This window comes from Pseudorca crassidens, chromosome 11 (genome assembly GCF_039906515.1).
Source record: "Pseudorca crassidens isolate mPseCra1 chromosome 11, mPseCra1.hap1, whole genome shotgun sequence".
In the NCBI taxonomy this organism is placed as follows: Eukaryota; Metazoa; Chordata; class Mammalia; order Artiodactyla; family Delphinidae; genus Pseudorca; species Pseudorca crassidens.
In genome coordinates this window covers 81,139,739-81,398,909 of record NC_090306.1, presented here as the reverse complement: position 1 = coordinate 81,398,909, position 259,171 = coordinate 81,139,739, and the positions used below count along the sequence as shown (strand labels likewise).

General features: G+C 39.7%; 5 protein-coding genes, 1 long non-coding RNA gene and 1 pseudogene across 10 annotated transcripts; 4 read left to right on the top strand and 3 right to left on the bottom strand.

Moving 5' to 3' along the window:
- Positions 1–3,772: 3,772 nt before the first annotated feature.
- HAL (histidine ammonia-lyase) lies at positions 3,773–26,385 on the top strand. Its single transcript, XM_067697599.1, has 20 exons — positions 3,773–4,049; positions 4,940–5,000; positions 5,107–5,134; positions 5,476–5,550; positions 5,643–5,715; positions 5,808–5,874; positions 6,167–6,204; positions 7,046–7,171; positions 8,222–8,361; positions 10,265–10,312; positions 10,964–11,111; positions 11,874–11,969; positions 12,067–12,125; positions 12,993–13,073; positions 15,488–15,553; positions 15,630–15,795; positions 18,314–18,448; positions 22,211–22,319; positions 22,420–22,489; positions 24,722–26,385. The coding sequence occupies exons 1-20, from the start codon at positions 3,803–3,805 to the stop codon at positions 24,860–24,862; spliced, it is 1,974 nt and encodes a 657-aa protein (XP_067553700.1). The 5' UTR covers positions 3,773–3,802; the 3' UTR covers positions 24,863–26,385.
- A 3,606-nt stretch (positions 26,386–29,991) lies between these two features.
- AMDHD1 (amidohydrolase domain containing 1) lies at positions 29,992–48,509 on the bottom strand. Of its 2 annotated transcripts, none has more exons than XM_067697596.1 (9): positions 48,024–48,509; positions 46,165–46,271; positions 44,726–44,790; positions 42,469–42,746; positions 40,192–40,417; positions 39,085–39,209; positions 33,768–33,861; positions 33,002–33,162; positions 29,992–30,199 (listed from the first exon to the last, which is right to left on the bottom strand). In XM_067697596.1, the coding sequence occupies exons 1-9, from the start codon at positions 48,158–48,160 to the stop codon at positions 30,154–30,156; spliced, it is 1,239 nt and encodes a 412-aa protein (XP_067553697.1). In that variant the 5' UTR covers positions 48,161–48,509; the 3' UTR covers positions 29,992–30,153. The 2 variants fall into 2 exon arrangements, with proteins under 2 accessions (XP_067553697.1, XP_067553698.1); XM_067697597.1 differs by lacking the exon at positions 29,992–30,199 and adding an exon at positions 30,834–31,673 and having other exon boundaries at positions 48,024–48,237.
- Positions 48,510–48,813: 304 nt separating this feature from the next.
- Positions 48,814–90,145, top strand: CCDC38 (coiled-coil domain containing 38). The gene is made up of 13 exons (XM_067698711.1): positions 48,814–48,985; positions 55,445–55,609; positions 57,042–57,106; positions 59,457–59,620; positions 59,732–59,812; positions 71,108–71,265; positions 73,410–73,467; positions 76,607–76,676; positions 78,211–78,362; positions 79,655–79,790; positions 84,365–84,570; positions 86,672–86,765; positions 89,086–90,145. The coding sequence occupies exons 1-13, from the start codon at positions 48,970–48,972 to the stop codon at positions 89,197–89,199; spliced, it is 1,479 nt and encodes a 492-aa protein (XP_067554812.1). The 5' UTR covers positions 48,814–48,969; the 3' UTR covers positions 89,200–90,145.
- Positions 90,146–90,264: 119 nt separating this feature from the next.
- SNRPF (small nuclear ribonucleoprotein polypeptide F) lies at positions 90,265–98,635 on the bottom strand. Its single transcript, XM_067697598.1, has 4 exons — positions 98,476–98,635; positions 96,459–96,584; positions 91,008–91,072; positions 90,265–90,395 (listed from the first exon to the last, which is right to left on the bottom strand). Exons 1-4 carry the CDS (start codon positions 98,476–98,478, stop codon positions 90,329–90,331), a joined length of 261 nt encoding a protein of 86 aa, XP_067553699.1. The 5' UTR covers positions 98,479–98,635; the 3' UTR covers positions 90,265–90,328.
- An 18,426-nt stretch (positions 98,636–117,061) lies between these two features.
- Positions 117,062–146,453, bottom strand: LOC137202289 (uncharacterized). Its single transcript, XR_010932532.1, has 3 exons — positions 146,328–146,453; positions 122,935–122,988; positions 117,062–117,247 (listed from the first exon to the last, which is right to left on the bottom strand). It is a non-coding gene; the product is annotated as an uncharacterized lncRNA (long non-coding RNA).
- On the top strand, positions 145,293–252,605 carry NTN4 (netrin 4). Of its 4 annotated transcripts, none has more exons than XM_067697593.1 (10): positions 145,293–145,386; positions 149,107–149,636; positions 184,631–184,909; positions 210,262–210,388; positions 212,372–212,560; positions 236,242–236,455; positions 236,816–236,931; positions 243,163–243,231; positions 246,006–246,176; positions 251,187–252,605. In XM_067697593.1, exons 2-10 carry the CDS (start codon positions 149,163–149,165, stop codon positions 251,321–251,323), a joined length of 1,776 nt encoding a protein of 591 aa, XP_067553694.1. In that variant the 5' UTR covers positions 145,293–145,386; positions 149,107–149,162; the 3' UTR covers positions 251,324–252,605. The 4 variants fall into 4 exon arrangements, with proteins under 4 accessions (XP_067553694.1, XP_067553695.1, XP_067553693.1 ...); XM_067697592.1 differs by lacking the exon at positions 145,293–145,386 and adding an exon at positions 145,651–146,269 and having other exon boundaries at positions 236,819–236,931; XM_067697591.1 differs by lacking the exon at positions 145,293–145,386 and adding an exon at positions 145,651–146,269.
- LOC137202686 (small ribosomal subunit protein RACK1-like) lies at positions 186,356–187,972 on the top strand (annotated as a pseudogene).
- Positions 252,606–259,171: the final 6,566 nt, after the last annotated feature.

The window sequence follows — 259,171 nt, the reverse complement described above, 5'->3', positions numbered from 1 at the left end:
CTCTGCTTCTCATACCCGGATCTACCTGCTGTCCTGTTTTCCTGACCGTTAGGGTCAGATGGCCAACCTGAATACCACTGCTTCTCCCCTCAGTTCTACCTGACAGTCTATTCAACCAGCCTCATCTCCTTAGTGGTCAGCAAACTTTCTCCATCCATAAACAGCATACAGCACAGAGAAAGAAAGAGTTAAAAATAACAACAACTTTATCCAAGTGAGAGAGTAACAAAGAACCCCTATGAGTGTAACGCAGTGCCCCAGCACACAGTTTGGGAACCACTGTTGTATTAGTTAGGATTCTTTGATGGTAAGTGACAGCAGCCCCAATGACTAGAAGTCAGAAAGGGAAAAGGAGGATTATACTAAGGATACAGGGGAGGGGGAGGTTACCAGAATCAGGACAGACAGAAGGGAACTGACACCAGGACAGCAGAGACATCCATACTCTTATCTCCCATTTCTGTCTCTCTGGTCTACATTGTATAGTCTGGCTACCCCAGCTTTACTGTTGCCAATAGTTCTTACCACATGGAGAGACTGTCTCAATTCCAAACTCCCAAAGGTGAGGCTCTGACCTAGCTTTGGTCCACCCCTGGCCAAATAAACTCTAGCAAAGAGAAATAGTGTCTTAGAGCATAAATGTGGGTGGGGGCATATCATCGCTAAATACCCTCCAGAAGTGCTAATGTAGTATTTAAAAAAAAAAAAAAGTCTTAAATAGGAGGAAACACTCTGGCCTTCCTGTAATCCTGACTTCTCCCCTGTTCTCACTCTCCCAAATGGTTCTCTCCTTTTGGACATGTTTCTACACTGCAGTGTGCTTCTATTTCTCAGGCTCTGCTCTCACTTGTCTCCATGCCAGGAATATCAGAGGAGAGAGTGCAGCTCAAATCCCTGGTATATAATCACAGTCGAAGTGACTAGACTTTAGCAAATCCATGGACCCAGATGATGCTTTTGGAGGCTTCCCCCCCCCCATAAGTGTGCCCCATACTCCAAGCTAATGTCATTTTTCAGTTACACTGATTAGTGATACTGAAAGTGAATTGGGGCAAGGGATGCTTGAGGGTGGTCTTGAAGGACGCTATGAAGGAGGAGGAAGGCGCTACAGACAAATGTTTGTAGGAATTCACCTGGGGGCCACTAGAGTCTACACTTACTTCAGCTAAGGAGCATATGTTGAATGGCTTTGTACCAAGCTGGATATACACATAATTTCTGGGTGAACAAAAATAAGTAATTTATACATAATGCTAAAGAAAAAGCACCCCAGAGACGGGCCACTTACCCCAATTGAAGCATTTAGGGAATGCTTCCTGGAGAAGAGAAGGCCTAAACTGAGTCTTAAGGAATAAGAAATATCTAGCCAAGCAAAGAAAGTTGGAAGTGTGTTCCATCTGGATGAAGAAAGAATAACATAAGTAAAGGTATTGACTTATGGGTTTTTTGTGTCATGAATTTGGACAAAGCCAGTGGAAATAGCTTGTCTCTGCTCCACGGTGTCTAGGGCCGGAGCTGGGAATCCTCAAACAGCTGGGCATGACTCAAATTGCTGGGGGCTGGTATGATCAGGTGGCTTCTTCCCTCACATGTCTGATGTCTGGCCTGGGATTACTCAAACTGGGCTCAGCTGGGGCCAGCAACTGGCGTGCCCAAGTAGTTTGGGTTTTCTCATAGCACAGGGGATAGTTGGACTTCTTACTAACCTTTATACATCTGCATTCATCACCAGAGAGTAAGCACCATGAAGGTGGAAGATGTATCTTATTTGTTTCATTCCCGGCACCTAGCATAGTGCTTGGGACGTAACAGGCATTCAAGAATTATGTGTTGGATGAGGTAATGGAGGAGGACAGAAAGTTAAGGTGCTTCACATCTAAGGGCCTCAGTTTTCGGAGACGTAGTTGGTAAGGGCTTCCTCTGAGAATTAGAGGAGGTAGCTATTGAGAAGGTCCTTGAGGAGGGGGATGACTGTTTGGGGAACTCTCTAAGGGGGAGGGGCATTAGGAGGCAGGGCCACCATCTACCCATCGCAAGACTTTCTGTAGCAGAGCCTGCCTCTCCGGGTGAACACAGATGGAAGTTTGTTGCGATAACCCCGGGGGTGGGGGATGGGTGGCGGTTTATTCAGAGTGTAGGAATAGGGTTAGGGTAATAAAGGAATTTCAAAGTGCTGAAGAAAGTGGTCCAGGTGAGTAACTAGGGGACCAGCTTCCAAGGAAAGTAAGGGAGAAAGCCAGTGGGAAGTGCAGAGAAGAAGGCACTGACCGGAAGCCAGGTTCAAGGTCGGAGATGACTGATGTAAGGGGAGAACGGGAAGGCGAGGAGGCTGTGGTCAGAAGGTGGGGTACCGGCATTTAAGATTTCTTATGTGGATGAAATTCAGGTGATGACGAATTCCAGAGTGCGGTCAGGGTGTAGGTGGCTGAAGTGCAAGTTTTAATGAAGCTCAAGGAGGGGCAGCTCTTTCTTTGTACACTTCCCCGGGAGGGTTTCAGAGAAGGACGTTCTGGGTGTGGGTGTTTTCTGTGATATCACAACTGTGTCTCTATTCCCAACAGAAGTCTGTTTTAGTGGAAACAGATTTTTCAGGATTTTTCCACTGGAATAACCCAATCTCTAGACACTGGCTTACTGCCAAAATGCTGCCTAGTTAAAACAGTGCCAACACTTCCTTGATTCCCTTTTCATGCTTTTCAGAGTTCCTTAATACTACTATAATGAATCGGGTGCAGGGAGCAGTAATCTGTGTTGAAGAAGCTTACCTGGATTAGGGATATCCATTCGGGATACCATGATGAAAGAACATTTATAAAGCAACATAGGTATATATTAAAGTCCAAACAACAGTCATCACAAACCCTTCCATAGCATTTCCATTGCACCAGGTGCTGCTCTAAGGGCTTTACCTATACGAACTCACTTAATCCTCCCAAAAGCCCTTTGAAATAGGTACTATTATCATCCCCATTTTGTAGGTGAAGAAACAGAGGCCCAGAGAAGTCAAGTAACTTGCCCAAATGTCACACAGCTGGGAAATGGCAGGACCAGGATCTGATCCCAGGTAGATACTGCAAACACTGCAGTGAGGAAATTAGCCCCTTTGCCTTTTGATGAGGAAACAGAGGCTAATCAATAACTTACTGCTCCAGGCTAATAAGCAGTGGAGCTGGAGTCCAAGCGCGGTGGCTGTCACCAAAATGGTGACCTTTAGTTGTGAAAATGATCTCTGGCCTTGCCCTCTCCCTTTGTGGAGGGACAGCTTCAGAAAACCTTCATAGTGGTAAGGGCGGAGTTGCTCAACACGTATTTGGGAATAAACAAATGCATGAAGATTGCCACACTCCCTGGTGTCACAGTTGGCCAGTGAAGAGCATTTTACAGTTGAGTAATTCCAGATAAAGACAGGAACATGGTGTTTATAAGCTGCCCTTAATGGAGGAGAACGCAGACAGAAACCAGGGGAGGGAGGAATCAGGGCCCCTGCGGAGACAGGGCCAGCAGCAGGGTCGGCAGGCTCTAGGACCCGAGGGCGGGAGAACCCAGGCCTTGCTGGCAGCAGACCGGGAGGGCAGGTGGAAAGGCGGCCTGCATCCCACCCTCCTGCCCCTCGCTCAGCTGCAAAAAAATCAAAGGGACACCGTGGGGCGCTCAATAAATATTTGTCCAATGCGTGAATGAGTAAAGGCAAAGGAGGGGGCGTGTTTTGAAAGCCCATCCCACTTCTCCCTATCAACCACACCTCGGTAGTCATTCCCGGATAAAACTCTCCCCTCCCAGTGACTGTCGCCAGCGGACGACCATGCCCAGGTATACGGTGCACGTGCGCGGAGAGTGGCTGGTGGTGCCCTGCCAGGATGCGCAGCTCACGGTGGGCTGGCTGGGCCGGGAGGCCGTGCGGAGGTACATCAAGAACAAGCCAGACAATGGTGGCTTCGCCTCGGTGGACAATGTGAGCTTCCTCGTGCGCCGCTGCAAGGGCCTGGGCCTGCTGGACCACGAGGACCCGCTGGAGGTGGCCCTGGAGGACAACGAGTTCGTGGAAGTGGGTGAGTGGCCGGAAGGAAGGGGTGCGAATCACTCGGCCGGGAGGGACGGTCCCTTGTCCTCCCCAATCGTTGGGGGGGCGGGGACGGGGAAGGGATTCTCGCACACCCCTGCGAGGAAGGCAGGAGTCTTATCCACCTTTTACAACGAGGCAGCCGACTCGGAAAGGAGGAGACTTCTTACTAGTAGCAAAGACTAGATTTGAACTCAAGACCGCAGGGCTGAAGCCTTTTGCAGTTACCGAATCATTTTGAAAATCCCTTTGCCCTTCAAAAGAACCTCACCAGACTGGAGACCAGTAGCATAGATTTAAAACAAAATTAAATCTATTTTGTTTAATGAAACTATCAAACAAAAGTTTGATAGCTTCCATGGTGGCGCAGTGGTTGAGAGTCCGCCTGCCGATGCAGGGGACACGGCTTCGTGCCCCGGTCCGGGAGGATCCCACATGCCGCGGAGCGGCTGGACCCGTGAGCCATGGCTGCTGAGCCTGCGCGTCCGGAGCCTGTGCTCCGCAACGGGAGAGGCCACAACAGTGAGAGGTCCGCATACCGCAAAACAAAAACAAAAAAAAAACCCATAGATTTAAATATTAAATATATTTTAAATATTAAAACAATAGATTTAAAACAAAATAAAGCCGGTGATGGGGATGGAGGTGGGGCTGGATCTTGAACTTTCATTTAAACCCTTTCATGCATGCCTGGCGCCTACATCTCTGCCTTTTGCTCTCCTCCTTTGTAAATTTTAAAGCATGAGAAGTCGTTTTAAAGCAGCCATTTCTGTAGAATTCCGAAGGCAGTTGAAGAGCCCTTTGCTTGGTTTACCAGTAACGCCAAAAGTGGCTCTCCACTGTGATCCCTAAGGGGTCTCTCTTGCATTCTTGTTTCAGTTATAGAAGGGGATGCCATGTCTTCCGACTTCATTCCATCGCAACCAGAAGGAGTTTACCTGTATCCTTTCCTGCAGGCTTGTTGGTCTGCTCTGGGGGCTACTGCTACCAATGATGGGGCTGGGGCTTTTCCACACTACCCAGCATTTTCCTTTACCTGGCTACAGATACAGCAAATACCGGGAACCCGAAAAGGTAAGTTTCAAACCACTTCCTTTTTTTTAAGAAAATGAAGTCCCCCCACCCCTCATTTAAGGAGGGGGAGGGCTAGCAAAATTTATGACCAAGCACCATCAGTGAGGACAGGGCTTTATCCAGCTCTGTGTAATAGGGAAAGGCATTACGCTTTTCCACTTCTCATTTTCCTTCCTCAACCTCCTCTTCAGCAAGCTGTCTTTGTAACTAGCACATGAGTGTTTGACAGCAGTGATAAAATCTCTGACGGGTCAGAGCTTAATTCTGCTTCAGGCTTCCCTACTCTTTTGTTTGAGCGACTAAGCTGTTTGCACTCACGGAGATTCCCTTCTTTTGTGCAGTACATTGCCTTAGATGGGGACAGCCTGACCACAGAGGATCTGGTCAACTTGGGCAAGGGACGCTACAAAATCAAGGTATGCTGGAGGGAGGGGAAGGACATCCTCTGACCTTTTCCGCGGCACGTGTAAATCTTTGACGTGTTCAGCTGTCACCAATGTTTTCCTAGCTCACCCCCACTGCTGAAAAGAAGGTGCAGAACTCCAGGGAAGTCATAGAAAGCATCGTGAAAGAAAAAACTGGTATCCTTTTCTCTTTGTATTACGCAGTTCTTTTTATAGGCTTAAAAGATGCCGCCTGTGTCTAACTGTATAACGTCTGGTTTTTATTCTAGTTGTTTACGGCATTACTACAGGTTTTGGGAAATTTGCCAGAACTGTAATTCCTGTCAGTAAACTAGAGTAAGTTTGATTCCTCCCCACCAAACACACACACAGTCACATGCCACTTATTCTCATTTTGGAGATTTCTTTCAACAACAGAAATAATTAGCATTTGCCCCAATTTACAGATAAGGAGGGTGAGGCTCGGATTAACTCACACATGAGTTGATAAAGAAAACACAGACTTGCTGGTTTCTTCCAGTGCCCCATCATGGCTATTCTGTCCCTCCAAAGACTTAACTATGTTCCCAGCTGAGGGAACATTTTCACCGTGAGGTATCTAAGAGGGTTTTTTCTCTTTCTCTTCCAGGGAGCTCCAGGTCAACCTAGTACGTTCACATTCTTCAGGTAACTCACTCCAAACATTCAGTGCCTCCCAGATCTTGTTTGATTTGAATGAAGTGCAGTCGGTCCTCGGTATCTCCAGGTTCTGCATTCCCAGATTCAACCAGCCTGGGATGTTGGCTGAATCCACAGATTAGGAACCCGGAGATCCTGAGGGCCGACTGTACTACTACATCACTTTATATAAGGGACTTGAACATCCGGGGATTTTGGTATCTGCAGGGGGGTTGGGTTGGGGGCCCTGGAACCAATACCCGGACGACTGCGTAGCACAGTGCCAGGCATCCCTTAACAGCGTCCAGAAGCTAGCGGATTCCAAGGAGTAGGTGCCAATTCTGCTGCCGGGGTGGGGCAGAGAGGGGGGAAGCAGAAAGCATCACACAAGACCACCTTTCAACTGAATCTCAGAAAAAGGAATGGGCCAGGTGAAAGGATGGGGTTGGCATGGGAGCGTGGATACCGTCGTGCCAAGAGAGTGATGCAGTCAGGGGACGAAATTAAGGCTGGAACTCAGGGAGGGGTTGTTCGGGACGAGGTGAGACGGGAAAGTCTGTCAAGAATCCCATCAGACTGCAAGAGAGCTTGTGCTGAGGAGTCCAGACACTATTCTAAGGGTATTGAGGAGGGCGGGGCGTTCACTGCCGCTTCCAAGAAGGGCAAGTGAGAAGGCAGAACTGGATTCTCATATCTGTCTGGAAGATGAGACTTGAAGAAGCAAGAGAATCAGGAGAGAAAGTAGTGCAAGTATCTGAGCCAAGACGTGGCGAGAAATCTGAGATGGAGACAGCTGGGAGAAGGAAAAAATTTTGTTTTTCTTGGAGAAAACATCAATTCTGTTTTGTAGGTGTTGGGAAGCCACTAATCCCTGAGAGATGTCGGATGCTCTTGGCTTTAAGGATCAATGTCTTAGCCAAAGGATACAGTGGCATTTCCCTGGAGACTCTCAAACAAGTTATCGAAGTATTTAATGGTAATGCAACAGATACCCAACTGACCCTCCGATGAGGCTGTGTGTGTACCACAGGTAGACTTGATTGATGGGGTGGTGAGAAATTGGTGAGAAAAGAAGACATAAACTAATGCAGATGAGTGGGAAATGAGCTTGGCAAGAAGGAGGTTAGCTAGATGGGGGTGCAAGGTAGGAGTGAGGCAGAGACTCTTTCTCCTGTGGACTTTCACCCATTCTCTATCAGCCTTCACTTAGCATTTGGCATCTTTAAGACTAGAATAAGCCCCTTAAGTCTGGCCTTAAGTTCAGGGCTGGAGGCTCACGGGCCCAGCCGCTCCGCGGCATGTGGGATCTTCCCAGACTGGGGCACGAACCCACGTCCCCCGCATCGGCAGGCGGACTCTCAACCACTGAGCCACCAGGGAAGCCCTCCAATAGTTTTTAATGGCTACATACACCAATCAGTCCTATGAAAGTCTCTTAATTCCTACTTGGATCATTTTAAACGTTATGTTCTTAGAAATAAGGCAGCAAAGAATAACAGCTAGCTCCTGATACATCTTTAAGATACACTGCTAGAATTTCTAGAAATTTCTAGGTCAGATTAGAACATGCACAGTAACAGTAAACGAAGGGGCAGAGGACCAAGGAGAAGGAAGAAGTTAAGGGCAGAGGTAGTCATTATGGGGGTACGGGTTCCAGATCACCTTTCCTCCATGCAGTTTGATCTTAATTCTTTATGTACAGTGTTCTCCCAACCCCTTCACACAGCACATCCGAGCATGTCCTGGCTAAAACCTGTAACGCTTCCCGTTGTCCTTAGGATAAAGTCTAAACTTAAAGTGGCTTCCAGAGAAAGCTTTGCTCCCGGGAGGGTCCTCCTTCCTTCCCTCCTTTCCTTCTCTCTTCCCTGCCTTTCTTTCTCTCTTTCTCCCCCTCTCCTTTTTCTTTCTATAGCAGTTCAGCCAGGTCCCTTAAGCATTAGTTGTGCTTGAGGAATTGTCTTTCCCTAAAGCGAGGATGGCCAGAATGAAGTACTCTTGAAGTAACCGGTGCCTCTTTCTCTCCCAGCCTCCTGCCTGCCCTATGTTCCAGAGAAAGGAACCGTTGGTGCCAGTGGAGACCTGGCCCCACTCTCTCATCTTGCTCTCGGGCTAATTGGGGAAGGGAAGATGTGGTCTCCGAAGAGTGGCTGGGCTGACGCTAAATACGTAAGATTTTAATAACAGCTTCCACCTGCAGTAATTTCCCGAGGCTGGACACCAGGTGTACTTGCATGCTTTCCAGCACTCCATCCTTACAGCAGCCCGACAAGGGAGCCAATGTTATCCCTATACTATGGCTGTGACAACCGAAGTTTAGAAGTGTGGACAGTCAGGAGCTCAGCCTTTGCGCAGTACAGATGTCAAATAGGCAAGGCTCTTAGCTTCCATGTGCAACTGTCAACCTTCTGGACTTGGTGATCACCTTGGTAAAAAGGTACAGCAGCCAGTGTTAATTGCGGGAATTTATTCTGCATCTAAAACATTTCCAGTGCCTGTCCAGGAGGCCACATGTTGTTGCAGGTTTATTTACTTGCTGGTCTAATAGGTACAGAGCTGCGGATCATAGCACTGACTTATAACCTCTGGAAAGGAGGCTCCACTCCCCCTTCCACCCCAAACTCTCATCTGGTGGCCAATCAGAAAGGCTTGTTTTTGATAAAGCTTTAACGTTTTCTTCATTCATCTCCAAATTCATCAGAGCAGCCCAAAGAATTTTTTGAAGTGTCGTCTCTGATCTCTTGCTGGGAGGTCCCCTAACAGTAACTGAAGGGGCAGAGGACCAAGGAGGAAGAAGTTAAGGGAACAGATAGTCCTTCGGGGGTTTGGGTTCTAGATCACCTTCCTTCTATGCAGACTGGTCTTCATTACTTCTCTATGTACAGTGTTCCCACAACCACCTTCACTCAGCAAACCCAAACGTGTCCTGGCCAAAACGTGCAATGCTTCTCACTGCCCTCAGGGCGATGTCTAAAATTAAAGTGGCTTACAAGAGTCTTGCTTGTCATATCCACACGCCCCAGCCAAATCCTTCCCCAGCAACATTGTACATCACAGAAGCGAGAGGTGGCCTGCGGCTGGAGTGCCCTGTGTCCTAGGCAGAGGGACGAGCCATGTCCCTTCTTCTCTTCCTGCTTCTGATAAGTCCTCTGAGAAACTTCCCTCTCTGCTCTTCTGGTTCTTTTCCCGATAGGCCCACCCCGTCAAGTCCCTTTTGCCCCTCCTTTGTGCCCTCCCAGCATCTTATGTGATTATTTTCCACGGAACCCTACCCACTTCCTACCTCCAGTTACACTTAACATACTATGACTGTGTTTGCCCTTGAGCTTGTCTGTCTCCATTTTTCCTACCCTCAGCCCCACTCCTGGGACAGAGTTAATCATGTGTTAGATATTCTAATAAGCTTGTGAAATTGGCGGAGTCAGTGGTCCTGCCTCTGTGTCTTCCTTCTCCCCTAGAGGGACCTTAACCTAGTGATTGCTTTCACTTCTTTTATTTCAGGGGAAGATCATTCTGCCCATTTCCCCTCAGGATTCTGTGTCCATCTCTTGGGCCCATAAGTCCCTCTTCACTGGTGCTCACACATTTGCCATACAAGTGAGAAGCCCTGCTCTGAGGCTCTGCTAGTGTTCAGACAAGTAGGACGAGGGTGGAGGACTTTTTAGGTCAAGCTCTGGAGGCCAGGGAACGTGGACAGAGTTTGGAGCTCAGCCTTAGCGCACATGCATCTGGATGTGCATCTGCTCAGGAAGCAGCAGTAAAAAAAAAAAGTGAATCACTAAAGTGGAAACTGAATGCAAAGGACCTAGAAACCAACATTCAGGGTTGATTTTGTAGACACTAGCCCCTGATGTAGGTACAAAAATTACTTGAAAGCTAGGTCTGCTTGCAGACTAAAGAACGGAACTAGAGGATAGACCAGCGAAGATAAACAGAACCAATTCACGTAGGTCTAATCTTTTATAAGACAGACCTTTGGGCTTAAAAAGCCTTTTATTGGATTCCACATGAAATTAGAAATATGCTGGTATTTCATTTGATACCCATTTTTACCTTTTAAATCATTCTACAGGTCCTGGCAGCTCATGGATTGAAACCAATTGTTTTGAAGCCAAAAGAGGTAAGGAGACTAAGGAAAATTTGTTCGCTTTAACAAATCTTTACTTAATAGCTATTTTCAGTCTTAATATCAGCCTCACTGGTATCTTAAAATAAACATAGCTCCCATGTTTGCTTAAGTTGGGCACTGAAGAAAGGGCTCTGCCTTAAGCACTGAAAAGACTCTTCAGGCCACAGATGCCTAGGGGTTCTTTTACAGAAGAACTTAAACTTCAAATCAGGATCTCTAAGGACCCCTAAGAGATGCTGTAAGCCAACGTCCCTTGGGATGCTCTAAGCCAAGAGTCTCGGACCAGAAATTGTTCAAGGTGTCTTGTCTATAATGATGAGAAGTTGAAGAAGAAATGCAGCATAATTAAGAGCTAAAGATTTGATATGCCATCTACATTGGAGCACCACTGCTGCCTTAATGACGGGGACACTTAACAGCTATTCCATTTGCTAGATTTACACTAATGATTTCACACATGTTAGCACTTCATCCTTGCATCCTTCAATAAGCATTACTGCCCCACACTTTAGAAACCATGGATCAACGTCATTCAACCGACAGGCTAACTTTTCTCTTATGAAAGCAAAAGATAGGAAATCAACTTGCACATACACCTGTTACAACAAACAGCGTTTGGAAACTCTCTCCCCTTCCACAAAGGGTCTGGCGCTCATCAACGGGACGCAGATGATCACCTCCCTGGGCTGTGAAGCTGTGGAGAGGGCCAGCGCCATTGCTCGGCAGGCTGACATAGTGGCGTCCTTGACCCTCGAGGTGTTGAAGGGCACCACCAAAGCCTTCGATACTGGTCAGCATGGCTCTTCCGTTGGTTTGCTATTCATTCAGGCAGAGCTCGGGTGCAGGGGGGAGGGGAGGCTGGTCAAGGTGTTCAGACGCGGGAGTGGTGGGGGTAGACGGTCGGGAAGAAGAAAATCCAAGTGCCTGTGCCTTCGTAGGACTGCTGCAGCTTCATCTAAGTTACGCCACACTTGACCCTTGAAACGACCATGTTTCACAGACAAATGCTGACCCAGAGGGTTAAGTGACCTGCCCCAGATCACCAGCTCTGACTCCCATCAAACTACATGTTGTCTTAAGAATCTATGGGCAGGATTTGAGAGCTAGAGTAGGATTAGCACTGATCCCCACTTGAAAATCGGGAGAGAAAAATTGTAGAAGTGGTAGCTTTTCTAGAAAATAATGACTTGGAAAGACTCCCTACTCTCATATGTAGTAGGACCAAAAAAACTATCTAAAAATGACCTAGTTAAATTAGGCCACTATTGAGCTTCCTTCCATTATGAGCCTAAATCTTTTTAGGGTAGGCCCAGTGTCTTGAGTTGAATTCCCAGAGATCTCGACACATAGTTTGCACTCAGATATTTAAAGTAGAAAGAATAAAGTCCATAAGGAAAATCTTGCTTTGGAGTTAAGTTTCTAATCCGGAGTGATGGTCAAGGACCCCTGGACTTTTGAGGGCTGTGTCAGCACAGTGGATGGTTCTGTTCCAGCGATGGTAGTTCATTCAATATAAGAATTGCTCAGACTTTTCCTCTTTCATCAATTCTAGACATTCACGCTGTTCGCCCTCATCGTGGGCAAGTTGAAGTCGCTTTTCGGTTTCGGTCCCTCTTGGACTCAGATCACCACCCATCTGAAATAGCAGGTCTGGGCATGCCTATGTGAGTGAGCTTATTTGCTTTTGGAAATTATTGGAAAGAACTGCTAACATGCCCCCTGCCATCCCTGTATCTTTTCCACAGAAAGTCACAGGTTCTGTGATCGTGTTCAGGACGCTTACACCTTGCGCTGCTGTCCACAGGTAAACAAAAAAGCTAACAAGTTTCTATTCTTTCCCCCAGTTTGTCAGGGTGGGGAATAGAAAGAGAGGAAGGTGTTAGAAAGTCATGTAATGGTCAGTGGTAGTCCAGATTTCATTACTGCCTCTATTAAAAATGATGTCTATGTAATAATTCGACTTTCCAATTATCGTAAAGTTTCTGTTCTATATGGTAAGCTGCTTGTTTCCCTTTGAATTACTTTGTTCAACCCCCGTGTAGAGAAGTCTGACGGACAGCTTGTTGTTTTGGTTTAGTGCCCTAACTTTAAAAAATTCTTAGTAATAGCATCATCCTAACCAGTTAATGGAGTTTTACTGGCTCTACCTGTTAGACAGAACTAGAACCAGTCTGCCAGGAACGTTCATGGGGAAATCTAACCACAATTCAAGGGCATATCCATGGTTAGATCTTATCTGCATTTAATAGGCAGACATAAACCATTATAAATGAATCTGTGAGTCATAACTTTAAATATAAAATGCAGATGACCTGGGTTGGCATGAGGCAACCTACACTGCAGATGTTCCAACTCATTTGCAAATGGCAGTTAAGTGACAGACTAACATGCATCTCAAGAGTGAAACAATATTTCAGGTTGTACCAAGTTCCAATCTGTAGGGTACTAAAGAGTCCTCCCTAGCATAAATACCCTCTTCTCCTTGTTCTCAGCAAGTTCTGTTCTAGCTTAGATTTAAAATGTCTATAGGGAAGAATTGCCAAATTAGCTCCACAGTAAGAAGAAATCCCAGTTTAAATGTTCTTGCTATTCTAATAAGAATATCAGACTATGTGACAGGGACCATTATCAGTGTCTTCCATGTATTAGCTCATTTGATCTTGTCTTCTAGATCCACGGTGTGGTGAACGACACAATAGCATTTGTGAAGAACATCATTACCACAGAAATTAACAGTGCAACAGATAATCCTGTATCTTTTGACGGTTTACTAAGCTGTGATTATAGAATTCCAGCTGGTCATTTTAAGATCTAAGTGATCATTTTGTGTAGCCTCTCTGTTGCTCCGTTTCATAGACTATGTACTTGGGCTCCGAGGTTAAATGCCTTGCTCTAGAGCCGAGCTGGTAAGTGTCAGAGGCAGATCTGTGAACCTAGTCTCAGGTTCGGAGTCTAACGTGCTGTGCTTCCAAAACTGACAGATGAAAGATTAAAGGGGGTATTTCCAACATTGGCTGCAGAGTTTCACGAAGACCTCTGCCCTAAAACCCACTGCTGAGGTTGTTGGTAGAAGGATGAAGATCTACATCACAAGTGTGATTGTAGAGACCCTGGGTAGGATGGCATTTATGTGAGCCTTCCTAGGGCTAGTGATACCATGGTGCACTAAACAGAGGCAACCTTTTAACACTTACCTAAGTATTGATCAAAGAGTTATAGCTTTCCTCATCCTGAGTTTATTTCTGACATGGAGTTTATTCAAATCAGCGTTGTTCCCATATTTGTACAAAGAAGAGTAACAATGCTTCCATCTCTCAAGGATGGAGCCCTTCTTTCCCTTCACGGTGTGGGTATCTCAGCGTCATCTTGTTTTTGCTATGGAAGGTCCTGTGATGGCTTAGTTCCCCCAGAAGTCAATGTGATCGGTCAGGAGGCACACAGGCAAAGTCTTCACAGAGACAATACTTCCTTTGAAGACCATCCAACCCCTTAGGAATCTATTTCTCCTACCCCACATCTGCCTCAGTTCTTAACATTGGAGAAAGTAAGCCCTAAAAGCCTTGCACAGCCCGGGCTGGCAGAGAGCAGCTGTATAAGGTTTCTCACTAGACCTTTTCAATGTGGCTTCTCTGACAAGCTTACTTCAGGAGGTGCGTTTTATGTCCTCTCAGGTTGTTTTACAGTTAAGTCAGACCCAAGCTAAATACCCCTCAACTCACTAACCCTTCTCAACACCATCCACCCCCAAATGGAGAAGTAGTTTTCATGAACTCCGTGCATTCTTCTCTCATCTCTTATTTCTTGCACTGTAGAGCAGAGGTATCCATTCTACACTTACATAATTTAGACTTGAAAGGGTATCTTACGGAGTAATAAAAAGCAAAACAAATAAACAAAAATACCATTAAATTACTGGCCAAGGGAGGGAGGATCATTCCCTGCTAAATTCTTCCCCCACCACTTGCCTCAGCAGAAATTTCAGCCAAAAGTCCTTTACTTTCTCAGTGAAAGATTCTTAATTGTTGATGAATTTCCAGTTGGCTAATATTTGGGAGTTCTCCAGCAATACTGGTGTTACCCAAAAGAATATTTTTCTCAATCTTCTGTTGCATATGTAGACCATCTATTACATAGTTTATAGGAGTTAACTTCTAATTGCTATAACCTAGTAGCCAACAAACAAATTTGGAACAACTAGAGAACAATAGATGTTGCTTAAGTTGTAAATTGGTGCAGAGATCACTTGCTCTGAGGATTCAGAGAAAACCAAGGCCTGTGGTTGGGGGCGGGTCCATGGAAAAGGGCAGGAGCTAGGTCTAAGAGGCTCACAGTCATATGCACAAAAAAGAGTAATTCCAAACTTGTTAAGTAACACATGCACCTCTACCTCTTTGGAAGTCAGAACCTTTCCTACACAGAGTGAGTTCCTAGTTAGTAGGTTGTGAATAGTCTTTAGTCCAGTAGGTGAAAATTAGCTCTTTGGAAAGTCTTTTGCTGCCTCTGTCAGGGTTCCTGTTGACTTAAGTAAAATACACGATGGAGTGGAATGATCCCTGAGAGTCTTAATGTTCGGTGAGGCCAAAGTTGCCACTGACTTCAGTGGGTTTGCAGTGACCTCTTGGCCGCCATTTGCTGTGAACACTGGCACAGGATCAGTGAGTAGAAGGTTTGAAAGTTTTCTCAGAATTGATTGTTCCAACGATTTGGTGGTTGCTCGTCAGCAAAATCTTCCATTCAGCAGGCTCTTCGATGGAGCACAAGCTCGCAGTGCCCATTGAGGAAACAGAATTTGCTTTTAAACTGGGGTCCTGATCTCTGTTCTTAGTTTCAGGTTATAAACTTTTTGAGGGCAAGTACAGACCACCAGATTAGTAATGTTATGGTGTTTGAGGATCTCTCATCCCAAGAGAAAACATCATTTCATGCTTCATGTTTCTTTGACCCCCAGCTGGGTGAACACAATCATCTTTAAGGTTTTTGTTTTGTTCTGTTTACCTTTGTACCCCTTCATGTCAACACCTGCCTGTGGAAAGACTCTCCTCCTTCTCTCCACCCTACCTTTGTACAAGGGCTACCACCTCAATGTTAGAAACGAGCAACTGGGGAAAGAGTTATACTTGAAGTGATCACCAAGTGTTATGTGAAAGCCTTAACCTATTTTGAAAGATGGTCTTTGCCAGCAGGGGAGAGACTGTTTCTGGAGGAAACTTCCATGGTGAATATCCAGCCAAAGTAAGCTATTTAGAATTGCTCCTGACCCTGAAAGCATATTCTAATACAGGCCGACTGAATCGAGACACTCTTTCAGGCCCTGGACTATTTGGCCATTGGCGTCCATGAACTTGCTGCAATTAGTGAAAGAAGAATTGAAAGGCTCTGCAACCCCTCCCTCAGCGAGCTGCCTGCCTTCCTGGTGGCTGAAGGTGGTCTCAACTCTGGATTCATGATAGCCCACTGCACGGCTGCAGCCCTGGGTAAGGACACTGCACTTTGCCCAGAATGCAAGCCTAGTCACCTAAAGGCCTTTCCATTTTACCTAAAGTGTCACATTTTGTCTTTGAGATCTAACGTTTTCACCACCTTCATCACGTGCATCCTCAATACAAATGCAGCAGGTTTAGAGAAAAAAAATATAAAATAAAACCTAGGCAACATTATACTGAAACATAATAACACACTAATGAGGTTGTAAATAAGGAGGTTTCCACGATTTCTCTGTAGGAAGCAATGTGACTTCACATGTGAACTTCATCTATGTAGTTTTTTCACTAATCTCAATTTGAAGATTATCAGAAGGAAAAAAGCAAAAGATGTTTATAGCTACTGGTGAAACTTGAACTGATCCAAATGATTAAAGTTTGGATACATTCCGTAAGACATACCAACCACTAAAAATGTAAGGATGTGATTACAACATGCAAAAATGCTTATAAGAAGCAAGATGCCCTCTATGAGAATTGAGCTTTAATGTAGCAGATTTCTGACTCGAGACTGTAAGGGACAGAGAAGTAACATCGGAATAGAGACTGGCACAAAGGAAATGCAAAGGGCTTCACTTATATTTACTCAATCGTCAAACAATACCAAGAGGCAGGTACTATGATTTCCTCCACTTCAAAGATGAATACTTGAAGATCCAAGAAGTTAAGTGACCTACTCAATACTGCACAGCTAGTGAGAAGTAAAGCAGAATTCAGACCCAGGCATTTTGGCTTGCAAATCTGTGCTCTCACTTCAATTAATGAGGATTTCTTTTTAATCAATACTTAATCCTAAAATATGGTTGCCAAATTTAACAAATAGAAATGCAGGCTGCCCAGTTAAATTTGAATTATTCAGCATATTATCTGGTACTAAAAAATTATTTGTTTTTTTAATCTGAAATTCGAATTTAACTGGGCATTCGGTATTTTTTCTGGCAAACGTACCCAAGAGGCCGGATAGCATAGTGGCTCATAAGAGCATAGACTCTGGGTCCGAATCCCAGCTCTGTCCATTTACCAGCAGCGTGATATGGAGCAAGTCTTTTAATCCTGTTGACCCTCAGTTTACTCCTGTGTAAAATGGGGGTGATAAGTTTACCCAATGGGGCTGTTTTGAGGATTAAATTAATGAATGTGTGGAATACCTTAGAACTGTGCCTAGAGTGTCATGAGCACTAAATTAATATTAGTTGTTGTTACTATTACTACTCACCCCTTCCTCAGTTAAGTCTCACACTAAGACTCAACACAGCCAACAAAGAGCCACTGAGTTCATTTTCTGTCCAGTATTTTCTCTTTACTCACTTACCTCCTTACTAAAATATCCCTCTAAGGGGCAGCAACTTCTCACATTAACATGGGGGGTGGTAACTGATTTTCAGAGAAGCGTTATGAATTTGGGAAGCCTCCTTTGGATGTGTTTAGCTGCCCTAGCTGTCATCTGAAGTTGGTCGGCTTGCTTTCATTGTAATAAAACTGGTGGTTTTCTTTTACTGGCCACTTGTAAGTTACGTTTCTGAACAAGCCCCACCAAACCAGGTGATCCACATAGCAGGTTCAGGGGCCCAGGACTTGCAGTGCTGAAACCTGAAAGTTCTGGGCAAACCAGGATGAGTGGATCACCATAGTTTATAGTATATTATCTCAGGATCCCCTATAGCATAGAAAAGAACTGCAGCTTCACTCAGAGCTGCTCTCAAAGTTCAAAAAAGAGGGGAAAAGACTCTTTGCGTTTGACCTTTCCCCGCTTCTGAAGCTGGGGAGAAGGAACTCTGTGATCTAGGTTCTTGCTACTTAAGGTGTGGTCCTCTAGCCCAAAATACAGCCATCACCGGCAATCTGTTAGAACAGCAGAATATCAGCCCCCATCTAAAACTCAACATTTGCACTTTTAACAAGACCCAGTGATTCATTTGCACGATAAAGTTTGAGAGACAGCAACCTAGGCCAACTCTAGACTTCCCCCCACCTCCCCAAGACATCCCCGCAGTCATCAAGCCCTTGCTTAAACCCAGTACATCCACTTATGTCATCATTGAACAGTCTCAACTGTAAATCTTCTCGCTCAAGATCTGTGGGTCCAGCCTCAATCCCCAAACACCACACCTGAATTCTGATCCCACCTCCTCTGGTAACATAATCAGATTGTCCTCCAATACCTGGAAATGACCATCACCTTTTTTATCCCGAGTCTCCCTGTCATGCTAAATGCTTCTAGTGTTTTCAACTTGGCTTTGTAATATGAGGGTTCCCATCCCGGTCTTATCTCAGAACTCACTAGAGTTTTAGAGTCCTTCTCACTTTGGGGAAAAAAAAAAAAAAAACCCAACCTTCTTCCTTTTCCCAAAGTAACTTTGGACCATCTGGTGCTTTGCTAACGACCAAGAGCTCCTGGAGAGGGTATCCCACGCAGAGGAGCACTTTGGGAAGCCATGTGTCATTTTGGCAATTTTTCTGTTAGGAACATACGTAAGTATGTCCCTAACTTAACTTCTCTGGCCTCTTGCAGTTTCTGAGAACAAGGCCCTATGCCACCCCTCGTCCGTGGACTCTCTCTCCACCAGTGCCGCCACGGAGGACCATGTCTCCATGGGAGGATGGGCAGCAAGGAAAGCCCTCAGGGTCATTGAGCACGTGGAGCAAGGTAACCCCAGCCAGGCCAGGACGCAGGCCTCCCTGATAAACTATACGCCAGTGGTCCTCAGAGTGGGATCCCCACCGGCAGGATCAGCATCACCTGGGAACTCAGGGCCTGTCCCAGACCTGCTGAATCAGAGACCCTAGGAAAGACAGCAGAACAAGCTGGGTTTAGCAAGCCCTCCAGGTGGTTCTAATGCTCGGTGAAGATTAAGAACCACACCTGCTGGTGAAGCCAGTTCATCAGCTGGCTTCTTTTTTTAATATGAAAATTTTAAAACGTATTCAGAAGTGGAGAGATTAGTACCAGGAACCTTCATATGCCTCACTCTAATTCAACAGTTAACACATTTGCTTCATTTTTTTTTCTTTTTTTTACTTTTCCCAAATTATTTTCAAGCAAATCCGTGTTGTCATGTTTTCTTCCTGCATACTTTCTCTCTCAAATACAAACCTCTTTATCCACCATGATGCCATTATCACATCCGACAAAAATCAACAATAAGTCTTGGTATCAAATTTTCCCAAATTACCTCAACGTCTTTACAGTTTGTTCAAATCAGGATTCAAGACCCACCTTTTAAATTTGGTGGCCAAGGTTTTAAGCTTCTTTTCATTTACAACAGTCCCCTCTCCCTTTTTTTAAATTCATGCCATTGAGTAGTTAAAAAACCACGTCAGTTTTCTGACAGAGACTGACATTCTGGATTTACCTGTGAGCTTCCTCGTGGTGGTACTTTTGTTCTCTGTCCCATCATTTCTTGTGTGTTGCAGTTGGTCCTAAAGATTTGACGAGGGCTTCCCTGGTGGCGCAGTGGCTGAGAGTCCGCCTGCCGATACAGGGGACACGGATTTGTGCCCCAGTCCGGGAAGATCCCACATGCCGCGGAGCGGCTGGGCCCGTGAGCCATGGACGCTGAGCCTTCTCAGCAAAGAGAGTTCACAGGTGGAGCCCTGTTGAGTCAACCCCTTCCAGACTTCTTAATCGCTGCTTGTTTGGTTTCTTAAAGGGAAACTGCCTTCCTTTAGGCATTGTTCTCTAAATTCCTAAATTTTTGCAACTGTATTGGAAGCAATTGGCTGACAAAAGAATACCACTATTTTAAGATAAGTGTGAAAGAGTTGAGTATTCTTTTTTTGGTAACAGCTCTGTTGACATAATAATTCATATACCATACAATTCACCCATCTAAATTGTACAATTCAGTGGGTTTTAGTAGCGTTGTGAATATATCAGAGTTGTGAGTCAACACCACAATCAACTCTAGAACGTGTTCATCAACCCAGAAAGAAACCTTGTACCCTTTACTATCACTCCCTTCTCCTCCTTGTCTGGCCTGGTTCGGGTGGAAAGGCATGTATCCCTGAGCACAGTGGATTAAGTGGTGAATGAGGTATTCTCTGCCCTCTTGGGAATTAGAGTCTACCTAAAGAGGAAGACATTGAACAACAACTTGGCAACTCTTTGTAGCACTTAACAAAATCCTGACTAAAGAATTGAGTTATAGGAGGCTGTAACTGAACCTGACCTAGTTTGAAGGGATGAGAAAAGGCATTTCCAAAGGAGTATTTAAGATTAAGACCTGAAACGAATAGGGCCAGCAAACCGGGAAGAGGGGAGCAGTATTTAATAAGGAAAGGGGATGTGTGTGCATAAAATAAATTGTTCTGGGATGCATCGCAATGATGTACAGCTGCCCAAACTCAGGAAAGAACTGGGATGGATGATGAAGGGCAGTTCTCTACGTGGAGGCAGCTGACGGCTGCAGGATGTCAGGTGAGAAGAATACCAGGAACAGAGAGGCGGTTGCACTCAGGGGAAAAGAAGACCTGAAATGTTACCAGCCCACTGGAGGAAGGAGGGAAAACTTTTCAAAGGGAGGAGCTTAAAAAACCCAGTGTGGGGACTTCCCTGGCGGTCCAGGGGTTAAGACTGGGCGCTTCCACTGCAGGGGGCGTGGGTTCATCCCCCTGGCTGGGGAGCTAAGATCGCACGCCCTGCGGCAGTCCGGAAAAAGATCAGGAGTGAGAGAGAGTCTGAAGCCCAAGCACGGACATCAGTCAAGGCCAGGGGATGGTGGGGAGGTGGGAAGGAAGGGGATGTAAGGTCAGGAGAAGCAGTGTTTTCTTAGTGAAAGGGACACAGGTATAAATTAGCCTCAGATGTCGATAAAATGAATAGCGTCAGTTTTGAAAACTTTAAGAAAGTCCTTGCAATATATCTAAGTAGAACTATTACTTATTTGCTCAGGATGGTTTTAGTTCATGTGACTCATACTCTGTTAAGGTGAAGAAAATATTCATGGGAAACTAGAAAGTATCTCCAGGATTCTTAGGATATATTAAGTGTATTTAAATTTTTGGAAGGGAAGGGTGAAGGTGGTTATTAGGCCACTGAATATCAGCTTATTTCAAAATAAACGAGAATCGTATTTTTAAAAATCCAGGTAAATCAAGATACACTGAACCCTTTGCATCTGTATCAATGAAGTGTGTGGTTTTTAAATCCCATCTGATGGCATCAGGGAGAACTTATGGTTGTGAATAGCAACGAAGAGCAGTTAACAGAATGCTGAGAGATGGTTACTCAAGGTTTTCCTGACATGTATCACGTTTATCTTGCAAACCCATCTAAGAAGCTGTCTGTTATATGCACTAGCTAAATCTGCCATTTTCCTACTCACATGTCTCCAACCAAGAGGCCAGCTTTGTGTCATGTGGGTGAGGGCGAATCAGGAAGGTTAGCCAGTTCTGATCTTGAGCTCCAGCTCTATGAAATAAGCACAAGCACTTATTTAATAAGATGCTTTACTTCTCAAAGTTTCCAGTTCCTTATGTGTAAAGTGAGGGGACTGGACTAGAAGATGTGAAGTTTCTTCCAGGTCCTAATGGATTCTGTAACTTCATCCTCTCCCATCGTGACCTGTCTGTACTCACCAGAGTTTGGAATGTGCTTTATAAATTTTAAGACAAGAAGTCAAATGTTTTTAATACTCCATTTTGGTTAACCACTTAAGTGGCCTGATCAAGAGACCACTTAAGTGGCCTCTAAGATTCTAAATTAACTTCTTGGCAAATAACAGAACCCAAAGTGGTTTAATTTTGAATTATATTTCTATAAAAAATTCTTCATTAGACTATATCGAATGTAGAGAGATTTAGATTTCAATATTCAGAGTGGATCTCAAGGTATGGTACATCCCACAAGCGTTCATAGCTAGGAAAAGACAGTGTAGAGATTGTTTGATCAAGAAACTTAAAGTTGGCAAGATGCCAATGGCTAGACTTTCAGTTTTCGTGGATTCAGGAGCCTTTAAGTTTGAAGGTTTGAAACAGACATTGGAGAATTCGTTCCAGGGCAACCAAAGACTCATCTGCTCATTCACTGGCTCCTTCAATCCTTTGATGAAAGTCTATCTGCCAGGTATTTCAGGCCGTAGGGAACAGTAAGACTGAAAACAAATTAAAATTTACACCAAGGTGGAAATAGGAAACAGGCCATCCATCTTGATCAGCTGAGGGGAGAAGGGGAAAGCTGATGTACCTGGATGGTCCTACCTTTCTCACCATTAAAGGTGCAGCCAAGGGGTTAGAAAAGCACATTTAAGATGGTAACCAAATACCAAGGGATCTTCATTCTACCCATAGACTGGGAGAGCCAACCATCTGTTAGCTGGCTGGCGATGGCCGTCAGCTTGCATGGGATTTATATCCCTCAAGCATGAAGTCAGACTCTAATCAGCCGTCCCCTCGTCCTTCCTTGTTGCAGTGCTGGCCATCGAGCTTCTTGCAGCCTGCCAAGGGATAGAGTTTCTACGTCCTTTGAAAACTACCACTCCACTGGAGAAGGTCTATGACCTGGTGCGCTCAGTTGTAAGGTAAAGTCAGAACAGATTCCTGGAAAGTGACACTGTTTTAGAACTTTGAACCCTGGCAGCAGTTAACGTTGGCTCACGGTTTGATGTGCTGTCTCTGCAGGCCCTGGATAAAAGATCGCTTCATGGCCCCAGACATTGAGGCAGCGCACAGACTGCTCGTAGAGCAGAAGGTAAATTGGCTACTTGGCTTAGTTCTTAGTTTGGGGTCGTTATGGGAAAGCAAAGTGGGAGTGGAGAGTGGAAAAACATTCATATTCTTTTGCTTCCTGGCTGTTCCTTGGAAGTGAACCAAAAGTACTCATGCAACTTTCAAGGTCACTAAGAAACTATTCAATACACTCTTAAGTGTCCCATGTTGCACCCAAACATGGACTATCTAAGGATTAGAAGCTGGAATGAATTTTAAATGGAATTTGGGGACAAGTATTTGTGGGGAGAAAATGAGATGAAAGGTTCATGGATTCCTCCCCATCAAGAAGGTTCTCTCTTATTAAAAATACATTCTCTTTCTGTAATGCTATCGCCACCACCACCACCTGGTTCAGTGACTGCATAGACCTGAAGAGAAAACAAATTTCCCGAGTTTTTATTCAAAGGGATCTGGATGTGTCTAGTGCACCGGTGTGTCCTGCCCCATCACACTGGGTGAGATACAGGGTCTCTTTATTGCTTCTTCCCTCTGGCTACATTGACTGCAGATGCATCTGATAGGGACAGATGCCTAGAATGCAGACTTATTTTTAAAACGTAGTTTTAAAGTTCTTTAGGCCTTTCATTTGTAGGTATCATGTTCCCTAGAATGGCTTGATTTTCCCCTGGAACCATTGCACTGCTCTTGGGGAACAATTGTTTTCCTTTGACCTTCACCCCTGTCATTTCAAAGTGTTCCCTGTACCCTTTGAGGGGAATTCCCTTGCTTGCTGCCAACTTTGGTGCTAGAAGAGAGGTGTGTGAGAGCTCAGCCTTTTTTTTAATTGAAATATGATTGACATATATCATTATATTAGTTTGCAATATAATGATTTGACATTTGCATATATTGCAAAATGGTCACCACAGTACGTCTAGTTACCATGCACTACCACACATAGTTACCATTTTCTTCTCATGGTAAGAACTTTTAAGATCTATTCTCTTAGAAACTTTCAAATATACAGTGCAGTATTATTAACTATAGTCACCAAGCTGTACATGACATCTCCAGGATTTGTTTACTTTATAAGTGGAATTTTGTACCTTTTGACCCCTCCACCCACTCCACCAATCCCCCGCCTCTGGCAACCACCGATCTGTTCTCTGCATCTATGAGCTCATTTTTTTTTTTTTTTTTTTAGATTCCACATATAAGTGAGATCGTACGATATTTCTTTCTCTGTCTGACTTATTTCACCTAACATGATGCCCTCAAGATCCATCCATGTTGTTGCAAATGGCAAGAGTTCCTTCTTTTTTAGGGCTGAATAAAATTCCAGTGTGTGTGTGTGTATGTGTGTGTGTGTGTGTGTGTGTGTGTGTGTGTCTCACAATTTCTGTATCATTCATCCATTGATGGACACTTAGGTTTCTTCCGTACCTTGGCTATTGTAAATAGTTCAGTGAACCTGGGGGTGCAGATATCTTTTCAAGGAGGCTAGCTTTTGAAAGAATACATTTTCTAAGGTAATACAAAAGAATAGGAAATGCTCCTTCCCTGTCAGCGGCCAACCAGATAAAAAGCAGCTATAATATAAACGAAAAGCCGGACTTTAGTTTGAGAAGATGTTATGCTTGAAAGGAAATAGGTTCGTGGGTGGAGGTAAACACTAAACAAGGCTGTGAAACAGTGCTTTTCAAACTGTAAAGTGCACGTGAATTTCTAGGGGATCTTGTTAAAGTGCAGGCTCGGACTCAGTAGGTCTGCAGTGGGGCTGACATTCTGACTTGTCCCAAGCGATGCTGACGCTGCTGGTCCAGGGGCCACGTTCTGAGTAGCAAGGGTCCAAAGAACAGAGGGCGTGTGGCATGGAAAGAGAGCAAAGAGAAAATCCACTGCCTCTTATCATTTAAGGCTTGCCTTAGAAAACACACAGTCCCATCCTTGAGCGACTTTCCTTAATTCCATCCACACTGAATTCTCTAGGCTTCATTTGTTTCCTGGCTTGTTTTGCTTTAGAAGAGTAAAGCAGCTGAAAACCTTCATGGTAACTTTAGAAACATTTTGGACTTTGTATTTTTAAAGCTGTTAAAGCAACCAAAGGCTCATTGACAGATCATGTGTCAAATGGCTTATAATAAAAGCAAGCAAACAGCTGCTGTGTTATCTAGTCAGAGATAATGTTTTGACTTCACATGAAGCTGATGTTTAATGACATGTGAAAACAATGTTGTCAACACTTTGACTTTGTTTTGTCCTTGCATTTCAGGTTTGGGAAGTAGCTGCACCATACATCGAAAAATACAGAATGGAGCATATTCCGGAATCAAGACCTGTTTCTCCAACAGCATTTTCATTGGAATTTCTGCACAGGAAATCGACCAAAATCCCAGAGTCTGAGGATGTTTAATGCTTTTTTGTCACGAATTAGCAGATCAGATGGTACTTAGTTTAACAGCAAACAGTATTATGCTGAAGGAGAGACCTGAGAACTTTCTCAGGTGGATCAATCAATTATCTAGTTCGGTTCTAATACCTGCTCTGGGTAGGCTGGTGACAGTATTACATTTACTAAATCTAGCACTGGTTACAGATGCAGCTGGTGTTTCCAGATTACAGGAGTTTTCTTATTTCCTAATGAAATCTACAGGCCGCTCACTCTAAGGGTGAGAAGACTAACCACAACTGCATGGACCTTTGACTCAATATTAGATGAACTCAAATCTTGAGACAGATTGATGGCATTGTTTTCCAAAAACGTTAGACTTTTGTGAATCTTTTTTTTTTGTTTTGGGTTTTTTTTTTTTTTTGCTTTGTCAAACTCTCCACTAGTTAACTTTGGCTGATTGTACTGTGCCATGCTATGATGAATGTTCCTTAATATGTCTTTGTAAACAACACTTTTTAAGTCATAATTAGTTCTTAAGCTGCTTTTTCTTTTATTCATGGAATCATCCTAAAGAATAGTCAATAGGTCAACAAGAGATTCTGTGTAAAGGAGTTAAGGAATGAATATAAAGATTGCTGTGGGAGTGGTTCTCAATGAATCGTGCATTTCATATTTATCAGATGTCACCGCACATATCAGAAAAAGGATTCAGATGCTTAAACTGGAGTAGGAGGTTAGTGTTATTGCTACTAAATTTACCACGTGTTAGTACTCTAGTCACATTCTTGTAATAACCCAGCTTAAGACGCCTCCTCATTTCACAGCTAAGGAATCTGATGTCCAGAAGTTAACCAACCCCCTCTCTATAACAGTAATCATTAAAACAAGGCCCCGTTGACAAAGGTCAGATGCGCCCTAGGATGTTACCCAATCTGTTCCCTCCCCTCCCCGCAAAGAAGATAAAGAACCTGCTGGAAAGGCTTAAGTGTGATTGTCCCGATGAAGGATGGGTCACATGACTTCTTGGCTTCCCGAAGCTGTGACTTTGCACCCTTCTGTGCAAACATAAGCAAGGCGCTTTCCAAGTGCAGGAATGTGACCCCACGGCTCTAACAATGGCAGCTGGTCAAGGAAAGGACAGGCACACCTGCCAGCTTGCCTACCCGATTACAGCCTTTTCACGGTAGAGTCTTCTCTTAGGTTGCAGCCTGTCCACAGGAAAGGTAGAGACAGGAGTGCAAACCAAAATTCAGTGAAGCAAAATGTGCTGAGGAACCTGTTCGCCGAAAGGTGGTTCTTCATGCTGTTCTTTGCTGAAATGTAAACACACAAATGAAGTTTATTCATTCTTATCCACGAGCTGCAGTGGAGCCAGTAAACCCAGCGGTTTGATGGCTGTTCGTCACTGGTACGGGGCGGGTTGGTTTCCCACAGGCCCGCGCGGTCCTCCGGGGCCCTCTGTCATTGAGTTTTCTACACAGCTCTGTACTATGCCATCAAGGGAGTTTCCAGGTAAATGTGGAATAAACTAAGTCTCAACTGTCTTATGTCATTGCTGTATTCTTAGATTTTTTTATAACAAAGTTTAACACCTTGTCAGGGAAAGGTTATTCTAACTGCAGTTAATTACATTTCTGAAAGATTTCGTCAGTGAATGTTCACACGGTACAAAGTGTCTCTAGAAAATGTGATTGATTCGGTATACATTCTCTCTCTTCCCCACTGAGCAGCCCAGAAGAGCTGGAGGCATCACGATTTCTGCCCCAGTGAGCTCACCTGGGCTTCTTCACCTGTTCTCTCGGGGCAGCCACAGAGCAAACCCCAAAGCGCAAGGGATTTTCAAGCTTCTTTTGTGCCACATTTGCTAATGTCCTGTTGCCCAAAGCAAGTCACGCATCAAGCCCAAGTGAGTTTGGGAGAGTAACACACAAGGGCGTGGGCGTGTGGTTTGGGGGCTGTAGCTGTCACAGTCTGCCGCATACGTGAAATTCCACACATAACCTGAAAACTTCCCGGGAAGCTACTTTTCATTACTACTTTAAACTTGTGTCTCCTTTCTGAATCTGGTCCCTGGATGATTAGCTTTTTTATTAAACCTTCTAATTATCTCATGAATAGCATGATCATTTTGCATCTGGGGGTTTACTTTGGTTGAAGGTATTAACTTATTAAATGGAAACACTGAAATTATACCAAAAAACAAAACCACAAAAAGAGTTGGAGGAAATTCGTTTCAGCTCAGGGCACAGGCCTGGTTCGTCTCAAGGGGGTCCCATTCCCTTTACTGGGTGATTAGTTCAAGAGACAGCAGAGGTTGCAATTTGGGCCAATGAGACAGAAGAATTTTACTGCAGGCTTGAGAAAACGCTTTCTCTCCTGAGAGCCGTGACAGCCAGGCTTTCTCCCTCTTCTGTATGACCCCAGTGAGAAAGCACAAAGCCCCTCTGGCTGCTGCGAGTCAGCCACACCTGGGGGAACCTGGCCTTGGGGCGCCGCCAACACTGGAGGACAGAACAGAGGGAGGGAAGGGATCTGGGTCTTCAGGATTACTGAGCGGCTGGGTAAACCACTCCTGAAGCCTGTCCTTCCTGTGAAATTCCGAGGGGGAGCTAATGAGCTTCCTTATTTTTTTTTTAACATCTTTATTGGAGTATAATTGCTTTACAATGGTGTGTTAGTTTCTGCTGTATAACAAAGTGAATCAGCCATACATATACATATATCCCCATATCTCCTCCATCTTGCATCTCCCTCCCACCCTCCCTATCCCACCCCTCTAGGTGGTCACAAAGCACCAAAACACCGAGCTGATCTCCCTGTGCTATGCGGCTGCTTCCCACTAGCCATCTAGTTTACATTTGGTAGTGTATATATGTCCATGCCTCTCTCTCACTTCGTCCCATCTTACCCTTCCCCCTCCCCATGTCCTCAAGTCCATTCTCTACGTCTGCATCTTTATTCCTGTCCTGCCCCTAGGTTCTTCAGAACCATCTTTTTTTTTAGATTCCATATATACACGTTAGCATACGGTATTTGTTCTTCTCTTTCTGAGAATATTTACTTCACTCTGTATGACAGACTCTAGGTCCATCCACCTCACTACAAATAACTCAGTTTCGTTCCGTTTTATGACTGAGTAATATTCCATTGTATATATGTGCCGCATCTTCTTTATCCATTCATCTGTCGATGGACACTTAGGTTGCTTCCATGTCCTGGCTATTGTAAATAGAGCTGCAATGAACATTGTGGTACATGACTCTTTTTGAATGATGATTTTCTCAGGGTATAAGCCCAGTAGTGGGATTGCTGGGTCATATGGTAGTTTTATGTTTAGTTTCTTAAGGAACCTCCCTACTGTTCTCCATAGTGGCTGTATCAATTTACATTCCCACCAACAGTGCAAGAGGGTTCCCTTTTCTCCACACCCTCTCCAGCATTTATAGTTTGTAGAATTTTTGATGATGGCCATTCTGACCGCTGTGAGGTGATACCTCATTATAGTTCTGATTTGCATTTCTCTAATGATTAGTGATGTTGAGCATTCTTTCATGTGTTTGTTGGCAATCTGTATGTCTTGTTTGGAGAAATGTCTGTTAAGGTCTTCTGCCCATTTTTGGATTGGGTGGTTTGTTTTTTTGATATTGAGCTGCATGAGCTGCTTGTAAATTCTGGAGACTAATCCTTTGTCACTTGCTTCGTTTGCAAATATTTTCTCGGATTTTGAGGGCTGTCTTTTCATCTTGTTTATGTTTTCCTTTGCTGTGCAAAAGCTTTTAAGTTTCATTAGGTCCCATTTGTTTGTCTTTCTTTTTGTTTCCATTTCTCTAGGAGACTGGTCAAAAAGGGTCTTGCTGTGAGGTATGTCATAGAGGAACTTCCTTATTTTTCAAACCAATTCTAGTCAGTGCGTTCACATCTCACTGTGCCATTTCCAGAGCTTTCCACCCAGATTTCTAGCACCTGATACCTCCTACTGTCTCCACCAAAGGACTTGGTTAAGGTGTCTTGCCAGAGTCCACTCACACAGCACATACCTGAGTGCCTACTCTGTTCACTAAAACCAGATTAATCTTTCTACCACAACACTCTTGTACTGGTCCTAACCTGTTCAGAAACTTGCAGTGGCTTCCCCTGACTTTAAGAATGAAGTTCCAGGACTTCCCTGGTGGCACAGTGCTTAAGAATTCGCCTGCCAGTGCAGGGGACATGGGTTCGAGCCTTGGTCAGGGAAGATCCCACATGCCGCAGAGCAACTAAGCCCATGCGCCACAACTACTGAGCCTGTGCTCTGGAGCCCGCGAGCCACAACTACTGAAGCCCGCGTGCCTACAGCCCGTGCTCTGCAACAAAAGAAGCCACCGCAATGAGAAGCCCGTGCACCACAACAAAGAGTAGTCCCCACTCGCCGCAACTAGAGAAAGCCCGCGTGCAGCAACTAAGACCCAACCTGAGTCGATCTGACCTTCCCCGCCCCCACTGAACCCTCCACTCTAGGAAGACTCAGGCATCCCCCCCTTCTGAACACCCCATGATGCTCCATCTCCGGAGCCTTTCCCTCACATCAAAATCTTTCCAATCTCTCAAGCTGAGGATGGCCGTGCCCTTTTCCACCCAGCCATGGAATTGTTTCTCGTTGGGTTTCACTTTTCCACTTTACTCCCCCGCAAGCATCATCCATTATATTCCGGAATTCATATGCTTTTTCCAATATACATAACAAGTATTTTCCTTAACACTGCATTCCTGGGTTGGCCTGCTGAGTGTGTTTTAATAAGCAGTTTTCCCTAGGACCGTCTGTATGCTTGTGCAGCCATTCATTAATTCATTCACTGATCGCCTACTATGAACCAGTCACTACACTAGATCCTGGGGACATGACCAGGCCCCTGCCCTCTACTAACACACAATCTAAAGGGAAAGACAGTTTGACTGCAATGCTATAGAGGCTATCATAGAGGGATGGGAGCTTGGTGTGGGGGGCAGTGGCTAGCTCTGACTTCCCACTTAGAGAAGAGAGGGCAAGCACTCCAGGCAGAGGGAACAGTGCTGCAAGGCCTGGAGCAGCAAAGACAAATGGCGATTTTGAGGCACAGTGTGAAAGTCCATGTGGCTAGGGTCTAGACCACAGCCCTTCTCAGACTTGAACGGGCATACAAATACCTGTGGGCTTGTCGAGACCAGGTTCTGTTTCAGCAGGTCTGGAGTAGAACTGAAGTTCTGCATTTCCAGCCAGCTCCTATGAGTTGCAAGAGCTTACAGGACACTGGCCTGGGAGGACTAAAGCAGTTCCAGGTGGGTATCTTCTGCTTTCATTCAAAAAAGACATGAACACTCCTTGTGTAGAGTGAATATCTCCTAGAAAGAAAATAGGAAGTGCTTCACCTTTTTATTCCGTAGTTATAAGGATATACTTCTACGAGGCTTGGGTTCCAGGACAGACCTAATCTTTAGTTTTGGCCTTTATATGTATCTCCTGCATCCCAAACTCCCACCATCGACTAGGAAACCGGTCATAGGGGAGGCGTCTCCCACAGCAACTTGTGCTTCCCACACCCCCTCACGGCTTCTTCACCAAGCATGTGAGGGGCAGAGCTCCAGGTACCCCATGCTTCTAGCCCGTGATAGCGATGTGCACTGTTACCCTTAACCTTCTGACAAGGGGTATCTTGAGTTGATCTATGTTGAATACAGTAAAGCCTCATTGGTCCAGGCTCTATTAACTTGAAATAGGTGATCATTTGGGTACTTAATGTTTACTTCTCTAGTCATTTCTTCATAAATAGGACAAAGTTTTATCATGCAGTTGTGATTGTAAGAATGATCAAAGCGTTTAAAAACATTTCAAGTAAACACATGGCTTTAGAAACACTCGTTTATATAATCATCCACTTTTTCTTTATGTAATCCACTTTCTTCTGTAATTTGTTCATTTCCTAAAAGGTTCTAATAGACACCACTGACTGGCTTCCAGGGCTGTAAACAACAACAATAATAGTGACAGCAAACATTTATTGAAAGCTATAGATTTTTTTATACATTTGTAATGTGAAGAATCAAAAACTTTAAAACTTTAAAAAAAATTACATTATTGGATTTGGTCAAAATGCATCCATTACAAGAAGGTCCCTATACTTGTGTACAAAATGACAAGTCCTGAGCTCTGCTGTGAAGCTCTATTGCAAGGGTTGAGAAGAAAACAGAAGAATACCCTCCCTCAGAGGACCCTAATGCATTCGAAGAGCATCTAGAAAGACACACTGTGTGGGGAAAAGAAAAACTATTTGCTTATTACAGATGGCTACATTTTAGCTTAGTTTGTGGCATTTAACTTGGATTTCCCACTCCCCCCCACAATTTTCAGTAAATATAGTTTAAGAATTGAAATTTGAAAAGTAGAAGCACAATTGGAATTTTAAGCCATGTCTACCTATTTGCCAATCTGCATTTCCCCACAAAGGCATTTCTGTGATACTCCATCATATTAATCTGCAGAATATTTATAGAAAATCTTTGTGAAGTAATTTAATCCTTTGAGATTATCATCACCAATGGTTTACTTGCTTATACGTCCAGGTGCACATGTTAAAATAAGTGAATCCCCTGGGTTTTTCAAGTGGATAAACAAAATACAGAAATAGATTTAAGTGACATCATTCTGGTAAACTACTAAGGTATTTTAACTTTTAATATAACTGTATTGACTTAAACAGTAGAACAGTGTGCTCTTTCCTTACAGATCAATCATTTTTTATAGATGACTTTTCCTTTAGCTATAACATAATCAATTAATTCGTGATGGCCTCCAAACTGGTAAATCAAATGCTCCCATCTAGAAAGAAATCAAACATAAACGGATACAAGTCAAAATTATCACTCTGTCAATAAATGCTAATTTCAAAATACATTCTCTAAAAATTTTTTTACACTTAGTAGTTAATATTTGGGCTTTTTAAAAAATTGTAGAGTACTATGATAATTAGTCTATGATAAATCCAATATTGTTTAATGATATTAAGTATTTGATCTTAAAATATTTGATTCACATTAGAACAATGACTCCAGATCAGTGCTTCTCAAACTTTAGCATGTATCTTTTTCACCTAGAAGACTTTTTAAGACAGAGATGCTAGGCCCACTCCTGGAGTTTCTGGTTTGGTAGACTGTCCAAGAGGCCTGAGAAGTGCATTTCCAACAAATTCTCAGAGGATGCCCTTGCTGCTGGGACTGCACTTTGAGAACCACTGTTCTGGGCTAGCAGTTGGCAAACTGTGGTCTGTGGGCCAAATCTGGCCTGCTGCTTGCTTTTTATTGTCCTTGAGCTAAGATAGTCTTGTTTGAGGTTTTCTAAATTAGGACTTAAAATGAAAAACAAAGACAATAATATTCTGTGACATAAAAATTATATAAAATTCAAATTTCAATGTCCATAAATAAAGTGTTATTGGAACAGTAAAAAAAAAAAAAAAAAATTGCTTCAGTTAAATGATGCATGAGTGGTAACACCAGCATCACTCTCGATAGAGACAATGGCTTATTACCCTTGAGAGTAGAATTATGATGGAGACACTCTCTTCTGTTGAACATGAGGTCCAAGGCCTGGCAGAGGCTTGCTAGGGTCCAGACACCATAGGATTCACAACTTTAAGATTTAGAACAATAAAACTCAACTTGTTACGCTGGAGGCCCAGGAGGCAGCAGGCTGTGAGTGAGTAATACAAAACAAGAGGCAGGAAAACTGAAGCAAGGCTTTTGGGATCCAGCAGGAATGAGAAGTCAGAGAGGTAATGAATCAGAACCAGGATGACAAGCCAGAGCTGGGACCTGCGTGGCCCAACACAAGCAGAAAAGGTCAGAACCCAAGAAGAAAAACAAACACAGGCCAGAGGGCACAAGTCCAAAGTCCAGGTAAACAGAGCAGAAACCTGGAGATCTACGAAAGATATAAGATGGATGAAGAGACCAGAAAAGTTGGTCTACCCTGCAGTTTAGGACCTGGAGGGAGACTTTTTGCTTAGAAAGGGGTGACACTAAGAAGACTGGGTAGCTGCTGAGCTTATACAGAGCCTGACACTAATAATCAGTGGAAAAGGGATTTAAACCAAGTCTCCATATTACAGTGGGCATACAATAAAATGGCTCAGCTGGGAGAACACGCACCTGGATGAATTGATGATAATGAGATCTCCCCGTTTGCCTACTTCCAAAGATCCATGAGTGTGAGATTTTCCCAGGGCATAAGCGGCATTGATGGTGGCAGCGGCCAAGGCCTCGGGCATGGACATTCTCATGTTCACACAGGCCAGATGCATGACCATCGGCTAAGACGGGAAAAGAAAAGCATTGGAGGAAAGCAACAAAACGGCAGCTGCCACCTAGGACATTTCTCAACACAGCACAACAAATAATGATAGTTAAATGTATAAGTGGAGCTGGCTAAATCAGTATGAGAAAAGTTACATTTACATTTACACGTAAAGATCCTTATGCTTTGGGAAAGATTCGTTTATTATAGAGATTACTTACCCACCCACCCCCTATATGTATTTAATATTTATTTATTACTTTTCCAGGCCACTTACTGTGTACAATGAAGCTCACCTCCACATTTACTCACTAAAACTTACTAAACTTCCTTGAGCTTATGCAATTCTGAGAGGGGAAATAGGTTACTATAAAACCACAAGGCCCAGAGGCTGCATCAAAGCATAGTATCAATAGAACCTTCTCTCTTCTCTCTCAGCCTGGAGGCATTCAAGTGGCACAGAAATACCCAATTACACTGCTGTCCACACTCTTTTCTTGTTTCACAGGAAAATCTTTTCAGATCTTTGAAACATTTTAACAGTTAGTGAAATATTTTAAAATTATTTATATGCTTCGTAGAAGTTTCATAGACTATGAAAGGCACATTAAAAATAATTACCATTGCAAAACAATACGCATTAGGGTTGAAATCACTGCCCAGAGCGACTATTACCCCTTCATCTAACATTTTCCTGGCTCGAGGCTGCTTCAGTCTAAGGAGAGGGAAAAAAATGATGTCAGTCTCTAGAAGTGGAACTTTTGAAGAACAGATGTTCAGAGTTGAAGCAGACTTAAAGATATCCAACCCCTTCGTGTTCTGGAAGAAGAAACAGAAACTCAAGCTTCAGTGATTAGTGGTGGCGTCCAGCAGAAGCCCAGGACTCCTGATTTTTATCAGCCTGCTTTTGAAATCACTTGGCTGTGGCTAGCTTTTTAAATTTGGGATTATCATGACAATCTTTATATATATTCAGAGGTTCTTGCAAAGGAAGAAAACTTAAAATTGTTTTCAAATGTAATAAACTTTTTTTGACTCCCAAATATAAACAATGAGGTTTAAATAATGCTTTTTAAATTAACATTTTACAATTTTTTGTTCATATCTCTCCCTCTCCTTTTTTTGGGAGGGAGAGGGGGTCTCAAACATTATTATAGGTCCTTTAAATTTTTGAAGGCCCAAGAAACTAATATGTAACATATTTGTGCTTCTTCCTGGATTGGGTATCTCCCTGACCTCCTTACAAGCTTTTTTTGTTTGTTTTTTTTTTGTTTTTGCGGTACGTGGGCCTCTCACTGTTGTGGCCTCTCCCGTCGCGGAGCACAGGCTCCGGACGCACAGGCTCAGCGGCCATGGCTCACAGGCCCAGCTGCTCCGCGGCATGTGGCATCTTCGCGGACTGGGGCACGAACCGTGTCCCCTGTATCGGTAGGCGGACTCTCAACCACTGCGCCACCAGGGAAGCCCTTGCGAGCTTTTTAAGTAACTGCTCTAAGAGGAAGTTCAGAGGCCTAACTGCCTATCACCAGGTATTACTGGAACAAACAGTTAATTTTCCTGGCAGGTTGGGCTTTCTCAGACAGGTATTCTAAGGGGGCCTGGGCTCATTCTAGGGAGGCATCCTGGAGCTGTTAGAAACTATGCCAGTGTTTGTTCAAGTCTTATAATGTTGGGGAAGGTGGGTGAATAAAATCATTTGTGCTAAGAACCTGTAGGTTTATAGGCAAGATTGAGGCTTAGTGGAGAGAGGGGCTCAGAGGAGCCTGAATGAAGTTTGGTCAAGGAGAGACCTCCGCTGGAAAGCCTTCCCAGTCACCTTGTTGGCCCTCATTTCCTCTGGCTTCCCCAGCACCCCACACCCCTCCATTTTAGAAACAATCGCTATTGCTTCATGACAATGATAGTGGACTGGTACTCAGCCATTATGAACCTGTACTGCCCAGGAGCTGTCTTTAAATAAAGCTGCTGAGGGTAACCCTGACCCCTCCTTTGAGACCCTACTCTAGCCTTAAGTTCAATTTGATTGGTCGGTTGGTTGTAAAGTACTGAGACTATATTACACCTGCCCCTCTGCTGGCAAGTTCAGCAGGGGCTAAGGATCACTGAAAGGATTATTTCTTTTTCTTATAATTTGTCCCAGCACCCAGTCCTGTCTCTGGCTAATTAATATTTTTGATTGAATGAATGAATGATACTGTTATATTCTAGGAGTGTACTAAATATGGCAAAGAATGAAATAACTTTATTATTAATAATAATTATATTAATTATTAATACTAATTCTGTGCTCAGAGTAGGTTCTCTTTATGTTTTATACGAAGTCCACCTAAGTTTGGCATTCGAGGCTCCCCACAAACTGAGCCCACACTTCTTTCAGGCCCTCCTTTCTCATCCCTGCCCTACCCAATACTGCACTCGAACCACTGGGGTTTTCTATTTGTACATTTCTGAGTCTGCCGTTCTCCTTGCCTAGAATATCCACCTCTCCCTGAAATGCATTCATATTCCCAGGCCCAGCTCACCTCTCACCCAACCATGCTCACTTTCCCTGGTCACTCAGCCAGAAGTGATTATCCTTTTCATTACCTCTATAGGTATTACTGTCTATTCACTTATCATGTTTCATATGCTTAGACTGCAAATTCCGTGAAGGACCATGTGGGTCTTATTCACCATTGTGTCTCTAGTACCAGTACAGTGCCTGCTATTAATAGCTGATTGATTATGTTTTGTTAAAGGAATTCTTTAATTTTTTATTATTGTGTTTTCATTGCACCTCAGTTTTATTTTCTCCCCAAAATACAGGGACTTCTTGGCAGCTTCAATGAAAAGCATATGGTAACTAACACATGGAGATCAATAAAACTTGCCTGGTCATTAATTCAGCCAGAGTCATTCTAAAACCATCCCATTAGTGAAAACTCTGTGCCAGGTACTAAAGCCTCAGAGTCATCCTTGAGTCATTTCTCACAGTCCACATCCAACCCATCAGAAAATCTTGTTGGCTCCCCCTTAAAACTATATCCAGAATCCAACTCATTTTTATATCCCTCTGCTACCACCTTGGATCCAAGTCACCATCATTGCTTGCTAGGATATTTGTTAAGACCATCCTAACTGGCTTTCCTGCTTCTACCCTCAAGCCCCTTAAAATATATTCTCTTCCTAGCAGCCAGAGGGATGTTTTAGAAAAATAAGTTAGATCGTGTCGCCGTGCTTTGAACCACTCTCAGTGGCTTCCCGTGGGCTTGCTGTCTGCACAATGAACTCAGCCCTTCAAGAACTGCCCCTCTTTCTGGCCTCGTCTCCTAACTCTCTCTGCCTGGCTTGTGCCTCTCTGGCCTCACTCTTGCTGTTCCTCAAATACTCTCAGTGCATTTCTACCACTGCACTCACCATCCATCCACTCAGAGCACTCTTCTAGTTATCCCGGCTCCTTCCCCCAGATATGGCTTGCTCCCTCACTTCCTGGAGGTCTCTGCCCAAATGTCCCCTCCTCCAAAAGCCTTCCCTGACCACCCTAAAAACACAGCACCCTCCCCTCAAACACTCTATCCTCTCGTCTCACCTGGATTGTTTTCACAGCACCAAGCATCACCTGACATTTTCTATGTTCGTTGGTCGGTTTGCACATTGTCTGTCTCTCCCCATTAGAATGTAAGCTCCTTGAGGACAAGACTCTGTTTTACTCGTGGCTGGATCCACAGTGCCTAGAACAGTGCCTGACAAGTAGTGGGCCTCCAACACGCGTGTTGAATACAGAAATTAATCAAGGATTGGGGGTACAGAGGTGACACTTGCCCTTGAAGCATTCCCAATCTACGACAGGCAGTTTCCAGGACCACTTAAAATAGTGTTTCTCTGCTAGGTCAATGCGTGAGAGAGGTGAGTGAAGCAGAGATACAGAGTGAGGAAAGGGTAGACGTTAAAATTTCCCTGCCAGTCACTCTGACGGCCTCCCCTCCCTTTCCCGAACTACTTAAGGAGGAAAATTATATGTATGTACAAGGCAGTAAAATTATAAAGGGGGTTCCAGAGCTAAGGTGAGCTAAGGTGAATGTGTCCTGAATAAATTTAAATATTATACACAAAGATGCATAAAATAATGATTAAAAGAAGCCCTTGAGTGGCATAAGGCAATGGTTATTCTGGAAATGAGAGTCAAGAGAGTTCAGGGCGCAGCGGGGAAACCTGCAGGTTCCTCCTGATGGAGAGATCAGAGAAATACAGAAACAGAGAAGCCAGAGAAGAGCGTGGCTTTCTCTTTGGTTGCCCCTGTCATCCAAACAGGATGTTAAACCCATCTTGTGGTGATGGCACGTGGCAGCTGCCACTGGCATAGGGACGAAGTGCAGACTTTTAATGCTGAACTGCCCTCCAGCACCGCAGGTCTCAGATTTTTGCTCTGTCTTAAGAGATTCAAGGTGAGTTAAAGGAATCCTTTTCTTTTGTAAAAACTTATTCCTTGGCTGGTGGAAAGTTAACCAGATTAAGTCTTGATTGATCACTCTGATGACTATTGAGATTTGCAAGAAAAGCAGCTGATCATACTGAGAATAGTTATTGATGGATATTTCCTGACGGTAACCTACATTATGTCTACTCTTTAAGAGAATAGTAATAAGAGAAATGTATAATATTTTATATATATAGGTGTATAAAATCATAATAAATTTGAAAAAAGCACTGCAATATTCCTTTCCTCTCCCTTATAAAAGTTACTTGAACCTGTTTTTCCAATCACTCAGGCAGAGTTTCTCAATCGCAGCACAATTAATGTCTTGGACTGGATGATTCTTTGTTGTAGAAGGTTTTTCTGTGCACTGTAGGATGTTTAGCAACATCTCTGGCCTCTACCCACTAGATGCCAGTGACACCCCCTAGTTGTGACAACCAAAAATGTCTCCAGATACTGTCAAATATCCCCTGAGGAGCAAAATCACTCCAAGTTTGAGAACCACTGTCTTAAGGCCATAACTGCGGAATCACGCCCCTCCCCACAAAAAACCATGTATCACAACCGCAGAGAAAGCACCCAGTCCTAAGAGGAAATCAACTGCCTCTTGAATGCTGGACCTTCTGACCACAACTTCGGTGGCTGTCATGGAAGTGGTTCAATGAGTCAGGAGACCTCAGGTCTCATATTTGAACTGGAGCAATGGTCGTGATAAAAGATGGACTACACGGACTCAATCCATTGAGGGCACACAGCCAAATCCCCGGGCAGATGCCACAAAATATACTTTAGACATCTCCTCTCTCCTCCCACTCCCAGGATTTATGAGGATTATGGTCCCCACTCGTATCCTCTTAGAAAGCAGCTCATTCAGATTCAGAATACTGTGAAATATCCCTAATATCTTATGCATAAAGCCTTTAAAGTATAAAGCCTATATCACTATTTTCTAATTATAAAAGTAATGCATATTGATTTTTAATTGGAGAATTCCAAAAATGAGGAAGAAAGAAAATGAAAGCGCCACTCTCCCCAGGAATCCCACCACTCAAACACAATTTGGGTCTAAGCTCCCTCCTCGGGGTAATTCATTACAAATATCATACCAGTATTAGCATCTTCCATGAGCTAAGTTTTCCTGATCTGCATTTTTTTTTTTTTTTTTTTTTTTTTTTGCGGTACGTGGGCCTCTCACTGTTGTGGCCTCTCCCGTTGCGGAGCACAGGCTCCGGACGCACAGGCTCAGCGGCCATGGCTCACGGGCCCAGCCGCTCCGCGGCATGTGGGATCTTCCTGGACCGGGGCACGAACCCACGTCCCCCGCATCGGCAGGCGGACTCTCAACAACTGCGCCACCAGGGAAGCCCCTGATCTGCATTTTTAAGGGATTTGTAAGGGTGATGAATATTTGGGCATCTTGGAAGTCTGTGTGTCCACAGCTTATACTTGCAGCTCTCATGTTGGGGGGAGAAACAACCTCACCTCAGCATGTAGGCCGTGGTGGGCAGGAGGACAGCAGAGCACCTGGCCGCTGCCATGGCAGCAATGCCTTCATCACTCACTTCTTCCAGGTGACTGATTGCCTGGGCTCCCAGTTCCACCCCGAGCTAAACAGAATGGGCAGAGAGACAGAGAGAAGTTTCACCAACAGCAACAACAAATCGATAACGTGCCAGCAAATGGTTTTTCCTGCAAAAATAAACAGCACTCTATTATTAAGATTTCTTGCCAACTACCTCTCAGGAGCACAAGCTCGGTGATCTGAAGTCGGCAGTGTGGTCAAGTGGATCCAGAGATATTTAGGAGGAGAATTGGGAGGACTTGCTGGTTGGCTGAAATGCAGTAGGTGAGGGGGAGGGAGGAGTCAAAATGATATCCAGGATCTTGACTGAGGCAACAGATGGATAATGACGTCATTCACTGGGGCAGGAAACACGGGACAAGATTTGGACCTGATATTAAGAGATCATATTGAACGCGTGGTGGTCGAGACACATGTAGACTATCTACATCTGTATTTATGCCCCAAGGGCAGTTGTTTATGTAGCTCCAGGGCTTAGAGGAAAGAGCTAGACCCCCAACTGCAGGGATCTGGTGCGTCTTACTGCTGAATTCTCAGTGCCTAGAACAATTCCCAGCACACAGCAGATACTCAACTATTTGTAGAAAGCATGAATAAATTAATCTGGAAAAGACACATAGATGTGAAAATCCTCCTGTGGCTATTAATGGTATGCTCCACTAAAAGCCCTCTGGATGCTGCCACAGAAAGACCCTAGAAGCTACCTGTGAAATTAACAGACTGAGCTAGGGTGGCTTTGCGTGCCATCAAAATAGGTTGTGAATTTAGTGAATGAGATCACAGAGGTACTTCTTTTTTCTACTAGTATCACCAGGAGGAAATAATAAAAGTAAATGATCAGCTAAAAAGTCTGGGATTCCAAGGCTCAACCACACCAACCTACACATATTTCAAACAAGTTTCCCCATTCTCTATCTTTTCAGATGGTTACTCCTTCCTTTGAACAAACTCATTAAGTTTTCCACAGCACGAGTGTCGACAAAGGAAAAGCAAAAGGTCACCCATACCTCAGCAGCCTTCATTGGGTGGAGTTCATCCCCATGGAAGTTAATCTGTAACCCTATATCTTTCCCACTTTGAAGAATCCTTCTGGTGGAATCGAGATCAAAGACGCCCTTCTCACAGAACACATCTATATTGTCAACGCGTATTTCCCCATTTCTGCCAAGTTCCTTCAGCTTTGGGAGGTGGTTATTGATGATGTCATCAGCGGCTTCAGTAGCAGTTTTTCCTCTGAGGGAAGAAGAAAGTGAGATTACCGTGGGCAAGTGTTTTTTTTTAAATTGGAGAAAGGGTTTTTTTGGCACTTGGAGAATCTGAGAAATTGTAGGTAAATGACCCCAAGCCTCAGAAAGGTAAAGAGAAGATCAAAGCTATAACTCAGGACTCTTAGCAATCCGGATGAGCCTACATAGCAGAGGTATTGATAAGACTTCTGTATACACTGACCCTACAGGCAGAGACTCAGATGGTTCATCCATTCTGGCACATCTGGGTTGCCTTTGGGAATGCCTGGCTGAAAAACTGAATCTTCTTGTCAAGGACACGTAGAGGACATCCTGGATGCTTCCTTGACAACCCAACCGTGAGCCCCTTATCTGGGCCAAGCTGTTTCTAGGAGCATCTGCCTAAGGCTTTCTGCCTCATCAGACATAGGGGAAGAAGATAGTAGGAGGCCCTGAAATTCTTTCTAAGATTCTGGGGTAGTTATATATGAGAAAGGTCTGGGCTTTTGAAGTCAGACACAGAGCTGCGCCACTTGCTAGCTGTATGACTTTGGACACATGATGTAGACGTCATTTGGCCTCCTCTGGGCCTCAGGCTTTATCTTCGGGGATCAGGATCAGACCTCAGAGGCTCACTGGCAGATGGAGAAATTTCCTGTAAAACTTTAGCCTTGTGTTTGGCACACAGAAGGCTCTCAGCAAAAACCATCTGGGTGGGTAGATAGAGGTGGGCTCTGAGGAGACACGTACTTATATATGCTGTTTCTAATTCTCGAGACAACCATATAGGATAAGCGTGTTATTTAGCTGGTTTAAAGATAAGCAATTCATGTTCAGAAAAGTTAAGTGATCAAAACTTAACTCAAAATCACCCAGCTGGAAGTAGCTAAGCTAGACTCAAACCCAGGTCTGGTGTCCCTCCAAAGCCTGAGACTTTTCTGCCATGTCACATTGTCTTTCCTACTAAAAAAAAAAAACAGACTATAATAGACAGGATAACCCAAAAGTCTTAGTGCAGTTTCAAGCCATAATAATTTCAGAAGTATAAATGCTAAAAACATACAACAAACATCATTGGAAATATTAAGTATTTATATTTCTTTTCTACTTAGTTCTGTAAATTTTTCATAATAATTTCAATGTTAATTTTTTTAGTTCCTTTGATTAAAGATGGTAAATGAAATATTAACATTAAAATTTTCTTTGTCAAAGTTCACAGAACTAAATAAATGTACACATTTTTTAATGATTAACCTTAAAAGATTTAATTAACTTATTAATATGACTTAATTAAATGGGCTATTTATGTGATTAAACCATTTTTGTAAGCCTGCAGCATTTATTATCTAAGTTAATTATCACAACTTAAAACTGCACTAAGACTTTGGAGACACCTGCGAATTTTCAAGTCCTGGATTTCTTTTGGATCGTTTGGTTCTGGGACTGCAGGCTTTCTGATCTAGTAATTCCGGGATGGATGAGATGCAGACACAGAAGGGGAGAGAATTCTCCACAGCAAATCCATACAGGAGGAACTTTCTAGGTAAAGAGGAAAGTTGAAAAAAACATTTACAGCATTAAAACAAAAATGTTTGCTGCTAAACAAGCAAACAGATGAACAAAAATAAAAACCTCCCTACATCATCTTGACGTCAAGATTTGATCTACCTCCCACGGGGTGTTACTCAATTCCTGAAGTGCCTTTGGGCTCACTGTCATGGGAAACTATTTACATAAATATCTGTCATTTTAAAGGACCTATCAGGGGAATTTCTTTTTGTTAACCAAGAGTTTTGAACATCTCCTCTTCCTTCACTATTAAGGGACTTGCAAACGAATGGGGTCTGGTGGGGCCCGCCTTCCTAAACCCATGTGTGTGAGATGCCTGAAGGTTGGAATCAGAACACCTTTCCAAAGGCTCTACTGGTCCCTCTGCAAGAGCTAATGTGCTGGTGCACCTTCACTCCCTGGAGAACACAGCCCCACTTAGGCACCACAGGAGCCTTTCTGCGTTCTCAGTACCCTGAGTTAAACCCCGGTCCCTTCGGCTGAGGTTACTTTGGCACCGAGTGAGCCCCGCAGTAAGTGGCTGAGATGCTGATGTCCAGCTCCCGCCGGGCGCGCTCAATCACGCGTAGCATCTTGAGCTCCGTATCCAGGCTGAGGCCGTATCCGCTCTTGCACTCCACCAGCGTTGTCCCCGCCCTCATCATGCACCCAAGCCGCTGCTGGAAGGAACTGAACAGCTCCTCCTCCGAGGCCTGGCGCGTGCGCTCCACCGTGAAGTTGATCCCTCCTCCAGCCTGGTGGATATCCATGTATGTGGCTCCTGCCAACTGAACACACGGTTCACCCTTAGGTCTGCAAAATGCAGGGAGGTTGCAGGCAGCTCTACAGAACCTACGTACAGAGATGATATTCGACATGGCTGACAATCGATATGGCACAGACACCAACCGATCAGGAAGGATGGTGGGGCACCATCCTTCTGGAAGTCCCTACTCTGCCAGGGTGGTGGGGAGTTGCAGGGGTCAGAGGTGTTTCAGGAAGGGACTGGGATGGCAGAAATGGGAGATGTGGGGAGGACTTGGGGCCTCAGGCTAGCGACAGTTTACCAACAGGTACAAAAGTATTTCGGTATTTTAACAAGCCAGTCAGTCTCGGTGTGTACCAGCTAGTCTCGGTACCTATGAGAAAGCAAAGCTTAGGCGATTAGGGACCTCACTGTGGTTATTCAAGTCCCCACTAAGAGACCCAGAGCATTTCCACCCCTCAGTATCTGGCCACCTAGAGTTTCGGGCCTGACCTCTGTCACTCAAGCAAATAAAGAGGCTCTTTCTGGGATCCCACTGGACCCCTGTTACTCTGGGCAGCAGGGAGTGTGGGGCAAACAAAGTGTGCCCGCCTGCGGGGCTCCCTTAGTCACACCCTTCCCTTCTGTTCTTAATTCTGTCACGTTCAAGTTATTGCAAACTTGAGCTTTTAAGGAAAGTTTCAATGGTTTTATAATAAATGATCTTTGTTCATTTCGTGTTAAAAAAAAAACAACACCTGATGGGTTTGGCCCTTTTTGCATCACTTTCTGCATCATCGAATGAGAGAATTGGACCGTAAATCTCTAAGGTTGATTTTTGGCTCTGAAATTCAATGATTTAAGAAAGTCTTAAAAACAGTTCTAGATTGTTGAAAAAGGTAGACAATTTTTGAAGAAATTTTTTCTTTTTCTGAAATAATCCAATTTAGTTGTTAGGCTGCCCAGGTTTTTAAAAAACAGTGTGAAGAAAAGACACGGAGGGAACAACCTGAAAAGGCTACGTACTGTAGGATTCCAAGTCTATGACATTCTGGAAAAGGCAAAACTATGGAGACAGTAGAAAGATCAGTGGTTGCCAGGGACTGGGGCGAGACAGGGATGAATAGGCAGAGCAGAGAAGATTTTTGGGGCAGTAAAATTACTCTGTATGATACTACAATGGTGGGGGCATGTCATTACACATTTGCCCAAACCTAAAGGATGCACAACACCAAGAGTCAACAGTCATGAAAGCTATCAACTCTGGGTGATGATGATGTGTCAATGTAGGTTCATCCATGGTAACAAATGTACCACTCTGGTCAGGGATGTTGAAAATGGAAAAGGCTGTGCTTTGGGCAGGGGGCAGGGAGCAGTGGTATATGGGAAATCTCTGTACCTTTCATTCAATTGTTCTGTGAACCTAAAACTACTCTAAAAAATAAAGTCTACTAAAAACAAGGAAATAAACAATGTGAAAATGGCTCAAACCAGGGATTTGAGGGTTGACTGCAGCTAATTAATGACTGACAAAGACTACAATTTATGTTTCTTAATAAGTTTCATTTTTCTGGAAAAAAAGTGGGAACAATATAAGACATTTTATTTTTGTGATTAATAATATGTTTTTCCAAGTTTGACCCCAATGAATGGTGATTTTCAAACTGTTTCCTGGAGTCCCTTCAAAGGCTACAGAGGGATGGAATGAGGAAAAGAAAAGAGAGGAGAAATTAGTGAGCAAAGCAGGTCAGCTCTATTTTAAAAGGAGGATTCGGCAGCTAAAACAGCTTGAAAACTATTATACTTGAAATGACTGACAGCCCTGGGCACAGTATAAAGATTTGGTACCAAGTTATAAATTGGTTAATTTTGTTGTAATTGATTTCCATAGTCCAAGCCAGTAAAAATATCCGTTAAAAAGACATGTAAACATTTGTTGTAAAGCCTAACAGCCTACAAACTCTAGAAAACCACGTCTATATTTGTGCTTTATTTTGATTTGCTATCGTTTATTGCAGTTACCTTCATCGCAAACTCATGAACTCTTTCACCAGCCCATACTGGATGTGTGTGTGCATCCACTAAACCTGTAATCAATAAATCAAATCACGTTTAAAGTTAAGAAACAGAAAGCACTTAGACAGCAGGCAGACTCTACTATACAGTTCTTAGGAAAGCACGATGGTGGTCAGCCATCTTGGAGGAGGGTGGAGAAGGGAGAATTTGTCTGAGTGGTTCCAAGAAGACTCCCTGCATGGTTGGTCTAGAAGGCTCTAATGGAGGAGGGTGACTCAACATGATGAAAATATCCCCTAAAGAAATACAGCTCCTTTTGCCCAATAAATCCATGCTCACCAAGCAACCTTTTAAAACAGGATGTCAAATCTATTAGCTGAGCAAAACCAAGGAAGAATCTGGGTGTGAAAAAGAATAATACTATCCCTACCCTCAACTTTGAGCAGGAAAAGTATAAAATCAGAAAGATGAATCTTTCTTTAAGAAAGAAAAATATTTTAATTAAAGAGAAACTATAAAATGGTCACTTGAAACTTTTGTTTATCCCAGTACAATTTGGTAAAGTCCGTCCTTCCAGAACATTCAAAGTGCCTTATAGATTAAATGGCTCATTAGTGGTTCCGATCAGAGTAAAATCAAAAGTCCCTACCATACATTCTCTACCATATTCTGCTCTTTCTCACGAGGTTTCACCCTGACTTTCTCTCCTGACCCCCAAGGGCCAGATGGTAGAAGCTCTGTCAGATGCGCACGGCACACAAGTATAAATCCTAGCCCCTGTGTTTGCGCAGAACTCAAACTTTGTGAAATTTGTTTCAGAGGATTACATAAAGCCATAAAACATAGAAAATGTAGGAGATGATGGTTAATAAACTGATTCTGTTATCAATCACTGAAGATACAAATGAACTTCAATGAAATCTCTAGGGTTTCTTGGTTTATGTTTTTTCGCCTGGAGATGGGTCCTTTGTTTCATACTCTATACAAATTTAGAGTATATTCTGGAATTACAGAGAGCAATTTGCTGTCTTTTCCTCCCCTATGCCATGGATTAATAAAATTCTTCCAACAGCTTTTGAACCCAAGCCCAGCACAGCTGGTTCTCTTCAACATATGAGTGGGAAGAAGTGGAGTGAATGAATGGGTGTGACTCCCAGCTTGCCCTTCACCTGTTTAGAGATCTTGGGTAAGATATTTCACCCCTAAACATCAGTGTTCTAATCTGCAATGTGTAGATAATGATACTTACCTTCCAGGGCAGTTCGGTTTCATTCAACATGAAAGTGTGTTTGTAAAGCAGCTAGACATTTACTAGTAGAAATTCAATAAATGGTAGCTATTATATTTTCATATCATTGTGAAACCTTGTTTAAAACAAGCTACTACTCTTCCTCTTTACACTACTAAAACTGCTTTCAGGGCTTTACTGAAAAAGAGGTTAATACCTGGCAAGATGCATTTCCCGGAACAGTCAATTCTTTCTTGAAATGTTTCTTCTGAAAACTGTTTTTGGATAGCATCAGCAGGACCGATGGCTTTTATGAACCCATCTCTGGAAAAAAAATCAAGAAATTATTACTAACTTTGGGGGAAATATTGTGAAAATTTTGACCAATGATCACATTATTGATGCCTTTTGGTGTCAGTCAATATTTATTGTATTTCCTTCTCGAGTGTGTGTCTTTGGAAATTGACTCTAGCCACATGCAAGGCAAAAAGTCAAATCAGGTGTAGCAGAGATTGCTAATTGTTCCCCAAGATCAATGTTCCCTTTTCCCACAGTGCTAGATTCCTAAATTTTAGCTGGAGGCATGACCACCCAGAATAAAGACCACCTTTCCGCGTCTCCCATCAGCCAGGTGTGGCCACGTGACTAAGTTCTAGCCAATAGGATCGTTTTCTCTGCCTACTTCCTACTGGCTGGAATGTAGACACCACAATGAGAGATGGCACAGCAATCCTGGATGTTGGAGTGCCTGTGAGCAAGAGGGCAGTGCTCAGCTGAGCAAGACAGTAGGGGTCGGGTCTGGATCCTCTGTGGAGTACGGCCATCAACTAGCTCTAGGTTCCTACATCCATGCAATTCTGTTAACTCATTTTAACAAGTTTTTGACAGTAACACTGGGAATGTTTTTATTTCTTTGTTAATTAAAAACAAACACACACAGAGTCCCTAAAAGCTGGGCTCTTACACAACCCTAAGCAGATTCAGATAAGGGATGAGACTTGTGTAATCGCAGTGCCATGGGCTCTCCAATCCAGATGGGCACCCAACCCCCATTACCACTCCAAGTCCACCCTTCCAAACTTTGGCTGTTCTTTTATTCTCAGAAGTGTAAATGAAAATAACTGAAAATGTCCTCTCTATCTGGTGGCTGAATCTTAATTATCTATCACCCCAAACCATCGCCATCTGAACGTTTTCTGTGGTTCTCAAGCTTTGGGGTGCAGACGAAGTGGGTGGGAGACGTGCTTTGTAAAAATTCAGATCTCAGAACTCCACCCATAGAGATCCTGATTCAAAAGACCTGGGGATAGGTGGGGACTGGGTGGAGGGGATTGGATGAAGGTAGTCAAAATGTACAAACTTCCAATTATAAGATAAATAAGTACTAGGGATGTAATGTACAGCATGATAAATATAATGAACACTGCTGTATGTTACTTATGAAAGTTGTTCAAAGAATAAGTCCTAGGAGTTCTGGTCACAAGGAAAAAATTTTTTTCTACTTCTTTGAATTTGTATCTATATGAGAGGATGGATGTTCACTATACTTACTGGTAATCATTTCAAGATGTATGTAAGTCAAATCGTGCTGTTCACCTTAAATCTATACAGTGCTGTATGCCAATTATATCTCAAGAAAACTTGAAAAAAGAAAAAAGATCTGGGGATGGGGGGCGGCATCAGAAGTCTGTCTTTAAAAAAAAAAAATCTCAGGCCGTCTGAGTCAGGTGGTCCCCTGTCCGCACTTCAAGAAGCATTGGAGAGAACCCCTACGCCTTCAGATTGCTGCAATTATATTTTATCAGCAGAAGCGGGATCTTGACGCTCCCCAGTGGGATGTGCAGCTTGAGAGAGGTTTCTTCAACTGAATGACAACCGGAGGCGGCCAAATACATTAGCAACAGGCGCCTAAAAGGCAGGCGTGTCAATGACTCCCTGGGTGCGAAAAGGCTGTTACCGCGTTCCCCTCCACAGCGCACAAGTTACAGAAAGAGCACCAAGCTGGGCCTTGGCTGACCAGTGCCCCACAGCACACGACCCGGGTCGCCAGCAGCTCCAGAGCGCGCGGCCACTTACGTGCCCACCACCAGGCTGGCGCCCTCCAGCACCGCCAGGCTGCGCAGCGCGTCCCGCGCCAGGAAGCGCTCGCCGCGGGCGCACACCAGCACCACTTGCCGCGCGTTCTCCAGCAGGAGGCGGTGGCCGTCCGCCATGTCGCTGCGCACTGCAGGTCTAGCAGAGGCTGTGCGGCTCCTGCCGCTGGCGGCCGGCGGTAGAGGGGACAGGTCCGCAGGCGGCGCCGCCCCGGGGCCAGCAAGGAGGGGCGGGGCGGGGGCGGGGGCGGGCGCTCGTAGCAGCTGCCAGTCCAGACCGCTGGGGATGCGCGCCTCCCCCCACTACGAACCGGCAAGAAGAGTACCAGCAACGAGAATGATGATTAGTAATAAACGTTATAATGGAATCTTCTCTTTCCTGTTCGCTTTGTTCATGCTCTGGGTAAACGTGGTAGAGAGTCCTGTCCCTACTTTACAGGTAAGGAAACTGCGGCTCTGCGGAGGGGAGAGAGAAAGGCGGGCTGCGACGATCACGTGACCTGGCGGAAAGGAGTCACCGAGGGCGAGGGGGCCCGGAGTGGGCAGAATGGGGGAGGAGGGGGACCTGGGTAGGGGCAGGGGCCGGAACCTGAGACAGAGTCCCGGGAGGGGACAGAGTGGGGAGAAACCTCTGACCAGAAACTCGCGGCAGCCTGGGACTCGGGGGGCCGCCCGCAGAGGGAACCCGGGGATGGGGAGGAGAGGGAGGCGGGGGGGGGGGGGGTCGCTCCAGGGTCCGCGCGACCGCGAGTACCGCGCACTTTGCGGTTGGCCCGCTCCGCTCCCGGATCCACTACCACACGGTCCCCGAGATGAAGGAGGAGCAGGGCAGGGGAGGATAGAGCCGAGACTAAAAAATCGATTGGCGCCTTTGCTCATCTTCCCCTATCCTTCCGCCTTCCTGAAGGATAGGTTGGAACGGCTCCTGAATGCAAACTCGTCGAGGTAAGATTGGTTTCAGCTCAGTGTCGCCCACCGCAACTGTATCCGGTGGGGCCTGCCCTCACCGAGATTGGAGACCGAATTAAGTTTGTTTAAAGAAGATGGTCTGTAATTCTTAGCCACATCTCTTCCTGCCTGTCAGTTGCTGTGAATACACTGGCAGGCACTGGGTTTTGAGTTTCTCAAATATTTTATTTTGTTTATACACTTTTATTAGAAGCTCTGTGTTAGGCCTTTCAGGACATTCAAAGATAGGAAGGCCCTTTCCCTGCCCAGCAAAAACTTTACAATCAAAAGGAAGACACTTTATGGACGCAAATAGCATACGATAAAAGAAAGCTGCGGCCAGCAAAACCACAAAATCTAAAAGTCCATTTTTTGTCACTATAAAGCCATTTAAAAACGAAGAACAGAAAGCAAAAACGCCTTTAAATGAACACAATAAATACGAATATACTTAAGCTTCATATTACGGCCATGAAAGAGACAGATCAGACAGGTAGGAAAGAGAGAAAAAGAAGAGGGGGGGAGAATTAAATAGATACTGTGAATAAAAGAGACCCTAAAGGGGAAAAAAATTCATAGATTACTCACAGCTCAGACACACAATCAGAAACAGATGTGTGTCTTTCACAGTTTTAAAAAGAAAGGTATAATATATACAGAGAAATAATACTATAAGAGAAGTATAAAATCCAAACGGAACTTCTTGAACAACCATAGAAACAGTGGAAAACAGAAACACATAAAGTCACTAATTCATAGAGAAATATTAACATTTTGTTTATAAAATTTCTGCTAAAGACTAGAATCTGCTACATTTTGCAATTATAGGCATATTTGCAGATGTTGCAATTAGAGGTATAAACTAAGCACGGGGTGAAATTATAGGCACATAGAAGGCTGTGGGGTTCAGTAAACTTGTCGTAATCCCACTTCTGTAATTTATGAGCTATTTGACCTTGGGCAATTTACTTAATTTCGCTAAGCCTCATTTTCCTCATCCATATCATGGGAATAATTGATTCTACTTTATGGACTTGTTTGAGCTTTAAATAAGATGAAATGTAAATCACTCGGCCCAGTGCCTAGCTCTAAAGAAGTATTATTATTACTGTTAGTTTATTTTAATCCTGCTATTTGCCTTGCTGGTCAATTAAGTTAAAGATTTGATTTCAACCAACAGTCCTTCAAAGAATATACCATGTTCTTAAAGCGTACAAGCTCTTGGTAAATCTAAAAGAAATCATACTTTTTCTTCACGGGAATTTATATCTGTGGGTGAACTGAGTGTATCCAATTACAGTCCAGATAGACAACATTCCCCAAAAAGCTCCTGCAAACAAGAAGTTTGCAGAAGCAAGAAGGTTAAGAGTGGACTTCTCTCCTCTGGTCATTGTTAAATAATCATAGAGGGGTGAGGATAACACATTTTTCCTCAGAAATAACCAGCATCCCTGTAGCACTTTTTGGTTCACAAAGTACTTTTCACATCATGGGACTCAAATTGGCTATTTCTTTCTCCTACTCTTCCTTCCTCTTGAACTCCAGTAATATTTTCAGTTTGCAAAAGGTGCCGTCAGAAATGTCAACAGAAAAGCCCATACCAAATAGCTAGCTTGACGCCAGCAGGTCCTTAAAGGTCAAGCTGAAGGTAATTTCCTCACCGTCACGCTCTGCTTCTGACCTAATGAAAAGAGGCGGGTCCCAGAGCAGGCCAAGGACCTAGTGGCTCCCGGCTTTCCTGTAAATAAAAAATTGCTAGTGCTGGTCTCCACACACTATCCCAGGACACAGTTCACAGCCCTTTCTCCTAGTATTTGTCCAACTGGGCCGGAATGAGGTGGGAAAAACTTGAAAGGCATTGAGTCTGAGAGAATCTGTCTAAATCTTCATTTGCACGTGGGGGACAAACAGAGCTTTCTATCTCCTAATAGGAGAATCTGCAAATCCATTTTCATTGAATTGTAGAGAGAGTCGTCGAGAAAATCAAACACAAACTGCTTCAGAAAACATGTGCTAGATATTGCTACTGTGAATTCATTTAGAATTGGTCTAGGACTTTAGGTTTGGACATTATAAAACCCCATTCCTAGGGCTTCCCTGGTGGCGCAGTGGTTGAGAGTCCGCCTGCCGAGGCAGGGGACACGGGTTCGTGCCCCGGTCCAGGAAGATCCCACATGCCGCGGAGCGGCTGGGCCCGTGAGCCATGGCCGCTGAGCCTGCGCGTCCGGAGCCTGTGCTCCGCGACGGGAGAGGCCACAGCAGTGAGAGGCCAGTGTACCGCAAAAAAAAAAAAAAAAAAAAATTCCTCTTTCTCCACTTCCACAAAGATTGGAATAATAAGAATCAGCCCTAAGGTGAGTCAGATTCCCAAATTTGTATGGATATTGGTGGTCAATTCCTCTCAAACGACCGGGTTTCAATAACTTTAATTCAGGGTTCCTTAGGAAAGCTAGTTGTCACTTACCTCTCCTATTCTTTTCAAGTGCTGTGGTTATTCACAAGACAAAGTGGACCAGAAAGAGGACAGATCTGGATATCTACTCTGAAGAAAGTATAAGCAATTATCTCCCTATCAGTCTATCATCAGTAGGCACTTCCCATACATTACCTGTGCTTGGAAATTGCAACAAGGCTGTAAGAAAGGTATGAGTATCCACACTTGATAGAAGCAGCAGCTAAGGTGCACTGAGTTTACTCGGGTAGGCCTAAGAGAAAGAGCTGGGTGGAGTCAGAGGCAGGATTCAAACCTGCCTGTTCCCAAAGGCCAGGGTCTTTCCACAGTGCCATTCGTGCTGCCCCTACGATGACACGCATCAAAGGACCTGACTCAGTCTTTTATATAATGTGGTAACCACGTGTGATTGCATAATGTTAGAATAATGCAAGAATTAAACCAACCTGCATGGTGTTCACTTGGAAGAACAGTATATTTTATACCCACATCCCCTTAGATGTCTAATATTGATAGATATCTCAAACTTACCATGTTCTAACCTGAAACTTCGCTCTTCCCACCCACCCCTTTCCCCAGAGACAGCCTTCTCTGTCTCTGTTGATGGCAACTCCATTCTTTATTTCCTGGGCTCTTTATCTCATACCCCACATCCAAACCACCAGCCAGTCATGTAGTCTCTACTTTCCAGATATATCTAGAATTTGAGCGCCTCTCACCACTTCCACTACTATCCCGAGACCCCATAAGCTCTTGCCTCTCGATGGCTGTAACCTCCCAACAGGCCTCCCGACTTGACCCTCAACCTCTTCTATAGTCTCTTCTCAGCTCAGCAGTCAGAGTGATTCATTTAATGATCTTTATTCCACTGAGTAAATGACCTACAGGGCCCTTGTTGTCTCTTTGGCCTTGGCTGTCACTCCCCTCCGTTCACTGTGCTTAAGCTCCACTGGTTTCCTTGCTGTTTCTCAAACACACCAAGTATCTTCCCTCCTTAGAGCGCTTTCTCCATGAGCTTACACTTACATAACACTTACTGTGCTCCTGATGCTGTCCAAAGGGCGGGACATATGCTAACTAACTCCCCTAACAATTCCACAAGGTAGGTGCTATTCTTACCATCTCTTTTGAAAGAGGGGGAAATTGAGGGGTGAGGATGAAGGAGCATAATGAGAGTCCATGCTCTTAATCACAAGCCTGTAAAACTGATGGCTTGCAATCACACACCACCATTTTCAATCCCTGGTTTTCTGAGCTCTTTATCTTTTTCATCCATCAGAAGTTGGATTTGTACATGTCTTTTAGATGTGAATTTGCACGCATTTGCTGTGCAATCCAGCAACATTTTCCCTCTCATTTGGGTACAGAGCCTTTGTTTAGTCATTCTGCTATTTTTATTTTGCACAACGAAGACATTCACCAGCTTCTACTTATTTTTCCTGGTTGGTACACCATATTGGTTTAGTTCGGGAACTTTATAATCCCTTCCTAAGCATAGCTGGTTCTCTTCTTCTCCTTTATGGTCATCACCAGCCCTTCATTAATCAATAGGGGGATTAATACATATGGAAATATAGGAGTATAACAACTTCTAGAGACCACTGATTCTCTTTACGTGTGCTATGAATTACCCAAGAGATGAAGTAAGAGCAGACGTCTGCTATTAGCAGTTGGCTTAGAGGAAAGAGAACTTCCAGTTTTTCTATGAGTGAAAAAGTGCCAGAACCTATGGATAAAGGTGTTTATTGCAGATAGACTTTGAGGATAAAGGGAATGAGAGTAGGGATGAGGAAGGGAGTGAATTTAAATAGAAGAATTGAAGAGGGGGAAATGTGACAAGAAAGAGGTGAGCAGAATCTTAAGGGTGGGGATGAGTGCTGAGCATAAATTTAAGAAAATCTCCTGCAAATCTTTAGTATTAGCCATCCAAATTGCAAATACATCAACCCAACAGATTGTTATCAATTTTTCACCAACCTTGCTTTTCTACCTGTCAGAATGAACCTAATGCCTGTGAAAAAACTTCAGTAATCTGGAAAAGTATAGTATCAATGTTGTAGGTTTTTATTAATATTTTCTCTTTTATACGCTTTAATATATTTTTTTTCTCCTGTTCATCTTTGTGTTTATAGTCACTAGAAGTAAAAACACAGGCTAATGAGTAATGATTAGCACCTGGTAGCTCCCATTTACTGAATTCATCCCGTATTCTAGGCATCCTGCTTGGTTGTTTATGTACAACCTCATTGAATCCTCATGAAAGCCTTAAGAGGTGGAACTGTTATTCCCATTTTATGGAAGGAAACTGAGGCTCAGAGATGCTAAGGGATTAAAATGTAGGCTCCATGAAAACAATGGTTTTTATCTTTTTTTGTTGTTCTTTTAAAAAAAAATTGCCCTCTCTCCAGCACCCAGAACCGTGCCTGACACACAGTAGGCAGAAATATATTTTGAATGTTAAATGAACTTGCTTACATATCTGTAAGTACCAAATCAAGATTCAAAATCAGATTTGTCCACTCCAAAGTCTGCATTCCTGATCATCTGCTACAGTGCTGCTGGGACATTTGGGTCTTAAATGTGACTCGTTGAGATTACGGAGCCTTATGTCAATATTTAAATGGGCAGGACTTCCCTGGTGCACAGTGGTTGAGAATCCGCCTGCCAATGCAGGGGACACGGGTTCAAGCCCTGGTCCAGGAAGATCCCACATGCCGCGGAGCAATTAAGCCCGTGTGCCACAACTACTGAGCCTGTGCTCTGGAGCCCCGGAGCCACAACTACTGAGCCCATGTGCCACAACTACTGAAGCCCGCTCACCTAGAGCCCATGCCCCACAACAAGAGAAGCCACCGCAACAAGAAGCCCGTGCACCGAAACGAAGAGTAGCCCCCACTCACTGCAATTAGAGAAAGCCCGCGTGCAGCAACGAAGACCCAACACAGCCAAAAATAAATTAATTAAAACAAAAGTATTTAAACGGGCAACCTGAGATAGGATGTTTTGTCCCATTGTTCCTGTTGTGAGCACACCCTTTTATATAAACTCCTGAATACCTTTTTCCCTCAAATGAAAACATCATTGCTATTTTTTTCATTGTAAAAATTACATAAGCTCATTGAGAAATTTGAATGATACAAAAAATATATATAAAAATCTGGACAAGGATTAGCGTGAGGCAAGTGAGGTACTTGCCTTGGGTGCAAAATTTAAGGGGGAGGCAAAAACTCAGCAATCAGAATAAGCAACATTTTAATTCACTATTGTAAGAAATTAAAATTAATGCAAAAAAATCCATGATGAATAAAATATCAAGATTTTAAATAAAGACAAGATCAGTGGGCTGGGACGAAGGTGTGGCAAGTAAGGCACTCACTCTCAGGGTCATACAAGTACAGAAGCAGATCCATGGTTCCGATTTCATGAGGTTTGCTTTGCTTATCACTAGAAGTAAAGGTTGATTACAAAAAATTTTTTAAATCCTAATTAGAATGAGGGGAAAAAAATCTAGAAATGCTTACTAACCAATTCAGCTGTGAGGTCATGGTTTTCTGCATGTGTTCTATAGTTTGAAAGTATCCGATATTGAGAAAAGATTCAAGAAATGGGAAGCCTGATTTTTTTTAATGTCTACTGGGGAGGTCCATTTGCTCTCAAGTTTTCAGTTCCACAGAACCAATCCTTTCAAATCGGTGGAATCTCCAAGAGACCTGCATTTTGAGCAAGACGAGATCGTGAAAATAAAACCAGAACACTTTCCAGTCTCCTGTTTGTGAAGTTTATGTTTAATCAAGGTTGAACGTTCCGATCTTTGTGCTCAGCTTCATATGAGAAGGAATTGAAAACTGGCACAATCCTTCAGACAAAAGAACTTGAAGTTGCTTGTTTAACGAATTAGTAATGAGAAAAGGGCTTGTTGCACATGATAATTTTATATACAATCACTATTTTAACACATTATTTTCGTATATTAGAAATTCTGTTAAACTTTTTCGCTTGGGCAGGAAAAATTTATGAACACAGCATGAAAATCTACCAAAAGTCTACTTTTTCATCCCGAATGAAGAATCGTTCATACCTGGGCCAAATGGGAATCTTCGCTGACACAGGTGGTACCTCAACTGAAAAACCGGGGCTAGATCCCACTCTTAGTCTCAGATTTACAGAAGGTAAGGCTAAATTACTGTTTGATTAAGAATATTGTTTTGAATATTTACTGTTAATGTTAGGTTTGGGGGCTTTTCTGGAGGTGAGAAAAACGAAGTATGCAGTCTCATAATATGGTAGCGGGTCTTTGTAAATGGGGGTTGAGAGTTGGGAGAAAATCTATTTTAAATAAGAAAACATACCTTTTCCAAGAAATAGACTTGGGTTTCCCTGGTGGTCCAGTGGTTAAGACTCCATGCTTCCACTGCAGGGGGCGCGGGTTCCATCCCTGGTCAGGGAAGTTCAGCAGCTGCGAAAAGAAATAGACTATGACTCATTTTCGTGGCTCTAAGGAAGAAGGTCACAGCCAAAATGATACAGTATTAGAGCTATTAGCTCTGCCTTTTACACTCAGTTCTACCTTTTACACTCATCTCATTTCAGATGTAGAAATACAGAAACTTTCTAAAGTGGAGCCTTGACTGTTCAGGCCGTGAAACTCTTACGTCCAGAATTGAGAAGCTCATAGAATTAAGCAAGTTTGCCTGTTGTTGAAAAAATCATAACCTGTTTTAATGTTCTTTGAAGTCAACCTGTTAAAATAGTACAAGCTATTCATTATTGCTCTATGAATGAGGGCAATCTGGTCATCAAAATGTCATGGGCGTTTCTTACTCATCAGATCAAGAAGTGTCTATAAATGAGATTGATAGCAGTTTGAAGCTAATGAGGTTAAAGTGGTTAATGGTACGATGATGGAGTCATAAAATCTTCCCCCAAATGTGTCTTGTCCAAATTTTTAAATTGAAAATTAAAAGGAAGGAAGGATGAACACACATGGAGTGCCCAGCATTTGCTGTGGTAACTAAAAAAAAAAATTTCTTTGGCTCCCAAAATCCATGTACTTTCCCAAATTGTGCAAAACAAAAAAATCTTCAGAGAACAAGAAAATCACTTAGGAAAGGACTTTGAATTCAATAATTAATGTAGAAGAAGGAAGCCATGTTAACTTATTTAGAAGCTCTTGGAGGTGCATATTCTGCACTGTAATTGTATGAAAAATAGGCAAATGCTGGGCAACACGGTGATACCAGGGACTATACCTTTCTGCCACTTGTTAGCTGTGCAGTCTTGGGCGAGCATCTTGACATCTCTGAGCTTCAGGACCTCATATACAGAATGGGGATAGTAATAAGAACCTTACTGGGGTTATTAATAGAATTAAATTATATATTTTAAAAGTCTAGTGAAGTTCCTGGAATATGGGCATAAAATAAATGGTAGCTAATATTATTAAAGTAATTTTTCAGTGGTTACGAAAAGGTTTATCTGAAGGTATTTTTTTTAAGTCAGATACATACTGTATGCAATAATTTAATTACATACCTTTTATTTTATACAACATCTTTGAGGGATAATGAATCAAACCTAAGTCTATTTCAATTTTCTTTAAAGGTGCAGACACAAAAAGGACTGTCCATGAATTTATTAAAGACCACAGAGACAGATTTATGCTCGAGGTAGTTAAAATAATTTCTTTCTCCCATTAGCCAAATAGAAGACTTCCTGCATATACCTGCCAAATTTTCACCTGGACATTTTATTTTTCCATTTCATGCCCCAGATACATTGCCTTTCCTACCTTGAAGATCTAGCCTCTTCTAAACCCACTTCATTCGGGGCTTTTGTTCTCATCATTCCACCAACACCACTTCCATTGCCAAATTCAAATGGTCATTTCACAGTCTTCCCTCTACTCACTTCCAGCAGGTATTGGCCCAGGTGATCACCCTCCCTTGAAACACTTTCTTCAGCTGGTTTCTGGGCCTCTCTATGTCTTGGTTCTTCCATGGCACTGGCAGCTCACTCCTTCATAATTTTCTTGTTCCTCTTCACCCTGATCTCCAAATGCTGGAATGACCAGGGCTCACACCTCACCCCACGCTCTATCTACCCTTCTCCAGGCTGGAGGCTTTAAATTCTACTGCCCTGTTAACAGCTTCCAAGTTTACTTCTCTAGCCTGATCTTCTTTCCTGAACTCCAGACTCACAAACGCAACTCCAGACTCAACAACTGTAATCGTAGTTCTTAACATCTCTACTTAGATGCTCCATAGGCATCTCAAACTTTGCATTGCCAGAGCTGCCCCTGCTATACCCTTCCTGCCTCTGCAGATTGGAATCTCAGGCAGTGCTCCCTATCTCTGTAAACAGCAATTCCATTTTTCCAGTTGTTTATGCCCAAAATATTGGAGTTATCCTCAACTCCTCCTTCTTACAGCCCACACCCAAATATCCTTTGGAATATATTTTTTTCCAACTATATCTGTAATCACACTATTTTTCATGACCTCCTCTGCTGCCACTGTGGTCCGTGTTGCCAGTAGCTCTCGCATGAATTACGTTAGACCTTCTGAACACAGGTCTTGCACGTTTGCTCTCTGAACTCAGCCTGTCCTCCACACCTGCCCCTCCTTTGCTGAAAACCTCTGGTGACTTTTCTGGTCCCCAGCTCACTCGCTCTCTGACCTCATTCCTACCACTCTCTACTCTGTCACTCTGCTCCAGCCACACTGGCCTCCTTGCTGTTCCTGGGACACACCAATCATGCTCTTGCCTCAGGACTTTTGCACAGGAGGCTTTTCCTTCTGGGAGGAACACTTCTCCCTCAGATATCTGCATGCTTTGCATCCTACTTCCTTCCAGTCTCTGTTTAACGTTCACCATATCAGTGAGGCTTTCCTGGGCTAAACCCCTGCCCTTGCCCACTGGACCACTTGTTCTCCTTTAATCGACACCCTTGCTCTACTAGAATGAATACTTCGTAAAAGCAATGCTGTTTATTTTGGTCACTGCTCTATCAGTACCACTTAAAACAGACCTAGGGGGCTTCCCTGGTGGTGCAGTGGTTGAGAGTCCACCTGCCAATGCAGGGCACACGGGTTCGTGCCCTGGTCCGGGAAGATCCCACATGCCGCGGAGCGGCTGCGCCCATGAGCCATGGCTGCTGAGCCTGTGCTCCAGAACGGGAGAGGCCACAACAGTGAGAGGCCCGCGTACTGCAAAAAAAAAAAAAAAAAAAAAACAGACCTGGCACACACCAGGCACTCAGTAACTACTTGGCAAACAAAGTAATAAATGAAATATCTTGGGGTTTTAAACTTGGAGTATCTAACTTTTGGTTGTTGTTTCTTTAAAGTTATCTCATTTCCATATTCTAATCCATTTATATTATAATATATGTGGCTTTGTTTATACTTTATTTTTCATGCATGGCATTAAAAACCCAAGTGGATTCTTATATTATGTACTAAAAAAAAAAAAAAAGCAGCTAGCTATCAAGGTTGTATTTGGGGATCTAAACAGGATGCTCTGAGGCTGGTTAAACACCCCCCCACCCTCCTACCCCCTTGGAGGAATCACTGGAACCTGACTCTCCCATGGTACGTCCTACAGGAAAGCTTTTGTGGCTACAGACAGCCCAATTTCCCAAGGCCCAGAAAGTATTGGAGGGACACTGAATAATACTAAGTAGACTTGCTCTTTGGAGCGATATGGACCACCACCCCCTTTTTTTAGGATAGAGCCTGAGGGGATACGTAGCTATTTTGATCTGCAGAACCATTTTGGAACAACATTGAACCTCTTTATAAAAGTGAAAGAAAGGCATAAGTCCCCGTTCTAACTATCCTGAAAATAAAATCCCTACATGCAATGAAGGCTGTAGCCCCAAGATTGGGCATACTGTTATTTCTAATACAAGTGATCACAGACCAGGCCAGTTATTTTTCCCTTTGTTGTGAGACCATGGAAATGTGCTAGAAATGTGGAATCATGTTCTTGATGCACTTCTGTTTTCAATATTCCTAGTATGCTCTGTCAACCAAAAGAAACACAATTCAGAAGTTTGAAAAACACACAATAATGAAGGAAAGACAATTCATGAAAGCAGAAAAAAAGCTCGAAGAAGACGCAATGGCCTTTGAAGAGTTCCTTCGAGAAAACGACCAGAGATCTGTAGATGCTCTTAAAATGTTCGTTTTTTCACTCTGGCCAGATCGCCTTTTTCCCTCCTTCTTTCTTCTTTTTAGTTTCTCAGAACACAGCCCAATACAAAGCAAACTAACAAATCTGTTTCTTTTCAGGGCAGCACAAGAAACTATAAACAAACTCCAAATGACAGCAGAGCTGAAGAAGGCGAGTATGGAGGTACAGTTGATGAAAAGGTGAGGCCGGGCACCGTCTTCTCCTCATCAAGTGTCCTTGCCCCACTGAAACCTACTTGTGCCCGGCAAGACCTCAGTGGGACTAATCCTTATCAGTTGATGATTTCATAAGTATTATCACATTTTAAAAATAAGTAATCTGTCGATCAAGGATTATCTCTACCTGGGTGCCAGGACACAGTGACCTCTGGCTGAAACATTTCTCTAACTTGTCATTACAGAAACCAAGAAATTAGTTGAAAAGAAGTAAAGCAATGTTAGGGGTAAACAATAAATTATTTTCTAAGTGTCCTTTTATCTTCATTCTAAGGCACTGTTCTTCCCCCATTTTACCATCTCTGAAATTGGGGTGCTTTTATATTTTTACAGTCATCATACAATTATAATTGGGAGTATTTTTTATATTTATACTTACACTTGGTTGAAACTAACTTGGTTGATATTAAAAACTGGATTTATGTACCAATTTTTCTTAAGTCAATCTCCCAAGGCAGTAGAAATAAAAGCAAAAAATAAACAAATTGGACATAGGCAAACTTACAAGCTTTTGTAAAGCCAAAGGAAACAATAGACAAGATGAAAAGACAGCCTACAGACTGGGAGAAAATATTTGCAAATGATGCAACGGACAAGGGCTAAATTTCCAAAAAATACAAACAGCTCAAATAAGACAATAACCAAAATACAACCCAATCGAAAAACGGGCAGAAGATCTAAAGAGACATTTCTCCAAAGAAGACATACAGATGGGGACTTCCCTGGCGGTCCAGTGGTTAAGACTCTGCGTTCCCAATGCAGGGGGCATGGGTTCGATCCCTGGTTGGAGAGCTAAGATCCCACATGCTGCCCGGTGCAGCCTAAAAACAAAACAAAACAAAAAAACCCACAGATGGCCAACAGGCGTATGAAAAGATGCTCAATATCTCTAATTCTTAGAGAAATGCAAATCAAAACTACAGTGAGGTACCATCTCACAATGGTCATAATGGCCATCATTAAAAAGTCTACAAGTAGGGCGTCCCTGGTGGCGCAGTGGTTGAGAGTCCGCCTGCCGATGCAGGGGACACGAGTTCGTGCCCCGGTCCGGGAAGATCCCACATGCCGCGGAGCGGCTGGGCCCGTGAGCCATGGCCGCTAAGCCTGCGCGTCTGGAGCCTGTGCTCCGCAACGGGAGAGGCCACAACAGTGAGAGGCCCGCGTACTGCAAAAAAAAAAAAAAAAAAAAAAAGCCTACAAGTAACAAATGCTGACGAGGATGAGGAGAAAAAGGAACCCTCCAACACAGTTGATAGAAAGGTAAATTGGTGTAGCCACAATGGAAAACAGTACGGAGGTTCCTCAAAAAACTAAAAATAGAGTTACCATATGATACAGTAATCCTACTCCTGAGCATAAATCCAGAGAAAACCATAATTCGAAAAGATACACACACCCGATGTTCATTGCAGCACTATTGACAGTAGCCAAGACATGGCAACAACCTAAATGTCCATTGACAGATGACTGGATAAAGAATCTGTGGTACATATACACAATGGAATACCACTCAGCCATAAAAAGGAATGAAATAATGCCATTTGCAGCAGCATGGATGGACCTAGAGATTATCATACTAAGTGGAGTAAGTCAGAAAGAGAAAGAAAAATACCATATGTCACTTATATGTGGAATCTAAAATATGACGTGAATGAACTTATCTACAAAACAGAAACAGACTAACAGACATAGAGAACAGGTTTGTGGTTGCCAAGGTGGGGGGAGGGGGGAGGAGGAGGGAAGGATTGGAAGTTTGGGATTAGCAGATGCAAACTATTCTGTATAGAATGGATAAACAACAAGGTCCTACTGTATAGCACAGGGAACTATATTCAATATCCTGTGATAAAACATAATGGAAAAGAATATGAAAAATAATGTATCTGTATATATATAATCGAATCACTTTGCTGTACAGTAGAAATTAACAAATTGTAAACTATACTTCAATAAAATAAAATTTTTCAAAAAAGAGTAAAAAACTGGGATTTATAATGACAAAAATTACAGGAGCAGGAGTTGGGATAAAATTATTCTAATACCAGCTACTCTTTTTAAACCTTGGATATTTTCTTCTATGGTCAAGTGGATGTCAACTTGATCTAATTTTAAATATCTCAAGAAGCTTCCTTCTGTCACATCCTTAAACAGAAATTTCATGATCCAGGAGACACTTGGTCTTGGTATCGAGTCATGCTAAAACTTGTTTTTTCTTTTTGAGGACTCAGTGTTTCTCTCTTTTCTAAAACTAAGTCCCAGACTTACATCCCAGACTTTTTTGGGAGGAAGACAATAGCTTGTCTGAAACACAGCAAATGAACTGGATGACAGTTTCTTGGAAACTATTGCTACTAACAAAATGTGTGTTTCAAACGCATTCTGGCTTCAGCAGCCTCTTTCGTCAGGAGCCTAAGGTTGAAAGTGCTCCAAGTTGAAGAATCCTGTCCTACCTTCCTTCCCTCCATGATGTAATTAGAAGATTCTCTTTATAGAACTAGAGTACCAGCCTCTATGTTTGCATAAAGTACAGTAACTATACACAATTGCCACCCAGTTAAACCTTCCAAACAGCCTGGCCATAGAGAACTTGCTTGTCGTTTATGTGTCTTGTCACACTAAAAAGGTGCAAAAGGTCATGAAAAACAGGCTGCTAACAGAGCAAAGAGATGCAAGCATCTGCTATATATTTCCTCTTCTCTTTTTGGGCTCAGGATGACCCACAGAGGCCCTCTGCTGAAGGGAGGGCTGGACATCTGTTTACACAGAGAAAGGGAGCTTATTCTGAAGCTTTTGCTTGGAAGCTGTGCAGTTGTAGCCATTTTAATCCTGTTCTTTGTAGAACATCAGAGAGGCTTTCAGTCTAAAAATACTGTGGTGGTAGAATGAGGGGTTCCCAACATCTTTTGACGGCTGATACATGAGCCCGCCATTTATTGACTCTTGAATATCACTCCCAGCAGGACTTAAGGGAGGTTCTGAGCAAAAGAAGTACTGAGGCTGAAGATAGAGGAGTAATATTGATAAGGGTATTGACAAGGGTATGGATAAGGCAGGCTCTGAAGGATAAGAGTGGAGCTCCCTTTCACAAGGACCTTCATTGTTATTTTCAACATTCCTTCTGGGTCCATTTTGTAACATGATTTTATGGGAAAGCAATGCGAGGCTGGGGGAAGGCTTTCTGTCCAAGTCACCGGGTATTGTTGAGAGTGTGAGCATCTGAGTCAGACAGACCCAGGTTTGTGTGCTGACTTTGCTCATTTACCACACAGATGACTTCGCAAGTCATTTATTTCTTTTTCCAAAAGATAGGAATAACAATATGTATTATTATTATTATCATCAGTATTATCCTGTACTGAGGATGAAATCATACATGCAATGTGCCCTGCATATTACCCGGTCCATAGATGCTCGCTGAGTGTTAGTTTCCCTTCTTCTTCTTACATAAGTGCCATCTTTTGCTGTCTTCTAATTTCTCCCTATGTCTGAAATTTAACACAATATTTCCCTCAGAAATAAGGAGAGTAAATCTATTGTTACCAAGCAAGGGCTCACTGCCTGATGCACATAGCACCCAATACTATGGCACGGGCTTTTGAGAAATGAAAGAGCTTTACTGCGAGGTTGACTGACAAGGAGGCAGGAGGCAGGGCTAAAATCTGTCTCCCTGATCCAGGGTTTGGGGCGAAATGTGAGGGGTTGGGGGAATAAGCTGATTGGCTTGTCTTAAGTCAGTCCACATAAGCTACTCGAGCTGCTAGAAGCCAGATTTTCCTCATTTAAGGACTCTTCTCTTTGTAAAGGGCTCTGGTGGCAACATTTCTATTCTTTAAGTTCGTAGACTGAAGATTCTTTGTTCTGGGGTCATCCTGGAGACATGGGTTCCTGTCTAGCACATGCACGGTGCCGTCTTTAAAATAACTCAAAGTTTGATGAATCAACAACCTATTTGAGGCAAACCAGTTTAAGTTGGTCAATGTTGTTGTTGTTGTTGTTTTTAATATTTATTTATTTATTTTTGGCTGCGTTGGGTCTTTGCTGCTGTGCGCGTGGCTTTCTCTAGTTGGGTTGAGCGGGGGCTACTCTTCGTTGCGGTGCGCGGGCTTCTCATTGCGGTGGCTTCTCTTGTGGCGGAGCATGGGCTCTAGGTAGGTGGGCTTCAGCAGTTGTGGCACGCGGGCTCAGTAGTTGTGGCTCACGGGCTCTAGAGCGCAGGCTCAGTAGTTGTGGTGCACGGGCTTAGTTGCTCCGCGGCATGTGGGATCTTCCCGGACCAGGGCTCGAACCCATGTCCCCTGCATTGGCAGGCGGGTTCTTAACCACTGCATCATCAGGGAAGCCCCTGGTCAATGTTTTACATGCTGTTTCAGTTTCCTTTGTCTTTGTACACCTCCTCAGTCTTGAGGGAAAGAGGGCAAGACCGCCCTACCTGCTCCCTGCTGATTAAAGGGCTTAGATTTTTATAAGAGGAATGAAATTGTTTTGCACTTAAATGTAACTACTTATGAGTCCCACCTTGAACTCTTACGTCTTGGCAATCATCATGCGATCTGGGGAGGCCTTTTTAAAATAAAATGCAGACAATAAGTACAAAATTTGATGAGTAAAAGGATTAACTCTAAGATACACAGAACTATAACTCCTAATTTTAACAGTCCTTCAAAAATGGACCTTATTTCTTTGGGAATGCAAGAAAATATGTTATTTTGAGTGATTGAATTTGGATTTATATAGGCCTGATCTGGACTCAGGTTGAAGCTGTCTGCATTTCTCTTCCTGGCCAGGTGGAGCCTTAGCTCTCCTGTTTCTTTTGGAGAAGTAATTTAAGGTCAGTTAAGGGTTCACAAGTGTAATGAGCGTGGGGAAATCAGTAGTGGGTTTCCCTCCCGTGTTAGGACGGTTGGGTCCTCCTGTTTCCTCCAGTCCATGGAGAGTGTGCCCTGTTTGGGAATTGTCCATTCCACTCAGGTTGCAGCTGATTCTCAGGGTGTTGATTTTTCCAAGTTTTAAGGAGGACCCAATCCCCTGAGATTATGCAGTGCAGGGGAATGTCTGTGGGAAACATTTATGGACTAGAAACATATTTAGATATAGCAGATAAAGTAACACCTAGAGACTGTACACATTCTATAGTATCTAATTCTTTTATAGTATGATCATTTTCAAGACTACAATAATACTTAGTCTTCAGGAAGTGTCTCCCATATAACATTTCATAAGGGCTCAACTGGAACTTACTTCTAGGGGCTACCCTTACCCTAAGCAGGGAAACTGGTATAAGACCTTAGCCCAAGTTAAGTGGATTTCCTTACATATTAATGCAATTGTCTTTAAAGGTACGATTCATCTTTTCAGTCTTTCCCGTAGACTGAGGTCTCCATGAAGCATGTAACTTCCATGGTATTCTGAGGGTTGCAGACACCCCTTGAGTTACCTCTGTTGTCATTTAATTGAATGAAGCAACTCCAAACGAGGGATAATTTCTTTCAGTAAGGCCTCTGTTACCTTGGAAGCTTTGTCTGTCCAACGTGGAAAAGCTTCGACCCATCCTGTGAAGGTGTCCACAAATACCAGCATATATTAAAGTCTATTTGCCAGTCATTTCCTGGTTCTGTCTGTCGGGTTTGCACCCCTTTTATTACTGTGGGTGGCCCGGTTTTAGTATTTTTCTGGCGCAGATCCTGCAATTCTGTATTACCTTTTAAATGGTCCTTTGCATCTGTGGACCAACAATAAACTGTCGTAGACAATGATAGGTTGCCTCCCTCCCATGATGCATTCCTTGATGTAGATGAGTAGTAATTCTTTCCATTAAATGAGCACTAGTCCCTATTCAGTATAAATCCAGCCTTGTTTGGTTGTTTGGTACTGATCACCCTCTAAGTCTTGAGAATCAGCATGAAATCCCCCTTACTCTGTTCTCTCTGAATCCATTTCTAAATACTGAGCTTGAACAGGAGTAAGTGGAATGAGTGCTAGGGCCTTAGGATCTGGGTTTGGGGTTCTGGCTGCCCATTTTGTAGCCTGATCAGCCAGAATGTTTCCTTTAGCTCTATTAATATCAGTCTTTAGGTGGCCCGGGCAATGTACTATGGCTACTTCTTCCAGCATTATAATAGAGTCTAATAAGGCCAGTATCTCCTCTTAATTTCTTCCCTTCCTGATGTTAGTAGATGTCTCTCTTTCCACATGGCCCCATGGGCATGCATGACAGAGAAGGCATACTCAGTATAAATGGTTACCTTTTTCTTAGCTCTGAGGCACAGGGCTCTTACGAGGGCTGTGAGCTCTGCCTTCTGGGCAGACGTACCTGGAGGGAGGGCTTCTGCTTCTAAGGTTCCTGAGGAGTTACTACTGTGTACCCCGCCTTCTGGAGTCCCCAGTCCACGAAGCTGCTCCCGATCATAAACATATTCATATCTGCATTTTCTAAAGGCTGATGAGTTAGGTTAGGACAGCTAGAACAGACTTCTTCAGTCATTTGTATGGTATGAGATGCCTTACGGCATTCCACAGTGCACTTAATGGCTCATTGTCATGTCCTTCAAGAGCCTCGTACAGGGGTTTGGCCATGAGTCCAAAGTTAGGAATCCAAATATTACAAAACCCAGCCGTTCCTAAGAATCCTAGCAATCGCCTTCTGGTCGTGGGTACAGCTACCCTAGCTAACGCTTCCCTTCGATCCAGCAATAAGGGATCTTTTCCTTTTGATAACTCAAATCCTAGGTATTTTACAGTCGGTTGAGAAATTTGCGCTTTTCCCCTGGAGACTTTGTCCCCAGTCTGCCAGAAAGTTTAAAGTGAGGGTTGCATTTTGGTCTGAAGTTTCCTTAGTTTTACTAGAAGCAAAGTATAAGGATTTGGCATCACGGGATGTATATCCCCTACAGTTTGGTTAATGGCTTTCAAATTCTGTACAAAACAATAATCTCTGGCCCCGGGTTTTTGTACCAGCAGGATTGGAGAGTTATATGGGGATTGACGAGGTCCGATTAATTGGCATTTAAGAAAGGTGGTTATCAGAGGGTTTACACCTTTCTTTGAATGCCTGTTTAAAGTGTATTGCTTTAAATTGGGAGCCTTGGTGCCTGGATGGAGTTTTACTACTATTGAGTCAGGCATCTTGACTCTCCCTGGCCTTCCTGCAGCCCAAACATCCGCTCTTACCTTTTGTGGAATTTCCTCAAGGACGGGTCTCCCAGTTGTAATAGTGCAGCTCAGAGGGCGCAGGTTTGATCTGGGAGTACTTTAATGTCTGGTGAGAATATCATTTAATTTTGTTAGTAGATCTTGCCCCAACAAGGGAATGGGGGCATCAGGCATGTACAGAAAGCTGGGCTTTAAATATGGTTTTTTTCCAGTTACATAGATCAGAGGTAGAAAAGGGGGGAGTGCACAGATTCCAACCCCCTGGGTTGACCTTGGTCATCTAGATCGGCAGGAACTTGTCTTAAGGGATATTGCCCTGCCTGAGGCAGAGGACCACGTGGACTCAATTGAATACGCTGGCATGTACGGGGAGGGGAGTCGATCCCTTCTGACTCTCTGGTAAGGAGGGTATGAGGGTAGGGCTGGTTGTGGCTGTAGGAGGATTGCTGGTAGAAGTCTTGGCACGCCACGCAGGACTTCCCCCTTCGTATGGCGGGAGGGCCACAGGGCGCCCAAGGCGAAGCCAAATGGAGTAAGTCGAGATCATCATTAGGCTCTGACTGCAGGCAAGACAGGCTTTTCCTGAGGGTCTTGCCTCTGAACCATGATTTTACATCTATTCTGCAAATTCTTATTGTGATATAAAGACCTAATTTGGTTACACTGCTGAAAAAATTGCAAAATAAGTTAGAAAAAACAGTCAAGTGACTTGTACCTGCTACCTCTTGATCTGAGGAAAGTTGATATTCATAGTGCAAGGCAGAGCTGATGGTAGGACAGCCAAGATTTCTCCATGTGGAAGTCCATCCTCTGGAGGAAAAAAAAGCCCCTTCGTGAAGCAGGAGCTCTGTTGTTGGCTGACCGGGCTGCCTCCATCGTTGTGCTCCAAGCACTTTACTTCTTGGCCAGCAAAAACACGGAGGAGCCTGGAACAACTGCCGTCAGCAAATGCCTGCTGCCTCTTCCCAGCCTCCATGGATTGGGCCCGACGTCAGTCTTATCAGAGACTCGACGTCCGTGGGATGCAATGCTGGCTGCACCTGGAAAACCCTTGCGTTCATGGGAGATGAAGGAAAGCACCAGGGTTTGCCAATCTGGGGCTCAGGGCATACTTTGTTCCTTTGTAGGAAGCACCTGGGCACACTCAGGGCTTGCCCCCTCAATGATTCCACCTTAGTGCTGATTCTGAGGGGTTAGCTGGCCCCCCTGAGAATGGACGTTTGGAGAGAGTGTGCAAACAAGCAACTCATAAGTCAACAGTTAGCCGGTACCCCAGGTTTCAAACCCAAGAGCTGAGAACAGTCTACGGATTGCAAACCTCTAGAAAATGGCCCTCCCTCACTCCCGCCGACCCCACCCCACCCAGAACAGCAGACAGCCTCAAGAGGTGTGAGGGAGAAAGCAAGCACCGTACAATTTGGGAACCAATTTCTTCTCCTAGTTGGTTTCTGGAAAGGAGCAAGCAAATGAAGTAGTGACTGTTCACAACTTGGCTGTATGAATTCCCCCGAGAATCCAATGAGGAGTCAAAGATGGCCAGCATGGATGTGAGGGTTCACTTAGGGAACGCTGGAAACTTTCCATTAGAGGTGATTGCCAAGAACTGTGGCTTGAAAGTCACGCATGCTACCAGCTGCTGAGGAAGCTGCCCGGCAGCTCCAAGCCTGTAGTCAATTTGGCCAGAGGCTCCTAATAATTCTCCCCTGTGTGCTAAGGGCAGGCTTGCCTATTGCAGAGGGGCCTGTGAAAGTCCAGACTGTCTCCCTCGCCAGTTCAGAAAACTTACCCGATGAGGAGGAGGGTGAGAGAGGTGACTGGACCACCTTGAAGAAAGTGAAGTGAGGAGGCTGTCTTAGACTCAGTTGGAGCTGAATTTGAGAGAGGAATTCAGGAAGATACAGGCTGAAATACCCAAGCCCTCACTTCCTTTCTGAGCATGTTGGTGTTTAATCTTCCTGGTAGACGACCAAAACATTTTACCTCCCCAGCAGAGATCACAGATGAGCTAATCTAGACGTCTGGGCTATTTCTAGGTGGAATGCATTCAGCCCAAGGCCTCCATGTATGTAGTCCATGGCCTTAAGCACCACCACCAATGTTTGTTCCTCCAAGCAAACTTTCCTTTTACATAGAGAGAGACTTAAAAGCAGTTCAATGCTAACTCCCTGTTAGTTTGGCTCATGCAAAATAGGGTTAAAATTCTCAGTAAGGGAAAACCAAAATGTGTCCAATTATATAGAATTCCTTTAACCCAAGAACAGGGTATGTTCCTCTGGGATGGAGGATTTTCCTGCTTTACACGCCCTCATTTCTCCTTTACCCTCTCACCCCAACAAGGTAATCAGGGCTGGTTCCATTAAGAATGCACCCCTGTATCAATACCTTCGGGCAATCATATTAGGGACAAGTGAGAAAAAAAACCCCACACCTCCATAAGGCAAGGTTTCTAGTCAGGGAGCAATGTCTTTGGTCTCCTGAGTCAGAGGGCCCTCATTCATATCTGGTTTAATAAAGTTCTGGTACAGTCATACAAGAGCCAACCGCTATCAGCCAATCCTAACAAATAAAACAGTCAGACACAGACAAACATAGATAAACAATGAAACCAAAGGCCTGGGACTCTAACCCCATCCTTCGAGTACCTCAGTGGCTAGAACCTTTTATATTGTCTCCCTTAATATGGGACTCTAACCCATGATCTTGGCCTTGGGACTCTAACCCAAGGTTTGGGAATCTAACCCAACAAAAATCTCCCCAGGTTGGAGCTCTAAATTATAATCCCAACAAGGTTATTAGACAGGCACAGGTGCATTTTAATGAGCTTACTCGCCCAAAAGACCTCTGATCCAGGAGTTGCTTCTTTTCTCAAAAGTGAAAGTAGCACCAAGGAAGCTGGAGTGCCAGGCTGGGGAAGCAGGAACCTGACAGGTGACCCTCTAGACAGATTCGGTCTAGGTAGCCACTCTGGATTGGTGGCAAGGCACACACTCCACTAAGGGCCACAGTGCCTCTGGCAGGCACTCAGAAGACCTATGTCCCTTTGTGGTCGCCAAAATTGTTCCAGGCAAGGGCTCGCTGCCCGATGCGCATAGAAGCCAATACTACGGCACCGGCTTTTGAGAAAAGAAAGAGCTTTATTGAGAGGTTGACAGGCAAGGAGACAGATTTGAGAGGCTTGCCTCCTGTCGTCTTGCCGCTCAACCTCTCAGTAAAGCTCTTTCTTTTCTCAAAAGCCGGTGCCATAGTACTGGCATCTATGCGCACTGGGCAGTGAGGCCTTGCCCAGTAACACGATCATCAGTCTATTCTATGTGTGCATATCCTCGGGCATGTTTTATTCAAATAACATTCCTACAGGTTTCTTTTTATAAATTTATTTATTTATGGCTGCATTGGTTGCTTCTTAGGGGCTTTCTCTAGTTGTGGTGAGCAGGGGCTACTCTTCGTTGCAATATGCAGCCTTCTCATTGCAGTGGCTTCTCTTGTTGCGGAGCATGGGCTCTAGGCACGCGGGCTTCAGTGGTCGTGGCACATGGGCTCAGTAGTTGTGGCTCGCAGGCTCTAGAGTGCGGGCTCAGTAGTTGTGGCGCACGGGCTTAGTTGCTCCGCAGCATGTGGGATCTGCCCGGACCAGGGCTTGAACCCATGTCCCCTGCATTGGCAGGCGGATTCTTAACCACTGTGTAACGAGGGAAGCCATCCTACAGGTTTCTTGCCTCTTGTCTCATATCTTATTGAAGCCCATTTTTTTTTTTTTTTTTTGCGGTACGCGGGCCTCTCACTGTTGTGGCCTCTCCCATTGTGGAGCACAGGCTCCGGACGCGCAGGCTCAGCGGCCATGGCTCACGGGCCCAGCCGCTCCGCGGCATGTGGGGTCTTCCCAGACCGGGGCACGAACCCGTGTCCCCTGCATCGGCAGGCGGACGCTCAACCACTGCGCCACCAGGGAAGCCCAAAGCCCATATTTTTATGGCCATATTTACAATATTTGTTAAACAAATTATTATTCAAATACATGACCAAGAAAATGACTTTTGTAAAATGTTTTTTAAAAAATGAACATGATTTCACACAGGTATATCTAATCATATCTTTATTTCTTTTGAGTAGTGAAATAGCAAAAACAGAATTCCTCCTTAAAGAGTACATGCACTATGGATTTTTTCTGCTGAAACTGTCTCCAAAACAATGGCAAATCCAGCAAGCAACGAAAAGGGTGTCAAAGAATAAAGAAAATGTGAATGTCAAGCTTCCAAGTATAATGACAAGTAAGTCCCATATTCTTAAATTCAATTAAGTAAATATCCCTAATTCTAAAATATTCTGCCTCAATGTTTGTTTTTTATTAAATAGTCAGAATTTTTATTTTAAGCAGAACCTGAACAATCCCACTATCCCACTATCTCTGATATTATAAATTATTAATTTGGAAATTCAGGTTAATTTCAGATATGAAGTAATAAAAATATATACATGGAGGGCTTCCCTGGTGGCGCAGTGGTTGAGAGTCCACCTGCTGATGCAGGGGACATGGGTTTGTGCCCAGGTCCGGGAAGATCCCACATGCCGCGGAGCGGCTGGGCCCGTGAGCCATGGCCGCTGAACCTGCGCGTCCAGAGCCTGTGCTCCGCAACGGGAGAGGCCACAACAGTGAGAGGCCCGTGTACCGCAAAAAAAAAAAAAAAAAAAAAAGTATTTGTTTATCTTTCTAGATGAACCTCAGAATCATTATGTGAAGTTCTACCTAACCCAACACCCAACTCCCTGACCAATTTTTTGTAACATTTTTATTATAATTCCATAAAACATAATTAATTTCAGAAAAATTGGCAGCTTTACAAAATCAACCTTCCTATCTAAAAACATGACACATTTCTCATTTGTCAAATCTCCTGGTCACACAATTAAGGTTAGAGGATCTGGAGTAGAGTGTAGGGGAGGGGGGTGGAGGAAGTAGGTAGTGGGGTCAATGTCTTCTTCTCTTTAAAATCTTGAATATAGAAGTCACTCAGTTTAAATAACATCCCTTAACAAGACGTTTTAGTAATATGTGTTCCAGTATCAGTTTAAAAGCTTAAGATGGTCATTTATGGCGGTGGTAGAATCCACTGGTTCTTCATCCATTTTCTTTCCTTCCCCCACTCACCATGTATATATTGGAGGCATACAACGTATCGGGTTCTTTTTAAGACTCTGAGTACACAAAGACCAATAGGACATAGTTCTGCACCCTGGACCTATACTATACAATACAATAGGGCAAACGATACAGCAGTGATAGTGAGGGGTCTGGGAGCAAAAGCAAAAAATGTGATCTATGCCTGAGGCATTTAGAACAGTCTTTTTATATATATATATAAATTTATTTATTTATTTTTGGCTGTGTTGGGTCTTCATTGCTGCACGCGGGCTTTCTCTAGTTGCAGTGAGCGGGGGCTTCTCTTGTTGTGGAGCTCGGGCTCTAGGCATGCGGCCTTCAGTAGTTGTGGCATGCGGGCTCAGTAGTTGTGGTGCATGGGCTCAGTAGTTGTGGCGCATGGGCTTAGTTGCTCCATGGCGTGTGGCATCTTCCCAGACCAGGGATCGAAACTTTGTCCCCTGCATTGGCAGGCGGATTCTTAACCACTGTGCCACCAGGGAAGTCCCAGAAGAGTCTTTAAGAGGAGGTGATGTTTGAGCTGGATTTTGAAGAATAAGTAGGAACTTCCCAGGTAGAGGGTGGGAGAGTGGGACCTGCTGTGGTTTCAAGACAGAATAGCAGAAAGGGTGACTGGAAAAAAAAAAAAAAAAAAAAAAAAAAAAGAAAGGGTGACTGGAAGTCACAAGAGCACAGGCATGAGGAAGTGTGGCCTGGCTGTGGGGGGGACCTGGGGGTCAGTGGATGGAGAGACCCAAGACCAGTTTTGCCCACTTCTCAGTTTCAGACCAGGGTCAGGCCCAGACACTGGTGTCAGGGGAATGAGTGCATGGGCGACTTGTATGGGCCTATGGTAGGTCTCTCCACAAGATGTAAAAATTGAAGTCCATCATTTTTATTTTATATATTGATCTTTTAAAATCTCTGATTAGAAATATGTATGATTAGGTAAAAATAGAACCATGGTTTATATTTCACCATCTATGTCCCTGATTTGTGACCTTTAATAGTTGTGCCACGTTTTTGACAAAATGCACCCCCCCACCCCAAACAGTGCCTTTGATTTTATGCTTGGAACCAAAAGTAGTAGAATAAAAGAGCTCTATTTCCTATACGATTATTATTCTAATAATAATTTTTAAAAAGTAATGGGCATATCGGTGCAGAAAAAATGAATATCTTGTACCAAATAACAAGGACTCACTTCTAATTACGTTATTTTTTTCACTTCCACCATCACCAATGACATGGACTTCGCCTGGACATTTTGAACAGCAAAACCGCGCAAGACGACCACTCCCACCCAGGAGCAAAAGAAATCATCCTTATCAAAGTACAGTACATATTGATTAACTCTCTTGAAAACTGTGAATTTTTTTTTTAAGCAAATATTTCTTTTAGCCTTTCTTTAACATACGTACCATGTATCCACACCCACCGTTAACAGATGCCGGAGGTAGTGGTTCTATGTGCTCCTGAGGTGACCAAGCTTTCATAGGCCTCCCTGCATCCTTTGATGAGGGCCTACAACTGCTATCTGCAGAAACTGCCTGTGCCCTGCATCTTGGGTCTTTGCCTCTCAGAATTCACTGCCCAGTTGTTTGAATCCACTGCTGACTTGTGTGTTTGCAATTTTACCATGTCATTCAAAATTGCTACAATGAGACTATAAAGAATTTTTTGTTTCTTCCCTTATTTGATTATTGACTCATTTATACTCATTATTTCATAAATTGGTAGTTCTCAACCCTAGCTACCCCAGGGGAGCTTTTAAGAAAATATATTGATGTTTAGGATGGGTACACCAGCCCCAAAGGAAGGATCTGGGCCAGCACTGTATTATCCATGACAAAAGCCAACACAGATACTGTGCTCTGAATTCCAGGGGCTCTGGGGTGACTGCACTTCTGTGGCATTTAGGAGTCACTGTTTTGTTGTGTTTTTAATTAAATTTTCATTTTGAGATAATTGTAGATTCACATGCAGTTGTAAGAAAAAAATACAGAGAGGCCCCACTACAGTTCACCCAGTTTCCCCCAATAGTAACATCTTACAAAATTGTAATATGATATCACAACCAGGATATTGACATCAACAGAGTCAAGACACAATCAAATACAGAATATCATAAGGATTCTTCATGTTGATGCACACAGTAATACTCAAACGTCACATTCATTCTCTCAGAAAGCTCACCACTCTCCTAGTTTCTTTCATTTACTCAGCACATATTTATTGAGTGCCCTGCAGGGCCAGCAATAAATAAAAGACAGTCTCTGCCCTCCAGGGGCTTACCATCTAGTGAGGGAGACAGACGAGGAATTTGTCAGTTACACTATAATGTGATAAGGCCATTGGAAGGATAAGCTCAGGGTGCCACAGGCATGCAAAGGAAGGACTCTCAGCCCAGATGAGAGGTGAGAGACTCAGAAAGCAAGGGCGGGATCAGTGAACACCCTCCAGATCAGGTGGCATCTAAGCTGCTCCTGGTGAGGAGGAGGGGTCAGTGAGGACACTCTGGAAGAGGGAGGGGCCTTCTGGGACAGGGGTGACAGCGTTTGGCTCTGTTCAGAATGGCTGGGCCGCAGGGTGCAAGTGGGTGAGGCTCGAGGGGTAAATAGGTATTGCATCATGAACAGGGAAGCAGTGGTGCCATCCAAAGGAGTCTATGTTTTGTTCCAAGTGCCCTGGGGAGCCACTGAGGGTTTTAGCAAGTGTGTGACAGAGACCCAATCAGATCTGCATTTTAGAAAATTGGATATGGTGGTATTTTAAAGAATAAAATGGACAGGGATGAAACTAGAAATAAAATGGACAGGGATGAAACTCCTAAATGGACAGGCCAGTTAGGAGCCTGTTGTCACAGTTCATCAGGTGAGAGATAATGGACTGCCTCAACCAGACAGTGGCAGCGGGAACGAAGAAGGAAAGGCTGTGGGACACATCAGGGAAGTGGTATTGACAGGCGTCCCCTACACTTTGGGGGAAGTGTGAGGAAAAGAGAGTGGCCACAGACAACTCCCAAATTTCTAGTGTGGCAACCGGGTGTATGATGTTGTCATTCAATGATATTGGGAACACAGTAAGGGGAGCAAGCCTGGCAGGAGGATAAAGAGTGTGATTTTGGATGTGTCTGTTTGAGCTCCCCAGGGGACACCCAAGTGGATACTGGTGTCCAGTTAGAGGCTGGCCATTGAAGTCCAGAGCTCAAGAGAAAGAGAGAGAGATGTGAGAGTTAGTATATTAGCAGTGGTTGAATCTGTGAGAGAGGATGAGATCAGCCCAAAAGAATGGTTAGAATGAGAGGCAAGAAGGCTGAGGAACCAGAGACCCAAAGAAAAGGAACCCCAAAAGGTAAAATTATCAGAGAGGTGGGAGATTGATTAGAAAATGCTATCACTGAGTCCAAGAAGAGTGGCATGGACAGCAGTACCAAATGCTTTCTCAGGGGATGTTTCCCAAATATTCATTTACTTCTATGGCCCTTTCTCAGTTTTCCTACAACTTATTTCCAATTGCCTAACGGGCAGCTCCAGGTAGGTTATTTTGTCCCCTCAAACTCAACATGAACAAAGCAGATCTTAATCTTGTTCTTATCCCATCCTTTAACCGTTTTCCTCCCTGTTCGTGCAACCTCCATTATTCCAGGCTCACAAACTACAAGCATTGGAGTCATCTTTGTCTCTTCTGTTTTGGCCCCAGTAGCTCTATTCTTGGTTACCATGAATTCTTTCTTTCATGCATCTCTAGATTCTCCTCCCAAGCCCCACCCATTTACTCACTTTTCCCATCATCACTACCCTCTACTTGAAAGTGTTACTTACCTAGATCACACCAACAGCCGCCTTACTCTCTCCTTAGTCCCTGCCCCTTTTAATATTCCAATCATTTTCAATTTATCCTTCTTAAAGGATTTTTCCAGAGCCACCTTGCAAGCCATATAATTATTCTTTAAGGATGTACCTCATCACCCACCCACCCCCAACCAACATTTCCTCAGCCTGATCAGAAGATATTTTAAAAGGTAAAATCTACTCTTAAAAAGACAAATATTGTGTTACTTGGAACACACGTTTTGTTTTGAGCACTAGAGCACATGTTTAGTTTCTCAAGAATACTGCCTTAAAAAGGACAAAGCAGATGTAGCAATGTAGATTGTCATGTGTTTGTTTTTTCTAAATTTTTTTAAAATTTGAAATTTTATAGATGCACCTCAAATAATTGGTATCATGTGGCATGGCCCTTCCTTGTGGTCTGTTTGCATATGTCACCCTTGTCTGGGACTGAATCTGATTTTCTTTTGCATACTCATGGAATCCATGGATTCCTGCAATCAGCAATTCCCTAAAAGGCTAAACAGGCTATTGAAAAGAACTATGTTACCGTTAGGTTCCAAAGACAATTTAGAAATGAAAGCGAATCTGTTGACAGAAAGTGGCTCAGAAATCAGGCATTTTCTTTTTCTTTTACAGCCGAGCTGAAAGTATCAGTTCAGAAGACAGTTCGGAATTCTTTTTAGATGATGATATGGACTATGATCTGGTAACCAGATTATCTTTCTTGATTTAAAAATTGTGTTTGGTGAAAAGTATAAATGCTCATTTCTTCTTTTGAAATTAAAATGTCCTATTCCAAATATTTCACAACTTTCCAGAAGAAAATATGATTTTGATACTGTTCTCCAGTTATATACAGTTCATCTTGTCATCAGACATTTAATGAAAAATAAATGTCAGGACTTCCCTGGTGGTCCAGTGGTTAAGACTCCGTGCTTCCACTGCAGGGGGCATGGGTTCCATCCCTGGTCGGGGAACTAAGATCCCGCATGCTACACGGTGTGGCCAAAAGATAAAAAAAAAAAAATTAAAAATAAATAAATAAAGGTCTATAAGAAGGTAACAATTTAGGAGATATACATTATCTACAGTCTTCCTATAAAAATAACCACCTTCTGACTGTTTATCATTTTATTGGGGCTTGAGGTATGCTGGGCAGCTGGACTGTGAGATAAATTGACCTTCAACAAAACAGCCCTGTATGGCTACAACCCTGACTTTGAGCTAATCCCACACTATATACAACCACAGAAACTCAAAACGAATGAAAAACACTTGAAATCACCATCCATGTATTATGTATAACATACCTTATCCAAGTCTTTTTTTCTTAATTGTAGAAAAAACATAATTTACCATCTTAACCATTTTTAAGTGTATGGTACTGTAGTGTTAGCTATAAGCACACTGATGTGTAACAGACCTCTAGAACTTTTTCACCTTGCAAAACTGAAACTATACACCAATTGAACAACTCCCCTATGCCCACTCCCTCTAGCAACCACGTTCTACTTTACATTTCTAAGAGTTTGATTACTTTATATACCTCGTAAAAGTGGAATCATGCAGTATTTGTCTTTCATGACTGGCTTATTTCGCTTAGTCTCATGTCCTCATGTCTTCCAGGTTTATCCATATTGTAGCAAATGACAGGATTTCCTTTTTTTTTAAGGCTGAATGGATATACCACATTTTCTTTACCCATCCATCCGTCTATGGACATTTAGGTTACTTCCACCTCTTGGCTATAGTAAATATGATGAACATGGGTGTGCAAATATTCAAGTCATCTTGCTAATAATTAAATTTACTTAAAGTAATATAAACTTATACTTAAAATTTTGGAAAATAGAAAATCATTAAAATGTGGGGAGAAAATGACCTCCACTTAGCCTCCTTTCTCGTTCTTCTGTTCCTCTCCCCTTACCTTTCTGTAGACCTGCCTTTTCCCTTTTTCCTGCCCTTGCCTCCTCCTCTGCTCCATCCCTTCTTCCTTCTCTTTTCCTCACCCTCTTCCTTTTCCCCTTCCCTAATAACCTTGATCTCCCCCCAACACCCAAAGTGCTCTCTTCCTGAAGGCCAGCTCTCATGTGGAAATAGGCTCCTTTGTCAATCTCTGCCCATGTCTCCCTCATAATCAGAACGGTATTCCTTTACCCCACTGTTTCTTCCCTAGATGTCACATGTACACAGGTAGCATGTTTTTAAGCGAATTATATTCTTCATTATTGATTGATTAGGAGCCAGAACTTTATTTCAAAGAACCCGAAGAGTTACTTCAGGTCCTCACAGAGCTGGAAGAGCAGAATCTTACTTTGGTACAATACTCCCAAGATGTAGATGAAAATCTTAAAGATGTAAATAAAAAAGAAAAACTTATACAGGATAAAATGTAAGTCATTAAAAACAAGTAGACTTATTCTATTAACCGATTTCTAACCAGAGATAAAGTCCAACTCATTTATGCATGGCCCTTCCTTGTGGTCTCTCTGGATTTAGGATGGGATTTTTGTTAATAATAGTTTACACTGAAGAGTGGAAAAGGTAGAAGTTATATTTACACAGAATAGACTGGCTTTAGTTTAATTTTAGTCCCTACTTTTCACTTGTCAAAATATTTTCCTAGCTAGCAATAATAAGAGACAATTTAAAAGATTAGAAAGAATTGAAATGTCACCTACTGCCTTAATTTTTGTTCAATACAGTTTTATGCTATCATCTGGCTAATCAGTTCATGCTTTGGATAATGCTAATAAATGCCTTTTACTTGGCTGTGACTCTCAGCAAAAGTTTTTTTGTGTGTGACTTAAATATATCATTTTATAATGTACATATTGATATATCAGGGCTACTATAAAAAAGGATTTCTGTTGGGAAGGAGGCTGGATTTGATGACTCACAAAATTCCTTTCTACTCTAAAATTTTATATGATTACAATTTTGGAAAATAGCTTCAAGTTGCAGAGAATAGACCTTTATATCTACTCATTCTAAAAATGTGTAGAACCTTTTTTGGGAAGAGTCTTCTGGATCAGAAGACAGCAATCATTTTAAACAGTTAAGTCAAACTACATTGAACTTTGGAACATATTAACTTGTTCATAAGTTAAGAACCTAAAACCATAATCTCATAATCACCCAGTAGACTACTGTATCCTTTTAATCCTTGTCTCCTCTCTCCCAGTCCTCAGTGTATGGGGCCCCCGCCCTGACAATATGATTTGAGGGGATGGGGTGGGTATGGTTGGGCAGGAAAAGGGGATCTATATCAGAATCTCTAAGTGAGTAGTCAGGAGTCTGTACTTTACCCAGTGGCTCCTCAGATATTCTGATTATCAGCCAGGTTTGAGAACGCTGACATACTAGGTCACACAGCTTGGGCTCCCGATACCTCAGCTCTGCTGCTTTCTATTTGGGGGACTCGGGGGAACCACAGAAGTGGGGGTGGGGTGAGAAAAATGCTTCCTGATGGAAGTTAAAAAGCATCTGTGCATTTATTTTTCTCACTTTAACCTGAAAAGTTGCATGTACTTTGTCAATGTCTTAAAATATAAACTTGTATTTGGCTTGCTAGACATAGGATGTTGACACATGATCTGGAGGGAGTGCTGAAGCTCCTGACTGATGGCTTATTTCACTAAACCACAAATTACAGACAAGGGTCTCTTTCTTCTTTTGCAATAGAAATACCAACATAGAGTTTCTTTTGGAACACAAGGAAATGCTTAAGGTTAACTGTGTAAGAGAAGAGGAAAAAGCAGCAGAACTGGAATTAAGGTCCCGGCTATTTAGTTTTGGAGAATGTAATTCAGATGCTCAGGTAATCATTCTTTGCCTGTAGTAATTTTATTTTGGCTCATGATATTAATAATCTGCATTCCCTGTGTATTAAGCATTGGAATAGGGGAATTAAAGCAAACCACAAGTCCCAGGTTGATGATGGAGCCCAGAAAGCAGCTTGGAAATAATTACCTTGTCAATATGTAATAGCTAATTTCACAGTAGATAGAAAGCATTTAAATTGGCATTGGAGTTCTCTTAAAATGTTACAAAGTATGATGCTGAGATTTCCCCGCCTATAAATACATTTCTTTTAGTCAGTATACATATTACCATACATATGAAGTATTTCACTACCTGTGATCATTTTGGTATTAATTTGAGGGGCAAATAATTAACAGAGGAATCACTGAATCAGCACTGAAAGGAATTATCTTCCCAACAGTGAGCTTGTAATAGATTGTGGCCTCTTTCGGGTCTGCATAGATCCACGTGTGCTTATCTGTTTGCGTGCTGGTTTCTCCCAGCTCCATGCAAACCCCAGGGTAGGGGTTGTCTTACCCTATCTAGTCAGCTAAGTTTAGTGTCCTCATAAAGTAAGTGCTCAATAAATGTTTGTTGAATGAATGATTAGGTTAGTTTTAAGACCCATAACAAACTCAAGCTAACATTGGTTTTCTCGTAAAAATCTCAAATGAATAAAATTCAAAACTCATATGTGAGACTAATATCACAATTATAGTTATGAACTTGATTTTCAAACACAGGTAGATTTAAGGGGACTCTATCAGAAGATGACTATGCTCCCCTGCCCATAGGTGGGCAGGGTTATAAAAGACAAACCTGTTTATGGCTCCTTCACAGCCCACATTTCCTAGGGTGGCATAACACCCGGAGGTAGGAGGGGATAGGACTGTGCACTGCCAGAGCAGGAAGTGTGATGACAGCCACCTCTCAGTTCTTCAATGCTGGGGGTTTTTTTAAACCTTTTTTTAAATTGTGGTAAAATATAAACAACATAAAATTTACAAGTTAACCATTTTAAGCGTACAATTCAGTGGCATTAAGTATATTTGCAATATTGCATAAGCATCACCATTATCTATTTACAGAATTTTTCATCATCCCAAACAGAAACTCTGTACCCATGAAATAATAATTCCCCATTCCCTCACCTTCCAGCTTCTGGTAACCTCTGTTCTACTTTCTGTCTCTATAAAGTTGCCTCATATATATGGAAGCATACAGTATCTGGACTTCTCTTTATGGCTTATTTCACTTAGCATGTTTTCAAGGTTCATCCATGTTGTAGCATGCATCAGAATTTCATTCCTTTTTACAGCCAAATAATATTCTGCTGTATTTTTATACCACAGTTTGTCTATCCATTCATCTGTTGACAGACACTTGGGTTGTTTCCACCCTTCAATTCTGTTTTAAATAATTCTGAAACTGAGTAACATGAAAAATGTCAGGTAAATATCAGTGGTATCTCCCCGTGCCCTCCACCAAGCCCCTTTCATCCAAATTTAGGGTGGCTATGAAAAAAAGTGGCATTTCAATACTCAAACTTTGAAGCAACCAGAGCCCTAAATGGAGAAGATAGAATTGATCTGAAAATTACTTTTTTAAAGACTATGACATTTGGGTCACAAGTGTAATTTTGGCATCCGTGTATTATATACTCTGGGAAAATGGAGCTAATAATTCACAGTGTCTCCCAAAAATGTGAAATGTTGGGGCAGAGAAGCAGAGGCAGAGCAGGACAATTGGCAGGGGAAAGTATTCTTTTCTAAGAATTTTCCAGCTTCCCCACTCCCATTCTTTTCATATGTTGAAATGTGCAAAACATAATCCTTTATGAGTGAATAAGCATAGCTGTGTCTAATTTTAATATTCATAAATTATCATAGGTATTTTGGAGCTATGAGTATTTTATTCTTTCAAAATTTCCACACTCTTAACTGTACTTAATCCCCTAAAAACATTTTTCCTTGATTCAATATTTTACTTTTAAAATAAAATTTTAAACTCAACTATAATGTAATACTGAAAAGTGCACAGATCCTAAGTTTATCTCTCAAGGAATTTCCTCAAGGTGAACACACCATTACCACCCCCAGAAGCCTCCCGCATGCCCCGTTCCAGTCTCTGCCATACACCCAAGATGACCACTATCTTTACTTCTCTCACCATCGATTAGCTTTCATGTTTTTGAACTTTATATAAATGGAATCATGTAATATGTCTGGCTTGTCTGGTTTCTTCCTCTCAACATTATGTTTGTGAGATTTATACATGTTGTTTTGTGCAGTTGTTTATCGAACATGAAATGGAATGTAAGCTATTCCGTTGTTCAATTTGCAGAACGTCCTCATCTCTCGTTTTATCGTTCTTGGGCACAGGGAGCTAATCAAGTTCAATTGCAAAAGTTGTTTACAGTCAGCACTCAGCAGAACATAACATGGATTAGAATTACAGAATCCTTGAGTTGGAAAGGACTTTAAAGGTCATCTAGACATCTACCCCCTCGCCTATCCAGTTTTGATACAACTATTTCTCCTAATCATTGCTCTGGTCAGATCACTTCCCATTCACTGCTGAAGGCATCCAGAGTTCGCATCCAGTATTCTGAGCCTTTCACGGTCCTGTCCCGATCCTGTCCCGCTACACAGCAGGAAGCAGCATCTCCTCCCACTTCTTGCAGCCTCTCTTGGCTGCTCCTCCTCCGAGGTGCTCTGGGCTGGGCCCGCCATCTGGTGGCAGCTCCAGGGATGGGACTGATGCTTTACTTCTCTGTCATCTGTAGGCCTGTGCCTTGAGCTCCCTTTTTCCTTGTCCTTCTGCTCTGTTGGGCCAGGCCCTCAATCTATTTTTCATACATGAGTATTTTCTTTAACCTCATTCCCCAATCCTACTTCTTACACTGTTCTTAACTTGTTATCTTAATAAAATATCTCTACTTGTCTTTTCCTCTCCTGTTTGACAGGCAGAACTTAAAAAGAAAACAAGACATGCTGAAAGGTCGCTGCCCATCCATCTCTAAAGCTCTTTCTAAGTGTTCAAGAGGTTTCCCCACAAAACTTCCATCAACTTACTAATCATTCTCATATTAAAGATGTTTTCTCAGAATATATATTTTTAATGACCCATATTACAGTAATTTTTTCCATATCCAAGTACAATATTTTAGCCCCTTGATGAGTTATACTTTTTTCCTTTTATATTTTTCTATACATCTAAAGTTTCTAAAAGGAATGTGTTAATATAAATAGGAATACAATAAATGTTATTTAGAAAGGGAAAGAAAAAAGCTTTATGGCAAATAGGACTTTTGCTTTTTTATACTTTTTCCTTTAACATTATTTTGTATTTCTCCAAATTTCCTAGAAGAAGCATATTTTAAATATAAATAGGGAATACAGTAAGTGTTACTTTAGAAGAAAAACGGGGGACTTTATGGCAAACAGGACCATCAGAAAGCTTGTTAAACTAGGTGGGACAGACAAGCTGTTTGAAGTAAACTATTGGTAACAGATCTTGACTTGTAATTAAGTGTTGGTGGCTCTGTAATGAGTCTGTGGTTTCAGGAGGGGTCTCCCATGGCTCCTGGAGCTACATCTGTCTTGAGGATTATTTGTCCTTGGCTTTATGGTGATTCTCATCTTCCTGAGCAGAAGCAGGAATGAGGGCAGGATGCTACCTGGAGAACGATTTACTTTGCTCAGTTTATTGAGATCCTTTTATCTGCGAATGCCGGGTACACACTGGAGAGACAGAAAGTTTCCTTACGGTCCCGAAACATGTTACCTACAAGCTCGAGCATCTCTACCAACAGTTAAAACGGCACAGTGGCCAGGTACAGGGATCAGCAAGGTTTGGCCTAAGCCTCTGCTTAGACTGGAGTACTAGAATGGCTTCCCAGTGGACAGAATGAAAAAACTCCTCAAAAGATTTTACAGGCCAGCTTAGGAATCTGCTTGCTTGTAACTTTTTTTTTCCTTAGAGAATGCATTCATTTAATCAGCAAACATTTATTAAGTGCACAGTTATGTGCAAGGTGCTGCTTTAGATATAAGTGTAAAAATAAGAAATAGCTCCTGCCTTCCAGGTGCTTACAGTCTAGGAGGGGAGATAAGGCATGTATGCAAATAACTATCATACAGGATTATAGTTTTAGCAAATTAGAATAGTAAGGGCAAAAAAGGGAGCTCACACACTGTGCTGCTAGGAAATGCGTTAGAGTGGGGAAAAAAAGGATTTAAAATGTTTATGTAGTGTCTACTTGAATGAGAATGATACAGAAAACATTCAAGCAAAAAGACAATCTGTCCTATTATTTTTATACCTAGACTGAAATATTTTTAAAGAAAATAATCCAAGGTGTTACTATAGTAATGATCTGACTATAAATTATAACATAAATTCAATGCTGCATTTTCTCACTGTTCTATGTTGTACTAAAGTTTTTCTTTTAAAAAAGGAAATACTTAGAAGAACATAAAAGCCTTTTTCATTATAATATAGTAAAAGGGAATTTTACGTTTATTGAATGAACAAGAAAATAGTAATGAAATTTTATGTTTTCTGCTCTCCTTTTCTTCTCAACCTCAGGAAAAACTGATAGACTCTCTTAGTAAAAAAATTAATCAAGTATACAAAGTCTGCATTGGAGATGCTGAGGTTGGCAGCCTCAACCCAGTTCAAAAGCTGGTAAAAGTAGAGTCTCGCCTGGTGGAACTGAGTGATCTCATTGAATCCATTCCCAAAGAAACCGTGGAGGCAATTGAGAGGATGAAACAGAAAGAACGACGGCAAAAGTACAGTCACTGTCTTATGATATAAATGTAGTGAAAGACTTAATGAGAAGCTGTTTTGCTTGGATTCCACACACATTAAGGAAGTCTATTATACAGCAAGTCTCTATTATACGCAATATAGAGACACAGTGGAATCAAACCCAGCCCTGCCCTCCTCATGGAGCTATTATTTAGTGTGGAGACACATAACATCCATATTCTTACGAAATAAACATCTCGTTATCAATGGTAAAACGAGCACTGTGAAGGAGAGAGTTCATCAGGGGCAAATGACATAGTTTCGGATGGGCAAGGGGTCCTTCTAGCCTGAAAAAGTGAATTTTCAGAGTGAATATTCACTACTTACATGAAAATTTTCAAAGGGCTATAATGTAGAAGGAGAACTATACTTGTGGTGAAGGGCCCAAGACTAGAATTAGGAGCCTTTCATTGGAAAACTACAGGGAGACTCAACCTATGAAGGAATTGTTTGAAAGTTAGAGCCATGTAATGAGGGTTTTCCTCAGTTCCTAACTGCCAACACTTACATACATCACATTTACTCATTAACTCATTTATTCCTCAAGATAATCTCATGAAGATTGCCATCCCTGGAACACATACCACCACCCTCACCTCCACCCCTGCCCAGCCCCCATGTCCCCACATCTTTGCCTAGCTTGGGGCCTTTCCCGGAGAATTCACTGATTTAGAAATTTCCATACCAAGTTAAATAAGGATTTTATGTACATACTACCTTTGAGGCAATGATTATTATAAATATAATATGATCCCTAGTATAATGTAGCATATAGAGAATGCTTATAGGTGGAATAATGTTCTTGTTATAGCAAAAAAACATGTTGGCAGGCATACTAGAACTATGGCTATGAGCATGGGCATTAGAGCTGACCTGCCTGGGTTCAATCCAGGTTCTGCCATTTACAACTTTTGTGACCTTAGGCAGGCCACCCAACCTCTCTTAAGTTTCAGTTTCCTTATCTGTAAAATGGCAGTAATAATGGAACTTATCTCACAGGGTTGTTGTGAGGATTAAATTAAATAATCTATGTAAAGCGCTAAAGCATGCTTGGCATATAGTAAGTACTCAAAGAGTAGCCATTAATATTAGATACTTTGTTACTGCTTACGTTACTGGGGTGGGGGGGATATGGTTTCCTCCATATAAAAACAAAGTCCAGAATATATTAAGGTGATCCTGATGGGATTTTATTGAATATGAAGCAATTTTTTTAAGAAATCATAAATGAAAATCACTCCTTCCAGAAGATGACCTTTGACTAATTATACTAAGAGCATTTGCATCTTGTAATTACTACTATTTCCAGTACTGATACATGAACCTAATTCCAATTACTTTTCTTATCAAAAGGAGAATTTTACTGGATTTTTCCCATGGTTTGGAGGCACCTAACATAACACCTAATTTTGCATAAAAAATGTTCAGTGAATGTTATATTGATAATTATATACATCCATACAAAAGCTATCACTTGTCCAGTGGTTATTCTGTACCAGGCATTGGACTAGACAGTTTGCATAAGTCAGCTCATTTAATTTTATCCTCATAACAACTCTGAAGAGAACAAAGACAAATACTATTTCTTGGCCTTAATTTGAGGATAACATTCAAAAAGATTTACTGGAAAGTATGTTTTATCCATTGAACTATATACACTTGTGATCTGTGTACTTTTCTCCACATTATACTTCAATAAAAAGGTTTAAAAAGAGGGGGAAATAGCTGGAAATTAATTCGAGTGGCTGCCATACGGATTAACTGCGAAGTACCGAACTGTAAATGGAGTGATGAGAAAGCTTTGCTGAGGTGCTTGTTTTAGACCAAGATTTGGATAGATTTTACTTCTTCCAAAATGGTGACATGCATTTTCTTCCCATTTCAACACAAACAGGATTTGTTGTTGAAATTTCACCTGAATATTCAAAACCCATAGATTTGGGTGAAGATGAAGTATTATTTTCATTTAACCTTAAAGGAAACTTTATAATATTTACATAATTCTTTACCAAATAGTAATGATGTAGGTCTTTTTTACTTTCTGTGATTTATAGTTAGAACAATGTCTTCCCCTCTTGACAGGTTGCGTGAAGAGAAAGTGAAAGAAAAACAAAAACACCAGGAGGAAAGGCTAAAAACTGCTCTGGAAAGAGCAGGAGCACAACCAAAGAAAAAGGTTTGTGTTTTGTTATTAATAGGTTCCACTACATCAATGTGTGAGGGCTTCTGTGGTGCAAAAACAAAATACCTAACTCATCTAATTTATCCAGGTTAAACTTCAGTAAGATTGCTAACAGCTTAAATTGATCTCTCTCTGGTTCCTTGCTACTTTTAGAATGATTCAAATTACTGGTTCTACAGTTCTCCATTAGACTAACTTTTTGGTAAAAGAAACCTCTCCCCTCTCCTCTTTTTCTTTAGCTCCAGGTGCCATGAAACTAGAGAATTTAAAAAATAATAGTAAGTGAATTACATATTACTGGAAGGGTCTTTTAATCCTCACACTGTAAAAATAATGAGACTTATAGTTGAAGTTAAAATAATTTACCCAGAGTCACTTCAGATTTAGCAGCAGAATCTGACCAGAAGCCAAGGTTCTTCATATTTCAAGATTACCTGTTCAGTAAGTTTAGAATTGGGCAGTCACAGAGTGCACGTGGTCTATGACTCCCCCTAGGTGTGAAGAGCCTTTTGTTTCTATATGCCACTCTCCCTCCTCTGAGCTAGAGTCTGAAGTATGTTCCAGGAAGGCAATCTCATAGCTAACTGCAAAGCTAATATGGACATTGATTCTCACCATAGTCACAGCTAACCTATAGTGAATGCTTCTGTGCCTCACAACCAGCCTTTGAGGTAAGTACTTAAAGTTCTGAAGTATGGTAACTGTTAATATGTACTATGTCAAAAAGTGATGATTAATTTTATTTAAATAAGCATTTCATCTTTAAAAGGGTCTGTACTTATCTAGTTCAACTCTGCTTCTCTTGAGAAGTTCAACTCTAACTTCTCTTCTTCTAAGAGAGAATTAACCATTCATCACCCTGCTACATGTATATACTATTATTTACTAAACTCACCAAATTAAAGTGATTATTTTTTAATATATCCATCTTTCCTTTTAGACCATGAATGAGTTTTATGATCTTTGTATCCCCAATGCCTGGCACATAGTGGACACTCAATAAATGCTTACTGAATTAACAGACTAAAAATGAGAATGAAAACTAAATCTGGAAGAAAATTGGAGAAAGAATGTTGATAAGTCAACAATGTATGAAGACCTCTGAAAGAAGATTTTACTCTTTCAGAGGACATTTAGGACATTTCATCACTGGCAATTTTCCCAGACAGAAATTAATAACAAAGGTTATCAAAGGAGATCATCACCAGTGAGGGAAAAAATATGACATTAGGAAAGGAATTCAAGGATTCCAGTCGTCTAAGGATATTTTTGTTGTTATAATGAGGGGAGGACTGCTAGTGCTATTTAGTTCTCTGGAGTCAGGAATGTCAAACATTCTGCAATGCAGGGGACAGTCACACACAGGGTTGGTGCCCCTTTTGAGGCACAATGGAAATGTCCCATCAAATTTCATGTCTAACAGAACAGTTTTCTTATACATTTAATTTATACAAATTCAGATATAAAGGCAAAACAAAAAATAAATAAATGAATAAGGAGAAGGGGGAGAAAAGACTCAAAGAGAAAGATTAGTATGATATACTTGAGTATATGCTCCAGAGAGAATAAATAGGTATGAACTGGGGTATTCCTAAGCCTCTCCTGGTGGGACCAAGAGCCAACAGGATTTCTCGTGCCTAAGAAAATAGTACATGGTTTTCTCAAGGTTTTGTTTAACAGGATTTTTTTTTTTTTTTTTGCGGTACGCGGGCCTCTCACCGCTGCGGCCTCTCCCGCCGGGGAGCACAGGCTCCGGACGCGCAGGCCCAGCGGCCATGGCCCACGGGCCCAGCCGCTCCGCGGCACGCGGGACCCTCCCAGACCCGGGCACGAACCCGCGCTCCCCGCATCGGCAGGCGGACCCTCAACCACTGCGCCACCAGGGAAGCCCTAACAGGATTTTTAAATGCCAGTCAGCTGTTGCTTAGCAGAGGAAAGTGGTCTCTTTGAACCAATGGAGTAGAAATTAGCTATGGCAGTTACTGAGAAATGAAGTGTTGGCCTCAAACATGGAGTTTCTCTAAGCTTAGCATACCTGAAACACAAGCTATCTGATGACTTTATCTAAATCCTCCCACTTGCCCATAAAACCTAACTGCCCTGTCTTCTGCATACCATGGTGCTCCATTCGTTACTTAACTTTGCCTGCATTTGGACATCCATTAGGTTATCAATCCCTTTGTAATTGAGATTATTATTTACTATTTTAAACTATATTATTCTTCAGAAAAATCAAGTTAATATTAGTATTTTAGTTACACTTCAATAGAAAATGGTTATATGAAAATATTAACTACTTTTTCTTTTGTTTCAGCTGGGAAGACAACTTATGTACCGCTCAAAACCTCCATCTGCTAACAAACGTGAACTACTTTTAGTCAAGGATACAAGAACAAAATCACTGGAGGAAGAATATTTTTTCACTTGAATAGGAGCATTAAGACATTTATAACCAGAATGCTTTAGGCATATTTTGCAGATTTTTGCTTTTCAGTAATGGCAATATTCTGCCCCACACACAGGCCTAACCAATTTCAGGAAGACAGGTCCTTACTCTAAAAGGCTCTTAGGATTGGAAATGGGAGTTATTTTCTTTTGTTGAAGACCTTTATTATCCACATCCTAACCATTATTCCATATAGCTAAACATTTATACTTTCTGTTGTCCCAGGTGGGGATACACATCCAAAGTGACCTTACTGATGTAACTGTATGGTGAATGACCATTTAAGTGCAATAATGGCATTCTGACAACCTAAGACTTTAAATAATCTTTTTTTTTTTCAACCAGTCCACAGGAAAGTTCATAGTGTCAATTTTATCACTGTGGAGTATACATTTTAACAATGTGCAACTCTAAAATACTGATTTGAGGAGTTTAAAACTTAAATGAAAACTACTAGATTATGTTCTCATGAGAACATAATGAGACATAACCAACCATGAGACTGATTTTTAATTCACATTAAGGGGTTCTGTTCAGAAAACTTAATTCTCTTAAGTGAACAAACAGTATGTCTTCAGCCTACATGTCAGTTCACAATTTCTGTTGTGTTCTATACTCAAAACCATCTTAATTTTCAGGTGACGTTTCAATTTTAGCTGTAATGTGCATATCATTTAGCTCACGTTGATATAGAATTAACATGTAATTTATTGACTAGTAAGTAAAAGTCTATATTAACTCTAATAAAATATTTAACTTTATATGTGTCAAAAGTGGCTCAAAAATAACTCTAAAAGAAACAGTTGCTTTTAAAAGGTCTCAGTTAATATACAATTACAAGGGATAAAATTGACTTTCATAAACATTTATAGAGCATATAAATAAATTTCCCTTATAGAAAAAAAATACAGCATTGGGCTTACATGAAAACCAACTTGAATAAAGTTGGGTGGCTTTTAAAGCATTAGTTCTGTGAATAATTTTTCAACTGTTTCAACATTTGAGCTCTGCATGTAAATATCTGAATATGAATAGCTCACAGTCAAGTTGAAAAACAAACAAATCTTTATTGTCTACAAATATATATAAAAAAAATTCCCCCCGAAAGATGCTATTCTCTCATTTCCCCATCTTCTTCTTCTTCTTCAACACCCCTGATATAAAGGACATTATTACACCTGTAAACAGAAAAACAGTCCATTTTGTTGTTCCAACAAGAAACCATATAAGATCTGAATTACTACGTTTATTAGATTTTTTCATTACAAAAATATTAATGCTAAAATTACAATACATCATTTCTTTCTCTTTTAAAAAAAATTTTACCTTTGGTTTGTTAAAGAGCACATGACACTCATTTTTATACCATGCAGTTGTTATAAAATGGTATCTTTATGATCTTCCAAAGGGAATAATGACTAGAATTTGGAGATGTGAAGCTAGTTCTAGAAAATAAGTGTAATATGAATCCCTAATAGCAGCCAGACCCACCTAAAATTCAAAACCAAGCTCTTGCAACTAAAACCACTGAAAAAGGTACAGTTAAGAGCTAGAAAGTTTAATATCAACACTAGAAAAACCTTAAGAATGAACAACTCCCAAATATTTAAATCTGCTTTGACAAGTTTAACAATTTCAAGAATCTTGAAGTCTAGTTGTAGAATGTTATGTTAAAATTAATAGTGATTAAAAAAAAGTAATTCTGAGATTGGGGCACTAATAGTTTATTTAAACAGGTATTTTTACTGCTCACCAGTAACTCCTTATATAAACTACTGATGTTTTGTTACCTTATTAAAACTTCACCCAGATGTCCAGATAATGCTCCATCTATGTATTCTTCTGTGTTTGCAAGCTTTAAATAAAAAGAAAATATATTAGTATAATCACACAAGAGGAAAATAGTATTATACACCTAATATTGGTGAGAGAACTTATTAACAGAGAACTTTCGGTACCAATGACTCACATTTACCTACAATAATTAGAAGATTAGTTTTCTATTACTACTGTAGTACTTTTTGGTTTCATATAAACATTCAGTAAAGTTAACATTGATGGATGTAGAACTGATATATAATAAAGCTCATTTCAACACAATTTTTTAAATCTCAATAATGTAATATTTCTTTCTATTAAACATTAAAACAACATGTCAAGGAAGACAGTCTCCAATTTATGAATAAGCTGTGAATAATTCAGGTCTAAAGAAACAGACGTTAACTTTTCTCAGAGTAATAGCATTATATCATATTGAGGAAGCCAAAGGGTACAAAAGCTATGGCTAAAATACCAAATACTCTTATATTAGTCAACAACCAAACTAAAGAACTGAATAAGAATTTTTAAAAATTATGTGCTAATAAACAGGAAAAAAATAAGTTCTTAAGAGGAGGTTTAATTAAGAGTGACCTTTATAGTTACTTTAGAGAACTCTATTATTTCTAATTTTACATCAAAATGTTTAGCTTTCCTTTTACATAAAGATAATAAACTTTGCTTATAATTTAAAAAAATTACAATCAGTGCTACTGGGACTCACAAAAGAAATGAACAAGATAGAAAGGAAACAGGGAAGTTTCCTTCATTAACTAGGCAAGTGGGCAAAGGGAAAGAAAAATAGGTCTTAGAGAGGATATAAGGTAAGGCATTTAAAACATGTTAATGAATTAATAATGCTACTGGATATTATTCCTTCTCCTATAGAGAACAAAAAATAACCTCTTATACTCAGGGGATATGGTTTTGTCTGAAATTGTTGCCAACAATTAGTTTTGTATGCAATAGCTCTCAGAAATAATGTATTAACATCAACTAATTTTTTTTAAAGTGATTATTTCCGGCAGATGTTCACCACCAACATTTAAACTGGTTTCTAAATTATAATAATGCTCCAAAGGCCTTCTACACACTTTAAAAAAATTGAACTATAGCTGATTTACAATACTGTGTTAGTTTCAGGTGCTCAGCAAAGTAATTCAGTTACCCCATTTTTCAGATTCTTTTCCATTATAGGTTATTATAAGATATTGAATATAGTTATAGTTCCCTGTTTTATACAGTGGGTCCTTGTTGTTTATCTATTTTATACACAGCAGTGTGTATCTGTTAATCCCAAGCTCCTAATTTATCTCTCCCTCACTCCTTCCCCTTTGGTAACCATAGGTTTGTTTTCTGTCTCTGAGTCTGTTTCTGTTTTATAAATAAGTTCATTTGTATCATTTTTTAGATTTCACATTTAAGTGATATCATATGATATTTGCCATTTTCTGTCTGACTTCCTTCACTTAGTATGATCATCTTTAGGTCCATCCATGTTGCTGCAAATGGCATTACTGCATTCTTTTTATGGCTGAGTAATATTCCATTGTGTGTGTGTGATACATATGTACCACATCTTCTTTATTCACTCATCTGTCAATGGACATTTAGGTTACTTCCATCCATGTCTTGGTTATTATAAACAGTAATGCTATGAACACTGGGGTGCATGTATCTTTTTGAATTAGTGTTTTCTCCAGATATATGCCCAGGAGTGGGACTGCTGGGTCATATGGTAACTCTATTTTTTGTTTGTTTGTTTGTTTTTGTGGTACGCGGGCCTCTCACTGTTGTGGCCTCTCCCATTGTGGAGCACAGGCTCCAGACGCGCAGGCTCAGCGACCATGGCTCACGTGCCCAGCCACTCTGCGGCATGTGGGATCTTCCAGGACCGGGGCACGAACCCGTGTCCCCTGCATCGGCAGGCGTACTCTCAACCACTGCACCACCAGGGAAGCCCACTCTATTTTTTAGGTTTTTTTTTTTTTTTTCCGGTACGCGGGCCTCTCACAGTTGTGGCCTCTCGCGTTGCGGAGCACAAGCTCTGGACGCGCAGGCCCAGCGGCCGTGACTCCGGACGCGCAGGCTCAGCGGCCGTGGCTCCGGACGCGCAGGCTCAGCGGCCATGGCTCACGGGCCCAGCCGCTCCGCGGCATGTGGGATCTTCCCAGACCGGGGCACAAACCCGTGTCCCCTGCATCAGCAGGCGGACTCTCAACCACTGCGCCACCAGGGAAGCCCTATTTTTTAGTTTTTTAAGGAACTCCCCCCATACTGTTCTCCATAGTGGCTCCACCAATTTACATTCCCACCAACAGTGTAGGAGGGTTCCCTTTTCTCCACACCCTCTCCAGCATTTATTATTTATAGACTTTTTGATGATGGCCATTCTGACCAGTGTGAGGTGATACCTCATTGTAGTTTTGATTTGTATTTTTCTAATAATTAGTGATGTTGAGCATCTTTTCATGTGACTTTTGGCCATCTGTATGTCTTCTTTGGAGGAATGTCTATTTAGGTCTTCTGCCCATTTTTTGATTGGGTTGTTTGGTTTTGTTTTGTTTTTTTGATATTGAGTTGTATGAGCTGTTTGTATATTATCACATTTTAAATAAAATCCAAAATTCTTACAATCCCTTAAAAGGTCTTCCATGACTACCATTCCAATCTTTCTATCATACTTCCTGTAACTCACTCTGCCCTCACCTTCTTGTTGTGCCTTGAAAAGAAAAAGCATGTTTCTGCCGCAAAGCCTTTGCAACTTGCTGTTCCCTCAGATTGGGATGCTCCTTCCCCAAACACTCTCTTTAGTTGCTCACTCAATTCTGGTCTCTGTTTAAATTTACTTCCTCAGAGAGGCTTTCCCTGGCTATCCTATCTAATACTGTACACTCTTGTCACCCTCTTCCATTTCTGCTTTTTCTCCATAGCATCTATCATTACCTGATACCATATCACATTATATTACCATCTCCCATCACTAAAACACAAACTTCTTGAGGATAGGGACTTTTGTTTTTGTTCACTGGTGTATTCACAGTGCCAGGCACATAGGGGCTCTCAGTAAATATTCACTGAGTGAACAAACTCAAAAGCATCACCAATGCGGTTAGTTACTCAGAGATACATTTCATAACTCTGGCAGGTTCACTAGGAAGCCATATTACTTCTAAAACCAAGTATTTGGTGGGTATTCTTTATCCCTTTCTTTTAATGAGATATAGTTCTTTATAAAATTCTCTTTTAAAGTATACAAGTCAGTGGTTTTTAGTATATTCATAAAGTTATGTAATTATCACCACTATCTAAGTCTGGAACATTTTCAGCACAATGGATATAGTCTTCAGATTTCTCTATGGCCTTGGTAAATGATTCCTGCTTAGGGAATTTTCCAGACCAAAACCATGCTCTATAAGAACTTTGGGGACCTGAGCATTGTCTGTTCAGGTGGTAAACTCTTAAATTAAGGAAAATGTCAGCTTTGGGCCTACAAGTGCTCCTATTAGTACTTTGCCTACTGCACTATCAGTTTGGAATACTTGGGAGTCATGATTGGTTTGACCACCTATCTAGGTACCCTTTAAAGTTCACTCATCAGCCATTAATCAGTCACATAAATACCTGCGCTTCAGGAAAATATAACCTCAAACTCTTTCTTCAAAAACCTGGCTGAAAACTATTGAATTAAACAACAAAAAAACCAAACACCCCAATTTAAAAATGAACAAAGGACATGAACAGGCATTTCTCCAAAGATATGTAAATGCCAATAAGCACATAAAAAGATCTTAACATCACTAATCATTAAGTAAATGCAAATCGAAACAATGAGATACCACTTCACACTCATTAGGATGACTATTAAAAAAAACAACAGAAAATAACAAGTGTTGGTGAGGATGTTAAGTAACTGGATCCCTTGTACATTGTTGGTGGAATGTAAAATGATGCAGCTGCTGTGGAAAACAGTCTGGCACTTCCTCAAAAAATTAAACAAAGAATTACTGTATGATACAGCAATTCCACTTCTGAATATAGACTCAAAAGAACTGAAAGTAGAGACTCTGATATTTGTACACCTATGTTCACTGAACTATTCACAACAGTCAAAAGGTGAAAACAATTCAAATATTCACCAACAGAAGAACGATTAAAATGAGGTAGAGTTGACCCTTGAACAACACAGGTTTGAGATCGCATGAACAAGCTGATGCAGAACCACGGATACGGAAGGCCAAGTATGGACTCAAGCATCTGTGAATTTCAGTATACCAGGCAGGTCCTGGAACCAATCCCCCAAGGATACTGAGGGACCGCTACACACAATGGAATATTTCAACCATAAAAAGGAATGAAATTCTGATACATGCTACAACATGGATGAACCCTGAAAACACCATGCTGAATGAAATAAGCCAGACACACAAGGACAAATATTGTAGGATTCCACTTATATGAGGTTCCTAGAATAAAGACAAAAAGAACAGTGTTTACCAGGAGGCAAAGGGAATGGGGAGTTATTGTTTAATGGGTACAGAGTTTCCCTTCGGGATGATGAAAAAGTTCTTTAAATGGATAATGGTGATGGATGCACAACCATGTGAATGCGGTTAATGCCACTGAGTTGCACACTTGAAAATGGTTAAAGTGGTAAATTTTCTGCTATATATATTTTACCTCAATTAAAAACAAAAAACAAAACGTGGCTGAAACATTTACAGAAGCTAGTTTAATAGACAAGTAGCCAGTTCATCAATTCTTTTGGTCAGTCTGTCTTCTCCCTCAAGAATTGCTTTTATCGGGCTTCCCTGGTGGCACAGTGGTTGAGAGTCCGCCTGCCGATGCAGGGGACACGGGTTCGTGCCCCGGTCCGGGAAGATCCCACATGCCGCGGAGCGGCTGGGCCTGTGAGCCATGGCCGCTGAGCCTGCGCATCTGGAGCCTGTGCTCCGCAACAGGAGAGGCCACAACAGTGAGAGGCCCGCGTACCGCAAAAAAAAAAAAAAAAAAAAAAAAAAAAATTGCTTTTATCAAATTATTTTGATGTTGTACATTTAGCATTCATCAAAAGACTTAAGAATTTCACTGGAAAAGTTTCTCTCAGAGCTAAGTGCTGGGAAAAGTTTTGCTTTTTCTGCGAACTCTAGTGTATTTGTCTTATGGCATTGTGAATCAAATGTCTGAGCTCTTCTTACTTTTAACCGCTAGGAGTCAAATCCGTGCTTGAATTTTGCTTTAATATGTCTCATACATAGTTATCACAGTTACAACACCCTCCTTGGCCTTGACTTTATTCCTGAATTTTGCTCTGTGTTTGTCAATTAAACTAATTACAACTTTGTAAGTCACACTAAACCTTTGAGGAGTCAGGTGAAGAAAAATAAATACAATTTAATGATCTTTGTAACTCTTCAGCTTACCTGCATGTTCATATAGCCATCTACAGACACCAGGTAGCCTTTGTACTCCATTCCCCACTTAAGCTTCACCATTACTGGCTTTCCTGTTAATCCATTGAGGAAAGGTTTGGGATTGAGGGGCAAACTCTGCACAAAGAACAAAAAAAGAACCCAATTGATTATTTTTCCTTAGTTTGGCTTCCATTACCTACTCTCTTCTCTATCAAATCAGCAATATTTTATAGTATCCAAATGAAGCAAAACTCTTGTTTCCCTCTCACATTATTACATAATTTTCACTTTTGTTGAAGAGCATCAGAGAAACTTAAATACCCAGTTAGCCAATTTCACCTTCAATCCATCAAGACTTGTAGAAGTATTCATTGTTCACTTAAGAAACACTGAACACCTAATATGCATCACTCACTGTTCCAAGGCCATAAAGAAACAAAGGTAAAGGCAGAAAAATGAAAAAAAAAAAAAGCAGATAACAGTCCCTGTCCTCAGGCCCACAGTGGGAGGGGGGAGGGCCAAAACACATGCAAATAGACAATTATTTTGCAATGTAGTAAGAGGAGATATGCTATGTACAAGGGTACCAAACAATCAAACAATCCAGGTTAAAAGAAAAGGAAGAGTTGCCTGAAATATAAGTAATGCCTCTGTTTTAAAGGATGAGAGGTATTTCCAGAGGGAAAAGGGCTGATCTGGTGGGGTGGGGGTGGAGGTACCTACGTAAAAGGAGGGAAGAGTGAATGAACAAGGGATCTCAGGGACACACAAATTAGTTTTGTATGAGGCTACAGGAGGAGGCAGGGACAGATCATGCTCCACGATCTTCAACTGAATTCCAGGAGCTAGGACTGGGTCTTCTTTGACTTTGCAGTGCCTCCTACATATGGGCAATCACTTAATGTTTGTTTATTCAGCTAACCGGTAGTACCCCCAGTGAATTCAGACTTTTCTTCCTTTCCTCATCTGCTCACTCATCGGCCAAAGAAAGAAAACCAATAACCTTGGCTACTAAACCCTCTAGAATAAGCACATTCACAGTGATCTCAAATGGGTCTCCAGTTTTCACTCATCTTTCTCCAACTTATTAGCCACATGGCAAGTATTATTTTTATCATACCATGTCTCTGCTTAAAATGCTCGATGGCTTCCAACTGCACTTGGAGTGGAACCCAGACCTCCTAAAACGGCCTAAGAGGTCTTGCCCGACCCCATCTCATGACCACTATCCCTGCAGGCGGCTGTGGCTTTCTCAATTCCTCCAGCTAGTCAGGTGTTCCTTCCGGCCTCACAGCCTGTGTTCCTGTTCCCTGAGCTTGAGGTACACACGCTTCCTCCTGCTCTTCACGGGGCTGCATTCCACATCTCTTAGATTTCAGGTTCAATCCCTCCTCCAAGGGATGCCACCTGTAACCACTCTTCTAACGTACCTCGGCGCCCCCTCACAGCACCGTTTGCTCCCTTCTTAGCAGTTAACGTTATTCGAAATTATGTATTTATCGTTGTTTGATTAATGTCTGAGTTAACCTAGAGCAGGGTCCGCATCAGTACTTTTTATCCTATATTCCTAGCACCTAGAACGTTACCTGGCCCTGGCAGGCGGCAGGCGCTCAGTAAAGCTTTGCTAAACGAACAGGAGAATGCTCAAAGCCTGGGCTCTGTATTCCAAAGGGCTGCAGGGCCCCCCAACCTCACGGGACGAAAGCGGATTGTGCAGTGTGATAAATGGGACGTGAAAAACCGCTGCATTTTTACCCCAGCCCTGTGGCCCCAGGCAGCAAGGACACCTCAGGCTCGGATACAAAACGAAGACGGGGAAGGGGGCAGGGGCACTCCTGGGGAGGGGAGCGCTTCGGAAGGAGGGCGCGCCTCAGACACCCAGAGCAGGGAGAAAGGGGCTGGCCACCCGGCGCGCCGCGCCTCACGCGGATGAATGGGAAACGCGCGAACCAACCACCAGGCCCGGCAAGGCTGGTCGCCCGCCCTCTCTCTCTCACGGGACGCTGGCCGCTCTCTTTCTCCTTACCATCGCGACTACTGCTGCAGTAGTGGGCAAATGCTGCAGGCTACTCGCCGCTGACCCAGCTGTCGTCCGACCCTCGTGACTGGAGTAGCCACAGCAGGGTCCCCAGCCGCGTAGCTTCCAGAGAAATGGCCGCCAAATAGCAGCGTGACCTTTCACCTCCGACTACCTCTCTTCTGGCTTCTGTGATTGGACGCAAAGAGGTGCGTGCTGATTGGAGGAGGTGGCTGGGCATGTCTCCTGGCAACCAGCTGCGCCGAGTGGGTGCGCGCCTCCATGGCAGTGCGCGGGCCTCTGGGAAACCGGCTGCTCCAAGCCAACGGGAGGATATCTGCGAGGCTGCAGATGCCGTGAGGCGGCTCTGGTTTCTCGTTTGCTCACCTACCTCGAGGGTGCACTGTGTACCCTGTAGAGTGGACGTGATGTCTTGCCAACTTGGCTAGTGGGGGCTTCCTTTGTCCTCGTACACCTGGGAGAACGAATTTGGGGCTCTCGGGTTTCCTCCTCACTTTCCCACAGAATCTGTGCTGGGAGGTCTCCTCTGACACGGTCGCCTTCTCTCTGTTCTGTAATGCTCAATGCTCATGTCAACCCACTTCAGGGGAAGTGGGAGAAGCAAGACTAGATAGGCTAAGGGACGTGAAACGCACCGAAGTAAGTCAAGTACAGAATATATTTCAGATGAGGTTACATGGAGTCTAGAACATGGTGTGGTGGGCTCCCGCTCCATGTTTCTTTTGCGTTGTGAGCAGAGGCCCGCTACAGTCCTTATACTGCACTTACAGCAGAAGGTGGAGGATGTTTACGCTATCACGGATTGATCCTTCCAATATAAGAGTGGAATTGTTGGGTCATACAGTAATTCTGTACTTGACTTTTTGAGGAGCTACCAAACTACTTTCCACAATGCCTGCACCATTTTACATTCCCACTAGCAATGTATGAGATTTCTAATTTCCCCACATTCTCACCAACACTTATTTACCATTAAAAAATATTATCATAGTCGTCCTAGTAATCCTAATAATAATAAGCCGTCTCATTGTGGGTTTGATTTGTATTTCCCTAATGACTAATGATGTGGAGCAACTTTTCATGTGCTTATTGGCCACTTGTATATCTTTGGAGAAATGTCTGTTCAAGTCCTGTATGCCTTTTTATATGTTCTATTTCTGGAACCCTTGAATGTATTGCCTAATTTGAAAAGTCATGTGACCATTCTGGGTCTCAGTTTCTTCGCTGATAACAATGAAGGGATTGGACTCGATCGGGGTTTTCAACCTCAATACTAGTGACATTTGGGGCCAGACAATTCTTGTTGTGGGGACTGCCCTTTGTATTGTAGAATGGATGTATTGTAGCAGTATCCCCAGCCTCTACCAAGTAGATGCCAGTTGCAACGCCCTCCCTCCAAGTTGTGACAACCAAAATATCTCCAGACATTGCCCAGTGTCTTCTGGAGGGCACAGTCGTCCCCTGTTGAAAACCACTGGATTAGATCCATGATTTGTAAACACAGGCCACAGACTTGGATCACTTTGCAGGTAGTATTGAGGCTTTGCAAACTATTTGTATTATTAAAAAATAAACAAAACAACTAACAAATCGTACATTTATTTAACAGGGACTGTATAAGAATGATGAAAACCTGATGCTTCTCTGCTTTTGATTAGAATGAAATCAACTCAAAATACAAATACTAGTTGATAATCATGGATCAGAAGCTCTGATTGACATTTATATGTATCTGATTTATAAAAATGGGAAAGAAAATTGTCAATAAATGATGTTTTTTAGCTTCATAAATCATAGATTCAGTTTGGGGGGAGGGTAGATAATAAAACCCTTTGCGGGTAAAAAGCTGGGAACCCCTCAGCTAGCTGACCAGTGTTAAATACTGACTTTAAACACAGTTCGGTTCTTTGCCGTACTTCCACAAGGTGGCAGTGATGAGTTTTGAGTAAAATTTCTAATCATACAGGCACTTGGAAGTTAATCTGTTCAAAAGGGGACTTCACTGTTCTCAAAACACAAACGACCCACTACTGGGCATATACCCTGAGAAAACCATAATTCAAAAAGAATCATGTACCAAAATGTTCATTGCAGCTCTATTTACAATAGCCTGGAGATGGAAACAACCTAAGTGTCCATCATTGGATGAATGGATAAAGAAGATGTGTGGCACATATATACAATGGAATATTACTCAGCCATAAAAAGAAACGAAATTGCGCTATTTGTAATGAGGTGGATGGACCTAGAGTCTGTCATACAGAGTGAAGTAAGTCAGAAAGAGAAAGACAAATACCGTATGCTAACACATATATATGGAATTTAAGAAAAAAAAATGTCATGAAGAACCTAGGGGTAAGACAGGAATAAAGACACAGACCTACTAGAGAATGGAGTTGAGGATATGGGGAGGGGGAAGGGTAAGCTGTGACAAAGTGAGAGAGTGGCATGGACATATATACACTACCAAATGTGAAATAGATAGCTAGTGGGAAGCAGCTGCATAGCACAGGGAGATCAGCTTGGTGCTTTGTGGTCACCTAGAGGGGTGGGATAGGGAGGGTGGGAGGGAGGGAGACGCAAGAGGGAAGAGATATGGGAACATATGTATATGTATAACTGATTCATTGTTATAAAGCAGAAACTAACACACCATTGTAAAGCAATTATACTCCAATAAAGATGTAAAAAAAAAAACAAACGAAACAGAACAAAACCACATAGAACTTCTCCCACAGTCTCCTGTGCTGTACAGTCTCCATCCCCCTCACCCCTCAAATGTTTCCAGTGAATCAAATTTTTAAAAATAAGCTTGTTATTCTACTTTTCATCCGTTACCCACCTTGTTGCTAGAAGTATCTCTAACCTCCCCTCCTCCAAAATAAAATGAAAATCTGGACATACTACTCTGCTACCTTTTTTTGGTTCCCATTTACCAGCGGCCTAAAACAAGTTCCTTCCCAAAGTTTCTTTCCAGCTTTATGTCTTTCCGTTCTGTCCCACAAACCACAAAGCTGGCCTTTGAATCACAGGCCATGTTTGTTTTTGTTTTTGTTTTTTACAACTCCATGTACTTACACATGATACTCTCTCCATCTAGAAATCCTTTCTCCTGTTTGCTTTGCCTGGAAAATTCTTATCTCCATGATCCAATTCAAATGGGCACTTTAGGTCTGAAGACTTCTCTTAAACTTCCCCAGGCCATTAGTTATTCTGTCACATGGTTCTACACCATCTATCCTGTTTTAACACCAGCTACCCTCTATTTTAGAGAAAAAAAGATTTTGTTCATTAACTCATTTGTTGCTGTTACATTTCATTCCCTAGTGCAATACACATCATTTTCCACATTCTGTTGGCTAGAACACAGTCACATGACCTCACCTAAGTCCAATGGAGGCTGGGAAATGTGCTTTGTCAGTGCACAGGAGGAAAAAGGCAACGTGAACACAGAGTGGTCTCTGCCACACTCAGAAATTCTACTCTAACAATTAGGTTAGTTTCTACAATTTTGCCTAACCTCTTATATGCCATCTGTTTACACTCATTCCATTTTAGGCTGTATATCAATATGTTATCCAGCTTCATTATCACCTTTCATTGTCCTGGGGTATTTATCAACTATAATTCCAATGCTGAAATAACTACTGTTAAATTTTGTTATCACCTCTTTTCTCTATGTATAAGTGTATGTATTTTGATATAGTTGGAATAATATATAAATTTTTATCCTATTTGACTTAACATTACAGTAAAAATAATTTCTCTTTCTTAGGAATGTTTCAGTGTCAATATTTTTAATGGCTGCATAACATTTATCATATATTTAGATATACCCTAATTGTTGGGATTTAAGTTGTTTCTTGATTTGTTACTATATAAAATATCAATCTAGGAATATTCTATTTATGTATGTATATTTCTTTCCTTTATGTCCATGTATCTCTGTACAAGTCATTCTGTAACATGGGTGCCTCTGTGCTACTAGAGGTAGTTTAGCGCAAAGTGTGTGGACTCTGGAATAGGCACTGCTTGAGTTCAAGTTCCTTCATGGGCCTTCTGACTTTGAGTTCTTCATTTGTATAGTGGGGCCAACGGTGGTCTCTACCTCCTGAGGTTTGGGATGACTAAATTAGTTAATAATTAAAAGAGATCCTTTCCTTCTTGAAACTTTCATTCATTTATTCAGCAAATATATATTGTGTCACAACGTGCTGATCATTATTCTAGGGGCTGTGGATGCAACTGTTCCAAAAGGAAGGAACAATCTGTGGGAGAAACCCAACCAAAAAGCAAAGAAATAATTACAACTATTATGTGCTGAAAGGAAGTGAACTGGGCGGGGAGATAGAGAAACGGTATGGTGGAAAGTGAAACCAACTCAGATAAGGAAGTTCTATTTTGCCTAAATTTGTCTAAAGACCAGTCTGCCAAATGACGAATATACCAAAAATTGCTAAATATCTAAAACAGGTTGTTCAGAATGTTCCCTACAATGGTTTCACTGTCAGTGAGTGGCCAGGGTAGAGGCAAAGCTCCAGTTTACAAAAATAGAGAAGACAGCAAAACCTTTCTGATGGAAAGTTTACCCTCAAAGAGGGCTAGGCATCCTCAGATGAAATGCACGCAAAACTGATAATCAACTGAGCTGAACCCATAAATCCTTGGAGGAAAACAGCTGTGGCAAAATGACTGCAGTGAATCTTGCATGTAATGAAAATTTCAAAAGCAATCAGTAATTCAGCAAGTGTGCGTTTAGTGAATTGACTTCCTTCTGGAAGTCAGAGAAGGCTTTTCTGAGGAGGTGATGTTTAACCTGAGGCCAAAACTATGAGAAGGCATAAAAACTCCTCTATTCGTAATAATTGGACTACTCACATAGTACATGTTATAGATCGTTCTGTATTGTGGTATTCGTGTACATGTATTTGACATCCTACTATAAGTTCCTTAAGTGCAAGGTAAACAAAAATTCAGTATTTGGTTACTGCTAGATGAGGACTGAGTGTGGTGAGACAAACAAAAGTGTCTGCGGGGCCATCCCTGTGGCTGTCTGTGGGTTGCTTGGTAGTAAGCTTGCTGGGCTTGGTGGCTCCTTGCCCTCTCTCTGCAAGGGTTCCAGGTGCTAGCACAGCTAGGCAACTAGCGTTCCCAGCACTGGTATGGAACAACCCTGAGCAGCTGGCAACCAAGCTCGAAGACCAGTTTTCCTCTACATGCAAGGCTGTTCTCGCAAGGAGGGGGCAGGCAAGTTTGCTTTTCTGGAGCACAACCCTTGAAGTATCTAGCCATGCCAAGCCCACACATATCTGTCCATGGGATGCCAAACAGGCCGCTGACCCTTCTGCCTGCAGATTCCTGCCCGCAGTGTTTGGCCCTAGCCCTTCACTCAACTGGATAACACCCAAGGCAGTGTTTCACTTTGCCGATATTGAGTGAATGAATGAACACATGGAAGAAAATGATGACCAGACTCAGCTCTGATCTAGATGATCCCACAGGCATACTACAGTATATAAGTATAGGTGAGGAAAGCAATAAAGCCTTGAAACTGCAGTCTTAATGCTTGTTTCTCTTCTCCCAAACAGGGAGCTCCGCTGAAGATGCTACATTTGTTAAGCATAAGGTATCGCTGCTCTTTCTAGTCTTAATTTAGGTTGATGCTTTCAGAGAAGGAAAACCTTGCCAATGGTATGTGGCTTTTTTTTTCTTTTGCTTCCACCTATAATAAGTTAATTGTGTATGGAACATAAAATAAATATTAAAGAATACATTGATAATCTGTTATGGTCAGTTATTTCCTCTTTTATTCCCATCTTTTCTCTTCCCTTTTCTTCTCTCCCCTTTCGTTCCTTTTCTTCAGTAAGCATCTATTTATCACTGACTCTATTACAGGCTCTGGGGATACAAAGATTAACAAATAGAGGCTTGGTTCCTGCCCATGTGGAACTAACTGGACCCAGTTAACAAAAGGAAGAAGAAAAAACACTTTCAAGGCAAGGAAAGGAAGGCAGAGTAGAAAAAAGTGAACTACAAGGGACTAAGCAACATCTTTTATTTTTTCCTACCTCGGTCCTACTCAAATCCTTACACAGTTTTTCCTTGCTATGTGCTGTCTTCTCCCAGCTTCTCATAAATCCCACTTGCAATAATCATCAAAGGGTTCCACTGATATTACAGCAAGTTAACCATTTATTTTATCATATTTTCCAAGATGATCCTCAAAAACTTCTAGGAAAAGAGAAAACAGTACCTTTACAGCAGAGAAACTGGGCAAACACTGCCTTAACTAAGCAATGAAGGTCAAGATGACCAGTGATGTCTGTGGATCTCATTTAATCTGCCAAATGTGTATGCTCTCCTTTGCCGGTTAACGATGAATGAACCATCTTTGAAACTAAAGGAAGTTCTGTGCGCAAAGGGACTTCTGAAAGTTTTGGGGTCCTCGAGTTATTTGCTTTCTCCTTCAACCCTCTCCTCATCCATCCCTGCTCTCTGCTGAGACTGTCTTTTCTACTTTGAGCTTGATTTAGTGCATTTGGCCTACCAGTCAGGGCCACTTCCATTGCCATCATGCTTAACAGAAGTTGCTTTAAAATTGTTTTTATTAAAGTTTCAGACTATGTCAAACATACAGAAAAAGTGCAGAAAATAATGTGGCAACATGAAACACACTCCATCTCTGATTTAGCACATTCTAACATTTTGCCATATTTGTCTCCCACGCCACCCCACACTCTTTAACGTAGAGAAGTTCCATCCCTTCATCTCATTTTACAGCTCCCGACCACAATGCCAGTACTGCCCCTTTGAGAGGGACTGCAGGCTGCGTACCTAGATCTGAAATTGACCACGCCCATCTTTAGCTTTTCTAGAACTTGTTCAACTTCAGCTTTTCCCGAAATTGCCAAACTGTTCTTCAAAGTGAATTTGTATTATTTAGGGTTCTTCAGAGAAACAGGATCAGGAGGTTCTGTGTATATACGCACGGACACATGACACACAAAAACACAGACACACACACACACAGATTATATCATATACGTATAACATGGAGAGAGAGACAGACAGAGACAGACAGATTTTACTGAATGGGCTCACAAGATTGTGAGGGCAGACAAGTCCAAAATTTGTGGGGCAGGCCAGCAGGCTAGAGATTCAGGTAAGAGTTGATGTTACAGGCTTGAGCCTGAAATCTGCAGGGCAGCTCAGCAACTGAAAATTTAGGCAGGGCGGTCTTGGGGCAGAATTGCTTTTTTCAAGAAACCTCAGTCTTTGCTCTTAAGTCCTTTAACTGATTGGATGAAGCCCATCCACATCATGGAGGGCAATCTGCTTTACTCAAGCTCTACTGATTTAAAGGTTAATCACATCTAAAAATATACCTTCATAGCAACATCTGGACTGCTGTCTGACCAAGCAACCAGACACCATAACCTAGCCAAGATGACACATCAAATTAACGATCACAGGGTTGTACCAATTTACACTCCTACCAGCACTGTTTGAGAGTTCTTGTTGCTTCACAGCATTACAAACCCTTGTAATTTTGCCAACCTGCTTAGTGTGAACAGGCATCTCGTATTAATTTGGATTTCCCTGACTACTAGAAAACTGAGCATCTTTTGTACGTTTACTGATCTGAGTTTTCTCTTTCATTATTTGCCTGTTTAAATCCCTTGTCCAATTTTACATTGGTTCTTTGCCTTTTTCTCATTGACGTATAAGATTCTTTTATAATTCTGGTTAAAAATACCTCATAGGTTATATACATTGCAACTTTCTTCATCTTGGCTGTAGATTTTAGTCACCTGGGGAGCTTTTAAAACTCTAGGCACCTCAGCTGTATCTTCATCCACGTAAAATCAGAATCTCTGGGAATGGAAACTATGAATCAGTACTTTTAAAAGCTCCCCAGGTGGTGACTATGTGCTTCTGAGAAACACTGTCCCAGACTGTCGCCTGAACTTTGATTTTGCCTATGGTATCTTCTGCCACACAGAAAATTTTGATTTTAATGTTTTCATTTCACTAATCATTTTCTTTATAGTTTCTGCTTTTCATTTGGTTTACTTTTTTTCTTTACCCAAAGTCACTAAAATATTTCCCTATATTTTCTTCTCCCCATCTCTTTTGTAAATTAAAATTTTGCGACAAGAATTTCTCTACATATATGACTAAAATTCTTATTTTGACAGATTATCAGCATCTTTTTTCTAATGTGCTATTATGGAACTAAGAGTAATTTTAGTAAAAGTTGTGTAAGATATTTATTTTTATGATGTGGCTATGTTATAGGTGAGAAAACTTTTGATTCTAATCGTTGTGTTCCAGTTTTAGAGCTTCATTTTCATTTGTGTTAATATCAAAACTTTTGAAGGGCTGTGGCTTTGCTGATATACTCTAATCCAGCTTCAGCAAGAGCTATTAATAATACGTATTGTCCCAATAAGAAATGTTTTAATTACCATTGACTAAATTGGGGAAGACGGAATACTGATAAAATATTTGCAGAGCTGAAATAGTATAAAGTGAAGTGACTAATTACTACTGGGTTCAACTCTGAACACAGGGGAGATATTTAAAGTAGTGGGAAGGTAGATTTGAAGAAGCATAGGTTGAGGCTGCAGTCTACACTTGATAAACTTTCTTAATGGAACACTATTGAGTGGACGCCTGCATTTAGCTTCCTTTGGGACTAACACCAGAAAAAGAAAATAAATCTTCACTTCTATCTTTAGTGTTTTTTGAAGCATGTTGTTTCTGTTCTTTCTTCTCCATACAGCCCATGTGTCAAATTTTCTTATTTTCTGTGTTTCTGTGTCCAAGTTTCTTTGCTGCCCCTTATATTTGTCAAGACTTTTGTTGCATGTAACTGAAACCGAAGTCAAACTAGCCTAAGCAAAAACAAACAAACAAACAAAAACCCTAATTATAGTTTCTGTTTTCATTTTTGTTGCAGCAGTATGCATGTTGGTGAGGAAACTAATTGTTTGGAATCATTCGCTAGTGGATGAAAGAAATTTGGAAGCAAGTCAAGAGAGAACAAAATATGATTTAATAGAAGAAAGTAAAGTTGTTTGCTTTATTAATGTCACTTTATCAGATGCAGAGTCTTTTAGCCTTCCTAGAAGTACTGAAATACATTCCTTATAAAAGGACTCTCGGTGATTTAAAGCTCTCAGTCTCAGCACTATTGATTTCTTTTTATTGTGGTAAAATATACACAACATAAAATTTACCATGTTAACTATTTTTAAGTGTATAGTTTATCGGCATTAAATACACTCACATTGTTGTACAACCATCACCACCATCAATCTCCAGAACTTTTTCACTACTGACATTCTGGATCAAATAAGTCTTTGTTGGGGTTGAAGCGGGGTGTCTGTCCTATATATTGCAGGATGTTTAGCAGCATCCCTGGCCTCTACCCATTAGATGCCAGTAGCATCCCTCCTCCCCCTGAGTCTTGACAATCAAAAATGTCCCTAGACATTGCCAAATGTCCCCAGGAGGCAAAGTTGCCCCTAGTTGAGAAACACTGATTTAAAGAGGAAAAATTTTCATTGTAAATTGCGTCATTTTAACTGTGAAGAAATAACTTTGGAAAAATGCATTATGGGCATTCATTAATATCAGACACAGAACTATTTGTAACTTGACTATGTATCGGATCAGTCATGCTTTCAGTAGTAAACAAATAGAGCATTTAATTGCCACAAGAGTGATAACATAATCACTCTGATTGGCATTGCTTCAGAATAGCTAAGACTAATCAGAAATAGTCTAGATTGGAAATGACAGCTTTACATGCATGACTGAACATGCATGAGTGAAAAATTGTTGAAGTGTAAGGTTAAGAAGTCTATTTTAGTTTTTTATGATAATTACTGCCTATTTTATAGAGTGACATCAACTGGCTTACAGGAAAATAGCCATTCTGTGTTATTCTCAAACACAAAGAATATCCTTTGTTAAAAAATTATTTTATTTGACCTTGTTAGCCAATATATAGTAGAGTTACAGTGAACAATATAGACAAATATTTGAGTGATATATTAATATATACCAAGAACTGTGAAATTTCCCAAAGCCAAATATGATTCTATATCTTTTTCTATCCAATGTCTAAAACGATGGACTTTGAGTAGCACTTTAACTTTTTTTTGTTTTGTTTTGTTTTTTGCGGTACACAGGCCTCTCACTGCTGTGGCCTCTCCTGTTGCAGAGCACAGGCTCCGGACGGGCAGGCTCAGCGGCCATGGTTCATGGGCCCAGCCGCTCCGTGGCATGTGGGATCTTCCCGGACCGGGGCATGAACCCGTGTCCCCTGCAACGGCAGGCGGACTTTCAACCACTGCGCCACCAGGGAAGCCCTAGCACTTTAACTTCTAAGGCACTGAAGAACATGTCCATGTGTTGTAGAAATGTAGTGGGCTGTTATTCAAGGAGCTGTAGAAATGAAGCACCTAATTTTATTCACAGTGTCCCAAATAGCTGATATTTAACCCCATGTGTGAGAACCAGTTAAGATTTAAAAAGTCAGATTTATTCCATACCAAGTTAGTTCTATTATTTACTTCTAGCAATTATCAGGTTATATTATTTATAGCTGCTGCAATTCTGAAAACAAAAAAATTTTTAATATTACCCTTGGTCCCATTGATATTTCGTGAAGTCCCTTGACTTCTGTAGGCCTTAGTTTTGCATTAGTCAAATTAAGGGATTGAAATAGATCATCTTAAGGACTTTTCCACCTTTAATATACTATTATTCTCTGACAGTTTAAATTAATAGCTGGAGTGAACTGAAGAGTAAAATAAAGAATATCCCTTGAGTTGTAACTATGGCTTCAATTACAGGAGATTAACCCTTCATCCTCCCAAAGACAGAATAGCTTTTCAGTAAGTGTCTCATAGCTTAAATCTTTCAGTTTTCCATGTATGTTGAGAATGTTAGGCAGTAAAATATAATTCTTTTAAAGCCATACACTGTAAAGTGAGATTTTGCAATGCTGCTGTTAACATCTGTGTCTTGATTCTCGACATATAATAGAGCAATCAGAAATGTAATAATTTAAGAAAGGGAACTGAAACTGATTCTGTTTCTATCCAGTCATAGATAACAAATTAGATTTTATTACTGACAAAAGATTAAATTTATCAGCAGAAAATATTTTTATTCATAATATAATTTACTTATCCATAATTATTTAGACAATAAAAATTTGCTTCTCCTTACAGGAACTTATTATGCTTGGAGGAAAGCCTAGACTGTTCTTGGATCTGTATAATAATAATATTTAAGCCAGCAGCAGCATCATTATGACTGCCATTTATTGAGCACTTATGTGCCTACACTTTACATATATTATCTCATTTAATCCTTACAGCAATTCTGTTAAGCAGTTATTATTAGCTAGAATTGCTAAATAATTTGCACAAAGTCCCACAAGGAATAAGCCTCAGAGCCAGGATCTTTCTCCTAACTTTGCTCCTTAGCACTTCTAATCCAAACTGTAAGAAACTCAGGGAAAACAAACACACACAATCAATCTTAATCCTTAATTCCGCATGTAATTAATAGCCTAAGTAAGAGCGAAATTTCTATACTGCAGACTGAGTGTGAATTATTTTGACATATGTGATTGTCCACTTAATTACCCATACACATGACCTTCCGTATAGTATCAGATTCATCTGTCAGTCTCCAAATTAGGTTTTGGTGAGTGGTCAAAATTAAGATCACTCTTATATCCGAATGTCTGCTATTCTTTATTTCATTCTCTGTCCGTAAGCAGATAGAGTGCCCACAGAAAGCTCCTGGGAGTTTAAATTAGAGGAAGACTTTCTTAGCTTCTTACAAACCTACCCTCTCTTTTGAATGGTAGTCCTTCATAGGCTTGCTTAAAGAACAGACATTTTCCCACAGCCCCCTGCTGATTCTGACTGAACAGATTCTCAACCCCCTGCTGACTGGTGAATATATTGCTTATCCTCATCTTTACTCTTTACTGACAGCCTTCATAATAACTTGTTTAGAAGACAAATGGCATGGCAGAATCTCTGACAACTCATTAAGGAAGAATACAGTAGATTTCTGCCAAATATCACTACCATTTTAATGTGAACTAACAGCAGTTTTTGTCATGATGGAAGAAGGAAAAGATGCTGCCGACAACTGCTGCCTTCTGTCAAAAGCAGCATAATGTCTCTTTGCACTGTTTTTAAAGAGAGATTTAATGACACATCAACGTATCGATTATCTATAGCGTTTTGCCTCAGCACATCCCTCTTCATGGAATGCCTTTCTCTCCCTTCTCTGCTGACCTTTCCAGAGCCAGCCCAAATGGCACATTCATTATGATCCCTTCCCTGTCCCCCATGGCATCACTCCTTCCTCTGGGATCTAGCAATGCTTCTTTTTTCTACCTCTGTTATAGCAATTAACATGTTGCAATATAGTCTGTATAATCTGTATAATTCTTTGTCTGTCTTGAGTCAACCAGAAGCTTCTTGAACACAGGGACCATGGCATACTTATTCATCTTTGCATCCCTGGCACCCAGAACAATGCACAGAGAAGGTGCTGGGTTACTGATTGTTAAATAACTTGCCTACCATAGGATGAGTCTTTTCTCATTGGGGTCCAGACCTACTTAGAGTATGGTGATTACGATCATGGAAACCACTGACAAGTCCCAGCTCTGCTAATTCTTTGACATGTAGCCTCTTCATTCTATAAAATGGGGGTTGTAATGGTACCTACCTCGTGGAAGTATGGTTCTGCAAGTGTTTTCAGTTTTCTTCATAGTTATAGATCTATTCAGGTTTTCTACTATTCTTGAGTCAATTAATGTAATTTATATTTTCCTGAGAATCATTCATATCTTGTTTTTATTTACTTTCATAAAGTAATAAGTAGTCTGTTGATTTCACCTATGCATTTGGTCATAGCCCATTCCTAATTTGTATATATATGTGCTCACTTGTCTTTTCCTCTTTCTAGAGAGAAATATGTCAAAATGTTAATATTTGGCTCTCTCTGGGTGATATTATAGGTTGTTTTTATATTTTTCTGTTTTTTCCAACTATTCAGAAATCAGTATATATGTTACTTACATATTTGCAAAAAATACTTAAAGAAAAAAATTCTTTCAATTCCTGTATTTCCAAATAAGAAAACTGAGACCAGGAATATCACTTAAGTGGAACATGGTCTTAGATTGCTGTTGGCTCAGCTACTTTTTCCTGAGCCATGAGATAAGAGTCATGAAACCACCATGGTTTCTCTAGTTCTCATCTGATATAAAGAAAATGAGCCACAAAACCATCTCACTTCCTCTTGTTCTCATCTTATATAAATGTGAAGTTTGTTAGAGGTGGGTAAAATATCACGAAGAATTATCACTGGGGCCTAACTCACCTTATGTGGTGGATTGAATTTTTTGGTGACTCAGCACATCGTTATCATAGAAGATCATTACTGTAGTGATAAAGGACAACTTAGTTAATATGTGAGGATAATACATGTGGCAATGAGTGAAACATCTGAATGTGTAATTGCAAGGTGGATGCTATTTATTTAATGTTTTAAAATTTCCTGTGATTCTATAGTAAGAGTTTTAAAGGAAAACTGGTTTTTAAAAAACTGTCTGGGAGAAGGCCCCATTTGGTTTCCCAACTCACAGCGAACTAGAAAGAAGAGATATGCATCCCAATTTGATTCGACAAATATTTTTGGATTATCTAGTTTGAATCTCTTACTAGACCTCAAATGGAAATGTCTTAATTACCTTGTTAGGGACATAACTACTTTCAAAGAGGCTTTCTACAATTAGATTTTAAATATTAGTTAACTAGGTTACTACACTGTAAATCAATCAAGGAGAGGCAAGTCATCTTAACTCACCTTTTAACTCAAAGTGATTTGCCTGGTGCTGATCACATAGTAAATACAATAATAATTGTGTCCTTTTCTCCTAGGATATATATAAGCGTTATGAGAGCAAAATCTTTTCCTTATTTCATTGTTTTAAGGTCACTACCAAACCTTAGACCTCTGTGTGACACAATGGAGGCGTGTAACAGACTTTTTTAAACTAATAGTGATAATAGTGGATAATATTTATCAAATGTGCCAAACATTGTGCTGGTCCCTTAAATGAATTATTACATTGAATCCTCATGATAACTCTGTGAGTTACTGTTAACATCTTCATTTGACTGAGGTTTAGAGAGATTAGGTACCTTATTCAAGGTCACATAGCTTGGAAATAGTTTGGGCAGAATTTGACACAGGTCCATCTGATTCCAGAGTTTTTGCTACTTTGATCACCAAACTCAAGAAATTAGTTAAAAGAGTGAATGAACTTTCATTCACAGAAATTTGTATTTATTTCATCACTTTTCTTAAAAAAGAAAAGGATTTCTGATTTTACGAACACCTTCCTATGGGCAGGAACAACTGCAAGTGCCTATGAGATTTATTTTACTATACTTCAAAGACATACCATTGTTTTATGTACCAGTTATGTTTCAGTTATAATTATAGGTATCACTTATGTATCAATATAGGTGTCAATTATAATTGTAGACCCTATTGAGGGTTGGTAATATCCCAATTTTAGAGATGTTGAAAGATGTGCCTTAGAACAGGTAATTTGTGTGATATGTACATACATGTGTTTATTGCAATGTGAAATTTTTTCTGTAAGTTCTGAGGCAATACAGTGTAGTAGTCAAGCATGAAGACTTTGAAGCCAGTCAGCTTCTTATTTGCTTGCAGGCCTGGGAAAGTTATTTAATTTCTCTGATTTTAGATACTTCATCGATAAAATAGGGATAATAATATTTCCTCTGGATCATTCAAAGCACACTTCATTAGACCTAGCTAAGCATTTTTAGTTTGATTTCTAAAGCCTTTTGCAAAAGATGGATCTGGTTCTTTGCTTAAAATATCTATCAGCTCTCAGAAGAACTGCACCCATTATTTCTGCCTGTATTTTATTTTCAAATACTATCTTTTAGTTCAAAGACTTGTCATTGTCTTCAGGAGGTCTCCAGTTCTATGATGCCCTAAAAACAGCCATCCTATCAGGTTATTGACACTAACTGAGCTCATGGTAAGTACATGATTTTGGGACTTCCCTGGCGGTCCAGTGGATAAGGTTCCGCGTTCCCAATGCAGGGGGCCCGGGTTCGATCCCTGGTCGGGGAACTAGATCCTGCATACATGCCACAACTAAGAGTCTGCATGCCGCAACCAAAAAAAAAAAAAAAATCCCACATGCCCCGCAATGAAGATCCCGCGTGTCGCAACTAAAACCCGGCACAGCCAAAATATAATAAAATTAATTAATTTTAAAAAAGAATGTGATGTTAACGAGACACGTTTCCATGCATTCACTTCCCACTGTAAACCAGTTCATTTTGCATAAAGAAAACTTCCAATCCATAATTACAGCCTACACTTCTCATTCCAGCCATCCAGGCAGGTTCTTGTTCCATATCTCTTTGCAACTGAAAGACATAAAGTCATTCATATTTTCTTGATCTCTTGCTCTCTCCTCCTCTGTCTCACCAGTTAGTTTTTGTACAAATAAACCTCTTAGCTCTATTCAAGTAGCAACTGAATAGAATTTATTTTTGTCAGATGAGGCCCTCATGGGTCCAGTGGATCTATTTGGAATGTGCCAGGCTATTTGTTAACTAAGGTGAGCTATAATGAATTTTTGGAGGCAAAAACATGATGTCTTTTGCTGTAAGACTAGGAAATATTTTCTGAATTTAAGTTTAGGAACTCTAAGATGTGGGGTTTTTGTTTGATTCTGTTGTATGCAATCCTGATGGCTAAGAAAGAATAAAGATGTTGACACGTGTTAACTTTGGACAGAGGATGTAAGAATGACTATTTTCTTTTCGTTTCTTCCACATTTAAAGCACTTCCTCTAGGATAAGAAGCCTAAATTTCTGCTCCTCTTTGAAAAGGTCAGAAACTACTTCCCTAAAACAGTATTTGATCATTATAAAACAGTGGTCCTCAACCCTGGCTGCTCATCAGGTCATCTGAAAATATTTATTTTAATGATGTGCCTGAGACCAAACACAGGGATTCAAATTTAATTGTTCTGAGGTGGGACCTGGACATTGTTATTGTTTAAAAGTGCCTCTAGGTGATTCAAAATTACAGGCAGGTGTGACAGTCACTGAGGTAACTGTTGCTTTATGTAAACATCTCCCCAATCTTTTAGTAGCTCCTTGGGAAAGGAACTGTTTGTAATACTTCATTTTATTTCTTATAGAACATTTGATTAATATTTGTAGTTTGATTGAAGATAAAAAGGAAGAAGGAAAAGATATGATCTGTTATCTGAACTTTATAATACAATGATGTAATTGTGATCAGAGACTCAGTTGATTTTTGAGTATTTATCTTAGTGCCACACACTTATTTTATTATCAGGCTTAAGCTAAATTTCAATGCCTATTACTGCTATAGGAACTAGAAATTTTACATCCATGAACTGAATAATAATAGAACATGTTCCAGGACCCTTGTCAACCTGTTCAATGAACAGGTGATTGGCCATATGCCAAAGGAATCTGCTGCCCTCTAGAGGGTATTCTGCTGTGACAGATGAAAACAGAATTTCCCTATGTATATTCCAAAGTATGGGAAAAGTTATGAAAAAAGAAAACAAAAAGGTTTCATGGTCAAATCATTTGGAAGATACTATACTATCTCTGTATGGGGAAATAACAATGCAAACTAACAAAATAAAGATTGAGAAGTTCTATAATAAAGAAATTTGTTTCCCACACTAATTGGATTATTTTTTCCCCTACCTAGCTCCTGTTGATATTTGGGGAACTAATATTTACACAAACAATATTTTGTGTTAATAATGTACAAATAAGAGTTGGGATTTGGAGAAAGTAAAGGAGAAAACTTAATGAAAGATTTCTTAAATAAGCTATAAAAAGGGAACAATTGATAAAGTAGATGCAATAAAATGAAAAGATACCACATCCATGCAGTGATGCTTTGACTGGAGGGATACAATCTGATGTGGCAGTGTGGTGTGCCATGCTATAATATTCATGTTTCTCTTTATTCTTAGTTTTTATCCTAATGAAACATTTGAGATGTTTGTACTGTTGCAAAACAAATGGAATTGTGACTTTTGCTTTATAATATATGAAGTTGACTTCATACACTGTCAAATGTACCAGGAATAACATTCAACCAAAAAGGTATGAACAGCGAGAGGCTAGGTGTAATGAGGTTCCACCCAGAAGTTCAGTTAGTACAGAGGTGGACCCCATGTATGCAACTACAACTGTGCTTTCCTCAGGCTAGAATGATAGCAAGTTTAGTAGAAATAAAATACTTTTAGTCAAGAGACTTGGGTTTCAATCTTTTGTGTCACTAATTTTGTGATCCTTGCCAATTATATGCAACTCTCCTCGTGTATAAAAGGAAGACATACAGAGCTGTTGTAAGTGTTCAGTGAGATACTATATGTGAAAATGCTTCATACAGCCTCTAATATAGTAGGTGCTCAACAAATATAAGTTCAATGTAAAGATGATTGGTGAGCACAGAGATAACGCCAAATTAAAGAGTCAAGGGGTCAGTATAGGAGGAAGCTGAAACTGAAGGTAAAAACAAAAGTGACCTACTGTCCCATTCCAGTTTGCCAAGAACTGTCCCAGTTTTTGCACTTAAAGTCCTGTTTTGGGAAAACTCTTCAGTCCTGGGCAAACTGGCATGGTTGGTCACCCTAACTCAGAATCCAGAATAGGAGTGCAAACGGCAAGGGTATGGACTGCAAGAAAAGAAACAGTGGTGAGAACACAGACACAGTCTGGGAACATTAGGAAGAATGGTGCTGAGATTGACCAATATTTCTCAGGCAGATGGCAAATCAGGCTCAGCATGTGAGTAGGGAAAAGCCCACAGGTGGAATGTGTCAGTAGATACACTTGACTCAATTGAGGGAAACTCAAGGTCCTATTCAAGTAGCGCCATACAAGAGAAATTTGACACAACTAATTTCTACAGTGAACAATAAAGAAGAGATCGTCTCTTCGATGAATAATGCTGGAACAATTACTATCTATAAGAAAAAAGAAAACAAATTCACAACCTCACACAATACACAAAAGTTAGCAACATGGACGCCTAAATATGTAAATCAAAACTTTAAAACATTCTAGAAGAAAATAAAGGAGGAAAGCTTGCGAAAGGATTTCTTAAGCTATAAAAAGGGAAAGATAGATAAAGTTGATTACATTAAAAAGAAAGGATCCTATGAACATAGTGAAGAGCCGAGCCATAAACTGGGGAACAATATTTGCAGTGCATTAAACCTACAAAGTACTCATAGCAAGAGTACGTAAAGAACCCCAAGAATTCGGTCAGGAAAATGCTAGCAATCCAACAGGCACATGTGAGGTACAGGCAATTCACAGTGGAAACTTGGGTGGTAAAAACATATTTTTTAAGAAGCTCAGTTTTACTACTAATCAGGGAGATGCAAATTGAATATAAAAGTATATACCTGAGGGCTTCCCTGGTGGCGCAGTGGTTGAGAGTCCGCCTGCCGATGCAGGGGACACGGGTTCGTGCCCCGGTCCGGGAGGATCCCACATGCCGTGGAGCGGCTGGGCCCGTGAGCCATGGCCACTGAGCCTGCGCGTCCGGAGCCTGTGCTCCACAATGGGAGAGGCCACAGCGGTGAGAGGCCCGCGTACTGCAAAAAAAAAATATATATATATATATATATATATCTGAGCACTACTTCCTTGGCATTCAGACTACGGAAACTCTCAAACGTGTGCACAAGGGTGCTGTGAGTGAATATGAGTGTTCACTGTAAAATGGTTTAAAAGAGCAAGACACTGGAAACAACCCAAATGTCCACCAATTGTACCATAAATTGTGCTATAATTTAGTCAATGGATTACTACCACACAGCAGTTAAAATAAATGACTAGAGCTAATGATCCATATGAATAAATCTGAAAAGCATAATATTGAAACAGAAAGAGCAAGCTGCAAGGACTTATACAGGATGGTATTATTTATATCAAGCATAAAAAGTACAATATTATAAATTTTACAGGTACATAAATATGTAATAAAAAATATAAAAACAGTCACAGAAATCGTAAACCAGATAGCGGTTACTTCTGAGGAGAAAAAGATGAAAATGAACTAGGAGAGAGTTCACAGGGCATCAAATGTGTCTATTATGTCTTACTTTTAAGCTATCTGAAGCAAATACAGCAAAATGCCAACACTGGGTGATAGATCCATGAGTGTTATTTTATTCTCTATGCAATACTTCTCTCTGTGCTTTGAGATTTTTTTTATGAAAGTAAAAACAAGGTTATCGACATTTAAATTCAGATTATTTCAAAATTACTCTAAAATGTAAAAAAGAATGAAAACAAACTATGCTTTTAAGGGTTGGTCAAGCCAAGTTTAACATTATTTCCAAAGAATAAGTTAAAGCTACAGTGCCTTTATACATATTTCACTGCCACTTAACCAACGCTAGATGTCACTTTACTTCATTCATTTAGTTTAACGTGAGCGCTTTTAGTTGAAATTAGATGAACTTGAGTATGTCTTATACATTTTTTTCCTCCAGTTGATATAGAGAACAAGGAAAACTGAGAGTGTCTTCTGCTATATATCCATCCTGGAAGGTGAGGGATATGTCTATTTTGGTTCATCGTTTTTATCCTCAACATCTGCACATAATACATCTGCAAAAATATTGTTAACTGAACAAAGGATATGAGACTTTAACAGAAGAAATGTTTAATATTACCAAAATCTATAACATTACATTTAGAACAGTTTTTCTTGCAAATGGTAGCTAGGTATTTGAAGGGTTTTCCAGGGAAAGTTTGTGGTCAGCGGGGATGGGACATCATTTCAAATCTTTCTCTTTTTTTTAGCCATGTCCTGAGGCTTGCAGGATCATAGTTCCCTGACCAGGGATTGAACCTGGGCCCTGGCAGTGAAAGCGCCGAGCCCTAACCACTGGACCACCAGGGAATTCTCATTTCAGATCTTTTAATCCAAAATTGTATTGTATTTTTTTTCGTTGTTGTTGTTTGGTTTTTTTAAATTAATTTTTATTGGAGTATAATGGCTTTACAATGTTGTGTTAGTTTCTGCTGTACAGCAAAGTGAATCAGTTATACATATACATATATCCCTCTTTTTTAGATTTCCCTCTTTTTTAGATTTCCTTCCCATTTAGGTCACCACAGAGCACTGAGTAGAGCTCCCTGTGCTATACAGTAGGTTCTCATTAGTTATCTATTTATACATAGTAATGATTATATGTCAATCCCAATCTTGTATTGCATTTTATTGGAGCACTGGATCTTCCATGAACAAAGACTCCCTAAATCAATAATTGTTACCTTTTTAGGGGGATAATGACCTTTGATAATCATGAAAAACATGGAGGGGCTTCCCTGGTGGCGCAGTGGTTTAGAATCCGCCTGCCGATGCAGGGGACACGGGTTCGTGCCCCGGTCTGGGAAAATCCCACATGCCGCGGAGCGGCTGGGCGGCTGGGCCCGTGAGCCATGGCCGCTGAGCCTGCGCGTCCGGAGCCTGTGTTCCGCAATGGGAGAGGCCACAACAGTGAGAGGCCCGCGTACCGCAAACAAAACAAAACAAAAAAGGCACTCTCTGAAAAATTTCATATAAACACACAAAAATTTTTCATGCAGTTTCTGCAGATTTGAAGACCTCGGCTCATTAAAGCTCCTGCAGGGGCCCCAGATTGAGATCCCCTGCTTGAGATAGGCAAAAGCACTTGCCTAGGTGCTTTTCCTGAGCCTCTTAAACGCTGCTTTCGCTCTGGCAATAACCAGAATGTGCATCTGAGGCCTGCACACATGATGGGGGCTTAACGATTTGATCGTGTGAATGAAAGGTATAGAAACAAACCCCGTAAATTCAGGTATTAACCAATCATGGGCAATATCTACTTTGGAAATATCTGGCTTATAGATACGAATCAAAGTATTTACATATATATATATATGTTTTTTCCTATAAAAATATTTAAGAAAAGAAAAAAATGTAATAATATATTTATTTGCTAAGATATTTATTGAAAGGTTATTCTTCCTTGCGGAGCAAACTAAATCCCAGGAATTGCTCCACAAATTAAAAATATTTCCTGTGCCCCCTTGTCCAACTCTTTTCATTTTATGCATTCTAAATGGAATGAACTATTTTAATTTTTTATTATTGATTTTCTTGCATAATAAATAGTTCAAAAGTAATCTTTAGCACCAAACTAGGTGATAGTAGTTGATTTTATGAATTCAAGTTAATGAAATTTCACTATATAGTGTAAAGATACTCAAAATCAAATAAGTCTGAAACCTCTTTATCTTCTTTGTTTCAAATTCTTCCCTTATTCAAAAGGCCTCCCCTCTTTCTAGAAACTCTCAGTTCTGTTAGTCATTCTCAATCTACCAATAGCAGGTGTTGAAAGACAAACAGGATTCTTCTTTAACATGACAATTCTTTTTATTTAAACAACTTAGGCCATAGTTAACAGTAGATATATTGGGCCAGTTTTTTTAAATTGTAGTTTTACTCAATAGAGATTATGTTAATGCTGTGGGAATTGCACCAGACTTTATTTTTCTCCTATTATGCAACCATACTACATGTGTAAGGCCATGGTAAAATAAACTAAGAGTATTTTAGAGTCCTGATTTGGTGCAATGACTCTGTATAGAACTATCCAGTTATAGCACCCATTGTGAAATTACATGTAGAAAACGGAACCTGCTATAAGAGAACAGAATCTGTCTTGGGTTCTCATTATTTGTCCACCAAAAACTTTCACAATCCTAATAGAAAAGAACATATGGCCTTTATCAGAGGTATAAAAGGCTGCATTGCAGCTGTTTTATTTGGGCAATTAAAAATTAAGAGCTCTGTTTCCTTAAAGCAAAGACCTGTATTCTGATCCTTATTTATAATTGACAATGCTCCTAGGATGTTTTCTTAAAGAAAATGATCAATATAAACTTTTTAACTCTATGGAGAAAAACATATTTTCACAGCTAAATATTTAATCATTTACCCAATATAATCTCTAAATTTTCAGTTATTGATTTAACTATTTCTCTCTGGCCTTAGAATTTAGAAACATTTGATCTTCATAAAAACTATTAGCATAAGTGCTTAATTGAAAGACCAACCTTTTCCTAGGAGGAAATCATCTATATGAGCCATGGCTTAATCAATAGACTCGTATTTCCAGTTCTATAGCCAAAATCTTGGAATAACATTTGATAATTCTGTCAATTTCTGGTTCTGTGATAAAATATTTTGCTTTTATATGATAATACCATATGCTAAATTTAAGTGTTTACCATCATTATTGACACTTTAAAAATTATTAGCATGTTTTGTTTAGAATTTCTCAGTTTGGGGAGTTCAGTGAGGACTGTTGGGAGATAGCATCAGACCCAGGCGTTCCTAAAAGCTGGCTCCACCTCCTTCCTCATGCTGCTCCTTGGAAAAATAGACTTTCTTTCTGTTTCAAGTTATGTCTCCTTTTCCTTGCATTGTAAGCGTATCTCAAGGTCTTACAGTCTTTTCTCCTTCTTATTAACATAATAGAAGTAATTGGGGGCAGATGGGAATCCAATAAAGTATAATTTTGGCCAAACAGAAAATATGTTACACTCCTGATTAAATCCCACCTGTATCCCTCACCCCCAAAGAATGTTAAACGTCACAAGAGCAGAAACCTGGTCTGTGTTATTTCCCACAGAATCCCCAGTGCCTGAAAGAATGCCCGGCACATCGAGAGAACTCAGTCAGTATTGACTGAATGAATGTGTGAGCGAATCCAGTGTTCAGGATTGTGTGACTCTGGCTTTGGGAGAAGAAGCCTGTCTCAGTTCTCACAGTCTCCACTCGCCAAGTAACATCATGATTTTTAAAGATTACCAAGAAGCATTCTTAATTTTAAACATTCTTTAAATTCACAGAGAAAGGGCTTCCCTGGTGGCTCAGTGGTTGGGAGTCCGCCTGCCGCTGCAGGGGACACGGGTTCGTGTCCCGGTCCGGGAAGATCCCACATGCCGCAAAGCGGCTGGGCCTGTGAACCATGGCCGCTGAGCCTGCGTGTCCGGAGCCTGTGCTCCGCAACGGGAGAGGCCACAACAGTGAGAGGCCCGCGTTCTGCAAAAAAAAAAAAAAAAAAACACCCATTCACAGAGAAAGTTCTACCTCTGAAGTGATCATGATAAAATGGTCTTTATATATTTTCTGGTATCCTGAGTCACTAGGTTGTTTAAAGACTTTCACAAGTTAATAAATCAACTACATTTATTTTTGCATACAGAATCACTAGATTTTGTCAAATTAGATTCATTTTATATATTTTAAGAGAATTTTTTAAAAATCATAGACACCATTGGTTTTGGTATCAAACAAATACTAGGTAACTTTTGTGACCACTTTAACTCACTTATATGGAAGGTCCCCGATTTATGATGGCTGGACCTATGATTTTTTGACTTTACAACAGTGCAAAAGCGATTCACATACAGTAGAAACTGTCCTTTGACTTTTGATCTTTTCCTGGGCTAGTGACATGTGGTACAATTTCTCATGATGCTGAGCAGTGGCAGTGAGCTGCAGTTCCCAGTCAGCCACACAATAATGCGGGTAAACAACTGACACACTTACAACCATCCTGTTTTTCACTTTCAGCACATTATTCAGTAAAGTACATGAAATATTCAACACTTTATTATAAAATAGGCTTTGTGTTAGATGATTTTGCCTAACTGTAGGCTAATGGAAGTGTTCTGAGCACTTTTTTTTTTGTGTGGTACACGGGCCTCTCACTGTTGTGACCTCTCCTGTTGCGGAGCACAGGCTCAGAGGCCATGGCTCACGGGCCCAGCTGCTCCGCGGCATGTGGGATCTTCCTGGACCGGGGCATGAACCCATGTCATCGGCAGGCGGACTCTCAGCCACTGCGCCACCAGGGAAGTCCTGAGCACATTTAATGTAGGCTGGGCTAAACTATGATGTTCGGTAGGTTCAATGCATTTTCAACTTATGATATCTTCAATTTACAATGGGTTTATAAGACTACAATCCCATCGTAAGTCAAGGAAGACCTGCACTCAAATCCTTAGAGTTCCACAGTGTTCTTTGCTTGAAATCTGAATTTGTATGAGGCGAATCTATATCACAAATAATGCTGAAATATAAGAAAAATTTTAGAAGCTTCTCAACCTCATGTCTAATCATTTGAGCTGGCCAACGGTGGAAGGGCCATCTACCTTGGAAAAGGGTAAACACCTGGCTAGAGTGTGGACTCTGCAGCCAGACCATCTGTATGAGGATCCTGGATCAGCCACTTACCAGCAACGTGACCTGAGGCGAATCACCTATCTTCTCCTTGCCTCACTTCCTTATCTGTAAAGCAGGGATGATGAACATACCTTGGTCAGAGGGCTGTTATGAGACCACTTGAGTTAATGTCTGTGAACTCTTCAGAGCAGTACCTGGAGCATAATTAGTGTTTTGCTAAACAAACAAGAAACGTGTAACAGTAGATGTTAAATGACTATCATCCAGAGATGTTATAAAAGAGATTTTTGCACGTTCAGAAAGATGACATCTAAGCTCCCTTCCAGGCTAAATTCTATTATTCTACTCACCTCTGTGTACCCTGCTCCTATGACACGCCTACCCAGTGTATCCCAAACATTCCTTATTCACTTTAAACCTTCACTCCTGCCTTTGGAGAATGTCTTCCCTGCCCTTCTTTAGCTTATCCAAATCTTAGCTGCCCTTCTTCTTCTTCTTCTTTTCTTCTCCTTCTCCTTCTCCTTCTCCTTCTCCTTCTTCTCCGTCTCCTTCTCCTTCCTCTTCCCCTTCTCCCTTCTCCCTTCTTCCTTCACCCTTCTCCTTCCTCTTCTTGGCACACCAGTCTCTGGTGTGTTTTATTGCTTTATATCATTCTCTGTTTGTTTTACGTGCAATTATTTTATTCTCAATCAGATGTAAGCCTCTTGAGAACAGTCTTACGCTTCACTTATGTTTCCCAGCACATAAATAAATATGTATTAAATGAATAAATGGTAGGGGGAAAGCAAATCAGAAATCAATTCTTTAGTGATAATTAAATGCAATTAAAGTGGATTATATAGCCAGTGTTTATATTATATATTATATATATATAATATATATCCAATAAGCAGTTCTTATTCCTAAAGAAACATTGGTTCATAACTCCTCCTTCACTTTTTTGTGGTCTGATCTACTGTTGGTGAAACATTTGTAGATTAGCTGGTTTCCCTTCATTCCTTCTCTTCTGAAATGTGTGGTAAAGTAAAAATGCCTAGAGCAATAATTTGTGGATAAAAAACAGCTGCACATGAAAAATAATTGATGTGGTTTTAAAATTACCCTGAGATGGAAATTAAAATGCCTTTTCAACCTATGCTCTAAAAAGAGTGCTGAAACTAATTCCTTGTTAATCATGAAATGGAAGCAGAAGAAGACACAAATTTTTGAATAGTCAATTGATTTTGGATAAATAGAGGTTTTAAATTTTGTACATTATATTTTAAAATCTTCAGTTCTATGAAAGGACATATCTGTAGTTAAAGAAAGTCTTATCTATACCGTTAGTAATGTGAGTAAATTGTTTTCCATAATTATAAATAAGAAAGCTGATCACTCTGACTTCTTTATAAGTTAATTTTCTTTTAATTTTTTTTTGTAGTTTTAATTCTTTTTCCTATTATGCCTCTGATATTTTCCGAGGAGTGAACCAAATGGCAAATATTCTTTATTCATCTTTTTCCAAGGGGAGGTTATCAGTGTGTGCTGCCTTCATGCCACCTATACCTGGTATGCAGGTATGTGAATGATGCCAGACATTGGGACAAGACTGGAGAATTCACAAAATAATATTCTATTAACATGACACAGATAACACTTGACTGACTCTTTAAACTCTAGATCTACAGAGACCTATCCTTTCTAAACTCATAAAAATACTTTTTCTCTATTCACTTTCTCCTTCATCTGAAATTCTTAGCTCTAGAAGATATGCCTGTTAAGAGAATTCTAATTTCCTGGTTTTATTTTTATAGAGAATGCCTGAGAAATATTTAAAAACAATACTTTCCTTTAGAAAGAAATCAAGCAGGAAATAGAAAAGGTTTTATCATTATTATTTAAATTGCTGTATCTCTTAGCTAATTCACACAGGAAGCCTAAAAATTAAGCAGCATTAAAATGGGATGCGGGGCTTCCCTGGTGGCGCAGTGGTTAAGAATCCACCTGCTAATGCAGGGGACATGGGTTTGAGCCCTGGTCCGGGAAGATCCCACATGCCGCGGAGCAACTAAGCCTGTGCACCACAACTACTGGAGCCCGAGCTCTGCAACAAGAGAAGGGACCGCAATGAGAAGACCACACACCGCAAGGAAGAGTAGCCCTCACTCTCCGCAACTAGAGAAAGCCCGCACGCAGCAACGAAGACACAACGCAGCCAAAAATAAATAAATAAATTTATTTATTATTTTTTTTAAATGTGATGAGTCACTGGCATATTTCTCTTCTTGATTTGAGCCTGTTGTTAATTTCAATACTCATAAACGGTACTTAAGCATAAAATTTAAAAATATGTACAAAAAAGTACATGTATTTTGCTTAATTTTTGAGCTCTAAGACTTATGACGTTTAGCAGAGTCTGTACAAAAAATAAAATATTCTAAGTACTTATCACATTCACTATATCTTAACAGTTTGCTTTGTTAGTAAGGGAAATTGCTATAAAATTATATAAACAAGTTTAATCTCAAATAAACAACCTAACCTTACACCTAAAGCAATTAGAGAAAGAAGAATAAAAAAACCCCAAAGTTAGCAGAAGGAAAGAAATCATAAAGATCAGATCACAAATAAATGAAAAAGAAATAAAGGAAACAATAGCAAAGATCAATAAAATTAAAAGCTGGTTCTTTGAGAAGATAAACAAAATTGATAAACCATTAGCCAGACTCATCAAGAAAAAAAGGGAGAAGACTCAAATCAATATAATTAGAAATGAAAAAGGAGAAGTAACAACTGACACTGAAGAAATACAAAGGATCATGAGAGATTACTACAAGCACCTATATGCCAATAAAATGGACAACCTGGAAGAAATGGACAAATTCTTAGAAAAGCACAACCTTCTGAGACAGAACCAGGAAGCAATAGAAAATTTAAACAGACCAATCACAGCACTGAAATTGAAACTGTGATTAAAAATCTTCCAACAAACAAAAGCCCAGGACCAGATGGCTTCACAGCCAAATTCTATCAAACATTTAGAGAAGAGCTAATACCAATTCTTCTCAAACTCTTCCAAAATACAGCAGAGGGAGGAACACTCCCCAACTCATTCTATGAGGCCACCAACACCCCGATACCAAAACCAGACAAAGATGTCACAAAGAAAGAAAACTACAGGCCAATATCACTGATGAACATAGATGCAAAAATCCTCAACAAAATACTAGCAAAGAGAATCCAACAGCACATCAAGTGGGGTTTATCCCAGGAAGGCAAGGATTCTTCAATATACGCAAATCAATCAATGTGATAAATAATATTTACAAACTGAAGGATAAAAACCATATAATCATCTCAATAGATGCAGAAAAAGCTTTCGACAAAATTCAACACCAATTTATGATAAAAACCCTCCAGAAAGTAGGCATAGAGGGAACTTACCTCAACATAATAAAGGCCGTATATGACAAACCCAAGGCCAACATCGTCCTCAATGGTGAAAAACTGAAATCATTTCCACTAAGATCAGCAACAAGACAATGATGCGCACTCTCACTGCTATTATTCAACATAGTTTTGGAAGTTTTAGCCACAGCAATCAGAGAGGAAAAGGAAATAAAAGAAATCCAAATCGGAAAAGATGCTACCAGAAAACTACTAGAGCTAATCAATGAATTTGGTAAAGTCGCAGGATACAAAATTAATGCACAGAAATCTCTTGCATTTCTATACACTGATGATGAAAAATCTGAAAGAGAAATTAAAGAAACACTCCCATTTACCATTGCAGCAAAAAGAATAAAATACCTAGCACTAAACCTACCTGAGGAGACAAAAGATCTGTAGGCAGAAAACTATAAGACACTGATGAAAGAAATTAAGATGATACAAACAATGGAGAGATATACCATATTCTTGGATTGGAAGAATCAACATTCTGAAAATGACTCTACTACCCAAAGCTATCTACAGATTCAATACAATACCTATCAAACTACCAATGGCATTTTTCACAGAGCTAGAACAAAAAATTTCACAATTTGTATGGAAACACAAAAGACCCCGAATAGCCAAAGCAATCTTGAGAAAGAAAAACGGAGCTGGAGGAATCAGGCTCCCTGACTTCAGACTATACTACAAAGCTACAGTAATCAAGAGAGTATGGTACTGGCACAAAAACAGAAATATAGATCAATGGAACAGGAGAGAAAGCCCAGAGATAAACACATGCACCTATGGTCAACTAAACTATGACAAAGGAGGCAAGGATATACAATGGAGAAAAGACAGCCTCTTCAATAAGTGGTGCTGGGAAAATTGGACAGCTACATATAAAAGAATGAAATTAGAATACTCCCTAACACCATACACAAAAATAAACTCAAAATGGATTAAAGACCTAAATGTAAGGCCAGAAAGTATCAAACTCTTAGAGGAAAACATAGGCAGAACACTCTATGACATAAATCACAGCAAGATCCTTTTTGACCCACCGCCTAGTATAATGGAAATAAAATAAAAAATAAACAAATGGGACCTAATGAAACTTCAAAGCTTTTGCAAAGCAAGGGACACCATAAACAAGGCAAAAAGACAACCCTCAGAATGGGAGAAAATATTTGCAAATGAAGCAACTGACAAAGGATTAATCTCCAAAATTTACAAATAGCTCATGCAGCTCAGTATCAAAAAAACAAACAACCTGATCCAAAAATGGGCAGAAGACCTAAATAGACTTTTCTCCAAAGAAGATATACAGATTGCCAACAAACACATGAAAGGATGCTCAACATCACTAATCATTAGAGAAATGCAAATCAAAACTACAATGAGGTATTACCTCACAGCGGTCAGAATGGCCATCATCAAAAAATCTACAAACGATAAATGCTGGAGAGGGTGTGGAGAAAAGGAACCCTCTTGCACTGTTGGTGGGAATGTAAATTGATACAGCCACTATGGAGAACAGTATGGAGGTTCCTTAAAAAACTAAAAATAGAACTACCATGTGACCCAGCAATTCCACTACTGGGCATATACCCTGAGAAAACCAAATTCAAAAACAGTCATGTCCACAATGTTCATTGCAGCTCTATTTACAATAGTCAGGACATGGAAGCAACCTAAGTGTCCATCGACAGATGAATGGATAAAGAAGATGTGGTACATATACACAATGGAATATTACTCAGCCATAAAAAGAAATGAAATTGAGTTATTTGTAGTGAGGTGGATTGACCTAGAGTCTGTCATACAGAGTGAAGTAAGTCAGAAAGAGGAAAACAAATACCGTATGCTAACACGTATATATGGAATCTTAAAAAAAAATGGTTCTGAAGAACATAGGGGCAGGACAGGAATAAAGATGTAGACGTAGAGAATGGACTTGAGGACACGGGGAGGGGGAAGGGTAAGCTGGGACGAAGTGAGAGAGTGGCATGGACTTATATATACTACCAAATGTAAAACAGATAGCTAGTGAGAAGCAGCCGCATAGCACAGGGAGATCAGCTCAGTGCTTTGTGACCACCTAGAGGGGTGGGATAGGGAGGGTGGGAGGGAGATGCAAGAGGGAGGAGATATGGGGATATATGTATATGTATAGCTGATTCACTTTGTTATAAAGCAGAAACTAACACACCACTGTAAAGCAATTACACTCCAATAAGGATGTTAAAAAAAATTATATAAGCAAGTTTAAACCTAAGCATGGATTTTAGGAAAAGTAACAGGCTGAGACAGTAAAAGGCAACTACTCCGAATTAAGTATCTGAGGATTAAAATAGAATTAAAGCGATAATTACAATATACTAAAATTAGACAGATAGAAAGGCTTGAATTTCAACCACATATTAAATATATTTTAGGCATTTAGAGTAGGGGAATTTGAATATTTTCCTATGGACATTTTGCTGATAGATTTTTAAAAATCAATTGACAAAATACATTTTTCAACTATATGGAAAAAGTATAAAAGAAATAATAACTCATGTAAGTGCAGACTATGTGCAAGGCATATTCCTAGAACTTTACTTGTAATGACTCATTTAATCCTCATAACAAGTCTATGACGTAGATACTATTACTATCCTAATTTACAGATGAGGAAACTGAGGTATACATAGGGTAGATAATTTGCCCAAAGTCACTCTGCTAATGAGTGGAAGATCTGGGATTCTTCTAGAGTTAGAATGCCAGAGTCTGGTCTCTAAGCATCTCACTATTCTGCCTTTGCAACATGATCAATAATCTTTTAATTCATTTTTGTTAAAGCAATATGAATTCCTGGTTAAAATAGTAAGTTAAGGTATGTTGTATTACAACATGGTATATCCAAATAAGTTCTATAGGATTTTAAGAAATATGAGTACATGCTAGAAATCACATTCTTGGGCTACAGGAACTGAAAACATGTAGTGATATTGTAATTTTTTTTATTGTAATTTTTTTGTAGAAAAAACAATCCACTGCCCCTGATAGGAAAAAAATAAATAATAGTTAACTCTTATTAAATGCTTCCTATGTGCCAAGCATTATTCTCAGTGCTTTAATTAACTTATTCAACCCTATGGAAACCTACAAAATACATGTTATTATTACTCCCATTTTATGAATGAGGTTAAGTGGGCAGTAAAATGCCCACTGTCCCCTCCCACCTCTATCCTTTATTCCTGGAGATTTCTGGATCTTTGGTGTTCTCTTGTTTTATATTGTTAGGTAATTAGAAATGTTTAGATGGCTTTTTCTGGTGAGGAAGGTTGGAATCGTTGATTGAGTTGAAGGATAACGCTGCTTAATGACAGAATAGGGAAAAAACCCATGACAACTTTAAGGCATTTTACTTTCTACCTGCCATGTAACTACTGCATAATCTAGTTTAGCAGAATGGTAATAGCCACAGGCTCTGGAGTCCAATTTTTCAAATCCTGGCTCTGTCTCTTCTTAGGTGATCTTGGGCAAGTTACTTAACTTCCAAAGATAGTGCTCTTGAGTGGATTACAGGGAAACATCCCTGCCTCATAGGGTAGGGATGGAAGAGGTCAAGGGGAATAGGAGAAGTCAACATGTGAAAGGGAATGAAAGGAAGGAGGTTATAAATTATCTAGAAATGTCTTCTCCCATCATCATTCAACATTTTCCATTACCTATTTGATGTTTCCTATTTATTTAATGATGAAATCTGTTCAATTTCTGTTAGCGTCTTCTTAGTCATATGAGAACTTTCTAGAATGAATGTGCTTGTATGAGAACTGACCTACCAGGCCCACCCATGCTGCTTACAGTGAGATCACTTTTTTACAGCTTGTTCTCAGTCTGTTTGCCATCTTTCCTGATGTGTCACCAATGCTGGCTGAACCACACCTATAAAAACAACTCAGAAACAGATTTTTCTTTAGCCACATGTGACATTTGTGAGTTGGGATATTTTATTTTATTAATTTATTTATTTTTGGCTGCATTGGCCTTTGTTGCTGGGCGTGGGCTTTCTCTAGTTGTGGCGAGTAGGGGCTGCTCTTTGTTGTGGTGCCCTGGCTTCTCATTACGGTGGCTTCTCTTGTTGTGGAGCACGGGCTCTAGGCGCACAGGCTTTAGTAGTTGTGGTATGCAGGCTCAGTAGTTGTGGATTGCGGGCTCTAGAGCACAGTCTCAGTAGTTGTGGTGCATGCTCTGCAGCATGTGGGATCTTCCCGGACTAGGGCTTGAACCTGTGTCCCCTGCATTGGCAGGCAGATTCTTAACCACTGCACCACCAGGGAAGTCCCAGAATATTTTAAATTAGGTCACATAGGTATCTAATTGATCATCCTTCTTCCATTTTCAACAAGTATTTATTGAGAACTTATTCTGTGCCTGGCACTGGTGATATAAGGATGAAGTAATACAGTTGATGTCCCTAGCCACCTCATATTAGTGACAAGCCTAATATACCTTACACATTGCCAGGGCAGACTGTTTTTATTTTTTTCATTTAAGTTGCTTCCGAACTCTTGACTATTCATAACTTTTTCGTATAACCTGTGGTCTCTATTTTAGCCCTCTGTTTAGCTTCTATGCTAGCATCATTATTTGCAAATGTGTCCAAGCATCCAAACTTTATCCTTTTCTATCAAGGTCATGATTGATCTACACTCTTCTTTTGGCTCCATCCAGTGCTTTTTTTCTGATAGCGCAAGCTGGTTGCATGCGCTTACTTTGCACCCAGTACATGTTATTCCCTTTGTGGTATTACCTGCTGTGAGGTCTAAAACTGTGCTATCCAATACTGAATGAATGAGCAAGTGAAATATATATATAACTTAAAACTGCAGATGTACAGCTATAAAGATGAATTGGCTATAATCTTTGCCCTTTTTAGTCTATAACTAAAGACCTGCCTTTCTAAAGAGAACTTTATGGGTTCAGTCAGATAAAATTAACTTTGACATTGCTTGGGCACGAGATGATAGTTCAAACAGTTGAGAATCTGGTATCATTGTATGTTTGGCATACATCATTAACACTGACATTTCTTAGTGAGAAAGTAGCAGCTATGCTATATAATCCTCTCTCTTTCTCTGTCTCTCAAGAACTTTTTATGGCAGAAACTAAGCCACAATGCAGTTTAAATTTGGAACTAAGCCAAAGTCTACAAATAACAAATGCTGGAGAGGGTGTGGAGAAAAGGGAACCCTCCTACACTGTTGGTGGGAATGTAAGTCGGTGCAGCCACTATGGAAAACAGTGTGGATGTTCCTCAGAAAACTAAAAATAGAATTACCATATGATCTAGCAATCCCACTCCTAGGCATAGACCAGAAAAAAACTATAATTCAAAAAGATACATGCACCCCTATGTTCATATCAGCACTATTCATAATAGCCACAACATGGAAACAACCTAAATGTCCATCGACAGATAAATGGATAAAGAAGATGTGGTACATATATACAATGGAATACTACTCAGTCATGAAAAAGAACAAAATAATGCCATTTGCAGCAACATGGATGCAACTAGAGATTATCATACTAAGTGAAGTAATTCAGAAAGAGAAAGACAAATACCATATAATATCACTTATATGTGGAATCTAAAATATTGGCACAAATGAACCTACCTACAAAAGAGGAACAGACTCACAGACATAGAGAACAGATGTGTGGTTGCCAAGGAGGCTGGGGGGTGGGGGAGGGAAAGACTGGGAGTTTGGGATTAGCAGATGTAAACTATTATATATAGGATGGGTAAACAACAAGGTCCTACTGTATAGCACAGGGAACTATATTCAATATCCTGTGATCAACCATAATGGATAAGAATATGAAAAAAAGTATCTATATGTGCATGACTGAGCCACTTTGCTGTACAGCAGAGATTGGCACAGCATTGTAAGTCAACTATAACTTCAATAAAAAAAGGGAACTAAGCCAAACAACTACGATTCATTATTATCATTACCACCTTACCATTATCTAATCACAAATATTATTACTACTAGTGAGATTTGTAATTTATTAGTTTTATGTTGACTCTTCCCCCAAGCAATTCACCCAACTTTCCTTGTGTTTTTTTTTGTGTGTGTGTGTGCGGTACGCGGGCCTCTCACTGTTGTGGCCTCTCCCGTTGCGGAGCACAGGCTCCGGACGCGCAGGCTGAGCGGCCATGGCTCACGGGCCCAGCCGCTCCGCGGCATGTGGGATCTTCCCGGACCGGGGCACGAACCCGTGTCCCCTGCATCGGCAGGCAGACTCTCAACCACTGCGCCACCAGGGAAGCCCCGACTTTCCTTTTTTTTTTTACCTCATCCTAATTGTGTGTTTATATAAACGGAAGTGACAATTTACTTAATTACATAATACTAAAGTTAAAGAACACTGAATCAATACTGATTTGGGGTGGAAGAAGAGGCTACCCTACTAAAGCTGTATTATCGTAACCCATCTCCTAGACATACTATTTTTCTGCTTGCAGCCAAAGAATCTTTTTGAAACACATTTAGGGTTATTTTTGGAGCCAGACATTTGCAGATTATCACTACTTGCTTGAGAGAGAACCCACAGTCCTAATTAGACAGAAAAATGAAACACACAGGCAAGGCCACTACATCAGCCTTGCAGGTTGTGCACTGAAAATTTCAGGAAACGCCATTCACAGAGACAGTGATGTGAATGGTGCCTCTGATGTTGTGCAACAAAGCAAGCTGCACATTCGGAAGTACCGGAAATATTGTAGGAAGATATAAAGAATGCTTCATTAATGTGCTAGGTAGACCCATGGTCATCTCATTGTCTTTGAAAGTACTTTCATTTTTTAATTAAGTTTTTCCTGGAAGCCATGAATATTAAGAGGTAATTTGAATGTAAAGAGAAAGATAATTTCTCAATAGGGTATTGATTTCACAATCAATTTCAAAAAAAATACACCATTGGAAATGAGAAAAGTGATTTTAAAACATGGACTTAGAAAGTGTATAAAGAGCAATTCACCTAGTAGAAAAAGAAGGTAAGGGTATGGGAAATGATTAAGGTAGGATATGACTCTAGCAATAGGGCAGATTAGACAACTTGATTTCTCTCAGTGCAAAACACCTAGTGCTGGGTTAAAAAAAATCTTTTAAACACATTGCTTACCTCACAAAATAATAAGGGAAATCACCAGTCTTCCAGTATTGTGACTATTCAAAATGTACTAAGTGTTCTAGCCAGCGTAGTTAGCAAAGAAAAACAAAAGTTTTAAGGATTGGAAGTAAACCATGTGTATACACATATGATATGATTGTTTATACAGAAAAATCCAAAAAGTAAAAATATCAGAACTATGAATTTAGTAAGGTTGCTAGATATAAGATCAATACACAAAAAATCAGTTATGTACCATTATACCAACAATGATTTTTAAAATATTATTTTTAAAAAGGTATTTATAAACATAACCAAAAATAGTGTCTAGGAATGTCTGATTAAAGATTGACAAGATTTTTATGAAGAAAAGCATAAAACTCTATTGAAATGCCTTAAAGAGGACTTAAATACATGGAGAGTTATACCATATGCATAAAAATGTAAATTCAATTTCCTAAAAACATAAATACTCCTAAAATTAACTTTTAATGTAACACAATTCCAATTCAACCCAACTCAACAGATGTGAGTAGTGGAATAGAATTGAGTTGCTGGTATTTGAAGTGATTCTGGAATTCTCTGGGGAGCCTAATATAATTAACGGTACCTCTGATAGAAAAAAAAATCCCTGTAAAGTTTGTTATCAGAAAGATGAATGCTCAGATATATGTACACTGCAAAGAGAAAAGCTGTCTTATATACCAAGAACTGGATCGTAATGTCAACATTAGGAAATTAGGAATGTGATTTCTTGGCAAAGGAAGTGCTATCTCAGTTGCAAGATGGCATTTTTCATCTATGACTCAGAAGGGAAGTCTGGAATACCAGCCCAGTGCCTAAGATACAGACTCTAGGTTTCCAGATCTAGAGAGGAGAATGTTTTAGCAAGTGTACCCTGCCACACATGACAGCATCCAAAGCATCCAGAGGTAGCTGAATGACTATACCTCACCCAAAGGCCACTTGTTAAACTATAACAGACATGCCACCTGTTCCTTCAGAGGCCAATAAGTGATCTTTGAACAGGGTTGGAGTTAAAAAGTAAACCTATGGTTCACGTTTTTGGATTGCTATAACTAAAGTGCAACAACTGACTTGATATAAGTATGCAGTCAGTGTTTGCTTCTAAGATTGGCTCAGTGTTTACTTTTTTTTTTGCGGTACGTGGGCCTCTCACTGTTGTGGCCTCTCCCGTTGCGGAGCAGAGGCTCCGGATGCGCAGGCTCAGCGGCCATAGCTCACGGGCCCAGCTGCTCCGCGGCACGTGGGATCTTCCCGGACTGGGGCACGAACCCGTGTCTCCTGCATCAGCAGGTGGACTCTCAACCACTGCGCCACCAGGGAAGCCCAGTGTTTACATTTTAAAGGAAGAACACATATATTATGAAAGAGGTTTTCCAAATAGTCTGATTGCTTTTGAAGGAGCTCTTAAAACTATAACACTATGTAATCAGTCAAACTTTCTGTACTACAGTTACCTTTACGACTCTATAACTGTGATTTTCTGGTATTTTACAGTGAAAACAGGGTCAGTTCAAAATATGGATTATAGATGTTGTTTTTAAGAGTTATTACTTTTTAATTAAAAATTATGAATTCTCAAGAAGACAAAGATAAAATAAGCTTTTTCTTTTTCAATAGGCATGAAACCATCATTTAGAATACGGAAAAATCTCAGACTAGTGACGTGATTGGTGTTTCCTTTCAACATTTTCTTCTGTGTTTCTGACTTACACTCTCACCCAGCTTTTCCTCTCATACATCCTCTTCATTGTTAGAAAGAGGTAATAGGCAAAAATGAAAAACTTCATGAAAAGCATGCATGGAAATCTGTTTCCTCCATTATAAACTTTAAGTGTAATTAAGTTTTTTAATTTACTTTTCTCTTCTGTTGTTTTGTTCACTAGTTGTATAAAGTGAGTATAGGACTTCCCTGGTGGCGCAGTGGTTAAGAATCTGCCTGCCAATGCAGGGGACATGGATTTGAGCCCTGGTCCGCGAAGATCCCACATGCTGCAGGGCAACTAAGCCCATGTGGCACAACTACTGAGTCTGCACTCTAGAACCCGTGAGCCACAACTGCTGAGCCCATGTGCCACAAGTACTGAAGCCTGTGCGCCTAGAGCCCGTGCTCCGAAACAAGAGAAGCAACTGCAATGAGAAGCCCGCACACCGCAACAAAGAGTAGTCCCTGCTCACCGCAATTAGAGAAGGCCCGTGCACAGCAATGAAGACCCAACGCAGCCAAAAATAAAAAATAAATAAATAAACAAATAAAATTTTTTAAGTGAGTATAATTTGGAAAAGGTGAAAACAGTAAGGGTATATATGACGTGAACAGATCAGTCAATTTGATCGAGTTGACATTTACAGAATACTCCATCCAACAACAGCAGACTCACAATAAGTATACACCAAGATAGACCATATTCTGGGCTGTAAGACACACGTTAATAAACTTGAAAGAATAGAAACCAAACATGGTATGTTCTCAGACCACAATGAATTAAAGTAGAAACAAATAACAGAAAGATAACTGGAAAATCCCCAAATATCTGGAAATTAAACAGCATACCTCTAGGTAACTCATGAGCCAAAGAAGAAATCTCAAGAGAAATTTTAAGATATTTTGAATTAAAGAAAAAATAAAAGTACAACTTATCAAAATTTGTGGGACACAGCAAAATCAACTTGCTTAGAGGAAAATTTATAGCATTAAATGTGTATATCAGAAAAAGCGAACTAAAAACAATAATCAAAGCTTCCACCCTAGGAATCCAGTGAAAAGGGTAAAATAAAACTGAATAGCAAGCATAGAAAAAAATGTTCAATTTTGCACATAATCCAGTAAAAGAAAAGCAAATAAAAAAATCACTTTTCACATACTGAACTAGGAAATTTGTATTTCTAAAGTATAATACCCAATGCTGGTATGGGTGAGGTGAAATAGGCACCACATTGGTGGTAGTTGTACAGATTGATGTAATCTTTTTGGAAAATAAATTTGGCAATGTGATCTTAAATGTATTTAATGTGGCCTTTAAATGTATGTATTTGACCTGGTGTTTCCATTTTAATGATCATAAACAAATAATCCCAGATTAAGAAAATATTTAATTCACATAAATAGCTATAAAAGTATTATTTATAGCAAAAATTTGAAAATAGCCCAAGTGTCCAAATAAGTGTGGCATTAAGTTGAACAAGGAATAGCCAATCACTGGAATAGTTAATGGCCATGAAAATTGATATTTTGAAATAATTTCTAATAAATTAATAATAATAAGTGAAAGAGTATGGAACAAAAATTGTATGGATAGAAATACAATCAGAAAGAAATATACCAAAATGAAAACTGGTTTCTTGGTATGATGGGTTTGCTCTTTTTGCCGCTTTTCCATATTTTCCAAAGACCCATGATGGACATAGTGGCTTTGGAGAACAGTGGTTTGGATTACCATCTCAGCTCTGCTGTGCGAGTCTCAGTTCTCATTTGTAAAGTGAGGATGATGACTGAAGGTCTCTCCCTATTGTGACTGTGAGGACTGAAGGTGATAATGTATGTCACCTGTTTAGCACAGGGCTTGCTGTGCTTTAAGTCCCCAGTAAACACTAGCTATTGTTACCGGTTATAATAGTTTAAAAAACAATGTCCCATCGAGAGTAAGCACATTAGGACAGGTTCATCCAAATTTGCATAGGGAATTTTTTTTTTTCTATTTACGGATCCCTTTGGATTACATGCATATTCAAGATATTTGTTTACTGATTGCAGGATATTTTGAGTCCATAGAGGGGCCATTAAATATCCTTTTGTATACAAAAAAAGTACATACTAGAAAACCACAAATGTATTTGACTCTCTTCACGTATTTAAAAGTATGCATATAGCTGATTCACTTTGCTATACAGCAGAAACTAACACAACCTTGTAAAGCAATTATACTCCAATAAAGATGTTAAAAAAATAAATAATAAATAAATAAATAAACAAAAGAAGCATCAAAGAGGCATGGGAAAAAGCAAAAGTACTATATACCCAGGACCACACCAGTGAGACTGAGAAAAGAATTCAAAGCTACTGTTTAGCTACATATTACTTCAAGTCTGCAGGTTTTGATTTTTTTTTTCCCAGAGTAAGAGATAGTAATCTGTACCTCTTTCTTTTCTCCTGTTGGGTCGGTAGGAAGACAGAGAATATGATAATTTCAGAGCAAACTTCCTATAGGGTCATTAGTAGACTGAGAAATCTCCTACTGCTTCAGGATTCTTTTTAATATAAATTCTAATACTGCTTTAAAAGTGTTCATATAATTCTATATGCTTTCATTACCAAAAGCAGAGTTCTGTCCATAATAGGGATATCATGTATTCTAACAATAATCTATCATTTTAAAAGAGGATTCCTTCTTTTCTGTTTGTAATAAAACCTGCCTTCATTCAAACATTCTTTTTTTTTTTTAATAATTTGTTTAATTATTTATTTTTGGCTGCGTTGGGCCTTCATTGCTGGGCGCAGGCTTTTTTTTCATTGTGGCGAGCAGGGGCTACTCTTGGTTGCGGCGTGCAGGCTTCTCCTTGTAGTGGCTCCTCTTGTTGTGGAGCACAGGCTCTAGGCGCGCCGGCTTCAGTAGTTGCAGTACGCAGGCTCAGTAGTTGTGGCTTACGGGCTCTAGAGAGCAGCCTCCGTAGTTGTGGCGCATGGGCTTAGTTGCTCTGCAGCATGTGGGATCTTCCCAGACCAGGGCTCAAAACCATGTCCCCTGCATTGGCAGGTGGATTCTTAACCACTGCGCCACCAGGGAAGTCCATTCAAACATTCTTGAAGGAAGGAAGAAGGTGGGAAAATGATGTACTATTCCTTTATGATGAAGGAATCTTCTACAGTTATGTTAGAGAGACTAACTGCATACATGAAAAATTGCTTAGACTTCACCAGAGCAATGACTATTTTCATATTAATTTTGTATTAACTTTGGCTTTAAGGCCTTTATTCCTCAAGTTTAATAGGCACTATTTCTGTGAGTAAATAGCATTTATAAGTAGAGAAGGTTTAAAGTAGAACATTGGAGGTGCTATTTTGAATTTTGCAGGAACATAAATGAAATTATTTTTATTGTAACCTTGAGTGGCTATAGCCTTCCAATTTCCTTTACTGCTCAGTTTATAGGCTTTCGAAATGTATTAATACCCTGAAGCTGTTACCTTGAGCTCTGAGGATGGTGTTATGGTTCGACATTATTTAATGAGGTTCTCTGATGTTCCTGGTAACTGAATCTCTCTTCTACAATGAGGTCCATTATACTGAATTTAGGGTTAAAGCAAATTATGTCACCATTTTGCCCTCTAAATTGCATTGTAATCTTGTGAGATTTGAAATAAAAACATGCAGAAAAGTGCTTGTGTTTGAAATCGCAGCCCAAGTTTAGTACTAAAAAATATCCAGGGCTTCCCTGGTGGCGCAGTGGTTGAGAGTCCGCCTGCCGATGCAGGGGACGCGGGTTCATGCCCCGGGCCGGGAGGAACGCACGTGCCGCGGAGCGGCTGGGCCCGTGAGCCATGGCCGCTGAGCCTGCGCGTCCGGAGCCTGTGCTCCACAACGGGAGAGGCCACAGCAGTGAGAGGCCCGCGTACCGCAAACAAACAAACAAACAAAAAAAATAAATGTGATCATAACAACTATATGGTATTGCTGAAAGTTTCGAAGCTAGAGAAACATGCATCTCTAGTATTTTTGATACATTCCATGCCTTTTTCATATGTATGTTTCCCATAGTTCTAACTAAAGCATAAATATAATTTTGCTTCCTGTTTTCCCCCACTTAATATATAAGAAAAAAACTATAATTGAGGATAATGAAGTGATCCATGGGATGATAGAGGGGGCAACTAACCCTGCTGGAAGAGGAGAGAGCAAGAGAGAAATGTGTCATAGTAGTTATTGTCTGAACTGAATTTCCGAGGACCTGCCAGAATTAGCCAGGAGAAGAGGAGGCAAAGGAAGGGAGAGAGCATGCAGAAACAAGAGGCATGAAGCCCGTTACCCACTCAGAGACTGCAGGAAGTTCACTCTGGGTGCAGCCAGAGACCCTGTGGCAGGAACTGGTACATCACAGCAGGTTTGGGTGCCAAGCAGCATGAATTCCATCTGTCAAAGGTGTGGAGCCATGAAATATGTTAATAGGTGCTTGGGCCAGATACACTAGTGAAATATTACTAACAATTTGATGACATACACAGTACGTCTACTTGACATTCAATCTCCTCTTCCTTCTAATAGAAGCAGCCTGATTTTTTAAGGGTGGCAATGTGCCCAGTTAAAATATTCACCTCTTCAGACTTCCTCAGGGTCTGGAAAGGCCACATAACCCAGTTCAGGAAATTAGATATAAGCAGGTGGGTGGGGCTGCTGGGGAAGCTTTTTAAGACTCAGATGGTGTACATTCTTTTTCCTTTTCTCTGTTCCATTTCTCTTGCCTAGAAGGGGGATACAAGTCCTGGAGGTGGAATAGCCTTCTTGTGACCATGAAGAAGAAAGCCACGCAAGTCCTGATGACTTCCTTGAGCAGCTGCACTTGTTCTGGACTGTCTACCTCCTGACTTCCTGTCATGGGAAGAAAATCAATCTCAATTTGGTTAAGCTAGTGAGTTGAGTCCACGCAACTGAATGCAATCCTATGTAATATAATGTTATGTGCATTTCTTAAAGATTGGCAATGAACTTAGCATAGGAAAGGTGCTAAGTCCTATTTAATTTTGTTTGAACTAATATTGATATCATTTGACAATAGAACTGTTTTTCCTCAGAACACTTAGTATATCTCACCGAGCATGAGTATTCTGCAGAAGTTTGGAAAATACTACTCATTTGTGTTGATCCAGTAGATGGATAGCTGTGACCTTCTACTAAGATAGTAAACACAGGAGGAGTAACCTGCTAGGGGAGAAAGATAGTGAGTTTAGTTTTAAATGTGTTGAATTTGAGATGTCTACGTGGAGGTGTCCATTGACAGCGCTGAGGCCCACGAGTGACGTTAGGGAGTAAACAAGGTAGGTGGTAGTTAAATCCATGGCTCAGTGGCTTCAACGGTAATTGTTAAGGTAGGAAATATTCTATGAGTGTTTTTACCAATGAGGAAATTGGCAATCTAGTCTCACACACTTTCTTTAACTGCCTTGTTATGCCACCTCTCTTGAAAGAGGAAACGGAAAGAATACTGTGCTTAAAGTCAGACACACTGGGGGTTCAAATCCTGCATTGTCAGTTTACTTAGCTGTTTGAACTTGGCTCAGATATTTAACTTCTCTGAGCTTCAGTTTTCTCATCAAGTGGTTGACAACCTAACCATATACAGTTGCTGTGAGAATTACGAAGTATTCAACATTGTGCCTGGTAAATTGCAGCTGCTCCATCAGTGCCAATCCCTCTTTCCCTCTAGTTAAAAAAGATTTGTTGCTTCATACTTTCACCTCCTGTGCAATGCCTTTTACACAGCTAAAACAGCACTTAAAATTAAGCCAGGGCAACGATTTCATTTCTGCCTATTAAATATACATATATAACTTGAAGATGGAATTCTAGGGCAGGTCAAAAGAGACTGTATGTACTTGATGGATTTGTAGTTTACTATATTATGTATTTAACAAAACTTAAAGTGCTTCCAATGTGTCTTGCTCTTTTCTACCATTTCATAAATATAAACTCATTTAATATTCATAATAACCTTATTAATTAGATACTGTTATTATTTCCATACAGCAAATAAGGAAATGGTTGCACCAAGAGGTTAAATAACTTGCCCACACTCACACAGCTAGCAGGTGGCAGAGCCAGGCTTAAAATCTGGGGAGTCAGACCCCATTGTCCATGCTCCTAATTACTATACTGCTATATAAAAGATATAAATAAGAGAAATTACCCATATTGCTTACTGTTCTTTCATCCTCATGAGGCCTTTGGTAGCTGTTTCTTTATCTATTTCCCTACGTTTAAAAAAGTAGTTATTTGTCTCTGAGCATCTTTTCATTAATGTCAGAAATAGAAATATGTATAGAAAGTTTTAGCTAAGAGCTATTTTGAAGAGAAAATGTTTAAAATTCGTGCCAATACAGTGTTGTCCAGAGTAGCTATCTCTGTAACAACAACAGAACTGTTCTTGTTTATTTGAACTTTCTAGACTCCATATAATTAATTTGAACATGAGAGAACATGTGTGCATTTTTTTTTTTTTAAGGAAAGTACTGCTTACCTTCCTGGAAGAGCACATGTGTTTTCAAAGGCTCTTACTCCCTTCCTAGGAATGAGCAGCTGTAGCCAGGAAGCAGATGAAATAAGAAACACAGTGCCAGTGGCAGGAGGCTTAGATTAAAGCTTAAGGAAATTCCCAGGACGGTGTTTTTAAAGGGCATTTGAAGGGCATAGACCAGGTAGAAAACAAAATATAGGATTATTTCAATGGAAACAATTCTCCATTTCATTGTCTCCTAAAAGTCTTCTAGTTCAAAAAGAGAAGATTGTATTCACGGAAAATTGATGGATAAGCAATGATGAAAACAAACAAACAAATCTGGAAACCCATGTCCTATCTCTGGTGTATATTTATTGGATGATCTTAATTTGGCATTTATATCTTTCATATCATTTTCTCTCTCTGAAAATGTGCAAAATTATACCTGTTCCTTCCCACACATTGATGCTTCCAGGATAAATGAGATACTGTTTATAGTTCCATGGAGGAAAGATAGTAGGTATACTAAAAATATCACTATTTCAAAGTCCCTCCTTTCCTTGGAAATGTATAGTAATACCAATGTATACTGTGTTATTGAATCAAATTTTCCATAGAAGTGATGATTTTTATAGAAAATAGATACTTATCCCATTCAGGAGTAACAGTTTCCTTTTAAGAATTTAACCATTTTTCAAATTTAGCAATTTGAATTTGTTGCTTTTTTTCCTTAATATTTATTGAATGCTTGCTATCTGCAGTGTATTTTAGTGGAACTCTTTCCTTCTGGTTAAACAAAACATGTTTTATGTTTTATTAATGACTCTTTAAGACAGCAGTATATAAAAAGGGGATTTTAGTTTGCTTCAAGCATAATATCAGCTGACATCATAAAGCTTCTAATACATTTTTAGGCTAATGAAATATAAGCCCTAGACCTAAGTTAAAGGAACTACTAGTTCAGTTTTATTCCACACCGATTCAGACAAACCTGGAGTTGAGTTCTAGATGCAAAGTATAAAAGCAACATTGACAAACTGTAGTATATCTGAAGAGGGGTGAATAAGATAGTTAAAGGTTTGGAAATCATGCTACATGGGCAATTAAACACTTGAAGAAGAGAATAGTTAGGAGGAGCAATAAAACTTGACTTCAAATTTTCAAATACCTATTAGAAAAGAGATTGGACCTATTCTGTATTGTTGCAGACAACTAAACTATAAACATAGGAAGAATTTTAAGAAGAAAGATGTCACAGTTAAACAAAATAGTACCAAAAATGAAAAGGGCTGCTTTTGTTTACTGAGATTTCTAGAACAGAAACTGGATGACCATTGGACAGAGATTTTGTGGAGAGAATTCACGATGGGGTAAGAAGTTGGCCTCAAAGACCCCTAAGGTTCCTTTTGATGCTAAAATAATCCCATGATCCATTAGAAACCTCATTTACTGTACTAAGTTATACTCGAATGATACCTTTGCAGCCTTTTGGTGCTTTGCCTCTAAACTAAAAGTCTTCAGATGGCTGTGGGGTTTTTGGTCCTTATGGCTACTTTTTTCTTACCACTTTGCAACTCATTCCTTGTTTTAACAGGATTCTGCTTCATTCTACTTTGTTACTTCTAATATGCTATGGTCTAGGATAACAGCATAACCAAACTTATTAACATTGCATGAATAATTTAAGTGAAGACCTAAAGAGCTCTCCTGTGAGTAAGGTCTTTGGTGCATGGACTTTTTGCCATCTATTTTAGTTCTTAAAGGCCCTTTTATCTTTCTTTCAAGTTCTCAGGAGTAGTCTAGATTTGTCAATTATGTGGCTTCTGAAAACTGGTTATCAAAATTCCATGCTAAGCTTCCTACTAATTCATAATTTTTTAAAAAAATTCTAAACTCATTACTAAAATTTTCAAAAACACTTAATCATAGGCAATATATGCTGATCACTGAGCAAGATTTTCCTTAGGTAGGTAAACTTTTCCTGTATAGTTTCTTCAAAATGAAAATAGAAAAAAAGAAAAACAAAATTTTTAAATGAAAATAAAATTTATAACTAAATTAGACTATACCACCAAATGAACTTTATTAGAATGCTAATTACTTCTCTCCTGAGCTGCTTCATCTTGGTATAAACATACAGATTTCTTTAGACTATGGAGAATCATTCTGATTTCACTGGTTTTCTTCTTAATCCCTGCTCTTAGTATATAGTAATAATTTTAACATTACTCAGTCAAAAACATTTAATGAAAATTTACTATATATCTAGCAGGTGTTCTCAGTTACGAATAAAAGAAAAACATAATAATGTTTTATATAGACTAAGTATAAAAGACTGCTTGACCATTAAGGCATTTACTCTCTTGTTAAAGGAAACAGGAACCAGTTACAGAGCAATCAAGGAAGTATATTATCAAGGCAGGATTGGTGCAGATATTATGCCCCTAACACTTGTAATGAGAAATGGAGTACTTCTGCCTCAATATAGTAGAATCAGAAGTTAATAATAAAAGTGCATTTTCTTTCTTTTTTTTAAAGATTTGCTTTGTTAATTAGGTTAATATTGGTGCTTAGAGCCTTTGGTTGTTATAATTTCCTATCATTTATTTGGTAAGCAAAATAATTTGGGGACGTATTTCACTGACTTCATCGGGAACATGTCTATAAGATATGAAGAAAGCCCTAACACTACCAATATTTGAAAAATTCAAAGGGTTTATTTTCTAAAGTGTTACATAAATTGCTGTTCCACACCTTTTGCCACTTCCCAGTGTTGGCCAGAATAATTTTAATGTCTCCCAAATGGATGATGCTGACCTTGCCCCAGTCCCTCCTGGGAGATATAAACTTCTTACGTGTCCCCAGCTGAGTCATAAATAATATCTACATATGTCCCAGAGCTCTGAACTGTCGTCATCAGTAACACACACAACTGAATGGTATCTGTAAAGTAGATAATTTTCTGGAAAATATTTAAAGGCACAAAATGAACACTGCAATAAAAAATTGCTTTCTACTTAACTTTAACCAATTTCCCTGGATGTGTACGTAGAATTATATCTTCACAGAACCTGCAAAAGTCCCAGACTCAAGGGCTGTGTAATCGTCTTCCATAAGCAGCAGCCCTGAGCAATCCTATCCACAATTAGCTGCTTGCCGTCGCTACTAAATTGTTCCCCATACGTTATTACACAACATTATTGTTTCGCAGCACAACTGGAGAGAGAGTGCTTGGAAGGACCAAAGAGGTTGTCTTTGTCGTGCCCCTGCCCCTAGACAAGGATGTTCTTAAACTGGGTACTAGCTAATCCTGTGACCCTTTTCTTTTAGCACCTTGAGTTTGAATTAGGGAACACGTTTTACATCAAAACAGATACACCTCGGATGAAGTAAGCATTGATTGTTTAGCCAGGATGCCCTCCCCCACCCCCCGAAAGTCAGCAGAGAAGCGGCGAATGCCACTTAGCAGTTAATGAGCTCTCCCTTGCCCTTGACCCCGGACTGGATCAGGGGTTCCATCCCTGGGTCGTTAGACTCTGGGAGAAGGGGTGGCGGGAGAAGAGGAGGGCTTGTTTTTGTTGGGGGATGTAGGAAGTAGGAGCTAGCCTGTTTCGCGGTTTTTTAAGCCCCTTGGCATGCCCTGACCTGATCAAGAGGGAGTCAACTGCTCTCTGGAATGTTCCGGGAGAAGGTGGGAGACTGCTTCCAGAGGAGGCCTGTGGGTGCTGGAGGGCACCAGGGGGGTCACACAGGGAGATGCAGGGCAAGAGACGGGAGGGGCACGAGAGAAGCTGGGGTGCGAGGTGACGGACGCGCGCGGGGGCTGAGGCGGGCGGGTGGAGCTGGCAGCGAGGCAGCGGGGGCGGCTGGTCGGGCGAGAGGATCCCTCCCCGGGCGGCGGCGGCGACCCGACCGCGAGGGCTACTGCGCCCGGGCTGTCAAGCGAGCGCGGGGGGCGGGCGGGAGGAAGGGGTGGAGGTGCGAGGGGAGGAGGGCTGGCACCGGAGCGCCGCGGTGTCGGTGCAATAAAAATGCATCCCATGGAACTGCCCATGGAGAAGGACGGGACCGAGACGCAGCAGCAAGAGGACGTGGTAAAAGCGGAGGAGGACGCCCAGGAGGCGGTGGCGGCGGCGGCGGAGGCGGCCGGGAAGTGAAAGGTCTCGCAAAGTTCAGCGGCTGCTGCGGGCGCCGAGCCCCGGGCTAGCGGCGGAGGAGCTCGCAGGACCGCTCCGCGGGGCAGCGTGGCCAGGCGGGCTATGGTGCCGGGGCTCCCGCCGCCCCCGAGGTGCCCGCGCCCCTCCAGGCCGGTGCGCGAGGGTCACCCCACCGCCCGGCGCGGCCCCAGCCCGGAGCTCCCCGCCGCCGGCGCCCACTGACCGAGCCTGGCGCCCTAGAAGGAGGAAGAAATAAAGAGCCCGGTTCCTCCCGAGGACTGCTGGCGCTTCATCCCGCGGCCGCGAGGGCTCGACTCCCTCCCGCACCCGCCCGGCCCGGGTCCTCCCGGCTCCTCCCGGCCATGGGGAGCTGCGCGCGGCTGCTGCTGCTCTGGGGCTGCTCCGCGGTGGCCGCAGGTGGGTGGTGACGCTGCCGGGCCCCCAACCCCCTTCCTTCGCCCCTTGTGTGCCCCACCTCAGAACTCGGGGGTGCAGGCGAGTGCAGGTTGAGAGCGCAGAGCTCAGCTCCCAAGGATGAAATGAGTGGCCATGTTCCGCCTCCTTTCCCCGGGTCTCAGCAGTTTAAAATACTACTGATTTCTTTTTTTTTTTTTTTTCAACTGGGATACACATGCCTTTGGATAACCCGATATCCTGGGTGCGCCCTGCCGGAGACAGCGCGACCTTGGTTTTTTTTTCTCGGTTTGGACTTGTAAAAAACTGCCTTTCCATTTTGTGAGGGAACAAAGGACCAAGCTCGCCATCCCCCGGCACTTCATGGCCTGAGGAATGATGGGGAGGGGTGGCCCAGCGACCCTGGGCGCGCGTGGGCCGGGGCCGCTCTCTTGTTGCGAGCGATCGCCGTTGTCCCCGACCTCATGCTGGGTACTAGGGAGCCAGGTAGGGACACCTGGGGCGGGGTGAGTGGCCTCTCCCTGGGCAGTGGCTAGAACTCAGTGAGACCCCGGGCTGGGACGATAGGTAGTGATCGCCCCGGGTTGCACGGAGCCGGCCTGCCGCCCTTGGGGAATTGGTACCCTGGCCGAGGCTCCGCGGGAGGTCGGAGGCGGGTCTGCTTCCTGTCTCGGTAACTGGACGACCGATAGAGGCGTCGTCAGATGCGCTCTCCCTCCCACTCCCGTCCCGGCTGCCTTGGGTTGCCCTTGGCCACCCGTTCCTAGCTTGCCGTTTCTAAATTTGGGAACCCCTTTTGCTCCTCTCCCTCCTTTTGCAGGTCACCTGGTTTCCAGCTAGGCGTAAGTGCGGTTCAGGGTGTAAGGGGGAAAGAAAGTGAGGGACTCTTTGGCCACTTGGTCTCTCAAACGCATCTCGCTTGCTCCAGAAAGGGGAGTGTGGGCTGGAGGGACGGACTGGTGGAGAGAGAGCACTGGCACACTTCTCCCTTCCCTTCGGTTTCATCCACTCAGCCCCCAGAGACGCTAGCATGAAGTAAAAGCCAGGCTTGGAGTCTGCATCCCAAACGCGTCGGACTCTTAGGAGCATCCTTGCTATACTTGGATGGTCACTTCTTTAGGGATCTCTAAGTATTGTGTCCACCGATTATTTATCTGGCTCCAGTCTTTTCTGAATTTCTTCCTAGTTTGGGGTGGGGACATCTAAAATTATTCAGTACTTTTCCCAAGGAGCCGTTAAAGGTCTAAGCTTTTACTTTAATTCTTGCTACTTATGCACCCCTGCATGCTGTTATGCATGGTGCCCCAGCCACAAGGTGAACTTTAATAAACCTTTCCCTTTTCAAACCGTGTTATGGCAAAAACATGCAAGCAATCAAGAGGTTGTAAATAAATATCACAAGGCAAGTGTTTCAAGTCAAAAATACTTGTACGGGCAGTATATGATTTTCCCTGAAATGCTTTACAGGTGAGTCATAGCACACTGTGTGTTTGGGTGATCCTGGCCACAAGCAACTGTTGCCCCAGCTAATCAGAAAAGTGGCAAACAGAGTCCAGGCATAACGCACACTTGAATTTGACATTTAAAAAATATGCCTAAGGAAGCCCTTTCTTATGGTTGCAAAGAACCATAAGGCTCGTGAGGCTCGTGATAGTCAGTTGAGTGTGTGAAATGTCTCTCTTTTGGTCTAAGCTGTCATTTGGCTTCTCCAACAGTATAGTGATAACGATTCAGAGATGCTCCCTCTTAAGAAGCAGAAACGTTCAATTAGCCGGAATTTGGGGTTTGACTTCTTTTTCCTTTTTTTCCCTCTCTGTTTTAACTTTTAAAATAGATAATTTTGCTTCAGGTATTCATAATTAAAATGACAAGCCCAAATTAAGGATTATATTATGTAGTCAGGATGTTAGTAGGTGTATAATGTTTATCATTTTAAGTAATTTTGAAACATTAAAGTCTGTTGGACCTTTGTTTGGGTGGAAGCGCATGTTTCTTTAGGAAGGTGTTTTAGTTCACAGATTATGTTTAAAGGTCCTGTTAGTGGCTGCCAGACTGTAAACATTCTCCTGTTAAGCAAACAGGTAACTACTGTAGAACCTGTCATAGGTAGAAGCACTCAAGAGGCAGAGAGGGTGTCAAATAAGCTTTTCTGTCATTTGGCAGTTTAGAGGGTTTTTTCTTACTTACATTTACTTGATATTAAAAATAGATATTGCACATCTTGGCTCCAGTGGTCTCTAGCTTTGTATCCCTAAATGAGATCCCATTGTATACCAATACCTCATATTGATTTTCTTAGGGAATTGGTCCTTTCATGTTTTCGTCTTAAAAATATAGTAGAATTCTACATTTCCTCCTTAATGCATTCTCATAAACATGTTAGATAATGCTAAAGACTCAAATTATATCTGAAAGACTAAATTGAGTGATCTTAAAAACATTGTTGGTTTTTGGTATTATTTATGTCATGACTTCAAAAGCAAATGAGTGTATTTCAAAAATAGAGACTGTTAGAAAGCAGTCCCATTATCTTTACCCAATGTTTCCACTTTCCTTCCTCTTGCCCTTTACCCAAACTGATTTTATTTTCTTCTATGGGAATTTTACATGAAACGGGCAGGCAGGCACACACTCACACACACACATGCACATTCACACACTTGCATATGCCAATAGTATAAATGCAGAACAGTATTCATGCTCAAATTCGGTAGCATTTCCTCTTTACTGAAAGCCTTGGGGCAATATGGGGATAACTCGACTGTTGAAGATGGACTAGGTGGACAAAAGAAGTTTCCAGATGGGTTTGTCTTGAATAACATATGCTCTCCCATCTCTAGGACTGAGTGGAGTGGCTGGAGTGAGTTCCCGCTGTGAAAAAGCCTGTAACCCTCGCATGGGAAATTTGGCTTTAGGAAGAAAACTCTGGGCAGACACCACCTGTGGTCAGAACGCCACTGAACTGTACTGCTTCTATAGTGAGAACACTGATCTGACTTGTCAGCAGCCCAAATGTGACAAATGCAGTGCTGCCCAGCCTCACCTGGCTCACCTGCCAGCTGCCATGGCAGACTCATCCTTCAGGTTTCCTCGCACGTGGTGGCAGTCTGCTGAGGATGTGCACAGAGAAAAGATCCAGTTAGACCTGGAAGCTGAATTCTACTTCACTCATCTGATTATGGTGTTCAAGTCCCCTAGGCCGGCAGCCATGGTGCTGGACCGGTCCCAGGACTTTGGGAAAACATGGAAGCCTTACAAGTACTTTGCAACTAATTGCCCGGCTACATTTGGCCTGGAAGATGATGTTGTCAAGAAGGGAGCTATTTGCACTTCTAGATACTCCAATCCTTTCCCGTGCACTGGAGGAGAGGTAAGGGCACATGTTTAACTCTACACTGTAAGTAAGGTAGAAAAATGTTACCAGCCCACATTTTTTTAAAGCATGAAGGTATACTTGTAGCAACATGAGTGAAATTAGAATTTTTCATGAGCTTTATTTGTCTAAATTATTTCTCACCCTTAGACATGGATGTGTAATCATTTTCAAGCAGGTTGCCCACTGGCTAGGTTTAAGTCAGATTTCTAAGATTTTAATATTTTTCATTTTAAGAAAGAGGAAATATACAACATTATCATTTTGCCTTAGAGGTTTAAAAGGCTACTGATTTCTTCAGTTAGCAGGACTGATTACTGTGCTTCTGAAGAGGCAAGAGTTACTGAGACAGCCTGTTCCTGGAGCCCATGCTGGTATCTTCCTGAAACTGTTAGCATAAATAGGAAGTAAATAAAAACAAAACCAAGGGAGAAAAAAATATGTTTGTCAGAAGGATACTTTTATATAACAGAGAAGTTTTACTGGTAAGATTGCAAGAGTGCATAGCAAACAAATGAAGGTAGTTTCTTTTAAGATGCAGAAACTCTTTTTGGACACACATACACAATAGTTGCAGCTTAGAGTCTGGGGTCTATCCTGGGCGCAAGACCATCTCAATATCATTCTGCAAAACAGCCTCCTTAGCTACTAGTCCAATTTCTGTATGGAATGTTTACTCTTTGTTTCATATTTCCCCTCTCCTAAGGGGGAAACATGTCTTTTTTAACTTGTACAGATGTACCTAGAAAGCCCTCCCCCACTGAGATATGTGAAAACATGGAATTTAGAGGCAATTGAGAGAAAGCAGATTAAAAGAATAAAATACCTTCAACGTGTAGATCAAGAAATATCAATGCAGGAAAAAAGAGAAGAGAGAGTATAGTATTTCTAATTCTAGTACATGACACAAACACACAGAGTAGATAAGTGGTTCTCAACAAGGAGTGATTTTGTTACCCCCCCATCACGAGGGGGACATTTTTGCTGGGGAGAGGGACACTGTTGGCATCTAGTGGATGGAGGCCAGGGATGCCACTAAGCCTCCTACAGTGGGCAAGATAGCATCCCTCCCACTCCTGTTCCCAACAAAGAATTGTTAGCTCAAAATGTCAATAGTGTCAAAGTCGAGAAAGCCTGGACCAGGTGTTAAGCATATATCCAATGCATGTATTACAATGGCTTCAGAGACTAACATAATCATTCTTCTAGCAGTCATTTATATTACTGTTCACAGGCTTCCCAGATGATTATATTTAGTAAACATTCATTGAGCCCCTACTATGTGTGTCAGGCATTGTACTCAGTGCTGCTAATTCTGTCTTTGGTTTGGGGGACAGGGGTGCTTGCCAGGGACTTGATGGAAGGACTGGTTTGGAAACTTCTTCTCCCTCCTACCACAGACCCATATGGACTTTTGCCATGTTACCCAGCTACTTCTTCTTCTGTGGACACTCCCCAGACCAGGAACAGAGTTGCTGGCACCAGAGCCGAGCAGGATGTGGTACAAGCAGCACACAGACTATTTTCCATTCTTAGTCTTCTTTCCATTCTTCTCTAAAGTTGGCTTAATATTGTAAACCTGCATGCACCCTGTCATGATGGACATTTTTAAAGATACCAGGACAGGAAAGAGACAGATAAGTTAGACTCATTGTTTTCTTCCGTGGAGAACGCTTTGTGTTGCAAACAAATGAATGGCTTGAACTCTCAAATTGCTTTGGAATTGATCCACAGGCTCCTATCAGTTGCCTGCATCTCAGTGCTACTGGGCCATGTGTACCTATGAAGTAGCAAAAATAGAGTTTCAGTAACCAGATGGCAGGCATGCTTGCTTAGCAAATATCATATTGAATGTATTACAATGGCCCAGCAATTACTTAGAGATGACTAAAGGAACATTTATTTAACCTATAGCAGAGCAAAATCTTGTCTTCTTTAAAGCCAAACTACTTATTGTCATCAACGCTTACATCAAATTTCAAGCAGAGACTAAAATTTACGTTAGATAGATCTTTCAATGTGCAGTCACCTTTTATATCCAGTTAAAAAAATTTTTTTTACTGTAGTTGTTATTTCAGCAGACATATTTCAACGGCAAGAAAAACATCAAGGGCCACCTAGTTCTCTCTAGAGCATTATTTGCAAGTGTACATTAAACCATCATAGAATTTCTTCCCTTCAGAGACAGGTTTGAGAATGAATCTTTCCCTCCTGAGTTAGAGAGTAGAAGAGAGTCTTCCTCAAAGGTAAGGACCAGAGGAAGCCCCCTAGGAAATGATTATTATCTACCTCTCGCATGTTGCTTTGGAATATAAATTAGTGCTGAGCTACAAATTAATTTTTCAGTACAACCCTGTATCCTCAATCACTCTCTTTGAAAACTGAGTGATCAGAAAAATAAGCCAATTAATCTAGCATCAAATAAGTAGTCTCAAATTTCATTTACTCCTTATTTATAATACTATAGACCTGTATCTTCCTCCATTCTATATAAGACTTCTCAGGCTTTCTCTAGGTATTATCCTACTACTCAGACTAACATAAATATATCCCAGACTTAATTTGTTTCCATTATTCATTCTAAAATATTTCTTTGGGCTTTTAGGGCCCTAGAGAGTCCTGTAGTTTCATGTCTAAGAAATCAGATATGCCCATCTTCAGAGTTGGAGGCACCAGTCATCTGAAAAAGGACTTTAAAAATATAGGCCCGAAAAATCCACCCAGAAGAATACTTTTTAAATCCAAGAATAATTTTTAAATTTAAATACTTTTTAAATCCAAGTCAAATCTACTACACAGAAACTTTCTAAACTGGTCAGCAGTTTCAAAGAATAGGATATGGTTATCCTAAAATGTGTCTCCTTTACAGGAGAGGAGATAGGCTCAGAGGTAGGGCGATTTGCCCAACGACATACAGTTAGTTAGTTATGTGGCAGCGCTAGGACTAAATCACAAGTCTTCTGACTTTAAGTGTAGTATTTGTTTCAGAAAACCATGTTCTCTCTCCATTACCTCTAAGAATTGCTAGCAAAGAGCTATCTGCCTTTCTCCTCGCTCACTCTCTCACATTTGCTATTCATTTGGATGTGACATGAAGGTGAAAAAGAATTTGCCAGATGGCTTTCTCCTGAGCAGGAATGTCCTCTGAGATGTCAGTGGTGTTCTGGGAATGAAAGTCTCCATGGCCAAACCAGATTGGGAAACACTGCCTGGGTTTAACAAAATTAGACATTTATAAGTATATAAATATTCTCATTATGTGTCCTCTGTCTCCAAGTGGGAAGTATAGGATGGGACATCCCCAAACTTACTTGCCCATGCAACCCTCTTTTTGCAGAACTCCGATGACTATCTTTCAGAACTCTAGAGATCCTCAGAGCACAACTTGGGAAATGCTGGGGTGGAGGTATTAAGTGCTCCCAAAATCCTGGTAAAAGGCACAGATGGGGAAGGTGTTGTTCAAGGGGTACGAAGTTTCAGTTATGCAAGATGAACAAGTTCTGGAGATCTAATGTACAACAGTATGACTATAGTTAACAATACTTTATTGTGTACTTGAAATTGTTAGGAGGGTGGATCTGGAGTATTCTCACCACACATACCGAAAAGTGGTGACTATCTGAGGTGATGGAAATGTTAACCTGAAAGTGGTGATTATTTCACAATATTTATGTATATCAAATCATCAAATTGTACACCTTAAATACATGCAATTCTTAATTTTCAAATATACCTCCATTTTATTTTTAAAAAAGGCACAGGCAGATGTGGTGCTTGGCATGGTACTGGGAATGGGGGTGGGGAAGGGGGAGATAGAGAACAAATAACTAAGTAAAATATACAGTATGCCAGAGTGTGATAGGTAGTAAGGAGAAAATAAAACAGGGTAGGGGATAGGGAATGCTGGCAGGGGAGGGCTTGCTGTTTTTAAAACAGGTTGAAGGATTTGTGTTTGATGGAACAGACAGTGACAAGAAATCTGAGTTCCTGGCAAGTTTTCTTGAGTGAACAAAATCTGTACTTAAGGGTCCCATTCTTTCAACCTGTTGATATGGAAAAATGAAGTTGTGTATTAAAATGACAAACACTGGTAAAAATCCCTCTTGCTAGTGTTTCTTAAAATGAGAGCATTTGAAAAGGAACCTGAATGTCATTGATGGAAAAGCACATGACTGATGAGTAATCTGAAGCCTGAAGAGAGTTAAGTGACTTGTCTACAATTACTCAGCTGAAATTCGTACTTCCTGACTTCTAGCCCAGTGCTGTTTCCATTATCCTAGTTTGAAATTCCTTTGTACCAAGCTGTGTAGTGTGAAAGATACAAAAACTATATACATTCCTTTCCTTCGTAATCCTTACAGTCCAGTGGGTGAGAGATTACATGTGATAATTTATGGACTGATTGATTAAATAATATGAGGTAGTGCATGATTAATTCCCCAAGTATGTTGTGAAAATAATGTGCTTTGCAAGATCTGAGTATCTGTTTGTCTCTTTAGGCCATTGAAAAGGAGTATATTTCAATACCTTGTGATACCTTGTGATAAAGTCAATATGGCACAAATGTGCAGAAAATGATAAATTAATCAGGTTTTTACAGGTATTTATATGTATAATGTCCTAGACAATATTTAGGATTTTTAAACTGAAAAGATAAAACAAAGTAATACATGAGTAGAAATGCTTTCTAAACACTACTCTTTGGTTAGCTACTTGTTTTCTTCAGTCATTGAAATGCGCTCATGCCTCTTTTTTCAGCAGCATCAGTCATGAGTCATAGTGGCAGCTCTTATCTACTGAAGCTTTCCCATCTGCCAGGCATTCTGTAGAGTCCTCTGCATGCCTTATTTTCACAAGAACCCTGTTAGTTGGGTACAAGTATTGACCCCATTTTACAGACAAAGTACCTGAGACTTAGTGAGTCAGAGTAACTTGGTCAGAGTAAGTAAGTAATGAGCTAACCTGTGCCAGAGCTGGGATGATTAGCTTGCTTTAAAATTATTTATATGATTAGGTTTTATTATAACTCCAAAATTAAAAACAAAACAAAACTAAAACTAAATTGCTCTGGTAATTATGAAACTGTAAAACTTACAGTTTAATTGATAATTTGTAATATGGGTTTGTGAACTTTGCATAATAAAGTTAATTTTTTTTACATTAGATAGAAAAATAACAAGTAAAGATTCTTTGCACTTAATGTTACCCAAGATCATTTAAAATAAACTATATGGGAATGAGCATTACAGTTCTTCAGTACCATTTAGCATACTTTTTATTTGATTGATTTGTTTGTTGGGTGGAAGGGAAATACTTTTTATCTAGTTGGTAACCGCTTTAAGTAATTCTTCTAAGTTATTAATGTTATGCTTTGAAGCATATTCTCAGCTACAATTTTGTTGAACTTTTTTGAAAATAAAATGTTGTATATATTTGTTTAGAGTGTTTCAATTATCCACACCCTGGGGCTACTCCCTTCCTGTAGGGGTGAGGCTAGAGACTTACAACAGCACATTTTAAAAAATGGCTTTAGTTTAAGGAAAACCCACAGGATGGTTATCAAATAAAATTATTCAAAGGAGCTACATTAAAAATTCGAACAAACCCAGAAATTAAATCAATAAACTTTGACTTATTGATTTCAATGGGTGAATACCCCCCCACCAAATACCTTCTTTCTAGCTATTAAAAAAATCTGTTTAGCATCTGCTTGCTTCGTATTTGTTCTACTTGATGGTTTAACTTTGCCAGTATTTGGTTGTAATTTTCTGGAAACTTTGAGAGATCAGATTGCAAAATGCTGCGTTAGTAACTGATGATTCATATTGAAAAATTAAGGCCAGACAATGAGGAACAGACACCTGGAGGTCAGGTATATCTGGGCATACAAGGTAACTTCCTACCAAGGAGCGGAGAACATAAACCAGGCTGGGAGTATTAGAGGTTGGGGGCTCTGGAAGATGAGGAAAATGAATCATGCCAGAGAATATGGAAGTTGTTGCTTCTGATCAGTAATCAGAATTGTCTGAAAAGTCACTGAACGTAATGTCTCTCTGGTCTGCACTCCCATGCACCCTGGTCACTCACATGTAACTATAATATCATGTCCCCCGTCTCTTCTATTCCTACAGTGGTCACTTCGTGAGGAACTTTGTCTCCTCTCTCCTTGTATTCACTCTGTGGCTCCCAGGCCCCCAACCTCTGAACCTAGCACAGATCCCCACAGGGCATGAATGTCCAGAGTACATGTGGAGAATACTTCAGGACAGCGAGGGGGCTGGTGCTGAACTGAATTATAGGAAAATAACTGTAAAATGATAATACTGTTGACTAATTGTGTTGGATGTTACACGACTCCTAAGTATCCTTTCAAACTAGTCATGATTCGTTCATTCTTCTTACAAATATTTATATAGTGTCTCCTATGTGCCAACTATTTTAGGAGTTGCGGACACACAGCAAAAAGTCAAAAACTGCTGCCCCTGAGATTACATTCTAAATGTAAGGTGCTAAACAAGTTAAGTAAGTAAAATATATGGAATGTTAGATAGTATCAATAATCAGTGTAAATTAAGAAAGAAAAAAAAAAAAGCAGGGAAGGGGGCTAGGAAGTAGGAAGGGGGTTTTAAATGTTTAGACAGAGCTCCCAGGGAAAGCCTCACTGTGACTTTTAAATTAGGAACTGAAGGGAAGCAGAAATGAGTCATGGGCATGTCTAGGGGAAGAGCAAAGGCCCTGAGGAAGTCTGCCTCCTACTGATAGGACTGTGAAGAGGCTGGTGCTGAAGCAGAGGGGTTGAGGTGTAGTATAACAGGTGAGGTCAGAGGTCAGAGGGATAACGGGGAGGTGTGGGAGATTATGTGGAGTCTGATAAACAGGTGCCCAGGATGGCCCAAATTTACACCTAGATCACTTAAATCCTGTTCATTATTTGTAGCATCCCCTTTCACTCTCAAAGAGATCCCAGTTTGGACAATAAGTTATTATAGTCATTGAGTTTTACTCTGAATGATACTGGAAGCCAGTGGAGTCTTGAGCAGAGGGGCAATATGATCAATTTATTTTTAATAGGATTTCTCTGGTTTGTGTGTTAAGGAAAGACCAAAGGGGGAAGCAGGGAGACCAGCTAGAACGCTGTTGCAGTAATTCAGGCTAGATCTGATGGTGCCTGGACAGAAGGTAGCAGTGGAAATGGTAAAAAGCTGTTGAGTTCTGGATCGGTTTTATGGATAAAAGCCAACAGCATTTGCTGACAGGTTGGATGCAGGGTATGAGAGAAAGAGAGAAGTAAGCATGTTTTTAGCCTGAGCACCTGGAAGAATGGGATGGCCAATTACTGAGATGAAGAAGACTCTAGAGGGGACAGATTTGGAGAGGAATGCCAGGAGCTTATATGTGGACACGTTAGGTATGAGTTGCCTGTGAGACATCCAAGTGGAAATACCGAGTAGGCAGTTGGATCTGTGAGTTTAAAGTTAGGAGGAGGGTTCTGGACTAAATATATAAACTTGGGAGTCATCAGTGCAGAGATGATGTTTAAAGCCATGAAACTGGATGAGATCATCAAGGGAATGGGTGTGGATAGAAAAGAGGAAAGTCCAAGAACTGAGCCCAGGAGAGGATCAAAGTTAAGTCCACTGATGCTGCCATTACCATAAACGCTTGGAACTGCCCAGGCTTATACAAGAACCAGTCTTACCAATCTGCGGGTTGGTAATTAAATGGTTGTTTAATTAAGCAACAACATGAATTCGAATAACATTGACTTGCTACAGTCGAAACAGAGGGTACAAATCTAAAATGAAAAGTCAGAGGGAAGGCATGAGAACTGCAACTTTAGGTTTTCAAAAGATGAACCGAAACAAATGAGGAGAAGGGAAAGCACTGAGCAGGTAATAAATGATGATAGAAAAGGGAGAGGGAACAGTATTGAAGGAGAATGATAACCCTTGAAAATATCATGCTGAAAGAGAAATGTTGATTTTAGGTGCTTTCAGATTTTAAGGGCCTCACATTCCATTTTATCTTGACCCATCCAACTTTTAATCTTTTTTTGACCCACAATTCCAGCTATAGGAGCAATTTTTTGGAATGATTTTTTTTAAAAGGCATTTTTTAAATGCCCCTGAGCTATTACAGTATTGGAAATGAAATTAAAATATAGCATTGTACACATTTTTTCTGCTTAGTGGGTTGTGAAATTTAATTTGCAAAATGTGATGGAGAACATCTACCTAAGGCAAGGGTGCTGTGCAGTTAATCCCGTTTATGTAGAAGTATTTACATTTTCACAATCTTGAAAAATATTAATGTTTTTATTAATGCTTATGTATTAATGTTTAGTTGTTCTATTAAGGAGGAGAAGAGAAAAGCATCATTTAGAGATCACAGTATAATGTGCCAGTTTCTATTATGTTGGGCATTTTGTACACATCTCACTTTATCTCTAAGAAACAAGCTCTTTTCCTGGATAGTTTGTCTTGTTAACAAACAAACAAAAACAAAACACCAACCCTCTTTCTATGTCCTATTTCACTCGTCTTCCTAACTTTCCTGTAACTGACAGGAGCAGAAGTCTTTCAAGGCATCAGCTATGTTTGCCGATGTTACTTTACACTTCATAATCACAGTTCCTAAAACAAAACAAAAAAAGTATGAAAAACATTCAAATGCCTTCTGCATGACATCATCTGTGCTAACACTCTGTCTTTCGGCAGCTACTGAAAAAGGTTTCAGTGTTTTCAAATTAAATCAAAGAGAGAAAATGTAATCACTCCCTTATACTGTTTAATCTCCATTAAGAATTTGTGTTTCTTTTTATTTCAGCCAACCTGACCTTGCTGAGGTCTTTGAGGCTTTCCATCAGTTCCTTTTGTAATTGATGCCTACATTTTTCTCATATCCTGTGTCCCAATGAATAACCCTCTGACTCCACTCCCACCTCCAAATAAAAAGCAAAAGTAAATGGAGGCCACATCAACCACTTCTCTGTCAGAAGAACTAGGCACCTCACTCTCCAACAACCCATGTTCACCATCCCAACACACCCAAAGGGGGAGGACACTACACTCAGCCTGTTGTAACAATAGCTCTCTCTCTGATGATTACCAGAGTTCAGAAGAACATAGGCCCACTGGGGAATCCTTTCTGGGGCAGGGGACGTAGTGAAGAGGTATAGTTTGCAACAACAGAAAGGTAATCGTCAACTCCTGCCCACATGCTCTATCAATCCTCTTTGTTACTTTTGGCCATTTTTCTTTCTAATTTTTATTTCTTCTCTTTAACAATTTAGTTATGTCACATTAGACCACTTCTTTTATCTCTTCTTTGGCCCCCAAATATCTATTTGTCTGCAAAAATGGACATGATACCTAGCCTGCTCCCATGATTTTCTCTCTGGAATCTTCTGTCAGTTCTCTCAACTCCATTGCCCCCTTGTCTGTCCATCACATCCCCATTCTAGATCAATTCTACTGTTCGCCTTCTCGCTCCTTCAGCTAAATAGCTGAACTCTAATGGGAAAAATAATAACACAATTGTGCTGAGAGATACCTCTACAGATTTATGTTTTCCAGCCTGAATTTGGCCCTCAAACTTCCCTGGAAGTCCTTTTTCCGTCAGCTCCCTTTCATTCCTGCAATGACTCTTTCAAAGTGTCTTCTCCTCTCCCTAAAACCCCTTCTCACACCCATTGCTTGCTCTCAGCCAGAGTTTGCCTCTTACCTCACTGAGAAAATAAAGACCTAAACAAACAGCATCACTGTCTAACCCAGAAAGACCCATCAAGGCAAAAACTGAGATTCATTCTCGATTCTTTTCTCTCCTTCACCCAGCCTCAGCCAGTCCCCAGAGCCTGTCCCATTCTGCTACTGCAGTGTCTCTTGAGTACGTATGCTTCTCTCCATCCCCACAGCTACAAATGGTGGTGCAAATCATTTCTATGTATTATTGCAATGTTCTCCTGAAGGTTCTCTCTACTCTGTCTTGCTTGCTTCCCAATCTGTTCTCTGTACCACACTCTGAAGGATCTTTATGAAATCTAAAATGTCACTTCTCTGCTTAAAACCCTTCACTGACTCTCCAGTTTCCTCATAACGTAGTCCACGTTGTTTAATGGGGCACGCTAGGTCCTCTCTAATACCTGCTGCCTCAGCCTCTTCACTGCCGCTTATACCCCAGCCTCCAGCTCTATCTATTGAACCATCGTATTACCCCAAGGTGCCATGCTCTTTCTTATCCTCTGACCCTTGCACACATGCTTTCTTTTCCTGAGATGCTCCTCTCCCCAAGTCCTACCTCTCATCCACTTAGCTAAGTTGTCACTCAGATATTTTTGGATGGATGGATGAAAGGATAGATAATTGCTATTGATCCTTAAGGACTTTCCTTAAACTTCACCTCTTTCCAAAATCCTGGGTTAGGTGCACTATTATGTGCCTTACACCTGTGCACCCTTATCACACGCTTACCTCTGTCATGGCGTTTATCGCATTGTTCTGTGAGCTCCTTAAGGCAGTCCAGACCACACTTCGAGAAACACTAGACTTGCATCTAACATGTTGCCTGCTAAATAGCTGTTTATCAAATATATGAACTCTGAGGCATTATTATTGTTAAGATTATCTATAATAACTATTTGTTACCTTTTGTTGTTCATCTTTATGGCAGAGCACCTGGTCTGCAGGCACACTAAACAGTCTGTTTGAGAGATGACTTGCTAAATGTCTGTTAAGTTAGCCATTTAGGATGACAGATCCTAAGGCAGATAGTTAATTAGTACAATTTCTCAACAAGAACAATGTCGTAGCCTCCATCCCTTTGCAAACCCAAACCATAGGCTCTATTTCTAATCTGCAAAGGCCTGGTACAAAGGGTTGCAGTTTAGATGGAAAGGTACAGATCTATCAACACCTGTTGGAAAACAGCAGAAGGTGCACGTAAAGGTTAACTGGGGGATTTTGTTTAGTTTTTCATTGAAATCATTGGAAGTGATTGAATAGAGGGCCTCATGCTTCTGCTCCTGCAGTGCTTCCAGCTGGGCTTCTTTTCACAATGCTGTGTTGGGTGCAAAGGTGGGGTTTTTTTGTGATTCTGGAAAACAATCACCTTATGACATGGCCTCTGGACAAACCTGTGCAGCTATCTGGTTCACTCAGATAAACTGCCAAAGTTGTTACTCCCTATCCCTAAGAAATATTATTTCAAGTAAGCCAAACCCCACTCACCTGCATTTCTAGAGCTGGGAGGAGAAACTAGCTTTGAAGAAAGAGGTTTAAATATTCTTTTCTTTGAAAAATCGAACCAAAAAAACTTAAAAATATAAAACTTGTAAGTTATGTCTCTTTCTTATTATCTGAACATCACTGTAGTATATTCCTGCCTTCAGGGAGCTCACAGTCTGATCGGGACTTTTAAATTGCTGTCTCTTAAAGTATAAAAAAATAATTGAAAGGTGGAGAAGGAAATTCCATGGAAAAGTGCACATGTGTGAAGAAGGTCAATGCTCAGAATGGTTGGAGAGTATGGAATGGTGGGGAATGGAGAAGAGAGAGGGATGAGGGAAGATGAGGCTAACCCTGAAGGCTCAGTTCAGATTATACAGGGTCTAGTGTGCAGAGTATTTTGGACTTGATCCTGTGGGTAGTGGAGATCAATCAGTAGCTCTGGGTAAGGATAACATAATCAGAACTGTTTAAGAAAGACAACTCAGGGAACGTTGTGAAAGATTCTTGAGCAAAACTTATGAGATTAAACTTAATAGTGATAAATTCCTCTTTTCAAAAATCAGCTGTAATACCACCAAAGAGGTGTGACTTATCAGCCATTCATGTGAAAAAGACCTGAGGGTTTCATTTGACTGTAATCTCAATGTGAGTCAACAATACATCACGACTGCCAAAAAAGCTAATGCAGTCTTAGGCTGCATTAATAGAAAAATAATGCTCCAAACAAAAAGAGAATAGTCCTTTTGTTGTGTTCTCTAGTCAAAGCACAGCTAGAATATTATGTTCAGGTCAAGATATTCCTATTTAGAGAAAGCTGAGCAGAATTGGTGAGATCAATTAGAAACCTCATTATATCATGAACAATTAACTTGGGATATTTCGCCTGTGAGAGAGGATTTATGGATGTTCAGGAATTGCTAGCATTCTTCAGATGTTTGAAGAGGGATTAAATGGACTCTGATGCTTTCAGAAAGCAAGAGTTTGACCAAAGAAAGACTTTTTAAAAAAACGGATGTATCCAAAAGACAAAGTGAGATCCATTGAGTTTCTCATCCCATGAAATGTTTCAGCTAAGGCTGAGTGAGCCTCTATGAGAGATGTTACAGAAAGGATTTGTGTACAGATTTGAAGATTTGTCTCAGGACCCCTTAATGTCTCATCCACCTCTGAATACATGGGTTATGCCATAGAGTGAGTAAATGACAAGAAAATTCTTTACATCCAAACTACTCCAATAGCAGGGGTCTTGGGCTGGATACTGCTTAGCTAGTCACATCAGTCTTCCTGCTAGCTAGGCAGGAGCCCTCAATTTTGGTGTAATCTTTTTGGGGAGATCTCATTTCTTGCAAGGTGAATGGGTCCTTCTTCTTAACCACTGAACATAAGGAAGTCACTTAACTGCTAAAGAAAAGGGTGTCAGCAGAAAAAGAAATGAGTCCCTACTCTCTCTGAGTCTCTATTTTGTATGTATAGATGATATTTTATCTATAGCTTGTATTTCTAATGCAATGTGATAGCATAAGTGTAGGAGTTGGAGGCCCATATCAGGTCCATCACCAGGTTCTGGTGGTTCTATCTCTAATTGGTTCTCACCTCCACTGTTACCACTTTAATTCAAGTTCCACATCTCACACCCAATCCTCTCAAGTAGCTTCAATGGCTCTCTTTAATTTAGGGGTCTTAGACTCTTCATTTGTAAATTGAATCAATGTGAGAAAGGACAAAATAAGGCACATATAAATGTGTTTTATAAATGGCTAAGTGCTCTATAAATGCTAATTATTATTAACAATAATATAGTTCAATCACGTTATTAGTGAAGTGCACTTTTAGGTCACTTCATCCAGTCAATCAGCAAATATTTGGATGCCCACTATGTGTCTAGCACTATCTCAGGCTCTGGGGATACAGTAGTAAACAAAAATAGACATAAAATGCATTCTAAAGGCCAGGCAACTGACTTACAAATAAATTTTTAGAACACAAACCACTTGTAAGTTAGGGACATCCTGTACTAACATTGGTTAACTGTCAATGTTTTTCAAGAGCATCAAGGGTCTACATTTTTGCTTAGTGCTTTTGGACAGCTATTTATTAGAGAACACATCAGTCTTGGTCATTTCATAGTAGAGTGAATATAAAGAATTATATACTTTTTTTATTAAAGCAGTAGCCCAGTCATCTTCACAAACAGGCAAAAATAGACTAGAAGGAGTTAGATTTAGAGAAAAATGAACAAATCCGATGTACAAAGAACAATTCATGTCTCTTCATTCCATATTTAGTTCTACATATCTATTGTGACTCTACAAATCCTTTTAAAACTATATTATGAATGTCAAGTACAAGATAAAGAACTAAGTTTTAAAAGATATTTTTAGATGGCAAAGTTATGTTAAGAGATAAGTATGAGCTTAAAGTAAAACTTCTTATCAAAACTGAAAAAAAATGTATCCACCTACACCTTGTTGGTATTTCGGACTCCAAGGAGGAATCTCCAAGTGATCCCAGTAAGAGGTTGCTCTGTAGGGAACTCAGAGTGAGTGAGCAAAGTTCAGTTCCTGACCCTGGTCTGGATTCCCTATTTGGACTTGTCTTTATTCTTTTGTTAAGAATAGATACTCTTCATGACTTTGTATGGTAGGTTTGTTGTTAAAATAAATGGTCTTTTAAAACAATATGCTTGAAAAAGTCTCTCTTGAAGTCCTGTTCAAGTTAGTCAGGGAGTTATAACATGTTTAAAAGATTATCAGTTTGAAATACTGTAACCAGAACAGGTGGGAAACACCTGTTTTCCAAGAACTTTATAAAATATGCACCAGGCGCACGTGGAAATTCATGGGCCAAGAGTTCAGTGATGTATTATTGCTGTTCCTTTTTAGTTCTCCTTTTTAAAAAGCCCAGTTGAGAAAGCATTTAGCTACTTCTGGACGTTCTGGCAGGTGCCGTAAGTGTAACCAGAAGGCTATGTTACTTGTGGAGCTGGCCGCTGGTACTTTCATCCTCAGAGGCCATTTTAATCTCCTGGTCAGTTTCAACCAGTCACCTTCATCCCTTCAGCTGCTTATGGAGACAGGGGGAACCAATTCTGTTCATATGTACCTACTGAATATTTAGACTGCTGTGGCCACCCCCAACTCCGCTTCGTTACGTCAGCCTTACCTGCCAGTTTGCCTGTCAGTTTAGTTGGTGTGTAACCAGAAATATTATTTTCTCATGAACTAAATAATACAATGACAGATACTATGGAAATATGCAGATAATGTTACGACATTCTATTCACATATAGAAGTGACTCTTCCCTTCCCTACCTCCCAAAATAATGACACTGGAATGGCAATCTTGCCTCCCTGTTTTACCGTGATTGTAGGTGCGTGCTCAGTAGGCTACATAAATAATATTCTCATGGCGAATTCATTTTTTTTTTTTTACTTTCATACCACTGTCCCTACTCATCAACTCCATTTCTTCCCAAATAGCTGTATTGAAATACTATAGGTGTTTTAAAATCTGAATATTCCTTAGGTTACAGAAAAACCTTTGAAATGCATTTGGATTGAAAAAGAATTGGGAAAAAATGTTCAGCAGTAGAGTTTAGAATTTGTTTGACATCTTAGAGGGGGAAATGTGAGGAAAATAGTGTCATTGGTTGCTTACATATATAAATAAAACAGAGGTCATTTGCTACCTAGCCAGAGTGGTAAATGGTCTAAAAACTACATGATATGAGACACTGTAGATATTTTACCTGGAAAATGAAAGTGAAGTTGGTGGCTGCCGTTAAATGTTTGAAGGACTTGCTTGTTGAAAGTAAAATAGACTTATTTTGTGTAGCTTCAAGATCAGTATTAGAAGTTACAGAGGACAGATCTAGCTTAACACAGAGGAACTTTTTGATAATTAGAATCATCAAAAAATGAAATATGCTGCCTGATGAGGGTGTGGGATCTAATAGAGAACAGATGGGTATCAGCCATTCTAGAGGAACTTCCAGCATTGAGAAATTTGGTTAAACGGCCTTACGTGCTCTTCTGATTTAAAAAAATAATATTTGGGGCTGTTTTCTGACACCGCTTTTCACAGAGCTTGCTCAATTTTCAAGAATTCGGGAACAACTGAAATCCTACGCATGACTGATTTTTCTTATTCAGTTTTGTATCCAGAGTACCTAGCACAGTGCCTGATACAAAGTATCTCCTCAATAAATAATGGTTGAATGAATAAATGCTTCTTTGATTAAAAGGCTTAATGTCACATAGACCTGGAATTTTATCTTTAATCACAGCTCTGTCATCACTCAGAAATGACACTGCTGATAAGAGACACAATTAGGATTTATATTAGCCAAGCTTGCAATCTATCCAGGTTGGAAATGTCTTTTTCTTATCTAAAGTATGAGAAAAAAACATTTTTAGAAACTGAAATGAGATTTAATTTGTTTCTCTTTGGAGGTCAGGATTTTTGTTATGGGCGTTCATGCTCTGTAAGCTCAATGGCTTAAACATCCTGAAAATTCTGTACTTCCAGTTCTTCTCTATAAATCTCTACTCTGGAGTGGAAGGAAACATAGACTAATTTTATAGTATTTATTGTTTTCCATCTTTTTAAAAATTTTTTATTTATTTATTTTTGGCTACGTTGAGTCTTCATTGCTCTGTGCGGACTTTCTCTAGTTGTGGCGAGTGGGGGCTACTCTTCCTTGCAGTGTGCGGGCTTCTCATTGCAGTGGCTTCTCTTGTTGTGGAGCATGGGCTCTAGGCGTGCAGACTCAGTAGTTGTGGCTCGTGGGCTCTAGAGCACAGGCTCAGTAGTTGTGGTGCACGGGCTTAGTTGCTCTGCAGCATGTGGGATCTTCCCGGAGCAGGGCTTGAACCCGTGTCCCCTGGATTTGCAGGCGGATTTTTTTTTTTAATAAATTTATTTTATTTATTTATTTTTGGCTGCGTTAGGTCTTTGTTGCGTGGGCTTTCTCTAGTTGTGGCGAGTGGAGGCTACTCTTCGTTGCGGTGCACGGGCTTCTCATTGAGGTGGCTTCTCTTGTGGATCACGGGTTCTAGGCATGCGGGCTTCAGTAGTTGTGGCTCGCAGGCTCAGTAGTTGTGGCGTACGGGTTTAGTTGCTCTGCAGCATGTGGGATCTTCCCAGACCAGGGCTCGAACCCGTGTTCCCTGCATTCGCAGGCGGATTCTTTTTTTTTTTTTTTATAAATAATAATATTGTGAAAGAACTTGGCTCGTTGACGGAACATGGTGTTTTGTTTTGTTTTTTTTCAGATGTTTGGGGTAGGAGTTTAATTAATTAATTTATTTTTGCTGTGTTGGGTCTTCGTTTCTGTGTGAGGGCTTTCTCTAGTTGTGGCAAGCGGGGGCCACTCTTCATCGCGGTATGCGGGCCTCTCACTATCGCGGCCTCTCTTGTTGCGGAGCACAGGCTCCAGACGCTCAGGCTCAGTAGTTGTGGCTCACAGGCCCAGCCGCTCCGCGGCATGTGGGATCCTCCCAGACCAGGGCTCGAACCCGTGTCCCCTGCATTAGCAGGCAGATTCTCAACCACTGCGCCACCAGGGAAGTCCCTTGTTTTCTATCTCTACAAACATATAAATTAGGGATACCAGTCTTTCAGTTGAACTGATTGTACTTCATTACATGTAGGTCGAAGTAGAGAAAATAATATCTACTTTTTATCTTTTAAGCCAGTTTATTGGCTTTTATTTCTGCAAGTTTCTCCTTCTAATTAGCTTTCAGCTCTCTTCTTTAATTAATCTCTTGCAATTAATCCTTGTATGTCAGACTAGAACTTAATGGGAAAAGGTGTATGAGATTTATCTCTACTGGGAAAACTTTTCATGGTGGCGATCAACACCTATCTTCAAGGTCTCCTACAAGTGAAGGACAAAGTGGCCCTATGCTACCTATTACCATAGTAATAGCAAATATTTATCTGTGGTTTAGAGAAAGTCAGGAGGTCCCTTTGAAGTCTATTTGTTTTGTAGCCAGGATCTCCCCTCCAGGGTAACAGTGTTTAAAGTTTGATATATTTTTTAAACCTTAAGCAGTACATTTTGGTTGCTCCTGATTAAGTCTCTTGAATGAAAAGTTGAAAGCACATTCTAGTGGAGGTTTGCATTATGAAAATCCTCCAATAGGCACACAAATGTTCAATAAGAAAGCTAGTTTTAAAGTCAAACTAATTGGGACTTCCCTGGTGGCACAGTGGTTAAGAATCCTCCTGCCAATGCAGGGGACATGGGTTCGAGCCCTAGTCCAGGAAGATCCCACATGCCGTGGAGCAACTAAGCCCATGCACCACAACTACTGAACCTGCACTCTAGAACCCATGAGCCACAACTGCTGAGCCCACATGCCACAACTACTGAAGCCCGGGTGCCTAGAGCCTGTGCTCTGCAACAAGAGAAGCCACCGCAATGAGAAGCCCATGCACTGCAATGAAGAGTAGCCCCTGCATGCCGCAACTAGAGGAAAGCCTGCGTGCAGCAACAAAGACCCAACCCAGACAGATAAATAAATAAGTAAATAAATTTATAGTAAAAAATAATAAAATAAAATAAAGTCAAGCTAATTGCCATCTGTGGTTTTCTATGGTACATAGTTAGGGAAAGTGTTTGTTTTTAACTTATACGTATATATGCATTTTTATAAGGAAGATTAATTGAGGAGATAAACAGAGGGGAATAAAAATTTTAAAGCCTTTAACATGAAAAAATGGCTGAAAATTTTTGCCACAATGGACAATTTTCCTGGCATTCAGTCTTGTTAGCGTTTAAGAGTTGTCTTACTCTTTTTTTTTTTTTTTTGAGTTGTCTTACTCTTAAAGAGGAGGATAAAAGAAAAGAACTACGTATTTATAGAAATGTAGATATAGTAGACTTAGAGAATTCTTCTGGGTGTTAACAACTGAGTGTTCATGGTTTATCTTTTTTCAATGTGGGTAGGTTTTGTAAGTAAACTGGAGATCCAAGGCTGACTCTTCTAGTGCACTTCATTTAAAGGAATATCTCAATTGCTGTGCTTCAGGAAAATTCACTTTTCCGTGTGCACAATTTTACATTCTGCATTAAAGTACCTTGATATTACAGTTAAGCAACTGAGGCATAGAAGAGGGTAAAGAGCTTTGTTCTGATCGTGTTGAATGACAGCAGGGCCAAAGTGAAACCCTAGGAACTTTTAATTCAGTAAGTGAAATAGCTACCCAGAGCTATTGTAATATCATCTACTTTGAAAAAAAAAAGGGGGGGATATCTGCAACACTATGGTTTCTGCTCCTTAAATACTGAGTACACCTCCAAATACAACAAATTATAGAAAGCAGTTTCATTTGCAAGTTTCATTTGCTCAAGGGAAAGATCTCAGGTAGAATCCTCTACCCTTTAGGGAGGAAAGGGAGATGGATAGGGAAGGAATAAGAAAGAAAGAATAATTACATTTAAGTATTCAAAGTGATCTCCTTAAAATCAGTTAGGTTTTCCCTTTTGTCTCATTTCTGACACTCAAGAAGTTGCAACATATTAAAAGTTAGCAATTTGAAATGGGATTTCTTCTTCTGCTTGTGAAGGATTAACTGCTGTAGGAATTACCTTTCCACATTAAAAAACTAGAAGACGAGGAAAAAATATGTGATACAATTATTTCAGACTGGCCAACAGGCAGCACAAGACTGATCTCTGAGAGGGGAAACAAATATGACAAGCCCTGTGACTGTCCAGCTTATTGATGGGGCATTTCTAAGGCATGGCATAGGAAGGGGAACCCAGAGTCCAGTGATCTCACTGACTTGAGGAGATCAGTGCTCAAGGAGGCCAAGGCAGCTAGAATTTGTGGGGAAGAATACTGGAAAAGAGGAAGCTGCAGAAAGAGAGAAGTCCAAAGATCTGTCCAAAGGTCCCCTCAAATCTTTGGCTGAATACTGAGCTGCTTATGTGTGAACTAAAACTCTATGAGAGGGGGAAAAGAACTGATAGAATGCAGAGGCTAGCTGAACAATTCCTAGTATTCCCAGAAGGCTGAGAATAGTTCATGTTCCTACCACCCAAAGTGGAAAGACCTCATAATTCACAGGCACTGGGAAGGGTTCTCAGAAGGGTCCTCAGATGGCCTTACTAGTGGGGTTAAATTAGCTCTAGAATAAAGACTAAACTGGATTCACCCTAACGAAAATTAAAAACAATGCTCAAAACAATTTGACCCCAAGTAAATTAACTGCAGAACAAAGTCTAACCCTACTTAGAGAAATGCATCAAAATCCAGCAACCAGCAACATAATATTTACAAATGTCTAATGATTAATCAAAATTAACAACCATGACACACTACTATATACAAAATAGGTAACTAATAAGGACCTACTGTATAGCACAGGGAACTCTTCTCAATACTCTGTAATGACCAAATGGGAAAACAATCTAAAAAAGATTGGATATATGTATGTGTATAACTGATTCACTTTGCTGTACAGCAGAAACTAACACAACACTGTAAATCAACTGTACTCCAATAAAAATAAAATAACATAAAAGATCAAAAAAAAAATAACAACCATGAGAATATGACTCCTGATCAGAAGAAAAGTCAATTAATAGAAACATAATCAGAAATGACACAGCTGATAGAATGGGCAGACAAAGGCAATTAAAGCAGCTATTATAAATATGCTCCATATGTTGAAGAAAACACAAACACTGAAGATAGAAATAGAAGATATAAAAAAAGATCCAAATGGAGCTTCTAAAGATGAAAAATGCAATATCTGAAATGAAAATATACTGCAAGGGGTTAACAGCAGATTAGATAGTGCAGAAGAAAAAACTGGTGAACCCAACAACATAACAATGGAAACTATACATTAATGAAGTACATAGAGAAAAGAGAATTAAATGAAAAGAGTATTAGTGAACTGTGGGACAATATTGAGTGATCTGACATTCATGTAGTTGGAATCTAAAAGGATAAGCAGAGGACAAAAAAAATTTTTTTTAAGGAATAACAGGCAAATCTTTTCTAAACTTGATGGAAAGTATAAATCCACAGATCTAATAAGATCAATAAACTTCAAGCAAAAGAAACATGAAGAAAACTATACCAAACAAAGCCGTCAAGGTGATTCAATGAAGAAAAGCTAGTCTTTCCAACAAACAGTGCTGGAATAATTGGATATCCACATGCAAAAAAAGAAAAAAGAAGAAGAAGAAGAAAGAAAATAAAGCACTTAGTTCTCAGCACTTAGTTCACACCATATAGAAAAATTAACTTGAAATGGACTGCATATCTAAATGTAAGAGGTAAAACGATAAAACTTCTAGGAGAAAATATTTATGACATTGAGTTAGGCAAAAATTTCTTATCTGGGACACAAAAAGCACAAATCATAAAAGGAAAATATTTATAATTGAATTTCATAAAAATTAAAAACTTTTGCTTTTAAGACACCATTAAGAAAATGAAAAAGACAAACCTCAGACTGGAAGAAAGTATTTGCCAATCACATATCTGAATATATATTTACATATCACAACTCATAACTCAACAAGAAGAAAAACAACAAGAATAAAAATGGCAAAAGATTTGAACAGATACTTTACCAAAGAAGATGTATATCAAATAAACACATGAAAAGATGCTCAACACCATTAGTCAACAGGGAAATGCACATTAAAACCACAATGAGAGACTGTTCACATTCACTATCAAGGCTAAAATTAAGAAGACTAACAATACCAAGTGCTGGTGAGAACGTGTAGCAACTACAGTTTTCATCATACATTGCTAGGAGAAATGCAAAATAGTACAATTACCTTAGAAAACAGACTTGCAATTCCCAATAAAGTTAAACACGCTCTTATCAAACCACCTAGAAATTCCTCTAAGTACCCATGAAAAATAACTTAGGTTCTCACAATGACTTCTATGTGAATGACCTTAGCACTTTTATTCATAATAGCCAAAATCTGTAAACAACCCAAATGTCTATCAATGGATGAATGAATAAACAAACTGCCAAAATTCTTCAATTGCTTCTTTCTTGCTTCCTTTACTTTGTCCCTTATTCTTTCTTGAAACCTTTACAAACCGTTCCTTATTCCATCTAGGCTCTCAAAAGTCTTCTGTGAGCCAGCCAACCCCTCCCCCATTTTTTTCCTCAATCTTCTTCCTTGCCTCCTGAATTGAATTTGCCATTAATAACTACATTTTCTTTCTTTGCATTCTCACTTCCTTTGGCTTTTAGGAAAATGAATTTTCATTATTTTCCTACATTGCTCACTGATCCTTCTTTTGTATTATTTCTGGTTCATCTCCTTTCTTCTGGCCTCTAACTATGAGTGGCCCCTAAAACTGAGCCTTTAGTTCTTAGTTTTTGTTCTAATATTCATTTTTTTTGCCTCTCACCTATGGGTGTTCTGCCCCGCCCTTCCCCCACTGCCTCCACCATGGTTCAAGCTCTTCTCTTTGCCAGATTTATTCTCCTGCTCCAATTATTTATATCCCCTGATCACTTGCTTTAGACTTTTAATTATTCTATAACCAAACAAAATTAGTTGTGAGGTAATGGTAATAACACTGAACTTGGACTCCAACAACCTGGGTTCAAGTACTAGCTCTGTCACTTACTAGGTAGGTAAGTTTGGACATGTCAACTAACACCTTCTCAGGGTTTCTATATCTGAAAAATGGAAATGAATAATAACCACACCATAGGTTCACTGTAAGGATGAAATGAGATAAATAAAGGTGAACGCAGTTTGTGACATGTAAATCCTTATCAAGCATGAGTATTGTATTTCCACAAATATGTGTTAACTCTTCTATGTGCCAAGCATTCGCTGTACACTGGTAGGCAAGCAAACAAGGCCCTCTGTACTCATGGGGCTCACCGTCTAGAGAGGAATATAAGCAATTAAAATAGACATGGTTAAGTTTTAAGTCTGAAAGAAATAACAGGTGCTTGAAGTAGCACGTTGGAAGAACATCTTGTCTAGGCGTGCAGTGGAGAGGAATAGTGAAGAAAGTGACATCTAGGATGACACCTAAAAGATAGGTAATGAGTTGGCCAAGTAAGGGGGTCAAGCAGTGGGTGACAGTGGCAAAGAGCTGTGAAAAGTATTCCAGGCAGTAGAATTTTATGGGCATAGGCTGGGAAGGGAAGGGAGAGAGATCGTGGCGCTTTCTAGGAACAGAAAGTGTTCAGTATGACTGGAGTATATAAAGTTGAGTACACAGAGAGGGAGCAAGAATTGGAATTTTCACAGGCAGTGAAAGCAGAGAGATCATGCATGCAATTTCCAGCATCGGTGAGGCAAACAGAAGGTATCAGGGACCCAAGATGAAGCAGAGGGTATTCCAGACTGTAGGCCGAACATGGTTCTAGGAAACAGAAGGTAAATGCTGAGAAGTTACTCAGGTTGACATACAATCCACATCTGAAGGGCCCGTCAATGAATCCTAGCCACTGGGCTGCATTTACTGATAGGGCTCAGTCCCAAAGAAGAGAGACTGGCAAAAACAAGGCAGGTCCCTAATAAAAAGCTATTCACCAATCAATTTTATTTATAAAGAGCAGTAATTTTTCAAGGTGTTTCTATATCTGATATCTTTTTAAAAATCTTCACTGTATCCCTGTGAGCCAAACAAGAGTAGCTATCGTTACCTTTATGAAGGGTACAGTTATTCACATCCATTAATAAAATAAAGGTGGCAGGCACAGTTAGTCCCATCCATTATTAACATGACAAGTGGAAATGGGATAAATCATATATAATATTTTCCTTAATCCTCCACTTTAAATTTAACTTTAATTCAGGAATGGCTAGCTGCCAAACAAGTATAAAGTGGGATATAATGGAAAAATCATTAGACTGGAGGTCAGGAAACTGGGTACTAGTCTTAGCTCTGTCACAAGCCTATGGATTGACCTTTGGCAAATCACTTTAAGCACTCTGCGTCTCAGTTTCCACTAGTCGGACTAGATCATCAATTGCTAAGGACTCTTTTGACACTCAAATCCTATGACTCCAAGTACTGAGGGCAAAGGAAAAGCTGGGATTCCAAATGTATTGAAAAATGTTTTAAATTTTATTTTTAGCCTCAATCTTTATTTTTATTTTGGTCTTCTGTCTTGTTTCTTGTTCCTCCTTGCAGTTCTGTCGTTTCCCTTCCCCCTGAAGATATTTAAGAAGCTGCCTTTTCATCATTTTAAAACTGTAAATATGCCCTTGAAACATGCAAAGAGGCTTTTGTGTACTTACAAATCGAGGTTATTATAGTACAAATAAGTCACTTGAGTGCACTGCATTCCTCAGCTTGCTCCATTGAGAGCTTTATTAGCTTATATTGTCCTATCTTAGAAGAACTAGTTGAGTAGATAAGACTCTCCCACTTTAAAAGGTGGGCTATCTGATGAAAAAGGGTGCTTAATGCTCTAGAGTGTAAGCAAAAGGATTTTGGCACTGCCCAAAGACAGACACACTTCTCTAAGACAAGCAGGTGCTCCACTTAAAGTGGCACAGACAAGGACAAATGTTCTAAAATTAAACCAACCAGCTGCTCCGCCACAGATGCCCACCTGTTAATTATGCTATCTTTTCCTTGTCCAGCCTTCTCTCTCCATGAAACCGGAACTCTCCACTCACGGCAACCCTTAAAAAGCCTGAAACTTCACATACTTTCCCAAAGGTTACCTACCCAGGAAAGCAGAAAGCTGGTTTCAGAAACATATTAGGGTACATGTACTCAAAGAATCTGTGCTCTTTGAGCTTTTCGTCTCAAATTCCTAAAACCTCAACTTAAATGGTGCCAGCAACTAACTTCAGAAGTCAAGTGACATAAAGCCATCCTTGTTTGCGTGGTGACAGTATAAAACTAGAGTGTGTGGATCGCACTAAATTTTAGGAACTTTTTAAGTATGGGAATTTGCACTTTAGAGATAGCTTGATAAACAGCAGAAATGAAGACAAATATATCAGTTTCTGTGTTTAGGTCTTCGGTGTGTCATCAACCTAACAATATACAGAACAGTTGTCAATGTGTAGTAGTTATGAGATTCAAATGAATTTATCAGATGCTATTTGTAAACAACTAGTAAACAACCACATAAAACAAATGATGGCTTTATAATGTAATTGGAAATATTTCTTTTTTTTTCTTTTTCCATTGAAAAAGAGGTAAATATATTTTTATATTTAACATAATTTTTAAGAGAGAATAAAACATATATATATATATATATATTTCCAAAAGAAACACTGGAAGGAAAACTAAGAACAAATAAAAGGCACTGCCTTCAGAGGAGGGAGAGGACATCAATAATATGAGACTTTTCTAGATAGACTCTATATTATAGTTTTGCCTATGGAAGCAAAAATGTTTTACATATTTTAAAAAAATGAAATCAAGAAGAAAAAAGGCATCTGTAAAGGAAATATTTCTTAATACAGCTGTTACTCTAACCAGGCTTAAGTAGAGTAGGGAAGAAGTGTGATTATTTTTCTAATATAGAGTTAGTTATTACTGTAGATTATATTAGGCAAAAGTACCAGGGATTCCTCTCTAAATGGGTTGTCATCCTGGCAGTTGGTGTAAATTTATTACTGAAAATACATTATTCAAATTTGGCACTCAAAAAGTATTTTCATATTGACTAATAGTAAATCCATTTTTTTCAATAAAGTAAAATTTTTAAGTAAAACTTTTAAGTGGTATAAGATTAGCAAACAACTAAGATACCTTTAAGATGATAAAGTTTCTTGTGAAGTACTATGTGCCTAGTATATTCTCTTATGAATAAAATTCACATTATATAAATAAAATTTTATTACATTTATATTATTATTATTTTGGGGGGTGGCCACACCATGCAGCGTGTGGGATTTTAGTTCCCTGACCAGAGATCAAACTCGTGCCCTCTGCAGTGGAAGCGCAGATTCCTAACCACCAGACCGCAAGGGAATTCCCATATTATTATTCTTGTATTAGAAAATAAAAATAAATCTGTCTTAACATGATTCTATATTGACTCAGTCTTTCAATATGTATTGTTGAGAATCTTTCAGACAGTAGTACATGGGAATACAAAGATGCATCACAGCATAGCATAAACATAAAAATATAAAGTAGAAGATTATAATAAGTATCATAAATTATAAAGAAAGTTATAGTGAAGGTTTACCTGTCTATTAAAATATACAAATTACCAAAATTGAATTATCGAATAAACTTATAAAGTTTAAATGCTTATGTTTTCAATTATTTTTCCTATTTCTTAGTTTGATAAGCCCCATAAGAAAACTCATTTGTTCTTCAAGCCTTTTTAACTGCGGAATGGAACCACACTTCTAGCTTTATTATGAAAATTTCAATATGTCATTTCTATGATATTTTTATACAAAAATAAGGGCTTAGTCCAATTACAGTTTTATAAATTGTATTTTATACAATTAAGCTCTCTTGGTTCTTTAGACTTCAGCTCTCAGCCAAGATGCAATAACGAGAACCAGACTAACCCTACTGCCTGAAACAACTTGGAAAAAAAAAAATGGACAAAATATATATGAACCATGTTTTCAGGTGCTGCACATCAGGCAGCAGAGGACAGTGATCCCTGGGAGAGCAAAAGCAAATGAGGTGAACCCTATGATTGCCCCAGCTTATTGCCTGGAGTTTCCAGGCTGGAGTACAGGGAGGAGGAACCTAGGAGGAGCCTAATGGATTTCCTGAATTAAAGAGCTGAGAGTCTGGGAAGGCCAAGGTGGCTACAGTTTTCAGGGCAGAGTACCAGAGAAGAAACAGCTGCACTGGAAGAGGCTTCCAGAGATCTACAGATGGTCCCCCTCAAGTCTGCAACTGAGTACTGATCAACACATGTGTTTAAGAAAACTACCTGAGGCCAGAGAAAGAACCACCCTAAAGGACAGAGGGAGAAAATCCTCAGAGGTTATATAGGACCAGGACTAGTCAGCCAGAATGGAAAACCTTATAATTCAACCTTGTGATGCATCAGTAGAGTAATTAGAAGGGTACTGCCTGAGTAAAAGTACAGAGCCAGCCCAATACTAATGAATCCATCGGCCCCACCTAACAAAACTTAAAAGCAAGCCTCAAAAGGAGCAAGCTATTTCCAAGTAACTGCACCCCAGAAAAGAACTCAAGAATACAAAAATATCCCAGCAATCAACAAGGTAAAATTCACAGGCTTCCCTGGTGGCCTGGGTTTGATCCCTGGTCAGGGAACTAAGATTCCACAAGCTGCGTGGCACAGACAAAAAAAAAAAAAAACATGGAATGGGATTAGTAGGTTAGCCACTACAGAAGCGAAGATTTGTGAAGTTCAATATAGAGCAATAGAAATATGATCCAATATGAAACACAGGGAGAAAAAAATGCAGAAAAATAAATAAATAAATCAGCAATTTAAATAAATCAGTGAACTGTGGAACACCTTCAAGCAATCTAATATATGTGTAGTTGGAGTCCATGAAGGAGAGAAGAGAGAGGAGGGGAACAGAAAATTTAAGAAATAATGGCTGAAATTTTTCTAAATTTGACTGTAACTATAAATCCACAGATCCAAGAAGTACAACAAACCTTAAACACATGAAACAGGAAGAAAAATACCCCAAGGCACATCATAATCAAATAGTTTAACAACCAATAGTAAAGAGAAAACCTTGAGGCAGCAAGAGGGGGGAAAAATAACACATTATGTACAAAAGAACAAATACAAGAATGGCAGCTTTTGTACAAAAACAATGCAAGCCAAAAGACAGTGGGGCAGAATCCTGAAAGCAAAAAAAATTGTTAACCTAGACTTCTATACCTGGCAAAAATAGCTTTCATAAATGAAGAAGAAGGGACTTCCCTGGTGGCACAGTGGTTGAGAATCTGCCTGCCAATGCAGGGGACACGAGTTCGAGTCCTGGTCTGGGAAGATCCCACATGCCATGGAGCAACTAAGGCCATGCGCCACAACTACTGAGCCCACACGCCGCCACTACTGAAGCCCGTACGCCTAGAGCCTGTGCTCCGCAACAAGAGAAGCCACTGCAATGAGAAGCCCGTGCACTGCAACAAAGAGTAGCCCCCGCTCAGCGCGACTAGAGAAAGCCTGTGCGCAGCAGCAACAAAGACCCAATGCAGCCAAAAATAAATAAATACATAAATATTTTTTAAATGAAGAAATAAAGAATTTTTCAGGCATAAAAAGCAAAAAAACAAAAACAAAAACAAAAAACCAGCAGAGCTGCACTATGGGAAATGTTAAAAAAAAAAAGTCCTTTAGGCAGAAGAAAAATGATACCAGATGGATATCTAGATCTGTGCAAAGGCATGAAGATCATCAAAAAGGGAAAATAGGTGGCTATATGTAAAATAATTGTTTTCTTATTTTTAAAATCTCTTTAAAAGATAATTGACTTTTTAGAGAAAAAATATTAACAATGTGTTATGGACTTTATAATATATATAGAAGTCAAATGCATGAAAACCACACAGATTAAGGGGAGGAAATGGGAGTACACTGCTGTAAGTGTCTTAAAGTATATGTGAAGTGATAAACATTAGTTAAAGATAGACTGTGCTAAGTTAAAGATGTATACTATAAACCCTAAAGCAATCACTATTTTTTCTAAAAGAGTTATGACTAATAAACAAAAACAGAAGTAAAAAGGACCCTAAATGTTCAATCCAACAGAAGAGAGAAAAAGAAGGGGACAGAATATAAAACAAAAAGCAAGATGGTAGATTAAACACAGCCATATCAACAATCACATTAAATTTAAAAGGTCTAAACACTCCAATTAAAGGCAGAGATTATCAAATTGAATAAAAAATTTTAAAAGACACAATTATGATGCTTATAAGAAATCCACTTTAAATATTAAGACATAAGTAAGTTAAAAGGAGAAGAATGGGAAAAGATATACCATGCTAACACTAATCAAAAGCTTTTGATAGTGGCTATATTATTATCAGACAAAGTAGATTTCAGATAAGAGAATATTACCAGGGATAAAGAGGGACATTTCAGGGCTTCCCTGGTGGCGCAGTGGTTGAGAGTCCGCCTGCCGATGCAGGGGACGCGGGTTCGTGCCCCAGTCCGGGAAGATCCCACATGCCGCGGAGCGGCTGGGCCCGTGAGCCATGGCCGCTGAGCCTGCGCGTCCGGAGCCTGTGCTCCGCAACGGGAGAGGCCACAACAGTGAGAGGCCCACATACCGCAAAAAAAAAAAAAGAGGGACATTTCATACTGATCAAGAGCCAATTAATCAAGAGAATATAACAACCTTACATGTTTATGCACCTAATAACAAGGCTTCAAATTGCATGAAGCAAGAACTGCAAGAAGGAATAGATAAATTGATAATTATAGTTGGAGATTTCCACAACTTTCTCTCTGAAATTGACAGAACAAGTAGAGAAAATCAGTGAGGATATAGATGATTTGAATAACACTGTCAACCAGCTTGATCTGATTAACATTTATATAACACTTCACCAGCAACAGTAGTATATACAATCTTTTCAAGGGCACGGGAGCATTTATCAAGATAGACCATATTCTGGGCCATAAAACAAGTACCAATAGATGTAAGAGGATTCAAATCATACAAAGTATATTCCCTGACCACAAAGGAATTACTTAGAAATCAATAATAGGAAGGTATCTGGGAAATCCCCAAATATTTGGAAGTTAAATAACATATTTTTGGATAACCCATGGGTCAAAGAAGACATCAAAAGGAAAATTAGAAAGCATTTGAACTGAATTAAAAATGAAAACACAACATAGAAAAATTTATGAGCTGCAGCTAAAGAAGCACTTAGGGGAAAAGACGGTCTCAAATCAATGATCTACAGTTCCATTTTCAGAAACTAGTAAAAGAAAAGAAAATTAAACCAAAAGGAAGCAGAAGAAAGTAATAAAGATAAAAGCAAAAATGAAATAGAAAAAGAGAAAATCACTGAAACCAAAAGCTGCTCTTTTGAGAATATGAAGATGTCTAGGGTTTCAAAAACCATTAAATAACAGTTGCAGTTATGATCCTGAAGCTTCTATTTTTGGTAACTAAGAAAACTAGACCAGAAACCATGGGAAATATCTAGTATTTGTATGTGTTTGGGTGCTTGCTCATGCCTGCCTGATTTGTTTTCTGAAGAACGTGAAAGATCTTGTGTGCTACTGAAGAGAAAGAATCCATAAAGCCGTTTGAAATGTATTACCTATTTTTACATAGGTATTTATGCAAATGTGTGTGTTCACATGCTCCTCATCAAGAGTGCAGAACTGGTGGTAAGACCATCTTGCTTTCTTTATTTTTCTAAACCCTATTCCCTATTTGGCTTCTCCTTTTAAAAATGCTATTTAGAGAAATCATTCATTCATTTATTCATTCAACATAATTATGAAATGCTACAATATGCCAAAGACTGTGGGACATGCTGGGGGACACAGCTGTTAACCAGACAAACAAGATGCCTGCCCACTGAGCAGAGTCTAATGTGAGATACAGACAAGTAAATAGGCAATAACAATGTACTAGTGTAAAAATGCTGTCATGGAAAGAGCAAGTGCCAGAGGAGTCCGTGGGATGGTAATGAACTTGGACCTGAAATATTCCTCAAGCTAGCAGCTGAAAAGTTTTTTTTTAATGTGATAACTAAGTTTCTCAAATTATTATGATTCAACACAGGCAATAAAATTTTAGGTACAAAGCAATATGTCAGGTATGAGTTCAATACTGAAAGAATTCCTTGATTATTACGTACCAAATACTTCCTCTACTTCTTATTCTGTTCACACTGTGTTAATACTTTGTTGAAATTTCTATCTCAGAGTATAAATAAGACATAAAGAATACAATTTTTACTAACTTTCAGTATTATTGAGAGTTTTTTGTAAGTATTCTAGAAAAGAAAGAACATATAGGTGATTCTAACCTGTTCAGAACTTCTTAAAGATCTCTTTGTTTTAGTGGGGCATAAGAAGTGGCAGAACCTAAGCCAAGATTCCAGATCCTTAGGCAAAGTTTGAGGGATTCCAGGATTAGAGAAGTGAGGCAAGACCAGAGAAATGTGAAGATTCCAAAGATTCTGTAGGAAAGGGTCCATGATTCATTCAAGAAACTCAGATAGCTTTTAAAACTATGCATTCCGGGGCTTCCCTGGTGGCACAGTGGTTGAGAATCTGCCTGCCAATGCAGGGGACACGGGTTCGAGCCCTGGTCTGGGAAGATCCCACATGCCACGGAGCAGCTAGGCCCGTGAGCCACAACTACTGAGCCTGTGCGTCTGGAGCCTGTGCTCCGCAACAAGAGAGGCCGCGATAGTGAGGGGCCCGCGCACCGTGATGAAGAGTGGCTCCTGCTTGCCGCAACTAGAGAAAGCCCTCACACAGAAACGAAGACCCAACACAGCCAAAAAATAAATTAATCAATTAATTTTTTAAAAAAAATTTAAAAAAAAAACAACTATGCATTCCTTTAACTCTTGATTTTCTCATTTGAAAATGTGTCAGGATATTATTATAAACTTCCATATTCTAGCTACAAGACTGTACATTGTAATGTTATACTGAAAAGTTGGAAACAGCTTAGATGACTAACAGTAGCAGTCTGGCTGAATAAACTATGTCATATCCACACAATGGAATTCTAACCAGGTTTTAAATTATGTAGCAGTGTTTCTCAAAATTTATTGTGCATCAGAATCACTTGGAAGGCTTGTTGAAGCACAGATTTCTGGGCCCCATCTCCAGAATTTTTGATTTGTCAATCTGGTGTAGGGCCCAAGAATTTACATATCTAACAAGTTTCCAGGTTGATACTGATGATATTAGTCTGGGGGCCACACTTTGAGAACTACTGATGTATGTAGAGTTATTTTTAACGATTTGGAAGAATATTCACAAAGTGTTGCTAAGTTGAAACAAAGTTGTTTACATTATATTCTGTATTTATACATATAGAAGTTTAGATGGAAAAATATTATCAAGCTGGTATCCCTGGTTGCCTTTAGGATGGATTGAATTGTAGTTTTTTAATGTCTTCTACATTTTGAGTGACAGATTTTTCTGTAATGAGCATAGTATTAATCACTAAAACATAATCAAATTTCTTAGTTAAAAAAATAAGATCATGAAATCCTGGCCAATGGCACTAACAAGCTGGAAACATCAAAGTGGGCTTGATCCTAATCCTCCTCTGGCTTTTTAACTATGTCTTGTTAGGAGTGCATCTTCAGAAGCAATCACAGGCAGAGGAACAGTGATGGGCCCATAGGTACATCCAGTTCCTGATGGGGACAAAAACAGAAGAGGCTGATATTATATGGAGGGCTTCTACACTTTTTCTTCCTTCATTTGAGTAGTGCCATACAGGCTTCTTCTGGGGATATTTGAAGAAAAACTGGGTGGGACCCAAAAGGCGACCTGCCAGAAGTTTGAAGCATCTGGATTGGCACACTCTTTGTTTCCTGACACAGGGTAGATCCATTTCCCAGGGTATCAGATTAAGGCGTCTCCTTTCTGGAAAAAAGATTTCATGGTTTAAATTCCCATCCACTTTTGTGTCTGTGGCACTCCGCTGTCTCCTTTCCAGCACGCAGCCTCAGGGGTCATGATGTCCGTTCCCTGCTGATATCAGCGTGCCAACTGTGGTGTCATGCACACCAAGCACAGAGCCGCCATTCAGCTTCCACAGTCTGGGTCCAGGAAGCAAAAGAGCTTCTAAGTTCCTACAAACCTTGACAGATCTTCCTGTAGTCCTGCATGTGCTGAACAATTCTCACGGGGAGGGAGACAGAGGGAACTAGGGTAAATGTCAAGGGTAAATATGTGCCAGGAGCAGAGACAGCAAACAGTTGCCACCAATGTTCAGGAAAAGGATGGGTGGGTGACAGTGTAGCATGCAATAGACTTTTCAGTGGAATACTTATTTAGTTAGCACTGGTTACCTTTTTCCATGTCCTTGCACCACTGTGCTTGATAAATTGGGAGGCAGCCACATCACTGATCTTATTTAGAGCAAGAGTTCTTCACAAATGTCTAACATAATGCCAGTGTTTGGGAGTCATATGGAAAATAAACCCCATGTAAAGCTCACAATGGATTCAATGCTTTTTAAAATTTTTTTTTAATGATTCAAAATGTGAAATCATGTTCTGATTTAGGCTGTTGTTAAAAGAAAAAGACATTAATTCTATATTGACTTTCAAATAGGCGACATATTGTTTATTGGAAAATTTTATTCCATACTATGTTGCTTTCTACCACTTTCCATGTGAATAAATGGTGCAGAATATTGTTTAAGATACAACTTTTTTAAGTTTTGCAAGTTCAAAATTAGCTACATATGCAGATACTGGTTAGTAATTCATTATTGGTAACTATTGCTTTAATACAACTTCTCACCTGTCCCCTTCTGGTGCTATGACATGAATTCAGTGTGTCAATCTGTTTAGGACCCTGTAAAAGGAAGTTATTTGAAATCCTCACCTATTATTTGAGTGCCAAGAACAATGTTATAGTTAATCAATTCATTTACCAAAAATTTATTGAGTAGCTATTCTGTGCCAGGCACTGTCCTGGGATACACCAGTGACTCCGCTCAAGAAGTTTACATTCTAGGGACTTCCCTAGTGGTGCAGTGGTTAAAACTGTGCTTCCATTGCAGGGGGCACCGGTTCTATCCGTGGTCTGGGAACTAAGATTCTGCATGCCACGTGGCCCCCCCCCAAAAAAAATCAAGTTTACATTCTAGACGGGGAAGACAGTAAAACATTAAGCAACTACAACTAAAATGTGCAGGTGGTAATAGCACTAAGAAAAAAAAATAAAGCAGGGCCATTATAAGGACTTTGTATTTTATTCTGAGAGACATGGTAGGTCTTTAGGTGCGTGTAGATCTAAGCAAGGACATGGTCCAATTTCTGTTAATAGAGAATCACTCTGGCTGCTGGATGGAGAATTGGCTATAGGAGGCCTAGTGCTGATTATCACCTTCCCTTAAGTTATATTTCATTGAGGACAGTTCTGTACCAACAGACCTGGAGATGTGATCCTACAGAGTAGATTCTTGCCTTTTCATACTTTCCGTGCAAAAGCAATTTATAAAATGAAATTTTTCTATCCAAAGTATTCCTTAAAGAAAAAATTTTTTTTTCTGGAAAGTTACTTTTAGGTACATTCTCTCTAAATGGGAGTTTATCCAAAGCTTACTTTTTAATAATTACTTTACTTTCATACTACAGTCAGCCCTCTGTATCCACAGGCTCCACATCTGCAGATATGAAGGGCCAACTAAGGGACTTGAGCATTCGCAAAATTTGGTATCCAGGGGGGCCTGGAACCGATCCCCCACAGATACCAAGGGACGACCGTTATGTGGTTATCAAAATATTTCTGTTTTTTTGTAAATAGGGTTTTTTTGACATATTTTTAAAAAGTCAAGAGATGCTTAAGAATTTTTCAGAGGAGCTTTGTATTTCTTACTATATAAATCAACAAGATTGATTGAGGTGTTTTTTTTTAACTGCATAATGAGTTGTAACAGTGTTGCCCTCCTTATAATAATGCTTCATGTTACATTATATTTATATTCATTGGTTTCCATGGGCAGTGATTTCCCTTTCCACTAACCTCTACTCCTCCAAGGTAACAGGTCCACTAGAGAATTTGCACTACCCCACCCCAAGGCCCATTTTATTGCCCCTGTATAATGTATAGACTCACAGACATGTCCAAAGTCTGTCCCTTCTGAGCCTTCCTCCCTCTGGTTTCCTCCTCATAACTAAAGCCTTAAGTTGCCTGTAGAGTCTGTCTATAACCTGCACAATAAAAAGTCTCATTACTTAGTTACACCTTGCATTTAACCAAAAGTGCTGTTAACTAACTTGATCAGGTACATTACTCACTGCCTTGGATTCAAGTGACTTCTGACTAATTTTAGAAATCAAATCCACCCTCAAAGGGTTGTATATTTACTTCCAGTAAAAATATTCCAAATATATGCCACAAGTTGCAAGGCAGATCCAGAAAAGGAGAATCAAAAATACTCATAGCGAAAGTGGTCCCAATTAATAACTGATGAGTCTTTGAAAGGGTCATTCCTCATTTAGAAATATAAGTGCCTGGATCTTTATTTTGCAGTCACTTCCTAACTGGTCTTCCTGCTTCTATCCTTTACCCTTTATAATCCATTCTCCTCGCAGAAGCAAGAGAGAGTTACCTTTTTTAAAAATGCAAATCAGATCACATCACTTCTCTGCCTATTACCTTCCAGTGGCTTCCCACTACAGTTAGGATAACTCCACCACGGCCTACAAAGGGCTCTCTATTCATGATCTGTCATACGTGGCCTCTGTCCTCCTCTCCACTGCCCCCTTGTCCCCTGAACTCTAGTCACACTGGTCTTGTTCTTCCTTGGATAAGCCAAGCTTGATTCCACTTCAAGGCCTTCAAACTGGCTGTTCCTTCTGCCCAGAATGCTCTTCCCCCAAGATCTCTGTATGGCTGCCTTCAACCCAAGAGTCAGATTTCTGCTGATTACTCAATTTATACTTCTTCTGCATCCCAACAGGCAGCACATCTGTTCCTTAGAATAACAGGGCAGCTCTTCCCCAGGGGTGATCAAGGTCTGAAAACCTCTTGTTATCTTATCACTTGCAGATAATAAAAGGTATAAATCAAACCAGGACTACACGGGGCAAATAGTTCAGGGTTTGCACACAGTCCTATATATGCACAGCATTTTCTTTTTCTTTACAGGTTATTTTCAGAGCTTTGTCACCACCGTATGATGTGGAGAACCCTTACAGTGCCGAAGTGCAGGAGCAGCTAAAGATCACCAACCTCCGTGTGCAGCTGCTAAAACGACAGTCTTGTCCCTGTCAGAGAAACAACCTGAATGCAAAGCCTCAACATTTTACGCACTATGCAATCTATGATTTCATTGTCAAGGGCAGCTGCTTCTGTAATGGCCACGCTGATCAGTGTATACCTGTTGATGGCTTCAGACCTGTCAAGGCCCCTGGAGCATTCCACGTGGTATGTAAAACAAGTCCTCACTTACGAAAAAAAATCATTTGGTAGTCTAAGTTCCTTTAGAGTGCGTCTGTGCTTACATGGTTCTTCTTCTTTCTTCCTCTGCTGATTCACTCCTCTGACTCCATGCCCATCCTATAAAGTGCCTATTAACTTGTTTTTTAATCTTCCATTTTAGAATTATAAATAGTCAAGTATGATAACCAGATTCCTTGGAAAACATCCATGCCAGTTTTTAGTACCATGACTTCCAGATATAAAGTGTAAGGCGAGCAGTAGAAGAGGTTGGCATAATCATATTTGTGGCATTATCACATGGAAACCAGCTTTGACAGTAAATGCGTGCCATTGTTAAGGAGATTTTAGAGTGTAAAAAATAAGAACTTCAATTTAATGCCCAGCCAGTAGAATGAACAGTAATTTTCCTCTGTAAAGAGTAGCCTCTCACCCTAAGGCAGACTTAAATGCTCTCTCCTCTAGGCTCACACTTCTCACTGCGCTTTCCTCTGAACTTTTACTTGTTTGCATCTCCCAGGAGATCACGAACTTCCTGAGGACAGGGACTGTGTGATCTTCATATCCTCAGGACCAAGTGTATTACCTGAGCCAGAAGAAGGTGTTTGGTTGAATGATAGCAACATAGGAATAGGGAGATGATGAAAATTACTGTCATTGTCTTCACCTCATCTTCTTCCAAAAAAGATACAGAGTGGCTCAGACAGCAAGTACCTTGTTGGGATGCATCCAGAGCTGTGAATGAGGATTAGGCAAGTAGGAGAGCACTCTAATTCTTTCTTTTTATGTTTTGCTCTGATACTTCTAATCAAACCAAACCAAAAATAAATAAATAAAACTTAAAAGGCCTCAGAATATCCTTACTTCATTACCTAAAGAGTAGACTTACACATTTGTCTTCTTTCTCCCAGCCCTGATATAGGTACAGCCGTGAGGGACCATGAACCAGTTAGCCAGCAGGACAGTCTGTGTTAGCTGGGCTGAGTTGCTGGGGTGCAGAATAGCATTGGGGTAACTGAAATGACTAGGACAGTAGCCAGGAAGTTACAAAAATAGAAACAATGCTGTTACTTCTAGAAGTGAAGCTGGGGCTTCCAAGTTGAAGGGAGTGCCATACTCATTCAACAAACATCTACTAGTTTCTACTCATTAATGGACTTTTGAACCAATATTGTTTCAAATAAAGGATGGAATAATTTGTTATACCTAAGTTAATTGGGTTCAGGTATTATTCAAATAGAAAATAACCTAGATATTCTAGATACATGCCAACCAACTAGACTGAAACAGGAAAATTTGCATGAGGTAAGATGCTAATAAATTTCTGCCATTATATTTAAGTGCATTAGTGAAGGAGAGCCGGCTGGCTGCAATGTTCTGAATGTTTTTGTCCCCACCCCCAAATTTGTATGTTGAGACCCTAATCCCAATGCGATGGTATATGGAGGTGGAGCCTTTGGGAAGTAATTAGGTCATGAGAGGGGAGCCCTCATGAATGGGATCAGTGCTCTTAAAAGAAGAGGCCAGACAGCTAACTCTGTTTCTGCCATGTGAGGACACAGTGAGAAGTCTGCAGTCTACAACCTGGAAGAATGCTTTTACCAGTACCTGACCATGCTGACACTCTGATCTCAGACTTCTAGCCTCCAAAACTGTGAGAAATACATTTCTGTTATTTATCATCCGCCCAGTCTATGGAACTTTGTTCTAGCAGCCCAAACGGACCATGACACTGGCCTTTTGTTTCCTCAACTATCTTTGTAATCCAAGCCTTATAGGATTATTTCAGGGTAGAGTCCTGAGCAAAAGGACAGATACAAGCTTAGAGGCCCCCAAAACATGGCCCAGAATAGGCCATATCTGATTTGTCTCATGACCTATGAGACAACCTGAATGGCTCTGGTCAACCGAACTAAATTACCAGAGTTCTCAAGAGCCTTATAAAGCATTCATGAGTATGCGTTTAAAAGCAATAGTTCTGAGACTTCCCTGGTAGTCCAGTGGTTAAGACTCCACGCGTCCACTGCAGGGGGCATGGTTTCGATCCCTGGTTGGGGAAATAAGATCCTGCATGCCACATGGCCAAAAAAAAAAAAAAAAAAGCAGTGGTTTCTTTTTTTTTTTAAAGTAAATCCTCTGAATGTAAACTTTCAAAGAGTTAGCAACACTTTCTTAGGCTGAAGAGAAAATTCTGGAAGTTTTTTTTATATACTCTGGGTATATGCAAATAGACTGTCCAGGGTGAGAGCCACTGGGGGTGGGTATCTTGCATTTGCTTCTCACCCGATAGCAGCAATCCCATCATCATCTCCTGTGCCCGGGACAAGCTGGTCAACATATGGAACCTGGAATACTGCAAACTGAAATCCAACCATATCAGCCCCCCGGGCCACCTGAACACTGTGACTGCTCTCCAGATGGATCCCTCTGTGCTTCTGAAGGCAAGGGTGGCCAGGTCATGCTGTGGCACCTCAATAAAAGCAAGCACCTTTATATGCCAGATGGTGGGGACATCATCAATTCCCTGTGCTTCAGCCTCAACCACTGCTGGCTCTGTGCCACCATGGGCCCCAACACCCAGCTCTGGGACTTGGAGGGCAAGGTCACTGTAAATGAACTGAAGCAAGAAGTTATCAGTACCAGCAGCAAAGCAGAGCCACCCAGTACACCTCTCTGACCTGGTCTGCTGATGGCAAAAGTCTTAAAATACAACTGTTCTCTACAATCATCTGCCAGCCTACCAAGGCTTGGACAGTGGTGATGGTAACATGGATGTCTGGGCTGTGCACCACTTCATTCAAGAGGGCATTAGTGTTTGTCTCTGACGATCCTATGCCAAGAACACGGGCTTACATGGTGAGCATGTGGGAGCCTTCACTGTGGTCCTACAAAGATGGTGATGAAGCCAAAAGGGTGGAGTCACATTTGAAGATCTCGATCCATCCCATGTATTCTCAATGGAGCCCTGACTGCCTTAACCATTGTGACCAGCCTGGATTTGCAAAAACAATGGTTGCAAGAAGTGAAAGGCATGGCCAACTGTGTCATTAGATTCGGATTCAGCTTGTCTCCAGCCTCAAGAAAGAGGGCTTCTCCCACAATGGGCAGCAACATCGCTAACCAAAGTGGCATGTTTTATTTCACAGGGCTAATGCCTGAACAGGTGGAGTGGCTGACCAAGGAATTCTCCATCTACGTGACAAAGGTCAGCCACATCTCTGTGGCAGGGGACACAGACAACTGGGCTACCTTGCTCATGACATCCACCAGGTCACCAAGTGAGTTCCCTGATGAGAGGGAACAGAGACAACCTTCCTGTCTTCAGCCTCTGCAGTTGTGAGATTCACACAGAGGATGAGGGAGGGTGAATCATTTTTTTCAGCCACAGTGCTTAACACTCAGCAATGTGTTTCTCAGAAAAGAACATGTAGTGAAATGGGGCAGAAACATCCGTGGCTGGTGTCTGGAACTTTGTGGCTCTAAACAAAATTTTCCCCATACTTATATTTCCAGCTTTTCTGTAAGAATTTACATGTGTAAGGAAGTAAGAGCCCCCCCAAACCTGCCAATCACTCCATTGTAATATTTCAGAAGCTTTAACTGAAGCGCCCTGCAGTGTCGGGGGTTCCTCTGTGGATCCAGCATGTGAAATAGCCCCTGTCCAAGGCTTCGTGAGAAGACCTAGCTCTGACATTAACGGTCAGCCTGTTTGTCCTCCAGTGGTTGAGGAGCCTTGTCAACAGACCATATTACAGAAATCGTGTTCTGTGAAAACCAGCAAGTCTGCTGCCACTGCCACAAGAAAAAGAAAAGATGCCGTCTCCTGTCTTACATAAATGAAAAGAAAGAAGGCTCTCCTTTTTAATACTTGCAGGCATTTTTAATGTTCCTCTCTTTTCCCTTATCACTGCTGTTCTTCTCCTTAGAAAGATCTAGAACTAGCCTAGATTTTCATCCTGTTCTACTACTTGATTGACCATCAACCCCATCCTATCAGGATTTACTTACTTGAAGAATGAAGAACATCATTTACTGCTCATCCCATACCCTCACCTCTCTCAGCAAGGAGTAGTGGAGAGTAGGTAACTGCACTTTATTTCAGCAACCTCTTCAGTGATTATCTCCTGTCGGGATGTTGCCTCTGGCCAGTCGGACCTCATACTTTCATTCAACGTGGTTGTGCAGTCACTCATTTCATATCATGAATAGGCCAATGCAGTGTTGTACCAGACAAGAGAATTCCCTGGGCTTTGGTGTTAATCTTTGTGTGCTGCCAGCTAGGCTTAGGCTTTACCCTTTGGAAAGGTAACCTTCATCTGCTCTAATCATGTAGACTTATTGCAGCTTGGTTTCTCTGCTACACTAAAGTTACTGTAGACCCTGCCCCCCGCCACCCAAATAGATAACTATCAACCTAAAAAGAGGATCTGGATAACCACGAAAAGGGGATTGTATAGTAAATGGTTTTTTCCATTTCAAAAGGATATTAGAATGAGAAGTCTCCATCCTAGAAGACCCTATGGGATGGAAACCTCATTTCCTTACTCATCTCAGGCTCCTTTGAAATTGGAAGCCATATCTTCTTAAAATAATACTCATCTTGTGACATCCTACTCCCCAGCTTACGTACTGATTTCAACTTCTACAACAATGCTGGTAGCCCCCAGTGCTGTAACTATAGCATGTACCAAAACCAGGCAAGACCAAGTCACACGTGGAGCTAGGGCCAGGTAAGGGGTTAGAAACAGGTAAGTGGCCAAGGCCATGATGGCTTGCAGGGATCTGGTTCCAGAAGAATTCCTGCTGTCTCGACTCTCTTTAAAAAAAAAAAAAAAAAAGCCATAAGCAATTGGACCAGCAGAGGCTTATGACTGGAAATGTGAATGGTTCTGGTTTCAGATTTTTTCCCATCCCTAAGCTTAGGTGCATTTTATTTTCATGTATATATTTTTTCTGGATTATAAAGAGCTGGTATTAAATTTGGACATAGTTGCCTGGTTTGAATGTGATATTCTTATCCCTATGATTGCTTAGCTGAGCAAATTGCACATTAAAAGCATAGTCTTTTGCTTTATTAAGAGCATGGTCATAAGGTCAATTGTCCTCCCATATTTGTGTATCTGAGAACACCATTCATTATACATATGCAGCTGTAAATAACCAGATTCATAAATTGTGCCTGCAGAACAGAAGGTAGCCTCTTAAGACAGCATTCTTTTACTAGTCAGCTTGTCATAGGTATGTGTGTATAAATCTGACTTTCTTTAGCACAGTTTTTCTTTATATCAGTCATTCTCAGCGTGTGGTCTCTGCACCAGCAGCATCAGGATTACCTGAGAACTTGTTATAATTGCAAATATATATCCAGTCCTACTGAATCAGAAATTCTAAAAATGGGGCTCAGGAATCTGTGTTTAACAAGCCCTCAGGTGATTCCAGTGCTTGCTAAAGTTTGAGAGCTGCTGCTTTATAGACTATGCCAAATCCCCTGCAGCCAATGTTGTGAGGATGAGTAATTAGTTAATGAAATCTGGTTTTACGGGCTAGAATTTTTGATGGCTAATGACAGAGAACTAGGGAAGTTAATGGAAATGATACTTAGTCTGTTTCTTAAGCTACATAAGATTTTAGGGCCATTTTCCTTCTTTGGAAGAGGCGGGTAGGAAAAGGCATGAAGTGGGGTACCAGTTCGCAACCTCATTTACCTTTAAACACTCCTCCTGTGTCTTTTAAAGTAGTACCACCTTTTCCATGTTTCCCCTTCTTCCCAATCCATTCCATTTAGCCTTCACCAGTTCAGTTTTTCCTTATCTGTTCATGTCACTGGAAGGCAGAACAGCACAGTGTTTAAGACCCTAGCATTGGAGTCAAATAGATCTGGATTTGACTCCCCACAGCATTTACTAAATTAATGTCTCACTGAACCTCAGTTCCCTAAGAAAATGAGAACAATGTCTACCTTATATAGTTATTGTGAGGCTTAAAAATATGATAGCCAGTGCCTGGCATATGGTAGCCTCTATCTACATTGCTGCTGTTATCTTATATTATCTCAGCCTTTTCTACCACATTTCTCACAGACACTTTCTCCCCAGTAGCGACAGGAATAAATCATAGTGTATGTGCTTTTTGACATGTTTACAAGGCTAGAGTTTTTGTGTCAAGGAAAACTGTACTTTGATTCCAGCCTGCTGGGATCCCAGAAAATGTGTGAAGAGGAGATCTCAAGCTTTTTCTCCTTGCAGCTGGGGAGAACTGATGTAGTTCTCTTTTTCCCAGCAGCTGGTGATTTTACAGCTGTTGGATGATGGATGGTAATAAGAAGGAACATGGAACGTTTCATTGTTTTACTAAAATATCATTCATTGGATAACAAGAGGCCATAGAATGCCGTGGAGAATTGTTTAAATGCCTTGAGTTACACTAAGGTTAAAGTGGATTTTTCTTTTGTAACCAGAAACTCATTATAAAAGAGTGTCAACATTTTGACTAATGTGTTCTAAATCTAAAAGAAAACATTAAAACCTACGGAACCATAATGTGGGTTTTGAGGAAAATATTACTTAGCCTACCTAGCTGTGTAAGGCAAGTTTCAGAATCATTCATAAAGTTTCATTACAAAAATTTTTCTCATCTGAATCTGAATACATTTATTCATGTATTATATTTGCATATCTTATATGTCATGTTTTATAAATTCAGGACAGATTTAAGACCATAGTTTTCTTTTTAAAAATTCTTTATTGTACTGTGAATAAGCCAAATGGACAATAATAATTAGAAAGCTCTTGGCTCTTCAAGGTATTAAGGAAAAGAGCAGAGGGTTTAAAAACAATCAGTAAAGTTATTAAATGAGAATATTAAATCAGAATTTTAAAATATTTTCATAGAGCAAACATGCATGTATATTTGGAAATGAACATCTATAAATTAGTGTCAGGTCTTCTCAGCAGAGAAAAAATAATTATCATGGATTATAAATACTGCTGATAATAGTTACAACTTTTTAAATGCTTATAGTGTGCCAGGTCTTGTGCTGTCATGTTACAAATGTTATTGAATTTAATCTCACAACAACTGCATGAAGTATCATCATCACTTTCTTTCATAGATGAGGAACTGAGGCCTGAGGCTTGGGAATGCTGATTTCCCAAAAGTTAATAAAAAGTAGAGCTCAGGTTAAATTCACCACCTATTCTCTTTTTGTTGTTGTGTTGTTAAAAACTTAATCTGTACTTAATCTATCTTGATATTATGCCAAGAACAGAGTAAAAAAGAGGGGAGAAAGCACAGGAGGGCAAGTGTGGTAGGGGTGGGCTCAAGCGATTGATTATCATCATGGATCATGGAATCTAAACTGAGCAAAGGGAATTCCCTGGTGGTCCAGTGGTTAGCTTTCACTGCCGAGGGCATGGGTCTGTGTGGCCCAGCCAAAAAATAAATAAAAAATAAACTGAGCAAAGAGGGAAGTGAGGACACAAGAGAGCAAACACTAGCCCCACAACCAAAGTTTCCTTGTTTTATATTTTATAAAGCCCTTTCCCATGCATTATTTCACTTGATCCTTACTACAATCCTAGAAGATAAGCATTTTTGTTTCTATTCTGCAGATAAGGGGAACTGAGGTACAGATAGATTAATTTACCTGCTTGTAGTCACAGTGATAGGGAGCAATTTCTCACATTCAGAGTTCTTACTACCATACCCTACCTCCAACCACCAATATGGTACCAAGAAAAAAACTCTCATTAAAAAGACTATTTTTATAGGAATAGGTAATCTATCCAAGTCATCTAATTTCTGTTGAACCAGAAATTATCATTGATTCTCTCTTCTCTTCTATTCATTACTGAAATGGCCCAAAGGGAAAAAAGAAAGAGTAAAAGCAATAAGTTTGGAAAATCTACAAAGAAAATAATTCAGAAGTGACTATCTTTTGGGGGGTATGAATCATCTTTGATCAGTATCTTTGGTTTTATTAGGAAGAGGGATTTCTGGATCTACCATTCTTTACTTCCATCTTTAGCCATAAATCATTTTCACTGCTAATGAAAGGCGGCAGCAATCCCAAGCAGTTCACTTGTCACATTAGACCAGGAGGAATGGGTAATCCTATCACCAAGGGGCATGCAATGTTGTATTCCTAATATTAACAAAAGAGAAACTGTCAGCTTGATGCAGTTAGTGTGAGACTATTCTCAATTCATTTCAAGGTCTCAGAGTTCTTCTTTCACTATTCCTACGTTAGTATAGTATAACTTTGCCAGTCGTTCCTTGGCAGTGAATAACTACATACAAGGTGTACAGAGTGTTCTTTATACTTCATTTACTACCTTGTGTTTCCTAGTATCAGGGCAAGTCAGTAAAACATGTTCATGGCTGCAAATTGTTAGTGTTTTGACTATAAGATTGCAAATGAATCTAGCCTTATTTTCCCTCTAAACAGTAAGACACACTCTCTTCTAATGGCAAAAGTTGCCTGAGATTACTCTTTTTATTTGATGATTAGGAAACCAGAAGACTTTAAACCTAGAGGCGTTACAAAATAATTTTTGCACTCAGGAAAGGAATTCCCTGTGGGGTTCCTTTCAAGGGTTCCGCCAGAACATTTAAGTATTTGTTTATAGGCTTTTGACTACTTCACAGAGAGGTTGCAGGATAAAAATACCAGAAAGCTAAAATGTTAGTGTGAGAGCTGACATCTCTGAAAGTAAAATATAAGCCAATAGGAAAGTAGGTTGATTCTCCAAATAGTATAATATTTGTACATTCAACTTTTCATGAACATGCTTTACAGAAAGTGAATCACATGTATTTTTAGGTCAAAATTTGGGCACTGTAAGGATACAAAAATGAGTTTCTTTAACAGGTTTAAGCTGCTAGTTCTATAGATTGGGAAACAACAACTTAAATTTGGGCACTGTAAGGATACAAAAATGAGTTTAACAGGTTTAAGCTGCTAGTTCTATAGATTGGGAAACAACTTAAATTTGACATTTTTCCTACTGTAAAAGACTCCTCAGATATTCAAGGCATATCTCACTTTGCCGATTTTCTTATGAATATTTCCTTTTCAGTCCAGTAGCATTTGGGGGTCCATCCTGTGGATAGCTGGGAGCCTAGAGTCAGATCTCTGGATCTGGAAAGCCTAGTCTCCCTGTTTAATTGCTAAGATAATGGAGTGAGTGGAGGGTGAAGCTACATGGAAAGAGAAAAGCTGAGGTTACAGATTATCTGACTTCTGGTTCACAACCCCAGGTCTCATATCTCTGTGGTATTTCATTTGTGTCTTGCCAATTTTGTAAGAGCTGGAAATGTACTTCAATTTGTCTTAAAACAATTACATTCAGTAGAAGATAAGTTGTAATTTAAGTCCTGTTCCCTCTTATGAGGCGAATTTTAGTTAAAGGTTAAAATACACACACGCACACACATACAGACAAGTATATAGATATATATAATAATTATTCCACAAGATGGAGGAACCTCACAGCCATTTCAAATAGTGAGGAAGACAAGGTCTCTTAATCTTGGCATTCAAAACCTTAATGCTATAATTGGAGCTAGAGTCATCTTAGCAATGTAAATATTTAATGGAATAAAATAGTACATGTGTGGGGATACAGAAGTAGTATGGTATTTGTTAATTCTTAATAAGATTTTTTAATCATATTTTTTAATTGATTAATAATTATTAATAATTAAATAAATAAATAAAAATAATTAATAATTAATTATATTTTATTTTAATCATATTTTTTAATCAAGAATTCTGATACTTTTTTAACTCTCAAGCTCTTTAGATAGAAAAAGCAGAGAAAATTATGGTTTCAAAAACTACAGTATATTGTATATGGAAATGGAAAAATGATTACTTTTTCCTACTATTAAATATGTTATATATACAAACAATTATGAAATTTGTAAAAGTAAACACTGATCAAGTGTCTTTGTCCTTCAATTTTTGCATCTCTAAGGGCACCAGTACCAGGCATGTAACTTAGCTGGCTCAGTCAGCTCTCAGAATTCCTGAAGGGCAATGGTTTCATTGTTTCCCAGATAAGCCCCTAGTAGGCATTAAAATTAAAGGAAACATGGAATTGTAGTATTTCCATATGCTGAATAGAGGCTAAAGATCATAATTGTAGTATATTTATCTTCTAATTCTCATTTGTAATTTAATTCAATTCTCATATGTAATAAAAAGAGAATTACACTTAGGCATCTAACTTCACTAACATGCAAAGCAAAGAATGACAGTCTATTTTATCAAGCAAGTAGGTTATTAATGGCCTTGACACAAGGCCTCAATCATTCCTCAGACCTCCAAGAGTCCGCTGTACTTATCACGATTAAAATATTTACTTCACTCTGTTATTTGCTTACATATCCAGCTTTCCCTATCTGCTAAACTATCTGATTTTTTAATGGCAGATACTGGGATAGTCACAATGTCTAGCATATAGTGGGTTCAAAAAATCCCCAGTCAATATATGAATGAATTAATCAATGGCGTTGAAAAAATAAGAGATTCATTTCAGATAATAATGTTAAAAATATCAATAATAATGACTGTTCTTGATTGTGTCACACATCTACATATATTTTCTCTTTTAATCCTCAAATACATGGAGCCAGTACTATTATCCTTATTTTATAGGTAGGAAACTATGTCTCGTTATTAAGGAATTTATCCAAGATTATTAAGAGCAGGGATTGGAAACCCCATGTATCTAATTCCAAAATTTATTCTCTTTATGTCACATTTACCCACATAATGCTAAGAAAAGAACCCAATTTAAAAATGGGCAAAGGTTTAAATAGGTATTTTTCCAAAGAAGACATGCAAATGTCCAATAAGCCCATGAAAAGATGCCTGACATTCGTAGGCATTAGGGAAATGCAAATCAAAACCACAATGAGATACTGCTTCACATCCACTAGAACGACTATAACCAAAAAGACAGATAATAACAAGTGTTAATGAGGATGTAGAGAAATTGGAACCCTCATACATTGCTGGCAGGAATGTAAAATGGTGCTGCTGCTGTATGGCAGGTCCTCAAAAAGTTTAATATAGAGTTATTATATGATCCAGCGATTCTACTCCTCAGTATCTGCCCAAGTGAATTGAAAACATATGTCTACACAAAACCTTTTACATGAATATTCATAGCAGCATTATTCATAGGAGCCAAAAAGTGGAAACAACCCAGTGTCCATCAACTGATGAATGAATAAACAAACTGTGGTATATCCATACAATGGAGTATTATCCAACCATAAAAAGGAATGCAGTACTGATACATGCTACAACGTAAATGAACCTTGAAAACAGTATGCTAAGTGAGAGAAGCCAGACACAAAAAGCCACATATTGTATTATTCCTTTTCTATGAAATGTCCAGAAAAAACAAATCCATAAAGACAGAGTAGGTTAGTGGTTGCCAGGAGTTGGAGCTCAGGGAGGAATGGGGAATGACTGCTTAATGGGCACAAGTTTTCTTTTTGGGGTGATGGAAATTCTCTGGAATTAGGTGATGGCAATGATTGCACAATTTTTTGGATATTCTAAAAACCACTGAATTGCATGCTTTACAATTGTTAAAATGATGAATTTTATGCTATGTGAATATAATCTCAATAAGAAAAAAAGCAAAAGCTAAAAAACAAACCAACCAACGCATGGCTGGTTATAAGGGAACTTTACAAAATGAATATATTTCTTTTCAAGTCCCAGTCATTAAGCCGACTGTTTTAAAAAGCAGTACCTTTGGATGGATGGGTATTGAAGAAAACCATCTTTCAGTATCTGTGGTTGTTGTTTCTGGACATATTCAAATGATCACAGATGTGGTAATGACTGCTTTCTGATAGAGTTACCAAACAAGCATAAGTTTTTAATATCAGTACTTCCACCTTAATCTTTCATATGAGCATACTCAATAATGAAGACAATATTTTACAAGATTCACCTGGAAACAAGCAATTTTCCCATATGAAAAGAAGCACCTGAATGAATTAATTCAACAACAAAAGACTATGGAAGAAAACATGCCCTAGCAACTGGCTTCTTGTACTATAATCAGGGGCTCATTTATCTTAAGTCAACTTTTGTAACACCCTCTGCACTGTATAGAATACTGAGTGACAGTTAAACAGAACTGTCAAGAAAAAAGGAAAACAGTGGGAAATGTGAACTAGAATGAATTTTAAAAAAAAGAAAGAAAAAACTTTGTATAAGAATGCAAAATAGTGGGTGACAAGGAATTTTCCTTTAAAATAACCAAAAGCTATGTGAATACATTGAGCAAGCGAATGTCAGTGTGGTGAAAAGTACTTAATAATCCCCCACAGCATTTCTAATAGAATTTACCTCGTCCCCAACTAATTATAAAAACCCATCTAAATCCTCAAAGACATTGAACAAAACCCCACAAGACCTTCCTTCTTTCTTGCATCAAATGCTGCTTGACAGATAAGTTGCTTACAAAATGAGTTCTAGTTTTTCCCTTCACTTAGTTTCTTAGGTTCTTGTCTGATAGTTTTAACAGCATAGGAGAAGTTATATATTGTTAATTCTACTTTTGCTATTTCTTTCTAAGATTATTCAAATTAAATAGATACTAAAAAATTGAAATTGATATGATCCCTTTTTCCCTCCAGAGATTTTATCATAAGAAGTTATTTTAGGTGTTTGTGGGAAGGAAAAAAAAAAATCTTCCTGATGACATCACTGTTCTAAGATGGAAGCCTCTAATATTTTAGAACTCTCTTGGGAGTTCTGTTCCCTGTTTTGCCACTGATTTGTGTTGTGACCTTGGAAAAGTTTAAATATAAAAAGACAAGTGCAAAGTGAACTTATGAAACCAAGACTTAACTGAGATCAAACGAAGAGCAGAGATGGATTGGTCACACGGCTATGTATGACAGCAACTGTCCCAGTGACTCAACACAGTAACGCAGGCAGTAATCGGGCTTGAAAGAAATTTCAGATGCCGTAGCTGTATACTAAGATAGTTTCTTATATAGTATTTTAGGAAAGTCAAAGTCTGCCTATAAAAAAGAACTGCAGCAAGACTCTAATGATATTTGTCAATCTTATCTTGAAGAAATTGTAGCTGTTATAGAGGAGAAAAGGAGCTAATCTGATATTATGAGGCAATTCCTTAGATACACTGAAATAAATGTCTTAAAATCAGAGTACCTTACTTTATTGCATTGTACACATGCAAATCTGAAACCAAATTATGCATGTAACCTAACTATTCATTTGTAGGATTTATCCAAATAAATATACCTGTTGGACAGACATCATTTTTAAAAGCCCAGTAGTCAGAAATAATTTTTTAAAACCATTGGAAACAAAAAGCAAATAAAAAATAGTTTTATGTAAGGAAGTAATGATAGAAAAAACATCACATAAATTGGTAATAGTATGATCTTATCTAAATATAATCTTCATAAGCTTCCTGAGCATCACAATTTTTAGTTTAATGCTATTTTCACTTTTTTTTTTTTTTTGCGGTACACGGGCCTCTCACTGTTGTGGCCTCTCCCGTTGCGGAGCACAGGCTCCGGACGCGCAGGCTCAGTGGCCATGGTTCACGGGCCCAGCCGCTCCGCGGCATGTGGGATCTTCCCAGACCAGGACTTGAACCCATGTCCCCTGCATTGGCAGGCGGATTCTTAACCACTGCACCACCAGGGAAGTCCCAAGGATACATTTTTAAAGAGTAAAGCCATGACTGTCACACAGATATAAAATAAACATGTGTCAACCATTTTACTTAACTCAGTAATTAACGAGGTACCGGTAAGACCTTATAACTGCTTCAAAGGAAAATTCGAAGAACCACACATACACTGGTAAATGAAGAAATATACAAAGAGGTGCAAAATAGGTCAATATGAAGGGCAATGATCAATTGCATTGTCAGACACAACTGATTTGCATTTCTATGGACAAGAGTTATTTGAATTATTATTCATTTTCTACAACTTACAGAGTTGTAAAATGGTTCAGTGATATGATAATAAAATGCAAAGATGGGCAGAAGACCTAAGTAGACATTCTCCAAAGAAGACATACAGGTGGCCAACAGGCATGTGAAAAGATGCTCAACATCACTAATTATTAGAGAAATGCAAATCAAAACTACAATGAGGTATCACCTCACACCAGTCAGAATGGCCATCATTAAAAATTCTTCAAATAATAAATGCTGGAGAGGGTGTGGAGAAAAGGGAACCCTCTTGCACTGTTGGTGGGAATGTAAATTGATACACCCACTATGGAGAACAGTATGACAGCTCCTTAAAAAACTAAAAACAGAACTACCATACGACCCAGCAATCCCACTACTGGGCATATACCCTGAGAAAACCATAATTCAAAAAGAGTCATGTACCACAATGTTCATTGCAGCTCTATTTACAATAGCCAGGACATGGAAGCAACCTAAGTGTCCATCATCGGATGAATGGATAAAGAAGATGTGGCACATATACACAATGGAATATTACTCAGCCATAAAAAGAAAAGAAATTGAGTTATTTGTGGTGAGGTGGATGGACCTAGAGTCTGTCATACAGAGTGAAGTAAGTCAGAAAGAGAAAAACAAATACCGTATGCTAACACATATATATGAAATCTAAGAAAAAAAAAATCATGAAGAACCTAGGGGTAAGACAGGAATAAAGACACAGACCTACTAGAGCATGGACTTGAGGATATGGGGAGGGGTAGGAGTAGGCTGTGACGAGGTGAGAGAGTGGCATGGACATATATACACTACCAAATGTAAAACAGATAGCTAGTGGGAAGCAGCCGCATAGCACAGGGAGATCAGCTTGGTGCTTTGTGTTCACCTAGAGGGGTGGGAGGAAGGGAGACACAGGAGGGAAGAGATATGGGAACATGTGTATATGTATAACTGATTCACTTTGGTATAAAGCAGAAACTAACACACCACTGTAAAGCAATTATACTCCAATAAAGATGTTAAAAAAAAAAAAAAAAAGCAGAGATAACCCACAAAAGTATGCTAGCCAGAACACTTAGTCTTTTTTTTTTTGGCATGGGGTTGGAGCGGGGCGGCGGGGGGGGGCAGCATTTCGAAGTTTATCTGAATTTTACCAAACAAAAAGAACATTATTTGTTAATTAGGGAAATATGCAAAGAAAATTATTCTGATAATGTTGATAATGTTGTTTCCCAAAACTTGCTACATTTGAACCTTTTAAGCCCATTGTTATAAATAAAAGTAGTCCCTACACCTGGACTAACAGAGAGAGAGATTTTCTTTATTCTAGGAAATCATCACTGAAGGGTAAGAGAGAATCCTACCTAAAATTTACTGAAGAACCCAAAATTTAAACTAAAGTGCTCACTTTAAAACCATTGTTGAGCTAATAGTACATTTTAAAACAATGGGAATATTTTAAAACCTTCTTTCATGTGGCTTTTAAATAAGGTTACGTTATTAACCCTATTTTTTAACTCAAAAGTGTTTTGAAATTTATTTGGAAAGCCCAAAATGCTTTTTTCTGTCCTGGAGCAGTTTCTGCCTTCCTTTCTGCAGGGAAGTTGGTTTGGAAAGTTTGTTTGGGCTTTGTTTTGGTTTTGGTTTTGACCAATTATCTAATTTCACAGAAAGCGCCATGATGAATGTTCAAAGATAAACCACAAAACTTGATTTTAGTTCTTAGTTCTAGCTGTAATACTACAAAACAGAGTTCTGCTGAAACACATCTTTACGAAATCTTAAAATTAATGTCCACAATTTGGAGTACACAGATTTAGTAGCATTTGGAGATTGTGCGTGTGTGGATTCACGCTTCTGAATACTACTTCAACTCCTGGTTTCATATGATAAATAGCATGCACAAGGGCACAGAAAAACTGCCATTTCGATATATAAATAAAAGCTTTGGGGCATACAAAGTTTTGTACATGAAAAAATGGAAATAAGCCAGCAACCTGAATCTAAAAATGAACCTGAATCATTAGGCTATGCACAGTGTTCTCACTTACCATTCTTTATAAATTAAAACTAACTGTTTAAAAGCCATCACACTACATAATATTACTATCTATCCCTACCAAATCATATCTCATAGGGAGAGCACATAACAAAAGGGAGGCTGTTCACAAAGAGCAAATCTTTAATTAGAATTCATTTACATTCCTATTATCTCCATTTGCAAATTTATTCAGGGGAGTTTCTGATAAGTTAAAGAGTTGTTAATACTTGCAGTGGCCCAGAAATGCCCCTAGGAGGCATCAGAATTTTCAGTGTACAGACAGATTTTACACTGAACCAATGAGAATCTAAAAGTATTCTCCACCAGTACATGCACTGAACTTATTCATGCCAGGTATGGGAAATGGGGGCCAATCTTCCTATATTCACCCATCTTGAAAACTGCTAGGTTTCTCCCAGAGGAATAGGACAAATAATCCATTCAAGAACTTAATACCCTTGAAATGGCTCACTTTGAGTCCAAACCAGCCTTTGTCCCAAGGAGCTCTTCAAGGACAAATTGGTTTGAAACATACCAATATTATTTAAGTAACACACTGAAGAGATCTGGCCAAAGTAGATCCCTCAAAAATCCTACTCCCCAGGGTCTTCAGAATAGTATAGTTTAAGGGTTAAGATGGTGGCTCTGGAGTCAGATGGCTAGAATTCAAATAGCTCCACCATTTACTGGCTTTGTGACCTTGGGCAAATTACTTAAACTCTTTGGGCTTCAGTTTCCTCATTTATGAAATGGAAGTAATATACCTACCTTATTCTTGTGTAAATCCAATGACTATTTATACAATGCCTAGAACAGTGCCTGGTACATAGTAAATACTAATCAATATTAACTACTACTGTTAATTGTTATTATTTATCATCATCATTATCATCATCTTCTTCTTCATCTTTATTGTCCCATTTCCCTCCCTGACTAATCCATGTTCCTTGGGCCTACAGTAGTTCTCCCAGATCAACTATAGACGACCACTCTATGTAACATCATATTTACCAATATTCCTTGACCAGAAGCACTCTGGACAAAGCTGAATGTCTTTCAATCCTACTCTGCCCGAAATCCTGCTCTGTGACAAACAAAAGTATCCTATTCCCACTTCAAGTGAATAATTAGCACCCTGCTTTCTTGGGAAGTTTTTAAAATGGAACTAAACTCAATAACTAAGGTTCTCAATGCTCATTTGAATATACATTGGCTGAATAAAATTAACACATATTGATTGAAAACCTATTATATGCCAGTTACTGGGGATTCAAAGAAATTTAAGCCACAGTTTCTTCCCTGCAAGAGTTTAGTGGAGAGAGGTATATAAACACGATTACCATACAGTGTACTTACATGCAGTTTTCCTATGAAATTTGTATTGGCTCCATGCATGTTTTTTGTTTTTGTTTTTTTTCCAGGTTTGTCAGCCAGAGCAAGGTTCTTGGCAAAATAGTGAAGTAGGCACAGTTTGTCTTTGGCTCCTTCCCTCTCCCCTTTAGACATTCCCTTTCCTTCCACCAGGAAACTACTTCCTCCTTTAAGCAACTCTGAGTACAGTTTTAGGATTGAAAACAGATGGTTGTAATCCCTGCTGATATGTTTGTTGCTAATAATTTAAGGATTTACGCCTTCTGAGCTTAAGTACATTTTTGTAGGGAGCTCTTGAACCTAAAGCACCATTCAGAAGCTAAAGGAATGAGTCCCAATAGGAAGAATTTCAGGCAACAGGCTGACAGGGAAGCCTCTCGTGGCTGATTTTCATTCTTTACTCATAATTGTTTCTGCTCTATACCTCTATTTTTTTGCCCATGCTTTCTTACAAGACCCGTTTTCTCTAGTGTTAAAGTATAGACCAAGGAATAGACTGTAGAGCTTTTCAACTTCTTACATTCTTGCTATATATATTACTGGGCAAGGGTTTGGAATACTCGGGCTTCAGCCTATTTTATCTCATTCTGACAGTATGTTTCAAGCCCCCTTTTACCAAACTCAATTACTATGCTTTATATTCACCATAGAACTCCCGCTTCTTCTGTTAAATTAAAACATGCAAACCTTTAATAGGGGTAGAGGAATATTTTATTTGTTAATGAAAAGACGCGTTTTCCTCACAATGCTTTCTATTCAAAGGTTTATGCTGTAGCATTGTTGTGCCTGTTTTTGCCCTGCTTAAGAGGAGCAGGTTCTAACAGGCTGGCCGTTATTAGAATTTATCTCTTTTCATGCATAAGAAGTTCATTCTTTTAGAAGTTAATCCTTTTCTCTAAAAGGGACATACTATCTCTTTAGAAATTAAATCAGTTTTTTGCCTTTACATTTTGTCTTAAGGTGCTACAAAGCATTGTTCCACTTTCTAAATCATTTGTCATAGCTAAATGGAGGTCCGTGAATTGCCACAGCTGCCTTTAAGTGGGCATTTTTCTTAGGTTCATAGAATAGGCACTGTTTGTATCCTTTTTTCACAAACATTTTTTAAAGTTCCAATGATGGTATGAAAGAATATTCATTTCCCATTGGAATTCAAAGAATGAAAATAAAATCATGTATATGTAAACAATAATGGCACAAGAGCTCAAGGAAATTAGTCAATTGATGAAATTCAGGAATTTCTGAATATTTAGCTGTAAAATCTTTTTTTCCGCTAACTTTCATTATAAAGTTTAGTAGGACATGAACAATAGTTGGTCCTTTCTTTCTTGGAAAGCAGTTGGGAAGTAAATTTTATCAGACATTCACAAAACAATTCAGTTAATTTGAGTCCTTCAAAGCTTTAACCAGACTGATTATTTGCTTTGGTAATTCCATTATGGTGAATGTCTGTGGTGAGCATCACTAGATGATGAAATATACCTTTATTTGGAAGGCAGGTGCTAGAATGACAGTCTACAATTACTTTAGTCACAAGCCAATGGGGAAAATGCAGTTCAGAAGGAGGAAAACAGTAGAAGAAAAATCAGAAAGAATACAATTTAGTTTAGGTATAGTCATTATTGACAAATGCAAATCCATCTTCAGAGACTATTAACATTTATTTTTCATTTGTGCCACATCAGGTAGTACCTGCAAAAAAGACGAGATATTCTCCTAGCTCTCCCTTGTTTGACTTTCACATCATTTGGAAACATGCTGCATTGGAGAGATGCCAACAGGACCCAGCCATATGACATTTAAATCTTATCTGGTAGCTCAGAAAGGATTATGGGTAGTTGCCTACAACCAGGCAGTATTCACAATACAGAACAGCAGGGCTTAGAATCATAGAACCTTAAGACTAGAAGGACCTTACAAGTTGTCAAAGCCAATCTTCCATCTAATGTTTAAATATTCTACAACATCTTGATAAGTGATTGTCCAACCCATATGCTTGACATGGCAAACAACCAGATTCTCACAACCTCCTGCCATGGCCAATTTCCTCAACTCTATGTTTGCTGACTACTAGAAGGCCTACTGCCCCAAAGAGAACAATTAAAAAGCAGCTTTTCGGGCTTCCCTGTTGGCACAGGGGTTAAGAATCTGCCTGCCAATGCAGGGGGCATGGGTTCGAGCCCTGGTCCAGGAAGATCCCACATACTGTGCAGCAACTAAGCCTGTGTGCCACAACTACTGAGCCTGCACTTTAGAACCCATGAGCCACAACTAGTGAAGACCACGTGCCTAGAGCCCGTGCTACGCAACAAGAGAAGCCACCGCAATGAGAAGTCTTCACACCTCAACGAAGAGTAGCCCCTGCTCCCACAACTAGAGAAAGCTTGTGCGCAGCAACAAAGACCCAACAGAGACAAAAATAAATAAATAAAAAAAATAAAAAAGAAAGCAGCTTTTCTAAGCAAGATGTGTATCTTCCAATGACGGATTTGAAAGAATCATTTCCTCATTTTGCACCCACCTAGATTCTTACTTCTATAGCCTTACATATGAAGGAGTGGTATTTTCTCTTCCATGTCTATTTGCCTCTAATATATAATATGTGTCAAAGTGCACAGGTATTAATGAGCAAGCTGTTCCAGTAATTCCTTAAATTACTGGTTCAAAGTTTGTATGATTCCCTCCCTGTAAGATAAATATGCTAAAAATGACTTGCAAGTAGGTTAATATTAGTAACAAATAAATACTATTAGACATGAGGCTGAAAACTTGGCCTCTGTGCACCGGTGCTGAATCAAATCTTGGAGACAGAGTTTTGGGTGAACTAGAAAAGAATAGCTTTATTGCTTTGCCAGGCAAAGAGGGACACAGCGGGCTCGTGCCTCTCAAAAGTGTGTGTCCCAACCTGGGAGGATTTGGTGAGGAGTTTTATAGCAATGGTTCAAGGGCGGAATTGTTGATAAGGGTCAGGGTGTGTGCAGGGCCTGCACTCCTTTAATCTGGCCTCAGGTAGTCTCTCTTGATAAGCTTCTCTGGAATGAAGAATGCTAACATCTTCCATTTGTTGGGAATTTTAGTTCTGTAAAGAGCTTAAAGATATTGTTATGTGCGTCCCTTGAGGCAGAAGCAGGACCCTGCCCCAAGGCTGCACTACTGTTTCTTGGCTGCTCCTCCCTTATCTTTGCATCGCCTCCATTCCTTGATTAGCAACTGTTTGGACCTGCTCTTTGGAACTCAGGGAAGGTCATGGAGGCTGAAGACTATTCCCTGCAAACAAAAAACAGGGGACACAGAAAGGCTTTCATGCCCAGGAGTCCCACAGGGTCTTGCTTGGTTTCAGATATAGGTAGGAAAACTTTTGACATCAACAGAAAAAACATACTCTCAGCATAGCAAAGGAGTTTATGAAATTCATAGAATATCCAAAATGCCAAGGTATTATCTAAGAGGTATACCTCTTAGATAATTAGGAGTTGTAGATTTTTTTGTTGAAATAGATTTCTCATTTTCCAATTATAAAGCCAGACACCACTCTTCAACTAAGCCTTAAATACATAATCCCATTTTCCTGCTCTTTATCTAGCTTATGTTTGTGTACCAAATAAGAGCTATGTTTAACTTGTTACTAAATTTTCCTTTTTCTGTTTTGTTTTTTTTTTTCAGTGAAGACCTAGTTTTACTTGCACATTTTTCACGAGCATCAAATAGTGGGTGATCTTTCAAGCTTGAACTGTAACAGTTGTATTGCTGAGGAAGGATTTCTTGTTTCAAATGGTCTAGGTAATGATTTACAGCTATTTTTGGTAATTCTCAAAATGACAGCTCCTTGAATTTTTCTGTGTGTAGAAATATTTGCTGGGCTGGCATCTTTCAGACCCTGGGAGGTTCATCCCAATCCTTGGCATGCAGGAATGAGGGAATGCTCTGAAATCTTTACTCCAGAGGGAACTGACCTGTCCACATTATCTTGTGATACATGTGAATGTTTGATGAGGTTTCCCTAAATGTCTGTGGCCTCCTGAGGCCTGGAATTTGTGGGCCAGGACTAACCTATGAGTTGGGTGAAATTACATATAGGCCTTGGGCATTCCAAGACCAAACCAGATAAACTGACTTATGATGATAGTTTAGTTCCTCTAAAGAAAAGTAGCAATAATTTGCAGCATCTATGTTTATATAGTATTCAATAAATGGTTGTTTTAAAAGTAGAAAGGATACAAAAAAGCAATAAAATAAAAATTAACAACCTTTTAAAATTCCAAACATTATCAGAAAATACATTTGACTGCCATTGGCTGTTGGAAGGTATAAGCTGGGGTACAAATTTTGGAAAAGAAATAATAAAGGAGGGGGAAGAAACAACATAACAGACAAGATAGGAGATAAAAGGAAATCTTTTAAAAGAGAGGAAAATGAAGTATATTTAATATACCTTTCAATCACTTCCTACTCAAAAATCTTCAATGGATCTTCAGTATTACAGGATAAATTCATCATTCTTAAGCTCTATAATGTATTCCGTGGTCTAGATAGAACGTACTTATTCAACACATGTCCTCTGGTTTACTTACTGACTATTCAGAATGTTCCTTTGGGGTTATCTTCTTGTCTTTGCTCCCTAAGGAAAATCCTATGTACTCTTCAAGACACAACCTCAGGGACCACACTTAGAGTTTTATACAGATAGCAATTATTGACCTTGGTCTCTACTATATTTACTTTGGATTTCTTAACATTGTTTCAAATGCCCTCCTCAGATAGTATTCCATATAATCTCCGTAACAGCAATGATGAATTAGGGATGGTTTATTCTAGGAATTTGGACTCTAATTCTATCAAATATTTGTATCCTGGGTGTTTTGTACGTAGTGGTTTGTTTTTTATTTTTTCACAGGTTATTATAGAATTTAGACAGTTACAAAACTGCTTTTTCTGCTAATCTTCATTATGCTACTAACTTGTGCCAGCTACATAAGTATGCCTTCGCTTCACTAAATTCTTCAACTTTGGAAGATTTTTCTTATTCATTTTTTCAAAAGACTCCATTTTGTTTGAAATCAGGATCTAGTACAAGTAAACAAAGGATCATCCATCTTTTTAGAGCCTTTAAAGAATCTTACCATTCAAATCTAGAATATGACACAAATGAACTTATCTACGAAACAGAAACAGACTCACAGACATAGAGAACAGACTTGTGATTAGCAAGGAGGAGGGGGTTGAAGAGGGAAGAAGTTGGAGTTTGGGGTTAGCAGATGCAAACTATTAGATATAGAATGGATAAACAAGGTCTTACTGTATAGCACAGTGAACTATATTCAATATCCTGTGATAAACCATAATGGAGGGCTTCCCTGGTGGCGCAGTGGTTGAGAGTCTGCCTGCTGATGCAGCGGACACGGGTTCGTGCCCTGGTCTGGGAAGATCCCACATGCCGCGGAGCGGCTGGGCCCATGAACCATGGCCACTGAGCCTGCGCGTCCGGAGCCTGTGCTCTGCAACGGGAGAGGCCACAACAGTGAGAGGCCCGCGTACCACAAAAAAAAAAACCCATAATGGAAAATATGAAAAAGAATATATATATATATATATATATATACACACACACACACACACATGACTGAATCACTTTGCTGTACAGTAGAAATTAACACAACATTGTAAATCAACTATATTTCAATTAAAAAAGAATCTTACCATGCAGAAGTTATTTTATAGAATAACTATTTATTTGATAGAATAAATTTCTAAAAATTAATATTTGGGATCATCTGGAATACTTCCTAATAACTAAGTATTGCCCTGAATTCCAGTAGCAAAATGCATTTATTGACACATGATGTCATGACTGTACAAATGAACGTTTTGTAAAGCAGCTCAGAATGGGATTCCCAAATTTGGATCTATGAGGTATTGTTGTTGTTTTCTTGAGAAACAGTATAAGAGGTAAATCAGCATAAAGGTAATAAATTATATCAACCCGTCAACAATTATTTAATGAATATCTACAAGAGAGAGTTGCTATGTTAGGCAATGTTTGGTACACAAAGCATTACAAAACATTTTTTCTGTCTTTAAGCAAAGTATGATGTAGCTGGAGAAAAAAAAATTTACATAGAAAAAAATTACAGATAAACAAGACAATAAATAAATACCTAAGAAACAAAATGATGTTGGAATTCAAAGAACGCAGAAATCACCATAGATTAGCAGTTGTTGAGGACCATGAGAGGGACTGGGTTTTGAGATGGTTCTTGAAGTTGGGCAGTATTTCTGACAGGCAGAAGGGAAGAGACTTTCCAGGAAGAGGAAACAAAATTAACCAAGCTGCGGTGCTAGGAGGCTAGGGGAAATCTGTGAATGTGTGGAGACTTCCCTGGTGGTGCAGTGGTTAAGAATTCGCCTGCCAATGCAGGGGACACGGGTTCTATCCCTGGTCTGGGAGGAGCCCACATGCCGCAGAGCAACTAAGCCCGTGCACCACAGCTACTGAGCCTGCGCTCTAGAGCCGGCGAGCCACAACTACTGAGCCTGCGAGCCAAAACTACCGAACCTGTGAGCCACAACTACTGAAGCCCGCGCACCTAGAGCCTGTGCTCCGCAACAAGAGAAGCCACTGCAATGAGAAGCCTGAGTACCGTAATGAAGAGTAGCCCCCACTCGCCACAACTAGAGAAAGCCTGTGTGCAGCAATGAAGACCCAACACAGCCAAATAAATAAATAAATAAAATTTTTAAAAAAGAAATTATTGGTGAGATAATACAAAAAATATTAAAATTCTCATAAAACTCTCAGATCCCAGATAATTCCACTAAAGTATTCCTCCCTGTGAGAAATACTATTTTAAAAACCCTCAACTATTCTGAATTGTGGGATTAAAAGAAAATGCCCAGTCATTATGACAAAATGTGTTCAAAGCCTTAAAAATATACAAATGTTGACTGTTCAATTTTACCTCTAGAAAACACATTCCTAATAAAGATGTACACAAATTGTTAGCTACAAGGATATTCGTTATAGAATTAAAATATAGTATGTAAAAATATTTTAAAGCCTAAATGACAAAAAATAGGTGATTGGTCAAATAAATTTTACATCATACAAGGGAGCCATTAAAATGTGTGTTGTACAAGAATATTTAATGACATGAAATGATGATCTCAATCCAAAAAAGAAGTTTTAAATATAATTGTGTTTTTTTAAATTTTATTAAATATAATTTTATTTTTAAAGTGCCTCAAATATATGCTTCAAATGTTGATAATGATATCACTTTGTGATGGGATTACAGATTTCTAAGTTTTCTATATTGAAGATGTATTACTTCTGTGTAAAGAATAAAATAATTTAAAGGTATTAAAAATTTAAGTAGGGCTTCCCTGGTTGTGCAGTGGTTAAGAATCCGCCTGCCAATGCAGGGGACACGGGTTTGAGCCCTGGACCGGGAATATCCCACGTGCCACGGAGCAACTAAGCCCATGCACCACAACTACTGAGCCTGCGCTCTAGAGCCTGCGAGCCACAACTACTGAGCCCGTGTGCCACAACTACTGAAGCCCGTGCGCCTAGAGCCCGTGCTCTGAAACAAGAGAAGCCACCACAATGAGAAGCCCATGCACCACAACGAAGACCCAACGCAGCCACAAATAAATAAATAAATAACCAAAAACAACAAAACAAAACAAAACAAAACAAAAAAATTTAAGTAAATGCCTAGCCAGTATCTCAGAACTGCTCATTAGGGTCACATATTCTATAGCCAAGGATATGAATTAACAACAAGACAAACTAAAGAAAGGATCTTTCATCTTGATGACTAACTTCTCAGCAAAAATGAATGAATATCATATGGCTAAAGCCAACCAATGAGATGAGGTTGTGGGAAGAGTGTTCTTTCCTAGCACTGTTTGTGCTCATAGTGCTTACTTATTTTTGTTTGCAGGTCCATGGAAAGTGTATGTGTAAGCACAACACGGCAGGCACCCACTGCCAACATTGTGCACCTTTATACAATGACCGCCCCTGGGAGGCAGCTGATGGCAAAACAGGGTCTCCAAAAGAGTGCAGAAGTAAGTACCAAACCACAGACTCAAAGCCTTCTTTGTAAAGTAAACATCTATGGACTCCTTGTTGTCTCTAGAAACACAATATAAGGTAGTAGCCCATATCAAACATAAACCATATCACTGCCCACTGTAACTTCAGCCATTTGGAAACAATTACTGCTTGCAAAATCACCGATATACTATTTTGCCAATAATGTGTTGCCCATTTGCTAGGACACTATGTGGGACCTAAGCACCCTCCCTGAGACTTTGACATAATAAAACATGGCTAGACGCAAGAGCAACTGAGGATTAGAATGTGCAGTTACCATCATAGCTGAGATATTGAATTATAATCATGAAAATAGCTATCTTGAATTCAGTTCTCAAAACAACCCTATAAAGTAGGTGGTGTTAATCCCATTTTAGAGATCAGGAAACTGAGGCTCAATAAGATTAAGTAACTTGCCAAAGTTAGTAAATGATAGAGTCAGGACTTGATCCCTGCTCTTCAGACTCCAAATTAAATGCTTTTTTTCCTTTAATACCATAATGCCTTTCTTTTCACTTATGATACTTGTAGTGACAAATTAGATTTAAAACTAAGCCAGTTCGTCAAGAATGAGACTAACATTGCCATGGCTAACTTTGGGTTTGAGGTTGGAGATTAGATAGAAGGGTAAAAACTATGGGAACATGAATCATTTTTTTTCTTTGCAATTCAAAATGAAATATACATGAAATAGAAATACACATGCACAGAGAAATACACATGGCCTTAACAATGTTTACACTCACAGACTTCAGTTTTACTAGGATTTAAAGGCAAGTACAGTGGGTAAAACTGTGAGAAGTCTCTTCCCTTACATAATTTGGAATCATAACTGATTTATTTTAGTTTCTAGGAAATGTAAAGGATTTCCTCTAAGCATAACTCTTAAATTATCTTACCATATGCTTTTTAAAGACTATGAGTCTGGTCAAAGTATCATAACACATCAAGGAAACAATGAAAAACAATAGCACAAACATTTTCAAATGCAGTTGACCTCCAGAAAAAAGTCTGGATCCTTATTCAAATCACTCATCAAGAGAATCTAAAGAATTTCTCCTAAATTCCTAGAGTGCCATTCTGGCCCTTTCCACCGAAACCAGCTGCATATCTAAACACATATAGAACACAGAGACTTGTCACTTGGCACTATTGACTGATAATCTTAGAAATGCCTTTGAGAAATTGTTATATGAGAAACTCTGCAAGCCTCTTCTATAAGAAAATTAAGGCTTCTATAGGAGACTACCTCGTACTCACCAGTACAGCAATAGCTGAGGAATAGTACTTCATGAAAGGTAAATCAATCTATCTGCCAAGTTACTAACCCCTGTCCACCAGAAGGTTCCTTCTAGGCTCGGAGGAAGGAGGGAGGGAAGGAGGGGAGAAAGAGAAGGAAGGAAGGAAGAAAGGAAAGCAGCTGCTGAAGGCCAGAGGAAATGGGGTGAAGGAGTTCTTAATGTATAAATGTTTTTATACTGTTTTGAATCTTGTACTGTGAAAATGTATACTACTCAAAAAACTAAATTTTTTTTAATGGAAGTATAGTTGATTTACAATGTTGTGTTAATTTCTGCTGTACAGCAAAGTGATTCAGTTATACATACAGATAGATGTATGTACATATATATACATTCTTTTAAAAATATTCTTTTCCATTACGGTTTATCACAGGATATTGAATATAGTTCCCTGTGCTGTACAGTAAGACCTTGTTGTTTATCCATTCTATATATAATTGTTTGCATCTGCTAACCCCGAACTGCCACTCCGTCCCTTCCCCATCTCCCCTCCCCCTTGGCAACCACAAGTCTGTTCTCTCTGTCTCTGAATGTGAAAAACTAAATTTTTAAAAATTAGGAATCAGCTTACCCTACTTTTAACTGCCTGAATATTAGAGAACCTGTCATTTTATTTTTAATTCTTTGTTTTCCTCCCATGCTTCTTTTTCCCAGCCTGCAAGTGCAATGGACATGCTGATGCCTGTCACTTTGACATTAATGTGTGGGAGGCATCAGGGAATCGTAGTGGTGGCGTCTGCAATGACTGTCAGCACAACACAGAAGGTCAGCATTGCCAACGATGTAAGCCAGGCTTCTACCGGGACCTCCGAAGACCTTTCTCTGCCCCAGATGCTTGCAAATGTAAGTGAATTAATGGTTACTGGAAAAAAAAAAAGGTCGATTTGTACAAAAGAGATGACTCTCCATCCTTCATTTGCTCACGCATGGGAGAGAAGTCATGAAATTCTCAGACAATCCACTCACACCCATCAGTTAACTTCATTGATAAGGGGTAAGAATTTTCAATCTGTTAGGTGGAAACAGTATAATATTCTTAAAGACAATGTCCTTTACTCTCCATGAAGTAAAATTGTTTCCTATAGCACCACATTTTGGAAAACAAGATGTCTAATAAGAGAGAAAAAAGAATGATGAAGAGGGAGATATATTTAAGATCATCTTAAGACCAAACATATGAGTAGGACGCAGACAATAATGGACTCAAATAGACGAAAGAAAGAGTGGTTATCTGCACTTGGGTCACTCTAGTGTTCATCTCTGCAGTGAATTTGAACACCTGAAAAATGACAGGTTTTGGTTTCATTGTGAACGCAATTTGGTTGACTCTGCTCTAATGTAGCAATAAATTTAGAACATAACAATAATTCCCTACTCTCCCCCCAAATACTAAACTGTTACAGAATGGTTCTGCTTTTTTGTTGGTATAACTCCAAGAAGAGGTTTATTTGAAAAAAGAGTAGAATCTTCAAAGATCTGCTCAATTAATGAGACATTACCTGAAACATGACTGTGAAAGATATATGCAGAGCTTAAGTAGAAGTCCAGTGTGGATGAATAGTCATTTAACTACATGAGCATTTCCACGTCTGTCAACTCAGAAATTATTAGATAACAGAAACCACTCAAGACTGTTAATGGAGATGAATGATCATGCCCTTCCTTTCCCTGCCAAGGACTCCATGTTCTAGATCAAAAACAGTGACAGGAAAGGAGCAATACAATGGGAAACAATCATTTAAAATCTTGGGTTCATTTTTAATTTAAAGGAAAAATTCTATTGCTCTTGAAAATACAGTTTTAACCTCAAGCAGGAGATACCTACATGAAATATGAGTGGTCTTCCTTGTTACAAGCTTTCTCTCTTAGACTGTGGAAGATAGAATGTGCAACAGCTCCCTTTCAACCTTGAGCCCCAAATTTGGATTTACGTCATAACATTTCTCCAAGAATTCTGTTTTACTCCTGCTCCTTATTGTACTCAGACTTTCATTTTAATAGGTTTCAAACAGATCTAGAGTAGAAGCTTTCCCTGCCCCTTACGGCCGTGTCATCCTACGCCAGCTGTTGAAGCTCTTTGCACTTCGATTTCCTTCTCCCAACAGGGTTGTAATGAGAACTACATAAGCTAAAGTATGTGGAGTGTTTAGCGCGTTGCTTGTCATATAGTAAGCCCCCAAGAAATGAAAACTAGTATTATAATAACTGTTGTCCTATAAGAAAGACAGTGGGAAATAATACTATAGAGTTTCTACTCTTTATTGACTAAATATACCTTATGTCAAAGATAATTACTTCTTTAAAATCCACAGTACCTTAGGGACTAAAATGTAGTTTCCTTAACTCCATGTGCTGACTGAAGGGTCTGCTTATGAAATTTCAATCTAGAATATATTCAGCCCTAACACCATTTGTACAGGATATATTTAAATAGATATGTATGTGTGTATTCCACATCCTCAGACCACTAGTAGAAATGTCTAAAAATAAGAATGTATGGACTAACGAGCAGATGAAACAGGAAAGGAAATTCATTTGTCATTGAGTAACTTAGATACTTGTAACTGTCTTGTATAGCAACAGACAACATTTTCAAAAAGATACTGTTATATAGCACTGACTTGAAACAGTATGTTGTACAAAGTACCTAATGTATTCATTCCTTCATTCATTCATTCGTTCATTCAATGGATATACATTGAGTGCCTACTATGTGCCAAGGGCTTAGGATGTGTTCAGGAACAAAACCAAGACCCCTGTGCTCAAGGAGCTTATATTCTAGCAGAGAAGACATACAATAAATATAAGTAATAAGTGAAATATATAGTATGTTAGAAGGTGATAAGTGCTTTTATCACCAAAACAAGTTAAGAAAGATCCAAGGTGCCAGAGATTTGGAATGAGGAGTGACAAGATGCAGTATTTTTTTTTATTTTCCCCCAGTTTTATTGAGAAATGATTGGCATATAGCATTGTATAAGTTTAAGGTGTACAACATAATCATTTAGTATATGTATAATGGTGAAATGATCACCACAGTAAGTTTAATTAACATCCATCACCTCACATAGTTACAGTTTTTTTCCTTGTGATGAGAACTTTTATGATGTACTCTCTTAGCAATTTTCACATATACAGTATGGTATTAACTATAGTTATCATGTTGTACATTACAACCCCAAAACTTATTTATCTTGTAACTGGAAGTTTGTGGGGTTTTCTGTTTTTTTTTTAACTTAGTTGAAGTTAACAAGCAAACCAGTGATTCTCAAAGTGTGGTTGCAGGGCCATCAGCAACAGCATCACGTGGGAAATGTGTTAGAAATGCAAATTCTCAGACTCCAGCCCAGACCAACTGAATCAAAAATTCTTTGGGTGGAGCCCAGAAATCTGAGTTTTCCAAGCCCTCCAGGTGTTTCTGATGCAAGCTAAAGTTTGAGAAACACTGGTCTAGTTGAAGGTTCCCCCAATTTTACTTACATTGGTTAAAACAAACCCAGTTTCTAATACCTAACTAACATTCAAGTATCTCCTATGTTCTGGTATAGCAAATGGCTGGTCACTTTCATTAGAGTAACAAGTAGAAGATCTACAAGAACAGTGAAAGAAAACTTTGAAACATTGATTAGGGCTAGATTTTAGAGAGTCTTGTATGCTATCCTAAAGATTTTAGTATTTATTCCCTAGGGTACTGGGGGCCAAGTGATTTAATTAGGAAAGTTTCATATATTTCAAATATATTTTACTGATATAATGTTCAGATTAATTTGAAAGCATTGCATATTATGCACTGCATTTTACTTTACTAATCAAACTTTAAATTCTGCAGCTTTATAAAATTGTAAGGTGAGTAAATGTACAAAAGATTAAAACTGTGACTTTTTTTTAAAATGTCTGTGTCTTACCAATAAAAAGAGAAATAGAAAGGTTTATTGGCAGACTTGGAGCCAAGATAAATACCTTGTGTTTTGTTTTGTTTTGTTACTGTTCTATGTTCAAGCTACTGCTCATATTCTTACAAAACGTAAAAAGGTTGCCAGCTCTAACTATGTAAATCCTAGAGGGCTCATGGCTTCAGAGTTTTATAAAAAGAGCATGAAAGAGGAGATTATTTTAAAAGTTACCCCACTACTTATATAGCTCTTCTAGGGACTTGTGCCGAAAAGGCTTTATAGGTTTTTGGTCCCCAAACTACAGTTCTATAAAAACATAAGCAAAATTTGAGAAGGTAGCTAAAACTAACAAAACACATAACTTTTTATTATTTTTTAGCCTGTGAAAATGTCAATAGAGACAGTATTTTCCATATTATAGTGTTTGATTTCCAAGGTCAGTAGACTTGAGCAAAATTAGGACATTTAAAAAACTTATTCTTTCATTCTACAAATTCTTATTGAACACTACTGTGTGCTAATTCTTGGGAATTATAACAGTGAGCAAGAGACACAGTCTTTTTAAAGAGCTTATGAGTGTGTGTGTATGTGCATATAAATGTATATATATATATATATATATATATACACACACACACACACGTGTGTGTGTGTATGTATGTGTGTATGTGTGTATAGGCAACTAGTGGTATATACGTGTGTGTGTTAGATCACACAAGTATGACCAGTGTTGTTTAGAGAGTGTACAGGGCAGCTCATAGGAGGGGCAATGAACAAGAGTTAATTTTTTGATTAAGGAGACCTGAAGTTTAATAGGAATCAACATAACATGGGTAGGAATATTCCCAGCAGAGAGAACAACCAGTGCTAAAAAGGAGCAGAAGGAAGAAAGACTATAGCATGTTCAAAGAACTGAAAAAATTTCAGAATGGTTATAGAGGCAAAAAAAGAGGGGGAGGACATTAGAGGAGTATGAGGATGAGAGAAATAGAGAAGATGGGTGGTTGGCTAGAGGTGCCCTCATCTTGGACGCCTCAGTCAGTGAGATGGTGTGGATTGAACTATCCACAAGTAGATGATAATCAGTCAATAGGTACCTTTAGTATAATTACCTGGACCCTGCCAATTGATATTTATAGGCAATATCCAAGTGTCCGAAGACCAAAGGTATCAAAGCTATTTTAATGAAAACTGCATGAAGAGCACATTAATATATTTAAAAGAAAGAAGGAAAGAAAGAAAGAAAGAGAGAAAGAAAGAAAGAAAGAAAGAAAGAAAGAAAGAAAGAAAGAAAGAGAAAGAGAAAGAAAGAAAGAAAGAAAGAAAGAGAAGGGAAGGGAGGGAGGGAGGAAGAAAACATTATAAGACAATTGTAACATACTTGTCTGGATTAGTTTCTCAACCCCTTAAATTATAGAATTCCCCTGCATCTGGGGTACTGAAAGACTTCAAGCTAGAAGCTACTACCAATAATTCATATTGCTAATCATTCCTAGTTAAAAACATGTACACAATACTTGCACCAAGTAGGGGGATTATGAAAATAACTGGTACCAATTTAGTCCTTTTAGCATAATTTGTAGGTGGTGGATGGATTAGTATGGAAGATCTGTATTTCCTTTTTTCGTTTTCTAGACATACCCTTGATCCTGGGTAGGCTGCCTGAGGAAGGCGTATCTCCATTCACTTTATGACTATTCCAGCATATGTTTGGGGCAGAGATGCCTGTGTCCACTTCCCTAGCATGGGTTTTCTTACTGGCACCTTCTTCCAGAACATTATTCTGGTTCTTCCCTTCCCTTTTCTGCGCCAGGGGTAAATTCCACCACTTATTAGCACATTCAGTTTTTTTCTCTTTCAAGTATTTTCTATACTATACTGTTTGATTGGCAATGTTTGGCAACATTTTCATTTTTATTTAGTAATATTTTCTTATCATTAACTCCCTCCTTAGCAGATGTGTCTCTATATCACCTTTACAGTTACCAAGGCTGATAATAAAGTGTATGACAAATAGGTTAATGTACTTAACAGTTATTAAGTACCTACAGTACACCACATTTCACGCTAAGTGCTGATAGAAATATCGCTAGAGCTACAACTTTTCTGCCCATTGGGTCCCACTTTACTTTTATGAGGAAGGTAGTATCAAGAAAACAAGTGGATATCTCTAAAAATTTAAACTATCTCAGTGTGTGGTTCCATCAACAGCATGTACAATGTTATTCAAAGTAACAATTTTATTATATTTACTCTACTGTGCTTACCAAGGCAGAAAAGTAACCTGATACTCAGTGTGTGGTCCAAAGACCAGCTGCACTGGCATCATCCAGTTGCTGATTAGAAGTAGCAGAACCTCTGATCCCACCCCAGACCTACTGAATCAAACATGCGCTTTACCAAAATTCTCAGGTGGTTGTGTTATATTAAAGTTTGAGAATGCTGAAGAGTACTTTTCATCAAGGGTTAAATGCAGTTAGCATTCACTCTACAGTTAATTTTAAAAAATTAGTTAGCCAGACAGAATATCCCACTATTCCCTTAGCATCCAAATTAACCAGAGTTTGCATCTCTGTTTGTATGCACATAGACTTAGATTTTTTAATGAATTACATAGAGATTTATTGAGGAAAAAAATGGAAATCTGGATGAATGTGTTTCTATGATATAGCATTTTCCAAAGTTTGATTCATGGAACACTAACTCCGAAAGGTGTTAATAGGAACTAGATTCGGGGAAATTTTTCTACAGACTTCAAATTCAGGAAGTGGTGAATTAATCAAAGGTTTCTTTTCTTCAGGATTTCTCAGAGCTTTTTTTTTTTTTTTTTTTTTTGCTCTACGCGGGCCTCTCACCGTCGTGGCCTCTCCCCTTGCGGAGCACAGGCTCCGGACACGCAGGCCCAGCGGCCATGGCTCACGGGCCCAGCCGCTCCGCGGCATGTGGGATCTTCCCGGACCGGGGCACGAACCCGTGTCCCCTGTATCGGCAGGCGGACTCCCAACCATTGCGCCACCAGGGAAGCCCTTCTCAGAGCTTTTAATATGCTAGTGTTCATGATAAACCTCCTATAGAGCTCTGAAGTCTGTCTCCCAAATCTAATCAGAGAATGCTTTTCTTACAGAGCATCTTTTAGGACCAGCATTCTACAGAATGCATGGGAAATACTGCTATTGTCTTGTGGCCATATCTATATGAAGAGTCACTTACAAAGACATATCCTAGAAGATTCCTTCTGTATGTTTGCTCCTCATTTCTAAGTGCTAGAGCCTACAACTGTTTATCAAGGAAATAATAAACTTTATATTTCTATCAGTGAAATAATTACAAACATAATATTAAATAGGCCTGGACAATTACCGTCTATTGGATTATCAGTGACGATGTATCAAAACCCTTCTCACCCTTATTTCCTAGTTTATGTCTTCTCAGGAGTTGGAACTATTGAAAGCCTGAAACAGCAGGTCGAAGTTTATAAATCATAGCTCAATTTAGCCAAAGAAGCACTTATTGGAAAAACATCTCCTCTATGGCAGGCACTGCAGTAAGCACTAGCTCTGAAAAAGATGAAAAGGTCTTCCCTAAAGGATCTTACATTCTAGATGGGGAGAAATTTATAGTAACAGATCATTTCAATACACTGTGGTGACGGTAATGATATAATAGTAATAGCTGACATTTATTGAGTGCCTACTCTTTTCTGTTCACTGTTCAAAGGGCTGTATATTTAGTAACTCACTTAACTTTCACAAAAGCACAAAAGTATTAATGTCCCCCCATCATATGAGGAAAATGCAATGAAAGTGACACATGAAGTGCCTCAAGGAGAGTGTGGGGGTGGTGTGAGGGCAATTAAGGGGAGGCTTCCTTAGAAAGATGCCTTCCATACTTCCTTGGTGGCTGTTTTTATTTTTTCCTTTTAAAGTGCTGAAATACAAAGTTTGTCCTACTTTCTAATCTATGATTGCCTTTGTTGCCTTTAACGAGATAATCTAGAAAAGGGAATGAATTGATGTTTATTCTTCCTCACAGAATCTATATACTATACATTGAACAGAATACTCAGGACTTACTGGCCCCATGGATGTTCTAGGCTATTTTTTTCCTCCTGACAAACATCATGCTAAATACTATGGTCCTTATGTGTACACTTGTAGTTAATGGCCATAAGTTCACCAAAGCTGAATAAACAGGGCCCTGAACCAAATCTACTAGCCAATAGATTTATTCCTGTGAGAAATTAAATCATCTTTGTTCTCAATTCCTCTTTATTTTAACCTTAACTAGAGTCAACTGTGGGACCCAAACAATCAACTACACATTTTCATAGTCAAGAAATTACTTCTGAGGATTTTAGAGATGTTGTTTGTTCTTTTTTAAGACTAGTGGAGATCATTGAAACTGAATTTATTTCTACAACTCAGAAAAAAAAATTTTTTTTTTAAAGACAGTGCATTTAACGTCTATAAACACAAGAGACAACGTGAATCTCTCCAGCTGAATCTAGGGCTGAGAGCAGAATGGAGGCGCAAACTGGTTGTTAAGATACATGAGAAATATAACTATCACTGTGTACTGAGACACTTGGAGGAATACTGTCTCTTTGTTCTAAAAGAGAAGTCTCTTCTACACAGATGTAGAGACAGACGTAGGGACACCAAGGGGGGAAAGTGTGTGTGTGTGTGTGTGTGTGTGTGTGTGTGTGTGTGTGTGATGAACTGGGAGATTGGAATCGACATATATACACTAATGTGTATAAAATGGAAAACTAATAAGAACCTACTGTGTAAAAAAATAAATAAAGAGAAGCTTCTTCTAGAGTAGCTCACTTGAAATCTTTAAAGTCACTTATGTGCCTTTAGTAGCCTATAACCTAAGTAGATTTTCCTATGGCAAGCATATTAAAAATAGAATAATCCTACTGGACAGTGGCACGCTGGCTTTCTAGGGGGGAGAAAGCCCTGATTTGTAGCACTGGTCAATTTCTATGGTTTAAATATTCCCACCATGGGGATTTCCCTGGTGGTCCATGGTTAAGACTCCACACTCCCAATGCAGGGGACCCAGGTTCGATCCCTGGTCAGGGAACTAGGTCCTACATGCATGTCACAACTAAGAGTTCGCATGCTGCAACTAAAGATCCCGCGTGCCACAACTAAAAGATCCTGCATGCCGCAACAAAGACCCCACACGTGGCAATGAAGATCCCATGTGCCGCAACTAAGACCCGGCGCAGCCAAATAAATAAATAATAAATAAATATTATAAATAAATAAATATTCCCACCATGGCCTATTTCAAGCTACCATATATATATTTTTAATATCAGGAACTCAGACTCTAAGCCAAAAGTGGATGGTTTCTCTCCTTTGAACAAAGTCTGGCTTCCACTTTCACAGCCCCCTTATCTGATCTCAAGCACTGTTGCTATCTAGTAACTGGTTCCCAAACCTGTATGTGGACCAGAATCACTTGGGAAAAGTTGCTGAAATATGAAATTTCAGAGCCCTGCCCTAGATCTGCTGAATCAGAATCTCCAACAGGGATGGAGACAGAAATTTGTATTTTATTTTAAAAAGCATCATTGGTGATTCTGACTCAGCCTTTTGGTCTCCAGGCTAGCATGTGAGAACCACTACACATACTATTCCTGTTTCTAGTGTGAACTCTGTTCACTTTCATCCTTGGATCAAAGATTTTGAGCTAATTATCATCTATAACTTAATCCACTCCCTGAATTAGCCATATCTCTGGTGGAAAATCCTAAAGGATTACTAAAACTCTGGCTAGACATGTTTTTCCTGACTCAATGATAGATATAAATGCTGGTAAGCATTCATTCAATTATCTTCTCCCACATAAGGCTGTCTAACTCAGAACCTCTGTTTTTCTCCAAGAAAATTTCTGGAAGAATTCTAGGATGTCTGTTTTTCATGTAACAGTTTCAAAATAAATACCAAGCAATTCCATTCACAGGACTCCCTTACTCATAGTGTACAGGTTTATTTACCATAAATACCTCATACTTTAAAGTGAATTATTATAATGAGATTAGAATTTATAATAAAATTAGCTTATCACTACATTGACAATTTGCTTTTACTTCCATGTTTACATATTCCAGAACATAGCATTAAACTAGTATAAGTATGTTATGTTGGTATTGAAATAAATATTGAAGCCAGTACTTCATGAAGTCCCATCCTCCCCCGCTTCCCTATTCTTTTAACACCAAAGGATATGTTAAATGTTCAACGGGTGGGAAATTGATTGGGTATGGAATATTGACAGCTAGTCCATGACATTTTTCTATAGAAAATTTCCCTTCCTTTAGTGGGACACGTGGATTGAAACAGATGTTTTATAGAACAGAAGAAATGCTTTATAGAACAGAATTAGTTCTCTTTTTGGGAAATAGCCAGTTAGTTACTTTACAACGAATGAATTGACTTTTATGTCAAGACATATTTTTGACTATTGCATAGTCTCTTTCTACATCTAAAGAAAAATCAGCAAATGGAAAAGAAAGTATCATTCATTCTCTGTCAGAGTAAACAACCTCTTGAAGAACTGACATGCCCTTCCTTCTTCCCTGGTGAGACAAAATAAATGTATTCAACTGCCTTTTAACAGAGAGTGAATAGAAATAAACTTAGTCCCTCTGCCCTAAAACCTAAACCAAATGTTTACCAAGATAGTGTCTGGTTACTTGGTTACCATTACCCTAAGTAGCAAGCTATCTCTGTAAAGAAAGAGTTCTATCATCCATTCAAATCTCTCTTGTGTTCCTTCTTGCTTTTTATTTCTTCTTTCTTCTTTCTGGCTTAGATGAAAACTGTTCAACTGATGGAAATACAAGTGCCTTGAGTGGGTGACTATCTTGCTGCAGACCATCTTTCCATCCTTCACAGTCTACTCAGATATCACCTTCTCAACATGGTCGCAAGAAGAATCACTGTCTCTCTCTGCTTGTACCTCTATTTAACAACTATTTCATTCTACCTTTAGCATGGTTATTCTTTACCTTCAAATTGTCTTTGAAGTATAATTGTTAAATTAATAAAATCCAGAATACCTTATCACAATATCACCTTCCATTTTTCATTCTTGTGCCTGTATTCCAGTCCATCTCAGAAAAGAATTGTTCCCCAAGGGTCATTGACATTTCTTCCAGGAGTAGCTCAGTGGGCTTTTTCTTTCAAATTGTAGTTTTAGCAAATCCACATGAAGTCATCTTATGTCATATAAACAACATAGACATCTTTGTTTTATTTTGGAAGCAACTGTGAATGATTCCAGCATAGAACCAATATGAAGTAACTGTTTTTGAAAAGCAAACTTTAAATAGAACAGTGACTTGGCAATAAGAGTTGGGAAACTTTAATCTCAGTTTTAAAAAAATCTAGGATGTAAAACCGGAAGGTTAAGAAGTGAAAGAGCTAGGTAAAATACATATATCATTATGTAATAATCATATTAGGACTATCCTTTAAAAAGCTTAAATAACATTAAAATTCACCACAAAAAGGAGACATTTTATGAACTGATGAATAATAAAAGTCAGTCAAATTTTGGAAGAGAAGTGGGAGAGGTCATGGAATTCTCTAAAATGTCTCCAGAACAGTTCACTGAATAAATAAATAATATGCTATTCTGCATTTGATGAGAAGAAGCATTAAATAATCAAGCAAATAATTATAAAATATCTAAACTCTCAGAAAGCCTAGACAAAACTAGATGGGGTATAAAGAAGAGAACTAGCATTTGTTGAGTGGCTATTATAGGTCAGACACTGTGCTGGGCAATTTACATAAGTTTTCTCATTTAGCAATCTTTACAAGTTAGGTGGTATCTTTTGTATTTTATAAATGAGGACACCAAGGCTTAAATTGACTACATAATTTGTCCAAGTTCACACAGCTGGTCAGAGGCAGAGATTTGAACCCAGATTTGTCTGACCCCAAAGACTTTGATCCAAAGACCTATAAAGATCCGAAGAACTTGATTCCATACTGTGACCTAACTGACGAAAACAAAATGAGTAAACAAAAGCAGAAATAATCGGAAATTTTATATATATATATATATATACACACACACACACACACACACACACACACACACACACACACACTTGCATTCTTGAATCTTAAGAGCTGTATTTATCTTAAGGAATCTTAGTATAAGAAAGGTGAAGGTAAATGGAGAGTGCTTCAAATAGACCAACAAAACAGTCAGGAAAAGAGCGATACTAATGAATAAATATGAAAGAAGATAAATATTCTCAGATCAACTAGTAAACTGCTCAGGGAGAATACAACAACTTTTTACATATACTTGAAAGGTATAAGGGGACATAGGGAGGGGCAAAGAATAATTTAACTTACCTAGAACAATGAGTCATAATTATATATAATTGGATGAAAGTGAGGAAAGGAATTTCAGATTGATTAATGTGAAAAAAAATGCTTTGCTGCCAGTGAGAGGCATTTAGGGGTGGGGAATCTCTCCCACAGAGTTAGAATAAAGAACTTTTCTTGCAAATAATAAATAACAGTACTTGACTGAGTGTAGCATTAAATGTAGGAAGCAGTCTTGCACTCATGCAGGGAACAGTCTTGCACTGGGAAGATTCAGAATATTCTGTTCTGTTTGACCATTTCAGTTCTTTATGAATTTGCTGTGTTTGTTCTGTTTCTAATATCTTAGTGTTGCAATGCTATGATGCTAAGATACTAAAAACCTGTAAAAGAAATAGTATGAGCCTTTTAGGAGGTTCATCAAAACATAAAATCATTTCCTGGTTGTTGCTCATTGAGAGGCACATTCATTCAACAGAGATTAAGTTCTGAAAATGGGTCAGTCATGGTCCTAGGTTTTGGGGATACAGAGATGAAAAGACATGGCCCCTACCTTCTAGGCCTTCACAATGTACTATGGAGACAGCAATGAGGCGAAAAATCATAACAAAATTACATTGGAGGCCAGAAGACCATCAGTCATTAAGAAATATCTATTAACTGGCTATAATTAATCCATTTTTAAAAAACTCAACAAGGATTTACTCAGTGCCTATCATGTGGCAGCCCTATCCTATTCACGGTATATACAACAAAACAGTCCCTTACCCCATGGGAACAAACTATAAATAAATTTACCCAAGTAAATATGTAAATTAAAAACTGCATTAAGTATTAAGAAGAAAAGGGTACCATGACAGAATCTAGCAGAGGCTAACCCATCAGTTCCATGGAGATAAATGGAGTCAATAGGGATTCTTTCTCCAAAGGAAAAAGGAGTTAGAGATGACCCCAGTTTCTCACTAGATGCCTAGCTAGGAACTAGGCACCTGAGTGGTACCTGAGTGGCCTGGGAATATAGAAGACTGTCTTCAACAAAAAAGATAATGGTGTATGATCAAACCAAATTCTCCAAAGCAAAATACATTGTCCAAAATTATACTAAAAAGTTTTCCCATAGTAAAATTTGTCTGTACACTCAAAAGTACTTTCTTCAATTTTAACTAAAGTAGCAACCTAGGAATATAAAATCGGCTATTTAGCTTGCTAAGATCTCTTAGATATACTCAGAAATAAATAGGAACTGGCTCAGTTACAACTAGTAAACAGGAAAGGAATGATACAGAAATCAAACTGAGGGTCTGAGCAGTGGTCACATAGTGAAGCATTAAAAATAAAGGGCATTGGGACTTCCCTGGCTGTCCAGTGCTTAAGACTGTGTGCTTCCACTGCAGAGGGTACAGTTTGATCCCTGGTAGTGGAACTAACATTCTGCATGCTGCGTGGTGTGGCCAAAAATAAGTAAATAAATAAAATAAAAATTCAGTGGGAGTATATTCAAACAATTGAATTTAAAAAAAATTTTTAAAGGGCATGACTTTTGTATTTATTTGCATTGCCCATTTAAAAGCGTATAGAAGACAGATAGGAAATACACTTAAATACCTTATATTTATTTTTAAAAAGCATTTAATAGAGGCAAGAATGAATAGATCTCATGCATAAATGGATCTCTTTCTTTTGTGTGTGATGTACAGTTCAGGAGATATTACATTTCAGTACCTGATAGGCAAATCCTAATTTAGATTATTTTCTTATTAAATTTATTCTAGTGTAATTTTTTTTGAAATTAACATATTGAATATTGTGGAACAAGCTATCTTTGAATACAATGTATATAACATTTAAAGGATGAATAAAAAGATGCTCCTTAGGAGAGTAAAGGGGTAAAAACCATATTGTCTTTGAGTAAAGTTCATTTAGTTTTTTCTCTATTATTTGTAGCTATCCATCCACTAGCAAAAAAAAAAAAACCAGTTGATAGTAGAAGGAGAAAATAATGCCCAAAAAATGTAGAAGACTTCATTTTATCTAACATTTAACTTCACACTTAATATAGTAATGACAGTTCATACTGTCTCCTTCTGTTTGGAGCTGCATCTCAAAGTCATCTTCTGTTCCTTCTAAGAACCTCGGCAGGAAGCTGGACAGCTTTCAAAATGGCTTTGATATTAAAAATTCTCCATCAGAAATTCTGTAGGGCCTTGGCCTTTGCAGGAGAAAACAATGGTGGGAGGCTGGGAGGCGCAGCTGAAGGAGTGGCCACTGAGCAGTGGTGAAAGGGCTTGACGAGCAGTTTCTTTCACAGCTGAGGGCCTTGAACTTTGAGTTCTGTTTTTAGAAAAGCTAAATCAGGAGCAAATACTTTCAGGGTATTTTGCTCCAAGTGTAGCTTTTACTAATAAAATGGCAAAAGCTAGAGCCATCAGGTAATACTAAGGAGTTCGGGCAATTTAAAAAAGGTGAGATGCTAAACTCAGCAGGCTGTTTCTGCTGCACACTTGGCACTGTGGATCACTCTGAGTGAAAGATGTGAAGACTCATAGAGCTCAAGTGAAGGTGGGAATAAAGATGAAAAGGCAGCAGTGGTCTCCTGCGACTCTACCACCAAATGCTTTAGCAACCCCATCAAAATAAAGGAAGCCATAACTCTTCCATTATGTTCCTGGCCATTTTGTACCCATGTTTACATGCTTATTATGTTCATGTAGATTGACAGCTGTGACTTTTGTCCTACATTCCATGGCAGGGTATCTCCCTATAAGCAGCAGGATCATAGATAATACCCTACTTTTTCTCAACATACTGTGATCCAAAAAATGAAAGTAATAGCCGATTAATTTGTTTTTTAAGCAAAGAAAGGAACATGTAACAAGAGAGTAACCTAATTCTATAGGATTTAGATTAGTCAAGAAAGCTGTTTGCCACCAGTTCCTCACAGGTGCAAAGCAAGGAATTTCAGCATATTTTGAAAGCCAGTTAGATCATTAATTTCCTTAAAAAACAACCCATATCTATAATGAGGCAGTTATTATTCTTTCTTCTGTGTTTCCATGCACCCTGGTCTACCTCTGTTTTAACATTTACTGCCCTGTAATTATTTATTTGCATATCTCTCTTCCCTCTCTGAAGAGATACGACTGTATTTGTCTTTGTATCTTCAGCCCCTAGCATAATTCATGTTAACACTAAAGCTCAAGAACTCTTTGGTAAAGGTATAATGAATGAATGAATGAATGAATGATGGACATTTTAAAACCAATATGTTTCATCCAGATAACAATAATAGTTATTATCTAAGCATATGGTACCACTAAATGCCTGAAACATTGCTACACATATACACTATCTCATTTAGTCCTCACACAAACAACTCTATAGCCTAGGTATTTTTATTCTTCCTTCATGAATGAGAAAACTGAGACTTGAGGGGGTTAATTTCACAGTCATATAAGGAATAAGCCTCATAACCAGAATTTGAACTCTTCTAGTCTGACTCCTAAGTTTGTGCCCTTACCAACTCTATTACATTGCCTTTGTTTTATTTTATGTCTTCCTGAGATATTACAAGTACTTTCCAGACAGCTGTATTTATTGTCAGCCTTTGTGATTGAAACAATTATTAGTTTAGAGCCTTACAGATACACAAGGTTATTTAAAAACGTGTTCACCCATTGCTTCATTAATAGTTATGTTTCCTAGGAGAAAAGCAGCTCATGTCCTCTTTTCTGTGCATGCTCTATGGAGGGACAATACTTCACAAAATAGATGTAATTACAAATATATATCTGTAATATATATTTGTAAAATTTGTACAACATTTAGCAATTATCTAAATTCATTATTTGAAGGAAAATTGTTGTGAAATCTTTTGTAAAGTACCCATTTCCTCTATCTCATCTGTTCTGGAAGTTTTGTATTACTATGTCATGTTTTCTTATAACAGGACATACCAGTATAGAACATACTGTTTAAAATAAGATGTTTTCATTATTAAAGAAATCTTGTGACAATAGTGAGGAATTAAAATGACATTTTTAATAATTTTGCTTTGCCAATATGATTATGTGAGAGCAGCCTAGGGCAAATTTTCTTTTGGGGGGTAGTGGTAATAATTACTCCAGTAATGATTTGCTACCTAGGTAGACCACATAGTTTCTAAACATATCTGGTTACCAGGCAATTTTCGGCTGTCAAGAACAATTTACCACAGCTGAATATACCAAAAGTGGTAATGAAACAAATAAGTTTAGAATAATAGTATATGATGTTAGTTCAATCTTTACTATTGGGTTTTATGTCTAACAAGGAGAAAGCTGAAGTCAAGGATTTATGTCACTGCAATTGGGTTCTAATTTGACGTTCATCATAATGAATGCATAAAAAGTAAGTGCTTAGGTTGCATTTTAGAATCAGCAATTGGTAAGAAATATATGTTGGGGCTTCCCTGGTGGTGCAGTGGTTAAGAATCCACCTGCCAATGCAGGGGACACGGGTTCGAGCCCTGGTCCGGGAAGATCCCACATGCCATGGACCAACTAAGCCCATGTGCCACAACTACCGAGCCTGCGCTCTAGAGCCCGCGAGCCACAACTACTGAAGCCTGCGTGCCACAACTACTGAAGCCCACGTGTCTAGAGCCCGTGCTCCGCAACAAGAGGAGCCACCGCAATGAGAAGCCTGCGCACTGCAACAAAGAGTAGCCCCCGCTCGCCACAACTAGAGAAAGCCTGCGCACAACAACGAAGACTCGTAGCCAAAAGTAATACATTAATAAAGTAAATAAATTTAAAAAAAAAAGAAATATATGTTGGAGGATCAGAACCTGAACCAGAATCTAAGAAGAAACTTTTTTTTCCCCCCAAGCAAGAAGAAAATATATTTGCATTTTGGAAGAAAATAAGAAATGTAGATTATGTGTGTCAGATATTGCCTGCTATACAAACTTCAAGAGATAGGTATGCAAGGCAAGCCTCCGTGTGCAGTCCGAAAAAGTATGCCATGAAAGGTGTCAGGGCCTTCTGCCTGAAGCTAGTTCTGCATAGTTTCCAAATGGTATTTTTATCTTGTAATTATGTGAAAAGTCACATTGACAGAAATCCACTAGCACATGTGATAGAATCACATTCTTCTCTGGCCATTCCTGAAATGTGTGTAGGTTTTAAAATATATGGCAGGGCTTCCCTTGTGACGCAGTGGTTGAGAATCCACCTGCCAACACAGGGGAAACGGGTTCGAGCCCTGGTCCAGGAAGATCCCACATGCCACGGAGCAACTAAGCCCGTGCGCCACAACTACTGAGCCTGCGCTCTAGAACCCGCGAGCTACAACTACTGAAGCCTGTGCACCTAGAGCCCGTGCTCCGCAACAAGAGAAGCCACCGCAATGAGAAGCCCACCACACCACAACGAAGACTGGCCCCTGCTCACCGCAGCTAGAGAAAGCCTGCTCGTAGCAATGAAGACCCAACGCAGCCAAAAATAAAATAAATAAATTTATTTAAAAATTAAATAAATAAAATAAAATACATGGCAGTACAGAGAGGTCAAATCCTAGAAAGGATTGGATCTTCTATTAGAGTAAAAGATAATGGTGGTGGTGGTGGAATACCATATAATAATAGATGAGAGTCCTACATTGTCTTTCTTCTGGCTCCCTGTCTGCTGTCAAGAACCAAGTTGACTTAACTGAATCATACAGTAACTATTGGTTTAGTCACCTCAAAATGATGAAATGTTTATCCTGGATTATGGGATTTAATTTAAAGTCATAGCATTTTGATACATTCATGTTACATATTATATAATACCTCCAAATTATTTAATTAAAAACAAATGAAAAATCAAAAGTGCTTTGCTATCTTAAGAGAAAATGCCTAATGTTTTCATAATGAGGCCCAACCAAAAGAAAAAATATCTGGGGATTTAATGTGGAAATAGTGATCACCGTAACTGTATGAATTAAAATAAAACTGGTCTCCTGAGAAATTCAGCGTTTTAGAAGCAAAATGTTTACTTCTCTCTTGTGTTAGGTAAGTTTTTTTTTAATCTTGTAATAATTGTTCTTCTAAATTATGAATCTCTTTAAGGGCCAAGACTGTCTTATCCCTAGGAGTTTGTTCAGTATTTAGCACATAGTAGATGCTCATTAAATGTCTGTTGAGTAAGTGAACAGATAAATAAATGCTGCCTTAAACAAACACACACATTGTTATCCTTTCGAACAAAATCTATTATGGTGTTTTCCTCCTCTGTCCTTTGTAAATAGTTTCTTTTATCACTGCCTTTTAATTCAATTTAACAGTCTGTTTTAGAACAATAATCCAATAGAAAATAGGGAAAGATCAAGAAGACAGACTTCACAGAAGAGGAATAAGAATAAAAACAAACAAAAACAGTCTTTTTTTGAGCAGCCATAATTTGCTATCTGCTAATTGCCTGTTAAGTGCTAGGGACATACATTATGGCTCATTTAACTCTCGGTACCACCTGGTAAAATAGAAATGTGGGGCTCATAAAGGTAAAAATTTAGCTAGGAGTTGAACCCAAGTCTACCTCCACTAAACCCTTCAGGGGATAGGTGAGTGAGACCCATGCTCACCTTCAAGGAATTTACATACCGGTTTGACAGAGAAAAGTAAACCTCTGACTGTCTGAAATGCAAAGTAGAAGAGACCAGAGCGATAAGAAGAAGTGTTATTTTTAAAGCACTAGAGGGTTTCAAAGAAAGGATGAAATCATATTCAACTGTGCTGAAATAAGGAATGACTTCTCAAAGAAGGTAAACTTGTCCATTAGATGGGTAACTGGAATGGCTGCTTTGGGCTTCATACTTGGTGAGGTGGGAGAGGGTAGCAGAGGGAAGGGTGCTGCATCTCTTTTCTGAATATCACTGAATATGAGTTTTGAAGTTCTGTCTTTACAAGAAAGGTGCAAACAGAGCTGCTACCTTGAGCACTTCCACTGCTCCAAATGGTTGAATCGCTTTGACCATACCCTTCCAGCGACAACTTTAGGGGTGACACTTGAATAGATCTTAAAGGACGTGTAGAATTTTGGAAGATAGATATAGGAGAAAAGATTTCCCTATTGAAATTAATAAAGGTACAGAAACAGGAAAGGTTGGGGGTTCATTTAATTAGAATAAAGGCTAGCTGCAAGAATTCATCCCATTCGATTAGAATGAGGGCTATAGGCAAGAGAGTAATGAAAAGTAAGACCGGAAAAGTGGGCTAGGGCCATAGTATGAAGGATCTTAAATGTTTGATTAAGGGGCAGTTGTGTTTTGTAGACTACAAATGCTTCGTAAACATTAAAATTATTAACTAACACATGTTGTTGAGTAAGCAAATAAATGAATATTCTCAAGAAGATAATTTATACCTTTTGTTTTAAAAAAAAAAAAAGGCAATATTCCATGCCCTTACTGTAGTGGTTCTCAACCAAGGAGAGCATAAGGGAGGAGAGGAAGGGTGTGTTTCACATACGTAAGATGTAAAGAACTTTTGCAGACTTCTCACATTCCTGCTGGTTTGGGAACCACTGCACTAATGATTATAGGCTTAACAAAATTAAAGAGATCTAAACAGAGTACTATACCATCAATACCTGCATTTCGTCAGCTCCTGTTCTCACAAGTCACCAACACCTTCCTGTTTGACAGCATTACTGTCCTATTATAAATCTTATGTGACTTACTCATTCTGTGTTGTCTTACATTGTTAATCACTTGAAACTTTCTCATCCTTTGGTTTCTATAACAACACCTACTTGATTCTTTTCCCTCTCTATCTGGTCCTTATCTGCCTGGACCAGTGTTCCACCCTTGGTTGCCTTCTCACTCTATACACTATCCCTGGGAAATCTCATCCAGCCCTCCTAGTTTCAACCCCCATCTGCTGACAACTCTCAACACTGTATTTGTGACCCCAACCTTCTCCTACACTTCAGATTATTATTTCCAGTTGTGTATTATAACTTATTGGTGCATCCTTCAGACATCTCAAACTTAATATGTCTAACCCTGAACTCACTCTCTTCTCCCTCCCTTCCCTATCTCCACCCCAACATGGATTCACCTATCCCAACCTGCTCTAGTCATTCACTTTCATAAACTACAAACCTTAAAATCTTCCTCAGTTTCTGTTTGTCCCTCAACAATGCATTCTTCCTCCTCATCCAGATGGCCTCTGAACCCTATCAATTCACTATTAAAAAAAATAAGGTTTTCTCCCATTCCTTCATCTGCTGTCTTAGTCAAGTTCCTTGTTCTCTCTCATTTCTTTGGTTTCTCTGCCATCAGTCTCCCCCTACTGCAGTCTATTTCATACAATGATGCCAAAGTAACTGTCAAAATTAAATTATAACCATGTCGTAGTTCTGCTTTTTTAACATTTTACTTCCTATGATTCTTTATACCCATAAGACAAAATTCAACTTCTTGGGTTAGGCCCTGCCTCAGTCTGGCTCCAAACGTAACTCTATAGCTTTTTCTTCAGGCTCATCAGCTCCAACTGCTTTCCACTCAATGCACACTCTAGACACAGTAACCTTCTCACAGTCCCCAAATAGGCCCTTTCACATATGACTCCTACAGCCTGGAATGTCCTTCAGGTCAATTCCGTAAATTCTTATTTGGGCATCTACTATGTACCAGGCTCTGTTCTGGGGCATAGAAAGCAAAAATAAGAAGATAAAGATCCTTCTGTCAATGAGTTCAGAGTCCAGTAATAAGGGAGACAGGCACATAAATAATAATGCACTGTGATACACACAGAATAGAAATACATACAAAGAACAGAGGCAGCATAGAAGAGAGGGTGGTTAATTGTCCGGAAGGCGTGGGACAAGGAAGGGTAAAGGTAAAAACAATGCAGGCACAGCCAGGGGCACTGAGGCATGAAAGAGTTTCACGTTTTCAGGAAGCAGGAAGAGCTTCCACATATAATGCAGAAACATAAAATGCAATGAGGATGAACCATACACTTAAAAATGGTTAAGATGGTAAATGTTATGGTATGTGTTTTTTACCACAATTAAAATTTTGTTTTAATTATTTAAAAGAAATGCAACGGGGAGAGAATCTAAAGACAGGCTGAAATAAGCAACTGCCTATCTTCCCCTCCTTTTCACCTTGCAAACTCCTACTCATCTTTTAGGATCAACTCAGATGTCTAAATGACCCCTCCTTTGTGGATCCTATGTGAGACCCTCAGCCTGTGCATCCCTCCTCTGTGCTCTTACAGAGCTCTATCAGAGTGCTAATCACAGATTATGGAAATGTTTTGTTTATTCCTCTGTTTCCCCCACACGGATATGAGCTCCTTGACTCATATCCGTGAGTCACCATAACTTATACAGGCATAGACTCTATGCTTCTACAAGAATTATCTAATGAATTCATTAGTTATTTAACTCACGATTAACTAACCATATGCCATACACTATACTAAGTGCTTTATATACGTGATCTCCTTTCACCCTTACAACTGTATGAGGGTAGATATTGTTCTCTTTTCCATTTTATAGAAGAGAAAACTGAGAAAACGAGAGGCTAGGTATCTTGCCAAAAGTCACACAGTTAGTAGTTGATGTGAAGCCAGATTGAAGCCAAACAGAGCTTTTAATGACAAAGAAAGTAATCAATAGAGTAAGTTTCCAAGGGGATAAAGGAGGGAGTGGGATCTAGAAAGTTAATTGAGAAGATTCAGAAGGAAGAGCCGGCCGGCAGGTGTCAGACTCTGTGCTATGCACCTTGCTGAAGTAATCTCATTTAAAATAGTTTCATCCTCATCAAATCTCCGTGTAATGTAGATACCCAAATGAAGAAACCGACATTCACAAAAGTTAAATTTTTTGTTCAAAATCACAGAGCTTGTGAGAGACAAGGCCATAAAGCAAGATCTCTTCCAGCTTTCTCATTTGATTCTTAGAGAAAAGCGTGGAAAGTTGAAGATAAAGAGATTTTGAGGTGGAGAAAAGATTACCTGAGGACCTTATCAGTGAATCAGAATCTTCAGACCAAGTGGTGAGGGTGAATTAAAAAGTCTGGAGAAATTTTGGGACACCCACTGTGAGGAATTTTATTTTAAAAAAATAGGCAGGGACAACTGAATAAATAGGGCTAATGAGCATCAGTTAGGGGACCCTACTGAGGTTAGGGTACACAAATTTGTGATAAACCCAACAAGCACATTTTTTTTTTACTTTGTTCAGCTACTCTTGCTAGCCCATGAACAAAGAAAGTGTTGGGGATTGTCAAACTGAGCAGTAGGCAATCGCAGGAGTTGGGAGAGGGCTGAGGGGAAGGACTTTTGATTAATAGAAAGGACTTGCAGAAGTGGCTGATTATAGATTCTAGTCTGAGGAGCTGTCTTAGCCCATACAGGCTGCTATAACAAGATACCATAGACTAGGTGGCTTAAAAGGTAAACGTTTATTCCCCACAGTTGGAGAAATAACTGGAGGTTGAAGTCCGCAATATGGTACCAGCATGGTCCAGTTCTGGTGAGAGCTCTCTTCTGGGTTGCAGACTGCCAACCTCTGTTGTTGCCTCACATCCTTCACAAAGAAGAGAGCTCTGCATTCTTCATTCCCTTATAAGGGCACCAATCTCATCTCCCCCAAATTGTATCCAAACCTCCTAAAGGCCCCCCACCTCTAAATACCATCACATTGGGGATTAGGCTTCAACATACAAATCTGAAGCCGGGGGACACAAACGTTCAACAAATCAAATTAAGCTTTCTTCCTATACCAAACCTGAACTCTCCCACTTGTATAGGGTTGGAGAAACAACCTATCATTTTATCTGGGGTCACTATAAATTGATGACTACTAACCTCAAAAGGTGGCCTTTATGCTGCTGGCAATTATACTTCACTTCCTAAGTGTCTCATTCACTCTCCCACTCCCATTCTTCATCATCTCTCTCACCTGATGACCTTGCTTTCTATTTCATCCAGAAAATACAAGCAATCAGGGGACTTCCCTGGTGGTACAGTGGTTAAGAATCTGCCTGCCAATGCAGGGGACACGGGTTCAATCCCTGGTCTGGGAAGATCCCACATTGCTGCGGGGCAACTAAGCCCGTGCACCACAACTACTGAGCCCACGCACTGCAACTATTGAGCCCATGTGCCACAACTACTGAAGCCTGCATGCTCTAGAGCCTTCATGCTGCAACTACTGAGCCCGTGCTCCACAACGAGAAGCCACTGCAATGAGAAGTCCGCACACCGCCACGAAGAGTAGCCCCCACTTGCTGCAACTAGAGAAAGCCCGGGCACAGCAACAAAGACCCAGCGCAGCCAAAAAAAAAATGCAAGCAATCAGAAGAAAAATCCCACCGGCTCCCACCACTGCATTTATTCACTTCCCTGCATTTGTATCCATATGCTCTGCCTTCTGTCCTATTACTATGAACTAATCATGCTCCTACCCAAGTCCAACACCTCCTCTTCTACACCAAATCCCATCCTTTTTTTCCTCACTCAAGTATCCCTTTAAAAATTCTCCCATCTCTCTTCTACTCATCAATTTTTCCCTTTCTACTGGATCATTTCCATCAACATCAAACATGCTGTAATTTCCCCTATCTTAAAACAATCAAAACAGACAAAAATTCAAACCTTCACTTCAGTTCATATATCCATTCGGTATTAGCTACCACCACATTTCTGTGCCCTTATAGAAAAGCTCACAACAGAGCTGTCTGTTCTCTTGCTCAGATTACTCTATTCCCATTCTCTCCTGAGTTTTCTTCAGTGAGGTTCGCCACTCACTGTTACACTGAAACCGTTCCTGCCAAGGACACCGGTGGTCTTCATGCTGTCAAGTACAGTGACCCATTCCTGTTCCTCATCTTCTTGGACCTGTCAGCATTTAACACAGTTGATGTCAGTCCACCTCCTTGAAACTTTGTTTGGCTTCCAGAACACCATGCGCTCATGAATTTTTTCCTTTCTCACTAACTGCTCCTTCTTTGTTTTCTTTGCTGATTCATTCTCATCACCCCAAACAAAAGCCATTCATATTTAATGCCTTTAATTTTAGGATAAATTAGGTGGTTTAGCAGCAGATGTGCTTTTCTGATGATATCTTCTTATCTGTCATTTAATTAGCTTTCATTCATTGAGCATACACCAAGTGGGTAAAGGAGGAGCCTCAGAGATATGCTGTGTGGTAAAGGGAAGCCAGTTTGGGATGGCTGGGCCTAATCTCCACAGATAATCTGGTTACTCATTGGTCCTTGTGTGTCCTCTCTGTTGTAGTGTGTTCCTGTCATCCAGTTGGATCAGCTGTCCTTCCTTTCAGCTCAGTGACCTTCTGTGACCCCAGCAACGGTGACTGCCCTTGCAAGCCGGGGGTGGCAGGGCCACATTGCGACAGGTGTATGGTGGGATACTGGGGCTTCGGAGCCTATGGCTGCAGGCCTTGTGACTGTGCAGGGAGCTGCGACCCTCTCACAGGAGACTGCATCAGCAGGTGAATGTGCATGGCTCTTGTTCTCACCTCTGTGTCTTTCAGATTCTTTTGAAGATCTGGTAGTGATTTGGAAAACGTTGCATGCCGCTAGTGGACAAAGATGTATTTGCACATCTCTTTAAAAAATTTTTGTTAAAGTGCAGAGTCAAGTAATTTGTTCTTGCAAGATTCTAGAGATGGCCTGGTTCATTCTGTAAAATAAATTATTCTTTTTAACAATAAGCCCTTTACAACACTATTTCTGAAAAGTGAAAGGATGGGAAGGTAGCTAATAAGGTTTAAATCTCTAGAAATACATTCATTTCATTCAAGTTCTAAGAAATTCCTTAATAAGTTCTTCATCATTTTCTATTTTATTAGCAGCACAGACATAGACTGGTATCATGAAATTCCTAACTTCCATTCCATGCACAATAAGAGTGAACCAACTTGGGAGTGGGAGGATGAGCAAGGATTTTCTGCACTTCGACATTCAGGTGAGACAATAGATATTACTGCGTCTAGTCATATTTCCGGGTCTGGTCTTGAGTAACAGTGATTCATGACAAACCAGAGAACAGATTTTGGATCTTACAAGGGGAACTCTAGTTCTAAGGTTAACAAAGTAGTGACCCCCGTAAGTATAAAACTCTTAAACATAGCTAAATGGTATTTAACAAGCTTTTGTTTATTTTCTGATTGTTAGAATAACATGTAATTAGTACAGAAAATTTGGGAAATGCAGAATATCACAGTAAAAAAAAAACTCCAAATCTCACTATCCCACTGTTAATACTTTGGTATGTTTCCCTCTCTCTAAGATTTTTCTTTTTTTTTTGCTGTGGACCATTTTTAAAGTCTTTATTGAATTTGTTACAATATTGCTTCGGTTTTATGTTTTGGTTTTTTGGCCACGACGCATGTGGGATCTTAGCTCCCTGACCAGGGATTAAACCCACGCCCTCTGCATTGGAAGGCGAAATCTTAACCACTGGACCGCCAGGGAAGTCCCTTCCTCTCTCTAAAACATACTGTTTTACACAGTTGAGAGCTAACTCAATGGAAATGTACAGATTCATTTAAAGGAAAAACATTCTTACAGACCTAGTGTATGTAACTCAGTACAAAGCAAAAGCTAGCTGTGAACTCCTTATGTTTAAAGCTTTTAACCAACAATAAAACAAAAATAATTTTACAAACTAAATATAAGCCAAATAAAACTAATAAAATTCAAATTAACATTAATTGAATATGAAAAATGATTTTTACTGAAGCCAAAACACTGTTTACTACATAAATATGATTCCTTGAGTTTATCAAGTCTATACTCCTCTTTATTCTGATTTAATTTTCCTGTGATGTTTACATGTTCTGTCATTTGAGGAGCAGGCTGTGATACTGGCGTGAACACATAATTTCTGTGTTCATCCTATCTCTATTCTTTTCTCATAGAAACTCAAGTGGTTCTATTTAGCATCAACTTAAATCATGTCACAAATACAAATGCGGACAAGAAATCTTGTTGTCAGCATTTGGTTGTAAAGTGCTCACCAAATCATCCAAATAAAACTTAAAATAACATTAAAATATTTTTTATTATTAAACATGACAAACACCAAAAATGTGATATGAACACCCATATGAACACCTTCTAGTGTTATCAAATCTTGATTTTGCCATAATTGCCTCATATTTTTATTTAAATTCTACAGATGCATTTGAAGCCCCTGATGTACCAATCTACAAGTTGACTAGCCTTCCTTACTCCACAGAATAACCACTAACCTGAATTTTGGTGTTCATCATCCACTTTCACATTTTTAGTATTTTACTATATATATATATTAAATAGTATATAATTAATATATTTATATATTTATGTAATGTTTTTAAAATCTCATGTACATGATAACTTACCTACCCTTTAAATTTTTTTTTTTTTAGTTAAATGTGTACTTTTTTTAGATTTATCCATTCTATTATATGAATACAACACTCTGTATTCTCCCATTGTTTGCCATTTAGGTTATTTCCAATTTCCAATTTTCCACTATTATATATAATGCTACCATGAATGTTCTCTTATATGTGTTATATTGTGTACTTGAGAAGGAGTTTCACTAGATCAGGGGCTGGCAAACTACAGCCCTCAGGCCAAACGTGGCCTGCCATCTACTTTTCTACAGGCTAAGCTGCCTGCTCTAAGGTTTAAATGGTTATATAAGTTATTTTAAATGGTTATATAAGTACCTACATAAAATTTTTAATTTTTCCCCATGGCCACAAAGCCTAAAATATTTATTATCTGTTCCATTATAGAAAATGTTTGCTGACCCTTGTTCTGGGGTACAATCTAGACACTGTTGGGTCACAGTGTGCTTATTGTCAAATTTACCATTTATTGCCAAATAGCTCTCTCAAGTGGTTGCATAAATTTCCATTCCACCAGCAAAGTATGACACCCTGTTGTTCCACATCCTCACAAATAAGTACTTTGTACTTATTTAACAAATGTCTATATAGCACATACAAGGGGCCAAGCAGTATTCTAACGCTTTAATAACTCAGGCACAGTTTAATTCATTCAATATTTATTGGACTTCTAAAACTGATGTTATCAAACCTCTAAATTTTTGCCAATCTGATGGGTGTGAAATGGGATCTTGTCATTTTAATTGCATTTTCCTGATTAGTAATTTTTCATGGTTTCTTGGATTTCAGGTTTCTTTTTCTGTGAATTTCCTATTTGTAATTTTCTTACTAATTTATAGGAATGCTTTATAGACTCATTCATTTGACAAATATTTATTGAATACTCATACTACGTGCCAGTGCTGTAAATCTAGTAATTGAACAGACAAAAACCTCAGTCTCCAAGGAGTTCACATTCATGCAGAGGAAGACAGCTAATAAACAAGGAAAATATTTAATGATGTTTAATATAATAGACAAATAAAGCAGGGATGTGGGATAAGAAATACTTGAGAGGGACATACTTTTAAATGGGGTGATCAGAAAAGTCCTATGAAAGGACTTTTGAGAAAAAAACCTGAGGAAGGTAAGGGATGAGCTATACAGATAACAGAGGAAAGAGAGTTTAGGCAGAAGATACAGCAAGTACAGAAACCCTGAGGTGAGACTAGGCCTGACTTATTTAGGGAACAGCAAGGAGGCCAGTGTGGCTGAAGCAGAGTAAGAAACCACAGTTTTAATACCTTCTCATAGAGAATTTATGGACCTTTCAAGAATCAAGAACTCAAGTTATAGAAACACTTGGTATCTGCAATTCCATATCATGGGGTTTTTTTTCACTTAACATAATCTTATGATCATTTTCCTAATTGGTTTCATTTTAATTCACAACAGGAAAGAAGGTGGGAAAGATAAGGTAATATGAAGTTGTCATATTTATCTTCTTTATCATTTGAAAAGGAAAAATCTTTCCCATTAATTTTGTGCCTTAATGCTACGTAGTCTGAATTCTATGATGTTAACTTTAATAACCACTTTTGAAAGATTTCTTCTCTTTTTCTAACACAATCGTTTTCAGAATTCTCCAAGTTTGTCTGCCAAGCCAAATCTGTAAAAATCAAGGTTCTAGTGCCATAAGACATTCATTAAGCCAATCATCATGTTACTAGGGAGGGAGCTGGCAGCACACTAATGAAGCACATAACGGTGCTGGCATCAGACTAACTCCAGACTCTCACATCCATAACAGCTGTTAGGTCTATGATATCGCCAGAGAGTCTCTGAAATTCATCTGGATGAGCTCCGGATTGAGGAAGAGACTGTTCAGTCTCCTGCTACAGCAGTATTCCCAATGAGTATAAAATAGTGCCCCTGCGTACCTTTTTCAACAGAAAAGTGATAATCAGTTTTCTAAGCACTGTGGTTCATTTTCAAATCTATGTGCCTACATACCTATTTACCTGCCATAAGTTTCCATAACTAGGAATATAATGCACTATACCAAGATACTCTTAATTTCTACCACTTCTTGTGGGGTAGAGAGCATCAGATGTAAAATTTCACTTCCTGTCCAACAAAACTGGCTTTAACTAGTACCAGAGAACTGTAAGCAATACTTTTTTTTGAAACGTTCTAACAACCCAGTATAACTAAATAGGTTTTCCTCTTCTTCCAAATTTCTTTTAAGAAAACACATCTGGGCTGAAGCCTAATCAAAAAAGATTTATTCAAAAGCAAATTTTAATGTCTGATTTCTTAACATATGAAAAGGGAGTATTGGAAAGCAGCCAAGGAAAGGTCTTCAAGTAACAGACTTATTCATGTTCTTTTTATTAAATTTTTTTTTCTTTTTATACAATTTTTAAGGGTTACTTTCCATTTACAGTTATTACTATATTCACTATAAATATTCACTATATTCCCCATGTTGTACAATACATCCTTGAGCCTATTTTATACCCAATAGTTTGTACCTCCCACTCCCCCACCCCAATATTGTCCCTCCCTACTCATGTTCTTATAGGCTCAAGGACAAAGGGAAGAGCATTATGTTGAGGAGTAAGATATGCATGGTAGTTACCATACTCTTCTGCTTTGGTGGAATCATCAAAGGCCATGAGCTGTCCACTCAGGTTACTACAGTTTCTGAAAGAGCAATCCTCTGCTTTGTTTAGATGATAAGCAATATTACTTAACAAATCATAACAGCTCATTTTAAGCATCTTTGATTTAATCTTTCCCACTATTTAATTCCACTGTGATTTTCTACTTGCAGATCTCGTTCTGGTTTCTCAAGAAACTTTAGCTAGAGCCGATATGTCAATATTTTCCATTTTCCATATCTACCTACCTAGTTTCACCAGAATCACACTCTCATTTCCACATGTATGTCTGTCAGCATCTCTAATTCATTATATTCTCCTCGTACTAGACCTCTGTTGTTTTTTGCCCGACCAGATCCCTTTCCCCTTCTTTCTTGCTATTTCTGTGGTAGCTCAACCCAGTTTCTCTTTGGGGAACCACTCTTCCGCCATTTAATACAGTCTTAGAGAGGTCAATCAGATGTTCTGTCCCTAGAGTTTAAATCTTGAGCTGAAAGTGGCAAATTCTGAAAATGATTAGAGTTCATGATTCCAATGGCAAAGCCGTAAAGAGACTGCCCAATAGATCTCTGGCGCTCTCTTGTTTCTTGTCCTTTCAGAGTTCTGGTTCTTCGGCTTTTTCTCCTTTCTATGAGCTACTCAATAAACTTTCAATAATTAAGTTAGACTATTGATTACTACAAAAAAAAAAATGTAATACACTCCTAAAATGCTCTCCTTCTCCTAACTTCCCTATTTCTGTTAGTGAAACTACAATCTTCTCTGTCACCTTGGGTGAAAATTTCAAGTACATTTTTATGCTTCCTCATAAAATTGGATGCTTGTCCTCATCCAATGCAGTGACAGGATTTGTAGACCTGTAGACCCTAGCTCTGCAGCATCCCTTGATATTTCTTCCTATCTACACCCATGGCCACCTCTCAGACCCACATCCCATCTGCCTTAGAAAGACAGTACAATGGAAAGATTGGGGGCTTCAGATTCTCCCCAACCCAGGCTTAAAATCTGGCTTTTCTACTTGTTAGCTATACGCTGCCTTGAACAAGCTAATTAACCTCTCTGAGCCTTCCTTTTTTCATTTGTTAATAGTACCTATCTCATAACCTAACTGTAAATATTAAATAAGATCATATGGATAAAATTCCTTATAAAGTTTATGGCTTATAGTTGGTATTCAATTTAGTTACTGTTGTGTGTTACCAATTTCACGAGTTTCTAACTGGTCCCTGCCTTCATATTTTCTCCATTCCAATAGTTTTGATACAGTAATGCCAGATTAATTTTCATATATATATTTTTAAATTAATGTAACTTCTTTAAGCTGATAGCTTTGAAAATTCCCCTTTATCTAACAAATTAAATTCAGGCCCTAACTGCATATCAGTCAAGGTCCTCCATGATACCTTCTATTATCCTCAACTCAATCTGTACCCAGGATAAACAGAACAGCTGGTTCTTCCATGAACACTCTCTCCTCTTTCTCTTACATTTCTTTGCTCATCCTTTTATCTCTGTATTCCTGTCAAATTTCTATTTGTTAGAATCTCAGACTATTGTAAATAGAAAATAAATAATAAATAAATAAATAATAAATAAATACTTAGTAAATAAATGTAAAAGACTTAAAATAGTGTCTGGCATGTAGTAAGTGCTCCCCAGTAAATGTTACCTGCTGTTATGCCACTCAGTGCCTATAAAATGCAATGTGTGAGGGTAGGAGGGGAGGGGTTAGGGAAGAGGTAGAATTATATCTAATTGTTAAATCAGTAAGAATGAAAATCCTGGGGAATTCCCTGGTGGTCCAGTGGTTAGGATTCTGTGCTTTCACTGCCAAGGGCCCGCGTTTGATCCCTGGTCGGGGAACTAAAATCCCACAAGCTGAGCGGCATGGCCAAAAAAAAAAAAAAGAATGAAAATCGTATCCATTCTGGGCTTTAAGCATATAAAGATGAATAAGACATAACCATCGTCCTCAAGGATCACAGTCTAGAGAGGAAACAGGTACATAAATAAGTATAAGAATGCTATTATAGACCATGTACAAAGGCATTTTGAAAGTCTTCCAAAGATTTCTTGAATTTACTTGCGATTGTTGTTTGTTTTGTTTTACTTTTTTTCTAAATAACTAACACCATGTTCATTTACTTTCTGTAGGTAAATGTGAGTGTAAGGAACAGGTGTTAAGAAACTCCAAGGCATTCTGTGGAATGAAATATTCATACGGTGAGTTTGAAGTGCTTGAATGCTTCTAAGGATCTATTCAAACTAAGTAGGAAGAGTTTTTAAGGAAATGGGTGGCCTGGTTTATCACATTCACAGTAAATCAAAGCACTAGTCTTATATAATAATAGTCAACGTAATAGTCTGGCCTTGACCTAGATTCTCCTAATAGAGATGGTGTTGAATGTAATGGTGAGAGCAGGAGGCTTTACAGCAAAAGCAGGGTTATCCTGCTATGTGGAAAAGAGGCAAACAAGAAAAAGAAAAAAATCATGACACGTAATCCTTTCTTATAAATGCTTCTTGTATTAGTAATCTAAAAGGGAAGTCTCTAGCCACTTAAATGATTTCTCAGCCAGTTTATCCTGTAGTACTACTAGGCAGAAATCAGTTTAAAGCTGTATATTTCACAGTGATTAAAAGCTCAGGCTTTGGGCTCAGACCTACATGGGTTTTATTTGTGGTTTATTGGGTGGGTAACTTAACGTCTCCAGACTTCCTCCTCTGTAAAATAGGGATGACGCCACCTTCCCCATGAAATGAGATTTTTGAAAAGCACACAGCACATTACCTTGCACATACTAGATGCTCAGTCAGTGTTAGGGAAGGAAGGGGAAATATAGTGGGGAGGCCTTGAGACAAGCTCTCTGCCTGAATCTCTTCCCTGCCCTCTCTATATACTCTAGACTCCTCCACCTTCCAAATGCCAGGAAAATACAGTGTATGGACAAAGGAAAATGCCATTGCCCTAAGTAAAGACTGTTACTATCTTCAAATTCTAAATGGCTTTATGTTTATTATTAAGTATATTAAAGATGCCTTATCTTGCCAACATATCATTGACTAGTGTCTGAATCTTTTTATTATTCCATAATGTATACAGCATTATTTATTATTTATGCATTATAATGAAGAGAAAGTTTTAAGTCATGATCTCTGAAACAAAATGTTTAGGTTCTTGATAACATTGTATTTATTCTCATAAAAGATAAAAACACAAATGTTAAAAACCTCATAAATCTTATCTAAAATTATGTGCATATTTCCCTCCTTTCACCTGCCAACTTGGTTAAATAATAGAAGCAAACTTTTGAAATGCATAGTGCCCAGTAAAGAAAAGTCAGTTTAGAGGGAAAGGTATTTACTATTAAAAGCAAAAAAATATGACAATTTAGTCCAAAGTCATTCAGTTCAATAGAAATATCAACTGGTTTTCATTATCACATAGATTCAGTAGCTCTTTGACTGAATTTACAACCACATTGATATCTTTTAATACAACTGTATTATTTTCTGCTTAAGAGAACTTGAATGCTTTTAATGATGTCATGAAGTATCTTGGTCTTATTAAGTGCAATACACCTACAGACTTGGGGAAAAATGGTCTCCCCCTCCCCATTCTCTGACTTAATAGAAAAAAATACTCGATTCATTTTTATTCTTTTAGCAAATATTTATTGAGTTATAATAGTGAATTGATAAGGTTCCTGCTCTCTTTGAGCTAGAAAAATAATAGTGAACATTTATTGAGCATTGGCTATGTGCAAGGGGCTACTACAATATGTACCCTTCATGCATTTATCTTATCAGAGTTCTAGTCCAAAGTCTACCTCTAATCAATCAGGCATACAGGTTTGAGCAGTTCACTTAAAACTTGCTTCCTCATACATAAAACAAGACTAGATGAGCTCTTAAGAGCCCTTAGACGTCTAAAATTTGGTGAATCTATAATTTGGTGCATTTGGTGAATCTATAAAGAAAACATGGCCATCTGACAGCCATATTCTCAGGATATGGTACCAGCCAAGATAGGGTTCTTTTATTACACACAATCTTCCATCATCTTCCAAGATATAGATGAGCCAGTAAGAACTCTCCTAATAATACAGAACGTTGCATTCAGTGTTCCTTAGGTCTATGTTTTTCCCCACCCCAATTTATCCCATTACTTGATCCCTATCCACATCCATTTCATAGATGGAAGAACATAATAGAATCAGGAGTCATATCGAAAACTGGAGCTCTGCCATCACGTAGGACAGCTTCCTAATCCCAGTCAGCTTGCATTACACCAGGGAAGAAAATTAAGTAATCAATAATATTATTTAATCTCTTTAGAATACGTAAAATATGTCCTGGCAGTAACATTTTGCTTTTTGTCATAACATTACACAAAGCTAGCTATAAGAGTATAATATAGTCAGAATCTAAATAAAAACCAGGATAACAATTCTACTTCCTGTGCATCTTTTTTCTATTTAGATTTGATAGCTGAATGTGTTTAAGATTTATTTGCAGTAGGCAAATGGCTGATATTCTCTTAGCATAGTGATATGGACAGAAGTAGCAGTTGAAAAATGTTAAGAAAGAAGAGGATAGTTAATATAGATAAATGAGATGAAGTCAGTGCAAAATCAATGAGCCTAATGATTTTCTTTCTTTTTATTGAGGTATATACAGTTAATGTACAATATTATATGTTTCAGGTGTACAGCTAACGATTCACAATTTTTAAAGGTTATATTCCATTTACAGTTATTATAAAATATTGGCTATATTCCCTGTGTTGTACAATACAATATATTCTTGTAGCTTATCTATTTTATACATAGTAGTTTGTACCTCTTAATCCCTAATGATTTTTAAAGCAAATTTCCACATTATCATCATTGGTTCACTTTTCCATTATACTCTGAAATGCATATTTAAGTTGTTCAGAGTTCAAAGGATAGTATGAAATTCTATGCATTTTGACTTTTGGAATTGTGTTGTTACAGTGCTAAAAATAAAGATTTTATCAGCTCATGATAAAGGATCTCATGCTGAGGTCAATGTGAAGATTAAAAAAGTCTTAAAATCCACCAAATTGAAAATTTTACGAGGAAAACGAACATTATATCCAGAATCATGGACTAACAGAGGCTGCACTTGTCCAATCCTCAACCCTGGTGAGCATTAGTCTCTTCTAGCTTGTTACCTACCGTGTTTCTGCTGATTTGCTGCTTGTCCTACATTCTCTGAACCACAACCTAAATAAACTCAGCAAGAGTATCTCTCCTTTTCACCATCTGATCTAGGGAAAATCCAAATGGAATTCTTTGAACTGACATCAAAAAATTTTTTCTCTTTCACATGCTCTATAAAAGTAAAATATTTTAAAATCCAGCAATATAATATTTTCTGTCCTGAAAGAGAAGTCTCAGATTGGTTCCAGGTGTCAGTAGCAAGGAAAGCACTTTCATGAATTTATCTGCCAATAATACTGTATTGGAAAGCTAGGTCCTATTATGATGCCCTGGTTAGAACTTGCTCCCAAAAGGAAGTTCAAATGCAAAATTCCATCTGTGCAAATAATATCGAATTCATTTTTACTGTTGCATGAGAAGCATCTGTTTCTCCTGGATAGAAAACAACTCTCAAGTTCTCATCATCTTCTTTTTCATTAAATGACCTTTTGGTTTCAAATTAGAAACAGCAAAAACAAACAAACAACAACAAAACTACAGAATCTTAGAGAAACTTGGAGTGGAGGAAAATTTGCACTTTAAAACATTGTGGCAGACATAGAGGCAAGCAAGTAAGGATGGGATTCATATCTGTTCACTCTACAAGTACACTCATACTGTGTCGTAAGCTGCTTATTTCTGTCTCCCTCATTAAATTTGAGGATGAGATTTAGATTTTTGACCTTACTATCTCCAGGGCCTACCATTAGTACCCAAATAATAGTAACAAAGTACCCACAGAGTAAGTTCTAGTAAAACAAATAATATATTTTTTAATCTTCTGTATTTCCTCGTTTATGAAGTTGCCAGCTGTGTCTTAATGGCACTGCTGAAACAGGTGCATAATTTGTGTTCTGGATCTAATTCTTTTCAAATTTAAGTCCAGGAAACCACAGTTATGTTAAGAAGTCATTTATGGGTTTTGGTTAATAAATTTGAGAGAAATAGATAACTGAGTGAGAGAAAGAGAGAGAAAAACTATCAATAAAATACTCCCCACAACCTAAACGATCTACACAGTGATATAAAACTCTTGGTCAAAACTTTTGACCATTGACTAATCTCTCACACCCTTTTATACCTCTTCATATTTTATTTAAATTAATCTAAATTTTAATAAGGAAAAATTTAAAGACATTTTAAAATAAATATGTTTACAAAGAACAAATGAAGTAATCAGAATCTTGGATTTTGAATACCGGAGACTAGGAGTCATCAATTTAAGTTCTGTTTCCCGGGGCTCTTTCTATAAGCACTTTCTACTATCTTGGCAAAAGAAAAAGAAAGAAAGAAAGAAAGAAATCCACTCAGTTTTTTAGTAAGACATTATAAACAAAAGCTTTGACAATCTGAGCCACCCTCCAGGAAGTGAATTACACTTCCTAATCAGATTTCTGCCAAATAGAGTAAAAGAATCAACTGAGCTCATCACAATTGAAAACATAAGCACAATTATTCAAAGAATTCTTGAAAACACGTTTATTCACTTTGATGAAAAGACCAGAACCTGCCAAAGCAAAACCAGACACTCTTTCATTTCACTTTGTTTTTCCATTTTACAAGTTCAATAGCTAAGGCCAAAGAAAGCTGATAAGAAAACTCTGAAACTTTACACGCCAACATTTCCTTTGCTACTTTTGAAAAGGAGTAATCTAATTGGCATCCCTGCAAATTCATTCATTCCTACATTCATACATACATTTACTCATTCATCAATCATATATATTAGAATACCAAGACTAGCACTAAAGTATTATATTTTCTTTCTCTATGGATACAAAGTAAACTTTGCACCCTCAAACTTATAGCAAGGTTGGGACTTCCCTGGTGGCGCAGTGGTTAAGAATCTGCCTGCCAATGCAGGGGACATGGGTTTGAGCCCTGGGCTGGGAAGATCCCCACATGCCGCAGAGCAACTAAGCCCATGTGCCACAACTACTGAGCCTGCGCTCTAGAGCCTGTGAGCCACAACTACTGAGCCTGCGTGCCACAACTACTGCAGCCCGCGTGCCTAGAGCCTGTGCTCCTCAACAAAGAGAAGGCACCACAATGACAAACCCGCGCACCGCAACAAAGAGTAGGCCCCGCTCACCACAACTAGAGAAAGCCCGCGCACAGCAACGAAGACCCAACGCAGCCAAAAAATATAAATAAATAAATAAATAAATAAAAACTTAGAGCAAGGTAGATGTCAAAAGCATAGAGATAGGAAGATAAAATGTAAATGCTAATAAGTGATACAACAGGTAACATTGTTTTCCACGCTAACGTTTGGCATGATACTGTTCCATAATTTATGGATTTATTCAGCATCATTTTTATTAGTTTAATTTATACTTATACTTCAAAGTAATGGCAAACTCCAATAATATTTGTTCTATTTATAGTTTCAAAGTAAATTCATTTAAAATACTAGACTTAACACTGAAAGTTTCCTAAAAATTGTTTATCGTATTTTTAAATGAGGATTTTATTATTTTAGAGATGATACAAACAATATCAAGATGATTACGTTTTGGGTTTTTTTCTTTTTTTTTTAAGATGATTATGTTTTAACTAGTCTGTTAATCAAATATTGGGATTCTTTTTCTTGAAGAAGCTAAGGTTACCCTTTAAAGAATTTAAATACCTTATAATCCATCTTATGTATATATATATGTATATATTTTAACAAAAATGAAATCATAAGTATATGCTTCATTCTGCAACCTACTTTATTCAGTTATTATCTTTACCTTCAGTTTTAATTTTCATATACTCTAATACTCAGATCATATTCCAATTTCCCAACTGATCCCAAAATGTTCTCTAGACGTGGTTTGTCCTTGCCAGTATTCAATCCAGAATCACACATTGTATCTAGTTTTTAAGTCCCTCAAGTATCTTTTATTCATGCAGAGTTTCTTTTTAGTATTGAAGAAATTATTATTGTTGAAGAAACCAGGCCAGGTGTCCTGTAGATTATCCTGCCTTCTATATTTGTCTGGTTGGTTCTTTGTGGTGTCATTTAGCTTGTCTCTCTACTTCCTATATTTCTTGTAATCATAAAGAAAAGCTTGACAGACTCAAGATAAACATTTTGTCTAGAATTCATCATAGATATTGTTGTGTGCTTCATGTTAAATCACATCATGTTAAATCACATCACAAGATATATAGTACCTGGATGACCCACCGTCAGGGTTGCTAAACTTGACTCTGGGGTTGGAGTGATTACAGCCTGATCTCTCCATTGGGTTCCCTTTTGAGACTAGAAAACAATGAGTATGAGTTACTTAGTCACTAAGCAAACATCCAGTTCCCCATTAACTATTCAATTTAATGATTTTATCATTAAATTCAATTGCCAATTCAATTGGCAATCCCTTCCTCAATGAATAATTTCATTAGAATTTTGAGAAATTATGTTTTTCTAATTTCACCTAATTCCCTTCATTTATCAATTAACATTATTCTGTAAGAGGACTTTCTCTCCCAAGCTGGGCTATTAGGTTACCATGAAATATAGTTCCTATTATAAAAGCACGATAAATGCTAAATTTTTTCGTTTAATTTTCAATTTCCAAAGTAAGGAATGGTTTTAACAACTGTCTCAAGACGACAAGTTAATTTTTCTCTGGATTTCTCTTTTTTGAGTATCACTTTGGAATTATGGATTTTTGTTGATTCAGTATATTAACACACACACAATTATTACATTCTTGGTGCTCAAATTATCACAACTTTGGTGAGTTATAACCCTCCCTTGCTGGTTCCTGTATCCTTTTAAAATGATTCCCATTAAGCTTTGAAAGCTTCCTTGCTTTTTTTAGCACAATAAGAAATCCCATGCTTACCTTGTATCTTCCTGCCCTGGACCTAAAAAAAGCATTTCTTCAAGAAGCCTTGTTTAGTTTTGTTTTGTCTTTAGTGAGACCTGTTATTAGAGACATTATGTTTGTTGCAGGTGTTCATTACCACTGGAATGACATTTTTAAAGCCATTTTAGTGAATGAACAAGACTGTATATATTAAACCATGAGCTTAAATTGATATTTTCAATTGAATTTTAACATCTTGTGTTTTCCCTTAACTTGAGTTTTAAAGTATATGTCTCTTGATCTTATATAGGAAAGTTTTATTTTATAAATGTAATTACTTATTTGCTCTACCCTATAATATTAAAGAAAATTGTTTCAAAATACTAATATTGATATTACTACAGACATGTACCGAGGGAGATTATCACATTTCTTTTTATTAATGTATGGATAATGAGATTGTCCTTTTGGATTCTTATGTTTGTTAGCCAAAATTTTTACTTGAAGCCTGAAAAGAATTTTGAATTATAAAGTCAGCACTAGTCAAGTCTCATCTTTTTTTTAAGTATGACAAACAAACATTCTATATTCCAAAAACACACTGACTTTATATAGGAGATATGTGTTATTTTGTATAATCCATAGCTCTCTTCCAATACGTTTTCCCACATGATTGTTTCACTTTTATAAAATCCTCCTTAATATACACTACTATACATAGTGAGTCTCCAAGAAATATTGAACTGTAGCAGCATGTTAAGTACCCACAGAATCCTCACTTCTTCACCATAGAGGGAAAGAGTAAAAGTTCAACAATCAGACAGGCCTGAACTTGAGTCAGCGTGCACTGCTTACTGGCAAACACTGTTTCTCAATCTTGCCAAGCCTCTGTTTCCTCATTTGTAAAACAAGGAAAGAAGAAAGGTAATACCTACTTCATAGGGTTATTTTCAAGATTAAATGAGATAATACATTTAGAGCACTTAGCACATAATAAATATTTACTAAGTGTCAGCTATTATTGCATATGACTCCCTATTTCAACTATGAATTTATAAAACCGTGAACCATGTATATATAAAACTGCTAAAGTCACATCTCTCCCTTCACTAAACTATGATACTACATAGTCCCTAATTTTGTTCTCTTTCAGGTTTGGAGTACCTTGTAGCAGGACATGAGGATGTAAGAACAGGCAAACTAGTCGTGAATATGAAAAGTTTTGTCCAGCACTGGAAACCATCTCTTGGAAGAAAAGTCATGGATATTTTGAAAAGAGAGTGCAAGTAGCAGAAAAGGTGTATAGCACATAATGGCAATTCTCTATGTACAAAACACAAACTTAATGGAAAGGAGACCTCAGAGATGAAACTGGAAATTTTTTTTAGTGCCAAAATATATAGAAATGTTCCAATGCATGGCCCTTGTCTACTCTATCTCTTTGGGGCCCATGTTTAAATACAGTTTGTTTCATAAAGTGGAATGAAAAATCCAATACCGATACCTATTTTCTATAGGACTGATTCTGAAATTCATAACTATTAAGAATATTTTAATAGCAGTAAGATATTTAGCAGTAATCCATTAAGGGCAATGCATGTAACAAGGACTCCTCCCATCTTCAGATATGTTACTTACATTTGTGCTACTTGGAGTAATTAATGAGATTTTAAGGAATCCCCAACCCTACTATCAGAAAAGGTGTTTCTTAAAAAGAGCCTTCTCTTGCGTGATGTGTGTGAACTTTGGTCTGTGGGGTGTTAAATGGAACCTCTCCACATGTATATAGTATTTCATTGTATAAAGCACTTTACTACCTACCACTTGTGTTGTGAAAGTTTGGAGACTGCCGTTGACAGAAAAAAAAAGAAGAAAAGGGCACGTAAGAAAACCTGCTGAAACAGAAGCACTATCACTACGTGTGGAAAAAAAGTGGAAGTTGTACTCTTTAAACTTGAACACTTGAGAGTAACTATGTGAAGATGCAACCTGAAAGGAGAATATGTTTGCATGAAGTCTCAGCTTTGGGATAGAGGTTAGATTCCACAGATACCGGCCATGATGAAACTTTTAAAAAAACTGAACAAGAAGAGACTCTAAGAGAAAGGAGTCATAAGTGTAGAAAATGCTTGGATAAAGAGAAAATGGACTTTAAATTTTAAAAGCCCATTTATTTGCAATGCACTTGTATACACTTCAAAAATTATTGTAGACACAATTTGTTTTATTTTTGTGTTTAGTATTTAAACCTGAATATGGAAACAGTTTCCTCCTTGTCTTTATTAACAGTATATGGTCATTTTATTCACTCATTTTTTGACTCAATGTATGTGATAGTTCACCAAATTACAGTTTTTCATTATTATTTCTCTTCTGTACTCATGCATAACCACTATACATATCATTTCTTCTGTACTTGAATATATAAAACCTGAACCACAGTGCCATAAGATTAACTTCACATACAGAACATATTTTTCCTGAGGTCCTGTGGACTTGCAAAATATATATATATATTGCTCTGTTAATTTTTTATATTTCATATATGTAATAAAGGAATATGATCTCCTGATTTTTGCCTCATTTCCTGATCAACTCTTTCACTGATGCTAAAGATTACTTTCTCTTAATGAGGGAACTCAAATCTAATTCCTTAAACTAAGAAAATCAAATAAGGACCTGGTATTTCTACTCTTATATTCTAGGGTTTGGGGATGGAGTGGAAGCTAATTCAGATGGGTTTACTTTCTGTAGCTGTTGGACGTGAACTTTTTCATCAGATGCATTGCATTTTTTTATATTACATTTACTTTTTTTTTTTTTTTGCGGTACGTGGGCCTCTCACTGTTGTGGCCTCCCCCGTTGCGGAGCACAGGCTCCGGACGCGCAGGCTCAGCGGCCATGGCTCACGGGCCCAGCTGCTCCGTGGCATGTGGGATCCTCCCGGACCGGGGCACAAACCCGTGTCCCCTGCATCGGCAGGTGGACTCTCAACCACTGCACCACCAGGGAAGCCCTTACAATTACTTTTTAACTAATTTAAAAAGTAATAAAAGTTCACTGTTGAAAATACAGAAAACCATAATGAGAAAAAAAAATGCCTATATTCCAACAATCGTGATAATAGCTGTTAGCAGTTTAGTGTAGATGCTGCTAGACTACTTTGTATGCATATACATACCTCTTATAGAATTGGAATTATACTATACATACTCTTATGAAGTCTGCTTTTTTTTTTTTTTTTTTTTTTTTTTGCGGGGTACGCGGGCCTCTCACTGTTGTGGCCTCTCCCATTGCGGAGCACAGGCTCCGGATGCGCAGGCTCAGCGGCCATGGCTCACGAGCCCAGCCGCTCCACGGCATGTGGGATCTTCACGGACCGGGGCACGAACCCGTATCCCCTGCATCGGCAGGTGGACTCTCAACCACTGAGCCACCAGGGAAGCCCTATGAAGTCTGCTTTTATAACCTGTAGCATATCTCTTAGTTTCTTACCTATTCCTATCTTATCCTCATAGATGGAATGCTAACTAGTAGACATCATTTACAAGCAACTTATAAAACATGGTGGTAAGTACATCATACCAAGAAAAATATTTTAAGTATGTCAGATATAGGATTTTCTTAAGTTTCAAAATTGCCAGGTTGCCTTCTTTTCCATTTCACTTTATATAAAATAACTACTACACATTAAAAAGAATATAAATAATGTCTATTTTTTAAAAGAGTAGAAAGATGCCCACAATATACTATTCAGTGAAAGAAAATGACAGAACAATACTTATAGTATTAGCTCCCACCCCCAAAACACATTTATAATAATATAGCATCTCGGGATTTCCTGGTGGCGCAGTGGTTGAGAGTCCACCTGCTGATGCAGGGGACACGGGTTCGTGCCCCGGTCCGGGAAGATCCCACATGCCGCGGAGCGGCTGGGCCCGTGAGCCATGGCCGCGGAGCCTGCGCGTCCGGAGCCTGTGCTCCACAACGGGAGAGGCCACAACAGTGAAAGGCCCACGTACCACAAAAAAAAAAAGAAAGAAAAAAATAATAATAATATAGCATCTCAAAAGTTCTGACAGATAGATTATAGCAGTATTTACCCCTGCAGGGGAAAGAGAATTCTCACCTTGTATTTTGCATATGTCTGCATTGCTTGACTTTCTTTCATTGGTCACGTACTGCTTTTGTAATTTATTTTTTAAACACTTAAATTTTTTTAAAAATTTATTTATTTATTTTTGACTGTGTTGGGTCTTTGCTGCTGCACACGGGCTTTTCTCTTGTTGCGGCGAGCAGGGGCTACTCTTCGTTGCGGTGTGTGGGCTTCTCATTGCGGTGGCTTTTCTTGTTGCGGAGCACGGGCTCTAGGCATGTGGGCTTCAGTAGTTCCGGCTCACGGGCTCTAGAGCACAGGCTCAGTAGTTGTGGCGCACGGGCTTAGTTGCTCCACGGCACGTGGGATCTTCCCGGACCAGGGATTGAACCCGTGTCCCCTGCGTTGGCAGGCGGATTCTCAACCACTGCACCACCAGGGAAGCCCTAAACACTTAAAATTTAATCCATTGTTTTTAAAGTATGTTCAAGCAAAATCATAACTGAAAGTTTAATTTAGCTAGTTTACCAAATTGCTGGGCCCCTATATGGTTTTCCAGTCTTTTTTTTTGTTTTTTGTGGGTTTTTTTGCGGTTACGCGGGCCTCTCACTGTTGTGGCCTCTCCCGTTGTGGAGCACAGGCTCCGGACGCGCAGGCCCAGCGGCCATGGCTCACGGGCCCAGCCGCTCCGCGGCATGTGGGATCCTCCCAGACCGGGGCACGAACCCGCGTCCCCTGCATCGGCAGGCGGACTCTCAACCACTGCGCCACCAGGGAAGCCCTTCCAGTCTTTTTGATTAGAATCTTCATTCGGTGCTGTTTCAACACCTTTTCTGGCAACATTCCAAAAACATAGGTCACTGTTATAATCATTTTTAATCTTTTGATTCTTAAATTATTTGCAGCCCTTTCACTGCAGTTTTAATTTCCTATGAGCATTATTGGCTTCCAAAGTGAAAAAAAAAGGAAAGCGAAAGAAAAATAGAAGGAACCTCATGTTCCTCTTTGTAAAAGTAAACAGCAAAATGAAATGTGAGCAAGCCGCCCCCTGACCCCACTCCCATTCCATCATTCCATCATTCTGCCACACTTCTGTATACTTTCTCACCCTTGGCATCTTTCAAAATAACCATCACAGTACCAAGGCAACAGAATCACATAAAACTTCCATCTATGGCTTCAGATGAACATGAATACTTCCTTCACGAGCCAGTGGGAAAGTCTCTGCCCCCAGAGCTTTATTCTCTGTACTGTGGGGCTTTATTAGCCAGCAGATTAGTTGCATAATCTCCACATACCTATGTGCATAATTTGTCTGAGGTCAACCCAGTCTATGCCTTCTTATTACATCACTTTCCCTATAGAGGAATGTTACTAATATTTGGTATTTGATGCAATGGAAATTCTCAATCGCAGGATAATCTTTTAATAGTGAGGTCAAATCTGTAGGGATATGATGGCGAGTCCAAAAAGCAGTGTGCATCTGGCTATATTAAACAGAGAGCAAGGCCTGTTACGGGTAAACATAGTTCTTTGGGATACTTTGGGTTCTTGCAGAACAAGTCCCTTTCTAAATGATTAGAGACTTATCTACTCTGAAGGGTGGGAAAAAAAAAACCCTTGAAAATTCCTTGTGCTGGCTGTCCCTTTGCCACTGCTCTGGAATGCCTGAGAACAAGGAGCACGAACACCGCCTTGGCTGCTGAGAGTTTTGTCAGAGGCCCCAGGACTGAATCGCCTTTGTGTTCATTGTTTCAATGAGAAGCAGTCCCCTAACCTAACTTTATCAAAGAGCCAAATTACTCACGATTTATTTCCCACAGTTTGGAAGGAAAATATTTATGAATAACCTCAAGTTTGCAAGGGAGATTGGTATGATAAAAATGGAATAGAAGCAAAAGGGTGTGTGCCTTGCATGACGGATTTTTTTAAATCTCAGAGAATGATTTGTCTGAGAATACTTTTTGAAAACCGATGCCCTTGTTCCTGCTTTCCTACACTTGCGCCAAAGGGATTTAAACATTTCTCTACTTCTTGAGCATTACTGACTGTGTTTGAGACCTGCAATATTTTAAATGACAAATTCTCAGCTTTATTATTAGTCAACTCACATAGGGTGAATGACCCAAAAAAGCAAAATACTAGTGAGAGAGAAAGAAATATGCACGGGGCCAAATAGATAGTTCCAGAATTGAGAAGCATGTTCTGTTAAGAGAGAGTTTTAGTAAATGCTGAACACATCTCTAGTTTCTTACTAGGTAGTCACAGGTGGGTGGCTGTGTTCCAAAGTGTGATCATTAATAATGAGTCAATTTAGAAATCCAAAGCTCTCCAAGATTTACTGGGGATGATCAAATCATAGTGCACTTATCTGAATAGAGGGGAATGGCAGCCAGGCAGGGAAACTTGCTTCCCAGAAAGAAAAATAACCACTGTCAGCAAATTTTCACAGTGTGAACAACATGGTCCACCCAGAGACACCCTGGACACCCCCTCCTCAGCCAGGGTACCGTCAAGGATTTCAAACGTGGTGAATAAAAAATAAGAAAGATAATATATCAGTAGAAATCAATAATTAAGACGACACTTTTCAAAATGTTTTACATGTGTTATTCTTATTTGATCCTCCTAAGCACACGTAAAGGACATATTATTACCTCCATTTCCCAGATAAGGAAACTGAGGCACAGAGAGACTAAATTGTCCAAGGACACTCAGCTAATAATTGTGACACCTGGGTTTAAACCCAAGCATTCTAATTCCCAGAGTCCGTATTTCAACCACTAAAAGGGGATCCTAGCACTCAGAAAGGAATTCACATGAGATGATGCCAACTGCACCATTTTCTCCATTGGCCATTTCATTTATTTATTTATTATTTATTTATTTATTGAAGTATAGTTGATTTACAATGTTGTATTAGTTTCTGATGTACAGCGAAGTGACTCAGTTATACATATATATACATTCTTTTTCATATTCTTTTCCCCTATGGTTTATTATAGGATATTGAATATAGTTCCCTGTGCTATACAATAAGACTTTGTTGTTTATCCATTCTATATATAATAGTTTGCATCTGCTAGTCCCATACTCCCAATCCGACCCTCCCCTGCCCCCCTTCTCCTTGGCAACCACAAGTCTGTTCTCTGTGTCTGTGAGTCTGTTTCTGTTTCATAGATAAGTTCATTTGTGTCATATTTTAGACTCCACATGGCTGTTTCTTTTAGATCATAGTTGAGGGAAGAACACTGAAGGTCAGCATTTCTCCCAGTTTTCCTTCTCTATACTCCAGATTATAATGTATCCCATTATTCCACCTTGCGATTACATAATTTTCTACTATCTTTCTCATTATTACATTGCCATTAGAGTAAAACTGTTTACCATAATTTATACTAAGTTGAGATAATGAGTCCATTTTTATCTTTGCTCTTTTCCTCTTGATCTGATTTTCTGAGATCTATTTAGGTATAAGGTCCACTTTTGCATTTATCAGTAATGTCCCTGAATAAGCTACTATACAATTCAACAGCATTTCAATCAGTTCTCTCAGCTCTAAATTTTGCTGTGTAGAGCGACTCTGCTTGCAAGATAAATGAGAAGGAATTACACCAGAAAGACACAAGGAAATGGAAAAAAATAGAGAATGTAGGCACTTGTCAACCAAGGAGAGAGAGCAAGAGGCAAGAAAGAAGGGGTAAAGATATAAGAGAATAAAGGAAAGCAACAGCTGGAAAAGGAGCCAGGTGATCTGTTCTAGTAAGAATATGCAAAATATTTTAAAGTAGAACATACTCAGTCAACCAATTCTTCCATAGATACTTCACATAGATATCCATAGATACTTCCATAGATACTTCACATAGATATCATGATTTATATGAGATCACTGCAAATATTTATTACAAAATTTTTCCATCCAACTCTTTTGCTATCAGTTATGTTTGAGGAGTCAGAAAAGCTAAAAAAGATAAAGCAACAGAGAAACCTTAGGTGATAGTAATTAGGAAATTAGGAAACCAATTGGTTTTACCATATATTGAAATAGAATTTTAAATTTACCTTTTACAAGGTACATAGTCATCAAAATATTTAATACCAGTAAGCACTGCCTAAGACTCATCTTAATAATGATTATCACTTTTGCCCTTATTAAGTGCCAGATGCTGTGCTAAATTTTATACGACTTACCTCAGGCCTCAGTTAACAATCTTGTGAAGCTGGTACTGTTATTAGACAGAAACTGAGGGCCAGAGGGTTACTTGTCCAAGGTCACCAAACAAGTAGAAAAGCTGAGATCTGAACCCTGATTTTCCTAGCTTTAGAACACATACTTTTAACCCGTATGATCTACTGAAGCCTCCAAACCAATGATTCTCAAATAATGTCCATAAAAATCAACAGACATGTTTGTTAAAGTGCAGAGTCCCAGGCCCCTATCTCACAATATCTGTTTCAGAAGGTCTGGGTGGGGACCCGAGAGGGACAATTTAATAAGCACCAGTGGTGACGCAGATACAGGTGGTCTATAAAAAAGACTTTGAGAAACACTGCTCTAGACACTTTTACAGAATAGTCTCAACAAAGTCAGAATTATCACTAGTTCTGCTTCTACAAATGCATCTCCCTCTGGTCATAAATCTACTTGGCCTTCATCACACATATTATTTTATGAATAACCGAATCATTAGTCCTGTTATGGTTACCCAAGAACTAAAATGGTGGAAAAAGGGAATTGAAAAGAGATTCCTCCAACTATTATATACCCTACTTCTTAACCTAGCCTGAAACGGAATTACGAAATGCCTGAATTTGTCTTTGATATCTTAGCTCCTTGGTCCATTTTGGGCAATCTCCTCCCAAATGCCTATTGGCTTCATACTGCTCAGAGTCTACACGAAGATGCTACACAAAACTCTGAACTCCCAACATTCCCTCCAGCCTTAAACAGTATACTTACTTGTCAAGATGCTACTCTTGACCAAGAGATTGGTAGATTGATAAGATAAAATAAGTCATTCTAATGAGATACTTTCCCG

What these genes read in the sequence shown, in the direction of transcription:
- HAL (XM_067697599.1), top strand. Translation starts at nt 3,803, where the DNA reads ATGCCCAGGTATACGGTGCACGTGCGCGGAGAGTGGCTGGTGGTGCCC. An exon ending in AATACCGGGAACCCGAAAAG is followed by an intron (nt 5,135 to 5,475) that starts GTAAGTTTCAAA and finishes TCTTTTGTGCAG; the next exon opens with TACATTGCCTTAGATGGGGA. An exon ending in CTGGTGCGCTCAGTTGTAAG is followed by an intron (nt 22,320 to 22,419) that starts GTAAAGTCAGAA and finishes CTGTCTCTGCAG; the next exon opens with GCCCTGGATAAAAGATCGCT.
- CCDC38 (XM_067698711.1), top strand. An exon ending in GAGACAGATTTATGCTCGAG is followed by an intron (nt 57,107 to 59,456) that starts GTAGTTAAAATA and finishes CAATATTCCTAG; the next exon opens with TATGCTCTGTCAACCAAAAG. An exon ending in AATGTAATTCAGATGCTCAG is followed by an intron (nt 79,791 to 84,364) that starts GTAATCATTCTT and finishes TCTCAACCTCAG; the next exon opens with GAAAAACTGATAGACTCTCT.
- SNRPF (XM_067697598.1), bottom strand. An exon ending in ATGGCTATATGAACATGCAG is followed by an intron (nt 91,073 to 96,458) that starts GTAAGCTGAAGA and finishes TTTTATTTAAAG; the next exon opens with CTTGCAAACACAGAAGAATA. An exon ending in CTGGGTGAAGTTTTAATAAG is followed by an intron (nt 90,396 to 91,007) that starts GTAACAAAACAT and finishes TTCTGTTTACAG; the next exon opens with GTGTAATAATGTCCTTTATA.
- AMDHD1 (XM_067697597.1), bottom strand. Translation starts at nt 48,160, where the DNA reads ATGGCGGACGGCCACCGCCTCCTGCTGGAGAACGCGCGGCAAGTGGTG. An exon ending in GCCAGCCTGGTGGTGGGCAC is followed by an intron (nt 46,272 to 48,023) that starts GTAAGTGGCCGC and finishes TTTTTTTTCCAG; the next exon opens with AGATGGGTTCATAAAAGCCA. An exon ending in ATTATCATCAATTCATCCAG is followed by an intron (nt 31,674 to 33,001) that starts GTGCGTGTTCTC and finishes ATTTCTTTCTAG; the next exon opens with ATGGGAGCATTTGATTTACC.
- NTN4 (XM_067697591.1), top strand. Translation starts at nt 146,215, where the DNA reads ATGGGGAGCTGCGCGCGGCTGCTGCTGCTCTGGGGCTGCTCCGCGGTG. An exon ending in TGCCCCAGATGCTTGCAAAT is followed by an intron (nt 212,561 to 236,241) that starts GTAAGTGAATTA and finishes TCTCTGTTGTAG; the next exon opens with TGTGTTCCTGTCATCCAGTT. An exon ending in TTCTGCACTTCGACATTCAG is followed by an intron (nt 236,932 to 243,162) that starts GTGAGACAATAG and finishes TACTTTCTGTAG; the next exon opens with GTAAATGTGAGTGTAAGGAA.